The 243,793-nt window shown below is 52.4% G+C and overlaps 15 protein-coding genes and 1 non-coding gene across 37 annotated transcripts; 9 read left to right on the forward strand and 7 right to left on the reverse strand.

Annotated features, from left to right (window-relative positions):
- Positions 1-7,495: 7,495 nt before the first annotated feature.
- Positions 7,496-22,227, forward strand: LOC122380342. Of its 2 annotated transcripts, none has more exons than XM_043363413.1 (8): positions 7,496-8,073; positions 8,356-8,534; positions 8,957-9,126; positions 10,377-10,552; positions 14,172-14,358; positions 14,940-15,301; positions 20,230-20,478; positions 21,090-22,227. In XM_043363413.1, exons 1-8 carry the CDS (start codon positions 7,885-7,887, stop codon positions 21,855-21,857), a joined length of 2,280 nt encoding a protein of 759 aa, XP_043219348.1. In that variant the 5' UTR covers positions 7,496-7,884; the 3' UTR covers positions 21,858-22,227. The 2 variants fall into 2 exon arrangements, with proteins under 2 accessions (XP_043219348.1, XP_043219349.1); XM_043363414.1 differs by having other exon boundaries at positions 7,505-8,073; positions 14,175-14,358.
- On the reverse strand, positions 22,101-37,011 carry LOC122380344 (folate receptor beta-like). 11 transcript variants are annotated; one of them, XM_043363418.1, is made up of 5 exons: positions 36,991-37,011; positions 26,038-26,196; positions 25,552-25,740; positions 25,097-25,312; positions 22,101-23,375 (listed from the first exon to the last, which is right to left on the reverse strand). In XM_043363418.1, the coding sequence occupies exons 2-5, from the start codon at positions 26,188-26,190 to the stop codon at positions 23,175-23,177; spliced, it is 759 nt and encodes a 252-aa protein (XP_043219353.1). In that variant the 5' UTR covers positions 26,191-26,196; positions 36,991-37,011; the 3' UTR covers positions 22,101-23,174. The 11 variants fall into 11 exon arrangements, with proteins under 11 accessions (XP_043219353.1, XP_043219356.1, XP_043219359.1 ...); XM_043363421.1 differs by lacking the exon at positions 36,991-37,011 and adding an exon at positions 27,721-27,739; XM_043363424.1 differs by lacking the exon at positions 36,991-37,011 and adding an exon at positions 26,645-27,708.
- Positions 32,335-35,149, forward strand: LOC122380343 (C-type mannose receptor 2-like). The gene is made up of 3 exons (XM_043363415.1): positions 32,335-32,804; positions 33,209-33,637; positions 34,454-35,149. The coding sequence occupies exons 1-3, from the start codon at positions 32,709-32,711 to the stop codon at positions 34,886-34,888; spliced, it is 960 nt and encodes a 319-aa protein (XP_043219350.1). The 5' UTR covers positions 32,335-32,708; the 3' UTR covers positions 34,889-35,149.
- Positions 37,012-38,734: 1,723 nt separating the features above from the next.
- Positions 38,735-42,038, reverse strand: LOC122380345 (C-type mannose receptor 2-like). The gene is made up of 3 exons (XM_043363429.1): positions 41,392-42,038; positions 40,527-40,955; positions 38,735-39,350 (listed from the first exon to the last, which is right to left on the reverse strand). The coding sequence occupies exons 1-3, from the start codon at positions 41,623-41,625 to the stop codon at positions 38,913-38,915; spliced, it is 1,101 nt and encodes a 366-aa protein (XP_043219364.1). The 5' UTR covers positions 41,626-42,038; the 3' UTR covers positions 38,735-38,912.
- A 2,317-nt stretch (positions 42,039-44,355) lies between these two features.
- On the forward strand, positions 44,356-50,321 carry LOC122380357 (techylectin-5A-like). The gene is made up of 2 exons (XM_043363444.1): positions 44,356-44,390; positions 49,165-50,321. The coding sequence occupies exons 1-2, from the start codon at positions 44,366-44,368 to the stop codon at positions 50,319-50,321; spliced, it is 1,182 nt and encodes a 393-aa protein (XP_043219379.1). The 5' UTR covers positions 44,356-44,365.
- Positions 50,322-56,829: 6,508 nt separating this feature from the next.
- Positions 56,830-62,226, forward strand: LOC122380348 (vicilin-like seed storage protein At2g18540). The gene is made up of 2 exons (XM_043363433.1): positions 56,830-57,422; positions 60,787-62,226. The coding sequence occupies exons 1-2, from the start codon at positions 57,415-57,417 to the stop codon at positions 61,637-61,639; spliced, it is 861 nt and encodes a 286-aa protein (XP_043219368.1). The 5' UTR covers positions 56,830-57,414; the 3' UTR covers positions 61,640-62,226.
- Positions 62,227-63,087: 861 nt separating this feature from the next.
- Positions 63,088-79,303, reverse strand: LOC122380347 (ARF GTPase-activating protein GIT2-like). Of its 3 annotated transcripts, XM_043363430.1 has the most exons (14): positions 78,907-79,303; positions 76,279-76,412; positions 75,782-75,894; positions 74,766-74,955; positions 74,300-74,430; positions 73,708-73,891; positions 73,021-73,452; positions 72,614-72,691; positions 72,244-72,351; positions 71,099-71,158; positions 67,306-67,485; positions 66,788-66,973; positions 64,661-64,780; positions 63,088-63,824 (listed from the first exon to the last, which is right to left on the reverse strand). In XM_043363430.1, exons 1-14 carry the CDS (start codon positions 78,965-78,967, stop codon positions 63,624-63,626), a joined length of 2,178 nt encoding a protein of 725 aa, XP_043219365.1. In that variant the 5' UTR covers positions 78,968-79,303; the 3' UTR covers positions 63,088-63,623. The 3 variants fall into 3 exon arrangements, with proteins under 3 accessions (XP_043219365.1, XP_043219366.1, XP_043219367.1); XM_043363431.1 differs by lacking the exon at positions 71,099-71,158 and having other exon boundaries at positions 78,907-79,297; XM_043363432.1 differs by lacking the exons at positions 71,099-71,158; positions 72,244-72,351.
- On the forward strand, positions 64,239-64,311 carry Trnak-cuu. Its single transcript has one exon. It is a non-coding gene; the product is annotated as a tRNA-Lys (tRNA).
- A 20,441-nt stretch (positions 79,304-99,744) lies between the features above and the next one.
- On the reverse strand, positions 99,745-104,356 carry LOC122380349 (actin-related protein 2/3 complex subunit 2-like). Its single transcript, XM_043363435.1, has 7 exons — positions 104,059-104,356; positions 103,457-103,550; positions 102,936-103,035; positions 102,403-102,589; positions 101,616-101,743; positions 100,803-101,097; positions 99,745-100,309 (listed from the first exon to the last, which is right to left on the reverse strand). Exons 1-7 carry the CDS (start codon positions 104,130-104,132, stop codon positions 100,285-100,287), a joined length of 903 nt encoding a protein of 300 aa, XP_043219370.1. The 5' UTR covers positions 104,133-104,356; the 3' UTR covers positions 99,745-100,284.
- Positions 104,357-111,802: 7,446 nt separating this feature from the next.
- Positions 111,803-121,196, forward strand: LOC122380358 (transmembrane protein FAM155A-like). Its single transcript, XM_043363445.1, has 4 exons — positions 111,803-112,463; positions 118,341-118,521; positions 119,529-119,773; positions 121,101-121,196. Exons 1-4 carry the CDS (start codon positions 111,993-111,995, stop codon positions 121,194-121,196), a joined length of 993 nt encoding a protein of 330 aa, XP_043219380.1. The 5' UTR covers positions 111,803-111,992.
- Positions 121,197-128,426: 7,230 nt separating this feature from the next.
- Positions 128,427-176,657, forward strand: LOC122380363 (membrane-associated guanylate kinase, WW and PDZ domain-containing protein 1-like). The gene is made up of 18 exons (XM_043363452.1): positions 128,427-129,089; positions 155,225-155,367; positions 156,619-156,709; positions 160,933-161,139; positions 162,790-162,967; positions 164,331-164,536; positions 165,198-165,341; positions 165,794-165,982; positions 166,526-166,714; positions 170,490-170,654; positions 171,500-171,717; positions 171,971-172,858; positions 173,216-173,728; positions 174,048-174,172; positions 174,368-174,437; positions 174,674-174,859; positions 175,241-175,372; positions 175,835-176,657. Exons 1-18 carry the CDS (start codon positions 128,771-128,773, stop codon positions 176,210-176,212), a joined length of 4,341 nt encoding a protein of 1,446 aa, XP_043219387.1. The 5' UTR covers positions 128,427-128,770; the 3' UTR covers positions 176,213-176,657.
- Positions 176,658-177,469: 812 nt separating this feature from the next.
- LOC122380359 lies at positions 177,470-206,820 on the reverse strand. The gene is made up of 10 exons (XM_043363446.1): positions 206,679-206,820; positions 204,900-205,042; positions 196,473-196,799; positions 196,032-196,155; positions 195,579-195,742; positions 195,206-195,350; positions 190,860-194,744; positions 188,885-190,616; positions 177,901-180,970; positions 177,470-177,494 (listed from the first exon to the last, which is right to left on the reverse strand). The coding sequence occupies exons 1-10, from the start codon at positions 206,772-206,774 to the stop codon at positions 177,470-177,472; spliced, it is 9,711 nt and encodes a 3,236-aa protein (XP_043219381.1). The 5' UTR covers positions 206,775-206,820.
- An 891-nt stretch (positions 206,821-207,711) lies between these two features.
- On the forward strand, positions 207,712-218,179 carry LOC122380364 (RILP-like protein homolog). 6 transcript variants are annotated; one of them, XM_043363458.1, is made up of 11 exons: positions 207,727-207,763; positions 208,959-209,246; positions 209,509-209,652; positions 209,867-210,005; positions 210,339-210,469; positions 210,731-210,934; positions 211,597-211,766; positions 212,068-212,172; positions 212,356-212,454; positions 213,500-213,573; positions 216,248-218,179. In XM_043363458.1, the coding sequence occupies exons 2-10, from the start codon at positions 209,124-209,126 to the stop codon at positions 213,570-213,572; spliced, it is 1,188 nt and encodes a 395-aa protein (XP_043219393.1). In that variant the 5' UTR covers positions 207,727-207,763; positions 208,959-209,123; the 3' UTR covers position 213,573; positions 216,248-218,179. The 6 variants fall into 6 exon arrangements, with proteins under 6 accessions (XP_043219388.1, XP_043219391.1, XP_043219393.1 ...); XM_043363453.1 differs by lacking the exon at positions 213,500-213,573 and having other exon boundaries at positions 207,712-207,763; XM_043363456.1 differs by lacking the exon at positions 213,500-213,573 and having other exon boundaries at positions 207,713-207,763; positions 211,600-211,766.
- Positions 218,180-219,040: 861 nt separating this feature from the next.
- LOC122380369 (NCK-interacting protein with SH3 domain-like) lies at positions 219,041-227,453 on the reverse strand. 2 transcript variants are annotated; one of them, XM_043363467.1, is made up of 9 exons: positions 226,989-227,453; positions 224,059-224,295; positions 223,629-223,826; positions 222,956-223,159; positions 222,360-222,562; positions 221,920-222,023; positions 221,520-221,738; positions 221,015-221,187; positions 219,041-220,522 (listed from the first exon to the last, which is right to left on the reverse strand). In XM_043363467.1, exons 1-9 carry the CDS (start codon positions 227,160-227,162, stop codon positions 220,316-220,318), a joined length of 1,719 nt encoding a protein of 572 aa, XP_043219402.1. In that variant the 5' UTR covers positions 227,163-227,453; the 3' UTR covers positions 219,041-220,315. The 2 variants fall into 2 exon arrangements, with proteins under 2 accessions (XP_043219402.1, XP_043219401.1); XM_043363466.1 differs by having other exon boundaries at positions 223,629-223,829.
- Positions 227,454-227,626: 173 nt separating this feature from the next.
- On the forward strand, positions 227,627-232,309 carry LOC122380299 (pyridoxine-5'-phosphate oxidase-like). 3 transcript variants are annotated; one of them, XM_043363347.1, is made up of 3 exons: positions 227,627-227,696; positions 229,512-229,767; positions 230,729-232,309. In XM_043363347.1, the coding sequence occupies exon 3, from the start codon at positions 230,735-230,737 to the stop codon at positions 231,488-231,490; it is 756 nt and encodes a 251-aa protein (XP_043219282.1). In that variant the 5' UTR covers positions 227,627-227,696; positions 229,512-229,767; positions 230,729-230,734; the 3' UTR covers positions 231,491-232,309. The 3 variants fall into 3 exon arrangements, with proteins under 3 accessions (XP_043219282.1, XP_043219283.1, XP_043219281.1); XM_043363346.1 differs by having other exon boundaries at positions 227,641-227,847; XM_043363348.1 differs by lacking the exon at positions 229,512-229,767 and having other exon boundaries at positions 227,627-227,847.
- LOC122380298 (serpin B4-like) lies at positions 232,190-243,211 on the reverse strand. Its single transcript, XM_043363344.1, has 8 exons — positions 243,198-243,211; positions 237,257-237,453; positions 235,701-235,924; positions 234,803-234,892; positions 234,390-234,498; positions 233,950-234,085; positions 233,367-233,593; positions 232,190-233,138 (listed from the first exon to the last, which is right to left on the reverse strand). Exons 2-8 carry the CDS (start codon positions 237,434-237,436, stop codon positions 232,821-232,823), a joined length of 1,284 nt encoding a protein of 427 aa, XP_043219279.1. The 5' UTR covers positions 237,437-237,453; positions 243,198-243,211; the 3' UTR covers positions 232,190-232,820.
- Positions 243,212-243,793: the final 582 nt, after the last annotated feature.

Raw genomic sequence — 243,793 nt, forward strand, 5'->3', positions numbered from 1 at the left:
TATTGGCAAAAAAAAAACTGGGAGCGATGTTTTTTCGGAGCTATCCCTGTCTTCATTGAAATTCTTACACTTTGTTCAAATTACCCCACGCTAAAAGTTATTTTGCAATTTTTAACAACAGGGTTCAAAAGCAAATTTCTTGGATTGAAGGCAGGGTTGTGCTCGACTCAAAAAAAATTGCCGACTCGACTCATCATTCAACTTCAGAATGCCCTGACTCAACTCTGACTCAAACAAGGAACTGATTTTTTCCCTTGACTCGACTCATGACTCAAGCGGCTCAATGAAAATATGAGTTGACTCAAACTTGACTCAAATTTTTTGTTGAGTCAAGTGTCTTGACTCAAAATTGAATTGACTCAGATAAAAAAAGTTGTTGAGCGGGGGGGGGGGTGAAAAAATCCGGCAGCAGGGCCAGGCCTAAGCTGTTACGCGGGGGGAGAATGAAAAACTTATACTATATATTGTTTCAGTAGAAAGTTGAGTCAGCTGACTCATGTTCCTACATGTTTTTGACTCAACTCAATGTCAAAAGTTATTTTACTGACTCAACTCTTACTCAACTCAACACCTTAATATTTTTGTCTGACTCAACTCTGACTCAACTCAACAGCTCAACATTTTATCCGACTCGACTCAAATCTGACTCATTTGAGTCAGAGTTGAGTCAAATTTCTGACTCGACTCATGAGTCAAGCACAACCCTGATTGAAGGCACTGGTTAGGTCATTGTACAACAAAAGCCGTTGCGTATTAGGCGCTAGCAATGCAAGATTTTGCGCTGCAATGAAGTTGCAATGACGTGTTGTTAGGCGTTTATCCTTGCGAAATTGATTTTTTACACTGTGCGTCAACATCTTCATTCCCTGAAACTTTAAACCCCGTTCATATGATAGCCCCTTTTAGTTACGATAATTTCTCTCATTGGTCTTATTGTCATGCCACTTATGGATTTTCCGTAATTTTGTGTTATTCACACTATGTTCAAATTGCCCCACATGTTCAAATTACCCCACCCTACCCTATGATTTTATGTAAAATAATTGATATGAAAAAGCCGTCTCTTAAGTTATGACCCCATTTCACCACACGCAAGTGGCAGAAATGACAATGATCAGCTGACGCATTTTTCTTGGCCGAAGTCAGAGCGCGCGGCCCGACGCACCACCACCGCACCACAAAGTATGAGCAGAAGCCGCGCCCAAAGCCAGGGCCCCGGTAACGTGAGGTAGCCGAGTCGGGGCAGCGTGCGCTGACCCAAGCCGGGGCCGCAGCTTTGGGCGCGGTCTACCGCATCCCCGCGGGCAGCCCCGGGCTATCACATGACACCGGGAGGACGCGCGGCCCCGGCTTGGGTCAGCGCACGCTGCCCCGACTCGGCTACCTCACGCTACCGGGGCCCTGGCTTTGGGCGCGGTCTACCGCACCACCTAACAGGCGTGTTCGAAACCGCAGGAGATGATGATGAACGGGTTTATCGAAACTTGATTGGATGAGCATATCGGTAATAGCGATTTCAGTGTGTGCATTTATTGTTCATAGTGGTGTGAAATGTGGTTGGGGTACGACCGACAACCCGTCGGGGCGAATTTCGCACTGGGGTACTCAAAATTTGAAGAATTTAAGACGTTTCCGTGAGTTTTGAAGGTATGGATAAGTTCTAAAAATCCGGTTCTCCTTATCTGGGCCATTAACTCCATACGGTCCAGGAAAGCTGGCACACTACCTTTAAAGGTAGTGTGCCACCTTTGAAAGATTTCCCGTTTTATTTTTCCTAGGATAAGAAGCTTCTGTTTTTACCTAATATCGCAAAAAAAAATCAAAAATGGGCCTGGAATAGTGCCTTTTTCGCCTAAAAGTTTATCGGTTTTTAGATATGTATAACAACTGTAGTGGGCTCACCTGCAAACAGGCGTCGGGCAACAATCGCGAATGCGGCGCACTTGTGACAATAAGCAAAGGTCATCATAGTGTTACGACCATACGACGTACGGGAATGAGTTATCAGCTGTCTAATCGTAGACAACACAATGTCGAGCCTTAAACTGTAAGCCTGTATTGGTATTGTTTCTTAAATTTGGCTGTCGAACATTAATTTGTGGTTTGAAATATGATTTTATGTAAAATAATTGATATGAAACAGCCGTCTCTTAACACGCGCAGTGGAAGGGTTGCGAGTACTACGCCCAGTGGAAGGGGGGGCGGATGTCGCCCCCCCCCCTAAGATCTCAGCTCCCACTGGAGCTAGAAAAACGAAATTTGGAGGGTAAATGGGGGCCATGGGAAACTCTGTTGTGTGTGAATTTCATGACCCTAGGTCAATATCTTCAAGGTCAAATGAGGTCAAATGTGGTCAAATCTGCCATATTTGCGACTTTTTTGCGTTTACACGCCGATAACTCAAAAAGTTACCGGCCGATTTTCTTTTTTCTTTCACTATACGAAAAACCAAACATTTGTGAGTATGTATGGTGAATTTCTAATTAATCCAACAATAAATATGGCAGTTAGAAGCCTGGTAAGGGTAAGATGTCGCCGGCTGAAGCGGGATCGGCCGACGCGGGAAACGCGGCATTCACAATTTTGTGTTTACACACTCATAACTCAAGTTGTTACCGGCCGATTTTCAAAATTCTTTGACCATATGATTGCCTGTACATTTCTCAGTCTTCTCACCAAATTTGACGCGAATCTAATCTAATCAGCGGTAAGGAGCGCGATGTAAAGACGGAACCGTCCCGCCCCGGCACAGTCTACAATTCAGGCGGCGCGTAACGGCTAGCGCCGGCCGCCGCGCCGCCGCGCCGCCGCCGCGGCAGGATGTTTGACTTTACACCGCTATTTCTAGAAAAGTTGTGAACCGATTTTCTTATTTCTGGCACGGTAAGATCCGCAATTCAATTCTGGACAGGTAGCCAAAATTTCACATTAATATTATGTTTGCGGCGCGAGTTATTGGCGAAAAACAGGAGGGGTGGGCGAAATCCGCCCCCCCCCCTTCCACTGCGCGTGTTAAGTTATGACCCCATTACACCACACGCAAGTGGCAGAAATGACAATGATCAGCTGACGCATTTTTCTTGGCCGAAGTCAGAGCGCGCGGCCCGACGCACCACGCGTATTTGGAAATTCCGACCTCGACGAGCATCAGAAGCCACCTAACAGGCGTGTTCGAAACCGCAGGAGATGATGATGAACGGGTTTATCGAAACTTGATTGGATGAGCCTATCGGTAATAGCGATTTTAGTGTGTGCATTTATTGTTCATAGTGGTGTGAAATGTGGTTGGGGTACGACCGACAACCCGTCGGGGCGAATTTCGCACTGGGGTACTCAAAATTTGAAGAATTTAAGACGTTTCCATAAGTTTTGAAGGAATGGATAAGTTCTAAAAATCCGGTTCTCCTTATCCGGGTCATTAACTCCATATGGTCCAAGAAAGCTGGCACACTACCTTTAAAGGGCCATCGAATGCGCTTTTCCGCGGCGCTGTAGTTCTATTGGTTCCCAAGTTAGCCGTTGGCAGTTTCCAAAATTATTGAAATTGACTAGATTTGACCTGTGATGACCTCTGGTGACCTGACCGTAATAATGAATTCGGTTGCCAAGCGTAATAGTGTAAGTGGGTGCCACGCGTAATAGTGTAATTGGGTGCCACGCGTAATAGTGTAAATCGGGTGCCGGGCGTAAACGTGTAAATCGAGTGCCATGGTTCCCAATCGGGCAGCCCGCTCTCGGTCGCTAGTGCTCAACGCCTCTCGAGTTGTGCATGATTTCAAAAACATGGCGTGCCCTTGGCGCGCCATTTCAGAGGCACCACTCGACAAAATCAGTAAGTGTATCGACCCCCTAATTGTCACCCTTCCCCCTCCCCCCACTTCACCCCTAACTATGTACCATTTCTATATTATGGTATTAGAAATGAAAATATTTTTTGCCGTATTTCACTATTATTTCACCACCGTAACATGAGCATAAGGTCGTTTTTCAACGCCATACCTAATATTCATCATAATGCTGAAACAAGCCATAGCTCACCATCAACGACTTGCATTACCTAATTCAGTTCAAAGGGGTCAAATGGACTGTTCATTACTTTGTTCACTTTATCGCACATCAGTTGATTAAGCGTTGAACCTTTATCTGGTCATCAGTGCTGCTCTTAGGTAAATACATGCCTGAGTGGTATGAGCTTGAATGGCAATGCTATGTGTGTTGCATATTGTGTACTCACTCACTCATAGATATAGATTAATTGGACCCTGGAATGTATTTTGTGTATTTTGGAATGTATTTTGGTCATTGCGGCATTCACATAGGGCCTAGTCCGCCGGCCACAACAGTATGACATGGTATGGTTATTGGTTACTCGTTGTCATTCCCATCGGTTTGATTAAAGAAGGACTGAGAAGCCAGTTTAGCAGCTGGTCGATGCGGGCGGCCTCTGGGCGTCAGCTCCGTGGTGGTCAGAGCAGCGGAGCACCGGGCCGCGGTCGTGGCGCGCCCGTCAGACGCGCCCGGTGCCTGTGTTGCAGTGATGGCGGCGCGGCGCGCGCTGCTGCTGGCTGCGCTGCTGGTGTGGCCTCCGGACCCGGCCGACGGCTGCGCGTCCACCGTGCTGCAGGGCGGCACTCTGGCCGACTCGGAGCTGGTCGAGCCGCCGGTCAGCACGGCCACCAGCTGCGCCTGCTGCGGCCTCTGTCACCAGCGGCGCCACTGCGCCAGTCTGAGCTTCACGGCGGCGGACGGCACGTGCCGGCTGTACCGGACCGTGCCCGACTTCCGCCGGCTGCGGGTGGCCGCCGGCAGTGCGCTGTTCGTCCGGCCGGGCCGCTCCGAGCACCGCCAGTTCTGCCGGCTCGACACCGACTGCCTGGAGCCGGACGACAGGTGCTACGGCCGGCTGTGTACCACCGACGTCACGGTCACCTGCCGCGACCTCAGCGAGACGTACGGCGCGCCGGCCAGCGGCCTCTTCTACGGCTCCGTCGACGGCGCCACCATCCGGCTCTACTGCCGAGAGATGAACGGCACCACAGGCTGGACCAAGATCGGCTACTTCACTACAGGGTTAGCGCAGCCAGTGGCCTGGTGCCCGGCACGTGAAGATAAGAATTAAGATATTACATAACAAAACTGTTTTATAAACCTTTTACCTGAACTAATAATACAGTTGTTTTTATAACGCATCAAAAACGCGAACAAACTTCACTCAATTTAATTTCTTCAGTATATCTGAAATGCCTGAAATTAAATAAACCATTAGTGAAAAGGATAGGCATGTAAAACGTTTTTTTAATAAGGTAATTCAAGCTTGCCGGAAGTGGCTAGACCTGCTTTGAGAGGGTCTGGCACGACTCAGATAGGAAACGACATCTAGCATGTGCCTGTGTCACCATCCTGCACCAACTGCCTCTGTGTCACCATCCTGCACCATGTGCCTGTGTCACCATCCTGCACCAACTGCCTGTGTCACCATCCTGCACCAACTGCCTGTGTCACCATCCTGCACCAACTGCCTGTGTCACCATCCTGCACCAACTGCCTGTGTGTCACCATCCTGCACCAACTGCCTGTGTCACCATCCTGCACCAAGTGCCTGTGTCACCATCCTGCACCAAGTGCCTGTGTCACCATCCTGCACCATGTGCCTTTTATTCCCACTGCCGCTCACGTCCCGTCTGTGAGTGTTTGTCTACCTTGCCGCAGGAGTACGGGTTGGGACCGGTCCAACATACTGGAGCGGAACGTGGACAACCCGCACGGCGCCTATTCGCTGCTGGCGCGGGCTGACAAGCTCCGTCTGTCCGGCGCCCGGCAGCGTTACCAGATCCGCATCGTGGGCAAAAGGTCCACGGGCGGCTACCGCGGCTTCATGGGCTCGCTGCCTACCAGCCAGAGCCTGGTGATCCACTCGGCCGACGAGGCTGCGCAGAGCGCCGAAACCGACTTCATTTTGGAGAAGGACATCGGCGGATACGTGTCCGACAGCCGCAGCAAGGGCCAGTTCCGACTGCCCTGGCTGCCGGCCACCGGCCACTCGCTGTTGTCGCTCGGAAAGCCGCAGGGAGACAACCAGATCTTCTGGACCATGATCGGCACCAACAACAAACCCCATCTGGACGGATCAGATTTTTACGAATATGTCACCTATTATATCAGAGAGTAGAGCGGGGCACTTAGGACCTACTCATCAGACAACTGAGATAATGCTTCTACACATGGCTATAACTATAGCTGCACATGAATAAAATAGCATAATGTTATCAGTCATTCCGCTGGCACTGGGTACCGTAAAATGGGGCTATTTGAGGCAGTGGGGCTATTTGAGGCAGGGCTAATCGCTATAAAATGAAGTTCGTTTGATTTTTATGTGATATTTTTGCTCAGGAAGGTGTGGAATCGAGCAGTAAATCGCCTGAGCAAAAATTAAGCATAAATTTCAAACGGTTTTTATTTTATAACAATTTCAAATACTATCTCAAATAGCCCCACTGTCTCAAATAGCCCCACCTTACGGTACCCTTTTCTTAGTTGCGGTAACTGAGGGCGAGGCGATCTCGCCCTGCACAGTGCGCGCCGGCATCAGTTGACCCGTGCACAGCGATAGTGTTTAGGAGAAACCCGATGCTACATAACCGGCGGCGAGTTCGGCACTCGGCCTGAGCACTGCACTGCACCATACTGCACCCTCTCAACTCGACGAAACGCGCCGGCGTTCAAACCTCATGTGAGCTTCAAACATCGACGAGTCGGTATCGATTATGTGCCGCTTCAAATAACATAAAATAAAATAAGTTATTAGGTACTCGTATTGAACAAGGAGGTGGCCTTTCTTGCTTCATCGTCTTCATTGTGTCACTTTTTTGTTAGATCAGTCTGTTGAACCTTTATCTGCATTGTCGTCGTCAGGAGAACTAACTAGGTATATGGCCGGGATATTAGGTATGCCTTTTCAAAGAAGTAATTAAATAGGTTCCATAGGTTCAAAAAAAAAAAAAAATACTGTTCACGACTTGTAATGGCTGTCAGATAAGTTGCAATGCTGGGCGCTGCTATTCATGATGCTTCGTTTGATTGTCGTCCTAATTTCATTGGTGCAGTTATGCTATTAAAACAAGGCCATTAATAAATGTATGATGCAAAACAGATTTCTTTTTTAATTACACCAACCTGCTAGGTATTATCCGTTATCGCAAGATATGTTAAGCGATGTATTCTCAAACACATTATGTAGAGCTAAACTGTGCGTCATTCTGCACGAAATTTCGTCTCATTTGACCTCAATGGATCTTGAGGGTCCATAGAAACCAATGGTCCAATGGGTCCATAGAAACCAATAGTCCAATGGGTCCATAGAAACTGTTAGCATCGTTCTTTGATTCGTCAAAAGTAAGGCGTAGCGCAAATTTTAATCGAGAAAGAGGAATGATGCAATCACACGCCACGTGTTACTTTTCCTGTGATTGAGTAAAGTCAGTTAATGTAATCGCTGTTTCAAGGCCTTGAATAAATCCAGCGTTGTAGACTTTGCACCTTTTCAACGCCACATGGCGTCACAATTGTCTGTATCAGGACAAACGCGGGCGCCTGCCTCAGCTGCTGACTTTATTTTAGCTTCATCAAATATACCTCAAGACTCGCTCATTTCCTGGTAACAATCGCTTATTGCACGAGATGCTAGACCGGTATTGTGCATTTGGTCCCATCGGAAATGCATAACTGCGTGAAGCACTGTGACTGTGTGATGTGCTTAATTACGTGATTGATTTAATTGATAATAATACACTATTTTCAAAAACACTAAAAGAACGTCTAGCATTAACTTTGTCACCTCAAAGACTCTTTGGCCTGCCTTTTTGGCAGCTTTTCTGTTTCCTCATCATGCCACTGTTTCAACTAGCAGTGTGTGCCATATGGCGGGAGCACGAAGGGTCACTGAAGAAGTCAACGTCACCTCTGACACTGTCTTCCAAACCCGCGGGCTATTTGCATCTGCAATATGACCTGCTTCCTTCTGCCTTCTACAAGACATGCTCCGTCTCCCTGATTAACTGGGGCAGAGTTGCCAAGGTAGGTGAATAAAGTTAAGCACCGTTCACCACTATAACTGAAACAATTAGTATCGCCGTAAAATGTGTTTTTAAGCCATAAATGGCCGTTGGCCAGTGAGAAGTTCAGTTCGGTTCCTCGTTTTTGACTGGACTCGTTACGACTTCATTCGGCGTCCGTTCCCGTTTCTCCTATGAGCTTGTCGCAGCTCCCACCTTTGGCCCCGACCCTGTGATAGTGTCCTCGTGCCCGTCCGCACTATACCGGATGGTAACGACTGGCGCCCATTCCTGGCCGCTGCAGCTGGTGACCGGTGACGGCTCCAGCTCGGCTCTGGCCCCCATCGTGCACGGTCACAACGTGTCGGCCATGGTGGCGCTGCTGGAGCACCCGATCGCCGTCAACCAGGACGGCATGCTCGACCTGCTGCACCACAAGGTCAACGTCACCGTCACCGAGGCCAAGGAGGCCGTGCCCAGCGCGTCAGTAGCCACGCCCCGTCCCCTTGCGTCATACACCCGCCACCGGCTGCAGCGCGGCGGCACTCCGCGGGGACGCGTCGCCCGACGCTTCCATCAACCTTTTCATTGTAGCTTGGCCATCGTGCTATGAGAAAGCGTAACTGATAGGTAGTTCGCAATCCGCAATGTAACGCATAATTCAGCGAAATTGTTTCAACCGAATTACGTTTCATTTATGTCTAATTTGAGTTATCTGTGATTTTGAGATACCATTACTCATTTATTTCGACTTTTTGTTTATTATATGACTTTGTATGCTGCTGTTCGTTGAGCTCAGCACCAGCCCCGTCCCGTCTATGGCCTGGTGGATTTATTCGGCTGGCCAGCTGGCACCCAGTGGTCGCAGCGGCTGTCCGATGCCGAGCTGACCGCCTCTGCCGCAGGATGCGCACCAAGCGGCCCGGTCACGTGGAGATGGTGGGCGCCGAGTGTGGCGGCGCCGCGCCCTCGGCCGACCAGGTGACGCTGACGACACCGATCGCCGAGCGCGCCGCCGAGGAGGAGCCGGCCGGAGAGGAGGCGCGCCCGCTGCCGCTCGAGCCCAGGGAGAAGGGTGAGCACCGAGCAAGACAGACCAGAGCAGGCGCACACGTACCGGCCGAACGGTCTGTGTGGTCGACAGTCCGCAGTCTGAGCGGTTATCGCATAGACCGCAGTTGTTAGAGAGCTGTATCATCTGTGTGTCATCAGTTAACCCTCGCATGTGTAGGGGGGGGGGGGGGGGTCGGATGGACCCCCCCCATGGTTTTTCGCGAATAACTCGCGTAAAAAGCGGCCGATCGCGACGAAACTTTCAGTACCCTCGCATTGATCAATTTTACACCTACCCTGGAAATTTCATGACCCTGACCCAAATGACCTTTGACCTGTGACCTCTTTTCCGAGACCATGTTTGGCCGGAATCGCGATTTCGCGTATGTCGGCTCGCACTAGCCGCGTGTTTGCAAGCTTTTCGTGGTTTCAAACGTTCAAACATGTGATTTGATGTTACTCCCGTGTGTGTCAAGGTCACCTGAAGGTCAGGTCAGGTCATTGACCTTTGGTGACCTCGGGTGACCTCGGGTCATTTTTCGAGTTTTACATTTTTCTAGGCTAGTTTTTGGAGCTAAATTCGAATTTAGCAACCATTTGAACATTTACGAAGTAGTTTTGGTGACTTCGTAACATGTTACGAAGCTGTCAGAGGCGGTTGACACGTACTACGAATACCCGTCACGACGCCTACTGGTTGACCTGACCTGACCTGACCCGACCTGGTCTAAATGCTTCAAGACATCATCTGTGATCAAAACTAACACGATATTCGTGATCAGCACCCCGAAAAACCCCTTAGCAGCCACACTTTACGACTTTCTAACAGGTCCTAATTTTCCCGACTTTGGGTCATTGACCTGACCTGGAAGGTCAACCAATGACCTAGGACCTTAAAATTGGGTATCATCGGCTTCCTCTCGTCACGGGCAACACGCTCGTTTTTTCCGCGAAGCTCTAGCTCGACCAGGGGCCAAACGGCAAGGGGGGGGGGTCCAACCGACCCCCCCCCCCCCCTACACATTAGAAGCTGGCAAACGCCGCACACATGCGAGGGTTAATCATATAGGTGGTCAAATCAGTCATAGCATATTCCCTGGAAATGTCAGTATCACTGTGGAATGTCTGCTCTTTTTTGATACAGCTCTTACTCAGATTCAGGTGAGTTCCATGTTCATTAGAAGTTCTCCATTGTTGTCTGCCACTATCTATATGTATGCGTACCGCGCGCCGTGACGGCTGGGCGTGGGCCGCCGCCGGGCTCGCCGACAGGCCGCGGCAGCTCGGACGTCTCTGTGAGCAGCACAGTGGGCAGCGACGAGCCGCCGACCGGTCTGGCTCTGCCCATCGCCGCCGGCTTCGGCGCCGTCGGCGACGAGCTCTGTCAGCGGCACTTCACTCCGCTGGTGGCGGAGGCCGAGCGGCTGGTCACACCCGTCCCCGAACAGGTGAACACAAACTGAACTGGTCAACAGGAACTGAACAGGGGAACGGGAACTGAACAGGTGAACGGGAACTGAACAGGTCAACAGGAACTGAACAGGGGAACGGGAACTGAACTGGTGAATGGGAACTGAACTGGTGAACAGGGACTGGACAGCTTAAAATACATACATTCCTGCCAGCGAATCGGTCAACCCGGACGCGATCGCGCCCCTCTGCCCTGTGAACAGGAATATGTACCATAATTACAGCCGTCCCTCAACTGGTGAAAATCCCTAGACGACAGATCAGCAAAGCCTACCAGAAACAGATGTGCATGGCTGCGCACTGCACAGTGCACACATGATGAAAAGTTACCACTATGCATTGGGCCGCTCTTGGAAGAGCTTCAAATGACACAATCACAGCTTCAAATTAAATTCGATGCAAGGTTTTTGATCAAATGTAAAGACACTTTGCTGGGAAAAGTCCCGCTTGCACTAAGTGCTGATGGGAACTTTACTGATACAAGATTAATTTAATAGGCATAGATTAAAGTTTTATGACTAAATGAATGGAACTCCCTTGCGACCCATTATAAGACATTCGCACGACATCGGAAAGACGGACCAATTCTGTTAAGTACCTACACTTTGTTCCGAGAGAGCACTAGACTGCTCGCTCAGGTAATTGTTTTTGGTAATAAAAAAGATTGGTTTTAGAGAGGAATGATGGACAGTCAACCTGCGAATGAGCTCAAGGTTTGTAGAAATTTATGGGTGTCACAGAGCTTACGATTTGTGGCCGGTCCATCACCACGATACCTACCTGGTTTATATCTGTGCTGGACCTCGTGCCACCGAATAACGTCCGTGCCTGGCTTTATTGCTTCTACAATCGGCCCGCGAGGTCGTACTGTAGATAGGCATCTTCCATGGACATGGTACATTACGCATTTTACATGTTCACCCCCTTGTGTGTGTCAGGAACGACAATGCCTACAACAATAATTAATGCTAACGCCGCGGCTGCAGGTCGTTAATAAGTTGCCGTTTTGCCGTCACATTTATTACTGTTAATTGAAGGTTTACATACTTCTATGGCATATTTGAATTGCCTAATCCATAGACCTCTGTATACCGGCATACAGAGGTCTATGCCTCATCATTTAGCTACGTCCACTATAAAAAAAGTATGAATTTCCTTCAAATTGTCGAAATTTAGTAAGATATTTGAAATACAATGGGTGAATCTAACATGTTTTCAGGCTTTATTATAACGGATTGTCAGAAAGCTTCTTGTCCTTTCTGTGCTCCATGGTGTAGGAAAAAGCTGCCATTATGCGCCCGCTTAAGCGAAAACTCTTCTGTGCTTGAACAATGCGTCCGGTAAACGCTCTCTCTGCTTAATAACGATCCTTGAACATTTTTTAACTAAAATCCACCTCCATTCTTGCAAATCAAGTAACTTTAATGGGTAAGTAAAAATTGCGTTTTTCCGAGCCCCTGCAAAAGCGCATTGCATTTAATAAGCACACATGCCAAATTGCGCCACATGAAATAGCCCTTTTAGAGGCAAGGGGGCTTAACCCTCACCGGACCTATTGGCTTTCTTGGCCGAGGGGGGGGACGAGTACGACCCCCCTCGCCGTTTCGCCCCTGGCATGGAGCTAGCGCGTCGCGGAAAAAACGAGCGTGTGCGCCGTTACAAGACGCAGATATTGATAACCGACTTTAAGGTCCTATGTCAACCGGTGACCTCTAAGGTCAGGTCAAGACAAGTGCCCTAAGGTACGGTTCCGTTTTTGGTGAATAACTTCACAAAAAACGGCCGCACAGCCGCGATTCTGGCAGCATCGTGTTTGCCTCGCTCAGGCGCGTCGAATGATACACTTTTTGTTTGGGTGAGGTCAACTTAGGGTGTTGACCTCGTGTCACGGTGAGGTCAGCGCCTCCAGGTCATAAAATTGGTCGAAGGAGGTCACGTCGCATATCATTCGATTCGGCAGGTCTTCCTGAGTCCATTGGTGGCTTTCCCGACTCGCTAGCTCAATTTGTTCGGGAGGTATTGACGAAAAACTAATATGACCCTAATGACGTCATAAATGACGTAACGGAAGGTAAACATTGCAAAGGTGACGCATCGAATCTTGCAAGGAGTGCATGAAATCACGATTCTGTGCAGAGGCGGATCCAGCGGACCCGTTTGGGGAGGGCAAAAGTTTCCGACCCGGCCCACCGCCGCACCGGTGACCAAGCGACTTTTGGAGAGTCCCATTTATCAGTAGCGAGCGGTCAGCTCCTTCCTTCATAATGACCTTTACGGAAAGTCCTGCTTTTCGTCCAGATAGGCATCGACGCCGTGTTAGATTTCTCATCTTTGGGAGGGGCAAAAAGATAGTCTTGCCCACACGATTTAGCTTTGGGGAGGGACAAAGCACATTTTGCCCTCCCCTGGATCCGACACTGATTCTGTGTGCTTGAGATAGCTAGTTGGAGATCGTTCCCGGAGCCAGAATAGCAGCTTTCATTTTTCCCATTGACTTAAAATGGTGAGGTCACGAAAATGACCTGACCTCATATGACCTTTAGGAAAAATCCGAGATATACAAGTTGTAAGGCTCCTGATGGATACTAGGTCCTGCAAGTTTCATTTCCCTGTAAAAGCTCCTCTGGCCGTGAGGACTGAGGGCGTTGCGAGGTTGCGACATCTGAAGACCGTGCAGAAGTTCACTTATGACGTCATAGGTCAGTGACCTGACCTGACCCGAAAATGCTGTTGGTGTCAAAAGATCCGGCTTGAATCAAAGGTCAGGTATGCCAAGTTTCAGCTCTCTACCGCCAGCTGTTCGGAGCTTTCGCGAAAAAAAAAACTATGGGGGGGGGGCTTCCGCCCCCGCCCCCTCGGCCAGCGATGGTTAATGTCCCCTTAATGCCCATGTTGGTCAGTACGGGCCTCTCAGACAGCTAAGAACTTTCTGGGATCCAGCACCGGCCTTCAACACCATAATTGAAGGACCACTTTTTCATATCATTATACGATAACAGTGAAAGCCTCGATTTTAGACATAACCTTAAATACGCCATGGCGCTGGTCGCAATATGTGTAGGCGCAATTTGGAATTTATATCACATGACAGGAAAATTTTGATAATGCTGCACATGTGGCATGTACCGTTTTGTTTGTTGCTCTGCATACTTGGCACACATATGTAACATAACACTACTGAAATCACTTTTTAACCACTCTTCCTCACGAACAGCTGTTTCCACAGAAACAGGAGAACAGGAAATTGCTGATTTACAGTTCAGTAAATAGGTAAGCAAGTTCACGATAAGAAAACACCGCATTTTACAAAATCGCTCCTTTGTAGTACGTGACCTACGACCTTAGCTGTTGGCGGTTGGTCAACCAATATTGCATTGATGATTGTGATTAGAAGATTGTATTCCTAATCCTAACATCAATCAAATTATTAATTTTGCAGATAATGACGAGAGCGCAGCCATAGGAGACCTGGGGCAATATAGAAACTCTCCCGTATGTATGCAGCGAACTCAGCGAATGGTGATTTCTTATGGTGTTAGGGCTTTGATCCGTTTTTATTTTCATTCCATTGACAACCAGCACCTGTATTATTTCAAGCAGATATCCAGCCCAAAAACTAAGGGGGACAAACGGGAAAGCAACAAGGGAAAATCGCAAAGCAAGAAGAAGGCGAAGTCTGGCGACAAGCGGCAGCAGGGTGATAAGAAGGCCGCCGACTCGGCACGCGGCAAGAAGGACAAAAACGAGCTGGTACTCACGTTCAACATGGACTTCTTCTTCAGTGGTAATTCTATTTGTCATCAACCTACATAAGCATGGACGATAAAAACCCTAATACTCATCATGCTATTCTTTTTTTGACACTTATAGGTACATTTACAGCATGAGCCTGAGGATTTTTGCAGAAGGGTGAATGGGGCCTCATTCAGCTCACATTATCAAGCATTGGTGCGATCGATTTTTCTTCAGCTCTAAAGACCCACCGATGTAACGATATGCACTACTGGCTAAAAAATCGCAAGGACCTGTTGGTCAATTTCTTGGTCTATTATTTCTACGAGCACTGCTCACTTATGTGGTCAATCGAGTACCTTTTGGAGGCTGATGCTGGTGACTGAGCCATCTCTGTGAGACAAGCGTGGTACGCCCCAACGGATTGAAAGATCATGACCGCCGACCGGCCTGATGTTTAGATGCCCAGATGTTTCAGTCGTCTTGATGACACATAAGCATTGTCTCAGCTTGCATAGAAATAAGAATAGCAAGGTGCTCCGGCTATCTTCGACGCTAAGAACCACCATTAAAGTGGCGCTTTACCATGGCCCGCATCTGACGCCCCCTCCCGCTTTCCCGCTGTGGCGGCAGGCACGCTGCAGCTGACCGCCAGCAGCGCCCTCTGTGTCGACTCTCCGGGCCTGGTGCAGGTGGCGCTGGTGCTGCGCGCGCCCGCCTTCCTGGCCGCCCGCCAGCGGCTGGCGCTCAACCCCCTGGTGGTGCACCTTCGCGGCCTGGAGGGCCTGCCCGCGCTGCCCACCGGCTTCGCCATGGCGGCCGGCGAGCGTCAGGAGTCCGAGACGCCGCCGCCGCCGGCCGAGGAGGCAGACGGCGGCGAGGAGGCGTCCACGGCCGGCGCCGAGGCCGCCCGCCGGCCGCCCGTCTTCTTTGCGGCCGTGCACATGCCGGACGGCGAGGTGTACTGCTCGCCCGACCAGGACTACGCCCACCAGGTGCTGGCTCCCACATATGTACATCACCTCCGTCTGACAGGTGTCAGTTGACCTTCGCTTTCATGTGGCATCTGCTTCAAAACTTCGATGTATCTCTAATCAACGCCGATTTGATCATGGTTTAGGTTCGTAAAACCATTTTCAAGAAAAATTTATTGACCATCTAACGTTCCCCCCAGTAGGTCATTATGTAGAGGCCGCTTTGATCATGATTTAGGTTCGTGAAACCATTTTCAAGAAAAATTAAATGGCCATCTTAAGTTCCCCCAGCAGGTCATTAGAGGAGCCATTCCGGAACACAACCCAGCAACTATCATGTAGCTGCAATGCAGCATAGTTATTTGTTGCTTACTTCTTGATCTTTTAACCGGCGCCCCGTTGGGCTCTGCCGAGCAACGCGCCCCGTTGGGGGGGGGGGCAATTTGCCCCCCCCCCTAAGATCTCGAGAACCACGCAACCTAGCGACAAGCGGCAAACGGTGTTGGATAGCCCTATCAGGGAACTACCTTGTGACCCATTTTTATTGATCTAGGTCAAACCGATGACGTCACAGGTCAGGTCAAAGGTCGAATTTTCACCGTCTACAGGCATTGCAAGAAATGCGTTGTAAAATCGAGTAAAATGCATTTCATTGAAAATCATCGATGGGGAAATGTTCTTCATACACATATTTTGCTGTTTGAGGTCACTGATACCAGGTCAGGTCACAGAGGTCAAGTCACTGGGGGGTCACAATATGAAAGTGTCGTGTAATACATGTTTTATGGTCCATTTTACATGACAAATGCGATTATGTGGGTCAGGCAGCCTTTGGGGCCAGCTTAGGTCACGTTTTGGTCAAGGTCAGGTCAAGGTCAGGTCAGATTAGGTCAAATTTCAAAGTTGATATTTTTGCATAAAATGGGTATCGATTCGATGCAGCTCGTCACGGGGAGTTCAATGGTGGTCTTTGTTTTTCCCTATGTGGTCTAGAATCGCTAAAAATTGAGTTCAAAAATTTGACGTCATCATTTTTGAACAGTTTTTTTTTTTTCGCTATAACTTGGCCAAAAAACGAGATATCGATCTGAAATTTGGTATGTATATAGAAGAGCGTAGGGACTATCACATATATTCCAGGTTTTTCGAAATTCGAATTTTTTCGATTTTTTTAGTTTTTCTAAAAAAAATCTTTTTTTTTATTTTTAGGGGTCAAAAACCCCCAAAAAATTGAAAATCCGAGATAGCAGTTTTGTAGCGCCGCTTTTTGTCTACTAGACCATATAAAGAACTTTGAAATTGCTTTGTAACTGTAGCTTTGGTGAGCGTTTCAAGATTGCATGTTTTTTGCTCATTTTTGCTCGATCATGACCTCAGTTTGACCTCAATAACTCCTGACCTAAGGTGACCTTAGACTTGAAATTTTGGTGTGAAGGTGTCAAATTGATGCCCGGGAAGGTACTGAAAATTTAGCGGCGCTGCGCGCCGCCGTTTTCTTGCTATTCAGGAAAAACTACAGGGGGGCAAATTGTCCCCCCTGCCCCCCCCCTCCCCAACGGGGCGAGGGTTAAGGCTAGGCCCTTTGGTCTTATGAGGTCATTCTTGAATCGGAAATCGGAATAATGATAAAATTAAGGGAATCATTGGTCTTGGCGGCCACCCGGGTGCACCGCCGTGCGCCACCCTGGGCTGAGCCCGCCTCGGCTCGATGGATGGACGGGTCACCCCACCACACGTGGGCCGGCTCCTGAGAAGCTACTCACGACCGTCCAGTCAGGGCGGTCACCAGAACAGCCGTTGTGAGATATTATTGAGGCGTTGAGAGTCATGGAACTGACGGAACAGGCGACGGATCCGCTGTATCGCATAAGGTTATATTCCTGTCACTAGGTCTAGGTGGCAGCAGTGGTAACGCCTGCACGTGTATGCTGCGCCGCACAAAATTATATTCTTGTCACTAGATGGCCCTAGTAGTAACGCCTGTACGGGTATGCTGTGCCGCACAAGTTTATACTCCTGTCACTAGGTGGCAGCAGTGGTAACGCCTGCACAGTTATGCTGTGCCGCACAACTCACAAGGTTATATTCCTGCCACTAGGTGGCGGCAGTGGTAACGCCTGCACGGGTATGCTGTACCGCACAACTCTTAACCCTCGCGGGGCTGGAGTCTCCAGCCGAACGCGCGGGGCTGGGGGGTAAATTTTACCCCCCTGTTATCTCCCGAACTAATGGTCCGATTTGGAAAATTCAAACGCCAATCGAAAGATCTTATCACGAACAACTAAAAACATGTACTTAATTTATTGAGGTCAAGATCAAGGTCAGGTCAAAGGTACAAATTGCAAGTTCCTACAGTAACGGCCTTGCACCGTAGTTGCCGAAGAATGGAGTCATGGACTGAGACTGATTGTCCAAAACGTGTTCTTAGGCTACCAAGACAATATTCGTTGCATACAATATCATTCAGAGGTCAAGGTCAAGGTCAGATCAGGTCAGGTCAGGTCAGGTCACCAAAAACAAAATATAGAAAAGGGCATGTGCGACACATGTTTTATGGGTCATTTTACTCATAGAATTTAATAGGCACACTCAATAAGTGATATGGACCACCTTTGGATGAATTTCAGGTCGAGGTCAGGTCCAGGACAGGTCAAGTGAGGTCAAATTTTGAAGTTGGTTGTTAAGGCCTAAAAAGGTGTCTATCTAATGCAGTTTTTCACGGCGAATCGAATGGTGCTATTTTTGTTTCCGTACGAGGTCTAGAACTTCAAAAAAAATCAAAATTTTTGTGTGTCGTGACGTCATAAAATTTTGAATAACTCCCACATTTTTGAACCGATTCTTCTAAAAATTGGTATGTAGGTGCACATAGACAACTTCTCTGACATGTATTCCGGTTTTTTCGATACTCAAAATTTTGGATTTTATAATTATTTTCCCAAAAAAGTCACTTTTTTAAGAAAAAAATGGACCAAAATCCAAAATTTTCAAAAAACCGAGATAGCCATTTGATAGACAAAGTAGAATTACGTATACCCTTTTTTGTTACGTCTTGATTCCTTTAAAAATGAAGATGTTAGCGGCGTTTGAAATTTTGCCGTTTTTTAAGCGAAAATGGCGAACATGACGTCACTAAAACGTCAATTTCTAAAAAAAAAATCCGACGGATTTCGCTCAAATTTTCAGGGAACGTGTCAAATTGATGTAAGAAAAGGTACTGAAAGTTTGGCGCCGCCGTTTTCGAGATATTGCAAAAATTCGCGAGGGGGGTTAAAATTTACCCCCCCCCCCAGCCCCGCGCGGGTTAACCCGCGCCCCGTAGGGCTACCGGCGGACCCTACCACCCGTAGGGGGGGGGCCGTATCGGCCCCCCCTAAGATCTCGGAAAGTTACCGGCCGATTTTCAAAATTCAAACGGCGTTCGATAGCCCCGCCCGGGAACTACCTTGTGACCAAATTTCATTGACCTAGGTCAAACCGATGACGTCACAGGTCAGGTCAAAGGTCAGATTTTCACCGTTCACAGGCAATTCAAGAAATGTGCTGTGAAAGCGAGTAAATTGGTAATTTATTGAAAACCATCGATGGTACATTGTTCGTCAAACACATACTTTGCTATCTGAGGTCACTGATACCAGGTCAGGTCACAGCGAGGTCAGGTCACCGGGGGTCACAGTATGAATGTGTCGTGTGATACATGTTTTATGGTCCATTTGAAACGACAAATGCGATTATGTGGGTTAGGCAGCCTTTGGGGCCAGCCTAGGTCACGTTTTTGTGAAGGTCAGGTCAAGGTCAGGTCAAATTAGGTCAAATTTCAAAGTTGATATTTTTGCATAAAATGGGTATCGATTCGATGCAGCTCGTCACGGGGAGTCTAATGGTGGTCTTCGTTTTGCTCTACGAGTTCTAGAATTGCCAAAAATTGAGTTTGAAAATTTGACGTCATCATTTTTGAACAGTTTTTTCACTATAACTTGGCCAAAAAACGAGGTATCTATCTGAAATTTGGTATGTAGATAGAAGACGGTAGGCACTATCACAGATATTCCGGTTTTTTCGAAACTCAAAAAACTTTTTGGATTTTTTGGCAAATATATCCAAAAAATGTTTTTTTGATTTTTGGGGGTCAAAACTCAAAAATTTCAAAAATTCGAGATAGCAGTTTTGTAGCCCTGTCAATTCTACACCTTTTATGTATTGATCATTTTTCTGTATCTTCAAAGCTGTAGTCCTGACAGGTCTTCTCACGAAGGTCTTTTTTCGGTCGAAAATGACAGAACATGACGTCACTCTGACGTCATTTGTGGCCAACCTATCATAGCCTCTGGAAAAAATTTTTGGTCACAATGTGTAAAATTGATGCCCGGAGGGGTCCTGAAAGTTTGGTGGCGATATCTCCAGCCGTTTAGGAGATATCGACCGAAAAGGACAGGGGGGGCCGTTTCGGCCCCCCCCCCCTACGGGGCGCGGGTTAAGGTTATATTCCTGTCACTAGGTGGCACTAGTAATGACGCCTGTACGGATATGCTGTACCGCATGCCACGTCAGGCCGCTCGGTATACTCTGCTCGGTGTTGCCGTAGACGGGCGATGCGACTTTCCTTATGCAGCCTGGAGCGACACATCGGGTAATGATGATTTCATTCGCTGATTGATATTTGCATTTTGATTTTGAACATTTATTGCCTTATCAACACGTCCAATAGGATCCTTGTATGCTTTATAAATCGTTTTTTTTTTTATCGAAATAGAAGAGTTAAAGGTATGGGGATTGGGGAGCATTCCTCCCAGCTCGTCCATTAGGTACCGCCTTTCTGGATCGGCCAAAGTTACGATAAAGGATCAGGATGGCTGCCCACCCGTGTCCCAGGGGTCGCCGTGCTGCAAACAGCAGTGTAGGCGCCTCTCGGTACGCCGCGTGGTGACGCCAGTGGCTCCGTCCGTCAGGTGACGCTGAACGAGCTGTCAGTGGTGTTTTGCGGCCTGCTGGAGCGCGAGGCGCTCTGGGAGCGTCTGCAGACCGTGCCGCTGCGCATCGAGCTGCTCTGGCGCCACACCACACCGCTGGTCAGCAACAAACGCTTCAACCAGATGGAGATCGACCGCTACATCCACCAGCCGAACCTGGTCAACATCATCAAACAGTCGGGCAACCCGTTCGCCCTGCCCAACCCGCTGCCCACCAAATTTGCAGAGGTGGGAATTGGGAGACACGTACGGGAGATTGGGGACTCGGCGGAGTCCCGTTACAGTGTAGCGGTGTGTGGTTTCCTACACGTGCGTCATTTTACTCCTAAATATAGTCAAAGTGCACGCAATTCAGTTGGAAAGCATACCTTTTAGAGATACATAGTGTCTACGTTTAGGTTGCACTATGACGAATCTCGCGTTACGAAATACGATTCAATATATCCACATATGAATGCGCTATACTGCACCGCAGAAATCGCCCGATTTATTATTGAAATGTGTGCACTGCCGCCTAAATGGGATTAAAAGGTGCAGATGTGATGTGAGCCGTGAGGGCTGCGCGACCACTAGGTCAGCGGTAGTGAATCATTGGGTGCTTCATGCAGCCTACCAGACACCATTATGTCCTACAGAAGCCATTTGGAAATGTATGATATACCTATTCAACACTGAGTCGGTCAGACAACTTCAGACAACAGACAACAGACCTCAGTCAGCTGCAAGGACCGTCTCCTCGCCCATTTGGCGGCTCTGCCCCATGCTCTTGTCTCCTGTCCGTGAGGAGGTCTGACCCGCCGCGCGCTGTCCCCACTCTCCGTCCCCTGTGTGCGCGGCAGGTACTGGTGGACGTCTCTGCCCTGACGCGCGGCGTGCGTCTGCTCAGTGTCGAGGTGCCGCTGACGGCGGTGCCCGCCGGACCGGCTGCCTCTCCGGCGGCTGACATTGAGCGCGGCACGTGTCCGCCGCCGTTCGGGCCGCTGCAGCTGCTGCAGTCGGCGGCGCAGCTGTCCGTGTCCGTGTCGCTGGCCGTGCCGCTGGACCTGCTGCCGCGGCCGGCGCCGGCGCGCTGCGCCTACGGCCGCCTGCTGGCCGTGGTCTCGCAGCGCGGCCTGCAGCGCAGCGGCGTGCTGCAGCTCATCCAGCAGCTCAACGAGCCGCCCAGCCCGGCGGCGGCCGAGGGCGTCGCGCCGCGCCGGCCCGGCGACGTCAGCACGCCGGGCATCAGCGGCTTCTGCCTGGCCGACCGGCAGCTGCACCTGCTGTTCGCCGAGGGGCGCGCCGACGCCGAGCTGGAGCAGGTGGCGGCCGCGCTGCGCGCTCTGCCGCGCCGCGACGCCCGCCTCTGCCACCACTCGGGCCTGCTGTTTGGGGAGCGCCTGTACGCGCGCCGGCCGGCCGCGTTCCGCGTGCTCGAGGGCCGTCCGCTGCGCGCCCGGCTGCTCGAGACGCGCCTCTACACGTCACATAAGCAGGAGGAGCCGGCGCGCGCCGTCCGCGCCATCGGAGAGTGCTTCCGCACCCAGTGGCTATCGGACACGCTGAAGATGAACCTGCTCCCCAGTGAGACCGGCCTGCTCAGCCTGCAACAGCTGCTGGCCGGCTAATCAGGCCAAGAACACCGCCCTCAAACCGATGCCATTGTCAAATCAACGCATGTTGATGCTTTCGCTAGGATAGGCTTACGTAAGGCTATAAAAGTTGCAAAAAAAAAGGGACTGCTGTGTGATCCGTTCGGCATGCATCAGTATCGTGAGATCTCTGTTTCACAGACGGACAACTTGCCAGTACCAATATCGGTAGTATGTAGATAACTCCTCTGCCCCACCGACACTGTCAAAGAAATACCGCAGCAAGCTATAAAATCCAACAGGATTCATAAATGTTTTATTGCACTATATTTTCTCGCATATATGAAAGCTCTCAAAATGTACAATATTCCTTTCAGCGGTAAGCGGATATAAAAGCTCTACAAAACGTCCTGTGTCTCTGTGTGCAGGGCAGACACACCTGTACTGCGTATAATACAGTGTACAGGATTCGCGGCGCTGCGGAGGGCTGCTCGGTCGCCGCTTTTTACCAGTGGGCTCAGGTCGGACATATAGGTGAACAAGGCTACCTGCTAACGCTACTCGGCCTCTCAGTGGTGAAGTGTCAGCCGCTCAGCCGGCGTGTTTTTGTGGGAACTGTTTTGACAGCAGCGACCGAACAGCTCTCGAGCCGGCGACCTGTGAGCGTAAACAGCACAGCGCTTCCCCAGGCATCAGCGGCTGAGCATGCATCAGCTGTGGGCGGACCGGCCGCCCCAACATGTGTGTGGAACAAAAACGCAGTGACTCATACCACCCGTAACACATGTTGAGGAAGAAAAGCGCATTTAGTTTTCAGATCATATCTTGTAAAGTATCTTCAGGGTATCTTATCGAAGGTATCTTGAACCAAATGACTGATAGCGAAAGACGGACTGTCTCTCGTATCCATCAAAACACGTACTCTACAAATTACCTTGGTAAGTTGTCGCAAATCGCTAGTATTGCACTACGGTGTGGGACCCCGCCCCGAACAAAATCCATTACCACGCACCGGGTCCAGCTCCTAATCCGAGCCGCGGCGTCCCGTCTATGTACATAACACCCGCAGCCGACGCCACAGTCGAGCGCTGTCGGAGACGGACCACCCGAGACGGCAGTCTCCAATACAGGGTATCAAAACACGCCACTCGTCTAATATCAGCAAAATGAGTACCTACCGATCGACTACAGGAGAATACAATGGGTTGCAGCAGATCTGGATCAGATCGCGGCACTCAGGCCGCCGTGCCCGCGCCGCTGGTCGCCGGCTCCAGCTGTTCGACCTTCGGCGCGGAAGCTCGATCACAAGACTGACCTCAGTGGGCGCTCTGTGCTCGACACACGGTGACCGGGTCAGGGGCAGGCCGCTGCCGCCAGCGCTGCGGCCACCAGCCACGCGGCGGCCGGCGGCGGCAGCGACCACGCGCCGGCCGCCACCACCCGCTCGGCCCCGATGCGCGCCACGGCGTCATTGGGGTTCCCCTGAGCGGGGTCGAACCAGAGCTGCATGCACGGCTCCGTGTCCGCCGTGAACTTCCACGAGTGGTCCCACACCTGAAACGGCGGCACGGTCGGCGTCAGAGCGCAGCTCACACTCTCCGTCCGCGTACCGGTCAGCTCACAGCCGGTCTGAGTCACAGCGCAGCTCACAGCCGGTCTGAGTCACAGCGCAGCTCACCGTCCGGCTACACGGGCCACTGTCCGGCTACACGGGCCACCGTCCGGCTACACGGGCCACTGTCCGGCTACACGGGCCACTGTCCGGCTACACGGGTGACCGCTCCATTATACGGGCCACCGTACGGTCAGACGGGCGACGGTCGGATCACGCGATCCGGCCAGAGGATACCGACTGTAGCTGATGTGGCGCTTAGCAGGTCTGCCCGCGCCGAGCGGTGTGATGACTCGGGCCAACTGAGAGCACATACCGCTGCTGACCGGGCGCTGTATCAACAGAGACGGACTGACCGACACACGCTGATGACACACAGCACGATATATGTTCCTGACGTAGGGTAGCGGAATGATTTATTCCGTGGTTTATATGATGCATATTTTCTCAGACATATTTATCAGGAATAGGGTGACAAGCGTAAATTGTACCTAACGTAGCCTTGTTAACCCTCGCACTTGTAGGGAGGGGGGGGGGGTGTCAGATGGACCTCTCCCTCGTGATTTTTCGCAAAATACTGGCGCAAAAAGCGGCCGATCGCGACGAAACTTTCGGTACCCTCGATTTTATCAAGTTTTCACCTGACCTGAAAATGTTATGACCCTGAACCAACTGCCCTTTGACCTGTGACCCATTTCTCGAGACCATGTGTGTTTGGCCGGAATCGCGATTCGGCGTATGTCAGGTAACATTATCCGATCGTTTCCAGGCTTTTTTTTTGTTGTTTTAAACGTTCAAACATGTGAAATGATGTTGGTTCCATGCATTATGGTGGTTGTCAAGGTCACGTAAAGGTCAGGTCAAGGTCATTGACCTAAAATGACTTTGGTTCACTTTTTCGAATCTTACTTGTTTCTAGGGAAGTTTTTGGAGCTGAATTCGAATTTAGCAACCATTTGCACATTTACGAAGCAGTTTTGGTGCCTCCGTAGCATGTTACGAATGTCAGTGGTAGGTGACACCTACTACCTACTATGGATAGCCGGCAGGACGCCTACTGGTTGACCCGACCTAACCCGACCTGGCCTGAATGCATGAAGAAATCGTCTGTGATCAAAACTAACATGAAATTCGTGATCAGCACCCTGAAATACCCGTAACACCACCACTTTACGAAATTCTCAGAGATCTCGATTTTTCCAAATTTTTGGGTCACTGGCCTTTGGGACTTGGAAAGTCAACTAATAACCTTGGACTTTGAGATTGGATATGTTCGGCCTTCTCTCGTTCTGGGCAACAGCTAAATTTTTCCGCGAAGCTCTAAATTGATCAGAGGCCAAACGGCTGGGCCAGGGTCCAATTGACCCCCTATACCTACTATGTTTATTATGTACGTTTGTCGTTTAATGGTAACACTCACCACAACTCACCGGTCAACATCTGTGCACAATCTGGCTATAATACTACCTTTGGTTTGCCCTCTACGAATAAAGAGGTGCTAGATCGGAAAAAATCCCTACTTTGCGATGGGGGCAGCCCCCTCCCAGAGTCTGTCCGATGGGGGCAGCATCTCCCACATACCCACCCAAAGTAATCTTGACCCACCCCACCACCCCTCACACACATACACAAACCGTGGCCGCTGAGCGCGACCATGTGTCACCTTCTCGCAGAAGTTGTCGGCCGTCTGGTAGACCTGCTCGAATGTGAAGCACGGAGCGCCGGCCGGGCAGTGGTTGGTGCCGTTCTTCCAGCGGAAGTTGCGCGTCCAGTTGTCGGTGCAAGTGAAGTCGCGTTTGCAGGCCTCGAACCACATGGTGCAGTGAGTGGCGCACAGTGGCACGTCCACAAAGCGTTCGTTGCGGATCTTCATGTCCACCTGAGGGCCGGCAGACGGCGTTCCGGCGAGTCAGATTCTCAGTCACACAGACGCGGACAACAGACGAGTGCAGCACCCACGCTGCCACATGTAACCATGCATCGCCGGCCATCCTACCAACTTACTGAAAACAGGCAAAACAACTACTGAATAGGAATACCACAACACCCGCCTTCCAGCGGGCGCACAGTCCACACCGAGCGCGCTCTCTGGCCCTGGTCGGACAGGGCATCCCCCACCTTTGTGACCCAGGGTCCGATGTTGGGCGAGCACTCGTAGAAGCAGTGGTCGCGCTGGAAGTACCAGCGGCACTCGGCCGACATGGTGCGGCCCGGACAGTGGTCGTACGTGAAGCCGTGCAGCGAGGAGGTGTGCAGCGCGCGGCTGATGTTGGCCGTGCAGCAGGCCCGCTCACGCCACGGAGAGCACTGCACAGAGGCGGCGGCAGTCAGCGCCGAGCGCAACGGCCTGCAACACTCAATAGGCAACAGCGTCTGCAGTCCACCACAGACTGCCTATTCCAGATAGCCTATTCGAGCCTTTCAATGTCACACAGACTAATCGTAACCAACTCAGGTAGGGTAGACAAGATACAGCAGTAAGTATGAATGCTCTAACAGCACAGCAAGATAAAAACCTGCATCGACATTGGAATATCTTGTTAACACCATTTTGGACAAAAAAATATTAAGCTAAATTTTAAGAAGGCCAGATGGATTTCTTACAAATCTGTGCAGTTCGTCCTCTGGTCCTGGCCGAGACTTGTGATGTTTTCCATCCAGGCACCAGTTGAGCATATCATCAATGTTGTCAGTTAGCTGCCCACGTGCTGAGGCCACACAGGCCAGCAGCATACCAGCAGTTAAAAGGAACCACATGGTAGCCTGCAACAATCAGCAATGCTGGTGAGCAGATGAGATATGCCAATAAAAACATCTGTACACACATATGGCTATTTCATTAGTTTTTGACACACAGAATTAGAGAGTGATACATGACACACTCTAAAGCCATCCAGCAACACTTTGATCTGGGAGCTGTTTAGTCACATTGCTTATCAACAGGCTGCCAGCCTGCTGCTATTTCTTGGCTTTTCATTAGTAAACTTCCTGTGGTCTGCATGGCTGACCAATGAGAGGCCAAGGAACACCAGCAATGAAGTTCCTTTGAAGGAAAACCAGCGGCATGCTGATAAAACTGGCAACTCAACATGACCCTGGTGCCAAACAAATCACCCCATGGATTTCCAAAATAATGGTTTTGTTTTTGGCATGGTTGGTCAGTTGCAGCCAGTGCCTGGTTTTGGTTTTAACTTGTTTTATCCATACTTACGGAGCGAGGAGAGAGCGTTCAGCATACTCTTTAATATGGTCATGGGAAAGAGGCCCAAATTTGGGCAGAATAACACAAAATTGGGTAAAGCTTAGCAAAGGGTGGTTTCTGGGACAAAAATGACCGCTGAATCTGAATGGTGCACACCTCTAATTAGTGTTGCACCACTTCCAGAGCATGTGGAAGTTGCAACTGCCAGGAAGACATGCAGCACGTGACGTTCATGTTGAAAGTTCCAACAGCATGTGCAGACCCCAGAATTTGCAGATCCGAAGAATTTGGCACTGCCATTCACAATAAAATTATGCTACCGCCCTGCGCCAAAAAATTCAGTGGCCACCATGTGTTGTGTTCAGTGCATGCGAAATAATGCTGTGAATATGTGCTGAAATTTCCAATACAATCCCGCCACAACGCCAGACATATTCAGCATAGGACGACCCATCTAAGGCATGCAAGTATTTCATGAAAAAAAACTTATGGAAGATATAAAAAACTACTATTACAATTTACAAATGCATGAACCTTTTCTCAATTTAGAATTTTAATATAATTTATAAACAGCTAGGAGTGATCCATATTCGTGCATATCAATATAGCATAGTGAGCCCCAAGATTACTTTACTACTCCTGAGCCCACTCTATTTAGCCTATTTTGATTTAGGGCTTGATTTAGGGCCTTGAGCCCAAAGCCCATCTTGAGCCTTAATTGAGCCCACTGAACTCCACGGTATATAGAACTCCAAGTGAGCCTGAGCGGAGTTCAGTGGCCCGAGCCGAGGTATCTACTATCTGTAAGAATCTTGGTATCTACTACGTTCACAATCTTAGAGTCAGAGGTATAGAGTTCAGGTGGAGTTCAGTGCGTTCAGTGAGTCCACCTCTTGCCACCTCACTGAACTCTACGTCTGTCAATTTAGCAGCAACGAATATCAGCCTCACAGCAGCATATTTCGGGGTGTTTCAATTTAGCTCAAAATTGGTACGCAGGTCCTTCTCGATGCCCTCGATGCTGATGCGCTGATTCCGAAAATGTGCATCTTTGGGGTGGTATTTTGGGTATCGGTAACGTTTACTTTTTGGGATCTCCGCTGTTCCTAGCGGAAGCATTGACAGCTGAAAGTGCGGCACTTGTTGCGCGCAAAGCAGCATATACCACCGCGTGCTACTAAACGTTTTAGTCAAACATTTAAAAATCGTTAGATATCTGCGCTGACGTCAAACATTATTCAGAGGGGTATTCCCTTGGGTATTCCTATCAAGTAGCCCCTCTGAATCAAAATGCTGCAATTTTGAAATTCAATATTTCCCATTTAAGGCATTTCTCGATGTTGTGAGTGCCGAAACCGGTAATTGTGAGCCGGGGACCCCATTTTGGCTATCTCAACTCAAATCTAAGTGGGAGGGTCCCTTTAACGAGTTAACGACCAATAACATTTTAACGGGAAACGGCGGGGTCTTTCGATTTAGCTGAAAATCGGTGTACAGAGCCTCCTTGATGCGCTCAGCGCTGATTCCGAAAATGTACCTCTTTAAGGTGGTATTTTGCACCGTCAACGAGTTAACGGCCAATTAACATTTTAACGTGAAACGGCGGGCTTTCGATTTGGCTGAAAATCGGTGTACAGGGCCTCCTCGATGCGCTGATTCCAAAAATGTACCTCTTTGGGGTGGTATTTCGCACCGTTAACGAGGTTAACGGCTTGAATTAACATTTTAACGGGAAACGGCGGGGTCTTTCGATTTGGCTGAAAATCGGTATACAGGGCCTCCTTGATGCGCTGATTCCGAAAATGTACCTCTTTAAGGTGGTATTTTGCACCGTCAACGAGTTAACGGCTAATTAACATTTTAACGGGAAACGGCGTGGTCTTTCGATTTAGCTGAAAATCTGTGCTCCTCGAGCTGAAAATCTGGGCCTGCTCGATGCACTGTTTCCGAAAATGTACCTCTTTGGGGTGGTATTTTGCACCGGTAACGAGTTAACGACCCGTTAACATTTCAGCAGCATATATCGAATTCAGCAGCATATTTCGGGGTCTTTTGATTTGGCTGAAAATCGGTATACAGGGACTCCTCGATGCGAGGATTCCGAAAATTTACCTATTTGGGGTAGTATTTTGCACCGTTAACGAGTTAACGACCAATTAACATTTTAACGGGAAACGGCGGGGTCTTTCGATTTGGCTGAAAATCGGTGTACGGGGCCTACTCGATGCGCTGATTCCGAAAATGTACCTATTTGGGGTGGTATTTTGCACCGTTGACGAGTTAGCGGCTAATTAACATTTTAACGGGAAAAGGCTGGGTCTTTCGATTCGACTTAACCCTCGCCCGCACATGGGGGGTGGGGTGGTTGCCCCGTCCCCCCCCCCCCCAGATAGTTTTTCTGCTCTCCACTCAACTTTTTTATAGCTAGAAGCCTGATTTTTCGTATAGCTGCTCCTCTATATCCTTTCTTGATGTCCACTGACAATTTCAAGTTTCTGTGGTTTTTGGTTTTGGAGATATGACCTTGTTTTTCAGGTCATGTCGGTCATGTCATGACCCAAATGACCAATTCTCAACATCTTGCGTTGGCAATGTGCCTTGTGAGCTTTTGACACCTTGATTTCGGCCTTTTTTGCCAGTCTTACCTCCCACCTATCATGGAACATGTTGTTCGACGATATGCAGATGTCAAGGTCAGGGTCAAGGTCAACCTAGGTCATCGAAAATAATTGCGTTTTAGGCAAGCTGAATTAACTTTCCGTGAAGTTTTTTGACTGCATTTTTGGTAAAAGCTTCTCAGATCATGGTTTGAAGTAATATGGACACATGAAAACAATCGGTACACACATCAGTATACACACAGACACACACAGACATACAAACACATATCATTGACCTTGACCTAACTTGACCTGAAACGACCTCAGCAGCAAAAACCTGGTTGGGTAGTGTGACAAAGAGGTTCTAGCTGGCTTGGCACCAAAAAACGGCATCGTCATCGGTTTATGAATTGATAAGCATCGCACTTGATATCCAACGGTGACCCAAAACAGCAACATTTTTAGTTTGACCTGGCCTGGAAGGTCAATGACTGACCTGAGAAGGTAAAACTGGGTATCATTGGATTCGTCTCTTCCCAAAGAATCTTTTTGGTCTTTACCGCAAAGCTCTAGGGGAAAGTGGGGTAAGACGGGCACCTTAACTTTGGAACTATTTTTCGTCCGGTTAGAAACATCATAGAAACGGGAAACTTGGTGAAAACCTTTTGTAGACATTTTACTTCCATTTGCCAGAAGGTGAGACTTAGACCTGATTCAACAAATAAATTGCAGCTATTTTTGCAAAACCTTGCAAAAACCCGTCTTACCACACCCCATGGGGTAAGACGGTCACATGGGTAGGGCAAGACGGCCAGCTTCTTTCACCGACCAGCACAGCTCGCAACAAATGTCCGAGATTAGCCGCATTGATACAGTCGCTCGTTGGTCTCAAGTGCTTCGGAAATGGCAGTATACGAGATTCGTGCAGATGGCGTATGCTCGTATATAGGCCCTAGTTCAGAAGCCATGTAGAACCGTTTTTCACATTCATTATTCGAGAATAAACTGTGCCGAAGGAATATTGCTCACATGTCTGTGAGTATCGGAATCGAACATATTCTTATTAGAATTGCTTCTTTTTTCCTACACACAAACCAAAATATTAACACCGTTAGCGGTGTAATTGCACAGTACATATCTGAGCACTTGAGGAAAGTTAATTTAGTCCCTTCCCCGCTTAAATAACTCGCGCTTCTAAATGAACACCAGGAAGAAGGTAATAGAACGCTGTTAGGAGGGTTGGGTGTTTTACCTACTAGGATGTAGTAAAACACCCAACCCTCCTAACAGTGTTCTTTTACCTTCTTCCTGGTGTTCATTTAGAAGCGCGAGTAATTTAAGCGGGGAAGGGACTTAATTAACTTTCCTCAAGTGCTCAGATATGTACTGTGCAATTACACCGCTAACGGTGTTAATATTTTTTTGTGTGTACAGCAACAAAAATATTTTCACCATCAAGGACCCATTGGATTCATAGTTGCCCGTCTTAGCCCAAACTCAATGTAAGAAGTTCAGCACGATTTTTCTCCGTGGACAATTTGATGCAGACAAAGCAAATCCGCAGCAAATGGACACTGGTGGCATATGAGTGTACCACAAGTGATAGCGAGCTTTTAACTCTATAGTGCTTCATACAAAAGCTTGCCCAATACATTATAAATGTTGTCAATGAAATGAGTGTTTTATAGAAATCAAAATAAAAGATAATCGACTGAACACAAATTCACCAGACTTCAATGGTGGTGTGTAGTGGGAAAGGCAATTCTGGTCCTAATTTTTCTCGCTCGTAGCGCTATTGGTTTGGTCTGCAGAAGGGGTGCCCGTCTTACCTACCCTGACCGTCTTACCCCACTTTCCCCTATCTCCAACAGGAACGAAATGGCGCGGGGAGGTGGTAGCCCCCCCCCCCCCCCATGTGCGTTCTAGGATGGGAAAATGGCATGTGCGGGCGAGGGTTAAAATCGGTACACAGGGCCACTTCGATGCGCTGAAATCAGCGCATCGAGGCAGAGGCGGATCCAGCTCAGAGTTTTTTTTTGGGGGGGGCAAACCATAACAATTTATCGATTCTTTCCATGCCTCGTCCATAGGCGTAATGTTAAAATTATGCCGTTTGGGAGGGGCAAATGCCCATTTTGCCCCCCCCCCCCCCCTGGATCCGCCACTGCATCGAGGAGGCTCTGTAAACCGATTTTCAGCCAAATCGAAAGACACCGCCGTTTCCTGTTAAAATGTTAATTGTCCGCTAACTTGTTAACGGTGCAAAATACCAACCCAAAGAGGCACATTTTCGGAATCAGCGCATCGAGGAGGCCCTGTACACCGATTTTAAGCTAAATCGAAAGATCCCGCCGTTTCCCGTCAAAATGTTAATTTGTCGACTGACCTCTAATGACCTCTAACTGACCTCAGGTCAGTGACATAAAAAAAAACGAACTACATGTTACACAACTCGGTGAACTTCGAACATCCTGAAAGTTTGAAGGAAATCAGTCTAAAGCTGTAGGTTGGACAGGTACATAAAGAAAGTTGAAAATTGACTATGACCTGACCCATAGGCAATTTGTGACCTGACCTGACCCAAGCTCACCCGGACCTGAAATTTTCAGGTCATATGTAAAAAGGCTGCCCCATAGGCTGTGCCAAATTTGGGGGTGCCCCGCCGTTTTTACGCTATCTTTGAAAAAAAAACTTAGGGGGGGTCGCATCAACCCCCCACCCCCCCCCCCCACCCCTGCCAGGGCGAGGGTTAATGATAGAGAAATAAAAAAGCTTTAAAAAATGTTACATTTTCCTTGTACTCAAGAACAACGACAATTTTTCATCGATTTCGGGCGCTAGGGGGGAGGAGGGATGGCAGCCTTTGTCCCAAATGAACCACCCTAGATCCGCCAGTGAGATTTGTGTTTTGGGTCGGATCCCCATCCCAAAACGGTGGCGGAGCCGGTGTAAGCACCTCCCTCGGGTCACTTCATTCGGATGGCGGCCTCCCCCCCTCCCCCCCCCGGGGCCCGCGCTACCACACACAAGCCTTCTCCCGTGACTGGGTGAGGTCGATCACCCTCTCAACTAGGACAGGCACGTGTTCACTCTGAAGGTTATTGAAGGGCACCCCGCACTAGAGTTAGTAACGCTAATATTTTGCTAAGCTCCGAGGTCGCATTCGCAAATATGCAACAGCTCAGGCACTCGAAGTTTGAACATATGTGCATGCAACGCTAAAAACGCCATCCCATTCCTCTTGTCTGCCCAAACGGCTGTACAAACCTTATAGCTCACGTCGCGTATGACGGCAAACTACAGTTTGGCGACCTATTTTAGGGCAATTGTGACAACATGGCGAGACGCGGCACGCCGGATCTGTTTTTGCAGCAACGCTTCGACGTTCGGTTGGCGACGGGGGTATAAAATGGTCCCGCCGATCCACGGCACATCATCATCGTCCGCTGGTCGGTCATCGATTCGTCGTCGCCATGGTTGTCGCTCGTGTTTCGCTGTTGGCCGCTGTCGGCCTGATCATGGGTCTGCAGCTGGCAGCACCGTCCACCGCTGCTCCCGCCAGCGGACAGGTAAGGCCTAAACCCTCGCACACAAAGGGCAGCCTTCGTATTACAACCTCATGGTTACAAACTCTACCATAGGTCCAGTATGCTAGAGTTGTCGATCGAAAGCTCGTCCGCAGCGTGCTTGTGCCTTGTACATACACTTACGAGGCGAGAACAGCACTGAGAATGTGTGTTTCCGCGACTCGCGAGTGATGGTTTCCGTTCGCTCATAAAAGGGACTTGTGCTGAATGAGACGCCGATGATGTTCGTTGTTATGTGTTATCATGGAATTAAACTATCGTGTAGGCACCATGATGATTTGATTCACTGTCGAGGATTTCCAACGAAGAGTGTTCTCTAAATGTGAAATCACCTACTGCGGTGTGTTTGCGATGACGGGGTCCGGTGCGCTGTGCTCGTGTTTCAGGATTGTCCCACTGGGTGGGAGGGGCCGCACAGAGATATCTGCTACCGACTGAGTGAGGACGCTCGCAGCTGGACGGACGCCAAGGCCAACGGCTGTGAGGCGCTGAGCGGCGGCGCCTACCTGGCCTCCGTGACGTACGCCAACAAAGCGTTCCTGTCGAAGCAGGAGTCCATCATCGGCTCGGACTACTACTGGGTGGGCCTGCGCTCCGGGGACGCCGAGTGGAACAGCGGCACGGCGGCTGCCGAGCCGGTGGATTACACCAACTGGGAGCTGGTGCGTCACTATGAGCCCAGCGGCTCCAGAATCACCAACGACGACTGTGTGATGGTGATGACGGCCCTCGCACCATACGAGGTCCAGCCGGCCGGCAGCTGGATGGACTGGGACTGCAACTACCAGACCCCGGCCATCTGCCAGGTCCAGCAGGTAAGGCGCCGTGGCGACACATGATGACTGGACTGGAACTGCTACTATACTTTATACAGTATACATATGTGGTATGCTTCGTCTTCGCTTTCAATTCACCTGCACAGCTGCATTTCATGCATCCGACCAGATTCGGAATTGACTCTTCTTTTTCTCCTTTGACACCCAAAGTTCAAAGACATAACATATATAACACGAACGCAGTTTCACAAGTACCTACCGACCTGCCACCCACGAAAATAATATATGTGAGCCGTTGGCCCCCGCTCGCGCCGACTCGCACCCCGCCCGGCCCCCTTAGAGCTGACCGTGGCGGGTGCATTCTGCTCTCACCGCTGCTCACCGCTGTCTCATTTTGCTCTCACCACTGATCATCCCTGTCTCATTCTGCCCTCAGTCTCACCGCCATAGGCGGCGGAACGGGGAGGGCACCGGGGCACCGTGCCCCCCTTTGATTTTGGCATTTAACATTAGCCCTATGGGCGATGCATGGAAAGAATGGGACCAAAAGTCGGCATTGCCCCCCCCCCCCTTAATTGAAGGTGTTCGGCCGCTACTGCTCACCGCTGCTCACCCCGGTCTTATTCTGCTCTCTTCGCTGCTCACCTTGTCTCACACTGCTCTCACCGCTGCTCACCTTGTCTCAATCTGCTCTCACCGCTGATCACCCCTGTCTCATTCTGCTCTCACCGCTGATCACCCCTGTCTCATTCTGCTCTCATCGCAGTGTTCAACACTGTCTCAATCTGCTCTCGCCGCTGCTCACCTTGTCTCACACTGCTCTCACCGCTCTTGAACCCTGTCTTTCAACCACAGAATTCGGACGGCTCCTGCTCCGATGGCTGGACAAGCGTTGGCTCCGACTGCTACGCCATGACAGAGGCTTTGAGTTTCTCGGAGGCCGAGCTGGCGTGCCCCACTAAAATGACGGGTGCCCGGCTGGCAGCAGTGTACGACTACGACACGCTGTCTGCAGGTCTGGATATCGGCACGGCCGAATACCTGTGGATCGGCCTGCGCTCGACGCCTGCTGCCGACGGCGCCCTGCGCTGGCTGGCCAACGGTGAGGAGGTGCTCGAAGCCCCCTGGAAGTACGTCGAGTACGACGAGCCTGACAGTGAGATTGTGGGCGACGACGCCGACTGCGTGGCGGTGAACGGCCTGGAGGCAGCCGAGCTGTACAGGACGGGCGAGTGGGGCGACTACTACTGCAGCGCCGAGTTCAAGTACCTCTGCGCCCTCAAACTCTGAGAGCGCGCATCACACGCCGCAAACAATGGCCGTCGAGGAAAGGCGACAGTGTGTTGGAGCGCTTGTCTCGAGCAACTGCACTGCTCTGGGTAGCTAGTCGAGACATCATTTTGTGATAGGCTGGCTACCCGCCGCCTACTGTATTCCCTGAGGAGTCTTATGATGTGTTTACATAGAGTGGGGTTTCATCACTTTGAGTGGTATTGCGGATTATCTTCTTGTGTTTTGGCTGACGAAAAATATACATGTGCGTAAGCATGAGAATTGAGTAATGAGTACTGCATAAGTTCAAGGATTTTACGCTCAAGCATTTGATGGTGGGCGGGTATTCCGAACTGCCGGATCCGCTGGGAACTTCACAAGCTTCAGCTCACACAAACAAGGGCTTAACCCGGCGGCTGTTGGGCCTCCACGCCACCCGCCGGCCGATAGGGGGGGGGGGGCATAAAGTTGCTCTGCTAATACTTCAGCGACGATATCGTCACAACGCGGAGAGATAGAGAAGCGAAACTTTGCACACATCTTCCTGAATACCTAACAAAGGTGGTGTCCAAATTTGGTGTCGACTGTCGATCCCATTTGAATTGACATCACAGCGACGTCAGAAGTCAAATTATAGATTTGCGACTCCCAGTTTCCTCACGATATATCCGATATCCCGCGCGCCATTGAGGTCTGGCAGGTTCCACGTCCTGTTGGGGGGGGGGGGGGGGGAGGGGGGGCAAAGGGCCCCCGTCGTATCTCCGGAACCAATAGCTGGATCGGAAAAATTCAAACGGCATTCGAAAGAGCTCATTGAGATGCACAAGAGAGCATATCAATGACCTTGATATTTGACCTGTGACGTCACAGGGAGGTCAAAAAGTTCAAATCAGTCCAATTTACAATGAGGAGACGTCGGTCATAAAAATGAAATCAAAGTTTCCAAAATGAGTCTGAATATGATGTATATGATAGATCTGGCATATGGATTAGTCACCTAAGTGGATGACGACCTGTGACGTCATAACAGAGGTCAGCCTCGACCAATTAGAAAACACTTTCGCGAATCGTTAGGAAAGGCATGTTAAATTGTGAATATTCGGGTATTTATGAAGACATGTTATACCTATATAGTATATATGCAACCACAGAAACCTCCTCCACCATTTTTCTTGCACCTATGACGTCACACAAAGGTCAAATAAGGTAAAATTGAACCGGTTTACAACGAAAAAAATCACGTAAAAGTGACTTTACTCACGTAAAGGAACGTATTCAGTCAAGAAGAGGTTGATACGTATCATAAGTATTACTCCTGACTGAATTTAAGCACAAATACCGAAAATATCGTGACGTCATAAGAACAGTCGCTACTTTCTCAGTCATTCAAATTCCCATATCTCTGGCAGATTTAGAGATATGTTGTCAATTTTTGGCATGTTTAAGGCCCGTAAGAGGTTCTCTTACACGTATTCCTGTTTTTTGAAAATTTTCCCAAAGTTCAAAAATACCCCAAGACATCTAAATTTTGAGTTAAAAAATCCCTAGATCTAGGGATTTTTATATTTTGGAAATTTCGAGGTAGCTATTTTGCTTATCATGCTATTTTGTAGGTACCAATGGTTCAATTTCTGAGTCGCTAAGTTGAAATTCTGATTTTCTGCATCGCACCCTACGCTACTTTTACTAACTTCATTTCACCCTCAAATGGCTGGGCTAATGGTGCCTGATCCCTGACAACATGGTTGGCTCCCCTGTTCCATCCAATCCCTCCCCCACCCCTCCCCATGAACTTAGCGCTAAGTCGTTTTCGGCTGGCAATGCATCGTAGGCGTGGAAGCGTTAAAAAAGTGGAACGGTGCTACAGTCGTCTTAGAAATAAATGTTTGTTCATGCCTAGCCCAATCCTCAAAAGACAATTCGTTAACCTTTGCACTTAGTTAATCCTTGCACTTAAAGGTGGAGGGGTCGAACAGATCCTCTGTCCTCGGTTTTTCGAGGCTAACTTAAAGGGACCCTCCCACCTTCAAAAAAGTTTATGAATTGGCATGAAAGTGATGTCGCTCGGTTCAGAAAGAGCGAAAACGAATATCTACCAAATTTCACCGAAAAATATTCACCGGTTTTCAAGATATTATACTTTTACTTTTGTTTACTTTTTTGGGATCTCCGCTGTTTCTAGCGACTTTATTTAAGAAGTGCGGCGTTTGCGGCAGATGTTGCGCGCAAATAGCATATACCACCGCGTGCTACAAAACGTTTTAGTCAAACATTTAAAAATCGTTAGATATCTACGCTGACGTCACACATTCAGAGGGGTATTCCTAAGCATTAGCCCCTCTGAATCAAAATGCTGCAATTTTTAAATTCAATATTTCCGATTTAAGGCATTTCTCGATGTTGTGAGTGCCGAAACCGGTAATTGTGAGCCAGGGACCCCATTTTGGCTATCTCAACTCAAATCTAATGTTAAGGTGGGAGGGTCCCTTTAAGCAAAACGTGGTGGATCGCAGGGGCCGGGCTCTCTCATATAGGCAAGGAAGGCAGTGCCTACGTCATTCTTCGTCTTCCTCTTGTCTCCACTCTCCCTATACCTAGTGGCATTCGTTTGTTTGATGGCATAGTCTGGATAAGGGTCATTTTCTACACTTCAGAAAACGCTGAAAGTAAAGTAAATTGCCCAAGTTTTTTTTTCAAAAAATACCACACCAGGCCAGTACATAGTCAGCAACTTGACGGGAACCCTTGCCTATTTGTGCCTACCTCGTCCTACTAAATTACCGACTGGTGCCCTTGCTGAGCCTATTGAGCCTTTTGGTAGAAAATAGCTACAAGGTCGGCACATCGACTGGGTGCTACCTTCTAACTCCCAAAGTAAACTTCCTAATGTGCTCATTTTTCATATAATGAAACACATTTTACCATACCAGTTTAACGCCTTTTGGGGCGACTAACGGAGCGAGCGAGAGGGTGGGCCTTGCACGTGCGAAAGGCAGTGTGCCGCGGTCTGGTAACCTGCCGCGGCGCGGCGCGGCGCGGCGGGGCGTAAGGAACCACGCGGCACTGCGGCTGCTTTGACGTCTCGTAACTCGTAAGAACTGTTTAGGCAAAATTCGGCAAAAAATTGAAAGTTGCCCCCGATGCAGAACATTTTGATATGCGTTTCATCGCGTACCACCGCATACCAAACTGTGTACGACGACAACAGTTCGCTGGTCAACTCTCTGAACCAAGAGACATTGGTAACATTTTTTACATTTTGTTCCAAAATTATGCATTTGGATGTCTTTTTTTTGAAAATTTTCGTGCATACCATCATCTTAATAAGTCACAGATAATGAAAACATATAGCAACTTTAATCCGCTGTTGGTAAACGAGTGAGCCGGCGTTTCATTGTAGTGTGTTTTTTCGCTATATCCGGGAAGCACGACGCTGGTCAGCGCAAGGCTGCACTTTGAGTTTTATGAGGCATAAGCAGTCATTTGTTAAATGATTTAATGTCAGATTCGGATGCGCTGGACAATTCTACGTGGAATGGATAACAAAAAAAGTGTGAATCGCTAAAAATGGCATACGACCCGACGGCGCGAGGGTACGAGGGCACAATTTTCCCTCCTCCCCGTACCTGATGTGCTAATTGCACGTGTTTATATTAAGCCTTTGTTTGTGTGAACTGAAGCTTTTAAGCTCTCAGTGTGTCGTGGAATTTTGAATGCATGACTTTTATTATGACTACAATCACCGAGGGAAAAAATGTCGAAAACCCTGAAGTAAATTAATCTCCTTTAACCGTCCACCATCACAAACTTCATGGCGTAAAATGCTTCAACGCTTGCGGTACTCATTACTCAACACTCATGCCCTGTGCACATGTATACATATTTTTCGTCGGTCTGAGCTCACGAAGATAACCCTCTATACCACTCAAAGTGATCAAACTCCACGCTTAACCACATAGCTACCTAGAGCAGTGCCCGAGACAAGCGCTCCAACACACTGTCGCCTTTCCTCGACGGCCATTGTTTGCGGCGTGTGATGCGCTCAGAGTTTGAGGGCGCAGAGGTACTTGTACTCCACGGTGCAGAAGTAGTCGGACCAGGCTCCCGCCTGGTACAGGTCGTCTGCCTCCAGGCCGTTTACCACCACGCAGTCGGCGTCCTCGAATCCCATCTGCTCGCTGTCAGGCTCGTCGTACTTGATGCACTTCCAGGGGGTGTCGCTCACCTCCTCGCCGTTGGCTAGCCAGCGCAGGGCGCCGTCAGCAGCAGGCGTCGAGCGCAGGCCGATCCACAGGTATCCGGCCGTGCCGATATCCAGACCTGCAGACAGCGTGTCGTAGTCGGACACTGCTGCCAGCCGGGCGTCCGCCATTTTAGTGGGGCACGCCACCTCGGCCTCCGAGAAACTCAAAGCCTCTGTCATGGCGTAGCAGTCGGAGCCAACGCTTGTCCAGCCATCGGAGCAGGAGCCGTCGGAGTTCTGTGGTTGAAAGACAGGGTTCAAGAGCGGTGAGAGCAGTGTGAGACAAGGTGAGCAGCGGCGAGAGCAGATTGAGACAGTGTTGAACACTGCGATGAGAGCAGAATGAGACAGGGGTGATCAGCGGTGAGAGCAGTGTGAGACAAGGTGAGCAGCGGTGAGAGCAGAATGAGACCGGGGTGAGCAGCGAAGAGAGCAGAATGAGACAGTGTTGAACAGCGGTGAGAGCAGTGTGAGACAAAGTGAGTAGGCAGCGGTGAGAGCAGAATGAGACCGGGGTGAGCAGCGAAGAGAGCAGAATGAGGCAGTGTTGAACAGCGGTGAGAGCAGTGTGAGACAAGGTGAGCAGGCAGCGGTGAGAGCAGAATGAGACCGGGGTGAGCAGCGAAGAGAGCAGAATGAGACAGTGTTGAACAGCGGTGAGAGCAGTGTGAGACAAAGTGAGTAGGCAGCGGTGAGAGCAGAATGAGACCGGGGTGAGCAGCGGTGAGAGCAGAAATCACCCGCCATCGGTCAGTTCTAAGGGAGCGGGGCGGGGTGCGAGTCCGCGCGGGCGGGTGCCGGGTGGGGTGGGGGTGGGGGGAGGGACTGCTTGCATTGTATAGACCCATGTGAAACAGCGTTCGTGATATATGTTATGGGTCTCTAGGTGTCAAATGAGAAAAGAAGAATCAATTCTGTTACTGGTCGGATGCCTGAAAGGTAGTAGTGCCGCTGAATTGAAAGCGAAGACGAAACATACCACCTATGTTCTGTATGATATACTGCGAGTAGGTAGAACAAATCTTTTAAACATCTCGCCTATCGGCTCGACGCTTAACAGATCTTTTTCTACCTGCGAGCGGTTTAATCATTTTTATCCCGACCGTTGATATCTTTCAGGCGCTTAAGGTAAAAGATACATTTTATATAAAAATACGACATAGTTATATCAGAATTTTATTAATCGTCTAGACGTTTAACAAATCAGTTAAACGACATCTGATAATTTTTCTCTTTGGACGTGAAGCAATCGTAAACACTGTCAACGGTGCGGGATAAAACTATTTAGTACATGGAGGTCTATATTATGTGCATACAATGCTGTCATATATGGTTGTTGGTGCAGAACAAACAGGGTGAACAAGTATAGTAGCAGTTCCAGTCCAGTCATCATGTGTCGCCACGGTGCCTTACCTGCTGGACCTGGCAGATGGCCGGGGTCTGGTAGTTGCAGTCCCAGTCCATCCAGCTGCCGGCCGGCTGGAACTCGGCCGGCGCGCTGGCGGTCGTGACCATCACACAGTCGTCGTTGGTGATTCTGGAGCCGCTGGGCTCCTGGTGACGCACCAGCTCCCAGTTGGTGTAATCCACCGGCTCGGCAGCCGCCGTGCCGCTGTTCCACTCGGCGTCCCCGGAGCGCAGGCCCACCCAGTAGTAGTCCGAGCCGATGATGGACTCCTGCTTCGACAGGAACGCTTTGTTGGCGTACGTCACGGAGGCCAGGTAGGCGCCGCCGCTCAGCGCCTCACAGCCGTTGGCCTTGGCGTCCGTCCAGCTGCGAGCGTCCTCACTCAGTCGGTAGCAGATATCTCTGTGCGGCCCCTCCCACCCAGTGGGACAATCCTGAAACACGAGCACAGCGCACCGGACCCCGTCATCGCAAACACACCGCAGTAGGTGATTTCACATTTAGAGAACACTCTTCGTTGGAAATCCTCGACAGTGAATCAAATCATCATGGTGCCTACACGATAGTTTAATTCCATGATAACACATAATAACGAACATCATCGGCGTCTCATTCAGCACAAGTCCCTTTTATGAGCGAACGGAAACCATCACTCGCGAGTCGCGGAAACACACATTCTCAGTGCTGTGCTGGCCTCGTAAGTGTATGTACAAGGCACAAGCACGCTGCGGACGAGCTTTCGATCGACAACTCTAGCATACTGGACCTATGGTAGAGTTTTTTTTCCTATGGTAGAGTTTGTAACCATGAGGTTGTAATACGAAGGCGAGGGTTGTGTGCGAGCTTTGTGTGCGAGGGTTTAGGCCTTACCTGTCCGCTGGCGGGAGCCGCAGTGGACGGTGCCGCTAACTGCAGCCCCATCATCAGGCTGACAGCGGCCAACAGCGAAACGCGAGCGACGACCATGGCGACGACGAAGCGATGACTGACCAGCGGACGATGATGATGTGCCGTGGATCGGCGGGACCATTTTATACCCCCCGTCGCCAACCGAACGTCGGAGCGCTGCTGCAAAAACAGATCCAGCGTGCCGCGTCTCGCCATGTGTTGTCACAATTGCCCTAAAATAGGTCGCCGAACTGTATTTTGCCGTCAAACGTGAGCTATAAGGTTTGTACAGCCGTTTGGGCAGACAAGAGGAATGGGATGGCGTTTTTAGCGTTGCATGTAGGTATGTTCAAGTGCCTGAGCTGATGTACATCTGCGAATATGACCTCGCGGTGATCAGCAAAAAATAGCGTGACTATCTCTGGTCACTGGTGCCCTTCAATAAACTTCAGAGGGAACATGTGCCCGTCTTTTTGAGCACGTAATCGATCCCACCCAGTCAGGGGAGAATTTTTGGGTTTTACTGAGGTTGCGCGACCCCGGGGCCGGGGGGGGGGCACCGGACCAACTTCCGGATGAAGTGACCCAAGGGAGGATATGTGTATTGTGTACATATCAGTCGGGGAAGTTTGGTCAATCGTCGCCATTTTCTAGCACGTGCTATTTTTGGCATACATGTGCCAAAAAAGACGATTTTGGAAATATTGGCACTGATTTTGGAAAAGAAGTGCTGGAACCTGGTGCAAGAAGAGGAAACCAGCTTTATTATGGCCGTTGCTTGTAGGTATGGTGGTCCAACGTTTTTTTTTTTATAAATTTAGTCCGAACCTTTTGATGGGAAGGATTCACAAGGACAGAGCCACCGCTAAGCGAAGCTTGTTGCGATGACCCTGCCCTCTACCCCCCGATCGCGCAATTCCGATTCTATGGCAGAATTTAGAGTCCAAAGTTTTACGTGCGCACAAAGCCGCGCACGGCCGGTCCCCTCGCTGACTTCGCCTGGCTACGGCCTGCCACCAACCGCAACCATACCTGTCAGGAGGCCCATAAATGTCGAGCGCCCGTCGCGCTTCGAACCCGGACTGTTATAACCGGGAACGCGTGCTCTCACCACGCGGAGTCCAACGCTCTAACCAACTGAGCTACGGGACCGGCGTATACATTGACGTATACATTTTTATTTTTGTAGTCTGAAGTTGGAACGTAAAATTGAAGCATCTGAAAATGATCGATATTGTTCGAAAACATAATATTGAGGAAAAATTGATATGTTAACCCTCGCATGTGTGCGGCGTTTGCCAGCTTCTAATGTGTAGGGGGGTCGGTTTGACCCCCTCCCTTTGCCGTTTGTCCAAGTGGGTAAGAAAGTTTCAATCGGGACAGCTGGAACGGCGCCGTGGAAGTGGCGCACAGCTTTCAGCAAGAACTGAAGACAACATCAGGAACGCGGAGAGCTCCGTTCTGGAGAGTCCAAAACGGTCGATAAGGCACCGCGGTCAAGCTCTAGGCATATCAAGAAGCTCACTGCACAGAATTCTAAAGGAAGACCTGCGTCTGCACCCATACAGACTGCAGCTCTGCCAAAAGCTGACAATCTATGACCAGAAGAAACGAGTCAAGACGGCGAAATGGCTCACACAGCACCCAGCAGTGATGGACCGAGTATGGTTTTCGGATGAAGCCCATTTTTGGCTCAACGGACATGTGAACAGCCGGAATGATGTGCACTGGGCTTCAGAAAAGCCGGATGAGGTTCTGACAACTCCCCTACACTCGGAGAAGGTGACTGTGTGGATGGCGATGAGGAGAGGCGGAGGAACGATCGGCCCATTCTTCTTCGAAGATGAGAACGGCGATACTGTGACGGTGAACCAAGAGCGATACATGGCACAGGCACTGAGTCCGTTCTGGAAGGAGCTGGGCAAGAAGGCCGGAGCTGACCAACGGATGACGGACTGGTTCCAACAGGATGGTGCCAGTCCACACACCGCCAAGGCCTCGCTCCTGTGGCTCCAGAGGAAGTTCAACGGGCGTCTGATCAATTTGAAAACTGACGTGGAGTGGGCGCCGAACTCCCCTGACCTGAGCCCTCTCGACTTCTTCATGTGGGGCTACTTGAAGGCACGGGTGTACCAGAACAAGCCACGCAGTTCACGTGAACTCAAGACAGCGATCATGTCTGAAGTGAGACAGATTCCAGCTCAGATGATCGACGACGCAGTGACACACCTGGAGACCGTGCGACTTCCAATGGTGCTGCGGCGCAAGGGTAGTCACATCGAGCACCTCCTGTGAGGAGAGACGACTTCGGTGGAGTGACAAATGTGACATGGCTAGTTTTGCCATTTCGTCAGGAGAACAGTGGTGTGCATATCGAGTGTGTCGGATGACTAATATACGAGTTATTGACAATTTACTGGGTAAACTTTTCTGTGGGACGCATGGTAGTTATAGTTAATGGTAGGACCCGGTTGGACCCGTCTTTTCCAGGAAATTTCCAGGAACCGGTCTGGTTCTTTGGACCGGATCCTCGGGTCCACATTTTGCCACCTCCATTTCGGAGATAGGGGGGTCTGGAGAGCCCCCCCCCCCCCAGTCACTCACGCTAAGGAAAATGCCCCAGTCATGCGCGGGTTAAGTACTTAGTGGTGAAAAGCAGACTTTATGGTTTTATAAGCGGGGGTTCCCCTGTGGACTGTAATTGCATGTATGTAGGTTATTTTTCATTTTAAGGCGTTAATGTCAGTCGTTACTAATAACCATGCAGTGTAGCCCACATGCACCTTGCAATTATTCTACCATTGGCTTGTGTGCCGAGGAGCCACTGCGTCATGGGGAGCTGGTCACACGCAACGCAGTGCACACAGGATGTGTTCCCGTCTCGCGGGGCGACGGCGCGCGCCTGGGGCACGCTGTGCACCCCTCGCCGCGGCCGGCCGAGTGGTGCCACACCGCCATGGCGCGTCCCCGGGCGGAGCACGGTAAGTGAGCCTGTGGAAAGGCCGCCGCCCCACACTGGAACTCGCATGCGGGTTGCGAGTTTGCGGGTTTTGAGTTTGCGGGCATAATACGAATTCACAGAGTGATTAGACCGTTCCCTTATAGTAACTTCATGAATGCAGTGAAGCCGGTAGGTACACCTTCAGAAACTTACATATAGTCGCAACACCAGCGCAACGAACCAAAATTCGACTTCAACGAAAAACCCGCAAACCTCGCAGAACTCGCAGACCTCGCTGCGAGGAAAATCGAAAATTGACTCAAATTGAACTTTTGGAATGCGATGCAAGGTCGCTCGCAAGCTGATAACATGCAGACTTGCTTGTTAGATGGTAGTGTGGGTCACTCAGCTTAGATTATATTATTTGATTTTGAAGAAACCGCAAAACCCAAAAACTCGCAACCCGCATGCGAGGTCCAGTGTGGGGCGGCCTGAACGGTATATATTAGCCGTTTTCACGACGAACTATGCGGCGAATGCACCTGATTTGACCAAATCTGCACCTAATTTCTTTTACAGAAATATCTTCATTTTTTGATTTTATTTCAGTGTTTTACCCTCGCCACAGGCCATTTTGCGTCCTTCGACGGCACAAGGGGGGGTTGGTACGACCCCCCTCGCGTTTGGCCCCTGATCGAGCTAGAGTTTCTCGGAAAAAACGAGCGTGCTGCCCGTCACGAGAGGAAGCCGATGATACCCAATTTTAAGGTCCTAGGTCCTCGGGTGACCTTTCAGGTCAGGTCAATGACCCGAAAACCGGGAAAATCGGAACCTGTTAGAAAGTCGCAAAATGTGAATGCTATGTGGTTTTCCGGGGTGCTGATCACGAATATCGTGTTAGTTTTGATCAGAGATGATGTCTTTAAGTATTTAGACCAGGTCGGGTCAGGTCAGGTCAGGTCAACCGGTAGGGGTTGTGACGGGTATTCGTAATAGGGTAGACCGGGGCAAGTCGCCCCGCCGAGGTAAAACGCCTCACCGATGTTTCTCGGAACTGGCAAGGTTCTGGGGAAACATCCTCTCTTCTATAAAACGTGCACTATACGATCATTATATGAGCAGACTGGAAAGAAATTGTGATGACGCTTTAGGGAGATATAGCCAAAAATGTGTTTTTGGAGTGATTTTTATGTTTTGTTGTCAGATTATGCATCATGGCGTTCTTTTATCGTCCACATCAGGTTAACGACTTTTATGTATTTTGAACGACTATTGTCTAACGCTTATAATGCCGGGTTGGTTCGTGTTAAATTATGTCTTCCTGGAGTGCAAGGCGTTGTTCTCTGACCGAACTACGTGATGGGGTAAAACGCCCCAGTAGGTCGCGGGGCAAAAAGCCCCATGGGGCGTTTTACCTCATGTGTTGTTTGGACTACCCACTTCCTAATGTTCGGTAGCTGGCGAAAGGCATGTTTCTGTGCATTTATATGTACTTTTCTCAGCAACTGGATGGCAAAGGAAGTATTTTGTTAACATTTGCATCGCAATAATTTATTATTTGGCCTTCTGAGGCAGGTGAAAAAACTGCTCATACAATAGTGTCGTAGCTGAACACCTGATAGGATGGAAGGTGCTAACTTCAGTGCCGTGCCTCCCAAGGTCTAACGGACCTCTCATATAAGATTTAGTCAACTAGCATGTTTAATCTTTAATCTAGAATATGGGGCTTCTTGCCCCAGGCCATGGGGCGTTTTGCCCTGGGGTTGGGGCAAAACGCCCTATTTGCAGTTGCTTCACAAATCACTTCCTAGCTGGGAGTCCGATCATAAGTGAATGAATTTGAGGGGTGTAATTTAAAGTAAAATGTCCAAAGAACGCATTGAGCACAAATTTGGCCTTCCAGGTGATGTGGGACAAAAGTTATGTAGCAAAATAAATTATCTGGGGCGTCTTGCCCCAGGCTACCCTACGTGTCAACCGCCTCTGACAGCTTCGTAACATGTTATGAAGGCACCAAAACTACTTCGTAAATGTTCAAATGGTTGCTAAATTCGAATTCAGCTCCAAAAACTAGCCTAGAAACATGTAAAACTCGAAAAAGTGAACCGAGGTCACCCGAGGTCACCAAAGGTCAATGACCTGACCTGACCTTCAGGTGACCTTGACACCCACCGTTATGTATGGGAGCAACATCAAATCACATGTTTGAACGTTTGAAACCACTAAAAGCTTGCAAACGCGCGGCTAATGCGAGCCGGCATACGCCGAATCGCGATTCTGGCCAAACATGGTCTCGGAAAAGAGGTCACAGGTCAAAGGTCATTTGGGTCAGGGTCATGAAATTTTCAGGGTAGGTGTAAAATTGATCAATGCGAGGGTACTGAAAGTTTCGTTGCGATCGACCGCTTTTCACGCGAGTTATTCGCGAAAAATCTTAGGTGGGGGGGGGGGGGGGTTGCATCAGCCATCAACCCCCTGTGCCGGCGAGGGTTAATCGATGATGCTCTCTGATAATAAGTAGGCATATAAGCAATTTGTGCAACCCTAGCTGACAGCTGCTAAGAGACACACTGAACCTGATTTGACCAAATCTGCACCTAATCTGTACCAGATGTGCACCAAATGTGTACCAGATGGTCGTCGTGAAAACGGCTAATGGCGAGCTGCTATCGCGGCCCTGGCCTGTCATTGCTGACGGTACAGTCGACACAGACGAGTTGCTATACCACAGCCCTGGCCAGCGGGCCACTCTAAGCGCCGCGTACTCTGGTCGGATCGGTTGGGTATCAGTACGGCAAACACACATTTTGCACCATATTATTTATGTAGGTATAGGACTAGGTGGTGGTTCGTGTGGTTCGGCATAGTGCATGCATTAAAGGGACCCTCCCACCTTAACATTAGATTTGAGTTGAGATAGCCAAAATGGGGTCCCTGGCTCACAATTACCGGTTTCGGCACTCACAACATCGAGAAATGCCTTAAATCGGAAATATTGAATTTCAAAATTGCAGCATTTTGATTCAGAGGGGCTAATGCATAGGAATACCCCTCTGAATGTGTGACGTCAGCGCAGATATCTAACGATTTTTAAATGTTTGACTAAAACGTTTGGTAGCACGCGGTGGTATATGCTGCTTTGCGCGCAACAAATGCCGCACTTTCAAATAAAGTCGCTTGGAACAGCGTTAGATCCCAAAAAGTAAACAAAAGTAAAAGTCTAATATCTTAAAAACCGGTGAATATTTTTCGATGAAATTTGGTAGATATTGGTTTCCGCTCTTTCTGAACCGAGCGACATCACTTTCATGCCAATTCATTAACTTTTTTGAAGGTGGGAGGGTCCCTTTAACTGGATCGCCGCGTTTAGTGAATCCAGATAACAGGTTTTGGACGCGGCGTACTCAGCGCAGGGGGACACTCAACAAATAAAGTTTTCAATGTTGGAAACTCTTCAGATACCGCTCCATTATAACTATGTTGTCATGTTATCAACCCGCGCCCCGCTGGAGGGGGGGGGGGCAGAATCTGCCCCCCTCCCGTTTTTCGCCAATAACTTCTAAACGCGTTACGCCAGCGACGTCAAACTTTCAGTACCTTCTCAAGCATCAATTTGACACGTTTCCTGAAACTTTGAGCGAAATCCGTTGGAATGTTTTTGAGAAAATGACGTTTTAGTGACGTCACGGTCGTTATTTTCGCCTCAAAAACGGCAAAATTTCATACGCCACTAACATCTTCATTTTTAAAGGAATCAAGACGTAACAAAAAAGTTTATACGTGATTCAACTTTGCCTATCAAATGGCTGTCTCGGTTTTTTGAAAATTTTGGATTTTGACCCAATTTTTTTCTCTAAAAAAACTGACTGTTTTGGGTAAATAATTATAAAATCCACAATTTTGAGTGTATCGAAGAAACCGGAATATATGTCAGAGAAGTGGTCTATGTGCACCTATATACCAATTTTTGAAGAATCGGTTCAAAAATGTGAGAGTTATTCAAAGTTTTATGACGTCACGACACACAAAATTTTTGAAAAATGATTTTTTTGAAGTTCTAGATCTCGTACGGAAACAACAATAGCATCATTCGATTCGCCGTGAAAAACTGCATCGGATAGACACCTTTTTAGGCCTTAACAACCAACAATTTGACCTCACTTGGCCTGACCTTGACCTGACCTCGACCTGAAATTCATCCAGAGGTGGTCCATATCACTTATTGAGAATTCTATATTTTGTTTTTGGTGACCTGACCTGACCTGACCTGACCTGACCTTGACCTTGACCTTTGAATGATATTGTATGCAGCGAATATTGTCTTGGTAGCCTAAGAACACGTTTTGGGCAATTAGTCTCAGTCCATTCTTCGGCAACTACGGTGCAAGGCCGATACTGTAAAAACTTGCTTTTTGTACCCTTGACCTGCCTAGACCTCTTACCTACTTAAGCAAAAAAATTGGCTCTTAAATTGGCTTAAATTGGCTTAAGATCAGCCTTGTTGAGAGCTTTCGATTGCCGTTTTCCCCGTCTTTCTACGACCATCGGTTCGGAAGTTAGACCGGGGGGGGGGCAGAATCTGTCCCTCCGCAGGGCGCGTATGGCTGAATAGTCCAGCGGAGCGCGGGTTAAAAACGATATTTTCTAACGCATTTTTTAAGCTGCGAACTCGGTAAAATTTGGGTCTCAGATCTATAACAATGTTGTTATAGATCAATGTCGTTATGATTATGTGCAACATAATCATAACAACATTGATTAACAATGTTGTTATGATTATCTATAACAATGTTGTTTCCGTGCTATAATTTCAGGCGTCAGCCGTGTGAAGCACGTGAAGCGTGTGCTGCTTCTGCTGCTAGCAGCGGGGCAGTGGGTGGTGCCGGCTGCTGGTGGTGGCCTGACGCCGGCCGACGTCACAGCCAGATGGGCGCAGCGGCTGCACTTTTGGCGGCTGACGGACGTGGCCTGGCCGCTGGATGAGGCTGCCGTCTACCTGGCGCCGGCCGCTGCTGACGACTGTCACTGCCGTAACCTGTGTCTGGCCGACGATCGCTGCGTCGCCGTCGACTATCGCCTGACCGACACCGGGCCGCTCTGCCGCCTGGCCAGTCGTCGCGGCAACGCGACCGGTGCACCGGCCGATGGCAGCGCCGTCTTCACCGCCGTCCGCGCCGGGCTGGCCGCGTTCGGCGAGCACTGCCTCTGGGACGGGGAGTGCGGCTGGGACGTGGTGGCCGGCCGCTGTCTGGCCGGCGTGTGCGCCTGCTCCGGGGACCGCCTGGGCGACCAGTGCGTGGTGTCCGACTGCCACCAGCTGCTGGCCTCTCCGGCCGGCGTGGCGCCCAGCGGCGAGTACTGGGTGCAGCTGGCGCCCGGCGAGTCGCCGCTGGCGCTCTTCTGCGACATGGAGACGGACGGCGGCGGCTGGACCGTGTTCCAGCGGCGACAGAACGACACCGAGCAGCTCGACTTTTACCGCGACTGGCAGCAGTACCGCGACGGATTCGGCAACGTCACCGGCCAGTTCTGGCTGGGCAACGAGCTGCTGCACCGGCTGACGGCGCGCCGACCTCAGCAGCTGCGCATCGACCTTTTCAGCTTCGAGGACGAGCACCGGTTCGCCCAGTACCAGTCGGTGACGCTGGCCGGAGAGGACGACTTCTATCGGATTCAAGTGAGCACCTACAGCGGCAACGCTGGCGGCTCATTCGGATCGTGCAGCGGACAGCAGTTCAGCACGAAGGACGCCGATCACGACACCTACAGCGGCTCGTGCGCCAATATGTACCGCGGCGGCTGGTGGTACAGCTCGTGTCACGGCTCCAACCTCAACGGCCTCTACCTGTGGGGTCCGACCGAGCTGTACGCCCGCGGAGTGGTGTTCTCCGGCTGGCTGGGCTACTACTACTCGCTCAAACACACCGAAATGAAAATTCGGCCCACAGACGTCAGCACCAGCACCATGTAGACTAGACTAGACATGTGGACTAGATTAGAAGCTAGACTAGACATGTAGACTAGACTACTATGGACGTCAAACCCCTTGAGACCCCACTTTTTTGCGATAATTTTTAAATGCGTGAACTCTCGCTGACGATATTCTGGCAATGTGTGTTACAGAACCTGCCGAAATTTTTATTACTAAGGTATTTTGACGCCAAACGATTATGAAAGGTACTTCTCATTCACTCGTAACGCTAAGGTCAATTCAGGCCCGGGCAGAGGCTTGTGTTCGGCCGTACTCGAGCCCCGCCACCAGCGCCATCTGCTCTTAATGTCATCTACCAGCGCCTGCTACCGCTACCAGCTACCGCCCACCATCAAGCCTGGATGGAGCGCGAGACGCGAGTGGCCGGTCGCCGGGCAAGGAGCGCCGGAGGGGTAGGGCGGAGCTCAGCGCTGACGTCATTACGTGGCCCCGCCCCATGAGCGCGTAGCCTCTACCCAAACAGCAGATTCGTTCCGTGAAATTTAACATTACGAGTGAATGAGAAGTACCTTTCATAATTGTTTGGCGTCAAAATACCTTTGTAATAAAAGTTTCGGCAGGTTCTGAAACACACATTGCCAGAATGTCGTCAACGAGAGTTAACACATTTAAAAATTATCGCAAAAAGTGGGGTCTCAAGGGGTTTGACGTCCATAGTAGTAGACTGGACACGTAGACTAGACAGTATACACGTCGCACAGAGACCCGACACGAATATGCACTCAGCGGAGATTCACATCTGTACGGCTAAATGATAGACAATAGCCGTCTTCACGACAGCCACCTGTTACACATTTGGTATAGATTAGGAGCAGATTTGGTGCAGATTCGGTCAAATTAGTTCCGGCGTGTTCCTTAAAAGTTATGACTGGGGGCTCTACAGAGCCCCCCTCCCGTTTTTCGGCAATATCTTCTAAACCGTTTGACGGATCAAGACGAAACTTGCGGTACCCTCCGCGGCATCAATTTGACATCTTGTGGTAAAATTTCAACTTTCTAGCTATCATAGTTTGGCCGGAAATGACGTCAGAATGACGTCATGTCGGCCGATTTTGATGCAAATTATTAAATTACGGTTAACGCTCTCAAGAGCTTAGTGTTAAAGCTAGATCCAATTTCTTTGCATCAGTGGACTACCAATACACCTAGCTATCAAACTGCTGTCTCGAATTTTCAAAATTTTGAAAATTTTGAAAATATGTTTTTATAATTACAATTTTTTTTTCAAAAAGTTTTCAATTTTTCGCAAAAAAGGAATATATGTGATAGAACCCACACTGATGAACTACTGTAGCAAGTTTTAGCCCAATATCTTTAAAATAGCCAAGTTATTTGCATTATTGTCAAAATTTTACAATTATACCTATATTTTTCAAAACCATTTTTCAGTACGTTTTTTGACATCCTACAGTAATGTTAATGGCATCATCGTGTTCCTGAGCGAGCTCAAACTGCATCTGATAGACACCTTTTTTGTTTGAAAAAATTTCATTTTCAAAATTTGACCTTTTCTGACCTGAAAGTGACCTGACTTCCGGTAAATTCAGCTGAAAATGACCTCAAATGACACAGACGACATTGTTTTCTAATTCACGAGTAGTAAAATGGTCCATAAAACATGCGTCACGTGACTGATGCATGATGTACAATTTTCGTGACCTATGATGACCTGGCCTTGACCTGAAAAAAAAATTGAAGTAAAAGTTTGGTACCCTCAGGGTATATAAGGCATATATCAAGGAGTGCGTAAACCAAAAATGAGCCTGGTCAGACTTGTCAGCCGGCGGTCAGAGCCTAAATTGTGAACAAGCAAAAATACCGATAATTTTTACTTTGACCTGACCTGTGACGTCATCGGTGACCTCGAGGTCAATGAAAATAGGATTTGCTCTACAGTTTTTCCAGGGCTATTAGACACCGTTTGAATTTTGACGATCAGTCCAGAAGTTACGGAGATAGGAGGGGGGGGGGGCTCTGAAGAGCCCCCTCAGTCACTCCCGTTATGGAAAATACCCCAGTCATGCGCGGGTTTCCAGTTGGGGTTGCACAGCAGCTTATATGCCTCATTTTTCAAATTATAAGACATTATTTTCTATTTAAACACTGAAATAGCTTCATGCCGAAGATATTTGTCGCAAAAAAGTTTTGGTGTAGATTTGGTGCAAATTAGGAGCATCACCAGATAGCCCGTCGTGAAAACGGCCTTACATTTTCAACAGCATGCCTATTTACACTTGTAAGTTGTAATGCTCGAATGTGTCATAGCAAGATCACAAGAATGATTCGACATCGACCAAAATAAATGTGATGGTGTGATGAAACATATTAGAAGCGGTACGTTAAAAAAATGTATAAGAGCTAGATATTGATTGTCATGAAAATGTCACTTTTCAAAATGAACGCTACCTGTGTGATCAAGGGGGCTGGGATAGCGACTGGATAAATTCTCTTATCAGTGCGCTTAGTGTAAGACTTCGACACCTGTGACAACTGTGATTACTCAGCGGGTAATAATGAGCCTGGGCTAGCATACGCACAATAGCGACGCGTATGCTAGCTATGCATTATTATTTTATATTATTATATTAAATTATATTGCGGATGCCACTGTTTGGCTTAATTTGTACCATTACTGGCAGTTCAGTACCGGGAAACAGTAACTTTTTCGTTATATGCATCAACCGGATGTAGATTTACCATGATAGACTGCTTGACTGGGGCCGCTGTATTTCACCCCGCTAGATTTTATGCATCATGCTGCTTTCCCACATCCGGAATTACGTTAAACGTGGAAGACGTAAGTTTTGTAGCGCATGCTTTGAAATATACACAAAATAACTGCAAATCATTTACGGATTGTTTCACCCGTATCCGCGAAAGGCTATGTCTCATGCAAATTTTGCTTAGCTTCTACACATGGTAATTAGGTATGGCCCTTGTTCAGCTTACTCGTAAGCGCGGGCAGGAGTTAATAGCCGTTTTCACGACGGCCATCTGGTACACATTTGGTGCACATCTGGTGCAGATTAGGTGCAGATTTGGTCAAATCAGGTTCAGTGTGCCTCTTAGTAGCTATCAGCTAGGGTTGTATTAATTGCTTATATGCCTGCTTTGTCATATTATCAGAGTGCATAATCGATTAAAACACTGAAATAAATTCAAAAAATGAAGATAATTGCTGTAAAAAAGATTAGGTGCAGATCTGGTCAAATCAGGTGCACTCGCCGGATAGCCCGTCGTGAAAACGGCTAATATGTACTTTATAATCGATAATCGATTAACGATAATATGTACTATATAATCGATAATATGTACTAAAATATCAGACTTAAAGTGTTCCCAGCCCCGCCCCTATTCGTGCCATTCCATTACCCTTAATCGTATTTGTCGGAAATGGCGCTTTGTGACAAATGTGGCGCATTGCGGCAAACGTGGCGCATTTTCACCCGGTGATTGACCATGCATCTTTGCACCAAATTGCACCCATATCGGACTATATTTGACAAAACTGTGCGATTTGCGGCAAAAATGACGCCCTGTGACCAATGTGACGCATTGCGGCAAACGCGGTGCATTTGTATACTCGTATCACAAACTGTTTCCATTGAACGAAAATCAACACGTTCTCTCGCCACTTTTCATTCAAATTAATAACTTGCCGATCCGCCAATGCGAGGCACCCGCCGCCGATCGGCATGCATTTCGTCCACAAAGTTTGTCGACCCAGGCTCTCAATGAAGATCTACGAACCGATCAAAATTTCATTGGCGATCTTCCAGCGCGCCCCACGCGCGAACCGTGCACCCCAGCGAGTCGGAACCTAGAAAAGGCGCTGACCCGCTCTGTCACCTATAAGGTGTGCAAATTTCAGCCCCCTACGATATACCGTCTGCCCTGTAGGCCGGCTAAATTGAACCCACTACACGGCGTGGCGGACAGACAAACAAACAAACAGATGGATCCTGTTCAAATAGTAGTGACCTGACCTTAGGTCCTGGGGTGACCTGACCTTAGGTGACCTGGGGTCAAAATTTTGACACACGATGCGAAATTGAGGTATCATAAGCTATACCAAGTTTCACGGCGGTGCGCGCCTCGGTTTTCTTTACACGCGTAAAATAAGCTGGCAGGTGTGGCCAAAAACACCACACACACTCTCCCCCCCCCCGGCCCCCACACACACACTCCGGCGAAGGCTGATCCTGAAATATCATATTTGGTCTTCGCGGCCCTCCATGTGGTCCCCAGTAACTTCAGACTCGTGGTTACGCGCCTGGCACTGGGCATTCAGTTGCCGCACGATTAGGCGCTGGTTGTCACGCGACAGAAGGGGATAGACGTCTGAGAACCAGCTAGGTCGCGGCAGGAAGACTTCCGCCAGCCGGGTAGCGCAGAACGTCATCGCGAAGTGCGGAGCTAAAGACGGGCTTATCCACAAGGAAACTGGCAAGGAGGCTGATTGCCAACAGTCATCCAGTCTCCAAGTCAACAATCCATCGGGACCGAAGGTTGCTTCTAAAGCTGAAGCCCACCAAGCCACGTCTCCAGCCGAAAACTTCTGCTGAACATGTCCAGAGCCATCTTTCAACAGGTCGGCGCCCCGGCTCATCGAGCTAGAACGACGCGGGACTGGTGCAAATCGAACTTCCCAACATTCTGGGAGAAGGGCAAATGACCGGGGAATAGTCCCTACCTGTCGCCGAGAGAAAATCTTAGGGCGATCGTCCGGTAAGAGGTGAACAAAATGGCGCCAGGATAATCTGAAGGCACGCTGACCAGGAACGTTCGATCTGTCTGGTCCTAGACCAGTCCATAGAAGCTGGACATGCTGATGTCTGATGTCCCGGACACCTTGCCCGTATGTATGCTTGCCCGTATCAGGGAGGTGGGATACATATGTAAGAAAAGCGCACCTCTCATGTTTGTTATTTTCATGCAATTAACCCGCGACCGCCTGGGGGGGTCGGATCCGACCCCCCCCCCTCCGTTTTTCTTGAATAACTCATGAACCGCTTGCGCTATCAACTTGAAACTTCGCATACCTTCTTCCCCATCAATTTGACGTCTCCTGTGCAATTTTTAAGAAAAAATTTTCAAAAATTTCTGAGATATATCGATTTTAGTGATGTAACTACATGGCGTTTTCAGTCAAAAAATGGTAAATGTTTAAAAAATCGCCAAAAATCGAGGTTTTGAGCAAATTGCAAATTAAGGACATGAAAAGACGCAGCTCAACGAGTTCTTTAAAATGGCTATCTCGGATTTTCCATAAAATGCGTTTTTCACCCCTAAAAATTCAAAAAACTATATTTTTTGGAAAACAGCTAATAAAATCCAAAATTTTGAGAATTTCCAAAAAACCGGAATATATGTTATAGAGCTCTATTAGAACATTAGATGTCCCAAATTTCAACTTTCTATCTTGATTTTTGACCCCCAAATTGTAAAAAATAGCTCCAACATGCATAGGGCATGGTGACGTCATAAACATTTTAGCGAATTAGAGGCACTTCTGAACATTGCATGTGAAAACAAATGGCACCACTAGATTCCTGGGACAAAGCTCGTCTAGAAAAGTGCATTTTTATGTCAAAAATAAAAAGTTGAAAAATTGACCTTTTTTCTCAGCCCTCGTTTAGTATAAACGATTTTTTATGCTTTCAATGCACACGTATCACCAGCACAGTGACTTGGGGTCACATATAACCATTACCATCGGATTTGGCGTGAAAAATAAGCCATAAAACATGTGTCGCACGCCCATGTAGCAGAAAGTGAAAACCGTGACCTTTCGTGACCTGACCTGACCTTGACACGTACTTAGTATGACCCCTATACGCACATGGTACCTTCACTAGGTCTTTGAGGTCATTTGTGGTGAGTTTCGAGCAGCAGCTATCGATTCCGCTGTCCGTAAGCCTAATCATGCAAAACCCCTGAATTTGACCTTTGACCTGACCTTGACCCGAAAGTTGACCTCAATCTTAAAATCTTAAGAGTGCTTTGGGAAGGTCTCGTAGAGACCTTTCGAACGCCGCCTCGCGGGGCTCGATACGACCATTGGTTCTCGAGATAACAGGGGGGGGTCGGATCCGACCCCCCCCCAGGCTGATGTGGGTACGGAAATAGCCCAGGCGGTGCCGGGTTAAGGCTGGAAGGGTGTGACATTTTTTGGACACCCTGTATAAGGCATCAAGGCGTGCCACCTGTACTCGGTTGGGAAGTGCAGGTTCCTGGAGAGCCGTGTGCCTGCCGATGAAGTTTATGTACCCGTTGTCCGCTCAGCTCCGTCACCAACTTTGACTCACCACACTGCTGGAGCCATACCTAGCTTTCCTCCCTCCCCTCCACCCGTGCCCCCCCCCCCCTTGCGACTGCGCTGTGCCGGTAACCATGTGACCGGCGCGTAACGTCCGAGGGGGGGGGGGGTGGAGCCGGGCAACTGGACCGGCCGGGTCAGACTGGTGCGGGGTGCCGGCACCGACAGACCGGCCGGACCACCGACAGACCCGCCGGACCACCGACAGACCGGCCGGACCACCGACAGACCCGCCGACCGGAACAGGTGTCGGTCAGTGGTCAGAGGAGAGTACAGCGGCGGTCAGGGTAACCAGAGTGGCCGGGGGCCGGTCGGTCGACCAGTGGGCACAGCAGCGCTGCCCGCACTATCAGGGACAGTGGAAGGAGCGGTGGCGCTCTGACGGCTCCAGTGAGGTCGGACAGCACGGCCCTCAGCCGCGGCGGGCGGCGGGCAGTCAGGGCGGAGCTGTCAGTAGTGACCGGAGAGGCTCAGTTGCCAGAGGACTATCGGTCAGAGAGTAGCTGCAACAGGAGTCGGCAACTGTCTGGGAGACTGCAGAAGATCACGGGCAAGACACGAATGGCCATGGACCACGGATAGAACCAAGTGGGATAGAGCCATTGGGGCTGTGAACAAAGGGTGTGGATTACAGACACTGGCGAGCGGTACCAAAAAAGACAGCCAAGCGCACCAGTGGAAGGCGGCATCGGGCGACGAATACCCAGAACGAACACCGAACTACACCAGTAGAGGCGTCTCATCGCCGTCACCATGACCACGTGAGTAGCACCAGCCGTGCGGTTTGGGTTTTTCTGCAGTTCTTATTTTCTGCGATTATTTCTGCAGTTATTTACTGCCGATTAAGTATCAGGAGCAGGACAGTACGATCAGGCAGCAGTCGCCACTCGCCAGCCGAGCTAAATTGGCCGACGGCCGACGGCGACGACTGGAGAAGCCCGCTCCGTCCCCGGTCCGCCGCATCGGAAGGAACTCATCGGGGTCTTGGTAGACTGCACCGCCGTACAGTGGTGTAGTGCGGCACAGCCTACACCGTCAGTCAGTCGCACAGACTGTGGCCACTGGCCATGCAGCTACACTTCCTAGTTTCTACATAGCTTTGGGGTGGGATGGGCAAAACGGAAACTGGAAAGCCATTCTGGAAGGAACGACTCAAGGTTCGAAAGATAAGGTGGGGAGGGGGGGGGGGGCTGAGGGTGCTCGAGAACCTCTTAGCTATAAGCTAACTAGAGCTCAGGATATAAATGCTAACATAAGATAAGATTATGGTTCTAATTCTGATACCTTGTTTTCAAAGCGGGCTTAAGTAGTGTGCAGAATAGGAGCCAGATCACCAGGGGCCAGGGGTGCAGGGAAAGTATCTACCTATGTCTTCACTACGCAACAGTAGCTGCGGAACACCTTCAATTAAGAGGGGGGGGGGGGGGGGCACTGCCGACTTTTGGTCCCATTCTTTCCATGCAACGCGCATAGGGCTAATGTTAAAATGGTAAAATCAAGAGGGACACGGTGCCCCGGTGCCCTCCCCCCCCGTTCCGCCGCCTATGCTACGCAAGAGCCAAGAATTTGAGTGCGCCGCGCCATTGAAAACCTTTTTTAGGAAACAGCGCCTGTAGGCTGCAGCCTCGCGTGACGCGTCCTCCCGTCATTTTACAGTTAGGTATAGCCTATTCACTTACAAAACGGTCAAACCTACCCAAAAATTTGAGCCGGAGAGCGGGTAGGAGCGAAGTCATCGCTTGTTTGCTCTTTTGCACACGTCGGACGTCCCTATCTAAACATTTGACTAAAACTCGTTAAAATGTATTACCATTGCTGTGAGTGAAGGCCGAAGGCTAACAAAGGCTAACGAAGGCTCAGTAAGCGAGGGCATAGGCGGTCCCAGGGGGGGGCCACGGGGGCCATGGCCCCCCCTTTGGTGCTGAAAGGTGGGGCCATACTATCTTTTGGCCCCACCTTTCAGATCGAACAAAAGTCCTAGAAAGCTTTTTGTATGTTTCATTTTCTTTCTTGCGCCATCAAAGGACGTAAATTTTACTCATGAGTGGGCTCAGCTTCGCATTCTGTCAATTTGGCGGTCAGCGTCGCTGGCACCGGTTCACGAGTAAGGCCGGATCTTATATGGAATATCAGCGTGGCTTTACTTAAGGCTCTCGTAGGCCCAGCAATGGCTGGCATGAGACCCTCTTCGGCAGTGGCGGGTGGGCCCCGCCAAATGAGCGTGGCTCTACGACATTAAAGTAAGACCTCATGGGTTGGTGCGGTGCACCTCAGAAGCCCGGTGGTGACGCCGTATGCCGGCTTGGTTTCTTAAGGATTAGCGTGGGACCTTCGGGGCCTGCATAGAGTTTGCATGAGCTAGTATGCAATCTCAGAGGCCTGTGTGTAATGTGTACACACACACAGTGGCGGTCGCGTGGGGGGGGGGGCATCAGGGCCATGCCCCCCAAAGGCCAATAAAGGGGGCCATCATAGCATTTGCCCCCTCCCCTCAAACAACCGATGGGCCTCCATAGGTGTATGGGGCCCTGGCCCTTATTCGATCGTCACGAGGCTCAAAAAACCCACTCCAAGCTAATAATATAGCTCCCACACCGGTCTTCGAGCGTCCTACACTGACCTTCGAGGGAACTTCAGTGGCGGTCAAGCACCCACGTTGGCCGCTAAGAGCCCACATCGACCTCTTAAGCCCCACATCTGGCCTATGAGGGCCCCTAACCGGCCTCAGGGGCCCCAACCGGCGTCTGAGCGTCTCACACCGGTCTCTGGTGGCCTTATTTCTGTCTCTGGTGTCCTAAGACGAACCTTTAGGTGCCAATGAGGGCCCGCACTGGCTGCTAAAGACCCGATGCCGGCCTCTAAGGGCCTGCATTGGCCTCTGAGGAGGGCCCATCTTGGCCTTTGAGGGCCCTCTGCTGGCCTCTGGGGTCCAACGACGGCTCATGCCGGTCTTTTAGAGCCCCACGCTGACATCTGAGGGCCCCATGTTGGCCTGTAATGAGTAAGGACCCACATTAGCCTCTGAGAGCCCAACTCGGTCTCTGATGGTCTCAAACTACTGGCCTTTGCAGTTTGCAGGCCCTGTACTGGTCTCTGAGGGCCCTAATCTGGCCTCCAAGTGAAAACATACATGGGTGGGCTTCTGAAGATCAGAGGGCTTACGCAGACTCCTGTACAGCCTTACGTTGGTCCTAATCGAGATCACTTTACGTCCTGATGGTCCCGCGTAGATTCCCTCATATTTCGACATCGGGACCCCATGAGCCGTTGTGGGTGTTGGGGCTGGCAGAGACTGATGAAATCCTCAGGGCTCAGGGCCAGTCTTTTCAGCATGAGGACTAGGCAGGTTGAGTGAGCCCTAATAGAGCCGTTACGAAGCCCGCAGGAGTCGCGCGCGGCCCTCAGATGCCAATTTTGAAAGCCAGGAACCTTTGGTCTCCAGAGGTCGGTGTACCTACTCTCTCCCGCCGCCACACAACTACATTTATGGGTAAATGTCATAGTCTGAAAATGCTCTCTGGGTTTCACATGCTTGTTCAAAGCAAGAGGTACGTATCTGTACTTTTCCGAATTGTTTTATAGTGGTAAGGTCATAAATCCGCGTGCCCGACCTTCCAGTATATGCTACACCGATCCGTCGCCATGGTGCAGTGGCCCGACCGGTGGAAACACCGTGGGACGGGAAATGAAACTGGTGATTTTGCCTTAAATTGTGCTTAAAGATTCCACGCAAGAATGGCACGGATGAAGCATAATTAGTGCCAATTGCGCGGTGCCTCGTGGACGTAAAAATTAGCCGATCACCCCCCCCCCCCTCCGGTGAAGGATAAATGTTATGTTCCGCGAGTGTGAGTTTGGCCCCCCCTTTTGCTAGCGGCTGCGACCGCCAGTGAGCGAGGGCTAACACATCAAAGGACAAAGGAATGATTAATAGATTGATCGGTAGGTAAATGGGGAAGGAAAGAAGAAAAGTTTGGTTTTCTTTATGTTCTCTTTTCACGTCATTTTGTTAAGTTCAGCTACCTTTGCCATAATGAAGAAAAGTCTAGTGACCGAATCCCCCTGCACTGTTCACTGGACACGCCGTTCAACAGCGCCCTGCTGATCCCGTGCTCTGTTGCGCAGGAAGCCGAAGACGTTGGCCGAGCTGGTGCAGCAACGGCGGGCCGGCATCAACGTGGGCGACACCACCACGGCGGCGCAGAAGAAGGCGCGCGCCGCAGAGGCCAAGAGGGCCGAGGCTGAGAAAAGGGAGAGGGAGGAGCGCGCGAGAGAGGAACAGCGACAAGAGGAGGAGCGGCGAGAGAGGGAGAGAAGGGAGGACGAGGAGAGAAGGGAGAGGGAGAGGAGGGAAGAAGAAGAGAAAAAGGAAAAAGAGAGACGAGAACGAGAAGAACGTGAAAAGAGGGAGGAGGAGGAAAGACAGGAGCAGGAGAGGAAGAAAGAAGAGGAGGAAAGGAGAAAGAAAGAAGAGGAAAGGAGACGGAAGCAGGAAGAAGAGGAAAAGGAAGAGAAAAGAAGAGAAGAAGAAAGGAAAGAGAAAAAGAGGCGAGAGGAAGAAGAAGACAGAAAAAGAGAGGAAGAGAGAAAGAAAAGAGAGCAGGAGTGGGAAGAACGACGAAAAGAGAGAGAAAGGCAAGAGGAAGAAGAACTAAAAGAGCGACAGAGACAGCGAGAGGAACAAGAGAAACGTTGGGAAGAGGAAGAGAAAAGACGAGAGCAGGAAAGGCAGGCTAAGAAGGAAGAAAGACTTCGAGAAAAAGAAAATAGGCGAAAGCAGGAAGCGCAGAAAATAGAAGAGGAACAGCGAAAGTTCCAGGAATCAAGGAACAAAGCGAACACAAATAAAAGATTTGACAGGAAAGACATCCTAGAAAGCGAAGATTTCAAGCAGTTCTCGCACTGGATGAAAAATGGCAAGAAAGACGACATGGATAAAGTACAGGAGCTGCTGTTCCCCGATGGCTGCTGGGACTAAATGGCTCCTGATCCACAGCGAGCGGGCGTCGTTTGCGACCACCAAGTTCGGACCGTCTGGCGCTACCGGGAGTCACTCGCCGAGTCAGTCCCGGAAGTATAGCTCACGGGCAGCAGCGATCAAAACTGCGACTGCGTTCGAGGCGCCGGAGGGGGTCGGCGGTGGTCGAGGACAGGGCACGGCGGCCTACTGACCCCGTCCGGAGGCCAGCGCTGGCGCGGACCGTGCCGAACACTCAGTGGACTCGGAGGCTGGTAATTACTTCTGAGCCGACACTGAAGTGTGATCTACCAGCATCGTTCTGAGTGCGAGGAATGAATAGCGAACACTGAGTGTGCCGTGATCTGCCCGCGCCGCTAAACGCTGGTCGCCGCACTGCGTGGTGAAAGAGGGGTTTGCCGTTGTTTCTCCGTGTTGGAGGAGGTTGTGCCGCTGGGCTCAGCCAACTGAAGGGCGGGGATATGAGTTGGGACTTTGGGAGAGGCCACTGCTGGCCTGTGCCGGGTGACGCCGTAGTTTGCTCCGCTGGCGGTTTTAGTCCAACCACGCGCTGGTCGCGTGACCTCGCACTCCCGAATGGAAAGCGATTGTTTTCGCTCTGGGGCCCATTGTGCGTGCCCTGTGTACCTGCTGGTTGTGGATACTGTGGCTGCGTTGGCGGATTGTGATATCATTGGCTCGTCCCTTGCATGATTTGGAAAACTCAGGCCGACCGTCAATTGTTTCGAGCAGAAAAACATTTAAGCCTAATAACTGGTAGACGTGCTCATCCGTATCCGGTTCGGTTCGGAGCTCTGGAATGTATGGATTTTGCCTACTTTGTCCGCAGTGGCCCCCGGGCCGGGGCCAGCTGTGGCAGTACCCTGTCCGTGGCCATTGGTACCGGCGCTGCAGCCGTTGTGTGTTGGGTCCGCCGTGTGGGGGTGGGGACGGTGTGGGCCTCTCGCTCCCCTGGCGGGATGGGTCACCCAGCTCGGGGAGGCCCGGGCTCTCTCCGGGGGCCCGTGTGAAGTGCAGTGCCGTGTCTGGTGTGAGGCGGCGGCGGCTCCCAGCCGCCGGCGGGGGCCGAGCTGTACTGCTCTGTGTCGCGGCGCGGAGTGAGCCGTCCTCTGGTGCGGGACGCGGGCGGTGTGGTCTGGCGCTCCTGCTGATCTAAATCCACCCCGTCCTATCACTGTGGTCTCCAGTCGCTTCTGGTTACACCATACTCGTAATGAGCCATTCTGTCATCCGCCAGCGACCCCCGTGAAACATGTGTCGCTCTGTTCGTCGCATGAGTCTACGTCAGTAGCCCATTAACAGTTACCAAGTATGTAGGTCGAAATAGAGTGCATTTATCGCAGCTGAACCAGCTAGCGATGTGTAATATTTGTTACTCGAGTGTTTAGATTGCCTAACCTGGTTGCTTGGTGCTTCTACTCCCACAGACCCCGCCGCACAACCCCATCCACCAGTTAAATAATTTATTAAAATACATTTGCTTCTCAACAGTGCGGCTTCTAGCTGCGAATTACCCACGGAGGACAATCATAGATGCTCGATAAGACGGATACACTAGCAAAACGGGCAGTCCTGCGGCCAACGGCGGCGCGCCGCCCGCTCTCTGGTCCGGTCCGGTCCAGTGCGGTTCGGTCCGGTCCTCCGGGCCGGGTGCCAGCCGGCCGGGCGGTCCCTAAGGCACTGACGGCGGCCCGAGCAGCGCGCACTCGGCACCCGGCGCCACCGCCCTGGCAAGAGACGAACGGTGGGGGGCGGGCAGCGCGCGCCCTCCCATAAGCATTAATCAGCTCGCCGGTGGCGTTTGTAGCACTCTGAGTAAAGCTGACTGCCCTAAAAATCGACACATTTGGCGCTGGCGGCCCGATTCGGTCCGTCACAGAGTGGCAGTCGCTGCGACCGCATCACATAGCACTGACCGGGCGGCCGGTACAGTCTCGGGCCGGCTGTACAGTCTGGAAGACGGTCCGGGCAGCGGCGGCGCGCGTCATTGGTAGATCATCACCAGCTGTTTGGCGCCCTTGGCCACCTCGAAGGCCATCTGGATGACCTGCTGGGTGATGAGACGCGCGTCGTGCGCGGACGGCGCGCCGGCGGCGGCCAGCAGGCCGGCCGACTCGTTCTGCAGCCGCCAGGCCGAGGTGCTCAGCTGCTGGACAGAGTCCAGCGCGCGCTCGTCGCAGCCCGACTGCCGGAGGGACAGGACACACAGCGGGCCGTCAGCAGGGCGCGGCGGTGGAAACACGTTCAACAGTCCGGACTGGCCACTGATACCAGCGGCCGTCACTGACATGGACTATTGGTCTCAAGATTGGTCTACAAACGTACTATTGGAGTCCCGGCGGCCCAACTGTCAGAGCCTGACCGAGTGAGCCTTGTCCTACCTGGATGGTAGCGAGGGTGACGGTAACGCATGAAAATAGCTGTTCACTGGAACCCTCACCCTAAGACCGTTCACAAATATCAAAGAGATCACTATGGGGAAGTAAAATGGATTGCTGAGAGCTCTTTATACTAAAAAAGATGTCTATTGCACAATGCCCAGAGCGCACATACAGACACACATCCACAACTCAAACATGTAGACCCCATATCTCTCACCGCCCGGCTAGCTCAGTCGGTAGAGCATGGGACTCTTAATCCCAGGGTCGTGGGTTCGAGCCCCACGTTGGGCGACCTTTTCCGATCTTCGAAACAGCGGCAAACTGCGCAGTTACTAATCTCGCCAATAACCATTCCCTGTTCATTATTTTTCCTTACTAATCTCGCCAATAACCATTCCCTGTTCATTTTTTTTCCGCCGAGGACCACCCGAAGAAAGCCGACGCTGACGCCGACGCCGACCCGAAAGATGAACCCGGTCAGCCAGACAACTAAAATATGCGACATCTCCCACGTCAGGACCTAGACTGACCTGTGAGAAACCCCAGACTGTCGACCGGCCTCCATCTGACCTATGGGTAGCTCCTGCTAATACATGGCCTGTGAGCGAGCCCTGTGTGACCTGTCAGACTCCTGACTGACCTGCGGGAAGACTGAGACCATCTCGAGGACAGCCGAGTAGATGCGGTCGATGCAGGCGTTGTACTGGTCGGTCCGGCCGTGCTGGGCGGCCGTCAGCAGCCGCTGGATCCGCCGGGTCACCTGGACAGACACACACGGCGGCGGGTCGGTGAAAACGTGCAGCGCACGGACGGATTTCAGCGTAAACGGAAGGGGGCAGGATAGCATACAATTACACATTACAAAGAGCGTACCAAAATTTGAATATTTCGATGATTCACTGGGTCAATGTACATACCTACCAGGCATCCGCGACAAAACGTATATGTCACACGGGCTGGAATTAGTAAAACGATAATAATCGCACACGGCGATTCCTCGTGGTTGTATCATCCGGACTTAGAATCATCCGATTTCATCCAATAGAAACCATGGTAGGCCAGAGATATCGAATATCAATCCAAAAATTACATCGGGCCAACCGGGTCAGCACGACGTCCAGCAAAACGAAAGCAAACCATATACAATTACGTCAAATCAGCTATCATTGCAAAGACCAAAGACCTAGCCTGGTATACAAGACGGGTGATGGGCGCCCATTCTACCCAGGCTTCAACGAAAACAGGCGCACGAAGAAAGTCGGCCGGACTCGACAAGCGGTTCCATTATACCGTTTGGAAGTCTAGCCGTTGGTATAAACACTGCCCGCCCAAACGGATCAATACGGCAGCAAAAATCTACACGGCAGAACGGACTAATGGAAGCGGAGAGTCCTGCAAACGGAGCGCCCCATACCGTGTGGTTTGTGTTTACAAATACCTAACTTTGACGAACGGCAAAGATAACCAGACGTAAGGCAAGCTGCACACCGGACGATTCTTCGTCCATGTTGTCTGCAGACAGTACAGCAATAAACCGAGAAGAATGTATGCGACGAGCAATACATATACCTACAGAAATGTGATCTTTCTCTACAATGTTTTTTCTTAGTGACGCTTCAGCACCAGATAATGTAACTACTATAGAATCCCTCATCAAGTGATCGAGTGGAGCTAATAACTGAATGCATATTTCGACACCTTTTTTTTAAACCCTACATTTGTTCTCCCGTGAAGTTCAGACAAGTTGTTTAGAAACCTTCAAAAAAGGTACAAAAAAGGTGTCGATTTATCATCAGAATTAAAATCTACATGAATTTCGCCGATACCTGACTGTGATAAAGTGATAAGCGAGCATCGCTTGAAAAGAGGGTTCAGTGACGTTTTCGGGTCAAGAAACGGCTATTGTCCTAAATATTTTAGCGGCTCTTTAGCCGATTAAAACGTAACGGTGACTCGCGATATGGAATGGGTGGGTCATAAAATTGCGTGAAAACGGCCGCACCTGAATTATAGATGGAGCAATCCCCTTTATGCCACTCTAGTTCGGTAACATTGCTGCCACCGGCGGGGTGTCCTATGGACGATACCAAGCGGAATTCACACCAGCGGCCAACAGTCAACGGAACGCCGGCTGTCCTCTGTGAAATCGTAACGAGCGCTCCTTATTCGAGAACCACCCCAACTTGACATTACGTGGCTTAGTTAGCGGACACTCGTGCCTGGAAACCCCGACTTCAGTACCGACCAACCAGCCCAGTGGGTCTCTAGGTAACCGTGAATAACCAACGAACTAGCGCCGAGCTTCCTCGAACAGCGAGTGTCGGCCAGGCGTCAACCAGTGGCACGGGCCGGCGGCGCAGGTGGAAATTACGGCCCCACGAAATGACACGCGGTAATTTTGATAGGTGATCACACAGAGGGTACTGATTATCTGGTATACGAGTATAGTTGGCTGGCAGGTGTGTGTCATACCGTCACGATGACAATGACGAGCGATGACTGTGTTTGAACACACGGAATGCATATGCATAACTCCTTGATGCCCCACGATAACCCGACACTGCCGTTAGTTTTCGCTAGAATTTAAGTACGGAGCTGTGACACCACGAAAACAGCTACACATTCCGTTCAATATTGTTGTTTTTCATTAGACTTATCCAGCATAGAAAAAACACAGAAGTCTCAGCTATTACGTAGATCGTTCTGTTGATGGTGGCCCACCTTTCCACCCCCGTTCCCCACTGGACCCGCGCGGCTGGGCACTGACCAGTTCCGTTTTCCGTATGACCACCTCCTGTTTGGGCGGCTCGGAGGCGCCCGGCAGCGGCAGTGAGCGCGACCCGCTGGCCCGCTGAGGGACAGATTGGTGCGGCAGCGAGCACGAGCCGCTGGCCGTCAGCGAGGCAGCCGTCGAGCCGGGCGGTGACACCCGGTCCCCCTCCGACAGTTTCCGCTGGGGGAGGAGATGGGGTGAGACACAGGAGACATCGCGGACAGTGTGAGACAGCACACAGCAGTCCGGGTGGCAGGGACATGACAGACGGGCACTGCGAGACACAGCAGCTGCACACTTGTCTGTCAGATGGGGATTATTTTCTTAGTGGAACTCCAATGACTCACACGCATTCAGCGACGTTCGTTTGAGCGACTGAGAGAATCAAGCCGGATGCGTCCACCACCCAACGCTCTAAGACTCAGATAATCAGGCTATCTGCTCGATGGTTAAACACCGGAGGTGAACCGCCCGTCGACACCGTTCTGCTGCCCCTCTGGCCCTCTCCTCACCTCGAGACACCAGGTAGGCGGCTGGGCGGGCCGCTCGCGCGTCTCGAACATGCTGACGGGCCGGCGGCCGGCGGCGGCGTGGGGCGGCAGCGGCGGCGGCCCCGCCCCCGCCCCGGCCGCGGCCGCCGCCCCGGCGCAGCTGGCCCGCAGAGCCGTGTTCTCAGAGGTCAGACGCTGCACCTGAGGCCGCCGGACGGATACGGGTCATACGGCCGGCAGGCGAGAGGCACACCACAGGTCATACAGGATCGCAGGCCAGTCACAATACATCAGTCACACCGGTCACAGACTCACACACGACTGCAACGAGCCACAGGAGCCCTGTCTGCCACACAGACTGAGGACCTCGAAGACGGGCTATATAAGTAACAGTAACACATTCAGGGCTTATATGATAAAGTATAAAACCACAAAAGCTACATCGACTAATTAGACAGGCTACGACGGTGCAGGGCCCAGCTCTACACAGATGAGGGGCGTGGCTGGTGAGTGCTCTCTGGTCATTACGATAACTGCTGCTGTCAGTATACTGGGGTCGATTATACCGCCATCTGAGGCCGGTCACAGCACAGGCTGGCCGGCGCTCAGACCAGTTAGACGCAGCCGGCCTACCCCAGACAAACCGACCCGATCGCAGCATGGAACAGCTACGGCTCGCGGGCTAAGCCCGGCTGAATAAGACATGGGCGCCGGCAGGGCTGAATAACAAATGTCGGGCACCTGTTGTGGCGGCCCGACCAGGTGTTCTGTGACCGTTCCACCACCTGTGGTTCGGGGTGACAGGTCACACAGACACGACAGCAGCTCCATCACCGCCACTGTCAGAGTCACATATCATCGTTACACTCAGAGGAACGGATAGGGGTGACGGGGCTCAGAGAATACGGACTGCGGAGCCGAGACTGCAAAGTCGGTCACCACTTCACAGACAACAATACGATCGTGTGGGTGGTGATGTAACTGTTTAAAGACTGGGCGGACAAGACCGTACAGAAGATTGCAGAGCAGGTGCACAGCACAGACGGTTGCAGAGAGGGTGACAGACAGCGATACGAGCAGTACAGACGGCGGGCCAAGAGCCACCAAAGACAACGGTCCTGACAGTCCAGAAATACCGGCACTACAGAGCGCAGTTATATGTCAACGCCAGCGACAGTTTGCCGGGGTCAGCGCTCCGGTGACGGACGACCGATTGGCACGAGCCGCCGGTCACCGGCAGCCGGCGGTTCACTTCACCCGGCGCCCGGCCCCGTGCCGGCCGCCGGGCTCGCCACAGCCGCGCGTCAATGTGTGTATATACCCGCTGACGTCAGCCGACCCGGCCCGGGCCGGCCTCTAACGATTACCGGCCCGTGGCAGCCCCGAATGTGCGAGTACCGGGTCTCCGGGCAACGCGGCCGGCCCGGGCGACCGTGAAGCCATGCTCCGGCCGGCCCGCGGCCGACACCGCGGTAGGCTCGGCATGCTCACACGCAAAAGCCTGGTGACCTGACGCGAACTCTTCGTCAGTAAAACTAACATAGTGGAAGGGTTGTGCAATGTGCGCTGCTTCTGACATGCATTCATAATACGACGCACTACTGCTACCGTAATAAAACTGAACCGGTAATATTTAAATGAATATACCAATCCTTATCGCCAGCTGCCAACGGCTGCTCCCCAGTCCTGCATATTACAGTGGTAAATCTGAAGCAGTGATTCTGAGCAAAAATACAAAATTAATGAGCTGACCGCCACTGCCGTCAGCTGTCCGTATTAATAGAGGTAGTTCCGCATATTGCCCACAAACATGTCACCTTTATGATAATCATTTATCAGAAATGTGTTACAGGAAACATTACAGACACCATCAATCACACTGTAGCGGGAGCCGTACACCTGGCGTCCGCTCCAATCACCAGAGGCCATCCTTCATTGGACCACAATCGGCGCTGTCCGCGGTAAAGAGGCTGACCACACGCGCCGGCCGCGGCTCCGGCGGGCGCAGCTGCAGCGGGTGGCGCAGGGTCCGCCACTGGTCGCTGCACGGTCCGGTAATTTACCGCCCGACAGGCCCGCCGGGGCACCAGCGCCGCCCGCCCGGGGCACTGCGTCACGGGCCGGGGTCCGGCCGGGGGGCCATAACCTGCGCGTCTCTCGGACACGGGCCAACATTCCGGCGCGGCCGGCGGGCACGATCGAACGAGCCGCCGACCCGGGCGGCGTTACTACAGAGACGACCGATAACACGGCCGACCGGCGCCGTAACGGCGGTCACCACCGCAGCCGGCGGCCGGGCGGAGCGGTCACCCCCGGCGGGCTGCCCACCGGCTCCGGACGGCGCTGCCTGCCACGGCCGACAGAGCTAGGAAAGGGGAAGCGCGGACCCAGAGCCGACGGCTGGGACAGGGGGAGCGCGAACCCCGAGCCGACAGAGCTGGGAAAGGGACGGCTAGCTCAGAGCCGACAGAGCTGGAGCGCGCACGGAGCGCGGACATGGACATGGAGATGGGGAGGGGAAGATGGAACGAACTGGGGAGAAACGGGATGACATTAAATGGAAAGATTTGAGTCTGTCGAGGCCTTTGAACGCTAGAAATCGTCAAATCACTAAATTTGACGCCTGATGCCAATGATTATCGGAAGAACCTTAAGTCCTCTAAAACTTAAAAGGAAGCTTAATTGCTGTCCTGAAATACACGACAAAAACATGATAATTTCCCTAAAGAGTGTCAATAAAAAAATTGTAATGATCTAAGCGCGGTAAGTCCGGTAAACTATCATGCGTTTGCAAGCCATGGCAGCGTCGGCACAGCACGGAAAGAATTCGACTAAGCTCATTCCATCAGCTATCTACTACCGATCTCGCGATCCCAGAAGCCATCCTCTCCCTCCCTTCCCCATCCAGCATTCTGCGGGCACTGCTCACTGGGCCGTGCTGCAAGCCAAAGCGTCCCGTCCCCCAGCCTCCCGCCCCCTCTGAGCCCGGCCCCTGCGTGCACCGTGCGAGCTGACGAGGGGTGCACCTCTGACCCCAGGTCACCGGTCACCGGTCACGGGGTCAGAGACGGGGTCAGACTTACAGCCGGCAGGTCCGTCCGAGCGCTATACACAGTGGGAGAGACGGTAGCACTCAGACACTGTGTTCGGTGCTCACACACACGGGCGGCGGTGGGGGAGCGGGCAGGTGGGAGCGGTGGGCGGTGGTGGGGGAGCGGTTGGGGAGCGGTGTAGTGTAAGGCAGTGTCAGTGAAACACTGGGTCATAAATGAAGGTGTGTCTGGAGAGACACCAGAGTGCTATAGGACCAGGATTACCAGGACTATGAGTGACCAATCGGGAACGAGGGGAGGCAGTATCTGAAACTAATACCATGGATGAAGGAGAACCTCTTTGTTGGAGGTTCTTCCATCCATGCTAATACCATCGAAAACTTCTGGTTTGCTAGCGCTTATCCTCGACAGTTCAAACTCTAAACTAGTGTTCGTTGATACCCCAAACTACAAAGTCTGGTGGTCACACAACATCACATCAACCAAACGACGGTGTAACACACGGCACACCAACTCACAAGAGGACCATACTGAATTATACAACACCCGGATTTAAATAATACCACACACACGCGCACACATCACACTCAGATCGCCCCGCGATAACCCGCTCTGGCGCTGTGCCTCCGCCAGGCAGGTTAGCCCTCCCCGGGTTAGGGTTAGGGTTAGGGTTAGGGTTAGGGTTAGGGCTAGGGTTAGGGCCCAAAGCCAGGCGGGTTAGGCAGCAGCCATGCGACCCACGGCACGCCGACAGCAGTTACTTGTTGCTCGTCGGAAGAAGAGTCGGCGAGGCAGTGCTTCTCCTGTAGCAGGGAGCTGACCTGGGGACCGACGGCCGCCGACACGGGGCTTCAGAAACGGCCGGACTGGACCCCCACGGGTACCGGGTACACGGCGCCAGGTACTGGTACGTACCGCGGAGTACGGCGCAAGGGATACGGACTATACGGAACTGGGTAAAGTCTAGCTGTCGCTGTGATACGGGGTTACACAGGCTACGGAATACCAGAGACGCACATTTACATTTTGTAGGGCGTCCATCTACCGTATAGCCGGTAGGTTCGAGACAGTGAATGAATCATCATGGAATGAACCGGCCAACATGCCAGCCAGCGGCACGGAGCGAAACGTACGGTGGGAATTTACCACAGACGTGAATTCACAGTACCTGCAGGGGTATTAATGAAAAATGCACCGCGAAATTTCAGTTTAAGGCAGGGAAACACATTACTAAACTTGGATCACTGCAGCGTTCTTGAAAGATATATCAAACAGATGTAGGTAACTACTTAACGCCGTAGTAGCAATATCGTGCAATTTCAGGAAGGTCGGTGAAGGAATGTGAGCCAGGCAGGGAACACTGCACTTCGCGACGTCACCAGATATATTATACACCGCACAATGCTCTATACAAAGTGCACGAAACATTCACTATACAAACTGCTGGATAAAGTAGGAAAGAAGTGATTCTCAAAGCAACAAGCATTAATCCACTCAACATATACCAACAAAAATGCATGTGCAGAAAAGAGCAAGGCGGATCGAAAATAACGCCAAACGCATTGATGTTATTCACATTAAGACGAGCAGTCATCAGCTTACACAAGATCGCTGGAAGCACTATGACCGCTGATACTATAAGAGTTCAAAGGAGAACGGAGGCGGGGAAGGAAAACGGACCGTGAAATATCCACGGATACAGTCGTGACTGAGTGGACCCTATTTACTCGATTTGCTTCCGTTATAGCAAACTCCCTGGTAACTAATGGGAGTCCTCCATGGATCAGGTCAGGAGCTTGCAGGTCAGGGCTGGGTCAGGTCAGGGTCTCGGGTCACAGGTCAGGGTCCCGGGGTCAGGAGTCCCGCTCCCGGCCCGGCTGCAGACCGGCGGCGGCCGCTCACTCACCATGTCCCGAAGCAGGTCGATCTCGCGGCGCATCTCCTCGTTGCTCTCCGGCGGCGCCAGACTCGACTCACGCATCAGCCGGTCGTCGCCGCTGCTGCCATCTGACGCCTGGCGGCGGAACTGACAGTTCAGCCGGCGGCCACAGGCGGCGCGCCGCGCCCGGCTCGGTTATATTCAGTGCTACCGTCACCGCGGGGCCGGCGTGCGGTTACCCGAGCGGCCGAGATAGACAGACACAGAGAGCGGCCCACCAACACGGAGAGAACAGCTATGTACAGTCGACGGTCACAGTGACGGTTAGTGAGGCAGTGACCGACCCACAACCGGTCAGTGGGGGGGGGGGGGGATACAGGGGACGGGGGGGACTCACCCGCCGGTGGTGGTTCGCCTCCAGACTGTTCAGACTGCTGTCCTTGGTCCGCTCGCCAGAGTCGCCGTTCTCCGGACTCTGAGAGAGAAACGACAGGAGACCGAGTTAGACTATAACGGGGCGTGTCACACCACAGACCTATCACACCGGGAGCGAAATACCGGACTAAGCAAACGTTGTGACTAAGAAGGTGAAGGGTGTAACATCTTACCGGCCCCGGGAAAGAGCTATTGGCCGCGTGGATCAGTCGTAAAGCCACACCTTTGAATACAAACGGGTCTCATACGATTACTAACGTATCAACCAGTAGGGCGTACCAAAATCACTTAAACACTGCGCCGTGCGCGTATCACACTGAGCAGACAGTGAGTTCCCTCGAGCAGACAGTGAGCTACCCTCACACTCACCTCTGTGCGGGTGGGCCGCAGCAGCTCGTTCTGCTCGGCCAGCATCCTCTGCGCGTTCTCCCTGCGCTGCAGCTGCTCGATGGGCGCGTAGTCGTCCTCGGAGGCCACCGAGTCATACAGCGGCTCGTCGTCGTCCCCCTCAGCCAGAGCGGCCGCCGCCGCCGCCGCCGCCGCCGGGCCCAGCTGTCTGCGGCGCGCCTCCTGCAGCACGTCCACGATCAGCGCGCGAAACTCGGGCGCCGTGAATCGCGCCAGCTTCTGTCGGCCCTGGTTGCGGGTGGAGGAGAACTCTGGGTTGACAGGCAGGAAGGGCACCGATCCGGGCCCGCTGGTGGCGGCCGGGTGCTGCGCCAGCCAGTGAGCGTCCGTCTCGCGCCGGTCCACCTCGTCATAGACGTCTGCGGCCAGCTCCGCCAGCAGACGCGACTGCAGCTGAGGGAGCACAGGGAGGGGGGTCATACACGGCCAGTAGCGACTGCAGCTGGGGGGGGGGGGGGGGACACAGGGACGGAGGGACTGGGACAGCTATACACGGCCATCAGCCAGGACTACATAAGAACAATATAGCTCCACGCACGATTCTCAACACCAAACCATCTTACACAATATATGTACATACTGTGCCCCAGCACGGCAAGGCCCCTCCCACCCCACACCAGTGCCCCTCTCGCCCATCGGTGTACTCACGTTCCGCAGTTTGAGCCGGGCGTTGACCAGGGCCTCGGTGTCGGGTCCCACCGGCGGCGGCACAACAAAGTGCTGTCCGGCCGCGTGGTCGGGCCGCCGGCCGGTCAGGAAGTAGGCGAGCCGGTCGGTCAGCTCGTACTGACACTCTTCCAGCCGGCGGCAGAGCTCAGAGTGGCCCGCCTCCCTGCAGTAGAGAGAGGGGGTGTGAGAGAAGGAGAGAGGGACGGCAGAGCTCCGAGTGGCCCGCCTCCCTGCAGTAGAGAGAGGGGGTGTGAGAGAAGGAGAGAGGGACGGCAGAGCTCCGAGTGGCCCGCCTCCCTGCAGTAGAGAGAGGGGGTGTGAGAGAAGGAGAGAAGGACGGCAGAGCTCCGAGTGGCCGCCCCTCTGTGGTGGGGAATACACAGGGTCAGAGAAAGAGAGGTCGGGAGGTTCAGGGGACGGGCACAGGAGACACAAATAAGAATGTCTCGCTTAGCTGAGCTAATCTCTCTGTAAAGTCTAGCATTTTCCAACACGTAAGGACTAGTTATGCACATCAGCGAGTACATCATCTCTTGGCCTCAAGTCCAGATGCTCGGGCTATCTGACCCACCTGGCGTGCTGGATGGGTGTGAGGCCGGCCCGGTCCGGCCGCGACGGGTCCGCCCCGTACACCATTAGCAGCTCGGCCTGCAGCGCCTGGCCGGCGCGCGCTGCCACGTGCAGCGGGCCCGTGCCGCGCTCCTGGGGAGGACAGGTTCGGGACGTCAGAGCCCAGAGGGCAGCTGGACGGAGACATTGTCACCGGAGTGGCGGGAAAGGGTATCAAGTCGCATGCCCAAACATCGGTTTGAGCGTTTTATATCGTGTCACATCAAGACCTTGTTATAGTAGCAGCACAAAACCAAACAGGAATGTAAAAAATTAAAGACGGCAGCGTAAAAAAAACGTCTTGTCAAAAAAAAATCGCCAACTTCATTGTTTATCACTCCCGATACGTTCACCGTTCATTCAACCACCAAGAGTCCGCACATCAAGCCTACCACACACTGCCCCCCCCCCCCCCCATAATACCGTACCGGGTGCCAGTAGTTGGGGTTGGCGCCCAGTGACAGCAGGCGCAGGCTGGTCTCTGTGTTGGGCGTGCGGCAGCTCGAGTGCAGCTGCAGACTGGTGTCGCCCTCAGCCAGCTGTCGATCATCCTTCCCCGGTCGGTACACGAACGCCAGCATCTGGTGCTTGTCGCGAATAAACTTGGCCTTGTTCGGGCTGTGGAAACAGCGGAGTTAGGTGAGAGGTGAGAGTGGTCATGTGATGAGGAGCGTGTAACAAACACAGGACGTGTTTCAGATGAGACATTAACGATGAAGTTAGGAGAGTTTGACATGGTCTTTTGTCGGGGAGCAGCGTAGGGCAGGGTTAAACGATACATAATATATGATAGTCGGGACAGACGCTCCGGTCCGCCGGAAGTGCTCGGACAGTTTACGAATTTTGCACGTCCGCTGTGCTCACTTGGGACTGCCCATCTGGACACGACAGTTGACACCGCGTAAATACAGCAATGCACAGATACCACAGGGACGAATTTCGTAGCGGCGACATGACGTCGTATCAGCTCCTTCCGGTTGCCGACATTCGACAACATAAACAATCCTTCATCACGCTCAGCCGAAGAGTGTCGACAGCTGGTCCCTTTGATGCATCAACAGCGATCAGCGTACCCAGAGACTCAGCCAGAGGCGGGCTTAATTCATCACCCTATTGATCAATCTGTCAGCGCCCTTCCCTCCTGGCTCTTTCTCGCCCCTCCCCTCCTCTCCCAGGCAAGGTCGCGATTCTCCGTCATCTCCCATCCCCCACGTCAGCCCACACCGCTCGGCCAGGCTAGACAGACAGCCAGCCGGTCGGTCCGCGGCCTACCGTTCCTCGCGAGACACCGCCCGGCCGGCCAAACGGCCGAACGGCTGAGCACCGATAGCCCGCCGTGTGTGCTCAGCGCGCGGCGAGTGTGTCCGCCGCCGGCCGGCCGGCGCCGCTGACTCACCCACTCCCACCCGATCGATCCCCGGCCCGGCCGGCTATGGACACCTACTGCACGGGGTCGGTGGGCGCCGGTTTGCGGCGTCCCAGCTTGCCGTGAGACGGGTCCAGCAGTGAGTGCTCCCAGATGTTGTTGGCGCTCGAGTCGGCTAGGTTCTGCACCATCTGAGGACACACGGGCCGGCGGCACAGCGGTCAGGGACGGGTGGGAAGGCCGACGGCGGGCTGCCAGTAACGCCGGACTGACAGAGGACACGGCATCGGCCGGCACCGGGCAGTCGCACTACTGACAGGTGTGCAATGAATGAATGAATGAATGAATGAATGAATGAATGAATGAATGAATGAGGGGATAACTACCCGAAATACAATCAATAGTGTCAATAAAAATACACAATCCTTGGGTAAAAAAAGTGAAACCAGACCCCGACAATAGTCTCCTTACAATAAATCCATCTGGTGACCTTACAGACGTCCTGCCCACTGTCTCACCAACCATGACACGACTCCTCCCAGCCTATCGCACCTGACCACCGTCCACGGACCTACCTTCAGCTGCTGGGCGTTCCAGAAGCCGCGCCGGAGCGACTTCACCTGCGAGATGTGCCGGCCCAGGCTGCGGTGTACGCTGCAGCAGTCGTCGCAGATCAGGATGCCCCGGTTGATGGAGGCCCACGACGGCTCTGCAACGGCCAGCGGCGGGGTGACGGTGAGCGGCACGGTGGGAGCGCCGGCGGGGCAGTGAGGGAGGAGCGACACGGGTGGAGGAGGCTCCCGTGCAGGGCGGAGGAGGCGCGAGTAGGACGATAGTGATCGAGGTCTGGCCTCTGCGAGTGCAGAGACAGAGGGTGGTTGGTGTCATGGCAACATGGTGATGGCATACATAGCCTGTGCTATTGCATTACAAATGGGAAAAGTGATGCTGAATAATTGCTTCATTGCCTATAAGGAATTAGGAAAATCATTTTAATCAATAGTTGGGCCATAAAACCAGGAATCAAATTGCAAAAAAAAAAATGAAGGAAGAAAGAGATACCTGAATTGAACTATCAATAAACCACAGATTAAGCATAAAAAGCCACTGGTGATCAGTCTGGTCATAGTCTGGTCATACTCCTATCGGTTAAGACCTTGAGCTCAATAAAAATGAAAAATTAACTAGTCATTTATTATATTGCTATTTGTTTTTACTAAATGCATACAAATATCATTTCATACTTTTGTTAAAAAAAAAACATTTAACTGGCTAGTGGCCCACCATACAAGTGATTTGTGATTTCATTTTCATTTATCTCGTATTCTTAATATTATCTCTTAAGATATACCCCCGACTGGAAAAAATGCACGCTTTCGTCGAGAACTCGAGCGTAGTTGGGCGTTTGCGCCGAAAATTTTCGGCGTACTTCGGCGTAAATCGACGGCTTGCGCCGAAATTTTCGGCGTACTTCGGCGTAAATCGCGAAAAAAACCGTCAGGGGGGTGGCACCAACCCCCCTCGGCCGGCGAGGATTAAATGTCTTCGGGAGTTAAACATCTTAAATATCACTTATCTTGTCTCGTGTTCGTCTCAGGGTATTTAAGTCATGTTCAGTGAACTTGATTGTGACTCTCCCACGGCGGGAACAGTTCACCGGTCGAGAGTGAGGTTATGGATTGTCGGATTCCCTAGTTCAGATAACGTATGCTATCGTGTGCGTATTGACCGTTGTGATTCCTGTATTTCCGGCGTGTGGTTTGCGAGCGGACGCTGGCAATCGGTCCCGCGTGGCCTGGTATCTGCCCGATCCCATCGGCCGTGCTTGCACCACGCCTGTTGAAGGCCCCGTCAGGCGTCAGTCACCGGTTGGGCACTACTGCTGATCAGAGCCGGGCAACAAAATAAAGGTTACATTATGGAACATGCCAGTGAGTTTGTGAGTCAGGAGATTTTGTGATAGCGAACGCTGGTGCTCAGTCCCGCATGGCCTGCTGATGTCTATTGTCTGCCCGATCCCGTCGACCGTGCGAACAACCGTCTGTAGACAGTAGTCACTGGAAGACAGCCACACACACACGCCAGCCCCCCCCCCTCGACGAAAAGTGCGTGGCTACAGCCTGCAGCCATCAGTAAGCCTTGAAAATTTTCGGCGCATGAAGCATGGCTTGGTAAAATAATTTCGGCGCATAAACCCTTGCGCCGAAATTTCGGCGCATCACCTCCGCCGAGAACTTCAGCGTAGTGGAGGCATTTTTTCCAGTCGGGGATATACCTACTTCATAAATATATGTTAGCCAAGAAAGCTTGGCAGAGCCCAAGACATTTAGGGCTATGACATTAGGTCTCAGGTAAAAGGGTCTCAGGTAAGCAGTAAGCACTACCTAGACCAGTTCCCTCACCTTTACCCCTAAAAAGGTTGATAAAATCCTGAGATGATACACAACACTATCCAAGAGGGAATTTACACTAAGGGCTAAAATTTATATGTCCAAAGATTTGTGATAAATAAATTGATACTTGAAACTTGAAAGGCATTTAGTAAGGCTGCCTGATTTAAAATATACCTAGTACCTACTCAATTGCAATACTAAGGGTACCTGAATACCTAATCACACTTCAACTTTGAGAAATTATGAAAATATCAGCACTCATTGATCCAAAAAGTTGGCTTATCATTGTATTACAATGATCATTGATGATAAAGAATGCTTATCAAACTATTGAACATAATAGTTGCTAATGCCCAACAATAATTCATGATTTTGCATGATAAAAAATATTGCACTCTATTCAAATAACCAATAAGGATAAAAAATCCATTTCTTTCAGCCTGAAAGACACAATACATGTAGAGTGTGTGGTGAGCATGGTGCATAATCAAGAACTAAACCAATTCAATTTCAATGCCTGGGTAATAAAAGTACCCAGCAAGAGTGACAAAGCTCAGCACCAATCACCATGCTATCTTGATCTGAACTTCACTGTTTAACACACTAAGACATGAAAACAAGAAAAGTTTCTTTCTACAATCTGTTATAATGAAAGAAACGCACAATTTTTGACAAAAGCACCTGTCCTTCTGTATAGCTCACAAGTCATTCACAAACACCAGTTCAACTATATTGCTATGGCTGCAGGGTAAATTTTCACTCTGACATGAATATTTTATGTAAAAGTCATACTACCTGAAGAAAACTTACCAGGCGCTCCACAATCTGCACATCCACCTTTTATTTGCCTCATCTTGTGACGAAGTAACATGATTGCGGAAGAACACCTCTAATAAACAGAATACAACTAGTTCCTAAATCTCTCAATATCACATATTATGCTCCAGTATTTGGCAGTCGTCAGTTCTCACAATCATCACTTAAGTATGATATCAGGAGACCAAAAATATATGATTTATCGTGATTAATCGTCTGATTCAGCTTGTTTGCTCACTCCAACTTCTGGCCTTCTCTGACGTTAATTCGTCAAATCGAAGCTGACTCAAAGGTGATGATCTTGATAAAGGGATAGGACAGCTATCAAAAATTTATATTTTTCCGTACAAACTCAAAATAAAAATTAATCAATGATAATCGCACACCACCACCGCCCTCCCACACTCTCTCGCATTTTCATAACAACGCTGAGTGGGCGGCATATATGACTCATTTCGTCGCGGATGTGCTGCCAAATATGTCCGTGAAGTTGGCGACGTCGCCAGCGACTTTTCCAGCGACGAGCACCGATTTTAGCCAAAACCTCGTCCAAGGTCAATTGGACCATGAGGATCACGAAAATCGAACCCATTCACCCCTAAACCTTGACCTTCAAGGTCAAATTCAAGGTCAAAGGACGGGGAACTGAAAAAGTGCCACTAGATATTGTCCGATCTTCAAAATTTTGGCACCAAAATGTAGCGCGTGCAAAGTTCTAGCCGCACATCGAAAACCATTTTCATCAAGGTCAAACTTCAAGGTCAAATTCAAGGTCAAAGGACGGGGAACTGAAAAAGTGCCACTAGATATTGTCCGATCTTCAAAATTTTGGCACCAAAATGTAGCGCGTGCAAAGTTCTAGCCGCACATCGAAAACCATTTTCATCAAGGTCAAACTTCAAGGTCAAATTCAAGGTCAAAGGACGGGGAACTGAAAAAGTGCCACTAAATATTGTCCGATCTTCAAAATTTTGGCACCAAAATGTAGCGCGTGCAAAGTTCTAGCCGCACATCGAAAACCATTTTCATCAAGGTCAAACTTCAAGGTCAAATTCAAGGTCAAAGGACGGGGAACTGAAAAAGTGCCACTAAATATTGTCCGATCTTCAAAATTTTGGCACCAAAATGTAGCGCGTGCAAAGTTCTAGCCGCACATCGAAAACCATTTTCATCAAGGTCAAACTTCAAGGTCAAATTCAAGGTCAAAGGACGGGGAACTGAAAAAGTGCCACTAAATATTGTCCGATTTTCAAAATTTTGGCACCAAAATGTAGAGCATGCAAAGTTCTAGCCGCACATCGAAAACCATTTTCATCAAGGTCAAACTTCAAGGTCAAATTCAAGGTCAAAGGACGGGGAACTGAAAAAGTGCCACTAGATATTGTCCAATTTTCAAAATTTTGGCACCAAAATGTAGCGCGTGCAAAGTTCTAGCCGCACATCGAAAACCATTTTCATCAAGGTCAAACTTCAAGGTCAAATTCAAGGTCAAAGGACGGGGAACTGAAAAAGTGCCACTAAATATTGTTCGATTTTCAAAATTTTGGCACCAAAATGTAGCGCGTGCAAAGTTCTAGCCGCACATCGAAAACCATTTTCATCAAGGTCAAACTTCAAGGTCAAATTCAAGGTCAAAGACGGGGAACTGAAAAAGTGCCACTAAATATTGTCCGATCTTCAAAATTTTGGCACCAAAATGTAGCGCGTGCAAAGTTCTAGCCGCACATCGAAAACCATTTTCATCAAGGTCAAACTTCAAGGTCAAATTCAAGGTCAAAGAACGGGGAACTTTAAAAATGCTACGTCACCAGCGACTTTTCCAGCGACGAGCACCGATTTTAGCCAAAACCTCGTCCAAGGTCAATTGGACCATGAAGATCACGAAAATCGAACCCATTCATCCCTAAACCTTGACCTTCAAGGTCAAATTCAAGGTAAAAGGACGGGGAACTGAAAAAGTGCCACTAGATATTGTCCGATTTTCAAAATTTTGGCACCAAAATGTAGCGCGTGCAAAGTTCTAGCCGCACATCGAAAACCATTTTCATCAAGGTCAAACTTCAAGGTCAAATTCAAGGTCAAAGGACGGGGAACTGAAAAAGTGCCACTAAATATTGTCCGATTTTCAAAATTTTGGCACCAAAATGTAGCGCGAGCAAAGTTCTAGCCGCACATCGAAAACCATTTTCATCAAGGTCAAACTTCAAGGTCAAATTCAAGGTCAAAGGACGGGGAACTGAAAAAGTGCCACTAAATATTGTCCGATCTTCAAAATTTTGGCACTAAAATGTAGCGCGTGCAAAGTTCTAGCCGCACATCGAAAACCATTTTCATCAAGGTCAAACTTCAAGGTCAAATTCAAGGTCAAAAAACGGGGAACTTTAAAAATGCTACGTCACCAGCGACTTTTCCAGCGACGAGCACCGATTTTAGCCAAAACCTCGTCCAAGGTCAATTGGACCATGAGGATCACGAAAATCGAACCCATTCATCCCTAAACCTTGACCTTCAAGGTCAAATTCAAGGTCAAAGGACCGGGAACTGAAAAAGTGCCACTAAATATTGTCCGATTTTCAAAATTTTGGCACCAAAATGTAGCGCGAGCAAAGTTCTAGCCGCACATCGAAAACCATTTTCATCAAGGTCAAACTTCAAGGTCAAATTCAAGGTCAAAGGACGGGGAACTGAAAAAGTGCCACTAAATATTGTCCGATCTTCAAAATTTTGGCACTAAAATGTAGCGCGTGCAAAGTTCTAGCCGCACATCGAAAACCATTTTCATCAAGGTCAAACTTCAAGGTCAAATTCAAGGTAAAAAAACGGGGAACTTTAAAAATGCTACGTCACCAGCGACTTTTCCAGCGACGAGCACCGATTTTAGCCAAAACCTCGTCCAATGTCAATTGGACCATGAGGATCACGAAAATCGAACCCATTCATCCCTAAACCTTGACCTTCAAGGTCAAATTCAAGGTCAAAGGACGGGGAACTGAAAAAGTGCCACTAGATATTGTCCGATTTTCAAAATTTTGGCACCAAAATGTAGCGCGTGCAAAGTTCTAGCCGCACATCGAAAACCATTTTCATCAAGGTCAAACTTCAAGGTCAAATTCAAGGTCAAAGGACGGGGAACTGAAAAAGTGCCACTAAATATTGTCCGATTTTCAAAATTTTGGCACCAAAATGTAGCGCGTGCAAAGTTCTAGCCGCACATCGAAAACCATTTTCATCAAGGTCAAACTTCAAGGTCAAATTCAAGGTCAAAGGACAGGGAACTCAAAAAGTGCCACTAAATATTGTCCGATCTTCAAAATTTTAGCACCAAAATGTAGCGCGTGCAAAGTTCTAGCCGCAAATCGAAAACCATTTTCATCCAGGTCAAACTTCAAGGTCAAATTCAAGGTCAAAGGACGGGGAACTGAAAAAGTGCCACTAAATATTGTCCGATCTTCAAAATTTTGGCACAAAAATGTAGCGCGTGCAAAGTTCTAGCCGCACATCGAAAACTATTTTCATCAAGGTCAAACTTCAAGGTCAAATTCAAGGTCAAAGGACGGGGAACTGAAAAAGTGCCACTAAATATTGTCCGATTTTCAAAATTTTGGCACCAAAATGTAGCGCGTGCAAAGTTCTAGCAGCACATCGAAAACCATTTTCATCAAGGTCAAACTTCAAGGTCAAATTCAAGGTCAAAGGACGGGGAACTGAAAAAGTGTCACTAGATATTGTCCAATTTTCAAAAGTTTGGCACCAAAATGTAGCGCGTGCAAAGTTCTAGCCGCACATCGAAAACCATTTTCATCAAGGTCAAACTTCAAGGTCAAATTCAAGGTCAAAGGACGGGGAACTGAAAAAGTGCCACTAAATATTGTCCGATTTTCAAAATTTTGGCACCAAAATGTAGCGCGTGCAAAGTTCTAGCCGCACATCGAAAACCATTTTCATCAAGATCAAACTTCAAGGTCAAATTCAAGGTCAAAGGACGGGGAACTGAAAAAGTGCCACTAAATATTGTCCGATCTTCAAAATTTTGGCACCAAAATGTAGCGCGTGCAAAGTTCTAGCCGCACATCGAAAACCATTTTCATCAAGGTCAAACTTCAAGGTCAAATTCAAAGTCAAAGAACGGGGAACTTTAAAAATGCTACGTCACCAGCGACTTTTCCAGCGACGAGCACCGATTTTAGCCAAAACCTCGTCCAAGGTCAATTGGACCATGAGGATCACGAAAATCGAACCCATTCATCCCTAAACCTTGACCTTCAAGGTCAAATTCAAGGTCAAAGGACGGGGAACTGAAAAAGTGCCACTAGATATTGTCCGATTTTCAAAATTTTGGCACCAAAATGTAGCGCGTGCAAAGTTCTAGCCGCACATCGAAAACCATTTTCATCAAGGTCAAACTTCAAGGTCAAATTCAACGTCAAAGGACGGGAACTGAAAAAGTGCCACTAAATATTGTCCGATCTTCAAAATTTTGGCACCAAAATGTAGCGCGTGCAAAGTTCTAGCCGCACATCGAAAACCATTTTCATCAAGGTCAAACTTCAAGGTCAAATTCAAGGTCAAAGGACGGGGAACTGAAAAAGTGCCACTAAATATTGTCCGATCTTCAAAATTTTGGCACCAAAATGTAGCGCGTGCAAAGTTCTAGCCGCACATCGAAAACCATTTTCATCAAGGTCAAACTTCAAGGTCAAATTCAAGGTCAAAGGACGGGGAACTGAAAAAGTGCCACTAAATATTGTCCGATCTTCAAAATTTTGGCACCAAAATGTAGCTCGTGCAAAGTTCTAGCCGCACATCGAAAACCATTTTCATCAAGGTCAAACTTCAAGGTCAAATTCAAGGTCAAAGGACGGGGAACTGAAAAAGTGCCACTAAATATTGTCCGATTTTCAAAATTTTGGCACCAAAATGTAGAGCATGCAAAGTTCTAGCCGCACATCGAAAACCATTTTCATCAAGGTCAAACTTCAAGGTCAAATTCAAGGTCAAAGGACGGGGAACTGAAAAAGTGCCACTAGATATTGTCCAATTTTCAAAATTTTGGCACCAAAATGTAGCGCGTGCAAAGTTCTAGCCGCACATCGAAAACCATTTTCATCAAGGTCAAACTTCAAGGTCAAATTCAAGGTCAAAGGACGGGGAACTGAAAAAGTGTCACTAAATATTGTTCGATTTTCAAAATTTTGGCACCAAAATGTAGCGCGTGCAAAGTTCTAGCCGCACATCGAAAACCATTTTCATCAAGGTCAAACTTCAAGGTCAAATTCAAGGTCAAAGACGGGGAACTGAAAAAGTGCCACTAAATATTGTCCGATCTTCAAAATTTTGGCACCAAAATGTAGCGCGTGCAAAGTTCTAGCCGCACATCGAAAACCATTTTCATCAAGGTCAAACTTCAAGGTCAAATTCAAGGTCAAAGAACGGGGAACTTTAAAAATGCTACGTCACCAGCGACTTTTCCAGCGACGAGCACCGATTTTAGCCAAAACCTCGTCCAAGGTCAATTGGACCATGAAGATCACGAAAATCGAACCCATTCATCCCTAAACCTTGACCTTCAAGGTCAAATTCAAGGTAAAAGGACGGGGAACTGAAAAAGTGCCACTAGATATTGTCCGATTTTCAAAATTTTGGCACCAAAATGTAGCGCGTGCAAAGTTCTAGCCGCACATCGAAAACCATTTTCATCAAGGTCAAACTTCAAGGTCAAATTCAAGGTCAAAGGACGGGGAACTGAAAAAGTGCCACTAAATATTGTCCGATTTTCAAAATTTTGGCACCAAAATGTAGCGCGAGCAAAGTTCTAGCCGCACATCGAAAACCATTTTCATCAAGGTCAAACTTCAAGGTCAAATTCAAGGTCAAAGGACGGGGAACTGAAAAAGTGCCACTAAATATTGTCCGATCTTCAAAATTTTGGCACTAAAATGTAGCGCGTGCAAAGTTCTAGCCGCACATCGAAAACCATTTTCATCAAGGTCAAACTTCAAGGTCAAATTCAAGGTCAAAAAACGGGGAACTTTAAAAATGCTACGTCACCAGCGACTTTTCCAGCGACGAGCACCGATTTTAGCCAAAACCTCGTCCAAGGTCAATTGGACCATGAGGATCACGAAAATCGAACCCATTCATCCCTAAACCTTGACCTTCAAGGTCAAATTCAAGGTCAAAGGACCGGGAACTGAAAAAGTGCCACTAAATATTGTCCGATTTTCAAAATTTTGGCACCAAAATGTAGCGCGAGCAAAGTTCTAGCCGCACATCGAAAACCATTTTCATCAAGGTCAAACTTCAAGGTCAAATTCAAGGTCAAAGGACGGGGAACTGAAAAAGTGCCACTAAATATTGTCCGATCTTCAAAATTTTGGCACTAAAATGTAGCGCGTGCAAAGTTCTAGCCGCACATCGAAAACCATTTTCATCAAGGTCAAACTTCAAGGTCAAATTCAAGGTAAAAAAACGGGGAACTTTAAAAATGCTACGTCACCAGCGACTTTTCCAGCGACGAGCACCGATTTTAGCCAAAACCTCGTCCAATGTCAATTGGACCATGAGGATCACGAAAATCGAACCCATTCATCCCTAAACCTTGACCTTCAAGGTCAAATTCAAGGTCAAAGGACGGGGAACTGAAAAAGTGCCACTAGATATTGTCCGATTTTCAAAATTTTGGCACCAAAATGTAGCGCGTGCAAAGTTCTAGCCGCACATCGAAAACCATTTTCATCAAGGTCAAACTTCAAGGTCAAATTCAAGGTCAAAGGACGGGGAACTGAAAAAGTGCCACTAAATATTGTCCGATTTTCAAAATTTTGGCACCAAAATGTAGCGCGTGCAAAGTTCTAGCCGCACATCGAAAACCATTTTCATCAAGGTCAAACTTCAAGGTCAAATTCAAGGTCAAAGGACAGGGAACTCAAAAAGTGCCACTAAATATTGTCCGATCTTCAAAATTTTAGCACCAAAATGTAGCGCGTGCAAAGTTCTAGCCGCAAATCGAAAACCATTTTCATCCAGGTCAAACTTCAAGGTCAAATTCAAGGTCAAAGGACGGGGAACTGAAAAAGTGCCACTAAATATTGTCCGATCTTCAAAATTTTGGCACAAAAATGTAGCGCGTGCAAAGTTCTAGCCGCACATCGAAAACTATTTTCATCAAGGTCAAACTTCAAGGTCAAATTCAAGGTCAAAGGACGGGGAACTGAAAAAGTGCCACTAAATATTGTCCGATTTTCAAAATTTTGGCACCAAAATGTAGCGCGTGCAAAGTTCTAGCAGCACATCGAAAACCATTTTCATCAAGGTCAAACTTCAAGGTCAAATTCAAGGTCAAAGGACGGGGAACTGAAAAAGTGTCACTAGATATTGTCCAATTTTCAAAAGTTTGGCACCAAAATGTAGCGCGTGCAAAGTTCTAGCCGCACATCGAAAACCATTTTCATCAAGGTCAAACTTCAAGGTCAAATTCAAGGTCAAAGGACGGGGAACTGAAAAAGTGCCACTAAATATTGTCCGATTTTCAAAATTTTGGCACCAAAATGTAGCGCGTGCAAAGTTCTAGCCGCACATCGAAAACCATTTTCATCAAGATCAAACTTCAAGGTCAAATTCAAGGTCAAAGGACGGGGAACTGAAAAAGTGCCACTAAATATTGTCCGATCTTCAAAATTTTGGCACCAAAATGTAGCGCGTGCAAAGTTCTAGCCGCACATCGAAAACCATTTTCATCAAGGTCAAACTTCAAGGTCAAATTCAAAGTCAAAGAACGGGGAACTTTAAAAATGCTACGTCACCAGCGACTTTTCCAGCGACGAGCACCGATTTTAGCCAAAACCTCGTCCAAGGTCAATTGGACCATGAGGATCACGAAAATCGAACCCATTCATCCCTAAACCTTGACCTTCAAGGTCAAATTCAAGGTCAAAGGACGGGGAACTGAAAAAGTGCCACTAGATATTGTCCGATTTTCAAAATTTTGGCACCAAAATGTAGCGCGTGCAAAGTTCTAGCCGCACATCGAAAACCATTTTCATCAAGGTCAAACTTCAAGGTCAAATTCAACGTCAAAGGACGGGAACTGAAAAAGTGCCACTAAATATTGTCCGATCTTCAAAATTTTGGCACCAAAATGTAGCGCGTGCAAAGTTCTAGCCGCACATCGAAAACCATTTTCATCAAGGTCAAACTTCAAGGTCAAATTCAAGGTCAAAGGACGGGGAACTGAAAAAGTGCCACTAAATATTGTCCGATCTTCAAAATTTTGGCACCAAAATGTAGCGCGTGCAAAGTTCTAGCCGCACATCGAAAACCATTTTCATCAAGGTCAAACTTCAAGGTCAAATTCAAGGTCAAAGGACGGGGAACTGAAAAAGTGCCACTAAATATTGTCCGATCTTCAAAATTTTGGCACCAAAATGTAGCTCGTGCAAAGTTCTAGCCGCACATCGAAAACCATTTTCATCAAGGTCAAACTTCAAGGTCAAATTCAAGATCAAAGGACGGGGAACTGAAAAAGTGCCACTAAATATTGTCCGATCTTCAAAATTTTGGCACCAAAATGTAGCGCGTGCAAAGTTCTAGCCGCACATCGAAAACCATTTTCATCAAGGTCAAACTTCAAGGTCAAATTCAAGGTCAAAGGACGGGGAACTGAAAAAGTGCCACTAAATATTGTCCGATTTTCAAAATTTTGGCACCAAAATGTAGCGCGTGCAAAGTTCTAGCCGCACATCGAAAACCATTTTCATCAAGGTCAAACTTCAAGGTCAAATTCAAGGTCAAAGGACGGGGAACTGAAAAAGTGCCACTAAATTTTGTTTGATTTTCAAAATTTTGGCACCAAAATGTAGCGCGTGCAAAGTTCTAGCCGCACATCGAAAACCATTTTCATCAAGGTCAAACTTCAAGGTAAAATTCAAGGTCAAAGGACGGGGAACTGAAAAAGTGCCACTAGATATTGTCCGATCTTCAAAATTTTGGCACCAAAATGTAGCACGTGCAAAGTTCTAGCCGCACATCGAAAACCATTTTCATCAAGGTCAAACTTCAAGGTCAAATTCAAGGTCAAAGAACGGGGAACTTTAAAAATGCTACGTCACCAGCGACTTTTCCAGCGACGAGCACCGATTTTAGCCAAAACCTCGTCCGAGGTCAATTGGACCATGAGGATCACGAAAATCGAACCCATTCATCCCTAAACCTTGACCTTCAAGGTCAAATTCAAGGTCAAAGGACGGGGAACTGAAAAAGTGCCACTAAATATTGTCCGATTTTCAAATTTTTGGCACCAAAATGTAACGCGTGCAAAGTTCTAGCCGCACATCGAAAAACATTTTCATCAAGGTCAAACTTCAAGGTCAAATTCAAGGTCAAAGGACGGGGAACTGAAAAAGTGCCACTAAACATTGTCCGATCTTCAAAATTTTGGCACCAAAATGTAGCGCGTGCAAAGTTCTAGCCGCACATCGAAAACCATTTTCATCAAGGTCAAACTTCAAGGTCAAATTCAAGGTCAAAGGACGGGGAACTGAAAAAGTACCACTAAATATTGTCCGATTTTTAAAATTTTGGCACCAAAATGTAGCGCGTGCAAAGTTCTAGCCGCACATCGAAAACCATTTTCATCAAGGTCAAACTTCAAGGTCAAATTCAAGGTCAAAGGACGGGGAACTGAAAAAGTGCCACTAGATATTGTCCGATCTTCAAAATTTTGGCACCAAAATGTAGCGCGTGCAAAGTTCTAGCCGCACATCGAAAACCATTTTCATCAAGGTCAAACTTCAAGGTCAAATTCAAGGTCAAAGAACGGGGAACTTTAAAAATGCTACGTCACCAGCGACTTTTCCAGCGACGAGCACCGATTTTAGCCAAAACCTCGTCCAAGGTCAATTTGGCCATGAGGATCACGAAAATCGAACCCATTCATCCCTAAACCTTGACCTTCAAGGTCAAATTCAAGGTCAAAGGACGGGGAACTGAAAAAGTGCCACTAAATATTGTCCGATCTTCAAATTTTTGGCACCAAAATGTAGCGCGTGCAAAGTTCTAGCCGCACATCGAAAGCCATTTTCATCAAGGTCAAACTGAAAATCGGACAATATTTAGTGGCACTTTTTAAGTTCCCCGTCCTTTGACCTTGAATTTGACCTTGAAGTTTGACCTTGATGAAAATGGTTTTCGATGTGCGGCTAGAACTTTGCACGTGCTACATTTTGGTGCCAAAATTCTGAAAATCGGACAATATTTAGTGGCACTTTTTCAGTTCCCCGTCCTTTGACCTTGAATTTGACCTTGAAGTTTGACCTTGATGCAAATGGTTTTCGATGTGCGGCTAGAACTTTGCACGCGCTACATTTTGGTGCAAAAATTTTGAAAATCGGACAATATTTAGTGGCACTTTTTCAGTTCCCCGTCCTTTGACCTTGAATTTGACCTTGAAGTTTGAACTTGATGAAAATGGTTTTCGATGTGCGGCTAGAACTTTGCACGCGCTACATTTTGGTGCCAAAATTTTGAAAATCGGACAATATTTAGTGGCACTTTTTCAGTTCCCAGTCCTTTGACCTTGAATTTTACCTTGAACTTTGACCTTGATGAAAATAGTTTTCGATGTGCGGCTAGAACTTTGCACGCGCTACATTTTGGTGCCAAAATTTTGAAAATCGGACAATATTTAGTGGCACTTTTTCAGTTCCCAGTCCTTTGACCTTGAATTTGACCTTGAAGTTTGACCTTGATGAAAATGGTTTTCGATGTGCGGCTAGAACTTTGCACGCGCTACATTTTGGTGCAAAAATTTTGAAAATCGGACAATATTTAGTGGCACTTTTTCAGTTCCCCGTCCTTTGACCTTGAATTTGACCTTGAAGTTTGACCTTGATGAAAATGGTTTTCGATGTGCGGCTAGGACTTTGCACGCGCTACATTTTGGTGCCAAAATTTTGAAAATCGGACAATATTTAGTGGCACTTTTTCAGTTCCCCGTCCTTTGACCTTGAATTTGACCTTGAAGTTTGACCTTGATGAAAATGGTTTTCGATGTGCGGCTAGAACTTTGCACGCGCTACATTTTGGTGCCAAAATTTTGAAAATCGTACAATATTTAGTGGCGCTTTTTCAGTTCCCCGTCCTTTGACCTTGAATTTGACCTTGAAGTTTGACCTTGATGAAAATGGTTTTCAATGTGCGGCTAGAACTTTGCACGCGCTACATTTTGGTGCCAAAATTTTGAAAATCGGACAATATTTAGTGGCACTTTTTCAGTTCCCCGTCCTTTGACCTTGAATTTGACCTTGAAGTTTGACCTTGATGAAAATGGTTTTCGATGTGCGGCTAGAACTTTGCACGCGCTACATTTTGGTGCCAAAATTTTGAAAATCGGACAATATTTAGTGGCACTTTTTAAGTTCCCCGTCCTTTGACCTTGAATTTGACCTTGAAGTTTGACCTTGATGAAAATGGTTTTCGATGTGCGGCTAGAACTTTGCACGCGCTACATTTTGGTGCCAAAAATTTTGAAAATCGGACAATATTTAGTGGCACTTTTTCAGTTCCCCGTCCTTTGACCTTGAATTTGACCTTGAAGTTTGACCTTGATGAAAATGGTTTTCGATGTGCGGCTAGAACTTTGCACGCGCTACATTTTGGTGCAAAAATTTTGAAAATCGGACAATATTTAGTGGCACTTTTTTAGTTCCCCGTCCTTTGACCTTGAATTTGACCTTGAAGTTTGAACTTGATGAAAATGGTTTTCGATGTGCGGCTAGAACTTTGCACGCGCTACATTTTGGTGCCAAAATTTTGAAAATCGGACAATATTTAGTGGCGCTTTTTCAGTTCCCCGTCCTTTGACCTTGAATTTGACCTTGAAGTTTGACCTTGATGAAAATGGTTTTCGATGTGCGGCTAGAACTTTGCACGCGCTACATTTTGGTGCCAAAATTTTGAAAATCGGACAATATTTAGTGGCACTTTTTCAGTTCCCCGTCCTTTGACCTTGAATTTGACCTTGAAGTTTGACCTTGATGAAAATGGTTTTCGATGTGCGGCTAGAACTTTGCACGCGCTACATTTTGGTGCCAAAATTTTGAAAATCGGACAATATTTAGTGGCACTTTTTCAGTTCCCCGTCCTTTGACCTTGAATTTGACCTTGAAGGTCAAGGGTTAGGGGTGAATGGGTTCGATTTTCGTGATCCTCATGGTCCAATTGACCATGGACGAGGTTTTGGCTAAAATCGGTGCTCGTCGCTGGAAAAGTCGCTGGCGACGTCGCCAACTTCACGGACATCTGCCAAATTCCCTACTATGAACTAAAAACCTTTATTTCATTCAGCTTTGCATTTTTCGTTGACACCGTCCCATATTCAATGGGACGTTTGACGTTATCCAATCAATGATCGATACCCCTTCCCCCAAGTAATATTGGTCCATAGGACATGTTCGTGAACTAAGATATTCGAGCAGTTCTTACTGCAGCTTTCTCCTACGAGCGGAATTACAGTGGAGAGCCAACTGAAACGCCTCGCCTCAGCTCGATGGGAGTTACTAGCATCGAACCCCACATGTCGTACATTCATTGATCCCATTATATCTATGTTACAGGCCGTATGAAAACTCAGTCCGTTTGCAAACGGCCTGGCCCGATTCAGGCCGTTTGCAAACGGCCTGGACAGCCCAGTCAGTATGCAAACGGACTGAAAAGTCAGGCCGTTTGAATACGGGCTAAAATTCCAGGCTGTATGCAAACCGCCTGAAATTTCAGGCCGTTTGCAAACCGTCTAGGCCGTATGACAACTTTCCAGACACCAGGCCGTTTGCAAACGGTCTAGGCATTTTGAAAACAATCTGGTCTGCATAAAGTTACAGCTGGACAATGTTGAGTTAGTTGAAGCACGACCGTTTCATGACATTACATGGCACCATGAAATCCTGAGGTTCATTCGGCATCCGGAAGAATATTGTCACTCGGATATTCTCCGTCGGAGAATTATTGTTGAGTGCCTATCTTCAGCATGTCTCGTTATCGCGATACCGTTCGTGATCCCCGATGATTCTCGCTAGTTCCGGAAAATTCTCCCTGATTTTCCGGATAACGAATGCAGGCCTGGTCAGGAAAAGATTAGCAGAACTGAGACCCGGCCCGTATAGCGCCCGGTCGACCCGAACTTCCTCCGGACTTCAAAGTTTCGCCTTCCACCGCAATGGTCAAGTATTGCCGGCGTACGCCACCGGCCAGCCGCCGGCGGTCGACCAGGCGCGGTGAGGACTCTAATGTGAGCCAGTGGCGCGGGAACTTCTTCCAGACTGGGGGGGGGGGGGCTGAACCATAATAGAGATCAACCTAGGGTACCCCAAAATCTAGTTTTGTCACCGGTTTAGGCCACTTATTTTTCAGACCTTGGCCTTTTCAACAAAAAAAAAAAAACGAAAATATTTGCAAAAAAGTCAGGTATTCCGTCTCAACTGAGTGAAGAAACTACCGTTTTGGCAACCTGGAATAAAGGTTTTAATCTGCCAAATGAGTTGCCGAGCCAGTGAAAGAGGTGGATTTTTCACTTACATGCTTTCTTCCTTTGTGACCCACAACCCCTAATTTGTGGAGGACAAGCTGCCCCAACGGTTCCTGACTTCATGAGACATGAAAAGTTGTGGGACACCGCCCCCACGGCCCCAGAGCTGTGGGAGCAAGCTTCTCCCACTGCCCCCTCCCCCGCGGTTCCCGCGCCTGTGTATGAATCTGTAAGTAGGTATAATATTATTTAGTGGCCGAGAGCCGTGAAGGATGCACGGCTAAATCGTGTTCCCGGCTGTGGCGGGAAGCGGTCGCGCGTCGGCGCGCGAGCAGAGCAGAGCAGAGCGCTGGGCAGAGGGTGTGTGTGTGGAGCGCGGCCGAAGGCGCGGCTGGTTGTGTGTTGTGTGTTCGGTCAAGCTGAGAACACAGGAATACAGAGACATGCAGTATAGACCGGAGGCTGTATCTGAAGACTGAGGTGTCTTACATTGGTGGCAGCGGTGGTTGTGGTTGCGAACCGGGTTGTGTTGGCCTAACACAGTCTTGGCCTGATAAATTGTTTGACACGGAACCGATCAGCTGCGAGCTGTTATATAAACATTTGATTTTTTTTCACGCCCCAAGTGATACGCAGTGATTTACGACGACGTCGTGATTATCTCAAGAGGAAATGGCTCACTTCGCGCCACCCAGGTATGACGGTCGGGGGTCATTTCGTCGTTTCCGAGAGGATTTTAAGAGTTTTTGTGCCGTGCAGTCGTTCACGGGTGAGGCGACTCTGAACTGTTTGCCGCTGTGTCTGGATGGAGCGGCCCGAGAGGCGTTCGACACGTTTGAGCGTCCTGCTGACGGCTCAATCGACACTCTGCTAGACCGTCTCGGAGCCGTGTTCCCGGACGCTAGCGCCTTGGACAGCCACAGCGCGCTGCAGGCGCTCAAATTCGACCCGACGGCTCAGTCACTGGACACCTTCATTGTTCAGCTGCGCGGCCTGGTCACTGCCGTGTTTGGCGCCCACTCGCCTGATACGCATCTCTTTCACTATTTCCTGGCCGCCTTGCCTCAGCGGTTGGCTCATGCAGTGGTGTCTTTGGGATCTGTGACCTTTGATGCAGCCGTAAAAAGTGTGCAAAACGTGCTGGCTGCTGATCGTCTGTCTCGGGGACCGGTGGGCCAGGGACAGCGCGTGTGTGCAGTGGGCGGCGATGGCGCCCGGTCCGAGCCCGCCCTCGACCAGGCGGAGGCTGGGCCGGCCGGATCGGACTCAGAGCGACCGGGGGTGCGTAAAGTGGGAGACGAGGCTGCAGAACCATCAGTGCTGGAGCAAATTCTGCGCCGCATTGGGCAGCTGGAGTTGCAGCTGGCTGCTACTAACCGGATGGGACAGATGAGGCATGACCGGGCCCGGGGACGACAGGAGTGTGACGTGTCAATGCCCATATGTCTGTGTTGTGGGGAGACGGGTCACGGGAAACCAGATTGTCGTTTCCGTCTAGCCAGGTGCTTTGCCTGTGGGAAGGTGGGCCATGTTCAGCGCACGTGCCGCCTCTCGGGAAACGCCGGAGGGGAGGGCGCTCAGGGCGGCGCGCGCGCTCCCCGGTCACTCGGCCGCCGGGACCGAGAGTTTTGAATAACTGCGCTGCATCGGCGTCGGACATTACGGTCAAGGCAAAGGTTAGTAAGGTGCCAGCGCAGCTTGTTGTGGATACAGGAAGTGCTATAACAATAGTTCACAGGCGGATTTATGATCAGATTTCAGCGCGTCCCCAGCTACAACGTTGTGACGTCACCGCTAAAACTGCAACTCAACAGCCGTTGCGTCTGCTCGGTCGGTGTGCAGTGCATTTTGTTATCGATAATGTGTCATACCCGCTCTCTGTGTTTGTATCCGACGAAATCGGTCCCATCGACTGCCTCCTGGGCATGGATTTTTTCGCGCAGTATCCGTTTGTTCTTGACTTATCGACGAAGCAGCTGACACCTGCAAACCAGGTGAACCGTCAGCCGGTCGCCACGGTGTTGCCTGAGCGACCGACGACTCGTGTGTGCAGGGTGTCTGTACAGGAAACGTACGCTATACCCCCAAACTGTGAGGTTGTGATCCCCGGCCATGTCGATGATGCTGATTTTGAGGGAGAGGCTGTGTTCATTGCCGACGTCGCAGTCAGTGGGTTGACGTTCCTGGACGGACTGGTTGATGTGAAGCCGGGCGGCAGTGTTCCGGTCGTGGTGCGTAACGTGACGTCATCCTCGGTCTCGGTGTCTAAGGGCAAGGGCCTAGGATCAATGGAAGCCGACTTCTCCATTGAAGGGGAGGGGGATGATGCAGACAATGGGGTGTCAAATGGTCCCACGAATGATGCAGACAATGGGGTGTCAAATGGTCCCAGCTCTGGCGCGGGTTCCTTGGAGGATTTGGTCGATCTGTCTGATGTGTCGCTAACGAGTCAGCAGCGGGAAAAGTTCTTTGCTCTGTTGCGCCGGTACCCCTCGTTGTTCTCAGACCAGCTTGGTCACTGCTCACTAGTTGAGCACGTAATCGACACGGGCACTGCCAAGCCGGTGCGATCAGCTCCCAGACGAATTCCCCCACACCTGGAGACAGAAGTAAAGCAGCGCGTGCAGGATATGGTAGATCAGGGGGTGCTGGAGCCGTCTGATGGCACTTGGTCATCACCGGTAGTCCTGGTGAAGAAAAGAGACGGTTCTGTGCGAATTTGTGGGGATTTTCGAAAACTTAACCGCGTGTGCCAGGTGCCAGCCTTTCCAATCCCAAGGGTTGATGTCCTACTTGACAGTCTGGGAGGTAACTCTTTGTTTTCGGTGCTCGATCTAAAAAGCGGGTACAACCAGATGAGCATCCGAAAGGAGGATCGATCCAAAACGTCCATCACGTTGCCGTTTGGGCTTTGGCAATACACAACGTGCCCATATGGCCTCAGTGGTGCCCCGAGTTCGTTCGCCAGACTGTTGAGTCTTGTATTGGGTGATTTGGCTCCCACTGATGCAGTGAGCTACTTTGATGACATTTTGGTTTTCTCTGGCGATTTTGACACGCATCTTTCACGTCTTGAGAAGGTGTTCCGTCGTCTGTCGGCTGCGAATTTGACTCTCAACCTCTCAAAGTGCAAATTCTTTCAATCAGAGATCACTTACCTGGGTCACGTGGTGTCGTCTGATGGGGTCAGTCCCGATCCAGAAAAGGTAGACAAAGTAAAGGATTGGCCGGTGCCTATGAATGAGAAGGCATTGTCACAGTTCTTGGGATTGGCAACGTACTTTAAACGGTACATCAAAGATTTTGCTGCTATCGCGGCTCCGCTGCATCACCTCACCAGGAAAGACGTAGACTTCCATTGGGATGCGGAGGCTCAGATGGCTTTTGACTCGCTAAAGGCGGCGCTGTGCACGGCTCCGGTTCTGAAATACCCTGACTTTTCCCCGGGAGCGAGCGAATTCGTACTAGACGTGGATTGTTCAGGGTCAAAGATGGGCGCGGTTCTGCTGCAGAGGGATGGACAGGGTGAGCGGGCAGTGGCATTTGACAGTAAAAGCCTGTCTAAATCCCAGCGGCAATATTCAGTCACTAAAAAGGAGCTACTCGCAGCTGTGACGTTTGTGCAGCAGTTCCGACATTACCTTTTGGGTCGTAAGTTCACGCTCCGCACAGACCATGCCGCTCTGCAGTGGCTTGTGAATTTCAGAAACCCTGACGGGCTTCTGGCGCGGTGGCTGGAGATTTTGGGCGAGTTTCAGTTTGAGATTGTTCATCGGCCAGGTAGGCTACATGAGGCTCCGGATGCGCTCAGTCGGAGGCCGGACCCCACGCAGGAGGTGTCTACACAGACAGACACAATGGATTTTCAGTCGCCTCCCGTCGCAGCTCGCCACGTTCAGTCCATGTGGCCTTCTGATTTCATGTGTTCGGCGCAGAACTCAGACCCCGCCATGGCGGAGGTGAAGAGGCAGCTTGCTGGGAGCACACAGCGGCCCTCCCAGTCCTCCGTGTCAAAGGGCGCTCTGCCGTACTGGAGGCAGTGGTCACGTCTGCGTTTGATTGATAATGTTCTGTACAGAGTGTTCCGGGCTGGGCCGAGGGGGCACGACCAGCTGCAGCTGGTAGTCCCACCCCAGCTCGTGCCTGTGGTGCTGGGGTCGCTTCATGATGGTCCGTCGGGTGGGCACTTCAACGCTTCAAAGCTGGCGAAAGTCGCGCGACTCAGGTTTTGGTGGCCGCTCCTGGAGCGTACGGTGACTGAGTTTTGCGAACAGTGCCGCCGCTGTGCCTCGCGAAACTCTCCGACTCCCCGCCCATGTGCGAGTATGGGGCAGTTGTCTGCGTCCGAGCCGATGGAGCTGGTGTCCATGGACCTTGTGACCAACCTGCCGGAAACCGCTCGAGGCTACAAACACCTGCTAGTGATCACTGATCACTTCACACGCTGGGTTGAAGCGTATCCCCTCGCGGATGAAAAGGCTACTACGATTGCGAATGTTCTTGTAAATGAGTTTATTTCTCGTTTTGGCGTCATGAAACGTGTGCACTCGGACCAAGGTCGGAACTTTGTCGGTGCGGTGATGAAAGCTGTGAGCGAACTGCTCGGCATTCAGCAGTCTCAGACATCCAGTTATCACCCTATGGGCAACGGGATGACTGAGCGAGCCAATCGCACCATTTTGAACATGCTGGCTAAGTTTGTTGAGCAGCACACGGAGTGGGATAAGCATCTTCCGATGCTCATGCTCGCCTACCGGAGTCAGGTGCACGACAGCACGGGATACTCTCCGTTCGCCTTGATGTTTGGGCGAGAGCCCCGCCTGCCGGCGGAAGCCTCGCTGGGTGATCGGCCGGTTGTGGATCGGGCCCCAACCTTCCCCCAGTACATAGACGATTTGAGAGAGACACTCCGACTTACTTTTAAGGATGTGGTTAAGCGCGATCAGCTGTCCCATGACCGCAACAAAGCTTTGTATGAGCGCAGAATGAACGAGTGGTCGTATCGCCCGGGTGACAAAGTGTTCTTGTTTCGCAATGTACCGAAGCGCGGTGAATATCATAAGTTTGTGAGGCCTTGGCGTGCGGCTGAGATCATAGAACAATGTGGACCAGTGAACTATCGAGTGCGCGAGGAGGGAAAGCGGCGCAGTCTGGTGGTGCACCACAACCGCTTGAAGCCGGACAACACAGTGGAGCGCCCGCCGGCTGTGAGTGAGGGGCACAGGACCGCGACAAGAGCGCATGGGTTGTCTCTCTGGCGAGATGTGCCGGGAACGCCCATTGCCCGGCCCCATAGTGTGCCTGGTATGGGTGGGGCGCCAATTGTATTTCCGCCCCAAGGTGTCACAGCTGGCCGCTATGTACCGCAACCTGTTGTTTTGCCGCACGTGCCGATGCCGCGTCTGCCCGAGATGCGACCTGACTGTGTGCCGCCACCTGACCCTGTACCGCTCCATGACGCTGTGCCGCACCGGCCGGAGGTACCACATGTTCCGCCGCCGTCCCCGCCGCCGCCGTTCGATGCCGAGCCGCCGCGGGATGTGGATCAGCGGCCGCGAACTGTCACCCGTTTCGGGCGTGAGGTACGCCCCCCGAAACGGTTCGACCCTGCTCACTGGTCTTTTGATTAAGCGTTTGTTGTGACTGTCGTTGGCATATTGTTCAATAGGAGGGGAGGAGTGTAAGTAGGTATAATATTATTTAGTGGCCGAGAGCCGTGAAGGATGCACGGCTAAATCGTGTTCCCGGCTGTGGCGGGAAGCGGTCGCGCGTCGGCGCGCGAGCAGAGCAGAGCAGAGCGCTGGGCAGAGGGTGTGTGTGTGGAGCGCGGCCGAAGGCGCGGCTGGTTGTGTGTTGTGTGTTCGGTCAAGCTGAGAACACAGGAATACAGAGACATGCAGTATAGACCGGAGGCTGTATCTGAAGACTGAGGTGTCTTACAAATCTATAAAATTATGTTGGTAGATTTCCGATTTCGATTCCTCCAGCTGGGGGAGGGGGGGAGGGGGCTCAAATACATAACGAGCCCCTCCCCAGCCGAAAAGTTGGAGGGGCTCAGCCTCCGCTAGCCCCCCCCCCCCGGTCCCCGCGCCACTGGTGTGAACTCCATTGCGCGCTCCGGCGTTTTATGCCGCAAAATAATCGGTTAGTCTTGTAGTGATACGTTTCACCAGACCTCACCAGTGTGGCTTCACCAGGCTCCATCAACTGGATGGCCGTACACAGGCGGACCGTGAACTTGAATAATTAGTAATATTGTCGAAAAACGGCCGGGCCGAGCATCAGCACAGTAAGAAAATGTTCGACGTATTTAGACAAGTCATTCGGCATGGAATGCGCAAGCATTCACATGGATGCAACCTGATCATCGACCAACCTGGATCCATTAAGTTCAATCTTCAGAGGCTGTTGTACTTCGCCAGACCGTTTGAAAACTGACTAGGCCGTTTTCAAACTGTCTAGGCCGTTTCAAACTGCCTAGGCCGTTTTCATACGGCCTGATATTTCAGGCGGTTTGCAAACGGCCGGCTTTTTCAGGCCGTTTTCAAACGGCCTGACTGGGCCAGGCCGTTTGCAAACGGACTGGGTTTTCATACGGTCTGTAACATCTACACGGCTTCTCTACCATTCCGTGGTGTGCCCTGAGCCATGCGTATCGCGTCGTCCATGGTTTTATCGGCCACGAATGATGAATCATTGGCTGCAGTCACTCACACTGGCAACAATTCGTCTGTGACTGGGCATAACCTTATCTGTGACCTGTGTTACCTTCATAATCTGCTAAGCGACCGGTTGCAATTTCACGTATCAAAGTCTAAAAAGGAACTATCACCCCATCCTTTGTCAAACCGGCTAATATTACCAAGTATCACGCCTGGTCCCGCGTTAGCTTCCTCGCCCTGTACACAGCCGGTCATGGGCAGGGCAGCCGGGCCAGAATACAGGACGCGGTAACTGATATCGTCCCACGCGGCCACAGACGCTGCGCAATGCCGGGTCAGCGTCCGGAGCATGTTGCACGGCACGCCGCTACCCGCTACCCGACGCTATCATGCAGTCGCTACGGTTTCCATGGAAAAGAAAACAGCATTGTCAAGTGTGTCTACGTTTCCACGGTAGCACTAGTACCTGATGGCAGCGGGTAGAGGAATGCCGTAAGATAAGGCACCGGTGTATCCGCTTCCCTTTATCGTGGCTGTCACGGCACGGCCAGAACTGCCAAAAGTCCTTCAAACCCCACCGCGGCGAGGCACCTCAGCTGATGCACAGGTGACCACCCAACCCCGGCCAAGGCATGGCTCAGCAACAGCAGCTCCAAAGGCATACCATATATTGGAGAAGCCTGCCAAAAGGGCATAACTGCAAGCATCGTTCATATTACCAGTTGCGGATCATATATACGACGCGCTCACGGCAGTGTCGCGCGTCCCGGCCGACAAGCACTGCCCTCCAATCGCATAAGCAGTAGGTGGCGGCGCCGGCCGCCGCGGTTATATTAACAGCGGCCGACGCGCTGAATCATCACGCTACCAACAATTAGCCACTCGTCCGTCCGATCACAAAATAAGGAGGCGAACAGGACCGCGCGGCCTCGGGCGCCGGCGGAGGTAATCTAGGAAGAGCTCACGCATATAATAACAAAGACTGGACAGGCGCCGGGCGTTCGTCGCCGCGGCGCCGGGCGCTCGGGCGCTCTCCTCTGCCGTTGTGTGCCGGCTCGCTGGTGGAGGCGCGCGCCGCGGAGCAAGGCAGACTGGGGCGCGGCCGAGTCGGCGCCGGCGTGGAGAGTGAATCACAGATGTGCGGCTGAGCGCGGCCCGTCCCCCGAGCCACTCCCGCTGGCCGGGCCGCCTCTAGGAGGGCCGGAACGTCCGACCACTGCCGGACAGACAGACACACACGGGGGTGGTTAGGGGGAGACGGAGCGGGGGCAGTGGTGACAGCAAGGAACTGCAGATGGCTCGTTTCTGCGACTCAAGGGTAAAACACAAGTCAAAAAATAAAAAAGTAGCGAGCATCCACAAGTTTTAACACGGAAAGGTGTAACTTATCGTCATAAGATTCTTGATAGAGTAATATTCGAGCAGCTTATTCCCATTCAGACGATCTGAGCATTCAGAGGGAGTACACCTGTTAAGCACACCTGTTACAGGTAGTACAGAGGGCGTTCTATACCGCATTCATACCATATGGGCTGGACCCGGACCTTGTCAGCAACCAGACGCATCGTGCGCATGGTAAAGCAAACAGCGAGAAAAGACTGACAGCTGGCGCCTAGTCAGAAAACTCAAATGGTGCACTCATGGCAGGATATTGCAAAAGGCCTATTTTCTAATTATCGTTAGACGTTAGTCAGTCTCTCGAGTCTTACCTGATGGTTTTCTTTTCGGTCGACTTGGCCTCTGGTCGCGCCCGGTTCAACACCTTCAGGATTTCCGAGGTCTTGGCCCGCATGCGCGAGTGGATGTAGGCCTTGGAGCACTTGATGTGGTAGTGGAGGTAGTCCCTGAACATGTGGATCAGGTTGATGGTGTTGTCGCGGGCGGCGCGGTTGGTGTGCCGCGGGAAGAGCACGAACGTGATGTAGCCGATGTTGTCCCCGACGCGCGCGTCCGTGTTCTGGAGCTCCAGCGGCGGCTCCCGGTGGCTGAACAGCACCTGAGGAGCTGCGGAACACAGAGACAGGGGCCGTCAGCTGGGGAGAAATACAGTGAATACGGAACGTGTTCCAATGACTGAACAACACCTGGGGGCTGGGGCGCTGCGACGGACACAAACACACCGTCAGTGCGGGGCAAATGTAGAAAATACGGAACAAGTCCCGATGGCTGAAGAGCATTTGAGCGTTGGACCGAAAAACAAAAACATACAGTGACTGCAAGTCCGCGACAAATGTCACAATTGCGGAATTTATATCGCGGAGGCTGAACAGCATTTGGGCGCTGTGAACGAAACATATAATTATAAAACATAACGAAACACAGATTTTCAGTCCGGGACAGCACAGCGCAGAACAAATGGCCAATGCAAACTTCCAGCGACCAACATATGGAAACATTGGCACGCACCAAAATAAGCTCTCAGCCTCCTGAACAGTGTGTGAAGTCCCTAACAACCATCTGGCCATTCCCTCGATGGCCGAGAGCGGTCCGACCACCTCCCGTTCACGAGAAGCCGCCCGTACCTGTGTGACTGGCCTTGCGGCCCTCCTTGAACTCCTGCATGAACACCTTGCCGATGACAACGTCGTCCTCGTCGCGGAAGATGGTGCTGAACACCACCGTGACCCGGTCCGCCTTGGCCTCCACATACCTGGAGCGAGAGGGCAGCGCCGAATAGATCAGAGAAGCTCAGAGAACAGGGACACTGGGTACAGGAATTAGAGAAAAGAAGAGCAAACTTCTTCGACTGTGGGCTGGATGAAACCCACGGGGATGTGGACAAAGCGCAGTACGGCCGTGTCGTAAACGAATACAGTCTGCCATAAACGGCAATCACATTAACACACAACATTTTCGAAAAATTGACAGTAAAATACATGTATTGTTAACTGCTCCTACTAAATTGTGCTGTCCATTGCCAAAGGGTGAAATACACGCGTTCGGAGCTAAAAAAGTATCACGGAAGACATTGAATTTGCTGTTGATGCCAGCCGTAGACCGGACACGAGACGGACACGGATGGCGAGTCCGAGTTAGCTCGACCTTGGCTGGAGGGATGTAGACATATAGAGCTGGTCAGGGGAGATAGACAGGAAGCTGGTGCTTGACAGGATTGGAGTACACAATCAAATCAACCGACCAGTGACAATGAGCAGGGGCACCAGGAAAGTGATTGGATGGAAATAGGACAGAAACAAGAGGCATTGAGGAATGAAAAAGTATACAAACAGCATGCGAAAAGATTAAAATGATGAGCAGCTGAGCATAAAAGTCAGTCAGTTAGACATAGTTTGGTACATAAGTACTCACATCGTTTCCTCATCTCGATAGTGAACCACAGCTCGTTTTGCACCTTCCTCTCCCTTCTCTTGGAATTCAAAATACTTAACAAACACTGATGCAAAGCAGTTCGTCTTCAGCAGGCCAATCTTTTTCACTAAGCTCTCCCAGTCATCAGGAATGTTCTCCAGGTCCACTAGTAAAGACACATTGTAACCTGAAAACACAATGACAGCGAAATGTTAGCTTGAGTGATATTGGTAATTTGGCAAAAGTGGTTTATTTGTCAAAAGCAGGATGAATAGGTACTTAATTAAAATCATTTGAACATAATGCAACAAATTGACCCTTTGCTAAAAATTCACCTGGACTTGGATGAGCTACACTAATGATTAGTTAAATAATGAGCCATAACTGTTGACTAGACCAACATAAGCATGCTAGTTGACTCAGCCTTATAGTTGCCACACAAAGATGCTATCCAGACCAAACCCTCTTGTTAAATGGTGCCACACTCTCCCAGCAGTATACACGCTGCTGTCCCAGCCACAGCCAATACCTACCCTCTTCTGTGGCAGTGACGAGATCCCCATATATCTTCTGCAGCAGCTCATCTGCGCCGTGCTCCTGCAGGTCCTTGTAGAACTTCAGTGATATGCTCACCTGCAGTAGTCAATACACAGTTGAAGCATGAGGGGGTGAAATGTCACTCAAGTGATAAGATGGACCTATGGTTTCAGAGCTAGTCTACATATCCCTGATCTGTTAGTAAGTGTGGCCCAGTTTTAGGGGCCCATGAAAACTGGAGACATTGGTTGGCAATGGCAATGAACTGGCATAAATTCTGACATGGTATCTAACAAACAGGATTATCTTTTATTTGAATGATTTTTGTCAGAGACTGAACATTTAACAAGCCCATGAAAAAGATATGATAGCCATATTACACTTATCAAGAATAGGTATACTTGGTGGATGTTCAATGACTAATGCCTAATCATCACTGGCATTTTTACTGTGGCAAACAGCTACCTGTTTTTTATATGGTGGAAATAAATATATATTATTTTGCTGCAACACTTACCCTAACTTTGGTCTTATCTCCATTCGGATTGGAAATGTGAAAGAGCACTCCATCAAAATCAGCCAACGTAACATCAATAGATTCATGTTTCACTCTGAAACAAGGGAAAACAAGTAAGATAATCCATTTGATTGAAAACCCACACAAAAAAGTCAGCATACAATTATCAAGTTTTAACATTTGACACTTCAATGTATGCATACCATAGTAAAAATTGACTTTGACTTGTGAAACAAAAATGTCATTCACTGAAATAAAACCAGACCTGTACATCCAAGAATAATAGTGTGAAACTGACAATGGTGCTAACATTAAACAACATTATCCAATGCACACATGACACAATATAGCATTTATTCTACTCGCCAGGTCCACCACACCCCAAAACGTGAGTCATTGCTGGACATTCATTCTTTGGCATGAATCAATATCAATCTTGACATTGTTAAAAAAATTGTGGGCATTTTTACAATGATAAATTTATGTCAAATGACACAAATATGCATAAAATCACTCAATAAAGCTACAAACCATATAATGTTACAATAGTGGCGCACAAACCGGCAGGCCATTCAGAAACAGTTGGAGATATAAGCACTTACCCAGCCTGTGCATTCTTGAACTTGAGCGTTAATGTCTCTTCGACAACCCTATTATTAGGCTCCAGAAGTATCATGATGGTAGCATTAGATAAACACCCGTTAAATCCAATTTGCAATTGGGTCAAAGGGTGTTGTTCTTCGTCGACAAAGCGCACGGAAAGCGATATTCATGGCGTACGCATCTCGTAATCCCATTGGTCGGTTTCGGCTGCTATCTAGTGGTGGAGTGTGATAACGAAAAATGAGTCGTTTATGTTATCGGACTCGCATAAGGCAATGCGAATCCAGCGAACCCACAACATACTGAATACTAAGCACCACTAAGCACTATACAACAAACAGGACACAGCGGACACAGCGGTCCATGATTGTGCCAATCTGGAAGTTTTTTTTTTTTTTACTGTCGAGTGCATAGGCGGCGGAACGGGGGAGACGGGCCGACGGCACCGGGGCACCGTGCCGCTTTTGATTTTGGCATTTTAACATTAGCGCTATCAGGCGTTGCATGGAATTTGGAAACAATGGGACCAAAAGTCGGCAGTGCCCCCACCTTAATTGAAGCCTCAGCCTGCAAGGTGTTCCGCCGCCACTGGTCGTCACAGGGGCGCGGGAACTACTTTCCGACTGGGGGGGCACACCATACCTAATAGAGATTAGCCTAGGGTACCCCCAAATCTAGTTTTCTCAACGGTTTTAGGCCACTTATTTTTCACCCCTCGGCTTTTTCAACAAAAAAAGAAAACATTTGCAAAAAAAGTGTGGTATTCCGTCTCAAAGCTGTGGGGGCACCGCCCCCACGGCCCCAGAGTTGGGGGGGGGGGGGGCAAGCTGCCCCCACTGCCCCCCGGCTCCCGCGCCTATGCTGGTCGAGTGTCGATATCCAAGTCGTTTTTTTTGTTGTTGTTGATGTCTAATGTCTTCATCAACGGCGATTTGTATTTTCGTACAGACATAGGCGCGCGGCAACCGGGGGGGGGGGCAGTGGGGGTAGCTTGCCCCCTCCCCCCAATTCTGGGGCCGTGGGGGCGGTTCCCCCACAACTTTTAGACGGAATACCGTAGGTACTTTTTTGCAAATGTACTCTTTTTTTTGTTGAAAAAGCCAAGGGATGAAAAATAAGTGGCCTAAATACCGATGAGAAAACTAGATTTGAGGGTACCGCTAGGATGATCTGTATTATGGTGTGCCCCCCCCCCCCCTCAGTCTGAAAGTAGTTCCCGCGCCCCTGCGCACGGGAGGTAGCGCTTCACCCTTAGGGTAGACCGGGGCAAGGCGCACGGGGGACCTCGACGGTCTCAATTAGGACGGCCGTCCGAATTTTAACGGCCCCTATCCGGTTCGTGAGAGGCTTTATAAAAGCATTATAGACCACGTGGAACTTTGTGCCGAGCTCGGGGTGCCCGAGCGCAGCAGATCGGCCGCCGCCCTATAGTGGCGACCTTGACCTCCGCCGTCTGTTGCGACTCCAAAGTCCAAAGCCAAGGTGGCGTGGAATTGGGAGAACTGGCTGAGGCTGAGCCGCTACTTCTGATGCCGATAATCCCACATAAAATAAGACCACGCAGAACCATACACTGGCCTCCATTCCGTCGTTTCCATCCTCAGGGCGGTGAAATCCTTCTCATCGCACACTGCAACCCCCACTCCGGGCTGGACAGGCACTTTTATCTCATGCGGGCTACTCCCTTGGAGCGGCCCCGCTGCTCCCGAGGGAGCGCATCCCGTAGCCGGGTGCAGAGAGTGCTTGGGGGACTGGTCGGCCTGTCCTTTCGGACGAGCTCAGCCCGGACGACTCTCTAGGGTGTCTGCCCAGACCAATGTCTCCCCCTAATTCTTATCATCCTTCCGGCTCTGAAAATGGTCTTGTCAGACCGAAAGGGCCTAACCCAACAAAACAAACAAACAAACAAACAAACAAACAAACAAACAAACAAACAAACAAACAAACAAACCATACAATGGTCATTGAGAGTTCCACACTGATCTCGTGTGACGGCACTGGTCTCCGAGGGCCTACACCGGTTTTTAACTAGGCCAGAGCTAGTGTTAAGTAGAAACAACAATTTTATTTCTAGATAGTTAAGGTATCAGAAGTTAAGCGGACACACATAGCCCGACAAGGTCCGCCAGCTCAGTGACTTGAACTGGCTGCGGCAGTTTCCACAAATCGCAGACCATCCCCGTCAGGAGGCTCCGCATATCGAGAGCCGGAACGACTCAAACCCTGGCTCTCAACACCGGGACTGCAAGGTTCTATATCTGAGCTCCGGGGTAGAGCTGTTGGCGCCACGAATAGGACACTCGGCAGTTACATTACATTTCCACTGCTAGATGGCAGCACAAGTAACGCCTGAATTGATACTGCGCCGCACAACTCATCGTGCGCGGTGGCGCCTGCAGATATGCTTGTGCCGCATGGCACGTGCTTTTCCTCGGCTTTTGTATTACGACGCCGGACGGTCGATGTGGGCGAACCGAAGGAATCGGTTACAGATGCACGGCGGAGACGGGGCAGAGAGGAATGTGAGGAGCCGGTATCGGCCCAAACGTGGGAGGAGTGCGAACAACAGGCCGACAGGAAGCGCCTGTTTGCTGAATGGAACAAAAATGTGCAGCCGCCGCGGATGTGCTGATACGATACACGGCCGGGACTTTTGGTCTTTTTGATGTCCGGCCAACTCCTGCTGCCAAACCTTCAGAGAGATTAAAAAGCTGCAGCTTGCACGCCAACTGATAAGACGTATAGGGGAGAGTGGGGCACATTCGTGCATGGGGCACATTCGTTTTCAGCAATTTATGGGAACACGAGTGACTGCACGAGCTAAAGGTAAATATGAAAATATGTCTATCATTGCCGCCCTTCGTTCACTGTAGGAGACAACACTGTACCTGATGTCATGCTTGATAAAAACGCAAATTTGTCATATTCGTGGGCTTTCCAAACTTTTCTCATATCATCCATTTTCGTGATCCTGACTCGGAAATGTGGTTTAACTTTTCAAAATTGGGTCCGAAGAAGCTCACTCTATTCACGGAACTGCTGCAAACTTGTTTGTTGAAAAACTGTCATTTTTTCAATAAGAAATTTTGAATTAGGTATATTACAAATAGTGTTGTGGGGCAGGTTCGTGCACGCACTGCCTAGGGGCACATTCCTGCATATTTTTTTTCGTTTTTGCGATTTATGACTTTATCTGTAGTAGCGACGCTCGCCTGACTCAGTCTCGGCTGCTTGCGACGTCATGACAAGTAATTCACGTGACCCTTGGAGAGGTCACGGAGGCGGGTCGATGGCCGGCGGTTGGCACATTCTTGTTGGTCAGCCAATTCTTTCTACATACGTTGTGCAATGCATTCCTGTGGAAAGGAATCAAGTAAAATGACCCCCTGCTCATTTCTTTTGGTAAATTTCTTGCAATGCCCGGTAATTCATTTAATTTTGCGGGGTGCACGGAAGTGCCCCACCCCATGCACGAATGTGCCCCATACCTGGGGCAGTTTCGTGCAAACGTTAAGAGTTATTAAAAGTCATTTTTCTAATAGAAGCGGTAACTTTAGAGGATAAGTTTTAAGAGGAAAAATATGTGCAATAGTTCCTTTCCATACTACAATCAACAATTTTGCCGTTGCACTAACCAAAGAACAGATATATGGATTTATCCATTTTTTGCACGAATGTGCCCCACTCTCCCCTACCTATCGCAGTGCTACCGACCAGCTGACTAGCAGCCCCTCGACTCCCCAGCTGGACCCGAGTGGACGCTGCAGGCCGAGACAGGCAGCCGCCATTCGGCGCTATGGCCAGCCCGCATCTGCCCGGGCCCATGGTCAAGGTGCTGATCCCCTCTGATGGATGCGCCGACGGCGGTTCATTATTAGACCGCCGGAGCGACCGGGCGCGGGACTGTCCCACCGGCAGCTGACCTCTGGGGGCTGACCACCAGCAGCTGTCCTCTGACCGCTGTCAGGTGACCCCTGACAATCGGAGGTTGACCTCTGACTGACGGTATCTGACCTGTCACCGCTGTCAGGTAACCCCTGACCACTGGCGGTTGACCTCTGACTGACGACAGCTGACCTCTGGGCTGCGACCGCGACAGCAGCCGACCTCTGACCACCTGAAGCTAGCATCTGACCACCGGAAACTGATCGGTGACCACCTGACCCCTGACCAGCTGACCTCTGACTACCGGCAGCTGACCGCTGACCACCGGAAACTTACCGCTGACCTCTGACCACCGGAAGCTGACCGCTGATCCCTGATCAGCTGCCGCTCCCCCGGGCCGACCCGACGTGGACAGAGATGAACGTCCAGTCAATAATGGTCACTGACCCGTGCGAGTGGTGGAGGTGTCCACGTGAGACCGGAAACCGTCAGACACCGGTCTGCTTTATCTGAGAGGGTGCTCTGCGTCAATGGCCTTTGTAGTTAAGACTTAAGACATCTGTCAATGTCAACTTCTACCAACCGGAAGTACTTCGATAAAATTAAAATATAAAGTAAAATTATAAGAGCTACGATAGTTTCGAGTTAAGTCGGAGTTTCAGGCTCTTTGCTTTCGTTGCAGCAAGCTTTCACAGAACGTTGTCTTGCATATCAGCTAAACGAACCACCAAAGGTTTTTGCGTTAACTTAGATGATTCATGGTTGAAAACAAGAAACCATTCTTTGAATTAGGATTAACGGAGGCATCAGACATGCATCTGATCTTGTGAAAACGGGTCGATCAATAAATGTAGCCCAGTTGTTCATCGATTTGTCTCGTTTATAATTCATATATTTGCGGAATTAAATAGGAATAATTGTTTCTACATGTTCCAGTTGTGTGCCAATGACTGTTTTACCTCGATCTTTGGCATCAAAGGACATCACCAAATCGTGTCAGCGACGCTCTGACCTCAGCTGCCAGGATTGACCTTTGTTGCTGCCGCTTCCGGTTGGCCCCGAGAAGTTACCAAACTCATCCAGATAGCGCGAAGTTTGGACCAGAGTACAGCGTGCCGAATGCAGCCTCAGAAAACGATCACACGCCCGCGCCAAGTGATACGGTGATTCAAAGCAATAAGGGTTGTGCGAGTGATTGTAGTGTATTGGAGCCCATGACAATAGGTGTGCTTCATGCTTGTCTGCTTATACTGATGTTTTCACGAGACTGCTTAGATGAATAGGTACAATAATTTTCATTCTTGAATTTAGTAGTATTTAACGGATTTATTGACATACATTCAGCAGAGCGGTAAAGTTCAGCTAGACTCCAGCTCTGAGCTCAGCGAGCACACTCACGCCATGCAATATGCATCCGCTGATGTTTGTCCTCTGTTGTACCGTCACTCTCAGTCCTGCCACCGCCCTCAGCTGCTCTGACCCGACCTCCAGCGACCTGGCTGGCTCTGACGCGGCCGTAACCGCCCGTCCGGTGACCGCCTCCCCCTTAGGCCCTTACCTCTGGTCACCGGCGGACTGTAAGCTAATATCTAATCGGTTTATCACGATATATTCTCAGTACTCTACCTCGCCGCAAAGGCCAGCGTGTGTCAACGTCAACAGATTGATAAACTCTGGACAAACCCTTCCTGTCGGGTTTCGGCAGGGAAGTTCCCCCTATATGTTGTCTTGCATCACCGTGCCGGGGAGATAGCATCCGTGTCGTGCTTTCATGGCAGTGCCACTGCGCCACCGTGTTTCACGCATCCCAGGCACGGCCTAATTAGCGCTGCTTTATCTTATCGGGCGTCATGTAAGTACATAACTAACCTAAACGGCGGTGAGCGCGATCGACCGGGCTGGCGGATCCGGCTCGCCCCGCGCCGCCGGCCGCTCCCGGGGAGGGCCCCCGAGACCCGCCGGGACCCGCGGCCAACTGTGTCCAGCCGGTCAGCCAGTAACGCAATCATGGACTATTGAAGTGTTAAGTTTATTTGTCTTTACGTATTTTCATATTTATTTGCAAGCATTCCTTTTGGTGATGTTCACCGCAGAAGTCCGAAATCAAGGATCCTGAATGGCAAACAGAATGGAATGAAAATGCAGGATTGTAGGGAAGTCACAGGGGTGGGCGAAAACCATGTAATTATTTTTGCCATCATTCGTTTGAACTTCGAGAACAATCAGGAACCGATGTCAACCGATACACATCATTACCGATGTTAAACACGATCCCTTCCGTCAAAGACTGACCGCGCCTTTAGCCACCTTTTTATTCAGTCCAGCATGCCAGCATGAGAGACGTCCACTCGATCATTCAACAACACCAACCGAACAGGTAAACTACACCGGCAATTCTACACAATATGCACGTCACCACACTGATATTCCTTCACCCTCTCGCCCGATATTCCTCGCCCGACCACCCCGTCGCGCCGGCCTCGCGCCGCGGGGAGTTATACTGTGCCGCAGCACACGCACGGGTAGACTGTGCCGCAATGCTCCCATGCTGTGCTGCACCGCAGCCAGCGCCATAGAGAAAGGAGCTCTGTGACGGTGGAGTTTTGGTGGCGAGGTATCATGAGAGCAGTAGGTATTGGTGAAAGTCTTAATGAGAATATTGGTCAGTGCTGTTTGAATACCGAATAGCTAAAGGTGGCGGCGCCTATATAATCAACGTTTTTCAGTGAGACTTTCCAGTGAGAGTTACAGAGCAGTGATGATGAGAAATCATCACGCTTGGAAACTGAAATGTGCCAACGCTTGGAAACTGGAGAGTGACATGCGCTACAAGTTGTATAGACCCTGTGGGATATGATTAATGTGGTTATCTTCGAAGGCCTTACGACAACATCCACACTCCACAACTTACTTCATTGAAGTAGCAGCAATGTTATAGGCATGCATTACCTACCTATGAGACGTGAGATTGATTATCATGAATAAAGTTGTAGATAAATCAGTGGGCTATGGGCTGTATTTACAAGTTAAATTTGACATCTAGTACCGTAAATTGTCAAGACAGTCAATAAGTGTGTGACTTGTGTCATGTGTGTGACTGAGTGAGAGAGAGAGAGAGAGAGAGAGAGAGAGAGAGAGAGAGAGAGAGAGAGAGAGAGAGAGAGAGAGAGAGAGAGAGAGAGAGAGAGAGCGAGAGCGAGCGAGAGAGAGAGAGAGAGAGAGAGAGAGAGAGAGAGAGAGAGAGAGAGAGAGAGAGAGAGAGAGAGAGAGAGAGAGAGAGAGAGAGAGAGAGAGAGAGAGAGAGAGAAGAACAGAAATGGGCAGCAGTCTGAAAGAAGCACCACAGTGAAGGAAAGAATGAAAAGGTCGTTTCACGGGAAAGGCTTAGAGGCATTGACATTATCTCTGACCGAATCGCGAGTAAAGGTACATGGTCTGGAAAACTGTCCCACTCCCACTGTCTAACATTTCTTTGACGACACATTAAATCCGGCTGAAAGTAGGGCGGCTCGCTAATGAGATACGCCCGACTGAGGTTTAACGTTTGCCTGTACGTATAACGGGCTGCGTTTTTTAGCATGTAACGTCTCTCTGACGTTCTCTAAGCCGGCGTTTGGTCGCTGTCCGGCTGAGCTGGGTGAAGGACGACCTGCTGGGTCGGCGGAATGCAGGGGAGCCCCGTCGGTCGGCGGCCCCGTCTCCGGCACAAATAATCGCCGGCCCAGCTGACGCGTCGCCGTCGGCGGCGGCGGGGCGCCTGCGCCGCCCCCGCCCAGCAGTCGATCGTGCGCGGCCGCGGCGCTGGCCGCTCCTCCGTTTACATTGCGCCCGCGCTGCCACCTGGCGTCGAAAATTCTGTCGCCATCCAAGATGGCCGTCGCCAGGAGTGAGCTGCAGTGAGCGCGGTGTGATGCCGGTGGCAGCGGCCCAGGCGAGACGTGCAGCGCGCGAGCACAGGGCCGGCTGGCGGCCGCTGTCATGCGGCGGGCGCTGAGGCCGCCGGCAGCAGCAGCACCAGCAGCGAGGCCGGCATCGGCCGCCGGCCACCATGGCCGGCTGGCTGGCGGCGCGGCTTGACGCGCAGCTCGGGGACCTGTCGCAGCGCTGGCGGCGGTGTCTCGCCTCTCTGCTCCTCTTCACAATCATCCTGACCAACAACTTTGGCGTGTCCAGCTCGCGGACGGACGTGCGGAGCGGCCGGCCGCGCTGCCCGGCCGGCGCTCCGCTCCCGCTGCCCCAGTGCCTTGAGGACAGTGACGGCCGCAGTGCGACCGACCCCACCGGGTCGCCGCCTCTCCCCGGCCTCAACAGTTGTTGTCAAATCAATTTTTATGATGCGTTGAACTGCACAGCCAGCCTGTCGGACGGCAGGACCAGCCAAGACTGCCGTGAGCGTGTGAAATTATTGCAGGAGCGTGATAGGCTAGTTGAAATGCATTACGCCAATTTCGTATCAATTGTGGACCGACTCGACTGCACCGACACCTACTCAGTGATTTATACTTGCTCTCAATGTAAGGTAAGTCACCCGAAGGCTGGAGGAGCGACAGCCGCAGATAACGCCGTTCTGTCGTGGTAAAACAGCAATGTGCTATAAGCATGTCTTGTTTGGCCTAAGCGTCATAGGCATTTACTTCATAGAAATCCGACATGGGTGCATGTGATAAGAACAATGCCTTTTTTCATTGATAAGCGTGTTGCTTGAGAAACAATGCTCCTTGACCAGTCGTTTTATCTTATGTGACACCCAAATGACCTTCACCAGAATGTATGGGCTGTTTCATTAGGAAAAGGGTATTTACGTTCTGTATAACAATGCCTTTTCACAAGCCAACATTCTGAGGTGATCATTGAACCCCAATGTTTCCTAATCGCCATCAGTCGACTGTCTTATTCTTACACCATGTCTATCCTAATGGAAAATCTTCCACCCACTCTCGCACGAGGAGCTCGATAGTTCAGCTCGTTGTGCGCTCGGGAGAGGGCCAGCCGAGCACGTCCGGCCGTCCTGTGTCCGCCGGCGCCGAGTCCGCTATGTGCCGAGAGGCCGCCCCTCCCCGGCGCCATGTACCTCGCATCTTGAGGACCGCGTCTGCGTCCCATGATGGCCCGGAAAGTGGCCCCTCTGCAATTTGTGTCGGCACGGCCCGGTGGGAGAGAGGTCGGAGCGGCCGGGCAGAGGGCGGGCGCAGTATTGATTGACGCCCCACCGACTGGCCGACTCGGCCGGCGCTGGCGGCGGCCGTATCGCACCGCCCGCACGGCGCCGTGTAACACGGTAACACACGGTAACACGGCGCGGCACGGTAGCCTAGACACGCGGCACGGCACGGTAACGCGACAAGGCACGGCAACATGGTAACACGATACGGTAACACAATAACGCGACATGGTAAATAGCTCGGTAACACGGCACGGTAACACGGTACACCAGCGACACGGCATGGTAACACAGTACAGGGACGATACAGTAGGAAGGCACACAGCATGGCATGGTAGCAGCGTGACGCTGGCAGAGCACAGCTCAGCAACGCGGCACGGCACAGAATATGACACGGCGTGCTCACACGGTAACATGACATGGTGTCTGATGGAAACGACATGGTCCATGAAAACTTCGAGTGATATCTAATAACATGGCACAGCAGTACATACCTACCTACCTACCGAGAGCGCAACTGGCGACGCCAGTACGATGACCACCATAACTAATATAGCCATAACATGACAGGCGCGTATAGTTACCTGTGCAAAAGGAAAGGCATGCCGCGTGAGAAAACCATGTTTTCTCCGCATAACTTATTCTGACGAGCCGCTCAGCGGTGAGCCAGGTTCAACTGGGCTTTTCTATGTCTTTTAAAGCTACCGTTACCTTTGGCCTCCATTAACCCTCGCCCATGTAGGGGGGGTTGGTGCAACCCCCCCCCCTGAGGCTTTTCGGAAATAGTGCAAAAACGGCGGCGCGCAGCGCCGCCAAATTTTGGGTACCTTATGGGGCAAACCTTGCGCATCTTTTGATAAAAAAAATTGACCGGGTCATGTCAGGTCACGGAGTTATGACGTCACAAAGGGAACAGCCTCCGGCCGGATTTTCACAAACTGAGTGCCAACGCCCGAGGTTTCCTGCCGGTGGTACGGACATCGGTTGATGGATCGTGATGAAACTTCCCATGCATGTTGGGGCAAGTATTGGCTATCATATGGTATAAGAAACTTGACCGGGTCAGGTCAGGTCACGGAGCTATGACGTCACAAGAGGAACAGCGTCCGGTACTATTTTTGAAAAGCGCCCGAACCACTATTTTGCTGATTCTTGTCACCTCAATGGGAATATGCAGCAATATTAGCTTCTATAGGGAGCAAATGGACCTTCCAAATCCAAAAATACAATCAGATTTCAAAAATTTAAATTTTTATTTTTCGAATTTCTGCCGCCGACTGTGACCTTGCCGACTTCCGGCGCTCCCAACGCGCCATTTTTAGAGCTAGGGAAACGAAATACATACCAAACGATAGAGAATTGATCAAGGAACACGATAGTGAAGGTGTCAAGTCGATATCTCCCACCGTTTTGCCGCAATCGCCGCGGAAAGTTGAAAAAGTCTATTTTTCCGAAAACTTGACCTTTGACCGGTCAAAAGTAGGTCAAATGTTGACCTAGGACCAAAAAACATACCACCAATCGCGAGATCTCGGCGAGAGCAATCCGTTCGTCTTTTCCGCTAAGCTCTACGACGCTCCGTTTTCAAACGCCAAGGGGGGGGCCGCACCCCCCCCCCCTGCATGGGCGAAGGTGGCAGATCGCCGTTTACGGGCGAGGGTTAAAGCCCACTTTAGACTATTGATTGCCTGATTTTGAGGCATCCTGCGTCATATTGGGCTTCGCAAAGATAAATTCTTACATCGTTCGGAGCCCTCAGGTCGTCCCTTAGCTTTGTTAGTGTCCTGCCACGAGGTCTGGTCAGATCATCTTTACACAGTGGTAGCTCATACACACGATGTAGGAGCTCTTGGAGCTTTTAAATGCGCTTGGTTGGCTAGGCATACATATAGGCCTCAACTGCACTTTGCTGAAGGAACATATGAACAGAGCATGTCATTATAACCCGCATGACAGCCTGGTTAATGGAATGCTCTGAAAATGCCATCCAGACACCAAAACTTTCCTCCAGGGATCGTGCACCTTTCCAAGGCTCCAACCTTCTTGAGGTCACGTCATCATCTCAAACCTCTGATCACTTCCGGTTTTCTGCCCTACTACGCGTCTTCATCCATTATCTACTAAGTAGTGCACACGCTTTGTGGTTTACTTTGTATTTCCGAGCTTCAACAAGCACTTTAGGTATGTACCTAGAAGACGTTCCCACAAACCAATAGTTTTTGGTAAACGCTACCATAAATCATTCGGTGGTCCTACTACCTATAATCGTCCTTTATCCTATCCCGAATGTTTTTAATTACTCTGATAAACTTGAAGCTCGCTTAAAAAGTATTCGGGTTCAGTTTGTTGCGCCACAACGTAATATCTGACTTTCCATTTGAGGTGCAGCGACTCAAAACTTAGTGATCATCCCACACCGGTCATGTTTCACTGCGGGTGTTTTCTTATCATCCGGATAGAATATGATCGGCAACGGGACCATGTCTATCCAGCTTTTCCTAGACACTCTGAAATTTCCAATAGAATTCCACCCGGAATGTGCGCAGCAAGCACCGCTGGCTTTTGACCTTAGAAAATCTCGGCACACAAAATATGAGCTCTAAACTAAAAATGGCACGACATCGCATGATTTCACCACCGTTCCCGACATAGCACTGGCATGTTCCTGGATGGTACATGTAGATCGCAGCGCCTCGGGGCGCGATTAAGCACGACGTCGGACGTGGTGCTTGCGACACCGGACACGACATTTTGACGACACTGACGCATTACAACACATCAGAAACTGTATTATGCACAGGTAGCGCCACATGACACATCGACACAGGTAACGCCACGTGACACATCGACACAGGTAACGCCACATGACACATTGACACAGGTAACGCCACATTACTCACATTGACACAGGTAACGCCACATGACACATTGACACAGGTAACGCCACATGACACGACATGCAGGTAACGCCACATGACACGACACAGGTAACGCCACATTACTTACATTGCCACGGTAACGCCACATGACGCATTGACGTGGTAAATAACTGGGCAACTCGCGTTTCGGCACTGCATGAGAAGGTCAAAGCGTTAATTTAAGTTAGCGATTGTTAAGCTGCATTAGAGATCGATTTACCCATCCTTGAGTTGGACCTTCCCAGTAAAATCACTCTAGCCACATGCAAGCCATTAATTACAAAGCCTCGTATGTTTGAATGGACGAATTGCCAGGCTGGGGGGCCGCGACGTTCAGCAGAGCTGTTGCGTAGCGTACTCCCCAACCCCTGCCGGCCGCTCAGACGTACCGGTAATTGGGATAATTAGGATGTCAAAGTTTAGTGTGACCATCAAAGCCGGATACGGTCCGTCGCACTCACCGACTTCAATCGGTCGCGGCTGCTCCCACCAACCACTGACCATCCCCGCTAGGAGTCTCAAAAATCGAGCGCCGGAACGTCTCGAACCCGGGCTCTCACTTCCGGGAGTCCAACGCCCTACCTGCGGAATGGACAACTTAACGGGTTATCCAAATCAACGCTTGTCTTGCCCAGTCGCGTCACATGCTATCCTTTTTGTTAGGATGGGATCCATGTGAGTGTTGACCTCAGGTCATGGTCAATTGGAGTCCGGTCAGGTTAGGACCCTGGTCTAGTGAAGTCGAGTTAGTTTACATGCTACTCGGATTTGTCAGCGCATTCTGTACTAAGACTAACGATATATAGTGTGACTCACGCTGCTTAGCTGCACTGAGGCACAGTCTAGCCAACGGGGTTTAGCCGTACTGTGGCACAGTCTATATAACGACGTTTAACTGTACTGCGGCACACTCTATCTCACGGCGTTAAGCTGTGCTGCGGCACAGTCTATATTACGACGTTTATCTGTACTGCGGCACACTCTATCTCACGGCGTTAAGCTGTGCTGCGGCACAGTCTACCTTACGGCGCCCGGCTGTACTGCGGCACACTCTATCTCACGGCGTTAAGCTGTGCTGCGGCACAGTCTATCTTACGGCGCTCGGCTGTACTGCGGCACAGTCTATCTCCCGGCGCTCGGCTGTACTGCGGCACAGTCGATCTCACGGCGCTCGGCTGTACTGCGGCACAGTCTAGCTTACGGCGCTCGGCTGTACTGCGGCACAGTCTATCTTACGGCGCTCGGCTGTACTGCGGCGCAGTCTATCTCACGGCGCTCGGCTGTACTGCGGCACAGTCTGTCTCACGGCGTTTAGATGTACTGCGGCACAGTCTATATCACGGCGCTCGGCTGTACTGCGGCACAGTCTATCTTACGTCGTTTGGCTGTAGTGCGGCACAGTCTAACTCCCGGCGTTTTTCTGTACTGCGGCGCAGTCGATCTCACGGCGTTAGCTGTACTGTGGTACAGTCTAGCTCTCGGAGATCTGCTGCACTAAAACTTCCGGCCTTGAGACAGTTTTTCACACGCAGTGTCACACACAGACAGTGAGAGTTTTGGCTAAGTCTGTTTACGTGTAAACTGTACATACGAGCGCATGGCCGCATTGCGGCATAGCTTTACTCCCAGGGCGTTTGGCCGCGCTACTTGGCTCTCCGCCAGGCCTGGTAACAAGGCCAGCCCAGGTATAGCATGTGCGGTGGCTGGACATTGCATTATCGTAAACCGAAATGAACAGCTGCAGTGGCAATATATGTGATCGTTGTGCTTCCAGCAGCATCCACTCCGGCACTCCTGGCCCCATCCAGGAGGCGAGCAAGACGTAATGAGCTTCTCGCAATTAACTTTAGCTGTCCCGTATCGCAGCTGGAAACTTTTTTGCTTTTATCGATATCATAGGTCAAGGTACGAAAGCGAGCCTCATAAAGTGTGCTCCCAATTATATTACTACGGCCATTCCGCTGTTTTATGTGGTCTTGCAACCTGCCAACAACTAAAAGACGAAACACTAAAACATGTGTACCTAATAAACATTTAATTTGCGCGATAGTGAATAGGACAAACAAAAGTAATGCAAGTGCTCCATCAAGCGCTGGTCGGGACATTACACCCTGGGACATAACTACCTTTCTGTTTAACCAACGCCGCAGCTGACAATACACGTGTTTTAGCGATAAGTCCAACGCCACGGCTCAACTTACTGTTATGAATGCGATGACAACCTTCCTGCCGCGACTTTGACGCTCCGTTTGACTGATGGGGTACGGCCATGTATAACAATGGACAGAGTCTGACGTTATGTCTGTGTGGGTTTCAGGAGGCGTACCACGACTGGCTGTGCGCCATGTACGTCCCGTTCTGCGGGTCCGAGGGCCGCCGGCTGCGGCCGTGTCGCAGCCACTGTCAGCGCGTGCAGCGCGTCTGTCCATTCTTCCTGCCGTCGGAGAGAAAATCGGCCGCCACGCAGTACGCCGGCGAGCCCGCCTTCTTCTGCGACGGTAATGTGCCACCCCGAGAGCCCATACCGACGGTAATGTGCCACCCCGAGAGCCCATACCGACGGTAATGTGCCACCCCGAGAGCCCATACCGACGGTAAAATGCCACCCCGAGAGCCCATACCGACGGTAATGTGCCACCCCGCGAGCCCATACCGACGGTAATGTGCCACCCCGAGAGCCCATACTGACGGTAATGTGCCACCCCGAGAGCCCATACCGACGGTAAAATGCCACCCCGAGAGCCCATACCGACGGTAATGTGCCACCCCGAGAGCCCATACCGACGGTAATGTGCCACCCCGAGAGCCCATACCGACGGTAATGTGCCACCCCGAGAGCCCATACCGACGGTAATGTGCCACCCCGAGAGCCCATACCGACGGTAATGTGCCACCCCGAGAGCCCATGCCGACGGTAATGTGCCACCCCGAGAGCCCATACTGACGGTAATGTGCCACCCCGAGAGCCCATACCGACGGTAATGTGCCACCCCGAGAGCCCATGCCGACGGTAATGTGCCACCCCGAGAGCCCATACCGAGCGCCTGATCCATCCGCGGAGAACGCTTACATGACTCTTTGAAGCCTTACCATGGTCACTCGTTTACTGTTGCATTTTCTGCTTTGGTCGTTTCTCCCGACTAACTCTAAAGTCTCATAACTAGTCCTTTGAGTTCATGGTGGTGCAGACTGCAGATTAAATCTAGGGAGCCTGATTCATGAAGGCAAACAACTTGACAATTTCTTTTAATCATTTGACTATCGCAACACCAATCAGATGAGTCACCAGTTACGAAATATTTTACTGACAAAAGGAGCTTAGCGTAGTTTGAAGTAGGTGGAACAGGAAACCAGGAATGCCAGTCGATTTGCTGTGAGGAAAGACGCCTTCTGTGCATTGTGAATTTACCAAAGTTCTCAGCTGATTGCCGGTGACCGTGCCACTGTATGTCCGCCTCTATACCGGTTTGTGTGGCTGCGGCTGAGCTCGGCTCTGTGTCCGCAGACCCCGACATTCCGGACATACCACCGTTCACCACCGGCTCCACGTACGGCGACCCGGACTGCTGTTACCACTCGTGCTGTGTGCGGCCCGACCAGCCCGAGTGTAGTGCGGACACGTGCAGCGCGGCGGCCGCCTGTCCGGGCCAGGCGGGGCCGCCGCCGCCGCCGCCGCCCGCCGCCCCCGCCTCCGCCGGCGCCTGGGCGGTGCGCTTCAATCAGCTGCAGAGACACTCGCCGGCGGCCAAGGTGCGGGTCAGAGCGGCGCGGCGGCGGCGGCGGCACCGGCGCGGCCACGGCTCGGCCGCCGCCGGCAGCCTGGCGGCGCGGCCGGCGCCCTCGGCGCTGCTGACTGCTGCCCTGTGCGTACTGGCCGCCACCGGCCGACACCGGACCAGGACGAGAGTGGCGCGAGACAGTGTCACGTAGCCTCGCGCGTCTAGTGAGTGGCGAGGCTTCCAGCGGCGCGGCGCGGGCGCTGTGGCGCAGTGGATGCGAGGTGTGGCGCGGTGAAGACAAGACGTGGAGCGCCGCAGCTCGGCGCCGGGGCGAGGGACCACCGGCCAGCAACGCCGTCCGCTGGATCGGCTCGCCAGGACCCGCACAAGACGCCACAACACTCTCAGCTTTCAGGCGTACTTCAATTCATGGTGTCATAACCAAAAGGCCAACAAAGTGTTCGTTGTAGGAAATATTTAGTTATTGACATCGTTTGTTTAGATAAGTTACACATTTCTTTCTACGTAGTCATTTGTGCACTGTTTTATACGATGCGGATGAAAATATTTAGATGTGGGACGGGCACATTCAGCTCGCTGCCCCAAAAGCGGTGCTGGACACTGCTAAGGGACCGCAGCTGTGTCCTAACCTGTTCGGATTCGGTCCGAATTTGGTTCAGTAACGGTTCGAAATTCGAAGTTATGGGCTCAGCTCAGATATTTCAGGTCCTGCCCGTACTCCGTCTAGTCCATGTCTGATCTGATCTAATCTTTGGGTCGAGTTTGATCCAGATCTGTCGGAACCGATCCACGTTCGGTTCAGATCCAGTCCGGTCTGGTCTGGGCTCAGTCTGGATCCGGTATGTTTCTGATCCAGATCTCGGTCGGGTTCTGCATGGATTCGGTCACGGTTGGATCTGGGTACTGTTTGGGTCCGATCCAGATCTGGCCTGAGTCGAGTCAGGATCTAATCTAAAATCGATCCGAGTCTGGTCTGTACCCTTCCAGTTCCGATCTAGTCCGGGTTGATTCGAATCTATCCGAGTCTAGTCCAACTGGGGCTGGGTTCGGTTCGGTTCGGTACATGTCCGGTCCAGCTCGGCCTGGGTCCGGTCTGGCTCAGTCCGGGTCCAGTTTCACTCGGCCCGGGTCCGGCCTGGCTCGGTCCGGGTCCGGTCTGGCTCAGTCCGGGTCCAGTTTCCCTCGGCCAGGGTCCAGTTTCCCTCGGCCAGGGTGCGGCCTGACTCGGTCTGGGTCCAGTCGGACTCGGTCTGGGTCCGGTCCGACTCAGTCTGGGTCCGGTCTGGCTCGGTCTGGGTCCGGTCTGACTCGGTTTGGGTCCAGTTTCACTCGGCCAGGGTCCGGCCTGGCTCGGTCTGGGTCCGGCCTGGCTCGGTCCGGGTCCAGTTTCCCTCGGCCAGGGTCCAGTTTTCCTCGGCCAGGGTCCGGCCTGACTCGGTCTGGGTCCAGTCTGACTCAGTCTGGGTCCGGTCCGGCTCAGTTTGGGTCCAGTCGGACTCGGTCTGGGTCCGGTCCGGCTCGGTCCAGGTCCGTTCCGACTCAGTCTAGTCCCATTTTGCGAGGGGGTGTTGTGATACGGGCGGCGCGCATCTGCCGCGGCGGGCGGACCGGCGGGCCGGGGGCCGAAGCGGACCGGCCGGCCGGCGGGACGCCAGGTCCCAGGTACGGGTACAGTGACGCGCGCGCCGCTCTCCGAGTTTTATATTAGACCTGTTTTAGGGCCGCAGCCGCGTCTGGCGCCAGCAGCCAGCGCAGACTGCGGCCACAAACACGTATTTTTCAGCTGCATGAAGTGTCCGGCCGGCTGGCAGTGTCCGCTTGTACGTCAACTTAAAATATTGTGCACAGCTTAAAATTCATCTGTCCATCTCAATCTATGAACATACGTAGCTGCATTAGACTCTCTTCTTTCCCCAGCACTGCGCAGTCTGACCTGAAACATTCATAACGCTCATTAGTTTTACATTAAGGTCTTTTCATCTTAATCTCTCTTTGTCGACAAATGAGCGACCTCGTCAAGTCCACAAAGTTGATGAAGGAACGCATGTAGTAGCGAGGAATATTTGAGTTCGTCGTTGATAACGATATGTCACCAAGGGGCCTCGTTACATTGTGTTGGTACAATCGCATTGGTGACCATTGGTAACCAAGTCATTGTTTGGTCCATCGCAAATGTTCAAGATAGGTATAAATGACAGCAGCGGATTTCATACGGCGTATCATGCAACATTGAGAGATATCAGACTTTTCGAGTTATCTCTCCATCGTTCCCTTTCCTCGCATCCATCCATAACGTATTGTAATGTAAATTTAAAGGTTTCTCTTCAATAGTGTGGCAGTTATATTGCTGTATTGCCCTCCGCCCATTTTCCACTCAGCAAAATATATGAACGTCTGCCTTTCGGAAGTCTAGCGCATCTCACTTAAAGACTTTAACACCCCTGCTTATTTTATAAATGTACCACTTTTGAGATAACCTTCCCACAACAATACAAATTCAGCTTGTTAGAGCCCATGGCAACTTTGGCTACGTTTGACAAGGCCCATTCGAGAACTATCATGAAAATGATGGACGTCCGATCTTGGCTTCCTTTCAATCGATTTCAAAATTCGAGCTCTAGCGCAGGAGTACCTACTGATCAAACACTTTAACAAATGATGTGAGTGGACATTGAACGTGTTTGAGATAGAACACTTTGGTGACACTACATCACACGGACTTCTTTTCTACGCGTGATGTTTATCATCAAGCCTTTCAATTCGATTTGAGCTAACGAAATCAGAAGAAACAAAGTATGGATGGATTCAAATGATTTCATTTTATAATCTCTCAATGACACAGCTTCTATGGATGCCACACGCAGTGTTGGAAAAAATATGCTTTTGACAGTAAGGCCAAAGCCCTGTTATCAATAACGACGGCAGATTATTTCCAGATATAGCCTCGTGTTACCGGAGATACGTCAAATATTGTACTTTGATCTACAGTTACAAAACTAAAGCTGCCAGCCTTCTAAAAGAACAATAGACGGTTTCTCAGAACGGCGGGAGCACACGCTCGAAACGCTCGTTTCATCGCCATTAAAACGCTTCAAATACGATCCGCTTTTATGTCCCGATAACCGGTTTTGGTGTCAAACGAAATGTCTGAAACGCACAAGGGTTGCCAAAGTGAGAGCCGCTCCCCGCTGTTTGGCGAGGCCGCCCAGGGGGTTGGAGCCGCGTGCCGCCGCACCGGCCGCGGAGGGGTCCGGGTCAGGGGTGAGGTCACAGCGCCACGGCGGGCCGATGCGCTCCCCTCCCCCTCCTGACAGACGCCGGCGGGGGGCGACGCAGGCTCGGTGGAAGACCGTCCATAACATTTGAGTTGGTGACGCATTCAGGGACGCGCATGGGATGCCGCCGCATGTTATCAATGTGTTATGAGGTCGTCCGCGCCTGTGAGCGCCACAAGTAAAGTTATTCGCGGGGTGTGACACGCAGGCAGCTCGATACCGTGGTAAACTGCGCCGCTATTCAGATATTGTTCCAGCTTACAGCTCTGGTTCGCTTTGGGACATGGGGGGCGGCAGTCGCCGGGCCACGGGACGTGCGCGAACGCAGGAGAGTACTACTGACCAATTTTGCCTAAATAAACTATGTGACGTTTTGCTTTGAGGTGTTACTGACTGTGAACGGTTACATTTGATTAGAATAACGTTTGGGCAATGTCGTTTTTAGGTTTACATGAAGCCGTTAGTCCTATTCCCCATAGTATTGAACAATGTGATTCTGTGTGTCGATCGTGTGAATCGCTGCAACGTTTGTGAAGTAGATAAAGATGCATTTAATACGATAACCTTTGTTTCTATGTGTGCGGTGCGATGCTGCTGAATGGGGTATAACGCTGGGAAAAGTCACGCCTCCTACTGCATTTGCCACTCCCCACGCTTCTGCTGAGCGGTATGAGAAACTAAAATATCAACCACACTCGACAACACCCCGCAGTTTCACCTAGTGTGTTCAAAATTATTTGTCGTAGCACTACTCACTGGTTACTGACGAATTGTCGCACTGAAAGAGGCTGAGCTTTTAATACGAGGAAAAATCGTAGGTATGCTGTAAAAATCGATTTAGTATCAAAGTGAAATTGTATCTTGATAAAATAGTATTTATCTACTTTACGAGCCATTACGTAAGAGGCTTTGCCATGATTTAATATGCCAAATGAACTGACCAAGGCCTGCACTCGGCAGTGAAACACGAATGAGTTGGACCATAGACCTCTGTATACAGAGGTCTAAGGTTGGACACATCAATGTAGACCTGCCACCAGCCTCAGCAATGGCCTCCACTACACACCACCAGCACACCCCAATCGATGGATGTTCAAAGCATACCAGCCTCCGCGGCACCCTCAGTCATCTCTCCCCGCTGCTAACAGTTTGGCAGATCGTGTTGTTTCGCCGACCGCGGCCGGCCCCAGCCCGGCAGCGCCGAGTGATTACGCTTCAGTCCGCTAGATGGCAGGAGTGGTCGGCGCCTGAAGGTATGCTGTGCCGCAGGGCTCGCGGGGCCGTGCGGAGCGGGAGCGCAGCGTTCGCGGTGCCAATCCTGCTTCTCAAGACCATCCGGCAATCGGTATCCTGTTTACATTATATCCAAGCTGCCGGAATTGATGTGGACATGTGTGTCATTGTTTTACATTATTATCCAAAAGATGTGGCTCGAGTGCCTCAATGCCTATGTTGGTGTCAGTGACCACATTTGTGTTTCAATATTTCTCTCTGTTCGCTGCCTATGTAATTCCTTTTCCTCGATATCTTCCTCTTCCTTACCTCCTCCTCATCAAATTAAGGTAGGTAGGTACCTACTCAAAGGTGAAACATTTTTTTTTCAGTGTAGCCAACACCGAAACTATTTGTGGGCAAGTTCACGGTTGCCGCCCACCGTTACGTGGTCAGACAGAGACAGGCAGACCAAAAGCAAACCTGGTCTTGGTTCCCGCCGGTAGCATGCAGCTGGAGCGACGCCTTCATGGCCGAGTCGAGTTTGCAGCGGCTGATGGGAGCACATCATGCATATAATTTATGTAATTATTTGCATTATATTACATATAATGCTACAATGTGAGTCAGATTTCGCCCAAGGCGGAGCTGCAGCTATGCCTCTGGGAGTCATCGTCTGGCGAAGCCCCGTCGGTATCGGGCCGAATCACTCGCTGGGTTTCCTGAATGGGGGCCGGCGGCACTGGTCAAAGGCGCGCGAAGCCAGCCGGATCTCGTGGGACGCGGCCTAGGGGGACGAACGGACCCTCTCCTGCCCACTGACAGGGGACGGACGGCGCCCGCTCCTCTCCTCTCGGCATAGACGGGCGGCGCGCAGGGAGGGGCGTAGGTATTCATCATCAGCCAGTGGTGGCGGACCAACACTCCTCGGAATGGCACACCGCGGCGGCACAACCAAATACCGACCGGGAAAAAAAGGAAATGAGAGGAGCGAGGTGCAAATGACGACACCCAACTCATAGATCCGAATTGAATAGCCTGTGATTGAAGTAACGTAAGACGAAAGAGATAGTTAGAGATAGCAAGAGAGATAATCACTTAATTTTCCTTTAGGTGCCACCGTGCTTTTAGCTATTACGTTGAGCCAACTAAGATAAAATAAAAACGCCACATCGCGTCCGTAACAGTTCATTTGAAGCGGTCACCATATTTGCGATGGGCGTCCTTACGAGCGCGGCCAGTCTGCTGCGCAGGCCGGACCGATGTCTGCCGGCCCGGCTGGCCGACCTGCGTCGTTTGCAGCTGGGACGACTCAGAGGTCGGCTGCAGGGGTGTCGCAGAATCCGGCCCGGTCAGTCGGCCGGCGCGGCGTCTCTCTGATGTCTCCCCAGCGGCATCCGGCATTGTCGCATCAAACGACGCGGGCTAAAGGAAATGGCTAAACTTCCAGAAAATATTTTGTACAGGCCGATATAAAAACTATGCTTCATTCAAATGTGGAGAAATGACATGATATATTTGAATTTCGGATCAAAACGATAATCACACTTCTGAAAAAAATATTTCGATCAAAGACGTTTTTGAAACTGACGAACCGATTGTTGACTTTGTGTCTTCTCGTAGGTAATACCTATACGTTTTCGACGCAATGCAAATCCACAGAATCTACGAATCAATCCACCATTCACACACTTTCGAAGGGAGGAATCTTGGTTCTGTAATGCCCTGAACATGATTGAGTTGCAAGGCACCCTAAATGGGTGCTTGATGTTGACTGTGCGTTTTAATCTTGTGCTTCCTTATGTGAAGGATAGGCATGTTGCATGAAAAGCTGCAATATCGTTCTGTTGCAAGAACATCTATAAAAAACACCGACAAGAAACAAAGACTGACCCTTTGTATACTTGTGGATCCAGAAAGGCGGTCTTGGACGCCGTGAGGGGGCATAGCCCAAAAACGTTTCTCCAAATTAAAAAAACTCATACGATTTCGATTATTTAAGCACTGCTGTGCAGTTAAAAACAAACATTTTTCCTAATACCGGCTGTTTAGTTCTCGTTTTATTCTCGAAAAAACGCAAATTTTCATCGATTCCGGGCGGTGCTAAGGGGGTGGGGGTGGGGGTGGGGGTGGGGCATTTTCCCCGAATACCCCCACATTGGGGCATCCCTTCTTCCCTTCTTCTTTTTAAAGAAAGCGAAACTGTTGGGGTACAGCCCCCCCCCCCGAAGTGAGCAGAACACTGTGCCTCCCCCACACAGTCCCCAGCTCTCTGGAATCTGGATCCCCGCGGTGCCTGGGACCGCTCTGACCCTCGACCACTGCCCCATGGGAACCGGGTTACTTACTACAAAATTTGAGCCCAAAGGTCAAGGTCCGTTGATTAATACGGAAAACCTAATGCATGTCGTCTCGTATCCGTAGCAAAGCCCTTCCATAGGGGTTGGCAGTAGCATGGTACGCTCATTGTTCAATTTGGAAAGGCGCGAACACAGGATTTTTGAATGGGGGGGGGGGGTGGCACAACCTGCAAACTGGGCCCCCATGCCGGAGGGCCTCAGGGCCCAGCCGAAAAAGTTGCCCTACATGGACTCATATGGGCCTGCTGGGGCCCGAGATGGGCCGTCCTGGTCTTTTCAATTATCATGTCAACTCATTTTTAGGCGGTCTAAAGATAAGGGTCCCATTTGAGGACCATTTGCGGCGGCCGAAGGCCGTCTCAAATGGGCCCCCAATTCGGATAGGGGGGGGGGCACGGGCCCGTGTGCCCCCCTTGTGTGCGGCCTCGAACTTGGCTCTTGAGGTGCCATCACCACTTAGGCATCAGTCTAAATATTAGGGACCCATTTCCTCAAATGAGCCCTCAATGCAAATGGGGAGGGGGCACGGGTCCGTGTGCCCCCCCTTTGTGTGCTGCCTTGAATTTGACTCTTGAGGTGCCATCCCTATTTTGGCTAAGCCTATATATGCAGGAAAACATACCTATTTTAAAGCCATATATTCATGTAATCTAATAGATCTAATGTTACCTAATCTATCTTGCCTCCTGGCTCCTAAGCATAAATGCCAAACTACGAAAATAGCTCATAAGTCAAAAGGTAGCCATGGGTGCGACTCGAATTTCATTTAGGTAGGTAATTCATATCATTGCATTATGACATGAATTTGGTAGATTTATTACCTGGGTACCAGCTTTCATTATTACCCCCTGAATAATGGCAGAATGGATATCCATTTTGGCTAATCGGTCATATTGCCGATTAGCCAAAAGCCGCCTGGCATGTTTCTCTTTCATTTACAACACCTCGAACTTCCGGTTCCGAAAGCCGGTGACTAAACAATTTACACGCGAAGAGCTGTTTCCGGTTTCACACCGTTCCAAACTCGGCTGAAGAGAATAAGTGTTCTCACTTCTCGCGATGGTGAATCCCTGGAGCCTGGTCTCCGTGGACTGTGTGAGTCTAGTGACACTGTGACCTATTTGCACAGAACGGCACTACAATTATAAGAAACGGCGACTGCGCCGTACACGTGTATGATTACTGAATAGTATTCATACACCACGTGGTTACCGGAAATGGTTAGCGGAAACGATTACCGGAATATGGTTACCGGAAAGCAAAGACCTAGCGACATTGCTTGAGTGGTAAGTACACGCCAGTGGCCGCCAGCCAGGCAACACTAAGATTGCCTTCATTTCAGCTGTGAACGGTGTATCAGATCATATTGCATTGCTATTGCATCATACTAGCAGACAGCACGTGCGAATTAAATTGCAATTATAAGGAAAACGAACTTCGTACTCACCGCAGTTCTTCGGTGAAATTTTCCGTTTCCTCTTTCCTGGTTTTCTTTTTATAAGGGCCGGCATTGATATGTTGCAGTGACTTGCTGAACGTTGGTTGAAATTAATATCGCACAATGCACATTGTTTCTGAAGAATATGTCACTTATATTGTAATACCACCGACAATTCTCAGTCAATCTGAACCATTCCCGGTGAATTCACTAGTTCCGAACTTTTCCGAGAGGTGGCAGGCCAGCCGTCTCTCTGGTCACTGAGCGCTGAGCGCTTGCTGCACAGTGCTGCCACCAGCGAGGAGTTGGTAAAACCGTCTTTACGTATTCCGCCGACAGATGGCTCTGCCGGTCGGGAGCGGCGCTCCGCAGGTGGACTGGCGGGCGGGGGCCGACCCGGTTACCTGCGTAGCACACCTGTGCTCTGCGCATGCGCGCTGCCGGGGACGCTTTCAAAATTTGTTTACGACAGCCAGTCTGGCGAGTTGGCGAAGCGGGGTGGAGGCGGCGGACTCGGATTTCCGGAGGCTGTGATCTCGCGGTGTGCAGGCTGCTGGCGGTCGCGGTGTCACCGCTCGCCGATCGTTTAGTGCCGTGTGGCCGCGGGCGGCGCGGCTAGCGTCCGCTGGCTAGTTGGGTTCGCCGGCGGGGCCGACATGGGTCGCGACTGAGCGGACGGCGGCGACCGCGCAGCGCTCCTGGCCGCCGAGTGACATGTGGAAATGCTCTCGGGAGGCGCGCGCCGCGGCGAACCAGCCCACTGGAGTGTCGACCTGCGCGAGACGGTGCTGACTGCCGACCCGGAGCGGCTCTACATCGAGATCGACGGCGGCTCGGAGGAGGGCCAGTTCGGCTGTGTGGGCGCCGTCCAGCACGAGCGGGTCAACTACATCTCGGGTCGGCTGGAGCCCGGTGAGGTGCTGGTCGAGGTGCAGGGACAGAAGGTGGGCGGCTACACCCGGCGGGACATCACCACCTGGCTGAAGCACTGCTGCAGGAGCGGCACACCAGTGGTGATCCGGACGGCGCGGCTCGGCCCAGGTGAGTCACCCGGCGGCCCGCGCCGACGGGAGGGAGAGGGAGGGAGTGGGAGAGGGAGAGGGAGGGCGGTGACCCGACCGGCGGATGAGACTCGGCCGCCCCCAGTGTGCGCCGGTCGATGGTATTAGCAGTGAGAGCTCGTTATCCTGGCGTGTCTTATGCCTTGTTTTATTTTTTATTTTGAAACTCCTCTTTCTCCGTATGTAAGCTAAAACTGAATTTATTTTGATTTAAGCCATATAAATTGATGTAAAAGTAACATTCCCTATAGAAATCGCTGGTTCTATCAAAACTGAGAAGAAACCTGGTCCGTCCGGTATAAACTGCCTTGGTCCGTCCGGTCACTGTCTGCCGGGTTCAGCCTCTTCTGACCGTTTGTGTCACGGACTGACTGACGGTCATCATTCGACGACCGACGGTCATCCGTCCGCCAGCTGCTGTGTCGTGTTACCGAGCGAGTGTTCCTCTGTGACTCAGCACAGCACTCACTCAGCCGAGTTACCCCGCCCGGTATAACGCGCCTCCGGTGTAGCTCGGCTCCGCTCTACCCGTTCCTCCGCTCCTCTTCCCTTCCCTTTCTCTCTGTGCGTCTATGAACGTTCCTGAGACCCGCTCCGTTTTACTGCTCCTGGAGAGTGGTCATTCCGACGGGCCCCAGGAGGAGACCGGTATCACACACAGACCGTGCCGGACTTCCCTGTGTTTCATCTCTTCTCTCACGTCTCCAGGAAGGTGCATCGTCCCCCTCCCGGCTGAAAAGGAGGACTGACAAAGAGATTATTGCGAACCGCATGGCGCATGCTGCTGGCGGGTGGGGTAGGGGCCGGGCCATAGGTCGATGGTCTACGATAGGCTAAAATATCTGCCTTTATTGCTGGGCAAGACGGGGCGTGGTTATTTCCGGACATTGGATAATATGTGAAGGCGGTGGATATCGTTAAAAGCTGGCTGTCTACTTGACTAAGGACATAAGTTCGCTGGATAGCTGGATAGACATCCATCAGTTTAATATTACTAACCGTGCTCAATTTCCAATGGGTCTGTGACTGTTTCCGGCGAGTGCTTTCAAATTAGGTAGGTATCAGTCCAAACTCCAATGCATGCTTTTCAAGTGTACAATGTTCAGTTTCTGATTCGGCTTCATTCGCAGTAGGTAGATCACACTGCTGCCCTCCTCCATCCCAGCCCGTCCACCGTCCACTGTCCAGGTCACGCGGCAGGAACACTGCGGCACACACGTGCCATCGATTTGACAAGCCCCACAACTATGGAGCGTCCCACCGGGGAGGGGGCGGAGTCGGCAGGGGGGCCGGAGAGAAGTGCTTCCTCCCCGCGGTGCCGGTGTACCCCCCGGCCAGAACTGCCCCCTTACCCCCCCCCCCCCGGGGGGGGGGGGCGGCATGGCTTCCTCTGAGACAGTCCCTGGCCGTTCAGACGACACTAACTGGACGGTCGGACTCGGGAAGCCATTCGGAGGAGCTGGGAGGAGAAATTCAGAACAGGATGTCACCGCTGAACTACTGAGCTGGTTATGCTTGGCTTTACATAAACCGATTTGCGCTCATTGCATATTCGAAGAGAATAATTTACATAATTTTCAGTGCCTTTCAGTATGCATGTAGCCGTTCAAGAAAACCAATTTTTATTTGATCTAGTTAGGTATAAAAATAACAGACATTGCTTTTTTATTTTTTATTTTATTTTGTTTTATTTTATTTTATTTTATTTTATTTTATTTTATGTTATGTTATTCTATTTTATTTTATTTTATTTTATTTTATTTTATTTTATTTTATTTTATTTTATTTCTTTTTTTTTGTTTGCTGCGGGGTTATATTTTTACTATTGTCCTATAAAGCAATTTTGGGGTCGTTTAGTGAGCTGCAGCTGCGCATGTTGGGAGGATCATGTGAGCGACTCATGCAAAGGCCGCTCGGTAGCTCTGTCGTTCAGCTTCGTTACACATTCATTCAGGAGCACATTTGCGCCCCACCGCTCATGTTTTGTAATACGCCTGCTTTGCGGTAAGCGGAGAGACTCCTGCAATCTGCATATGTCGCCAACCGCCACCCTTGGCGACCGCTTGTCATGGCGGCCGAAACCCCGGCTCAGATTCAGCGGTAAGCTGTCGGCCGATGTCCTCCAGTGACCGGCTGGCTGCCTCTCATCGGTTACCATGGTGTCCTGTGCGCGGTATGCGGCGGGATGGAGATGACATACAGCTGCGCAGTGCCCGCTGACCTGGTGTCAGGGGCGCGACCGGTCGGTGAAACGCCTTTCGTTTGACTGATGAGTCGCCAAGGTGTGCTCGGTATACTGGACTATGTTAGGATGATTTTAGAACGGGTATGGGAGCGGCTGGTGGGTCCGCAGCTCCTTCAACAAAATGTGTGCGATTTGCCTCATATGTCGCTCCGTGCCAGGTGTTCTTATAGGCCGTTCTAATATTTTCTTCAGGGTCAGTTGGTGGATGTCAGAAACATTCCGTGACGCTTATCCCGAGACGCATATTCCGTGACAGATTCAGTGACACTATTCCGTGACCCCCATTCCGGTGATTCTATGCCAGCCGTTCCGGTTGCTCCTGATTGCCGGCTGTGAATACCGAATTACTTTGGGTGTGTGAGCGGTGATCATGTTAAACACCACTGCTGTCAACGCCGTCAGTAGACGAGCAGTGTTCTGCGGCGTCTTTGATGAATTGTGTGACTCTCCATAAATAATGGTGCACCTGATATCGGGCTGGTAATGTGTGAGAAGTGCGCCGCAATGAGCCGTGATTGCCGCCTGCGTACCTGTCGGAAATGAAGTCACAAACGGGCAAACCGTATTGACGGCCGCTCCATCAGAGGCTGGTGGCTTGACGGTGGGTTCGGTCAGTTCAGTGGTTCGGTCTCATGGCGGTGGTTTGGTCGGTGGTTCGGACGATACAGTGGTTCTGGTCGGTGGTTTGATAGGTGGTTCGGTGACAGTTATGTCATTGGTTCGGGCTGTCAATGCAGGATCGCCTGGCCACGTCGGTCTGTCAGCGGGGACAGGTTATCTCTGTCAGTGGTCCGGTGCCGTGTCCATTCGACACACCGTGAGAACCAGGTGTCAAGGGGTGCGACTCCATCCCTTCAGTCCAGTGTCAGTGTCACGGAGGACGATCAAACCAGGCTGGATCTTCATGTTGGTTTTTTACTTCAGGGCCCGTGGAAGGCAAATGAGACGAGCAATGAGGTGATCGGCTCTCTGAATATTGGACGTCCTGTCCAGGCCGGTGGAACTGCTCGGTATTGCCCCTCGTTGCCGATTCGATAATGCGTCCCAGTCTCCCCTGTGCTGCCGGTGAGGGCGTCACGGTCCCTCCCCTCCCCTATTGTCGGCCACCTGTTTGGTCGATAAAAACTCACGTTTGTCCGCCGCTCCGCCGGCGCAAATACGAACATGATCTGACGGACTGCCGGCGCTTGATTTGCATCCTGGGCTCTGAGCCCGCTAACGTCTGAGTTCATTTACAATCCCGCTCGCCCAGGGGCCCGGGGAGTCGCACGGACGCTGCACGATGTCGCTCAGTGTCGCGGGCCGCCGTGTCGGTGTGTTTGGAGTCAGTCCGGGGTGTCCACCTGGCCCCCGATTGGGCAGTATGGCGCAGCAGTCGGCGCGGCGCCTCACAAGGCACCGTCACACGGCTCAACAGTGGTATATAGGCCGGATTAATGGGATCGCTACTTTCCTGTGATGTAAAGAGGGACATGAGCGATGCATTCAATATGACACAAGTATCAATGAGAGATTTTCCGATGGGGCTTTACTCGGTATTTTATATCATAACGCGCTGCAGAGTGTTGCCGTCGTCTATGGATAATCGGCCATTTTCAGTCATTGCAATGACCATGACCAACCGTAGTTAGTGGAGTGATGTAAATAATACGATTGATTCAACTGGTAGGTATCCATTGCGGTAATATTTAGGTATCGACTTACCACTTAAGGACTATGAAAATTGGGGAAGGAAGTGACTGAATAACTCCTGTCTGACTTTGTGCCTAACTTATGGCAGTCGTAAGCATGACGTTTCATCCGGTGTTTAGTGCAACAACTTCCTTTCACGTGTGAGTCGGGTGGAATACCTTATTCCTCGAATGCCCCACCCTCACTCGTTCTTTGCCTCAGACTCATCATTCGCAACCTTTTTCCACCAGTGTTCCATTTTTCAGAATTTTTGGTGGAAAATCACATCGTATGAGAAAATATTTTCATTCCAAAAATCAGAAGTGGCATTATTTCATCTTCATAAATGCTTCATACATTCGGACAGCCAGGTTACACATGACAGTTAATGCATCCACAACCTTTTCTTTCAGATCCTGCCATGACCCTGACATGAAATCCTGCTTTATCAATTGGCATAAAAATCAATGGTGTTACACCCCTTTGCAAGAATACTATAGCTATTTACTCTCTTTTTTGTCATCCTAAGAAATTCTTTTTTCATCAGCACACCAACCGAAATACAATTTTAGGACACTGTTTTCCACTGCCATCCAACAACAATGCACAATGGAATGTGAGCCAAGATGTCTGTCCCTCAGAAGTTCCATTGACCATTCTCCACCATTCCTGGCCCAGTCCATCCTGGAGCCAAGGTCCCTGCCCCGCGCCGGACCACGCCCCTCGTTGGGACCGGGACCGGCCGTCTGTGGTCCCTGGTCGGGCCGACAGACGACCAATTTGTCGTCTGGCCGGCCGGCGCGCGGCACGGCCCGCTCGCTGTCCCTCGGCCTCTCGGTCGCCTGGCGTCCCTTCACCGCCTCTTCCCGACAGAACAGCGCGGCGTTGACGGTCTGCGGGCTGTCGGCGGTGCTAGAGAGACCGACTCATAGCCCTCACAGGCGTCCGAGTATCCACAGCTGAGCAGACGGTCTCCGTTCCCTACACGACATCCACTGGCAATGACGGATCGGTGACATTCTGTCGCTAATGGGTCACTGGTAGTCGGCGGGAGAGTCGCCGCTTGGAGCAATCGATGATGTTCCCGGACACTGATGTAAATCGTCAGAAGTAGCTCTCTGTTTGTTTATGTGGGCGACAGACGATCGATGTTTGTAATTCAATAAGATCTGTTCCAGTTGGAGACGGATAGCGGATGCTCGGCTATTTTCAGCAAAAAAATCACCGTTTCTGTCGAGCAAACGCTTGCTGTTGAGCAATTGAGGTGATGATTGAATTCCAGAGATCCTTCTTGATCAGTTCATCTCACCTGAGACCAGGGCTGCGGAGTCGGAGTCGGAGTCGGAGTCGGAGTCGGTCGGAGTCGACAGTTATGGCCGGAGTCGGATTCGGAGTCGGAGTCGATTTTAGAAACCCGAGCCGGAGTCGGAGTCGGAGTCACCGAAAATCTGTCGACTCCGCAGCCCTGCTAGGTCTGCGGAGTCGGAGTCGGGAGTTGGAGTCGGTCGGAGTCGACAATTCTGCCCGGAGTCGGAGTCGGAGTCGGAGCTGGTTTTTGAAAGCCGGAGTCGGAGTCGGAGTCGGAGTCGCCGAAAATCCATCGACTCCGCAGCCCTGCCTGAGACTGTATCATCAGTCACAGTGGTACATTCTTCCCACCTCGACCACCGGTACTTCCGGCGTCCGGAGCAGGGGAGCGGCCGACCACCGACGCTCTCCTCCCTCCTCCCTCTGCTCTCCTCTCCCTCCCTCTCTCCGCCGGCGGCACCTGTCAGGTAGCGTCGCTGGGCCGGTGGCGGGCCGCGTCAGGTGCTACTCTGATCCAGCGTCCCCCATCGGGCGTCATGCCAAGGTCATCGCTCACGGCGGGCCCGGCTCCCACGTTTCCCCCAGCAGCGCGCGGGCTCCCATGCCCCTGGACCGGCCAGGGGTCGGCGGAGCTCCGGACCCACGGGGGACCGCCAGGGGCTGTCGTCTCGTGCTGTCGGTCCGACGGGCGGGGACAGGGGCCAGTAACCTGATCGGCAGGGGCAGCCGTCGGGCGGCGCGGCGCGATCACAAATAGCCGCGACCGCCGCCCGCCGCGCGGCGCCGCTCCGCGCGCGCTGTCAGAGAGTGTACCCCAGCGGTCCGGCCGGTCCGGCAGCGTCGTCGCCGCCGCCGCCGCCGCGCCGCCGCCTCGGCCGCCCTCTGGAGTTTGGGGGGCCGGCGCCGGCCACTGCAGGCGCTGCCCGCGGCGCTCCAGTCCAGTCGCGGCCCCGCGGGAGGCCTGGTGTGTACGGGTGGTGTGGTGACCGCAGCGGTCGAGTGGTGACGCGCTGACTGGTGACTGGTGACAGTGGTGATTCGCCGAGTGTGGTGACTGGTGAGCGCGACTCGCCGGCGCGGCGGTACAGCCGGACGGACGGACAGACCGGTCCGGGAGCCCCTCAGGTCAGTGGAGAGCCGCCGCGACTGCCGGTCAGTCTGCGGACGGCCCAGAGCCCCACACCCGACCCTCGTCTCCTCACTGACCTGCGCCGTGCCGTGTCGGGCCGACATCTCCCGCGGGGCACACCGCCGGCCGGGCCGCTGCAATGGCCTTGCAACAATTAAACTGGCCCGGTGTGATGCAGCCCGGCGGCCGGCAACCTTTTGTCCTTGGCGGACGGCGAGGAGGGCAGTTTTCCTGGCTGCACCGCCGCCGCCGCGGCTGCCGCTGTCAGTGGTGGCCGCTGGTTTAGGCTGTGAATGAGTCCCCCGGGTCAGCCGCGGTGCAGCGCCCTGTAACCGGGACCACCCTATCCAGATGCGGCCGATATACCGACCCACTCGGCCGCCTCTGACGGCCCATCTGAGCCCGAACCGGCCACCCGAGTACCCCGAATCACTATCTGACAAACTACCCACGATATCGCCGCTCACGTTTTTTGTCTGTTTTGTGTGTCCATAAAACAACAAGCTCTAGTCTGTTGTTGAATATGTATCAGTGATGTTTCTGGGTATTGTTTTGGCTCATTTGTCGCCATTGGCCTTGGTCGAAGGACACGTTGTCTTGTTTTAGTGCAGTTTATTGGTGGTTCCCCGCTCGAAGCCAGCTTAGGTTAGCGGCCGCTGCTTACCTATCGTGTGAAGTTATTGGTGTTTGTGTCCGTCAGAACAGAGGTAAACTACTACTGGGAACGCTGATCAGCAGCCACGATCTGGAAATCAGCCGTGCTTTTTGAGCAACGAAAACAAGCATAATTGAATGGTCGTCCGAATGAATGAAAATGTTCCCCATTGCTAGGCAACGGGTGGCAATTGTGTTTCAGTGCCAGATAAAAGCGCTGTTGGTTCTGACGGTTTGATATTGGAAGGGAAACGTTAGATGCAATAATGTCATTATATTGCGACCAATCGATAACGATGATGCGGAGTTGTGGCCTACCGATAGGCGAGCCGATTGACTAGCTCAGTGTGCTGGCCACATGCAGTAAAAGTGTCACCGTGAACCGTGAACCCTTCACCGCGCCCCCAGCCTTCTCCTCTCCGACCCGTGACCCCACCCTGCCGGGTCCGCCGTGTTCGTGAGTCGTGGCGTGACGTTCGTGACCCGTTGCGTGACGGTTCGTCACACCCCGTTACGCCAGAGCCAGCGGCCAGACGTCACGGCTACAAACAAGGCGACTTGTAGCGCCGGCCGGGAACCGTCACCTCGCTGTCACTCGGTGTCGTCACGGGCAGCGTCACGCCGCCCCGCCCTTCTCGTTGCGTTTCGTCACGGCGTGTGTTTGCTCCGGCCCGTGAATGAAAGTTTGTCGGAGCCGGCTACCAGCGTCGGCGTGGGTCGGGTCGGGCGCTCCGGAGCGGGGGAGAAAGTCGCCCGGCTGCCCGCAGAGCGAGCCGACCGACGCGAGCGGCTGGTGTGGTGTGCCATGGACTGGGTACAGACGCGGCTCGCTCGGGTCCGCGGTCACACCGTACCGAGCCGAATCACCAGCGCACTGGTCCCTCGGGCCAGCCCATCACCCATCTTGCGACCCACCGGCCAGTTGCCATAAACCTGCGGACCAACCCATTACATACATGGGTCGACCCATCTCCTTTCCCATGCCGTCCCACCGCTGCCCATACCAACGCACCGCTCCCCGACCACTGCACTGACGAGCCCACCACCCACCCACCGCAGCTGTGGAGCCAGATAAAGCACAGCGCGGGACAGATTTGGTTCTGGCTTGAGTTTCAGCTCAGACAAAGCCCAGATGGGGTGCAGACTAAAATCTGAGTCGTGAACTGATCAAACGACAATGTTATATCTGATCTGTGAATATGATATTTTGTGTTCAATCCCATGTCTCTCCTTATAGCCAGCGGGCGTAGCGGCCACAGGCCAACTGTCCCAGTCTCCCACTGCAAGCCAGAAAAATTGAATGGGAAGACTCGATAGTCGATATGGTCTCCAAAGCTGCTCGTTGCATAATGGGTTGAACAAAATAAAAAAAATCTACCTGATAAAGGACTCGTCAAACAACGATCAAGGCATGCAACCGCATGTTCTTTTGCACAAGGTTGTGGTCGAAAGTCAAGGGCCTGAAAGACTTCAGATATTGAGGGTGGTAGATGTTTTATTTCTAGAACTCTGCATCCTAACTTGCTGCAGTGTTTATGAGATGGAAAAGTTGACCGTCATCAAAGTGCTCTGAACTGCGCCGTCATCGCCTGTCGTGTGGGGAGACTTTCGTTATCTAGCGGCGCTCCATAACCAAGTGGGTCTCTGTTATCACTTGCAAAAGACAAACCCGTTACAAGATTTCCGTCAGTGATATGAATTACAGCTTGTGGCTTGTGACCAGCTGTGTTGGCATACTTATTTATTTTTTTTTCTTCAAAATTCTTACTTTCTTCCATCAACGCGAGTGCGGGTATGTAATTCGAGTATCTGACTTTGTTTGCCTGGACTCTGCTTTGTCTGGATCTGTCTCCCAGTCTCCTGTGCAGCTCTATACCGTTCCCCGTGGACCCGTTACCCGTCGTGCACTGAATCAGCGCCGCCCGGCGCCCGGCGGGGCCGCGTCCGGTGTCCAGACTGTGCCGTGACGACGCCGTGATTCCGTGACATGCGTGACGTCACGGTCACGGTGCAGTATCGGCTGTCACGGATCCAGCCCCGTGACTACCGGTTAGTGGTCATCCCTATTCCCCAAGGAGGTCGCACAACGGCCCGGGTCATTATCCGGCATCTGACTTTTGGGGGCGTGAAAACAGGGGGCTGACGGTCTGGACGGAACGACTGGAATGGTGAATCGCGGACGAAACTTCACTTTTTTCCTAGTGTGTCTGGATTTCGTGACCCGAGCTGTTACGGACAGTCACGGTAACGGTCACGCCGCCGTCACAGCCTCCGGGCGCTCTAGTGACTCACGAATCACGGGTCACGGGGAAGTCACGAGTCACGGAACTGGTTCGTGAGGAATTAGTAGAGCGCTTCCGAGTCACGGAACTCTTCCTCACGAGTCACGAAACTTTCCCACGACTCACGGAATACGCCGGGTCACGGTGTCATCCGCCGGGTCACTGCACTGGGACGATTAGCTCCAGTTTCGTGAAATATCGAGTGATTCACGATTCTTTGGATGAGCAGAGGGTCAGGACTCGTGGTTCAATGGTGTTGGCATGCTCTCTCGAGTCTGCGATTTTGACGTTGCTAGTTATACATTGCACATATTCACTTTTCAACTAAGAGTAAGTGTATTTGAAATAGGGATCCAGCTAGGCTAAAGTACGACAGCCAGTGTCGATTCTCGGGTGATTCAATTTTCAACTCTGCAAACTGAAACCAACACCAGCAACTCAATGCTGCAATTGAACTCTGATGCGTCTATCGTGCAGCCCAAGTCCTGACAGATCCCCGTCCCCCTCCCCCGTCCTCCGGGGGCTGCTCTGGGCACGTGCGCCCCCCCCCCCCCCGCCTGGTCACCCGCCGGAGGGCACGCTCCAGGGCGCGGCGTGCAACACGTACCGACAGCACGTGCCTGTACCGCTGCCGGCGTGCAATGGAGCAGACCGACGCGGGGCCGACGCCACTTTCACCGGCCGGCTCCGGTTTTTGGCGGCTCCAAATCGGCACCATTGACGGCGGGGTGGGATGGGGTGGGTGGGTGTTGTTGTGCCCCCTCTGCATGCCTGTGCTGGTGGCAGGGTGGATGATGGTTTGACGGGTGCCTGGTCCCGGTCTCTGACGTGCTCCACTGAGAGGGGAGGGTGAGGCGCCCCTGCTCTGCTTTGTTGGTAGCTGGGAGAGGGAGAGGTGTAGGGGAGGGAGGTGTCGGATACCGGAGAGGGTGGGGAGAGAGGGTAGTGCAGGGTGGTTTGAAGACGTGGTATGCTGTGGGAGCAGTGGTGGACACGTATCGTCAAAGGAAAATGTATCCTGTTTTATTTGTCGCGCTGTGTAACAGATGTGTTCTCCGGTCGGCTTTGTCTAGTTTTACTCGGCGTGACACGGTTGTCTCCGGAACAAAACCGATCAAACGAGTGCCGGCGTGTCATGTCGAGGCAATCACAGGCTCCGGCGCGATGGTGAGTGACACCAGTCACCAATTTCCGGCGGCCTGTCGGAGGTCGTATTTCCGCTCTAATAGCCCCACTGTGCCGTACCTCCGGCCGTCTGCGGTGCGCCGCGGCGCCGCTGTCTGCGTCACGTCTGTCTCACGCGGCCCGCGACGCGCCACGTCGGCCGCGGCGCCAGTGGCGCGCACACACGCCGGGCACAAAAAGATCGTGAACGCGCCGCGATCTGGGCTAACGGCTCGACTAATGTGTCCTGAGAGCAGGTCGGAATGCGACGGCGACGGGCCTGGCCCGGTGGTCGGCGTTGCTCGCTCGGCCGCGCCTCGAGCAGACCGCGCATGGTATGGAGCAGTCAGCCGGGTTTGTTTTTGCCGAGCCTGTTTGTAGTCCGCAAGGTGTACAGTCTGTCTTAAAAGTATCGCGCAAAGAAACGGTGGATCCATCAAGCCTGACCGAGGAAGGCTGCTAAATTTGAGTCACCGAAACAATGGATATCCTCGTCCATTCCCAAGGTCAATTGGTTCGGTGACTTTCAAATTATAGCAGGTCCTTCTTCGGTCAGGGTTGATGGATCCACCGTCACTTTGCGCGGAACTTTTAAGATAGACTGTACGTAGCCGTGGAGTGCAATGAGGACGTTTGTATTTAAATTGCTCTTGTGGTCATTCTGGGAGCTCGTGAAGGTTTGAGCTATGTGCGGTGGTAGACGCTTGAGGTTTAGAAATGGTGCATCTATCCGTGATTTCTATTTATTCTTTGACGCATAACATCCTTGCCAGCTAGACCCAGACGGATATGACCGACCGATTCATTCAGCGCCACATTTCAGCCCGTTTGTCACCTCATTTCATGCGACTTCCATGCGCTACTCCAACTCCGGTCCGGTTTCCTCTCGCCACTGCCCTATCCATAACCGCCCGGCTGGCCTCTGAGTGGCGCCCATTTGCTGAAGGGGAGGGCACAATGGCGCCGGCCACGGTCGTTCCGTCTACTTTATAGCCCCGCCGACCCCTTTGTGGCGCGCACGAACCACATTCTGTCCGCGCCGACAGACACTGGCGCCTGTTCACATAGTGGACAGGTCAGGTGCCACAGATACTTCGACCGGGGATTGTCGGCTGTGATGGATGACGTCACTGGAGAGCGGTGACGTCATCAGGTACACAGGTGATGTGATTCATTGCCGGTGTGGGCGGCGGTGGGTGGAGCGGTGCTGACTGGTGATGGTTGGCCAGCGTGCAGTGAACGCGATGATGTGTAGGAGCATGTGGATCGAGCCCATTGAGTTTCCTTTGTTGGAATGCTGAGGTCGTTACTGGGCGAAGGTCCATTCGTTGTCCACATTAGTTTTCTCTGGTGTCAAGATCACTCATCCCACCCCGGGTCGGGTCTTGGCAGTTGACCACCGACCGATGACGGCGTCCGGTGTGGCGTGGCGTCATCGTCACGGCGCCGTCACCGAGTCGGCAGCCACCTCTGATACAGCCGTCATCGCTCGGTGCCGCTCGGGCACGTGCCGAGCCGACCAGACATGCGCCACGTGCAGCTGGAAGTCGACACGTGGCTTCGTGACTGCGGCCGGGCGGCACGAGCGTGCGGCTCTATAAAACTGCCATAACTGCAGGACACTTGCCGCGCGCCGCAGTGGCCCGGCTGACTGTGGTTAGACGGGCGGCCGTGCTCGGGCGGGGCGTGCTCGGGCGTAGCGCGGTGCGGCGTGCCGGACAGGCGATCAGGCGTGCTGGCACGGGCGCGGCGGGCGCGGCGCCTCCCCTCCCCTCCCTCGTCTGCTGACGGCGGCGCGCCCTGGCGGCGGAGGAGCCGCCACACCGTGTGGCGGCACGGGCGGACATCGATAGCAGCGCCTCTATCGGTCACTAGGGAAAGCTGGGCTGTAGGCGACGATATACCGGCTGAGTTGTCACACGTTGAATAGGTTAATAGCCATCCGTCTTGTGAAAAAGTTGAACTTTTGCCTTTAATATTTCTACTGGCAATTTTAGAAGTGTCTTCTCATGGATAACAAAACCGTTTAGATTATTGTATTCACTTCAAGCCTTCCCTATTGTTCTTGATGATGCGGGAACTATTTCTAATTAGTGTTTCTAGCTTAGTAAAAGAACATACTGTGCAAACGATGAAAAAGCATAAATGGAAGATTTTAAATGCAATTTTCTCTAACAATTAATGGTAAATTCTCTACATATCAAGGAAAAGGTGCATGCTATTTGATAATTTAAAGTTCTTGGGGCCAGTTGTTTTCTTCTTTTCTTACGTCGCCCCAATGGCCGCGAATACACTTGTGATAACGCCTATCGCTACAGGGAAACTCCGCGGCTGCGCGGCGGTCACTGGCCGGGGGGAGAGAGGGAGAGAGGCGGAGCGGGCGGCGGCGGCGAGAGGCTGGAGTGGGACAAGGCCAGGGGACCTTGATCTCCGAAACCGCTGGCGTGGGTTTTGTCGTGTGTTACATCGATACGCGGCAGTCTTTCCCCTTACAAGCCTCAATATACTATTCCTTCAGTAAGACATTCGCTGTGTGAGCGAGCACTGAAAGCTTGAAGTTTGCTCCAAATATGGTGCCTGTTTCACATTGCAGAGCTCCCGTTCTTAGTTCTTTGTTGGCCGTTTTTTTCTCACCCCACCTGCCGGAACTGTCTCAGACCGTTGGTGTCCGGTCTCAGAATCACACTAAGAATCACTCGGGCACCGAACCAGCTCTGTTGCAACCCTCTGACGCAGCCTTCTACCTGAATGGCTGCTGTGTGAATACCTGCAGTGATTCATTGCCAGGCAATGCTGTGCAGCCCGCAGGGACAGCTGTGCTAAACGGACGGCCATTGCACGCCGACTTGTTTCCTGTCATGGTGGGCATTTGTTCCCCGTGCGGAGCTCAGTTTTGAGTGCCATTTGTGAGATGAATGATGGAGCGAGCCAAAACAACATTGCAACGGTTTTTTGTCCTTTTGCTATCACTTATTTTTTTTCTGCTGTTTTATGTAAAGCACTTGAGTGTGAGAGCACTTCAGGGATTAGAAGGGTGAAAAACGCTCCTAGACCGTCATATCACTGCTCTTCAGTCACGTTCTCAGCAGTTCAATGACTGGAAAATCTCGCAGATGTTTTCAGAGATTCTCCGGATATCCGGCTCGGCAGGGTCGTGAGAAGCGCAGATGATTCCCAAGCAATGCTGATTTCTCAGTGACATTCGACCAAGGAATACTGAAACGCTATACTTTGATTAGTGTAATCTAACAATGTTGATTATCCAATCCGCAGCTGTAGAGGAGTGGGCTGGACGCTGTGTGGGCCATCCCTTCTGATATTCTGAACTGCAGTGTGGATGGGAGGGAGACTTATCTCGTGATCCCCCTCGTGATTTCCCATGTCTGCTGTGATTCCCCTTTGGAAGAGGGATTTCACCAAAGCCCGCCTGTTCATCCATCTGGCATTTATTTATAACTGGTGGCGTAAGTCTTGGGACGGTCCCTGCTCTACCCCGGACGGTCTGTGTGCCAGTAATCGCACCGTTTGTCGTCCCTTGCTGGCGTCTGGCTGCCCTGTCAATGAGCCGAGCGTCACCCACCCTCCATCACAGGTCTGACGGAAAACGAGCCGCCCGTTTCTGCTGTGGAGGGCGTGTGTCACCAGTTCCGGCGTGACGACCCGTCGGCCTTTGGTTTATATCCGTTCCCGGTATTTCACGTGAATCTCTCCCCGTGCAGCGGGGGAATTGGGGATCTGCCGGGATTTCTGCCAGGCTGTATTCCCTGTCAGACTGCAGCCGGGCTCATCCCCATGGCAATCCCTCACAATCTCTCCGAAGCTCGGCTGAGCTGCGGAGCTCTGAGCTGCCGAGCTGCAGCTCGGCTCTGACAGCTCGGCCGCCGGGGATATTGTTCCGGGCTGAGAGCCGTCGACTGCAAGCCAAAGGGCGACAGGGTCCGCGGTGTATTGCTTTGGTCAGCCCCGGCTGGTGATGGGCCGGCAGTCATTGCAGAGCGCTGTGATGAACTGGTCGTAAAGACCGCCATCTGGTCGACATTGCTCCTTCCAGAGGGTGTCCATTTGGCGACCAGAGACAGGGCATGGGAGTCCGGTGAGCGGTCAGTGATACGTGTCGCTTGTCAGCGGTGACTATCAGTAACCACCTTCGGTTCAGTGCTGGCAATGCCAGCGGTCAGTGCTGGCAGAGGTGGCGGTCAGTGGTGGCAGTGACTGTGGTCAGTGATTGCGGTAAGTGACTGTGGTCTCTCGCCTGTCTGTCTAAGCTCTGTCAGTGATCCGTCACTGCAGCGGGCGGGTCTGTGTGCTCGGTCCGCCGGCGCCGCTCGCTGTGCAGCGCCGGTGACCTTTTGACCTGGTTCCCGCCCGCCGCTGCCGCCGGACGCCGCTCGGGCCGCGGCCGCTCGCTGCAGTCGGGACCGGCCGGCCGGCCACCGGCCGACGAATGCTAATCACCGGTCTCCGCCGCCGCCGGCAGCCGCGTCCCAGTGACGTCACGGACCGAGTGTGACGTCATGGGAGGCGTCAGCGGCGTCCGAGGCGTCAGCCGGACGATGGAGGAGCTCGGGTGCGTCAGCGGCGCCGGGGTCGGTGGAGCCGGTGACCAATGTGACCGGGCGGCTGCGGGGGCGATGTGGGGCGGAAATTAGCGGTCACCTGACGGCTGTGGTTACAGCGGCCGGCCTACCTCAGGTGGGACTGTGATACAGCCACAGGTAGAGCGGAACTGGCGCTGTGCTGTAAATGACATCCTTCCGGCGAGAAACTGTTTGCAATAGTCTGACGGACATGGCTCTACGATGCATCCTGTGCTAGTCGGATGTCTCTACAAGGCATACATTACATGAGAATAGGTCATGCTGGCCTTCTGTTTAACCCGTCTGATTTATTCGGTCGACCTCCAGCGTCGGAAGATGCATTCATGATTTACCGCGTTCACTACACATTTGTATTTCCTGTGGGCTTTTGTCTGAGGGAAAGCTGCCAGCATGGTGTGAGCGTGAGATACGGCGACCAAGACGCGGATGATTCATGGACTGTTTACTCCTGCCCGATATGCCCGTCAGTTGCATCTAAATGGCATGGGTTTCGAGCAATGCAGTGCCTTAAAACCAAAGGGGATACACAAACAGAAATGATGGAAACTCGGAGGTTTTAGGAAGTTTGCAGTTCCGGAAAGGTTCCGGAAGGATTGCGATTGTGCAGAAGCTGTGGCTTGTTTCGTGTGTGCGGAAATGAGTCACGGATGGCTCGTCTGGTGACTCGCCGACATCTTGTCAAGGCACAAAGAGTTTCTGACTCACATGGACCGCTCTAGAACTCTCCAGTATCACCAGCGTGGGATGTGGTTGGGCTAGTTGGAGACGCTCAGTTATTTCGCTTTCTTCGTGCTCTCGGACGTTTCTTGACGACCCGCCTCCTCTGCCACTCCACCCCTCCTTACCACGCGGTAGCACAGGCTCACCCGAGGCTGACCCCTGACTCCCTCCTCTGACCCACCCTCCGCTGCCGCTCTATCATACCCTCAGCACCGCCGCCAGTCCATGACATCACGACATAACTTCACACTGGGCCTGCACGACCGGCCTCCATTGGCATGTCGGGCGCGCTGACAGCCGCAATGCGTTACTGCCCGCTGGCGTCATGCCTGTCGTGTGTTCAGAGATCGGGGCGGGCGCCATGGGTGTCGGTCTGGGGGGAGAGGTCGGTTAGAATGACGATTGGGCTCTGCGGAACGGGGTGGGGTACGGAACGGAGGCGGGCTGGACCTTGCTCTGGTATTTCGGGGACGAATGGCACCACCGCATTAGCTGCCTGTGTGCGGTTGTTCCAATGTAGAAAAAGGCTCAGAGATCGGATAGGGGGAACATAAGGCAGTGGGCGATGACACAATTCGTGTCAGCTTTCAACAATCTACTGGCCATTCTCTCAGCCAGTTGCACATTTGATTTTGATCCGCCACATCTCCCGCCTCTGCTATCCTCCCGACCCCGGGCAGCCCCGCAGCCCTCATCACTCCCCCGTTCTGCAGCGATCCCTGACTGAGCTCTGTCCGCGCCAGTGGGTCGCTCAGCTCGGTCAGCCGTGCAGCGCCCGCTGAGGCGGCGACGGGAACGAGCGGTTGAACAGGTCCTCCGCTGACGATGAGTGAAAGATGGCTGACGGTTATCAGCCGACTGGGACTGGGAGCGGATGGATGGGTCGACGGGGGCTTTGGAAGGCTGAGACTGCAGTGTGGACGTGTTGATCGTGTACAAGTGGTGTGGTGTATTGATATTTGACAACTCCAAATAGCCTTGTTGCCAAAAAGCCTTGTTTAAACAATAGATGTCTTTTAAATCCGTTCACTTATCGTGTTTTCGATGGCAATGATAAAGTGCCGTCAAGAGGTCACCACCAGGCCAAGAGGCCCACCTGGCCCTTTTTGCTCGACTGAGATAAATCAGTAGCATCGGCCGTTTCCCAGAGACTCAGTAATGACCGATGTCTCGATACGGAAGTGGGAGACACGGGACGCTGACACTCCGAGACAGCCGGAGACGGAGACGAACAGGGGGAGACGGGGCGAGAGATGCGGGGGAGACAAAAAGCACCTCTGCCGAGCGCGGCTCCCACGGTCGTCCCGCGGCGCCGGCCGGATGGCAGACGTCAGCCGTCAGACGGCATCGGCGGCGTCATCCCGTGGGACGTGTCACTGATGACGGCGTCATCAGTATATGTGGTAGCGGTGGCAACGTCGTCAGTATATGTGGCACGGTGATAATGGACAAAGGATGCCAAAGGAGCAGTTGGCCGCTGAGTTTCCCCAACTCGCATCTGCCTGCTCAGGGTGACCGTCCCGTCCGTTAATTGTGCTCACTGTGCAATTTCGCTCTCCGCTGGCTCTCAGCTAGTTAGCAGCTCGTTTCCGTCTCAACTTAGCTAGCTGACGCTGCAGACGAGATGTTTTAATTTTTCGGAAGCTGCGTCAACTGATAATTAAAGTTAAATAGCCCTAATTGCTTCCGACCTGTTGCCTTCTCTGGGGCCGTCACTCTTGCAGAGGTTAGACCATTTCTGCTGTGACATTTCTACCACTGCGCGGCTTGTCTGGAGATCCACGTGATTTTGTCATGCATTTATGAATAGCTTTACTTGCAGGATATCCTATCATTCGCACGATAAATATTTTTTTTTATATACAAGCCGAGTTCATTTGACGAATGTTCAGAGATCGGTACTACCGTGAGAGATGTAGGTATGATCTATATCAAGCTCATGATGTCACGCCCTAACTTTTGATGTCATTAATGATCATTAATTACCTCACCACGTGACCGACGTCCGATTTATCCGTCACTAAGATCGTCCGTCATGTCTATCGCATGCATCACTACAAGCCCCGCCGACCGTCTGTTCTCAATGCATCCATTCTGCGCGACCTCCCTTGGTCCCACGGCTATAAATGACGTCACCTAATCACGGCAAGTGGGGAGACACGCGTACCATAAATCTCCATCATTGCCACGATATGGTAGCTGACATTGAGCAAACAAACACTTGCACCGATGGTTGACGGACTAGCGTTTACATTAGGGGAGGGGAGGGGATGTCATGTGCTTTGTAGCGCCGACCCGTATTGATGTTTGCTGCTGGGTGGGGTTGGGGGGGGGGGGGGAATTGGTGACTCAGCTGTGGAAGAGCCACAAGTGCAGGGGCGGCAGAACACGAGTCACAGACATGAGTGCTTTGTGTCAGGGCTCTTGCGTGTTTTGGTATGATTGGGGAAGGAACTTACGATGTTACACTATTTCTTCATTGTTGCTGTGACGGACGTTATCACCGGTCTACGAACCCAGTAATAAAAGAGCCGTTGCCTCCCGGCTGGAAGGGTGACGGGGCTCGCGTGGCAGTTGTTATCGGATCGTTTGTGAAAACAAACGCCGCCGCCGGTCCAGCTGTGTTGACCGAGGTCCTCCTCTGTGGACGGGCACTTAGCGGGTCAACAAGCACCGCCAACCAGCACGGCGACAACGGGCAGCGACGGCGACCTAACCGTGTGTGGGGGGGGGGGGGGGGCGGGGCGGGGCACGGCGGAGCTGTCCTGGGAACTGCCGGGTCATGGGACGAATTTGGGAGAGATGTTAGAACCGTAACGACTCGATGTAGAATAGCGAAACGGTGAGCACGGCGAAGGAAAGGGAAGAAAAAGTCGTAGACAGAATGGACGGAACAAGGTCACCTCTAGATTAACATAGTCGCGTCTAATGAGATATGCAACATGCACGAGTTCCAGTGAAGTATGCACATGCTCCGGTCTTTCACCAACATTATGCATGCATGTGGGTACCTACACTCTTCAGCTGTGGAATATTGGAGCGCGATCGCATCCTTTAATTTTCACCATCGTGCTGGCTGGACAAGAATTAACCGTTCCTCTCATGCAGAAGAGACCACCGCATTATCCGATAACTTTGGAAACTGAGCGATATATCTACGAATGTCCTAACGGAACAGAATTGCGAAGCTCTTCCTGCCATCTCTGCAAAGGAGAGCGATTGCATAGATCGTCCATTTCCATCATCCCTGCACGGTTCTATCAGCGAAGGACGGCGCTTTAACGCATTGTTACGCGTTTCTCAGCTGTTCTGTGACGCGTGACTGACGTGTTGCGTGACGTGCAAGGTCAGCGGCGCACGTGCTTTGTGACGTGACGCATTGCTCACGTGCCCGGTAACGGACGCATGCCGTGACGTTTGGCAGATGTGCTCTGTTCACCGACTGAGTCAGGACGGTGTTTGGGTATGTTCATAGCGGCCTGGCTCGCCCCTAATGTGACAGTGAGTGACAACTTTGACCGTGACAGTATTATCGCCAGCTCGGTCTCAGTGTGACAGTTGCTGACAGCTGTGGCAATGAGAGTATGCTATCGCAGCCGCTATTCACTGGCCATGTCCCAGGTGGCAGCGTCGGCTCCGTTGTTCCGTCTTTGTGATCCCACGTCTGTCGGCTCTGCCCGTGGCAGCGCTGTCACCGCTACCCACCGTGTCCATCTCTGCATGTGACAGCATCGGACAGCAGTGCCCGTGGCGGTAGTCGCTGTCACCACTGTCCACCTTTTCCGCAGCACTGGCCATGACAGTAGACGCTGCCGGCTGCCCACCTTCACCACTGCCCACCGTCTCCGTCCCTATGTGACAGTGTCTGGCTAGTGACCGTGACGGTAGCCGCTGTCTCCGCTGTCTCATACCCATCGTACAGTCTATCGTGACCTATCGTGACCATGGCTGCAGCGTTTTCCTCGTCCCTGTTTAATGGTGATTACTGGACGATAACTAACTTGTATTCGTCGGCTGGTCGGCGAATTCGTGCTGCCCCGCGCCGTATTTTTGCATTGAACGGTATTTTACCTCATTTTGTGTCCAGAAAATTCAAACTAACTGGCAATAACGGGTACGATTTGAACCAACCAGTTCTATGTTATGCTCGAAACAATTGCAGTGATTTAAGTGGCACTATCACTTATTGAACTGAATAATTTATGCCATGAATGCAATGTATTGAGTGCCGTGTTGGTAAATGAAGTCCCTCTGAATCGTAACGTGCGTCCTGCGACCTGCGCCATAACAGCACCTACGTGCACGGTTTTATATGCCAAAATATGTAGGTATGCTCATGCGTTAAATCCTCCCGGCCGGACCGTCGTTCCAATACAACACGCGCATTTTCGGCCCAATAGCACTCCCCGCCGGGTGTCTCCTTCCCAAGGTCACCATACAATAGTTGAGCGTGTGTCGAGTCCATGCTGGTTTTGAGGGAATGTCAAAACGTCTACTTTTTCCATTTCGCCTCAGCAATATTTCTGCGATTTGTATTTTTTTTCAACATCAATTGCTCATTTTTACAGTTTCCAAGCTACGATAAAACCGTCATTGTCATAGGTACCGCTGTTGCTGCATAGAGGAAATTCTGCAGCCTGCACCCATAGGTCACACTCACAGCGTGCTGCGTGCAGTGACCAGCTAGCCTTGTTCGCCATAACTTGCCCGGTAGTTTCGCGTGATTTACGCGCTCGGAGCGCGGGCGTCGCTACCCGCGGTGACCCGTGCGTCTTCAGCCGACCCCGCTGAGCGCTGGGAAGTTAGCGCACTGCACCGAGCCCCGCGCTCCGCCTGCGACGCTGGGTCAGTGACCCCGCCGAGCCTCTGTGTGTGCACTGGAGTACCCGTGGGCTGACCGTGACCTGGCAGAATGGTCCACCGCAGAGCTGGAGCTCACCCCTGACCCTGTCCCCTAACGCGCACCCCTCCCCCGTCCACCGGCTGACCGACATGTGCAAGTGGCGGCCGGCCGGGCGGCGGAGGTCGCGGCCGCTCCCCTCCCTCCCTCCCTCCCCTCCCCTGCCGGCCGACCGGTCCTGACGAGACGCTCAAACGGGTTCTACTACACATTCCGCGAGCCGTGGCGTGCGCCGCCGGCCGCCGGGGCTCTCAAACCGCCGCCGCGCCGGTTGAGGACCACCGCGCGGCGTCTCGCGCCTGGCTGCGGCTGGCCGATTTGCGCGGCGCCCACCGCGGGGCGGAGGCGGCGCGGCGGGGCCGACAGCGCCCGAGTGGTGGTAGTGGCTGTTGTAGGCTGTAACGGTGGTGGGTGGGGCTGCGGCGGCGGCGGCGGCGCTGAGATACAGACAGCGGTGGTGATGAGGTTTACCTGGGGCGATGCTAGGAACGGACAACGCTGCGCCTTTGGCCAGCTTCGTCTTGCAAACCGTAGCCAATGGCGTTTACGTCTGCCGATTTGCCGGCTATTGTTGCCGGCTGTCGGTGGCGCTGATCCGAGCCGGTGTGCTGACGGCTGCTGACGCCGGCAGCAGAGGGATGACGGGGCTGTTCTGCGCTGAAAGCTGCTGCAGGCTGCACGCCCTGGTCCGGCCGGACAGACGGGCCCTGTGGCTCGGGGGCAGCCCGGCGGCAGCAGCCGAGCCGCTGCCACTGCTCTGCCACGTCTTCGCTCTTCCTTGGCCACTGCTCAGAAATACAGTCAAGCCAGCTGCTTGAACCATGTGCGATGTAAGGACGGGCGGTCAGATCAGCTCCCCTCTCTTTCAGTCCATGGGATGGGCTCGTGACGACTGACGTTCTCCTTGGCTACTACATTCTCAGAAAATGTTGCCCATGCATGACATTATTTCACCGTTCGGCCATTGCTCCTCAACATGCCCTACGATGTGTGTAAAATACTGGTTTGAACGCTTGCATCATCCTCCGTACCCTGGCCTCCCCATCAGGCTGCACCCTCCCTCCCTCCCTACTGAAGACCTGTTGACCGTTGTGGGGCCGGTTCGGGGAACGGTCTGCGGTACCGTGTGTAGAGGACCGCCGGTTCATGTGTAGACCGCGCTTCTTCTCAGCGGTTAACTGGCTGCCATCAGCCCTGGGAACCTCCCAACAACCACTGCTCCCGCCGTGCGGTTATTTTTGTATCTGGTTGCCGCTACCGGCCCTGAGACAGTACGCCGACTTCCGTCAGTTTTTGTGGCTCTAGTTTTGCTCCGTTTCTGGGTGATTTCTGGAAGCCTGGTGGTTTTCCATGGGTCCCGGAAGACTGTGCTGGTTTTCGGTGGTTCTAGGAAAGCTGTGTTGGTTCTCTGTGGTTCTAGGAGGCATGAGTTAGATTCAGGCGCGCTTGGTTTCTCAGGATAACTGTTCGCTCAGCTCCTGGTGACCCGTCAGTCATCCTGTCTGGCTCATGTCGGCCCGTGTTGTCATGCAGAACCAGCTCGTTGGCTCCCCTTGTTTCCACGCGACTCACTGCAGAACCGGGCGGTTCCAGAGATCCCCAGATTACCTCACTGCAGGCCGGTCCCCGGTGCAGGGAGGGGAGAAGGGATAAGGGGTGACTGTCCGCCGCCCGCTCGGCCACTTCCGGCCTGCACGCCAGGTGGCCAGTGCCGGGTGCTGGCGACTGCTGGCTCCCCTGTTGAACGATCTACCCGGCCGGCTGTTCCTTGCTGAACGGCAATACCTTCTGGACGGCACGTGGCAAGGGGGCAGACGAACTCCCCGCCTGTTAGTGGGGAGGGGCAGCGAGAGTGATATGATATGGTTGTAAGTCGCCTTCTCGCCTTGCTCACTTGCATGCAGTAGACATCATCTGGACCAACTTTACACCAGTGCGAGTCAGTGCCAATTCGGCTGTTTGCTCTTTGTTTGGTGTGCGTTGATATACGCTCTTTGTTGCTCCAGCTGTGCGTCTGTTGTCTGTTTACTGTTCAGTTTCTTGTCGGTGTCTTTTAGGAGTCTGGAAGTGGTCCGAATGTGTTTCCTTTGTCTCAGTCTTCTACCTCTGTCCGTCTGACAGCTGCGGCCACCAGCTGACCCTCTGCAGACGTTTGTACTCCAACGGTCTCTGCTTCACCCTACCGTCCAACTTCCGGCGTCTGGAGACGGACCCTGGGGACCCTGCCCCCCCCCCCCGCCGAGGGGAGGGAGGGGTGAGCGGGCGGGTCGGGTCGGCGTCCTACGCCCGGGGAATGACGAAACAGACGTCAGCGACCACCAGCTGTTCGGGCGCAGCCGGCCGCCATCGGAGGGGGGGGGGGGGCAACACCGACCGCTACCTAGTTGGGGGGGGGGGGGAGGGCACGACCACCGCGCCGGTCGTCACCTAGTGGGAGGGGATGGAGGGAGGGACAGACCGCCAGCGGTTGGCACCCAACCAGCGCGACGACAGACACCCACAGACACTGACCGGAGAGAAGGCAGCGACACGAGAGGTCGGCGGCCTGGGGTGGGGGGGGGGGGGAAGAGGCAGAAGAGAGCCCTCTTTGTGAGCTCGGGTCAGTCGACGTCTGGTTTTTCTTTTTACAAAGCTGGTTCTTAAATTCGAATCCTCATTGCTCAATATGTGCTTTGTCTGGTATCCATCCTCGTGATTCCGTGACTCTGTCTGACCGATTCGTGACTCCTCGTGACTCACTCACGGATCGCCTGCTTGCCGCCTGCCGGTGAGTCCGCCTGTCGCTCCATCGAGGGCTGGCTGCTTCGTGACTGGTGATCGCTGCCACGCTCCACACACTTCGTGATTCGTGACCCACGGTCACGGACCGTCAGTCCGTGACTCCGTGACGCGCCGTCACGGTCGGATGACTGCCCATCCCTGACCACCAGCCGCCACCGGCGCCCACCCACCCTGTCTGCCACCGGCGCCGCCATCTGTGAGCGGTTACCTCAGGTGGTAGCACTGTCATCCTCCTTCCGTAGCTCACGCTGTGTGGCCCGGCTGTATGCGGTTATCCCGGCCCTGCGACACACGTAGAGCTCTCGTATTGCTCGTATCTAGCTCTGCAATGGTCTTAGATTAGAGTTTAAACTGCAAGCGTTTGCTTCCCATAAAACAGCGCATCAAGTGTGCCTTGTATAAAGTCCACTGTGCGCTGCTCTATGGCAAGTGGTAATATGTGAGGACCACATGTCCCGGTGAGCCGTTACGTGCCGGGTGTCCCGCAATGTGTCCTTCGTGTCGGCATGCGCCGCTATGCGCCTCAGCGGACCCCGTGTGGAGCGCCCGTCTTCAGCTACCGCCCAGCCGCTGCGCCACGGCTCCGAAAATAAACGAGTTTTTGCTGGATAGGCCACTTTACGGGCAGGATTCCAGCGCGGGTTCTGCCAAAAACATCAACATTGTCACGGTCTAGCGTGCATGGCCCGGCTGGCAGCGGTGCCGGACGTTCCGGCTCATGCTGAGGACAGGAGGCGTGGTGGCCCGCATTGTTTGTTCTTCCGTCATCTCCGGCGAAACGCCGCGTGTCATATTGCAGCCTGTGCCAGAATGGTGTGTGTTCTGGCAGCAGTGGTGCGCTGTTATGGCGATGGGAACAGATAATCACTGTTGAATTTAATCGTCCCAGTCCCTGACATTCAAGCCACCAATTTCATTCTATCGAAAGACGTGCGATGTGCATGCTTGTTGTGAATGGCTGTCTTATAACTACATAGTTCTGCGATGTGTTGGTTATGCCAACCATAGTAGCCATTCAGTGCCGATCATTCGGAGCATCATTTCGGCACTCACTGCCAAGGGCATGCTTTCTCTCTCAGTTGTGGACTGTTTGCATGCTTTAGGACGTTGTTTAGTCAATTCCCACAGTTCCGTTGGAGTAGCACATGCAGATTAGACGGCTTGTTGACACTTTATTTTTCATCACCTTCATTCTGGCCCAAGTGACTGGATTAGTTCGTCCATTCGCTGTGACTCGGCGAACTCAAAACACCTCAATGGGGGCTGACGGCCGGAACACGCCGAAGCTGACCAAATAAACTCGGTCCGGGACTGATTAAATCAGCAGCCCGCCGCCCCGCGTCTGCAGGGACCGATTTGGAAGGCGGCGCTGCCATGTTCAATCCGGCTCTGGCGTGCTCTGCCAAAATGGTTCGGTCTGTTCCGCTTCCGCCAAAGGGAGAGTTTTATGTGGCTGGAAGAGTCGTAACTTGTGCTTCCCCGCTGAAATCCTTAATTCAAAGGAGGCTCATATTTTATCCCTCCAGAGAACATATTCTTTGAGTAGCGCCGTGTCGTTTTGATGGTTCGGTGTAGTTAGGTATATGTTATGGATAAGCTGCACTGATCACTGCCAGCCGCGCTGGGGCGACGTTATTGCGTTATTTCCACATCGCTTTTAGGCCGACGAAGTGCTGTCGCCGGAACCCCTCTCGTCCTCTCACCCTCTCGCCTGTCCTCTGTACACAGACGGCGCGCTGTTCCATTTCCGGCCTGGTTCCGGTCAGCTTCCGGTCCGTCCCGGCGCTGAACCATGGCTGACCCGGGGCTGGCCTGGGGCGGAGTGGTGACCGATTTAATGACCCTCTCAGACGGCCTGACCGGCGCTGCAACGGGTCGCCGTCCGTCGGTATGAGGAACGATGATGAACTTGGTCTGATGTGCTTCACCAGAGCACGGCACTGGGGACGCTGGTAAATGTGAGGGAGTTCAGTACCGAGGGATAATAGTTGCTATTCCGTCGGACCAGAACAGCCAGTGGTTCTGCTCCAACTACCGGACCAGTCCCGCAGAGTTGGCTGGCCAGTGGCAGTGGCAGCGCCGAAAGTTTGCAGCGAGTTGGTTCGATTGTCATGTATTTTAGGTCTAACTGGATTATTACGGCCCAAATTGCAGGGCACTCGATTGTTGTGTCTTTTGTTACCATGGTAACCAAATGAATGGTTATGCATTAACATCATCTGACAGGCCTAACTGATTCGTTTCGTGACGACGTTGGTGTTCTTTTGTGCCCAGATGCCGTCCTGCTCCTATCCTTATTCATGCTTTCATTGCCTCGCCAGACGCCATAGAATGTGGACAGTGGCCACGTCAGACCTGATGTACGAACCTCATGGCCTATGTCCCTCGTGCACTGCGAAGGACACACAGTCGCTTTTGTTGCTTCTGCTTGTATCGATGATTGCATCTGATTTTATCAAGGTCTGAAGTCTGAACCTATTACCATGTATCTGAACCTTCCTTTTGACCATACTCCATATCTCTACCTCCCCGGCGTGTTATGCCTTGTGTTTATAACTTTGCCATGTGAGCCATGTGAACCTACGTTATGTGACCTCCGCTGTGTGACCCTGTTCTGCGTGTAACCCCGTCCTCGAGATGACCCTACTGTATCTGTGTTTCAGGGTCGCTGACACGTGACCTGAGGACGTACCTCAACACGCGCTTCCAGAAGGGCTCCGTGGACCACGAGCTGCAGAATACCATCCGCGACAACCTGTACCTGCGGACGGTACCGGTCACCACGCGCGCACCCCGCCCTAACGAGGTTAGTACACCGCGCCGGAGAGGTCAGCCGGTGTGGTGGTCTCTAACTGGGCGAGATTGTGGTCCCATTCAGTGGGCTATTATGTCAATGTTGATCAATTAACAAAGGTCACTACTCGCTGCTTAGGTTGAACGAGGTCACTGTTCGATACACCCACACTCAGAGCTTAATAAACTCTTACTAAGAAGTTAAAGGACAATGCACCCTCTATTAAACTATGCCATTCCTGCCATGCGTAGCCCAAACGTGAAGCCCCGAAACAAGGTCAAGCAGTATAATCGCTGTTATATCCGCTAGATCAGTGAGGTTAATGTTGCCAATCAAGGAGTGAATTTAGAATAGCACAAGTACTGTGGTAAGGATACTGGCTTATCGCCGGATATAATCAGTTTAAATGTGCTGTACTTACAGACCGAGTAATAGTATAGCAACAGTACAAACTACATAACCTACCTTATTTGAATTCATGTTGACCAAGGTTTATGCCTGTCTAACCCGTTTGTTTCACATCAGGCGCCCTGACCAACTGCTCCATGGGTGGAGCCATTTATTTTGACATTCAGCTGTAGCACCTTTCATAATGCACAGCCTAGTAGAAGGCCAACCAACAGACCCAGGGATGGATGCCATTCAAGGAACCGACCCGTGAAAAGGTCAGGGTGGAGCCTCCGCCCCAGATCGGTGGGTGCCGTCAGAAGTATTTCTGCACCTTTCTTCCTCCATCTTGTCTCAAAGGAGCCGGATGACGCGTGAAACACGATACGGGCGCCGTAATCCGACTGGCTCTATGTTTAGCCGATGGGCGGACTGTGCGCAGGTCTTTGTCAGTGTCCTCGCCAAGTTCCTCTGCTGAATGGGGGGAGACGGCGAGCGTGTGGTGGCCACAAAGGGATTCGCTGCACCTGTTGGAGGGTTAGACAGGCTCGGTGTGGATGTAATTCGGTTCGGTCGGGGGCTGGTTGTCAGGTTTGTCAGGGAGCTCAACAGAGGAGCAATGGGGCTTTAATTGATAGTGGGGTGCTCAGATTGACAGAGGCATCACGATTGGCCGGTATGGTACATGAGCTACTAAACCATCTGTCATGCTAATGTTTGCCACTGTGTGTGATTATTTGTGCTTACAAAATCACCCCGTTGCAAGGAGAAGAATGAACTGTAAGTATATAACTGCCCTTGTCATTGCACTCTCACTCCCAGCGATGTATCATAAGATCTGTGGACCCACCGTACTGACTGTTGGTCCTTCCTCAGGTACCCGGCGTCGACTACACCTTCCTCTCGCTGTCAGAGTTTCGGGATTTGGAGCGGTCCGGCAATCTACTCGAGAGCGGCGTATACGAAGGTAATGACTGAACTGAATCAACGAGGAAAGGAACCAGTTATCCCTCTAGCCAATTATCCCTCTCATGATTCGAGATTTAAGCTGTAACTAATGTAAAGTCCATCAGGGCCTACGACGTCCATAATTGTGTGCTTATTTATCTAGGTTTTAGAAAGCGTGGTTATGATTAACCCTATTCCTGGCGGGCTCCGCCGGGACAAGAAACTGGCGGGGGGGGGGGCCGATTTGGCCCCCCCTGAGATCTCGAGAACGAAGCAAGATAGCGACAAGCGGTAAACGGCATCGGATACGCACGGCCAAGATCTACAATTTTTACTAAGGTCATTTTCAGGTCAGGTCAAAGATGACGTCACAGGGGTCGAAAAAGTCAAAATGGCGGCGCTAGATATGGAGAGAGTTTTTCTCGAATAACTTTCGAATTAGTCAAGATAGGAACAAACTAAGGGCATCATCGTGATCCTCTCGTCAATCCGCATCGAATGATATATATGTTGACCTCGAAAGGTCAAGTTCAAAGGTTGACCTCAGGTCACGTGACCTCGAGGTCATCATGTATATCATTCGATGCGTCTTGACGAGCTGAACACAATGAGACCATCCACGCGTCTGTATCTTGTTCCTGTACGGAGTTATTGGCCACAAACCTTTGGTGACCTTTGATGACGTCACATGACCTCACAGCTGCCCAACAGCAAAACAGACCTCAAGGTAGTGAAGGTTGATCGTATATGAAGTCATGTATGGTATATGGGGCCATTCCGACCCGTTTTAGTGGTAAAAACAGGGAGTTGATTTTTCCCCCATTGACTTATAATGGGGAGGTCGCGAAATTGACCTGACCTTAGGTCACCGATATCAAAATTCCGAGATATACAAATTGCACATACTGGTACCCTAACTAAACCCTGAAGAGAAGAAATTGATCGGTCAAAAACTCTAGCTCTGGCGTGATTGCAAACTTTTCTGAGGTAGGGTCACCAAACCGCCTCTGGTGACCTGACCTGATGTCAGATCAACTCAAAATTTTCAGACATGTTGCGTAGAAGCCTTTTAGGAAAAGTCAGAAAATTTGAGCTTCCTAGCTCAACGCGTTTGGGAGAAATAACCAAAAAACCTCAGGGGGGGGGGCTCCTGAGGCCCCCCCCCGCCAGGAATAGGGTTAAGACCGTAACAAGTTTGTTAATTCGTTTGTTGTATATTACCATAACCGGATCAGAGTGATGTAAGATAAGTCGGTGTATTAGTCTATCGCCCATGTTCCCAGTGGCTTTATGCCGCCCCCGTCTGTGTTTGTTTGACGTCCGACCCGTCCGCGCCATCACTAATCCGAGACCATGAGCGCGACATAACGGTCCACACTAACACATCGCGCTCCTCTGTCGTCCAACAGACGCTACTAACATCATTAATCTCCGCTCATAAAGTAGCCGACGCTATCCGTGCATCTGCCGCGTGGTGCAGCCGTAATCTCGGCCCGCCTATGTGAGGTTTCAGCGGGGGACACGCGCCGTGCGCCTGTGGACGCACCGCTCGCCGCTTCCGGCACCGGGCGGCTGTCACCGGCCCGGCGTTAGCATAACTGGTTTGGTGACCGGCTTCGGCGTCCCGGCGGTGACTGGGCGGCCGTTCGGCGTCAGCAGCGGCGGACCACACCTTTGTTTTGGACCGGCGCCGGCTCGGTAGACTCCGAGGCCGTGACGGCGCACGGAGACCGTACTCGTTAGGTCGGAGGGTGCAGGGTGCCGTAAGACTCCGGTGACGGACGGGGGAAACTCTGAAGGATGGCGCGACCACGGAACCGCCGCCGCCGCCACCGGCCATCTGTGAGCTCAAGAACTGAAAGAGCCCGCCCCGGATGGAGTGGAAAGGCGGAGGGGGCTGTCTCCTGTGATACTGTTCAGGGTCCCCGCCGGGGCTGGACGCGGCAGGGCTCGGTGGTGCGGCGTGTCCCGGGACCTGCCGCCCCTCCCCGGTCTCTCTCCGGCCGGACATCCCTGCGGAGGACGGAGCCGGCGCGCCGCACCACCAGCCGCTGGGAGAGGGTGCGCGGCGCCCTCTGGGGCCCGGCTGGTGAGGTGGAGAGACGTCCCAGTGTCGGGTTCAGGACCCGCGGCACGCTGCTCTGCCGCTGTCCGGCGTGTGAGGCCGGCAGACCGCTGCCTCTGGACCCCGCCAGTGCTGCTCAGTTCCTGGAGAACTCGCCACGACTCCCGAGAAGTAACGCGGCAGCGGTGGCGGCCGCAGCGGCAGTGGCGGTGGCAGCGGGGTGGGGCGGCGACGCAGCCCCTCTGGGCAGAACGGAGTCGGCTCCTGCGGGCAGACACCGACTGCAGGTGTTCACCAGTGGCAAACCGGCGCAGAAGCGACGCAGACGGAGTGGGAAGGTCCGTGTCGCGTCCGTCGAACCCACTGTCGCTGCCGGCGGTTCTGGTAAAGAGAAGAGGAAGAAGACTTCTGGACGAGGATGTTTTCGGACTGGAAAAGATGGCGGAGCGAAAGACGACGCGAATATTCAAGATGAGGGAACGAGTCCGAGCGAAGATCAATCAAAGATGGCACAGAAGAGCAGCCGCTGCTGTCACTGCAGCTCTCGGAACAAGCCCAGCGCCTCTGCCAAGCCCCAGGAGCGGTACTGCGACCACCCGGCGTGTAACCGTCCCCGGAAGGGGCCGGTACGGGGACGGAGCGCCCCGCCCAGGTGGCCCGGGCGGGTGATCCACCCGGGCAGGGTGTACCACCGAGCTGCTGCCTCGGAGACACTCGTGAAGCAGCCCGCGGCGTCAGAGGTGTCCTCGGCGAGCTCTGCGGGATCGGAGGGGTCGGGCCGCCCGCCGGCCGGCCGCTGCTGGTGTGCGAGGCGGGGCTCAGTGCCCTCCTCTCGGGACTCGGCGCCGTCTGAGCCGGGGGAAGAGGACGTGGGATTCCTGCGGTCCACCCTGCTCAGTGGCACGCTGCGAGTGAAGAAAGGTGAGGTCGGCCGGTGGCAGCTTCTGTAGCTGAGCCAGCAGTACTATCGCCAGAAGCACCCGCAGTGGAGAGAGGAGGTTCAGAGACACAGCAGCACCGGCAGAAGGAACTCCACTGCAGCAGACAGTAGCAGCAGCATTTGCAGCACCGTGCCAGTCGCCGCAGCCGCAGAGGTAGTTGCAGATACAGCAGTAGCAGCTCGCCAGAACATGCAGCTATTGCTACCCTGTAGAAGCGCTAGATCCGAGTAGCAGAGGCCTTAACGTTGCTATTCGTTTTGATGAATTGACTGAATGAGGGCGGATATCTGTTGAATCTGTTCCGTATGACAGACATTAGTAAATCCGACTTAGAAAATTGGCAAGACGTTTATCCGTCATTAATCTGTAAAAAGTTCTGGTTGAGATACTGTCGCATGTTCAAAGCTCATATGACAATGATCTCGTTTTAATGTCAATATTCGTTGTTTAGGATGTTTGCGGTTTTGTGGTCAACGGACCACGCCAGTGATAGATGACACGTAGTCCGTGATTGATGCGTCCCATTCGCTAGCGTTATGGCCCGTACTGGTGCGACGCTGATATGAACTCTAATGGAATTAGGAACATTTACGGTCCGTGTGTTGCATCCCAACGGCATACATGCAGCTTAGGTGGAGCTGTGACCCAACAGAAGGCTGTGCTTATTTACCTCGGCCGGACTGCATTTCGATTCATTCCTTGCCAGTGCCCGTCACTCTTCTAGTTCTCTCCTCTTGCTTTTCGCTCCGATCTCAGCCGCAGCCTTGCCTAATGTCTCGCTCTGTTTGTCAGACCGCCGTTCAACGTCACCGGCTCCCTTTCGATTGAGTGTTGCCGTTCACGACCACCGCACTATGTAGTTACTTGGATTACTTGGGGACTGTGTGGTTCGCCTCCCAATTGCAGGTATTTCAATGTGGCACCAAATGAAAGCATCTGATCGCGTCTACTTTCATTCTATTTTAGATTTTCCCAACGCTGCTTTCCGCTGACCAGACTATATGCCACCAACGTCATCCCGTTCAATCCCTCCCCTGTCCCAAGGTAACCACTATGCCCATGACGTCTGCTAGCCCTCTCCCTGTTACCCAGTTAGCGTTTATGCCTCCAGCATCTGACGCCCACCCCCCGGCTCCCCAGGTAACCACTATGGCACCTGATATCTACTACCCTTCCCTATTCGCCAGGTAACGTTCATGTCTCCAGTATCTGACGCCCACCCCGCGGTTCCCCCAGGTAACCACTATGGCACCCCGAAGCCGCCGGCCGAGCCGAGCGCCGGTCGCCAGCCGCTGAGCGGCGACATCATCCTCCCCGGCCGGCACCCCAACAGCGAGGGGAAGCGGCGCAGAAACCGATCCAACGTCGAGGCCATGGCTGCCAAGAGCGCCGACCCGGAGCCGCGCGGCTCGGACGGCCCGCCGCACCAGCACCACCAGCAGGGTGAGAGAGGAACGGGAGGGGGAGAATGGTGGGAACGGAATAGTGGGCAAGGCTCAGTGTGTTTTGTGGGTACACTGTGCTGTAATCTGAGGGCCGTTGATGGTTTTATCCCGGTTGTGACTGTCGTGCCCTGACTGTGACATTTGTGGCTCAAATTCTGGACGGACGTGTATTTGTGACTGATGCGGAGGAGAGCGCTGTGCGTCGAATCATTTTCATGGTAACTCGAGAGGAACCTCCTGTACGAATGGTGACTGAGTATCGTATAGTGCCTTTGTGCGAACTGACTGTGGAATGTGGATGATGGGATAGTGCCATTCCTGTTTCCCGGTCGGCAGACTCAAGCTTCTCTCTATTGCGTTGCTCCAGTGGCGAAGGTGTCCGTTCCACTCTATGTATAGCCGCGTTTCTGGAGCGATTCGCGCCGACACGTGTTGTCCGATCCATTCCGGCGCTGGCGGCCGTCCGAGCCTCTGTCGACACCAGCGCGCCCCTTTCCGTGCTCTGGGGTATTTTGAACGGCCGAAACTGCCGGCGGCCATCGGGTGACTCGCGCCGGACCTTACCGTCGCCGCTGCAATGTTTATCGAGAGCATCTGGTTCGGCTATTACCAAAGATGTGCTGACGGGTAAATATTTACCGGGCTGGCCGGGACGCTCATCTGCGCGAAATGCGGATGTTTTGTGCTGTCGTACTTTGTTTTGAAATGGAAATTTAAACATAGTTTTTGTACGGAGAATGAGTTGCGTGCTGCGAACAGCGTCACATGTTTGGTCGTGGTGCGAAGTGATGACACATTTTCCGGTGCCGAGACCGTCGAGGGTAGCTTTTTATGGCGTGTCCTTGTTTGGGCCATCTCGAGTGATGTCTTCTCTGTTTATGTCCAATACTGTCACTGTACCAATCTGTGCCCGCTCTGTTCCGTTTCCAAGCCAATGCACTTTCCTGTCGTGATCGCTGACGAATGTTTGTTTCCAAATTGACGTCCCTCACTTATCGATAATGTCACTGTTCATTGTTTCAGCACTAACTGAGGGATTCTCGTGACTACTGCTTATGTTCTGCAGACAGTCCGTGCAACAGAATCTGGTTGGGAAATGGGGCCGTATCCTCCGACTTTGTCCTGCCAAACATGCTTTGTAGCTCGAGCTAATCAAACATGCTCAAATAGCTGCCTTTTACATTTGTGCACCCGACGTCCCGTGATTTCTGACCCAAACAGGGGAGCTGTCGAGTCCAGCGCTTCCTGTCCCGTGCCTAGGATGATTCAGCGCTTCTTGTTTGTCATCAGTAGCACAGACAATGTCCCCTAAATAGGAGGCAAATGTGAGGTCTCGCTGTCTCCCCAACACGCGAACGGATGCAACATGACTTCGCCAATTTATACGTGATGTAATGAACCAAAACCTATTAGCTGACATCAGCACTCCATTTTCATTGACACTCCTCCCCGACCTGTGTTGACCCACCGGCTATTTTCTCAGTCCCCGAGTACCCGGCGGCGCCCCAGCGGCCGGACGGGCCCAGTATGAACAGATCTGTACTGACCTCTACCCCTCCCCCAGCCCCGGAGTACCCGGCGGCGCCCCAGAGGCCGGACGGCCCCAGTATGAACGGAGCTTTACTGACCTCCTCTCCCCCTCCCCCAGCCCCGGAGTACCCGGCGGCGCCCCAGCGGCCGGACGGGCCCAGTATGAACGGCGGTGGCCCGTCGGAGTCGTCTCACCAGCCGACGTGGAACGGCGCCGGCGCCCCGACCGACCTCGGTCCGCTGCCCGAGAACTGGGAGCAGGCCTTCACCGAGTGCGGCGAGCCCTACTTCATCGAGTGAGTCCGGCTGATGGCTGAGAGCTGTCATCCTAGGGCGGTAGGGTAACGTTGGGGAGTAAACGGAACGTTACGGGACTTCATACTGTTAACTGTTGATAGCTGACTGAATGGATTACTATGTCGATTGGGTTGCTATGACTGTTTTTCATTCGGTGCTGCTATTCAGAAGAGGTCATATTTAGCCACGGGTAATGCGTCGTTAGGTTTAACCTTTAAGAAAACATTTATGGCCTGATGTTAGTAATGCCTGCCAGGCTATGGTCGGCTTCTGTACAGTCGTTAGTGAATGCTTAATGTATATTACTTATTTACCCCGGTATTCGCCTGGTGCGACATGGCGCAGTGCATTGACATGCGGTACAGATACAGATACAGATATTTATTCGGCACCCCCACTGCGTAGATCATGGCCACGTCATACTTGTCATACACATAAATGAATAAAGACACACCAGTAAAACACTTGATACATGTGATAAAAGCAGTAATAAAAGCGACAAATAAAGGTAGGTACTCCAGTGCAGCGGGATAAAAACAACGATTTGAAATGCTACGAAGAAATACGCTGGTTCCACGCTGCAGTCGCTCTATAGAGAAAACTCCTCTTCGCTAATTCCTTATTGCACTGCGGTGGTTACATTCCTTTCACATTATTATACAAAATGCCGTGATTTGTATGGCAATACGTCATTACCAAATATCTACATGCCTCTAGCTTACGTTATGTGATTCAGAGCACTAACCGCTTATTGACTCAGTGCTCAGGTGTGTCTGATACCACCCCCACTTCACGAGGCATTCCTAGCTATGAATCAAAGCGCGTGCCTTACTCGCTACTTGCCCCTCTGACTGGCCTGACGGGCACCTGGCCCCGAGCGCCGCTAAATCCGCCGGGCTTTCCTCCTGTCGGTTTTCCGGGCCGTGTGTCTCATGCTGATGAGTTGTTTCTCAGACCCGTTAGACTGCGCTCTGTCTGTCAGAGCCAGGCGGAAGAGGCCCGTGCACTGTCCGTTGTGTGGTGTAGCGGGGGTTGTGGTGGTTTCTGTTCTGCAGACCGTTCCCCCAGCCATTCCTGTGCGAGACTGATGTTGTCTGCCTTCGTGTTACACTGAAGAGTGTTTATCTCCATTCTCCAACTTGGAGTTCTTTGAATGTTGACTGATGAGTGCAGATTGAAATACTTTCGGGAAAGCTTATTCACGTTCCAGATTTGGAATGATTGATATGCTCCCTGGCATAATTTTGTTTCATGCAAACAAACATCTTACATTATGCGTTAGATATGCGAGGATGGAAGCATTTAGCGTGTGCCACGATGTCCACTCAGCCAAACACATCTGACTCCCCCTTCTCCCCCCAGTCACAGCACGGGCACCTCCCACTGGCTCGACCCGCGGCTCGCGCTCGTCCAGAAGAAATCCCTCGAGGACTGCGACGTCAACGAGCTGCCGTACGGCTGGGAGCGAATCGACGACGCCACCTACGGCACCTACTACATCGACCACGTCAACAGGCGCACCCAGTACGAGAACCCCGTGCACGAGGCCAAACGGCTCCAGGAGCAGGGTGAGTTGGGCGGGGGTGAAGAGTCGACCAGTGACGTCACTGCGGTGTTCGATGGTGGTGTGTCTGTTGCTTTTGTTGGCGTGCCGTGGTGTAGTTTGGAGTGGGGAGCGTGTCAGTTTGGTCGTCCCGGCGGCGGTTTCTCTGCTTTCTAGAAGATCGTTGGGTCGATTGGTACGTTGTGAGGTATTTTGGGGCCTCCTGGCGGGTATTTTGGGGACGTTGATGTTGGCGTCGAATTCTCAGCGGCGCGACCGTAAAGCGGGCCTCTGCCCTTGTTTGTATGCAGTGGTAGATTATTTAACGAGAAGCGCAGCACATTCATTAGGCTCCGGCGGATCCAGTACTTAGGGCGAAATGCCACCATTAAAACCCGATCGTAACCTGGCGCATATAAAGTGCATGAAAAGAAACGATTGATTCTGGCTCTAAGCTTCAAAACTCTGGATCCACCGTTGCTATGATACAGCCTTTGAACCAAGTATTTATAGTACCCTGGCCTAATACCGGTTGCGACTCCCTGCGCCGGATAGGTCACCGCCCCGTCGTTATTGCACTGTTTTGTTTGTTTGCTTGGTACTTATGAATGCCTAGTCGCGCTTTCCCTTCTAGTTGTCCCTCCCTGTATCTCGCCCCTCACCCTCCCCCGGACCGGCCACCACAGGTGACCAGCACTCGGAGCCTCCGCCACCCCCGAGCGAACCGCCCCAGTCGGTACCGCTATCCCAGGGACAGACCTTGGACGGTCACCGGGACCTGGAGCCCCCGGCGGGCGCCCAGCCGCCGCCGGCCAGGGCCAACGGAAACAGTGAGTAGGGAACAGCGGGTAACAGCCGCCCCCCGTTCAGGGCCAACGGCAACAGTGAGTAGGGAGGAACCTCAGGGGAAGTTAGCAGGAGAGGGACAAGACTGAATAGTTGATGGAGAGGAGAGAGGCGACTGTGAGGATCGTTACGTGCTGTGGCTGTTTGGTACCCGAACGTGAGCTAGTGAAATCGGTGGTCGACGCACCGTTTGCTGGTTTGTACTACCGCCACTGGATGGCGCGAGTATCCACATAGTGGCACAGGCTGCTGCATTGGCTCAGCCACGGCACCTTCAATGCTGTATGCATAGGTTTTATTTAGGCATTTGTGCTTAGATGAGCATGGTTTCCTGCCGGACAGGTCGGCTATATCTGGTTAGCTGCATCATCTAGGCTGACCGAAGCCTCGTCTCGGCCATGATCTGACTGTTCACCATCCCCCTTCTCCTCCTCAGGCGGCCGGCCCTTCTTCACCCGTAACCCGGCCGAGCTGCGCGGCGCCATCTTGGAGACGACGCTGCAAAAGTCGCCGCGCGGCCTCGGCTTCACCATCGTCGGCGGCGACGACGGCGAGGAGGAGTTCCTGCAGATAAAGTCCGTGGTGCCCAACGGGCCGGCCTGGGTCAACGGGCGGCTGAGAACCGGTACGGACCGCGTGCGCAGAGAGTGATCGATAGTTTTCTGTTCCGCTGTTAATGTTTACGAGTACCCATACCTATCTCTTTGCCTCTGTCTATTTTTAATCACTATGCAGAAATAAGTAGCATGACTTGCTTTCTGTGGCAGCCATTGACTTAATTTGTGTTGGAAATGCCATGTCTCATAATATGGCAGCGACCAACAATGTTTATGCAAAATGTCAAGTAGAGCTAATGGTTGAGTGGCTGTAATGCCAGATCCCATCATTGCAACGGCCCATTAACAGTGTATGTAAGCAATGTGGAGAACGTCTCTGTGATTCATGTGGACGAGCTTGTGAAGTCGTGAGCGATGAGCTGGCCAGAATTCCTAGCCTTCGTCAGCTGAGAGGCTTTTTTTGTTGGATGATGATGAGAACGGCTTTGTTAGTGATATTTGACTTTGACTTTCAGACGCAACAAAGCTGCTTGCTTTTTTCATTTTCACTACCCCAATAGTGTGTAAAGTGACGTCAGCTGACGTTACTTTACCTGCTGCCGCTGTTCCAGGTGACGTGCTGGTGTACGTGAACGGCCAGTGTGTGCTGGGCTACACGCACCAGGACATGGTGCACATGTTCCAAACGATCGCCGCCGGCGAGCTGGTACAGCTACAGGTGTGCCGCGGTTACCCGCTGCCGTTCGACCCCAACGACCCCAACACGGAGATCGTCACCACCATGGCCGTCTCGGCAGCAGGTCAGTCCGGGTCATAAGTCAGGGCCCTGTCGGCCGCAGGTCAGTCCAGGTCATAGGTCAGGTCACAGAGCAGGACAGTGTCGGCAGGTCAGTCGGGTCACAGGTCAGGTCACAGAGCAGGGCAGTGTCGGCAACAGGTCAGTCGGGGTCACAGATAAGGTCACTGTCTGGGCTGTGTCGGCAGGTCAGTTGGGGTCACAGGTCAGGGCCATGTCGGCCGCAGGTCAGTCGGGGTCACAGGGCCGTGTCGACAGCAGGGCTGTCGGAGTCACAGGTCAGAGTTGTGTCGGCAGCAGGGTCTATGTCGGCAGCAGGTCAATCGGGGTCACAGGGCAGGGTCTGTGTTAGCAGCAGTAGGTCAGTCGGGGGCGCAGGTCAGGTCACAGAGCAGGGCCGTGAAGGCAGCAGGTTAGTCGGGGTCACGGGTCAGGACAGTGTTACGGTCTGTGTGTCGGCAGCAGGTCAGTAGAGATCACAGGGCAGGTCACAGGTCACCATCAGGGTCTGTGTGTCGGCAGCAGATCGTTGAAGGTCATAGGTCAAGTGACAGGTTACAGGTCTCATCCATTACAGTCTTGGCCGCTGGTCAGTAGCGATGTCGGCGATTCGTGCTTTTCATATTTCACACCTAAGTTATATTTCTATTCCGTTGAGCTGAGCTGAGGGATGTGCGTTTCGTTGACCGTTGATAGCACAGTCGCTGCAGCCAGCAGCCTGCCCTGTCGTGAACCGTCGGCCGGGGCCGCTGGAGCGCGTGTTTTGCGCTGCCGGCGGCGGCTCGGCTTGTCGGGTTTCCGCCGAGCCGGCCCACATTCTGGTAATCGGATCTGTGGGCGAACCGCGGCCCGGCGCCGGCGACTGGGGCAGCGGCACGCCGCCACCGCCGCCCCGCCGGACGGTCCTGCGAGGCACACTCGCTTTGGTGCACCGGGCTCGCGTGGTGATTGGCACATGGTGCTGACTGCTGGTGACGGCGTTTTTGATTGTGGTGACTGGTGTTATGATATGACCGTAACGAAACGGAAGTTAAAGACACCGTACAGTCGTGAACTGTGTTGATACAAAGTGAGGTGTGACAATTGAGCCGAGACGTAGTTAAGAGTGAAGAACGGTCAGACGTGTCATGGTAGAAGTGTCTCTGTTGCTGACTGACTGCTGCTGGTCAGTTCTGACTAAGACCAACAACATCTAACGGTCATGTTGAACCGGTATCTTTGGTACTCGTACTACCGACTCTCAGATCGCTACATAATTCATTGAGGTTCAACATTTCCGACCGAAACGAGTGTTGATTCGATCCACGAAGGGCCGCGGCGGATAGTGATGTTTCAAAAACTCGGCCTGCTGGCCCGCGGCCGGTGCGGCGCGGACGAGAAATATGTGCTCGGAGGGGACTCCGGACCGCCAGTGCTGAAAATACGCGCCGCCTCTGGGGTTCGAACTCGAGTCAAATATGATGAAAAACGGAAGATCTGCCGCATCGTCATGTGTAAGTTATCAAATTACCAGTAAAACGCCTTTTGGGCGAAGAACGAGCGAGCGAGATAGTGAGCCCTGCACGTGCGGAAGGGCGAGAGGGTACTTCCAACGGGCTTGCGCAAAGCACCCTTCTAACCGGTCGCTAGCAGTATACCAAATTTGAACGCAATCGGCCCAGCCGTTCCTGAGATCTGGAAGCGGCATTCTGCACGTGCGCACGTGCAAACGGGGTCCAAACTGACTTGCACGGCACCCTATCCCCAACCGTGTACCAAATTTGAGCGCAATCGGCCCAGCCGTTCTCGAGATCTGGAAGCGCCCCCTGCACGTGCGCACTTACAGTAGCACCTTAACCGCAACACATGGGAATGCATTGCCTGGTGGGTGCCTACCTGTATGCCAAGTTTCAGCGAAATCGCCCCAGTAATTACCGAGTTATTAAAATGGGAACAAATTTGACACCTCTTGTTGACTTGTTGTTGTATTTTGCACGTGCACTGGGGGTGCCCCACATGCATCGAGAGTATCCTATTTTTGGTAGAAGGGATGCTGCTACCCTACAAAAATTACCGCAAGTCAATCGCCCAAGCGGCTGCTGAGATATGAGCCTCTCAAAATCACTACTTTTGCAAAACAGCTTGAACACCCTTGACTTTTCACGTGGCACGTGCCACGACGGTCACCGAGATGTATCAAAAGTAGTCTATGACGGGGTAGAAGGGATGGGGCTACCCAGCAAAAAAGACCGCAGGCCAATCGATCCAGCGGTTGCTGAGATATAAGCCTCTCAAAAGCGTTACAGGCCGGGCCGGGCCGGGCCGGGCCGGGCCGGGCCGCCCCATACTGAGATTTTTCCGTTATATTGAAAAGACTCGCTTCGCTCGCTGCGCTCGCTCGCTCGTAATGAGCATTTGTTGTTCGACACTTTCGAAATTCGTGTTTCTTGTTGACAGACATTCTTTTGTAGCTTGTCTTGTTCCATAGTGATATTGCACCTGCCAGAAGAATGGCTCGGCATTATGAACATTTCTTAAAGTTTCCCGTCTATTTAGGCCGTACATTTCTCATTTTTCCTCTTATTGCCGCTACTTCGTCGGTAGTCCAATGTTATCAGCAGCTCCAGCCGCGTGACGCGTGTCCGCAGTATTTCTCTCCTGCCGTCTCGCGTCACCTCGTCTCCCGCCCAGCGGTCTCCGTCCCCCACCTCCCGATGGGTCTATTCGTGGCCGCCTCCCGGCGCGGCGGGTTGACCGTACCGGTGGCGCTGTGCCGGTCCTATAGCTGGTGAGTGGTGACAACATCAACTGCGGGGTGTTCACTGTTCAGTATCAGTGTCTGGTACACTGAGCTGCCCAGCTCCAGTGACTGTTCATGGTGACAAACATCAGGTGACACTATGGCGTCGGTTAATGTCGGACCAGCGGCAGGAAGGTCTGTCACTGGAGTCAGTCCGAGCCCAGGTGCCAGCTGTGGAAGGTGTTATCCTCACTGTTACCGTCACTGTCATATTCGGACTTGCTTGCTGCCACTGTCACCGTGGGTTGTACCAATTGTCAGCCGCTATATCTCCCGTCGATTTCATCGGTGGTAGGTAGGCACGCGTCAAAACCTTGTGCGTGTCCGAGGGTCTGTATTCAGTGGCGGTGATACGGCACGAACTGCCTGGTGAAACCTGCCGTAAGTTGGTGAGTCGCCGTCACTTTAGGACACATTTTGGGGGCGATGTGACCGCAGCTGTGTCTGTGCTCAGTGGGTGGGGTATTTCGGTCCTTGTAACATATTTTTTGAAGTCATGCTCTCAGTGTTCATTGTTTGCGATCCGTGCCTGCACTGCGATTGTTGCGCCGGGATCTGTAGTAGCGTTATTGAGGTGTCGCTACGATGGTATTGCATCTCAGGCACAAGTAAGCTATCGTCGCAGTGTTTTTATAGCATGAAACAAGTTTTTATTTGCATTGGTTTTGCTCGACACAAATTGTTTCATTCATTGTGACTGTATATCGCGATAGTTCACAATATTTTGTATTAGTTCGCCGTTACTAGCCAAGTATCAGTAACTGCGGGAACCAGTCTTTCTGGCTCTCTTTCTCTCTCTCTCTCTCTCTCTCTCTCTCTCTCTCTCTCTCTCTCTCTCTCTCTCTCTCTCTCTCTCTCTCTCTCTCTCTCTCTCTCTCTCTCTCTCTCTCTCTCTCTCTCTCTCTCTCTCTCTCTCTCTCTCTCTCTCTCTCTCTCTCTCTCTCTCTCTCTCTCTCTCTCTCTCTCTCTCCAATATCTAACCCCTCCCCTGTGCCGACAGACACCCAGCCGCAGGGCGGGTACCCGGTGGGCGGCGCCGACCGGCCCCGCTCCCCCACCGGCTCCGACCAGGAGAGCACCTCCAAGTCAATGCCGGACCTGAGCGGTACAGAGAGAACCCGGGACGAGAGGCCCAGACCCGGCTCTGCCGACCTGCTCGCAGCCGGTGAGAGGGGAGAGAGAGAGAGAGAGAGAGAGAATGAGAGGTATAGAAGGAGATGGAAAGAGATCCATGGCTATATGATTGTTCGTTGGCTTGGAGTTAGGGTGCATCGACTACCGCACTGTTTGGAGGGGGATGACGAACGTAAACCGTCTCAATACTGATGTTCCCAGCTCCCTGTTCCCGTCTGGCCAGTTGCTCTAGATGACCCTTACCAGCCACCTTGTGTTCACTGTGTTACACGTTCAGTGTACACGCACAGTGCGGGTCTCGACCCGGTCCTGTCCTGCTGCGGCCAGCCATCCCGGTACCGCCACTGTCACAGCCCCAGCCGGTCACCGGAGCCGGCAGTGTATACCTCTGCTGTGGCGCCGTCACCGTACACTGGCGGCGCCACACCGCCTCCGTAGTATCACCTGTCGCAGTTTGAAACGGACGCCGTGATCGATACCGTACTGGGTGATACCACGGACCACTGCCCTACCGCCCGACCCCGGCCCCACCCCGACCTCATTCCCAACTCCGAACGTGGGAGTTTCAAGTAACTGAAAGAGCTCACTGCGACACTTGCTTGTTCCGAACTTATGACAAGAACCGGATTTTCGCTTATTGGTATTTTACTTTCCGTCATGTCCTATATGAGACCATCAAAATCATATTCCGCTGATGACCACTGTAGTCCGGGCGCCCAAAAACACCAATTCATCATCATCATCATATTCGAACGCCCTGGATATCTCAGTCTCATTCACTAGCCCGAATGTTACACACTTCGTCTGATCCTACAGCCAAGAGCGTGATTCATCTCCAACCGTCTTCTGATCCCCGCCTCTCCGCTCTCCCCGCAGAGAACGTGCCTCCGACGGCGCCCAAGCCGCGCTTCCTGACGGTACCAATCGTCAAGGGAGAGACGGGTTTCGGGTTCACGATCGCCGACTCTGCCTACGGTCAGAAGGTGAAGAAGATCCTGGACCGCGGCCGGTGCACCGAGCTCCAGGAGGGAGACATCCTCGTCGAGATCAACAACGTCCACGTCAAGGCCATGCCGCACACGGACGTGGTACAGGTATGGAGAGGATGGGGAGATGAAAATGGATGAAGGGAGAGTTTGAGAACGCCGCGTTTGTATGACCATTAGGCGTCTGCGGAGCTCATGATGGAAATCTTTTATATTGGTGTGGCCTGACGCTGTCAAATTGTGCTGTTTGGGACTTGGGATGGAGCTGAGCAGTGTTAGCATGCACATAGTTAGCTAATTGGCTATGCATAATGCATATGCAACCGCTAACCCGACACCGGTCTGTGTTTCCTCTGCCCAGGTGTTGAAGGACTGCCCGGTCGACCACGAGGCGACGGTGACGGTGCAGCGCGGCGGCTCCCACTCGCCCACCAAACCCAAGACCAAGCGCAAGGAGGACGCAGCGCGCCGGCCGCCCATCTCGGGCCAGTACCGCAGCAAGACGCCCACGGCCGAGCTGTACAGCACACGGCCCAGAGAGGTGATCCCCAGCCGGCCCAAGACGCCGCTGGTGGACACGCGGCGCGCGCACACACCCTCGTACGGCGAGCTGCCGGGTCCGGCGCCCTCCGCCGACCCGCGGCTCACATTCGACCCGCGCGGCGCCGGCGGACCGGGCGGCGGACCGGCGCCGGCCGACCCGCGCTACGGCGACTACGGCGCCGACCACTCCGGCTTCGGCTACGGCCGGCCGAACGGGCCCGGTCCGCCGGGGCCGGGGCCGGGCCGCGCCGACCTCAGCGCTCAGTTCGGCCGGCTCGGGCTCCACTCGAGTTACGACGAGCGGGACCTGGAGTCCCGCGGCTACCCGCCCGAGCCGGGCCGGCAGTACGGGGGCGCGCCGTTCGCGCCCGAGGGCTACTACAGCCAGCAGCCGGCGCCGCGGCCAGCGGACGCCGGCTCCTTCGACCACTACCCTCCCGGAGACCAGTACGGCGGATACGGCCAGTACGGCGGCCACGGCGCCGTGCCCGGCGGACCCGGCTCCGACCAGGCCGGCTCGGACCGCGGCGCGCGCGGCCGCAAACAGAGCACGTCTTTCGAGCACGAGCAGCCGGCGCCATCGTCGGTACCGCGCGGCCCGCGGCCGGCCGGGCCGCAGCAGTACCTGGAGATGGCCGTCACGCTGATGAGGCACCAGTCCGGCTTCGGGTTCCGCATCGTCGGCGGCACCGAGGAGGGCTCGCAGGTGAGAAAGAATACTGCTGGCCAGAGAGCTGTCACTCGCAGAACTTACACAAAAGGTGGCTCATTCATATACGTGGTCTCTCTTATCCTATCGTCACATATGCAGATGTGCTGGAAACCAATTATCGAGCCAGATAACCATCGTATTGTTTCGTCCTAAAATGCGGTTTAGCATGCTGTTTTTAGTTTTCTGCAAACAATAGCATGCCAGTTTATCTTACCGGAAACAAATTAAATGCAAGCATGGCATCAATGAACCATGACTTTCAACATTGGTGTCGCTATTCCTATTGTCATTTTCCTCCCTTTTTTCTTCTCTACCCTCTTGCTACCCCCCCCCCCCCCCCCCCCCCACCAGGTGTCGATCGGGCACATTGTTCCGGGCGGCGCGGCCGACGTGGACGGCCGGCTGCAGACCGGTGACGAGATCATCTACGTGGACGGTCAGCTGGTGGTAGGCTCCTCCCACCACCTGGCCGTGCAGCTGATGAGCCAGGCGTCGGCGGCCGGCCGCGTCCAGCTCGGTATCCGGCGGCGACTGGCGCGGCACGACGCGCTCAACCGCAGCCAGGAGCAGCCGCCGTACGAGGTGACGGTGACGCGCCGCGAGGGCGAGGGCTTCGGCTTCGTCATCATCTCGTCTGTGAGTCGGAGCGGCTCGACGATCGGTCGGCTGATTGACGGCAGTCCGGCGCAGCGCTGCCGTCAGCTGCACGTTGGGGACCGGATCCTGGCCGTGAACGGAGTGGATATCGCCGGCCTGCACCACGGCGAGATAGTGAACCTGATCAAGGACAGCGGGTACCGGGTGGTGCTGACGGTCGGTGCGCCGCTCGACGACTCGTCCAGCACTGCGTCCACTTCGCAAAAGGTGAGAGAGGCGCAGGAGGTCCGGGGGGGGGGGGGAGAGAGGACTGCTCAAGTGCTCAGCCTCATGGCAGTTAAAGGAGGGAAGGATACCGAGGAACGAGTTGCAGATAGTTGTTGATACGGGGGTGGGAGATGGGGTGGGGAGGGGGAGTCATGGTTACTCCAAAAGTTTAGGAAGAGGATGGAGAGCAAAAGACAAGGGGTTCAAAGGGTTTGCTGCGACTGGGAAATGTCTAGGCTCTCTGGGTTGTAGCACGTTTGTCGCTCATAACCATCTCCGCCATATGTCTGACTCGAGCCGTCTGTGTTCTCTTCTCCAGGGCGACATGCCGCCGACTGCCGGCCACCTGACCAACTCACTGGGCCGTGACGTGACGCCCGAGAGAGACCTGTCGTCACGGGACGTCACCTTCGACATGGACGAGAGTCTACAGTACCCGCTCAGGTACTGCCACATGCATCCAATCGCCCGTCTCTGGGGTTGTCGTGGCGAGAGCTATATTGGCTATGCGCAGCACAGGTGGTGTTACACGACATGCCCACATGGCTATAATTTCTTGATGGGTGACCCTTGCTTACATTTGCAAGATGATACCTACCGAGGGAGATTCGTTAACTATGACATTTTTCTGTCTTTCAGACGGGACCCAAGAGACCAGGACCACACTGGAAATGGAGATAGAAGAGTCAACTACCCTTGGCCACCCGAGGTCAGTCGGAAGTGTGGTATCTCTGACTACTTTTTTCTCACAAGGGACGGCGTGTGTGCTTCATTGCAAACTTATTGCACAGGTCCACTAGCAAACGTAACATGAAATTATCTAGAGCATATTGTCCCGGGTGAATCCCATTGCCAAATCTACATGTCACTCAATGTGTTAAAACTTCATGTTGGATCTTAGCCCCCTCCTCTGTCCCGTAACTAACCCCCGTTCTGTATCGTCAGGGTGAGGAGTACCACCCGATCGAGGGCGGCGGCGGCGGCGAGGACGAGTTTCACGGCATCGAGCTGAGCCGCGGCTACCGGGGCTTCGGGTTCTCGATCCGCGGCGGCCGAGAGTTCCACAACATGCCGCTGTTCGTGCTGCGGATAGCCGAGACCGGTCCGGCCGCACAGGACGGACGGCTCAGGGTGAGTGAGGGAGGGGTGCTTGCTGGCTGCTGTGGAATGACCGGGGCATGTCGGGGACCTGTCTCAAGTCACTGCTCCGGAACCTGGGCGTGCCCTGACGTTGTCCCAGGTTTTGTTTCACCTTCCCGCCTATGCCTCTGCCCTCTACCCCTGATTCTGTCCCTTGGCCATTTTCTAAAGGTGTCCCTGTCCCCTACTTCAATAACTCCGATTCTCTCTTGCGTCAGATCAAGGTGATGATCAGGATGACACCAATTGTTCAAACAACTCCTAGCAATCTGTCCGTGCCGAATCAAACCCTGCTCTGTCACCTCCCCCCCCCCCCCAACCTGACCTGACCTCACCCCCTACTGACCTCCGACCTACTCTCTCGCCCCTCAGGTGGGTGACCAGATCATCCAGATAAACCAGGTGAACACCAAGGACATGACGCACGGCGAGGCCATCGAGCTGATCAAGCAGGGCGGCTCGGTGGTGCGCCTGCTGGTGCGGCGCGGCGGCTCCATACCCCAGGTTGGTGATAGAGATGGGCCACAGATGGCCGAGATCGCGGTACTGGGATCTCACAACTAGGAGGGAGGGATGCTTCTTGGACAGAGGTCGGTTTGAGAGAGCTAGAGGGATTTCTGGCAATGTGGGATTTGCCGTTAGATAAAGCGAAGTATGCTAATTGCGAGTTCGACTTCGATGCGGGATTTTTGTGTGGTCTCATTGTCGATTTGCACGTCCTTTCCTAATTGCTGGATGACATTTTTCATGCTTGTTCTGATGCACACCTATTGTTTGTGTACACAATGACGGATGCCTTTTCGAGTCATCACGTTGCCTGTCAGGTGTAAGCTTGGGCGTCAACTTGAACAGATTTTCCTCCGTTGCTCATCCACCGTCCGTTTTCAATTGCCGGAACTCGGATGACGGCGCGTTGTCCGTGTTCATTGTCACAGCTCTCTCACATTGCTCTGTGTCCGTTCGCAGGCGATCCTGGACCAGGCGGCCTCTCAGGCGCCGTCCACGCCGACCTCGCTGGGCCCGCCGGGCCGCTCCTCGTCGTCACTATCGCAGCCGTACGGCGGGCCGGCCTTCTTCCCCGCCTCGCCGCAGCCGTACTCCAGCGGCGCGGCGGCGCCCGGCCACCGGCAGCACCTCACCAACGGCGACGTACCCGGCTACGGCCGCTACGCCGGCCACGGCTCGCACCTGGGCCACGGCGGCATGGCGCCGCACGCCGGACACGGCGGACATTTGGGGCACGGCGGACATGGCGGACACGGTGGTCACGGCGGACACTCTATGGGCCACGGCCCGCCGCCAGACGAGGCCCATGCCTATTGGAGCAGGCAGGCCAACTTGTAGCGTGTGTGCCCCCGCAGAGCGAGTGTCGAGAGAGTGACGAGTGTGCGGCGCGAGTGAGACGAGTGTGGCGCTGCCGCGCCGAGTGCGGCGCCCCCGGAGTCGGCCGGCGCGCCAGTGTTGGTGCTTCTGTTGTTGCGCGCGCCGCCGACCGCTGTTGCTCGGCCGTTTTGGTGCCGGCGTGAGACGCCGGCGGCTGTTACAGTGTGAGGATGTTCCGGGCGTCTGCCGTTCGCCGTTTGTTTGCTCGGAAAAAGACAATGCCAGCCTGATCTGAGGCCAGCCAAGCCGCTGCCATATAAGGAGATAGCCGCGGGCCAGTGAGGAGCACGGAGCGTGCGCCGAGCAAACTGTACAGATTCTAGGCTAGGCTCGCTACATCCCAGCATTGTACAAAGTGCATGATCAAAGTTTACATGAAGCACTAATAAAGTACAGGTATTTTGAATGGCGTTTGAGCGTTTGTGAATCGCTTAGGTGTACTTTGATGAGCGCGATATCCGTGGGTAAGTGATGCATTTTGTTTGATGGCTACAGTATTACAGGTGCGGTGTTTTGAACAGGGCTGCGGAGTGGGGATGGCTTTTCGGTGACTCAGACTCCGTTTTCCAAAATAGACTCCGACTCAGGTCAGAACTGTCGGCTCCGACCGACTCCGCAGCCGCCCTTTGTGAAACTGGGCTTTGGAACTAAGTACCTAGTGTAGCTTTTTTGTAGACTAGGACGGGCATCGAACCCGGGCCGTTCAGTGAACTCGGCGGATAAGCTGCCACACTTGATGCAACGATTCCCTACACTCCTCGGCCACCGCCTATCATCGCGCGATTCGCGCGGGTAGCATATGAAGCCATCCTGACAGTGTGTAGAATCTCGTCGGTCACTTCCGATCATCTGTCCCGAATTGCCCCTTTTACCAGAATTCTGGCTATAAATAACCCCCATTTCTCGCCGCCGTCCTTGCCATCAAAATAACGCAATACATACTACTGCGGAGCGTAGGTTTATTACCAAAGTTATGTGCCGACATTCAAAGCACAAAATCACATAGAAATGTATCACACGAACAGATACATGAATTATAATACACGATGCCACACGTAGGTAATCTCTCCATAAATGAAGGATGAAAACATTACAAAACGATGTCAACCGGTGAGAACTGAACAGACCTCGGTGTCGAATCTCCGGAGGGCGGCCGGGCAGCCGCTCCTCCAATGGTAACGATGGCGCCGCGCGGCCGGCGCCGGCGCGCCCCAAAGCTCAAACTAGCGAGCGGCGGGCACATCTGTACGGGGGCGGGGTAGGGGCGGGGCGGGGAGCTGCAGCTACACGGCACATGCACACACCAAACCGGTGAGAGAGTGGGCCCTCCGGCGCGCCCTGAAAGACGGGCCCCGGCCGGCCGGCCACACCCGGGGTCCTGAGCAAATCAACGACGAACAGACTGCGGGCGGCCGCGGCGCCGCGCCACATCGACACATGCAGAGATAAAACACACTGAGATCGCGTACAGAGGGTTCGCTCCGGCGGGGCTGACCCGCACTACACCTGGCACTCCCTCTCGTTATCACATCTAGCGTCTGGGCGGCCGCGCGGCGGCAGGCTACCTCCCGCCGCCGCCCGGCGGTCGACCCGGCCGCGGCCGCTTGCGCGCGGGCCCGGCGCCCGGCGCGGCGGCCGCCGCCGAGCGCCGCCGCATCGTCCCGTTGGCACGCTGTTGTCCGCCGGTCGCCTTGGCGGCCGCGGCTGCCGGCGGGGGCGGGGTGGCGGCGCTGGAGGCGCGGCTGGCCGGCCGCCGGGTGACCCCCGGCCGGCCGGGCCGCTCCGACCCAGCGCCCTCCGTCCGCCGACCGGTCACCGCCGGCGACCCCAGCCGGCCGCCGGGCTTCTCCTGGCTCTTTGGTCGCTTGTTGGACTTGTCCAAGCTCCCTGATCGGTTGTCACGTTTCTCCAAGCTCCAAGACCGCTTCAATTGCTTGTCGGTGCCTCCAGTCCTCCTGCCTAAGCTGACCGATCGTATATGAGGCATGTCCAGCTTGTCCGGCCGATAACTCGACCTGTCTACGCTCGTTTGTCGTGCAACAGGTTTATCTACACTCCCTCGTCGCGTAACGGGTTTATCTAGGGTGGTGTCATGCCGCGTAACGGGTTTTTCTACGCTCACTTGACTACTTTTAACTTTATCTACAACATCCTGACGTTTATCGAGTTTGTCAGGGCCTTCCAACCGTTTCTTGGGTCTCTCGGACCTCCGTTGAATCTTGTCTTGGTGGTCAGGTATTTCAGACTTCTTGCCAGGTTTATCCGCAGTCAGTTGTGGTTTCTTCAGCTTCTCAGATTCGCGCGGACCATTCTGGGTCTTTTCCAAGCCGTTGATCTGTTTCCTCGTCCGTCCCACGCTCCCAGCTCGTTTCTGCTCCTTGTCCGGGTTAGTTGCCGCAGTGTTTGGTTTGTTGGAGCCAGCCGTTTTGTCCGCCGTCCTGCTGCCGCGCCCGGCCGGCACTGGGGTAAGCGAGCGGCCGCTCCGCAGCGCAGGAGACTCACGGCCGTTACAGAGGCGAGCCGCGGCGCTGGGCCGGCCACCGCTCGGACGCCGCTGGCTACCGCCCCGGCCGGCCGCCGCCGCGGGGGCAGGCTCACTGGGCTGTGAACCGCGTCTGGTGGCCGGGGCAGCCGCCGGCGGGCGCCGTCCGTCACGACTGCTGGGCCGCCCGACCAGCCGCGTTACGACCGGGGATACAATGGCTGTCAGTCCGCCGCGGTCGCTGTCCGTCGGCTCGTCGCTCGCCGGCCGGCCGTCCCCGCTGGCCTCTCTGGCGCGCTGACTCGGCCGGCGGCCGGGGGACGTCTCCGCCCTGCGGTCGGAGGAGCGACGCTGAGAGGCGCGCTTCTCCCGCTGAGCGCCGCCCTCGGCCGAGCCGGACGGCCGCCGGGAGGACCGACCCTCCCTGGGCTTGTCTCCGCTCTCAGCGGCGCTCGGCTCGGTCGCGGTCCGCCGAGACATCCGCTTCTCCTGCGGCTGCTCCGCGTCCTCGGCTGTTATCGTCTCAGTTGAAGTAGGTAAGCGTTGTGACGCGCGTCTCTCGCGCGGCTTCTCTCCGTCCTCTGTGTCGTGCTCGGCGGAGAGTCTCTGGGACGCCCGCCGGCCGGGCGGCGACTCGGGTCCGCCCACAGCCGTCTCTGAGGTGAGGCCCAGCCCGCCACCGACGGCCAACTGCCACGGGCCGGCCCGAACGGGCTGAGAGGCCTGGCTCGACTTGGCGCGCGCGGGAGAGGGCGGCGAGGCGGCCTCCCCCCGGCCGGCGGTCGGCCTGCCGCCGGGACTGGCCGGCGCCGCCGCGTCCTCGGCGCGCAGGCGACTCAGGAAGACGCGCGGCGACTCCGCCGGCGAGACGGGCTCGGCCGCCGGCCGAGAGGGGCTCCAGCCGAGCCGGCGCGCCGCGGGCGACGTCGGCGGCGGCGGCGTGATCACGTCATCTCGCAGACGGCTCAGGAAGACACGGGGCGAGTCCGGGTTGGTCAGCGACGCCAGGTCGGTCACCAGGCGGCCCGGAGAGCCGGGCGGCGTCCACGGCATGTTCAGCTTCACTGCGGTGACCACCGGCACGCTCGCCTTGGTCTCGGCTCCCGTGGCCGGCGGCTGGGCGGCTCCGGTGGCTCCCGAGGGTGGCCGCGCGGCGGGGGCCACCGCAGCCATGGCAGCCGCTGCCGCCGGGGCGCCCTTGCTAGACTTTGGAGGAGCACTCTCCTTGGCTTCCACTTTGGTGACCTGTTTGAGTTTCTTCTTGTCCTTCTTGGCGTAGGTATTCAGCTGCCGCTCGGCGGCTGGAGACGGCAGTCTGGCTGCCGGCAGTGGCGCGACTGTAATAGCCAGTGGATCCAGCTCAACGGCCGCCTGCAGTAGCAGCCCATCTCCGGCGGCCGCCTCCGTCCGGCGCTCCACGTTCTCCGTCTCACTCTCGTGACCGGAGCCGGGGCCGGACGGCGTCCGCTCGCGGATGGCCGTCATGCTCGTCTGTTTGGCGGCCTTGGCCCGCTCGGCCGGCCGGCGGCGCACGCGGCGCGGCGCCTGTTTCCGCGGCGGCGCGGCCACGTTCAGCACGGCGCCCAGTTTGGTGGTGAGCAGCTGCTGGCGGTTACTGATGGTTCTCAGCGGGCCGCTGGCCAGCAGTCTCTTTGATGAGGCTCCCAGCGGTCCAGGCCTCCAGGCGGTCTCCACGGCCAGCTCGGCGCCCCCGCCGGCGGCGCGCGACTCCAGCGGCAGCTCGGGCAGCTCGGGCTCCTCCTCCAGCTCGGCCCAGAAGCCGTCGGCGTCCGGCGGCGGCGCGGCGCCGTACACCAGGCTGCCGGGCGGCGCGTCGTCCAGCGTCTCGCTGGTGGCGGCCGGGCCCTGCGGCAGCGGCGGGTAGGCGCGCAGCTCGGCCGCCGCACCGCCGCCGCCCGACGACAGAACACCCGTGATGACGTGCACAGAGGACTGGCTGAGCAGCGGGGTGGGCGGCCCGGAGCCCTCCGAACCCGCCGAGCCGCCGCCGTCCGGGTCGTGCGACGGCCGGCAGCAGTCGAGCAGCCGGTCGTCGCCGTTGGTGCCCGCCTCGCCCGGATCGTCCTCGTCCTGCGGCTGCTGCTCGTCGTCTTGCTGCTCCTCCTGTTGCTGTTGCTGCTGCTGCTGCTGAGGGGACAGCTCCTCGCCAGTTGACAGGCACGACTGCAGCTGCTCCGTGAAAAACGAGGCCTGCGGTATGCGCACGTCTTCGTTGCCTGCGAAAAAATCGTATACTTAACCAGTATAACGCCTTTTGGGGCGACTAACGGAGCGAGCAAGAGGGTGAGCCTTGCACGTGCGAAATTTCGAGGGGGTACCTCCAACTGACTTGTGCACGGCACCCTACTAACCGGTCTCTAGCGATGTGCCAAATTTGAGCACAATCGGCCCAGCCGTTCTCGAGATCTGAAAGCGGCACCCTGCACGTGCGCACGTGCAAAATGGGTCCCAACTGACTTGTGCACGGCACCCTACTAACTGGTCCCTAACCGTGTACCAAATATGAGCGCCATCGGTCCAGCCGTTCTCGAGATCTGGAAACGACCCCTGCACGTGCAGCAACACCCCAACTCTGGCACATGGATATGCAGTGCCTAGTGGGTGCCTACCTACATGCCAACTTTCAGCGCAATCGGCCAAGTAGTTACCGAGATATTGCAACAATTACAAAACTGACACCTCTTCGTTTTGCACGTGGCACGTGCATAAGGGGTCACCCGCATGCATTGGGAATAGTCCAATACTTGGTAGAAGGAATGAAGCTACCCTATAAAAATTACCGCATGTAAATCGGTCAAGTGGTTGCTGAGATATAAGCCTCGCAAAAGCGTCCGCACGGCCGGCCGGCCGGCCGGCCGGCCGCTCATACTCAGAAATTTCCGTTAATCTAAGGAAAGACTACGCTCGCTTCGCTCGCTCCGTAATTATTTTCCTGTCAAGAAAATTACACGACAAACCGGCTTTCAAGGTCTAGGCGTTTCGAACAAAAAATTACCAGTACTAGAGGTACAGGTTTACGCGATAACTGTATGTTTTGATTTATGTTATGTTACGGGTGCATTAGATTGGGTGATTGACTTGTATTTTTAGATGTATTATTTGGATAGATTTGGGTAGCTGTTTTTAATTAAACTGTAAAGGTTGGTGCAGTGGCGTATCTAGGATTTCTCTCAGGGGGGATCCGCAGTCAAAAGGGCCCTTGCCTGACTGGGTTGAAAGGGCCCTTAAGTGGCAAAAGGGCCCTTGTAGTCTGAGTTGAAAGGGCGTTAACCCGCGCCCCGTAGGGAGGGGGGAGGCAAAACGGCCCCTGTCCTCTTCCGTAGCTATCCCCTAAATGACTGCAAATATCGCCACCAAACTTTCAGGAGCTCTCTGGGCATCCATTTTACACATTGTGACCAATTTTTTTTCCAGAGGCTATGATAGGTTGGCCGCAAATGACGTCAGAATGACGTCATGTTCTGCCATTTTCGACAAAAAAAAAGGTTTCGCAGGAAAAGCCACAGGCCTACAGAGCTGTAGAAACATAAAAATGTTCCGACTTAAAATGTGTAGAATTAACAGGCCTAGGTCAAATCTGAGCACAGTTTACAGAAAGAGCATTAAAAGAGCTTTGATTGTTTTGTTGGGTTGGGCCCAGGCCCTTTCGGTCTGACGTGTCCATCAGCGTGCTGTCGATTTTCCCCATATAAGGAAGTTATTGCTGGCGCTTCTTGGCCTCTCATTGGTCTAACGAATAGACCACTTGAATTCGACCAATGAGGAGCCAAGAAGTAGCAGCATGCTCACAGCGTGCTGATAAATAAACGGGGTGCGAACAGAGCTCAGGGCCGGAAGGATGATAGGAAAGGAATTGAGGGAGACATTGGTCTGGGCGGGCACCTTGGTGAGTCACCGCCCACCGGGGCTGAGCCTGTCCAACAGGACAGGCCGACTAGCCCCCCAAGTGCTCACTGCACCCGGTTACGAGCGTGCTTGATTAGGAGCTGCAGTGCGCTCCAATGGGAGCCGCCCGCATGGAATAAAGTTGCCCGTCCAGGTCCAGCCCGGATCAGGGGTTGCGGCATGGAGGAGAAGGATTTGAATGTCATGAGGATGGAAACGGCGAAACGGGTGTTGAAAGAGCTATTAACTACGCTTTTCCCCGGCACTGTAGCTCCTCATTTCCGAGTCATGCGATGGTTTGTTTAAAATTGTCGAAATTGGATCTGAAAATTGGCGAAATTTGACCTTGGATGACCTATGTGAACTGACCTTTGACCTGATCTAAAAAGTGACCAGAGTAATTTCGTCATTATTGTTTGCGTCCCTTCAAACGCTGCCTTTGGCGTGTCGTGGCTCAGAAGCCGAGTTAGAAGCAGGGGTGCGGAGCTGGAGCTGCAGAGCCGCCGGAGCCGGCATATTTTGCGCGGAGCCGGAGCCGTGAAAGAATATAGCCCGGAGCCGGAGCCAGAGCCGGAGCATTAAAAAAAGGCGGCGACTCCGGCTGCTTTTTTTAACCCTCGCCCCGTTGGGGGGGGGGGGGGCATTTTGCCCCCCCCCTGTGGTTTTTCCTGAAAAATTTTCAGTACCTTCCCGGGCATCAAGTTGACACCTTCACACCAAATTTCAAGTCTTAGGTCACCTTAGGTCAGGAGTTATTGAGGTCAAACTGAGGTCATGTTCGAGCAAAAATGAGCAAAAAACATGCAATCTTGAAACGTTTACCAAATCTACAGTTATCAAGCAATTTCAAAGTTCTTTATATGGTCTAGTAGACAAAAAGCGGCGCTACAAAACAGCTTTCTCGGATTTTCTAAATTTTGGGTTTTTGACCAAAAAAAATCAAAAATTTGATTTTTTTAGAAAAAAAAATAAAAAAAAATCCAAAATGTTTCCGAATTTCAAAAAAGCCGGAATATATGTGATATTCCCTGCGCTCTTCTATGTACATACCAAATTTCAGATCGATATCTCGTTTTTTGGCCAAGTTATAGAGAAAACACTGTTCAAAAATTATGACGTCGAATTTTTGAACTCAATTTTTAGCGATTCTAGACCACGCACGGCAAAACAAAGACCACCATTGAACTCCCCGTGACGAGTTGCATCGATTCGATACCCAATATATGCAAAAATATTTACTTTGAAATTTGACCTAATTTGACCTGACCTTGACCTGACCTTGACCTGACCTTGACCAAAACGTGACCTAAGCTGGCCCCAAAGGCTGCCTGACCCACATAATCGCATTTGTCATGTAAAATAGACCGTAAAACATGTATCACACGACACTTTCATATTGTGACCCCCCAGTGACCTGACCTCTGTGACCTGACCTGGTATCAGTGACCTCAAATAGTAAAATATGTGTTTGAAGAACATTTCCCCATCGATGATTTTCAATGAAATGCATTTTACTCGATTTTACAACGCATTTCTTGAAATGCCTGTAAACGATGAAAATTGGACCTTTAACCTGACCTGTGACGTCATCAGTTTGACCTAGGTCAAAAAAATTGGGTCACAAGGTAGTTCCCTGATAGGGCTATCCAACACCGTTTGCCGCTTGTCGCTAGGTTGCGTGGTTCTCGAGATCTTAGGGTGGGGGCCAAAATGCCCCCACCCCCCAACAGGGCGCGTTGCTCGGCAGAGCCCAACGGGGCGCGGGTTAAGAGGAAAAATTATTGACCTAGTTCGGTTTGACAGTACAAGGCAGTAAAACATGTGGTATTCAAAATAGCCTTGCTATGCCTTTAATGGGCTCCTGATAGCCCATTAAAGGCTTAGCAGATCGCTTTGTGCTATAACATTGAGCTTTAAACAAAATAAGCATGCTTATTTCATAGCCTGCCCTCAGAGGGCCCTTCTGGTGGTCTTAAAGGACCCTCAGGCCTCAATCGACCTCAGATGGACCTTTGCTGGCGTCATAAGGTCTCCGTTAGCCTGAAAGGGTCCTCCAATATTCCCAAGGGGCCTTCTATTCTCCTTAAAGGCCCTGAGTCAGCCTAAGAGGGCCATTCAGTGGCCTCCGAGGGCACTCTTTGTCCTCAGAGGGCCTGTCATACGGCTCAAGGACCAAGGTGGTCTGAAATAGCCTTCATTTCACTTCTGAGGGCCCTCCAATGCCCTCAGAGGGCCCTATATTTGCATCATTACACCTCTGTGAGTCCTCGGAGAGCCCTCTTTGAGATGGCTGAGAGGGCCCTCTTTGATCTGAGATGGCCTGATGACCTCGTAGGGCTCATGTGGTGGCCTGAAATCACCTCAGCAGGCCCTCCAGTGGCCTCAAAGGGTCCTGTTTTTGCATTAGAGGGCTCTCTGTGGCTTCCGAGGGCCCTTTTTGATCTCAGAGGGCCCTCTTTGATCTCAGGGGGCTTTTTTGACCCTTTCGAGCTGTCTGAGGGGGCCCTCTGGCCTTTGTTTGCCTAAAAGGGCCCTCTATTCGCCTCAGAGGGCCCTCTGTTCGACTCCGAGGGCCCTGTGGTGACCTCAGCGGACCCTATTTTTGCATCAGAGGTCCCTCTGTGGCCTCCGAGAACCCTCTTCGATCTCAGAGGGCCCTCTTTGAGGTGGCTGAGAGGGCCCTCTGTTCGCCTCAGAGGGCCCTCTGGTGACCTCAGGGGCTCTATTGTTGCATGAAAGAGCCCTCTGTGGCCACCGAGGGCCCTTTTTGATCTCAGAGGGCCCTCTTTGACCTCAGAGGGCTTTTTTGACATGTTCGAGGTGCCTGAGGGGGCCGTTTTTATCTCAGAGTGCCCTTTTTGACCTCAGAGGGCTTTTTTGACATCTTTGAGGTGTCTGAGGGGGCCCACTGACCTCTGTTTGCCTCAAAGGGCCCTCTGTTTTCCTAAAAGAACCCCCTATTCGCCTCAGGGGACCCTCTGTTCGCCTCAGAGGGCCCTCTGGTGACCTCAGGGGGCCCTATTGTTGCATCGGAGGGCCCTCTGTGGCCTCCGAGGGCCTTTTTTATCTCAGAGGGCCCTCTTTGACCTCAGAGGGCTCTTTTCGACCTATTCGAGATGTCTGAGAGGGCCATCGGGGTCTGCGAGGGCCCTCTGAGTGCCTGAGAGGGCCCTCTGAGTGCCTGAGAGGGCCCTCTGAGTGCCTGAGAGGGCCCTCTGAGTGCCTGAGAGGGCCCTCTGAGTGCCTGAGAGGGCCCTCTGAGTGCCTGAGAGGGCCCTCTGGGCTCTGTCCCCCGTTCGTCTCAGAGGGTCCCTTTATTCGCCCCTTCAGAGGGCCCTCTGTTTGCCTCAAAGGGCCCTCTGTTTGCCTAAAAGGACCCCCTATTCGCCTCAGAGGGCCCTTTGGTGACCACAGGGGGCTCTATTGTTGCATTGGAGGACCCTCTGTTGCCTCCGAGGGCCCTTTTTATCTCAGAGGACCCTCTTTGACCTCAGCGGGCTCTTTTCGACCTATTCGAGATGTCTGAGAGGGCCCTCTGAGTGCTTGAGAGGGCCCTCTGAGTGCCTGAGGGGGCCCTCTGGGCTCTGGCCCCCGTTCGTTTCAGAGGGTTCCTTTATTCGCCCCTTCAGAGGGCCCTTTGCCTCAAAGGGCCCTCTGTTTGCCTAAAAGGACCCCCTATTCGCCTCAGAGGGCCCTTTGGTGACCACAGTGGGCTCTATTGTTGCATTGTAGGGCCCTCTGTTGCCTCCGAGGGCCCTTTTTTATCTCAGAGGGCCCTCTGTGAGCTCACAGGGCTCTTTTCGACCTCTTCGAGATGTCTGAGAGGGCCCTCGGGCCTGAGAGGGCCCTCTGAGTGCTTGAGAGGGCCCTCTGAGTGCCTGAGAGGGCCATCTGAGTGCCTGAGAGGGCCCTCTGAAAGCCTGAGAGGGCCCTCTGTGTGTCTGAGAAGGTCCTGATCGTTGTAAAGGGCCCTTAATTTACTCTACAAGGTCCCTCGTTGGCCTAAAGGGGTCCTCTGATAGTCCTAAAAGGGTCCCTAAAAATGTAATTGATACTTTTCATTATGTAAAAAAAATGTATGTGGTGAAAAGGGCCCTCAAAGTGTTTTCAATTTTTTTTCGAGTAAAAAAAATATTTTTTTTTGCTCCAGGGGGGATCCTAGGACCCCCAGGGTCCCCCCTTGGATACGCCACTGGGTTGGTGATAGGTGCGGGGTGTTCAAGTGTTTTGTATGTTAGGCCCTTTTTTAACTTAACCCTACCCCTACTCCACCCTACCCTACCCTACCCTACCCTACCCTACCCCTACCCTACCCTACCCTACCATACCCTACCCTACCCCTACACTACCCTACCCTACCCTACCCTAACCTACACTACCCTACCCTACCCTACCCTACCCCTACACTACCCTACCCTACCCTACCCTACACTACCCTACCCTACCCTACCCTACAATCCCCTACCCTACCCTATAATACCCTACAATCCCCTACCCTACCCTACCCCTACACTACCCTACCTACCCCTACACTACCCTACCCCTACACTACCCTACCCCTACCCTACCCTACTCTACCCTACCCTACGCTACCCTACAATCCCCTACCCTACCCTATCCTACCCTACCCTACCCTACCCTACAATCCCCTACCCTACCCTACCCTACCCTAACCTTACACTACCCTATACCCTACCCTACCCTACCCCTACACTACCCTACCCTACCCTACTCTGCCCTACCCTACCCTACAATCCCCTACCCTACCCTACCCTACCCTACCCTTCCCTACCCTACCCCTACCCTACCCTACCCCTACCCCTACACTACCCTACCCTACCCTACCCTACCCTACCCTACCCTACACTGCCACTGACAATCCAAGTTTCAGCTAAATCGGCCCAGAAACGGCTGAGATATTGCGAGAACAAATTTATTGTATTTACTGGCGAATCCCCTTGGCGAGCGGTGCCTTGTGTCGGCCTTCGTTGTCAAAGGTCAATGACCTCCCGGCTCTGATGCCTTTCGGCTTTCACTCAGTTTTGCAAGCGAACAACTGAGCCTAAAGCCTAAAGCACGTGCCTTCTGCTCGGTGCCGGTCGCGGCCCCACCACGTGCACACCGCTGAACCCACACCCTCGAAAATTTAATACGACAATTGAGTGCACGCGTCCGACTTACAGCGAAAATTTCACCCCCGTAGCCCTTAGCGTTCCCGAGCAATAGCCTGTTGCCGATTCTAGTGTAAACCCTATGGCACACCACGTGAGCACGCGCCACGGGCGCACCCCCGGCCGCATCGTGCCCAAAATTTAATACGACCTGTTGAATGACGCGACCCACGAGTGGCAAAAATTTCACCCTCCTGCGTCAATCGACGGCGCCGTAATAAGCCATTTTGGGAGTTACCCCGACGGCGGCGGACTTTTTAGGATTTATAATATAGATAACGCCTTTTGGGGCGACTAACGGAGCGAGCGAGAGGGTGAGCCTTGCACGTGCGAAATTTCGACGGGGTACCTCCAGCTGACTTGTGCACGGCACCCTACTAACCGGCCTCTAGCGATGTGCCAAATTTCAGCACAATCGGCCCAGCCGTTCTCGAGATCTGGAAGCGGCACCCTGCACGTGCGCACGTGCAAAATGGGTCCCAACTCACTTTTGCACGGCACCCTACTAACCGGTCCCTAACCATGTGCCAAATTTGAGCGCCATCGGTCCAGCCGTTCTCGAGATCTGGAATCGACCCCTGCACGTGCGCACGTGCAGCAGCACCCCAATTCTGGCACATGGATATGCATTGCCTAGTGGGTGCCTACCTACATGCCAACTTTCAGCGCAATCGGCCAAGTAGTTACCGAGATATTGCAACAATTACAAAAGTGACACCTCTTCGTTTTGCACGTGGCACGTGCATAAGGGGTCACCAACATGCATCGGGAATAGTCCAATACTTGGTAGAAGGAATGAAGCTACCCTACAAAAATTACCGCGTGTAAATCGGTCAAGTGGTTGCTGAGATATAAGCGTCGTAGAATCGTGACCACGGCCGGCCGGCCGGCCGCTAATACTCAGAAATTTCCGTTAATCTAAGGAAAGACTACGCTCGCTTCGCTCGCTCCGTAATAAGTTGTATCAACAGTCTCGTCCTGCGACTATAACTCAAAGGAAACAGGAAGACAATTTGAGCTTATGAGCTAGCAATTTGCCCTACGATCAGTCAAGCAGCCAGCGATAGCACTTACTGTTTTCGCTCTGTTGGGATTCTGACGCCTCCTCGCGGTCGGAGAGTTTGACATTGACGTTGACCAGCATCTGCTGTTCGTCCTCTGTCAGTTTACGCTCCTTCTCCTCCTCCTCCTGGTGGGTGGGCTGGGACAGCTGCTGCTCCTGCTGCGGGGACGGCTGGACGGCCAGCGGCTGCTGGATCTGCAGCTGCACCTGCTGCACCGGCTGCTGCTGCTGCTGCGGGGTGCCCGCCGACTCCTGGGTCTCCTGTTTGACGGCGGCCGTCTGCTGGCTCTGCGCTGCCGCCGCCGCCACCGCCGCCGTCACCACGGCCGTGTGCGGCGCCGAGATGGTCTGCCAGCCGGTCAGGCCAGCCGCCGCCGCGCCCGTGGCCGTCTCGGCCGCTGACAGCGTGTGGAAGGGCGGCAGCAGCGCGGCCGGCGGCTGCCCGATGAGCGGCTGCTGGCCGGGCCGGGCCGACAGCGTCTGTAGGAGGTGCGGGTGGCCGGCGGATGTCACCAGACGCACCACGCGCACGGTACGGTAGTTCTGCGGCAGGGAGACCAGCGGGGACGCCGCCGGCTGCGGAGTCGGCGGAGCGGCCACCGGAGACTCGGTGACGGCCGCCGCCGCTGACGCCGCCGCGCTGGCGCTCACATCTGCCAGCAAACCCGTCTCGGTACTGTTCTGGTCAGCGAACTCGTCAGCCGTCTGGGAACTACTCGGTTTCGGGCTGGTGGAAGCCTTCGCCGGCGGGTCGTCCTCGACGGTAAGCGAGGATGAGCTGCTGCCCACCACCGTCTCCACCTTCTTGTTGGGTGACTTCTTCTTGCTCTTGCTGGTTCCCTCGCCTCCGCCCCGTGACGTGTACACGGGTGGGTTTTTGCGATTACGCGGAGCCGGGGTGGGGGTTGGATTACAGGCCAGATCCTGTTGGTACTGCTGCAGAATAGCCGCGATCCGCTGGCGCGTCTGGTCATCCTCTAACTCCTGTTTCACCGGCGACGGCTTCACCAGGGTCGGAGTCACCAGCGGCTTGGGCTTCTGCGCCGTCACGGCCGTCTTCAGCTTCTGCGGCAGCGGCTTTGGCTTGGGTTTACTGACCAGTGGCGACCCGCTGACTCCTGAGGAGGTAGACGCCACGGACGGCAGTGACGGCGACGCGTCCGGGGTGTAGGAGGGCGTCACCAGGGGGGCGGCGGCGGCCGCCGGCTGGCCCACCAGGTAGCTGGAGCTGCTGCTGCCGCGGCTGCTCTCGTCGTCGGGCGGCCCGGGCTCGGGCACCGCCGGCGGGTACACGAACTGAGAGCCGCCAGACGAGGAGGCCGGCGCCGGCGACGACTCGGGTGTGATGCCCAGCAGGTCCGAGGCGACGAGCGTCTCCAGCTCCAGGGCGGCCTCGTGGCCGGAGCCGGTGGCCTCCGCGCGGGTCGACACCGCCTCCAGGACGCTCTCGAACTCGCGCAACTGCTCCAGCGTGGTGGAGGAGACGGACGGGCTGGAGGCGCCGGCCGGCGCCGCCGCCACCGCCGCCGCTGACGGCATGTACTGGATGGTGTTCCGGCCGGACGGCTGGGCCACCACCGACCGCGAGGGCTGCTGAGGGGGCGCAGCGGCCGCCGCCGCCGCCGCCTGCTGCTCCTGCTGCTGCTGTTGTCTCTGCTGCTCTTGCTGCTGTCGCTGACGCTGCTTGGCGGCGGACTGCTGCTGCTGCGCCTGGATCAGTCGGGCCGTCGGCACGTAGATAACCTGTGATGGAGAACGAGCTCGGCCAGTGAACAAATACATCAAAACAAGGGACGCAGCTGATTAGGTACCTACGATGAAGAACATCAGTCATCAACAAACATACATCACACCGACAAGAAGGCAAACGCAAACGCAGTCTCACATGCTCTACCCTTGGGTAAACCATAGCATAACCGATCTAGTTTTTTTTTTTGTCACGGACTCCGCGAAACTCTCAGCTCCCCATTTGTGTGCTTCGCTCACCTGAGAATCCTTTTTGACCAGCGTGTACTGCTGGCCGTGCAGTAGGATGCTCTGCGGCAGTTTCTGTTGATTGTTCAGCACCAGAACCTGCCCGGTCTGCATGGCCGGCGGCCCGGCCGAGCCAGCCGCCGCGGTGGCAGCCACGGCGCGCTGCGGCGCCCCGGACACCGGCGATCCGGACACCTTCAGTAGGCTGGAGATGCCCGGCAGAGCGCTGGTCGCCGACACCACAGTGGCCGCCGGCGCGGAGGGCGCGGACGCGGCCGGTGCCGCCGCCTGGGCCGCAGTCGGAGCCGGAGTGGGGGTTGTAGGAGTCGGGGTGGCCGGCGGCTCCGGGGGCTGAGGTGACGGCCGCATCAGGTAGTCGGCGATCCGCCCCACCAGGCCCTCGTCGGTGGGAGTGGTCTCAGTCTTCACTGTACTGCTGGTGGCCGTCTCAGACGCCGGCTGCTGCTGCTGCTGCTGCTGCTGGGCGCTGGAGCCCGCTGCCGAGGTAGATGGGGACGTCAGCAGGCTCGCCAGCTCCCGAGTCTTCACCTGACGCGGCACAGACGTGTCCAGCGGCCGGGACAGGATCTCTGAGAGCTGTGACGAGCTGACGGCCGGCGGCTGCTGCGGCCGAGAGCTGGCCAGTAGCAGCGAGAACGCGTCCTGAGCGGACGACACCGGAGGCGGAGACTCCAGCCGCTGGTTCAGCAGCCTCGACAGCTGGCTGGCCTGCTGACTGGCGGCGGCCGCCTGCTGCTGCTGCTGGAGCCGGGCGGCCTGCTGCTGCAGCGCCGGGGGAATCACCACCTGTTTGACCTCGGGCACCTGCGGGTGGCGCACCACAGTCGGCGCGCGCGCCGGCGTGGCGCGCGTCTGCCCGCCGCTGCCGCCCGAACTGGTGGCGACCAGAGTAGGCGTCAGGCTGCTGGAGGGGATGAAAGTCTGCGATACGGAGGTGTCCTGCGAGCGGTACAGGGTGATGGTCTCCTGCTCTCCGCTGGCGCCGTCCAGAGGCGTCTGCAGCAGCCGACTGAGGCCGGCCGACTGTCCGGAGCTCCGCTCGCCCGCCTCCTCCACCTTCCGCAGCACCTCCTGGAAGGAGATGGTGCGCGCCGCCGGCCGGCCGCCCGACGGCGGCGCCGGCGCCTCCGACGAGCCGCCGCCGCTGCCGCTCGGACCCGGCTGCGACAGGTCACCGCCGCCGCCGCCGCCCGACGAGGACAGCTGCTCGGCCGCCGCGTCCGTGCGCGCCTTCTTGGAGCGACTGCCGCCGGAGGGCGCCCGGTTCCGCGCGGACACGGCGCCACTCCCGCTGCCCCCGCCGCCGCCCGAGTTATTCCGGCTGTTCCTGGGCCGGCGCGGCGGCTGCGGCTGCTGGGAGGGGGTCTGCGGAGTTCCGCTGGTGGAGGAGGGAGTCGAGTGTACCGGGTAGACCAGCGTCTCCTGGGGCGGCACCACGTCCGGCAGCTTGGACACCAGGCTGAAGTCAAACTCGGGCTCCTCCTGCTTCTCCCCAGGCTCGATCAGCAGCGGCGTGTTCCACAGACTCGGCTTCGGCCGGTTGATGCGAACGCTACGCAGTGACGAGTGCTTCTTCAGCAACTTTTTGCGGATGCGCACGTTCTTTAGTTGTGCGGGCGCGGCCGCCACGTTGGCTGAATTGCGCCGGTTCTCGTCAGCGCATACCGAAGGGGGCCGCGAGGACTCGGACGAGCTCGAACTCATCCTGTCCCGCAGTGTCTCTGAGAGCCTATGTCGCATCTGCGCCACTATGCTCCGTTTCAGCCGGCGTCTGATGGAGGCCTTCAGCAGACTGTCTGGGTTGTCGTCCGTCTGCCGGTCGGCCGGCGGCGGCGGCGGCGGATCGGACGGCGGCCGCGCCGGCTCCGGCTGCCAGCTCAGCTTGGCCTGCAGCTGGACGCGCGGGTAGAAGTTGGTGGCGGTGCCGAGCGCGGCCGGACGCCGCTCCGGGGAGCGCGCCGGCGACAGCTGCTTGTCGGGCCGGAACTGGCGCAGCAGTTTGGTGGCGTCGGACGGCGAGCCGTCGGGGCGGCGCGCTGCCGGCGGCGGCGGCGGCGGTGTCTGCGGGGGCGTCCCCTGCTGGCTCAGCTGCTGCAGCTGACGCTCCTCCATGTACCGTCGCAGCATGGCCAGCTTCTCGTTCCAGGCGGCCGGCGCCGGACACACGGTCGGTGGCGTCTTCCGCGGCCGGCCGCGGCCCCGCTTCCCGGGCTCGCGCTGAATCGTAACCCGCTTACCCTCCATCGCCAGCGGCCGGCACTTCTTTACTTTCTGAGTGGCAGTCTTTGTAGTCTTCACAAACTTTGGCAGTGTGGGTTCCTCTCTCTTTGGACCGGGTTTTCTGCCCGGCTTCTTTTTGGAGAGCTTCTTCACATTCGGTTCAAGCGAGTCATCCTTAGCAAGAGGTTCCGATATGCTATTCTCGTCCGATGCGGACAAATCACCCTTCCGCTCCTGTGTCGAAGGTTCACTCTTCGCCTTATTGGAATGCTTCTTTTTTGTCTTAGCAGTCGCGCCGGAGGAAGACTTGTGCTCGGTATCCGTCTCGCGGTCTGAGCCGTGCAGGTAGCGTTCGTAGCCCTTCTCAATGCCGTCAAACTCATCTGGCTCCTCGTCCCGTTTGCCCATGAACTGACTGTAGTCGATCTCCAGAAATTTGAGCTCCTTGGTGGTGTTGACCAGGCCGTCGGGGTCTCGCAGGTAGGCGCGGCACACAGGGTACAGCTCGGACCAGTCGCGGCTCCAGGACAGCATCTTCCAGCGGTTGGAGCTGAGCACAACCAGCAGGTCGGCGGCCAGCTGCTCCGACACGCCGAGCGCGTCCAGCGCCGCGCCGCAGCCGCGCAGCACGTCGTAGCTCTCGTCGGAGGCGTGCTGGGCCTTCAGCAGCGCCTCCATCAGCCGCCGGTCGCTGTCCGGAGACGGTGACCGGGACGGCGGCGCGGCGGCCGAGCGCAGCTGGTCCATCAGACCGTCGGCGCAGGCCACGAACGTCGGGTCCGACTCGGAGAGAGAACGGTGCCGCCCCGAGCCGGCCGCCGCGCACGCCTCGCACGGCGACCCGCCGCCCTCTGCGCGGCCGTCCTCGGCCGTCGCTGAGCAGCAGCGGCGCCGGCCGTCACCGCCCGCCGGCGCTGGATCGTCACCGCCCTCGGCTTTCACTGCTGCACTGTCCTCAGATTTTACTACCGCACTGTCCTCGGGTTTATCTGCTGCACTGTTTCCCTCACTCACTGTTCCATCCTCCGCGCTCACTGAGTCTGCGCACTGTTCCATTGCCCCCGCGTCCCCACCCCGTTCCGGAGCGGCTGAGCTCTCGCTTCTCGCCGGCCCCGACTCGACCCGCTCATTGTCCAGCGCAGCAAAGCGGGTGGCGAGTTCGTCCACTATGCTGTCGGCCCGCGGCGCCGGCTCGTCCTTTTGTACACTGTCACCATCACTGGGCGCGGCAGTCGGCCCGTCCTGTCCGATCGTCTCCTCAGAGACCTTCCTCTCCACACCCGACTCCGCCGGTGGCGCGGAATCCGCCATCTCTGCCCCATTCCCAGCGTCCGCCGACTCCGCGACCGCCCCCGAGCCCGCCGTCTGCGCCAGACGCACCAACAGCCTCAGCGTGGCAGCACTCGGCTCCAGCGAGAACGCGGTCAGCACGCACTCTCGGCTGACGTGCGGGTTGTCGGCGGTCAGCTCAGCCAGCCGCTGGAAGCCGGCGGCCAGGCCGCGTCGGCAGGCCGTCTGGTCGTCGGTGGGGGCCGCCGTCGGTGCGGCCGCGTCGCCCGCGTCGTGCAGCAGTTTGAGGTGCTCCATCCGGTTGGTTTCGAGTATGAGCGCGCGAACACAGAGCTCGATGGCCAGCGGTCGCATCTGGGCGCCGAACTGCCGGGAGGAGAACTAAGTTAGAGAAAGCTAGGTCAACTGCGACAAACCAGGCTACAGAGTCCGGACTGTAGTGACCAGCGGTGAAACGTGATCTAAGGTTCAGCCGGTGGCAGTCGCACTGCTACATAAACAGAACCAAATGCAAGTAAAATGCAACATCTTGAAGGCAAATTAAGTCCGGAATCAATTACCTCTTACTTAAATCGCCTCAAGGAAACTAACTAAACAGCGGCTACTTGGAAAACCGGTGACCCTTTGTTAATGCGGCACCAGCCGGTGGCCTTTCGGCCAACGCACGACCCACGACGAAAATTAACAGCGTGGGTGCTCCAGCCACTGAACTGACCATGTGGGTGTCCCTTCCCGCCACTAAGCTGATCACATGGGTTTCCCGCCATAACTGGACATGCGGTTGTCCAGCCTGTCACGCGGGTGTCCCTCCCCGTCGCTGAGCTTACCACGTGGGTGACGGCGCTCTCCAGGGCGCTGACGTGCGCCGCCGACTCGGAGCGGCCGCTGAGCTTGTGGACGGCCTCCTCGATGTCTGCCGGCTCGAGGGCGGTCTCCAGTCGCAGCAGCTGCGCCCACTCCACCGCCAGTTCCCTGTTCACACGCGGCAGTAGACAGGAGGTTAGGTCAGGTAGGGGGCGGCAGAGATCACATTAGAGGGTATCAGGCGCCAGGAAATATACATCAACAAGTGAAGTTCAGGAAAAAATTCACATATGTGAGTCACTAAGTATGCATTCAGTTACTGCGCATGAATCAACATTACAAAGGCAGACACGCAGTGTAGACTAGCGTCCACAGGTGCCGGTCCGTCGGACTGACCTGACGTGGCCGGGGGCCGGCTGTGTCAGCGACTGGGCCAGCAGCACCTGACTGACGAACAGCGCCACCTTCCGGCTGACGCGCCAGACGCGGTCCCGCGAGTCGCGCCGCGCCGCGAACCGGCGTACCAGCGCCACGCCCGAGCCGTCCACCGTCGCCGGCAGCTGCAAACGAGAGGAAAAACGGCACACACGTGCACATGTGGTTAGCGTTGAAAACAAGGCGCAGGTGTCAGTGTCGCCAGAGTCAAAACATGGGCAGAAACAGGTCGCACAAGGCAAATTTTACGGTATGATAATAATATTTATGATTAACAAAAGCAAATACAGTTGCAGGATGGTGATTCAAATTAACGTAACGAAAAAGATTAACTAGCTCAGAATATGTAGCGTTAACGGTAGCCTCAAATCCCGACTATGGTCAACTATGGTGAGCACTGAGCCGACGACTCACCATCGCGATGATATCATCCTTTTGTTTGTACTTGAACAGGAGCGCCACACAGAGATCAAAGAAGTGGTGCCGCTGCGCCGCTGAGCACTGGTCCCTGAAGGCCGGGTCGGCCAGCTGCTGACACCTACGACGGACATATAGACAGAGGGTCAAAGTCGGGTCAATATTGTTAGGGGTGACTACGCGAGAGGTTTATCCTGCCTGTTCGAAAGCGAGACAGGTGAGCCACTATCGCCAAAAAGAAGTTAACTCGATTACAACAGCGTTTCGGTGCCCTGCAGAGAAACGCTCGTCAATCACACAACAGAAATCGTTACAATTATTCCCATAGTTTCCAGTCTCCTACACAAACTACATAATAGTACCCTCTTCACCCACCAACAATTTTCCCACCTCGCATCTCCCCGAAGTCACCAGCGGCCGCCCCGCGGTGTCTCTCACCTGACGCACTGCTGGACGACGGCCAGCGCCAGGTCCTCGCAGCGCGACTCGCAGAGCGTCTGCAGGCGCAGTGTCAGCAGCGGCGCCGCCTCGCGGCAGCAGAACTCCAGCAGCGCCGACTCGTCCACCGGCCGGCGCTCCAGCAGGCAGCGCAGCGTCAGCTCGCCCCACGGGTCGCGCACCAGGGCCACCAGCCGGTGGCAGAGAGCGGCGGTGGCCCGGCCGCGCACCAGCGCGCCACACCGCTGCACCGTCACCGTCAGGTGGGTCTTCACCACGGGCGAGAGGCGCGGCCAGTCACCGCGCAGCAGCAGCTCCAGAGTCCGTCTGCAACGGAGGGCGGACGAGAGCGAGTTAGGACGTAGAACAGAACTGGGAGAGACGGGTTTGGGGCTGGGTAAAAATCAGGTGTAGCTGGAGCAGCAAGCGGCGGACGAGGCCGAGTTGGGACACAGATCAGTGATGAGGACATGGAACAGACGGGTCCAGGGCTGTTCATACAGCTCCAGTTCGGATGATGGCGAGTCAGAACTCAGCTAAGGAGATGGAGCTTACACTGAGCTGGACGAGAACGACCTTGTATTAGTGGGAGAGCTTACTGAGAACAATCCCGGATACCATACATATTTACCGGTCACATGTGTGTTGTGTAGTGCTATTGGAGGTAATATGCCGCACTAGCCTGGCATGGAGATTCAATCGTGCACTTTTGTCACCCAAACAGATTTTTACTCGACACGGAAAACAACTAACTCGCAGCTCACGAAACGGCTGCGATATTCTGTGGTACTCGGGAAGCAGACACCATCTTTCTGATATGCACCAATTTCGTAACTAATTCACCACAGACTTATGACGAAACCACTCCCAACGTAGCCTAGTGAGGTGAGTGATATGACACACGGCTTCTGCGCTTTGTGTTCACTGGAGCACCACCGAAACATGAACTGATCGGTAAAAAATCAAAAACATTCCACCGAAACGGATCTACCAACACCCGAACGTGACGAAACAGCTCGACTGCAAGGGAATTACAAGGCTATGATGGCCGTCGATCACACCACTCGTACGTTTTACACATTCCCAGCTGAGTCATCTATAGCACGGTCCGGGCGCCATGGGCTCATGGCGGTAAAACGAGAAAGACCGGTCCGTCGGCATGCGGTGTTCGTGAGTTTTGCGCTCGGGTGGTTCTCACGCAGTAGAGCAGTCGCCCTCGGGTGAGGAGGAAAACGCTGGAGCCGCCAGGAAATGCACCACACGGCGAAATGATACACTCCCACGGTTTGTATCACAAACAATCGTGAATCGACGACGTGGTGAATATAATATTAAAAGTCTTCTCTGACCCCGAGCTCCAAAGTCCAAACCCGTGTGGAATACGTGATATGGCAACTGATGAGCGAGGCATATGACCATCACTTTTGCAGCACTGCGTAGAACGTACGTATGTCATATTCGAAGAAGCTCGCTGGTGAAACAGGCGACTTGTCATATAGCAGTACATATCAGACCAAAACAGCCCACAGTGAGCCGATGCCAGCGTATGAAAGAGTGCTGTAACCATGCAAGTGACATCGTTGCGATTTCAATGCTACCAGCGAAAATATTGACCTACCTACTGATTGAACACTCTTCAATATTACCGATTACAATCACAGGCCGGCATTTTGTCGAGTTCTGTTCGATGCGTTGTGATTGTCGACGTCTTTTAATAGCACCACATACCGGACTGGAGTGGTTGGAATATTCAACTCCCTGTAAGTCAAATACTGAGCCACAATTTCCACCGATTTTCATCGCACCTAAGGCCGTCAGCGGCCTCCCGGTGCCGCGAGTGTAGCACTCAGAGCGCGGACCGCACTTTGAACACCTGCCTGCAGCCAATCGATACCGGCTCTGAGCATCAAACGCACACACAAATAGCGTCGCAGCGCCGTCTCACAACCGTCACCAGGCCGGGCTTCTGCTAAACGGGGCAAACTGAGAACACAGCAACGAGACAGGCCGCGAACAGAACTGCGATGTTTTCACATCCATCGCAGTGGTATGATGGGTGGTACGCCCCAGCAGCTCCTTCTAATGAGAGCGGTTATTCGGCGTCCGCTTGAGAATGGATTGCCCCTGTCGCTCTTGATGAGCACAGGCATCCATCCGTTGACGGAATGCTGAGAAACGATGCGAAACAACCGCTCCACACGGTGATACACCTGACGATAAATAACAACTAATACACATAGGCTGCGCTGCTACACACACAACACACCTGACGAAAACCAAGTCGACGAGAGACAGACCTTGCTGCACGTCACACTTCATACTTGAAACGTCTAGTAACGTTTGGAACGTTTAGCTGCCAAGGCCCGATTCGGTTCGGTTTCCTCGGTATGAGACAAACAGAGACGAGACTGACAGAGACAGTCGGCGGACAGCGGCGCCGCGGGACTATCGTCGGCGCTGTTCGCCGTGCTCGATTGGACAGCGCCATGCCCGGCTGGTCGCCAATAGCGGCGTACGGCCGCCCGCCGGGACACGAACAGACCCGTCCCCGGTCTGTCCTCGGCACAGGTGGGGCAGAGACCGAGACAGCCGAGCGAGCCGCTGGGAGACCATCCCCGGCCTGTCCTCGGCACAGGTGGGGACACAGCCCCAGACAGCCACCGAGCCGCCGCCGGGAGCGGTCGCGTGTAGCCGAGTGCCTGAACACCCTGAGACGGCGCCCGAGGCCGCCCAGCCGCGGTGGGAGCCCCGACAGGTGGGACGGCTCGAACGGAATAATTTCCCTGAACGGCCGCCCGGCAGAACGGGCCTAAGCGACGAGAGTGCAATATTGCATCAGGCTGCTAGAAGCCCGAGAGCAGTGTCCTGAAATTGATTTTTCGGAGAGTGTGATTGAAGCCGCGAGGACGTCGCTATTTCAAAAAGGACGTCGATATCGGTGCGGAACCTAAGCCACTGAAGCCCTTACCTAAATCTCTTAAAATTAGCGATTTTCACTGGCAATATTGACTAATACCACCTCAAGGCACCTCAAATGATCATATATAGACACAAAGTAATGCCAGTTTGCCCCTAGTAAAATACAAAATTCAAGCATTCACCACAAACACCAAAACAACACTTTGAAGATGTCTAGTTCTTGTCCATGATCGTACACAACAGTCAACAACAAATATGCTTCAACAAAAATCAGCCCAAGAGCCAGCGGCAATCACTAAATATTGACGTCATAAGAGGGATATCATATCGAGCAAGAGGACTGATGTAAAAAAACAGACGTCCAAACAAAGAGGTGGAAAACAGCTCGGAAAATTAATTTCCATAGCTTCCTGTTATGAAATTCAATTAAGAAAACTCCAAGGTGGACGCTGAATTTTTCTTGGCTGGAAAAAAATGTGAAATCATTGTGCACTTTTCAGTTTTGTACCGACGTCGATTAAATGGGAATAACAAGGTCAATCGACGTCCCCAACATTGCGTGTATTTTTAAGCCAAGGACGACATACTTGAATTAATACTGTTGAAATTCGGTAACTTTATTCTAATTCAAACAGATAAACATTAAACTTTTTCCCCAACCACTATCAACATATGCAAAATTAACTACTTTTGAAGGGCATGTTCAAGGGGCAGCGCTAACCCGTTACTGTGACCTTCTGAGGGGAAAAAATAATTAAATATGTTACAGTAATTTGATACAAAAGGTATGTTGCGTGCTTATAGATAAATGTCCAAGTAATATATTCGCATGATTAATTTTCATCTATACACTGCACAGTTACTATAACTGAAAAGTGGAAAACGACGTCCTCAGATCCCTCTATTCCGACATCTTTTCTCCTTCATATGGCAGCATTACCTTCACATGGTAAAGGAAAAAACTTATTCATATCTGACGCACAGAAAACAAAAATAAAATAAAACCGCGTTGTTTACTGTTGCGGCAGTTGGCCAGGAAAGGGGAGTTGAGTGTAAGAGTGGGTTTGTGAGGACTTAAGATATATTTATTGTCATTTTGCATAGCCATGTTTTTAGGTTACAGAGGTGATATTTCTTTTTGTTAGTTTGCTTTTGGTGTTCGATGTACCTCTCGACTTTTATCTGTAAGGGACGTCGTTTGGCTTTCCGGGACGTCACAAAGAGAATCTGTTAGGTGTGGGTTTCCACCCAAATTCACGAAAATCAGGACACTGCCCGAGAGTATGCATCATACTGCCAAGACGACTTCGGAGAACGATCGACGTTACAAACCGTGGCAACGCGGCACAGTCCATCATTCAGTCCATCAGTCAGTCGAGCAGTCACACCACACCAGCCAAATCCTCGGCCAGTCCGCCGTCCAGTCCACCGCGGTGGACTGGACGGATGGTGGACACCGCGATGGTGGACTGACCGGTGCACCGGTCAGTCCACCATCCAGTCCGCCGGCCACCCCATTTACAGTCCGACACCAGCCGCCGTTACCGTCCGGCCGTCGTCGCCGCCGGGCCGCCCCACCCATTAATAGTCGACACCGACAATATCCCGCCCACCGGCGTCGGGCCGAGATGGTGTCAGCGGCGGCGGCCCACCGTCGCGGCCCGGCGAGAGATGCGCGGACCGCCGGGCAGAGGTCGGCTCCCCGCTCTTCACTGCAGATTTACGGAGCGGGGCGGAACTGGGTTTATAGGACGGTAGGGTAAAAACAAGCTCTCGTACTCCAGATAGAAGCTCTGAGTGAGCGCCTACCCTCCCTCCTCCCCGGATCTGAAAGTGGATCTCAAAGAGCGTTCTGAACTTCCGAGCAGGAAAGAAACTCAGGAATGTCTCAATTGGCCGCTAAACTTTTCAATCTGCTTTCTTTGATGCATGCGAATAACACGAAGCGAAGACCGTCGAAGCTGCGTTTGACACAATTCAAGGCGGTCTTGAACTACGAAAAAAGCTGTTTAAATACTCGAGCCGGGAATACTTTTTACTCCAGTCAATTATCCGACGCTCGGGATACCGAATTCAATAAAACAAGGTAATGGACAGAAACGTCATCAACATGCAATAACATTGACATTAGATGCATCATAGCGCTCTACTCTCCACGGCATAATCTGTTCTTTGCACGGCGCGGTGAGCCGGTTAAGGTCAGGAGAGACCAGACACCCGTTGTTGCTTCGCATATGGTGCTACTATAAACATAATTCGGTAAGCCACTCAGGCGTGCAGTGCAGTCTAGGAATGGAATACATGATTGAAGTGGCAAGTCTGGGATCGGGACAGACACTCGCGAGTAATCGCCACGCCATCTGTGCAAAACTTATGATGTCAATACACACATACCAACGTCAGAACCGACAGTCTACGACAGATGTACGAATCAGTTTGAAGGAAGCAGGCTATAGAAGGGAGAGTCTGAAAACGGGACAGCAGCTAGTCGAGCAGTCTGGCAACGGAGCACATACCCACCGTAATGTCTGATAACTCCAGCCGCCTGAGCCCATTCCAGTCATCGACAAACGGATCAGACCGCGGGCGTTGGCTGGCGGATCGACGGATCTCGACCGTGATCAGATCAACCGACCGTGACCCCGCCGGCCGAGACTGATTAACTGCAGCAGTCCCGTCCGGACTCAGATCGGGCACGTCTCAGTCCACGCAGCCGATGGTGAGAAGGGAGGGACTGCTGCTGGCGTAAAGTCACGAAAAGGGTGTTTGAACACGGACCGCCCGGACGTAATTCAATCATTCAAATATTCCCGGTAAAAGCGGCGACTGAGACCGCACTGAACACAGTCACGTATTCCCGGGCTGTCTGACATTTAATTTACTCTGCCATTTTTGTCGCACGTCTCACCGCATAGCTCACCAGCTCGAGGACGGAAGATTCAATCCTTTCATATCTCTTCAATCAACCACGTCAAATGGCAGTCACTATAGCAACCGTGTCCAATATAAAGCAGAGGGCGATGAACAGGCATGTCGCAAGTTGGAGGAACGTATACGAGATCGAGACCGACCATGTACGAGACTCGTACGAAGACCGCATCAACATCAAAGGATATGTCGATCTCCATGGCAACAGTGGGCATATAACATCTGAAACATGACATGACACTAAGCCGAGACAAGGAACAGAAATAACGAATACTATAGGAAAAAGAGAGCTGAGGTGATATTATATGAATGCGATATCTACTGAGGTAACACCGGTACAGTTACATTGGAACAGAATTGGGTTATACGGTGTGAGAAAAGTGTGTGTTATGACAAGGGACCACTGAGTACAGGAGGGAGAGTTGTGCTCCTTTGGAGTGAGTTCCCGAGTTGAGACAAGCTGTGACTCTTATCTAACATCGGATTGAGTCAGCCCACCTAGTGATACAGAGTTACAATTTGTCGCTCGTCAGCAGAAATGTCAAAGACCCATTAGTCGCCGGTAGCGGCACACACCGGTAAACAGGGTATTTCTGTCACTGGTCACCCGACAGGGCTTTGAACAGTAGCCTTTGGTCATCTGTTTCATATATCCCAGTCGAAAGCAACGGCCTCATCAGTGCGGATCACACCACCTGGCAACACCACAGCTCACATCATAACCGGAGCGTCGAAGAGCAACTGCTGTCACTGGGTTCAGTGCCCTCTCCGGCCGATCAGGGTGGGTGCGAAACTGAGCATCAATTCCCCAGCGGCGCCGCAGCCAACTGTGAGCTCCGGCCGACACTCTGCCCGGGCAGCGAGACCGACCGACGACGCCAAGGCGAATCAGAAGTTAGCCCACAACCAGTCCTATCTTCGCCATACGGTGCACATTATAGAGACGTGGGGTCACTCGGTGCGAGTGCGATGATGTGGATGTCGATTGGAGTTCATCACCTACACAACTCGCACCAGTGAATCGACTGAGATCGGCCGTATTTATGAACCGTCCGCGCCCACTCGCCCGTCTATTTCAGGCACCGCTACACCGGCTATTTCAGTCACAGTCGTACTGCCCATTTCGGCCACCACCGCGCCCTACATTTCAGTCACTAATGTACATTCCATTTCAATCACTGCAGTTCCAGTGCTGCTATCGTACCGTTCAGTTCACCCACTGCCGTAGCGTTCATTTGAAACTCCGCCGCAATATCCGCTACTCGTGTACTGTTCATTCAGTCGCTGCCGTACCGTCGGGGTGCCTGAGCCGTCCCCGATCACCACCTGACACCGCTCCGTCCCTCGCGGCCATCCACCTCCGGCGGACGCGTCGAAACGATGTTCTGACAGGTAGCAACAATCCCATCCCCTGACGAGCGGCGTCACAGAAACGGATCGCAGAGTCACATGCATGTCATGGTAGAGTAGCCCACGAGCCCTACCCATCACCCTGGCTGACAGCAGAGTAGTAACCTCGGACCAAGATCACCTCTGTTTGTCGGACGGAGAAAAAAATGGCAATCAGCCAGAACGGACGTGAAAACAGGGTAAGCGATACGGTAAATGTGGCTAAAAAAAAAAAAACGGACGATAATGACCACGGGAAAATGGGAGAAGCGGAAACACTACCGAAAGCGAATTGCATACATCGCATCGTAGCTTTCTCAGAACAACATCTCTTGGCATTCAAGCAGCAGCTAGCTTCAAACATCTTGTATGTGCCGTGAACCATAATGCGCAACAAATACTCTCTCCCGTTGACTGCAGTTCCGTTGATTCCCAACGATGCCATGCAACGTTCCACGAAGCTCCTAAACAGCAACAGCACGTGTGTGGGTCTGATCGTCCGCCACTGGACCGGCATCCCCGATTCCGCCCGCGTCCACCGGAGCAGACCGCTCGTAAAGCCGTGCCCGTCGGAATCACAATCGGACCCAGTCTCGAGCCGGGTGCATCGGTCACCTTCTGTGGCCCTATATGTCGATACAGTCGATACGTGGTGACCGGGCCGACTTGTCTCAGTCGGGAGTCGAGTCGATCTCAGAGGGTCCGCCAATTGGCACAATACTGGGGTGGTGTACCAACACAGTCGGGAGACAGATCCGGATCAACGGAGGGGACACAGAGAATGGGCAGGAAACCACGCTCCACGTGCACAAAACATGTGGAGGTGGGCGCAAACGTGTTAACTAGGGCCTAGTCATGGCTGGCCAATACGATGGAGAAAACGCAACATCAAGGGTATTACGAGTGGCTCAATCATTGATGAAGAAGGCTACTTTTGTCCAGGCACCGAAATAATCTAAAAAAAGTCAGGCTTGCAAATATTCCCAGCAAGATGGGAATACAAAAGGGAATGCCAGAAGCTTCAGCTACCATGGAACAATAAAAATTAAGAACAAACCAGAATTTGTCTGAATAATAATCACCCTTAAGTCTGAAAAGCTGAACAAGCAGGAGTAAATAAGTGGACGAATGTGTTGTGACTCACTGTAGATCCCTCACCACCAGCAGCATGTGTCGGCTATGTGTACCGACCTGTAGATGTGCTGAGCCAGACTGAGCACAGCGTCAGGCGAGGCGCGCGCCGTCATGGCCGCCAGCTTCTCCCAGGCGGAGAGTAGCGCCGACACGCGGTCCGGGTAGGAGCGCTCATGGTCCGTCACCGCCGCCTCCAGAGACTGAAACAAGGGGACATTATAGTTGCAGTTGGTCTGCAGCGTAGGAGCGGTCATGGTCTGTCACCGCCGCCTCCACAGACTGAAACAAGGGGACATTATAGTTTCGGTTGGTCTGGGTATGGGTGGTCATGGTCTGCCTCCAGAGACTGGAACAGCCAAATGTTTCAGTCACAGTTGGACTGGGTAGGATAGGAATGGTCATAGTCAGTAGCATCATCATCAGTCAGGTGCAAACACTGATACCACCAGAGTCTGGATTTTGAACACTGGCTACTAGCTGCCACCACTGCCCTCATATGTTGAAAGAGGGGAGCTGAGGGTTGAAGTGTAGAGGAAGGTCCTAAAGTCACAAAAACTCAGCTAATATAATTGTTATTTCACGATAATCAATGCCAATAAAAGGCAATTCTAGTAATAGGCACTAAAATGACATGACTAAGCAGCATGCACAAAATCTGGTAATGTAAAACGAGTGTGCTAGAACTAGAAATGTAGAATTTAGAAGCAGAACACACAGCTAGTTACCATCAACATTTTACTTTTAATTGCTTATGTTTGCAGTTTCCCATTGCTTTCCTGAAATAAGAATTATCTGTTTTTAGACCTTAACTTTAATCATCTAACTCATTCACTGACTGTCTTGCTTGTTTAGATGTTCTTTATTTCCTTCATTGCAAATGTGACAAGTAAATGATGAATTGAGTTCAATTCAATGGCAATAAAATGCAAATTTATGCTTCAATTTCAGCTATTCAATCATCTTTAGTTTTTGATTTTGTGCTCACTTGTCAAAAACTTTTACTTTACCAGGTAGTTGTGAAGCAGGCATCATACTTGTTTTTTGCAACCAAGGAGAGGCGCTATACCCGAGATGCTTTCATATCAAATCTAATCAAATCAAATCAAACCAAACCTACCCTGACCTAACCTTACCTACAACCTAACACCTAAAACCTACAGCCTAACCTACAGCACCTCTCCTTGGTTGCAAAAAAACAAAACAAGTAAGACACCTGCTTTACTACTACCTACCATTTCCACATGTTTCCACAAAAACTATTTTAGGAATGTGTTAAAAGCAAGCTTGTAAAAATTTAGTACTTAAAATTTGAGTCATTACCTTGGACACGGCACAGTGCCAAGCAGTGCGAGTGATTAAATCAAATTATGATAGGAGCATCTAAAGTTGTGTTCCAGGAATTCCCTAGCACAACACACGGTATTGGTATTGGTAAATTGAAATATTGATGCATGTCATGCTTTACATCATCCACCCCAGGCAATATATGCTTTATATCCAATTAACTACTGTGTGGCCATGTCATGCTGGCAAAGAATAATTGGAAAGAAAGATAATATATCAACTTAACATATTTTTAATGCCATCAACATCACACCAGCACATGTCCGGCTCAAAACGTGAAAAATAGACAGCAATGAGGAAGTGAGACTTTATAGTAGAATAAAACAAGCATCATCATAAATATGCTAACAGATCTGGTAAAATAGCGACTTAAAATGGAATATTTATCTCCAAAAGCAGCGTGGAATGCCGGAGAGTTCACGTTGCGGCAAATCCGGATGATCGTCACATACACGGAAAACGTCTTGACAAACGACTCAGCCATGTTCTTACCTGATAAATGGGCAAAAGAATCTTATCTTTTTCAGTTGAGAATAAAGATTCCATTTTCTCATTGTTTTCCTCGCTATCGTCCTCCGCAGACGCCATCTTGGGCGCAAGGCAATTTTGCTGATTACTGTGTTTTGATTGGTCTATTCTTGCTTTGCGGATCATGTGAGAAACTTTACAGCTTTGTATAAATTTAATAATTGAAAATAAAAAATGAAGTCTAAATACTAGGCTTAATTTTTCTGAATTAATTGCTCATGAAGCTCATATTTTCACAATATTATAATTTTAAAAGAAATATTAAGAGATTTCCTAAAAAGTTGTTCTCAAGCAAGAATTCGGTTAAAACACTGCAATATAACAGATGTACTTGCATTTTGCGAAAGAATAAACTGCGTCTCTGAAAAGGTTAGATTCTTTGCTACAACAGCTCGAAATCAATCATCAAATAACGATTAAAACGATGAAGTGGGGGAAATACGTTTTCCTTAGAGCCAGCGGCGCACAACAGCAAGCACCATTTACCTTACCTTACACTATCGGGAATTTTGAAAGGCAACTTGCCTGTAGGTCCCGCTCTCGTCGAGCTCGTGACTGGTGGTCATCTCTAGTCGTGAGTAGGAGTCAGGTACATCAGATTGGCCCAATGCTTGTCAAGTCTGGATTTGAAGGCATTGAGGGATGGGGCCTGGACAACTGTTGCAGGGAGGGAGTTCCAGTCGTTGAGCGCTCGAATAGTGAATAGTTGTCTTCTGGCTCGTGACTTGGCATGTGGTTTGTACAGCTTCCAGGGACTGATTTACCTACTTATAATACCGACGCTGTACTTCGGCATGATTGACTCCCCGGGTATAGCATGCAGAAGAAAGCGTGACGATTTACGCCTTTTATTCCCATATTTTCCTGGCCAATCGGTTTGCATTTGAAGCCTTGCACGACTTTTAATTGGTCGTGAATCATGACCGCCCTGCGAAATAGATAAAAATACTTACCCATATGGTAGTTATGAGGCATATATGGTAGCAAAAAATAGGTTCAATAACGGCGCAGTTGTGACTCAATTTGCCACTTGACAGTGAAGCTAGGAGGTTGTTGAATGTAATTCGTGTTTTATATTTGTATGAAACAAAAATGTAAAGCCGATAGTTACAAGCTAAATAGATGTCACGATGGTGTCATGCTATATCAACGTGCACTGATGAGTGATTTTTAGTAGCTTTAGATCATAGTGTGTTGCATGCCTCAGATGCCTGTCATTCGGATTCATTATTGTTATCTTTATGCTTTCCTTCATTCATTCATTCATTCATTGATTCATCGTTGGTTATGCTTGAATAGTGTCCAGGAGAAATCTTGAATTTAAATACTAATTGTAGTGTCATAAGGGTTTCTTGCAGTTCTACGACACAACATCACATTGGACGACGGTGAAAACAGGGCCCTGTTTCACCGCCCCACGCTGCGCGCGCTGCAGCGCGCTGGGAGCTGAGGCATACCCCTGACGTCACTCGAATGACGTTGCCTGCGATCCGTTAGCTTATGGTTAATCATGTTTCGAACAGAGACCTTGAAGAACCTAGTACCAATTGAACAGAAGTTTGAGTGCGAATACTGCTAGCGTGCAGATGCCGGATGATGCTGGCGCCGCGGTGCTAGCGTTTTGCGATGACTTCATAGGGTAGCGTCAGAGGGAATTTTGTTGATATTGCCATGGAAACCCAACGTGCCGATGCGCGCAGCGCACTGCAGCGCTTCGCCGTGAAACAGGGCCCGAGGCGCCTGGGGCTATTTAATCAAGGCTCCGAAATTCACAAGTGACATTTAGCATGTAGAAGGGCCACAGAGGGGGAGAAGTTCCAAATGTTACGTGACCCAATATGCCCTCCGGTGCCCTGTTTTCACCGGCGTCCATCACATGGCTTCTGAATCTATTCTGATTGGCTCCAGCTGTGGACTGGATTGCCATTTTGTGTTTGTTTTGTGAGCATTCTGCTGATTTCCATTTTCCAAAAAATGGAACTTCATTGCCGGAGACTTTACACCGGCCCAAGTCTAGCATGTCGGAGTTGCCTGGGCAAAACGGACTTGAGCCGAACCAAATTGCTGGCTGGGTTAGTTTCATTACAGCTTGTATGATTGGGGTTAATTTTGTTAATTAGTGCGCCTAAAATTTAGTGCATATTTCACTTAAAAAGCCAAACATTCATGCCATGATGACACTAATTGGCCGATGCTGCAAATGATTACCAAAACACAATAAACAATTATGAAATCCTTCCCCAGGTGGACTGTAGGGTAGGTAACAAGATATTCTTAATGGCCCTCTGAAGACAGACACGACTGCAGCACCCACCGCCGTGCTGCTCCTCAGGGCCACATCTCAGACGTCTCGGAGGTCTGCCGACACTGCAGTTGACTGGCTCGTGAGCCCGCCGACAGCTGAAAACCATGGCCACCTCTCGTCCGCTGAAACCAGTCGATGTGTACGATATTGCCACGGACATCGGCCGCGAGTTTGAGGCCATCATAGATGCGTTCGGAGCTGGCGCGCTCACCAACCTGGTGCCCAAGGTCAGTGTTTGCCAGATTGTCTCATTGTGAGTTGCTCATTGATACATTGCAGCTTGAGCTGAGTGTTTATGTTTCAATTTGAGTTTATGTGGGTGAAGATCGATGTACCTTTGAGTTTATGTGGGTGAAGATGATGTACCGATTTGCTCCACAAATCGGATTTAATGCTGCTGGCTTCTACATACAATTTTCTTGTTAGTCCCCTTCTGGAAGTGGTCCTTTTCTTCTGACAATGTGTGCCTATTTGTTTGCATTGATCCAGGTGATCCAGGCCCTGGAGCAATTGGAGCGGCTCTCCTTACAGCGGGAACAGGAGAGTGCCTCTCTGCACGAGCTGCGGAAAACAGTCGAGAGGCTCGAGGCCGAAAAGGCGGAGCGAGCGGCCGAGAGGCAGCGCTTTGAGAAGGTCAGGCAGCTCAGAAAAGGTTGAAAATTGAAAAGTACCTATTCAACCAACTATGAGATGAATGCTTTTGGTACTTGAGATATTGCTTTTCTTCATTACTTGTTGATAGTGATTTGTACTCCGACTTGGCCTGTCGAAAAATTTATTGGAATTATTCTCTGTCGATATTTGCCACTGAAATTTATAACGCCATTTTTGTGTTGGCTGTCGCCAGGAGCTGGAGGAGTTTGAGGAGCGCACGCGCGAAGAGACTCAGAAGCTGGTTTCCATGGTAACTGAGCTGCAGACGGAGAACCGGCGGATGCTGGAGCGGCGCGAGGCCGAGCGCAACGGAGACGCCTCCGGACAGACGGGTACGGGGCGGACAGGTGTTAGACGGGCGGCCCCGGATCGTATGGATTTTAGGTGGACGGGTGCGGGCCAGAGAGACAGTACGGGGCTGAAGGATGCGCTTTGGGGATAGGACGTTACGCATATTTGACTGGTGGCTGTGAATTGTGTGGCTAACGGATACAGCTTGTAAGTTGTATGTACATGTATACAGCAAATATAGTACTGATGGTTCACGGCCATGTATTGCATCGGGTGGACACATTTGGCAGACAGACAACATATAACGATATCCAAAGATCGTGGGTTATTTTTCGGGACCGTCATTGTTTCATTGTGTCTCACTGTACCCTCAGGCACTGACGAGGCGGAGGGGGAGATCGATATGAAGGTGCTGTTCAATCTGAAGGCGGTCATCGACAGACAGAGGGACGACCTCACCGCCAAGGACGCGCAGCTGCACGAGAGGAACTCGGAGATCGAAAAGGTACGGTTGATGAGGGGACGGGCGACAGCATGATGGGTGCTAGTGGTCTCATCCAAGGTTAAGTTGGTAAGTTTGCTACCATGGAGTAAAATACACTCGAGGACCGTTTTGGCTGAATTGTTCTCGTAATAAGTGCATGAGTGCTTTTCGGTGAAATGTCTTCCTTTTAGGCTGGTCGTTTCTGTTAGAACGATCGATGACTTGAAGCGAGCATCAGGTATCTGAACCTCCAGTAATAATTAGGTCGTGTTTTGTGTGCAGTTCCAGGCGGACTTGGACCGTATGAAGAAGCAGGTGCGCGAGCAGCGGCGTCGCCAGCGCGCGGCCTCCGGACAGCAGCGACAGCTCAACGAGGAGCGGACGCTGCTGGAAGCTGAGCTTACCGACGTGCGCCGCCAGATGGTAGCACTGCGCCAGCAGCTGGGCACCGCGCAGAAGGAGAACCAGGACCTCTCTCTGTCGGCGGTGAGTGGCGCTCTGGCGCGCGGGGGGGGGGGGGGGTGAGGCCGGACGATGGGGCTCAGGCGGTGGATCCGATAAAGTGAACACTCTAGCAGATTACTCGTGTATTACTCGTATCACTGCTAGCAGTCAGCTGAGTCATAAGTGTCGCAGCCTTTCCTGTGTGATGGAATCTCTGGCGAAGCGTTGACCACAGAATAGGTTTGTCGATAGATGACTCGTGCTCTGACCTGACTGCTGACCCAGTGTGGCCAAATTGGTTTAGCGTTAGGGGGAGGATGTTTAAAAAAGTTGTATGAGGATGTCACTATTTTCAAAAAAAAAACTCGTCTTCAGTGTCATTTTAGGTGCAGTTTTTACAAGTTATGTGGAAAAACTATACCTCACGTCAAGCTCTGGTGGAAAGTAAAAAAAAAATCAAATATTGTCATCAAAGATGAAAAACATTGCAAGCGCGACAGTACAAGTATAACGGTGCGAATCGTACATTGGAACATTTTTAGTCTTTATTCCTTCACTAGGTATGCTTTCAAAACAAAAACGTTGTGATGATGTAATTTTAAAATTTCTGAGGATATCATTATACTTTTCATTGGGGGTGACTTTCCCCGCAACATCACCAATTTGGCCACACTGTGCTGACCTGACCTTCCCTCGCTCCCCAGCAGGACAGTAGCCTGCAGAACAAGGTGGTGTACGACCGCGACGACCCTGCGCGGCCGCGGTTCACCTTTAACGAGCTGAGGGACATCCTGAACGAGCGGAACGAGCTGAAGGCGCGTCTGTCGGACCTACAGGACGAGCTGGCACTCTACCGGCCCGGCGGAATTGACACGTGAGTAGGCCGGGCCGTTAGGACTAAAGTAATGAAGAGGATTCAGGGTGTCTGGTGAGGCATTAAGCGATCGGTAAAGAACGATTCATTAGACGTTTTATGGAAGCTTTTAAGGTCACCTTAGATTCCCTCAGAGGGTGAATTACTCATAAGTGATAACAGCAGTGATTATACGTTTGTTTCTGCTGGTACGTCTAGTACAGGCGAACTGGCGGGAGGTTACGGCCGAAGCGCCCCTCAGTCGTGACACCCAACCCCAAGCTGCAGTGTCGTGGCCTCTGACCGTTGTGTTATTCCCCAGGTCGAAGAGTTCGATCCTGTGTCCTCCCAGTGACGAGTTGGACAGCTTCTCCAGCTCTGACCTCAGCTCACCGCCCTCGCTGCAGAACGAGCTCGAACAGCAAAAGTGAGTTGTCGGCCCCACGAAAACTAGGAGGTCAGCTGCGACAATTTCAGATCCCCTGAGCCCTGAAAACGATACGCTGCATCGGAGTGTCACGTCTGTTACTGTACTGTACACAACGTCGGAAGCGTGAATCTCACTGTACAGCCTAGAGCTGTGCCTGACTCGTATGTGTATTGTTTATAGGACGGTGGAAGAGGACCTGCCCGTGCACGGCCCGCTGCCTCAGGACCCTGAGGACGCCCCCTGGAAAAAGAGCTCCTCAGAGTCCGGCATCAGGCGACTGTGAGTAACCCGGTACACTGGAGATCCATCTGCAGAATATAGACAGCCCATAGGAGGGAGGGCATTGCTTAAACGGTCGGATGTCTAGGATGGGGTAAGGACTTTTCAACTTTCGCAGCTCCCTTTGCTTTCGCTTCGATTTGGTATGCAATTTTGCAGACGTTATGTCAGTGACATTGTGCTGCTTCCTTTTCGGTAGTCGATTTTGGTAGTGGATTGATGATTTCATAGTGGTTTGGCGTTGCAACAACTTTATGTATTTATAGCGGGTTTTGTATTTTTGTGTAAAATCGTAGATACGCGTTTTATCAGTCTTTAGAGGGCATCATATGCTCAGATGTTTGTGAGATGGAAGCGTGGCCATTCTGCTTTTTACGTACCGTCTGTTGCCTTATTTTCCCCTCTTGAGTGAAGGTATAGAAGGGCGAATGATCGAATCACGCTTTAGCTTCAGTATGCGGGATTTTCCGTTTTTTAAGCTTCCGCTTATTCTCTTCATTTATTTCTCTGCGCTTTATTTTCGCTGTAGGTATTTGAAGTTCCTTGCTAATGCCGCTAGGCGCTAGTTGAAGACTGTGTCTTACCGTTTTTACCTGTCAACCAAACGCTCAACGCTCAACAAATAGGGATATGATGCGGCTCGGTGCAATTGTATGGTCCCGACAATGCCGTGTCGGCACTTTCCTGCATTGTCAGCTGCTTTTGGGGCTATCGTGCACACGCAATGTCATCGCTTTACTAACACCACGGAATATATAGTCTATGACATATATGTCGTAGACTATATATTCCGTGCTAACACTGTTTGAGGCCCGGGTTGATGAAAATATACATTTTTAAGCTTGATCCTGCTTCCTGGGTAAAGTGATCCTATGATATCAATTGTAACGCTTTTGTCACCGCGCTCTTATTTTAACCCTTTGTAATATGAAGAGTCGCCGTTTAGTTGCCGATTTTCATCCTGTCCACACCTCATCCCGCTGAGTATGCTCGAACCACCGTCGCCTGACGCCGACCGGCCGGTCGTTCGCGTGGCGTGTTGCAGCATCCTGCGTCAGATCCGGCGGGCCGTAGAGTCGACCCAGGGTGCCGTGTCTGACCTGCTACCGTTCGCCTGAGGTCAGCGCAGGTCACCGACCCGCGACCCCCAGCTGCTGCGCGCGCTGGGTGTGGAGACCGCTGCAGCTGTCGTAGAGTTGGCTCCTTGGCTGTCACTCTCTGGTCTTGGCTCGATGTGTAGATGGCATTTTCTTCCATTCATTGAGATCCATCGTTTGGCTGAGCTTCTTTACAGCACACTTTGATTATGCGTTTCTCAAAAATATTTTGTCATTCACACTGCCATGATTACATTGCCTTGGCTTTCCTCGTCGTCCTATAAGTGATCGCATGCATGTCGGCGTAGGCAATACAACTGTTACGAGACTGCGGCTATTATTTTTTGCTAGAACAAAGCACATTATAATTGTCCAGAATAACTGAGGATCGATGTCTTGCACGGCCTATTTTAGGTGTTGTGTTTGGAAAGCGTGTGGACCATCGTATAACTTCGCTTTCATTTTTTCACCACTCTCTTTGTCATGAAGCACAGTTTGCCATCTATAAATTTGATATATGCACTTAATCTTAGTTCATTTCATCCCACCTTGTTGTGATAGTCTGTCGAGTAATTATGATTTTAACCCGGTGGTCATCCCTGCAATAATGTGTCATCTCTCCATTTCCTCTACCAAACTGGCTGGTAGCTGTTCTGGCGTGGTATCGCTGTATGGATCTGGTGCTTTACTACGCTCCAAACTCAGACGGTCTTACTGACACTACATATTCTGTTCTCCATTGCTCTGTGGCTGGCCCGTCTCGTGGTGTCACTACAGGCCGTTCTGTCGGCCATGGGGGAAAATTCCGCGGACATACGCTGGAAGATAGCTGCAGGGGCTAGGTTTTGTTTCTGGCTCCGCAGTATGCAAGAGAGACATCGGTACGGGCCATTCCGGCCGATGGTAACTGCGCTGGTCCTTCTACTCCTCTGCGTGCTGGCCATGCCATGTCTGACGACCGACGTCAGTACCCGCGTCCTTTTGTCTTCTTTGTGTCTATTATCTAGTATTTGCGTTTTCTGTCCAATGTCCATTGTCCTTGTCAACTGTTTAATGTCCCTGTCCGTGTCCGTTCCCGCTGTGCGCTGACGGTGTCCGTTCCCGCTTTCCGCCGTCCGCTGACGATGTCCGTGTCCGTTCCGCTGTCGCCTGACGGTGTCCGTGTCCTCTCCCGTTTTCCGCTGACGGTGTCTGCGTCCGTCCCGCTGTCCGCTGGCAATGTCCTCTCCCTTTTTCCGCTGACGGTGTCCGTGTCCTCTCCCGCTGTCCGCTGACGGTGTCCGTGTCCTCTCCCGCTGTCCGCTGACGGTGTCCGCGTCCGTTCCGCTGTCCGCTGACGGTGTCCGTGTCCTCTCCCGTTTTCCGCTGACGGTGTCCGACGTCCGTGTCCTCTCCCGTTTTCCGCTGACGGTGCCCGTGTCCTCTCCCGCTGTCCGCTGACGGTGTCCGTGTCCTCTCCCGTTTTCCGCTGACGGTGTCCGTGTCCTCTCCCGCTGTCCGCTGACGGTGTCCGTGTCCTCTCCCGCTGTCCGCTGACGGTGTCCGTGTCCTCTCCCGCTGTCCGCTGACGGTGTCCGTGTCCGCTCCCGCTGTCCGCTGACGGTGTCTCGCAGGTGGTCGGAGCTCGGCGGCCGGTTGGAGGAGGTGGTGCGGCGGCCGGCCGTACAGGCTGCCCTACAGAGGGCTAACTTCACTGAGGGAGCAGCGGGCGCCCGGTTAGACCGGGGGGGGGGGGGGGGGGTCGGACCGGCGTGATCGAGTGGACGTGGGATTGGGGAACTGGAACATGGATGAATGTGGATATGTTAATTTGGTGGACATAGAGACATAAGTATTGAATGTGAACTGCGGAGTGATTGTTTGGGCGGATGCCGATGTGGACCGTTGCGCTGTGTTGTAGGTGGAGGAAGGTTTTACTCGGGCAAAGGGGGTGAATCCAAAGGGTGTCGGTGATGGATGCGGTTGGTAGCGGATCGCGGCGCAGTCTGGGACTATGATGCGATTGGAGGTGGCCAGGCTGCACCACCGTCACATGACGGACTTACCAGCGGCAGAGTACCCGTCCTGGCTCATTTTTGGTCAGCTGGGAGATGCTGACTCACTTCGAGAACTGTGGGAGTGAGTCAGGTATTCCGCGCGTGCATTCGAGGTTGATGGTAGATGGTCGACATGACGGCAGACGGCGTGGTTCTAGGTCACAACGAACTGGGTCCCGATCCTGTGGAATGCAGTTTCGCCGTCCTGATATTTCGCACAATGAGATGCTGCCGTGTTTTTTTAAATTTGGTTTCCTCAGGAATCATTTCATTGTATTCATTTCCCATTGTTTGGTTCTGCTTGCATGATTTCTGCATGATTTCTGCTATCCGCTTTTGGATGTTGTCCACATCTGCACATGCATTTGCAAGCTTTCTTTTTGCCCTCATACCGGCAGCATTTTTGCTGCTGCTCTCATATGCTATGCATCATTACCTACTTTCCTAGAACGTGGTTGTGGCTCTAACTGGAACATTTCACGCTTATTCTACTTCACGCTTCAACTAATAATTACCATTTATTACAATGGACTTACTCTGTCAGTCTTCACCAACGTTCAGTCGAGTTACCGCCCTTGTCGCTTAGCCCCTCTGACCTGACCTCCACCTGACCCGCTGTTCTCTGCTGACCTCTGACCGGTCCGACGGGCGCCGTTGCAGGTTCCGGCGGCTGTTTTACACAGACGGACGGACCGACAGTCCGCGGGCCACCAGCACCCCGGTCAAACCCCAGACGCCGGGCGGGACGACTCGACGCTGACCGCCGCACCTCGCGGCGCTCAGCCCGTACTGAATATCGTTTGACCTGTGTTTAACGGTGATTTTATCTCCACGTGCGTGATCCGTTTACATCTATATCGGTTTGCTAGATATTTATACTGTTTTCAGTTTTCACTCATATTTACGCCATGACTTTGGTGGGTTTTGTTAGCCTGCCAAGCTGGCTTTGGTGAATATTTATATTTGAATAGGTATATGCTGGGAAACCAGAGTTTATTGACGTGGATTTGTATATTTAGCTCGTCGGTTTTTTTCCGATGACAATATCCCCAGGAATATCAAGTATTTCTTCCCTAGTTAGCTGAGTGGCAATGTTTATTTTCATCGCCAGTATATATTTACTCGTGTGCCGTATGAGAGACATTATATGACAACTTTTCAGACGTTTGGGGTTGCGTGTGTAACGGTGTAGGCCTGTGCGTTGTGTCAAACTGAGCTTTCGTCAATGTTAACCCGTGCGTGCGGCTGCGCCGGTACCCCACAGTTAGCCATGTGTTTGCCTAATGTTAGCCCATGTACGCACTGCTGAGACTACTTACCTGTGTGGCTGTCGCTGCTCCTGCTGCTATTGTGCTGTCCCTGTGACGCCTCCCCGTGCTGTGAAGTCGGATCTGAGACCTCTGAACAAATCCTGCTGTAGGCGCCCGAGCCCCGCAGGCGTCCTTATAGGTTCACACTTCCTCCCCATCCCATCTTCCTCACCCATAAGAGACGCACGTATGGAATCACAGCCAATCTAATCTCGTACGCCAGCCACCAGTCTGTGGGCCCATGACTCCGCACTAGCACTCGATCTTTAGCGTCTAAAACACCTCATATCATCACGACCCTTTCTCTCCCCGATCTACTGGTGATCTAGCTGTATTAGACACCAATCCTCCATCCCTACCCCACCATTCAGTCAATCCCCTGCGCTGCATTACCCCGCCGCTAGTATGTGTGTAGCTGAGTTTGTGTCGCAGAACAGGCGGACATAGTCGATGGTTTAGGTGTCGCAGTAGCTGTGTAGAAGGCTTGTCAGAGGGCGACTGTCAGGCGCTAGTCTGTTAGGGTTTAAATCGCTGAGTATTTTAGTTTGAGCGCCGTTCGGAGATGCCAAATCGGACTGACCGTTCGTGGGGCCAAGGGTCGGCCGTGGCGGCTGTCGGCCGTTTTCCAGTGATGTCTCGGAGATTAGAGTGTGGTTGGACGGTGGGGGGGGGGGGGGGGGGTCGGCGGCCATACGTGTGCCACAGGCGAGTGTGTGAGGGGAGGGGGACCCGGACCCCCTGCTGGTAGGCTAAATGGAGTTGTATCCGCGCGGTGTAATATGATGCAGCTGCTTTAGGAGTCATTACGCGCCGCAGCGGAATGCTTTTAACGACGAATTGTTATGTAAACTGGCAGTCGATGCGCAAAATGTTTATGATATGTTCTTCGCTCCGATGCATTATACTATGCACAACATATCTATATTGCATGGTGTATGCTGGCTTTAACAAACAGTGCAAAGCGGTTCAGAGCCGGATATTACCGGTTCTAACCCGGGGTGGCGGAGGTGATAACACGCTAAGACGCGAGGTATAGTATGTACTATGTAGGACCACGAGCGGCGCAGGGTTTTGCAAACCGGTAAACCGTGCTTTAGGTGGTGTGGGAAGCGCGTCGGGCGGTCGCATCGGTAACAATGTGTCCCCCTACCCTTCTTACCTAGGATATGACCTGTCCCGATAACAATGGTGTAATACACCGGAACTGATCCCACCCTACCCCAACGACGCTGTACCCCGTCCCCCGTCTCGCGTCAAAATGTAATACACGTCTTTTCCAGTATAACTGGTGTCTGGAGAGAACTCAAACACGTGCTGGTGGTAAGAGGACAAAGCGACATGTACCCAGGCATTCATGCCATTTTCATTTGAAGAATAACCGCTCATGAACACAAACGCGTCTTCCTCGATTCTGAGTATTCTTCCTCCATTTACACGAGACTGCCGCCAACACTAGCATAGCCAAGCAGCAGCATATTCAACACATCCAACAAGCATAGCCATTGCACACACGCAACATAGCATCCCCGCCGCGCTGGACTAGGTCTCATCACTCACTAAACGACTCGCACAAACACCGCGCAAGCTCAGAATCTCCAGCTAATCGGCAGTTCACGCGCAGTAAAAGGCGAGACGGGCGCCGGAGTACACAGTTAGCGGCATAATCGGGCCAGTGGCATCACAATTAAAGGGACCCTCCCACCTTCAAAAAAGTTAATGAATTGGCATGAAAGTGATGTCCCTTGGTTCAGAAAGAGCGAAAACGAATATCTACCAAATTTCACCGAAAAATATTCACTGGTTTTCAAGATATTAGCCTTTTTCTTTTGTTCACTTTTTGGGATCTCCCCTGTTACTAGCGACTTTATTTGGAAGCAATAATTTGGCAGCCTTAAAGTACGGCAGACGTTGCGCGCAAAGCAGCGTATACCACCACGTGTTAACGATGGTTTTAGTCTAAGATTTAAAAATCATTAGATCTCCGCTGACGTCACAAATTCTAAGGGGGCATTCCAATGCATTAGCCCCTTAGAATCCGAAAACTGCAAGTTTGAAATTCCATATCTTCGAATTAAAGCATTTTTCGATGTTGTGAGTGCCCAAACCGGTATTTGCAGGCCATGGCCACCAATTTGGCTATCTCAACTCAAAACTAATGTTAAGGTGGGAGTGTCCCTTTAATAACGCCCGTAGATACACGATGAAGCTCCTCGCATCCGGTTCCTCAGAGGAGACGGCGGGATGATTGTCAAAAGGAGCGTATGGATAAGAGTAAGATCACACATTAGGTTGGCCCACACCCGGCTAAAAGGCTCACTGATGAAACTACGCACACATTGCTGGCAGAAATCGGAACCCTGATCGGTGTCACATTTGGAATACTGGGCGGTAGACTGATTACAAATTTGGTATGCCGCTGTTCTCTGGAAGTCTGCTCAGTCTGACCAGACAAGTCCACAGACAACTCATGGCCACGGTCTGATGAATCACCGAATCCGTGCGTCCCAGTGACGCTGAACACCAACGTAAATATACCGCCGTCATGGGACTAATAAACGCCCCCACATACGCTCCAGAGCACCGTAATATCGCCAGACCGTGACATGGCCGACCAAAGGACGAAATGCGGCTCCGTCTGCCACGGACTACGACAATGTTCCTTATGCCAACAAGACCTCTGAAACAACTTCACACCGAGCTGTCCGTCCAGCCGGTTTCTTCCTTAGCGATCTTGACTGGGTACAAGATCAATCCCGAAAGGCTTTTGAACTTCAGAACAACAAACCTACAGAATCCGTTCAAGACAATTCTAACAATAAACACTGCATCACTACCTTCTACTTGGATCACTAAACGGCGCCAACGTCTTATCCTATCCCGGCTCGGGGAGCCCACTGCTCACCCTCCCCGTTTGCCACTCTGGAAGGCAGTCACTCCCTGCACTGCGCCCTCAGTCTCAGATCCTACAGAGATCAGTCATTTCTTGGCGTGACACCGTCCTGACAGCTGACCCTGTCTTTTGACCAAGCGCCTGCCATCCTAACACAGCGAAGAAGCTCTTGGTTTCCAAACTCGCACAAAGCATCCCTTCCAAACTGCCTCTTCTTTTGGCTGCACCTTAGACTAGTCTCGACTTTACCAGGCTCTAAACCCGACCAATTATGACTAACGTTCACGAGAACGAAACATATCACCCCACTATGACAGCAGGCTACTTCACTGCCTTCCCGCTCCGCGTCCATCTTCCTTATATCGCGTCTCTCCAGCCCATCTTTCCACCCAGCCTCTCTCCATCGATCCTCTCCTCCCTCCCATCCCTAAAACTCTCACCTTTCCCTCTCCCCCTCTCAGAGCGCCTCCAACATCTCCTCGTGCAGCGCCAGTGTGGTGGTCGCCAGTGTCCCTCCCCTCCCCCCTCTCAGAGCGCCTCCAGCATCTCCCCGTGCAGCGCCAGTGTGGTGGTCGCCAGCTGCCGGTCCCGCGGCTGTGTCTCGTCCCCGTCCATCTCCCCCTCCGTGGCTATCCTCCGCAGGCAGATCAGGATGTCGGCGCAGCGGTGGCCGTACTCGCTGTACCCCTCCGAGGCCAGCAGCCGGCCGCACAGACGCAGGTACTCGTGACGTCGCTGTGAGGAAAGTGACGAAGGGAGGCGGAGGGAGGGCGGTCAGTAACGCTTGGGTTTAAAGGGCGGTCAGATAGCGTAAGCACATCTAAGTATGACCACGAACTCTATGCATGGTAGACAGCAGAATTACATAAACTCATTATTCATTCGTATACATATTGCACAACCGCTATTTTTGTAACATAAGCACTCCCTCTTATAATGTTATAAGAGAACATATAATCTTATATGTTATTTGTTCAAATGACCTTCCCGTTATCGTCCCTGTCTCCGGCCCAATATCCTCTAGCTAGTCTCATATTACCCACCGAGTCACTGAGAAAGGGGGACCGGTGGGAATCGGGCACCTCACGCTACCAGCCGGGTCGCCGGGGAGACGAGACAGACCTCCCACGCCACACTACCCACCGGATCGCCGGGTAGGTCTGCAATCTCACGTTACCCACCGGGTCGCCGGGGAGGTGGACAGACCTCCCACGCCACACTACCCACCGGATCGCCGGGCGACAGGTCGGCCAGGTTGCGCACCACGATGTCCACCAGCACCCGCACGTCGTTGGTGTAGAAGAGCCGCGTGCTGGCCGGCTCCGAGAACAGATCCACCATCAGTTTGACCACCGAGTGGGCCGGCGCCGGCTCGTGGTCAAACACGCGCACCGGGTCCTCTGAACGGGAGGAGAGACAAGTGGTGGTTAGCAGGATCAGTCAGCGATTTAGAAAGTGTGAATAACTGTGATAAGATAAACGGTGGTCTGAGAGTTGTGAAAAAGGTCACGACATAAATAACCATGTCAGTACTCAGCGTGGTGAGTGCCTGAAAGCTTATGCCCCAGCGATCACTTTCAAACTGCTATGCATCAATCACACTGCCTGAAACCCGTGTACAATATTACCACAGTAACCATGAAGATATCGTCTCCTGTCACTGAAACCACTAACGGGCTCTCTGTGGTTGCCAGTAGCGCATAACCCCAGTCCGACGCATCAGCCCGCTCACCCTCTCTGTTGAAGAGCAGCATGACCTTCTCAGTGAAGACCCTGGCGCAGTCTCGCTGCCGGAGCGCGGCCAGCAGCTGGTTCTCGGTCGGCGAGCCGTACTGCAGGTTCAGCGCCAGCAGCACCGTCAGCAGCAGGTCCGCCGTGTCGTCAGAGACCTCCGGCGGCGGCCGCTCCAGCGTCTCCAGCAGGAACGACACGAAACCGGCGCCCAGCATCTCTGCCGGGGGGCAGGGAGCGGGGTCTGATTAGACCGGGGAGTGATGGCGAACAAGGATCCCGCGGAGAAACGAAACATTTTGACATAAATGACTAGTCAGAAAGGGACTGGCAGCAAAGTTAAAAATGAGACAGTGAGATGAAGCGACGTAAGACTTCACAGTTGTGTTTATCGAACTCACCCATGTGACAGTGAGGCAGTTTCTCTCCCATGCAGAGAATCATAGAGAGCAGTAGGGCAGAGTGGCTCAGCCGGATATCGTCCGTGACCGAACTCTGCATATCCCTAGAAACACAGGAAAACACGAATCAGTCGGAAGTACGCACCATGCGTCCTCCAAACAGCCCGCACACCGTAGGACGGCAGCCACTGAAAATATTAAGCACCAAAATAAGAATATAAATGGGCGCATCATACACCTTCAAGGTGGAAACCACAGCCCATCCCATACAATTCAGCCGTTTCCACAGCCGTCCACATTGTCTGGTTGCACTACAAAAACAAACGTTTCATAAAAAGCATGACCAGAACTGCACACCAAATCCTTTCCAAACGACCCCTCGTCACATGCATCCTAGTGGTCGTTCCCCTAAACAGCTCAGCCCCCCTCCCCTCACTCACCTGGCCAGTTCCGAGGGCAGCACGGAGCTGAGCAGCAGGCTGATACAGTCGCGGTGCAGGCCGCACGCCAATCCCAGCGCCTGCGTCAGCGGCTGACGGATCAGCCAGCGCGGCTCCATCTGGTACAGCCGGGCCAGCGCCAGCACCCCCGACATCTGGTCCGACTCGAGCGCCCGACGAGACACGCACGGGTCCGCGTTTGTCTGACGGAGGGAGGGAGGGAGGGAGAGGGAGACGTAAAAACATGCCGGCGGTGTGATTTGGGAGTGGGATACAGCAAACCGACACCTGAATTGGGTTTCCCGCTAAATTGAAGTCGTTTGACCACCTCCGGCCCACCATCTGGAATCCGAATAGCCGTCCGACCAATCAGTATCTATGGTGCTGAGATGCCCCCGATGTGATCATGCTACGGTCGCTGCCCGTCCGTCCACCTCACTGACCAGGATAGTGCTGAGATGTGCGCTCCCACTGAGCCCGACCCTCCCCTCCCTCCTCTCCGCCCGTCCACCTGACCGACCGGCGACCAGTGTTAGGTCCGACGTCCAGCCCACTATCCAGTATAACCCCCGTCCCCGTCCGTCCCCGTCACTGACCAGAATGGTGCTGAGCTCCTGCAGGTACTCGATGATGGCCGGCTCGTCGCAGTGCAGCTGCCAGCTGCGCTGCTGCTGGTCGTCGGCGCAGCTGGTCATCTCCTCCAGGATGACGCGCAGCCGGCGGCCGTCCGGAGAGCTGAGCAGCTCCGCGGCGTCCCGGTCCGCCGAGCTGAGCTGCGAGAGCACCTGGTCCGCCACCGGCTGACGGAGGGTGGAGCAGGGAGGTCAGACACGGGTCCGCCGAGCTGAGCTGCGAGAGCACCTGGTCCGCCACCGGCTGACGGAGGGTGGAGCAGGGAGGTCAGACACGGGTCCGCCGAGCTGAGCTGCGAGAGCACCTGGACCGCCACCGGCTGACGGAGGGGTACCGCGGGAAGACGGGGGAGGGTCAGAGGTCAGGGGAGAGAGGCCGCAGGCGGGGACGGGTCAGAAGCTAGAAAATAGAGGTAGGCTACAGAGCTAACCAATCAGAATTCAGTTCAGGGACAAATCTTTCTTTGAGCTGATGACGGACATAACTAATTGCCAACAGTTTTCACGAAAGAAACAGCTCAACCTTCATGAATTATAACTAAATGAGCTTTGAGGTAAAACAATTCCTAAATGAATGCTATCCATTTAAAGAAACTAAATTTATGGTTTAATCATCTCTTCCATCTGCAGCCCTCACCTGTACGGAGGGCGCCGCCTGTTTGAGAGCCCCCATCAGCGCCTGGACGGTAGCCTGGCAGGCCTGGTGGCTGGCTGAGGTGTGCTGCCGCACCAGGTCCACCAGACTGCGACCGAACGCCGCCGGCAGCGGCCGCTCCGGCTCCGGCTCCCGCTCCGGCTCCGGGACCGGAGTCGCCTCACGGTCATCGCCGTTCGTCTGCTGCAGGGAATGACATACCGCTGAGGAACGACAATCCGGCTACATTTTGTACAATAGTTATCAAAAAAATCAATTAGTGCTACTGTCACGGAACGTAAGCTAATGTTGAATCGAACGAAAATGTTCGTTACTAAGAAAAAAGATCGAGTTTAACATTCCTACACACGCCGTAGTGCACCGACGTCGGGAATTTTTTATTCCACAATCACATCAGACACACCCTACTCACCACGTGCTCGGTCGTACTGCTCTCGTCATCTGGGAAGAGGCTGAGCGAGGAGACGGGTCGCGCGGCCGGCTCCTCCAGCCGGTACAGCTGGTCGCCGGCCGTGTCGCGCGCGCGGTACCGCTGCGCGAGCTGCGCCAGCCGCCGCCGCTGGACGGCCTGCTGGTCATCTGAGAGGCTGCTGGACGCCAGCCGGTCGCTGCCCCGCTGCAGGAAACCAGTGATGTCTGCAGTCGTGGCCTGGGTGCGGAGATACAGGAGATTATAGTCAGAAATGTGAGATATCAGGACATAGGCCTCCCAGTCTCCCCAAGAACATAACTAGAAAACATAAACTCTAGAAAACATAAACTAATTAACAGGCACAATGTCTGGTATTTTCAGAATAAGTCGCCAACAGCAAAAATTTATTGATGGGATATATGTTATGATTAAAGTGCAATTTAAAATGTAAGTGATTGAATTGGTAGGTACCTTCTAAGAGCATGCCATCTTTTCAGCAACAAACTCCAAAGCAATTCAGTGGACAGTTGAGATAAAATAATTCAAGATTTTGTATAAAGTTCATTCATAAGACAGCTATAAAACAGTTAATCTTTTCAATTTTAGAAATGAAACATGATATGGCTATGTAATGCCATTTCATTCAGCACATGAACGTACAGATGCATAATTTGTCCAGTTAAAATACAAAATGGCCTATGCGTGTACAAAAATAGCATACCAATCAATCAAAATAATACCGTAAAATGGGGTGTTAAGGGACAGTTGCGTGGGAAAAACTTTGAGTCATGTTAAGTTCCTAATTTGAGAAGGTTGAATAAAAACTTGAGTGTGGTAGTTAACACTGTTTTGTTCTTGACTAAAAGACAAAATGGCATGGTTTTTCATGCAAGTGATTTGGCTCAAAAATGGTTTTGAAAATCATGCTACATTTTCACAAAATTGAGACATCTCCAAAACTCTGTGTGTACCACATAAACTAGAAGGTGCACAGGTAAAATGAATGCATAGGTGTATTGTCACATGTATTGCACATGTTTCCTGAAAAACTTATACAAATCCACCCATTCATTCATCATCCTCTTCCTCTTTTCTGGACACATGCGTATTTTGAGGTGGATGTGGGGTGCTAAGGGAAAGGGAAGAAAAAATAAAAAATAATATATAAATATAATTTCATAAAGTTTTCTTTCAGTAGGCATGGAAAACACCAAATTCCACATAAAATGCTGGCTAATTCATGCTTTCATCTCTAACACATCCTAATTTATATAACAAAACACCTCAAAACTCCCTTAACACTATCTTTAACAATGATGGGTCAATGAAGACTGATGTAGGTAAATGTGATGTCATCATAAAGGGGCCAAAACAAAGAGGGCAACATAATGACAAGTGACTAGCTTCAAAATGGGTTTCTGTTGACAGAAGGGTACTTATTGGTTCTATTTACCTCATAGTTAGCACATTTTCCAGAGGTGTAAACTGCATTACATGTAATTGGCTAAAAAGGCCATTAGTCCCGACTGGAAAAATGCACGCTTTCGTCGAGAACTCGAGCGTAGTTGGGCGTTTGCGCCGAAAATTTTCGGCGTACTTCGGCGTAAATCGACGGCTTGCGCCGAAATTTTCGGCGTACTTCGGCGTAAATCGCGAAAAAAACGTCCGGGGGGTGGCACCAACCCCCCCTTGCCCTCGGCCGGCGAGGGTTAAATGTCTTCGGGAGTTAAACATCTTAAATATCACTTATCTTGTCTCGTGTTCGTCTCGGTATTTAAGTCATGTTCAGTGAACCTGATTGCGACTCTCCCACGGCGGGAACAGTTCACCGATCCAGAGTGAGGTTATGGATTGTCGGATCCCCTAGTTCAGATAACGTATGCTATCGTGTGCGTATTGACCGTTGTGATTCCTGTATTTCCGGCATGTGGTTTGTGAGCGGACGCTGGCAATCGGTCTCGCGTGGCCTGGTATCTGCCCGATCCCATCGGCCGTGCTTGCACCACACCTGTTGAAGGCCCCGTCAGGCGTCAGTCACCGGCTGGGCACTACTGCTGATCAGAGCCGGGCAACAAAATAAAGGTTACGTTATGGAACATGCCAGTGAGTTTGTGAGTCAGGAGATTTTGTGATAGCGAACCCTGGTGCTCGGTCCCGCATGGCCTGCTGATGTCTTTTGTCTGCCCGATCCCGTCGACCGTGCCAACAACCGTCTGTAGACAGTAGTCACTGGAAGACAGTCACACACACATGCCAGCCCCCCCCCCCCTCGACGGAAAGTGCGTGGCTACAGCCTGCAGCCATCAGTAAGCCTTGAAAATTTTCGGCGCATGAAGCATGGCTTGGTAAAATAATTTCGGCGCATAAACCCTTGCGCCGAAATTTCGGCGCATCACCTCCGCCGAGAACTTCAGCGTAGTGGAGGCATTTTTTCCAGTCGGGCCATTAGTGGTGAATGAACCTGACTTGTTTTGTGACAAAATATGCAAAACATTTCAATAAATAAATTGTGTGCCCTTTCACACCCCAATTGTGGGCATTTGATGACCATTTCTTGAAAAAATATAGGTGTCCCTTAACACCCCACATTGGGGTGCTAAGGGACAGCGATGAAAAATAATAAAAAATAATATGCATGTATATATTTTTAAAACTTTAATGTAGCAGGCATGCAAAGCACCAAATTCCACATAAAATGCTGACAAGTTGATGCTTCTATCCCCAACCCTTCTTGAGTTATATAACAAAACACCTCAAAACTGTCCCTTAACACCCCGTTTTACGGTACCCTGAAAATTATATACCTAGCTCTGTTGCAACTTAAAAGGAAAATAATTTGCCTGAATCCCTAATATACAACCATTGACATCTAATTACTATTACCTAATTAACTTATGCCTAAGCTATCTGAAAACCAAAAATATACTTACTGGAAGGTATAACACATAGTTCATTGGAATGTATCCAACTTCTGCATCTTTGGATAGCACAAGCCACCATTCTTTCTCCTTATTTGGAGAATGAAGCGGCAAAAACCTATCACCCGCAGAAAATGACAGAGCTTTGGGATGTGGAGCTTGCAAGGGATATTTTGCTTTTAACATTTCTTCCAATAATGGCCGACCACCAGAATAACCAATATATAATCCAATAAAATTTGTAGTTCTCAGACAGATTCAAAATTTCAAAACATTCAATCAAATTCAAGATGTTAATTCAAGCATTATCCATAGCCAATGCTTCATATTCCTTCAGCAACTATAGGCCACTTTGGAAGAAAAATAACACAGAGAAGGTTGAATGCTTTGAAATTTAATAACATTAAATATCCAGCGTCAAAAATAAACAATTCAAGAAAAAAACGCTATGAAATGAATTCAACCTTCGTAAAGTGGGGCGCCACTTATGTACTACCTTCGTCAAATATGGAGCTAATGAAATACATGTTCAAAAATGCTCGCAGTGACATCGATCTCTCCGCTATCTACAAAACGCACGAATGAGCAGTCAAAACTGCAACTTTCTTTTCGTTTGCAGCCTCGACAGTCGTAGCTGAATAGAAGCTGTTGTCTTCTGAAGTTTGCTGAAACTTGAAAGTAGTCCAAGTCGACCACAGCCACTACAGCGAGGCATAAATAGTAAGATTTAAGTTATTTGGATAAGACAGGGAAGCCGAAGGACGCATACAAAAAGCTTCAGGAAGTGTACAACAAGTCCGCTTGCACGCGGACCAGTTCTTCAATGCTTTGAGGACGCATTTCACACTCTGGAGAGGTTGGGCTCGCGGAGGTGAGATAATTTACCGATTTTTTTTAGGTACACAGAATAACCTGTGACATTAGACGTCGAAACGGCCCGCCCAGCGTTGGCCCGTTGAGCTGCATTTTTATAAATGCTTGCTAAGACGTCAAAAACAGGCCGCATAGGCCAAGGCCAGGTTTTCTTCGTGGCCCCTGGGAAGGGCAAGATTTTACAGATAGGGAAGGGCGGGGGAAGGAGGAGTCGTGGGACTCCCAACCGTTCTGCTAAACTTATGCGAAACATCAGTAGCCTGTGTGCCTTTACAAGACCTAATGAGGTCTTTTACCTCATTTTAAAGTCTCAGGTCCAGGGATGCTGAGCCGGAGTCGGTCGGAGTCGACAGCTATGATCGGAGTCGGAGTCGGACTTCGGAGTCGATTATGTAAGCCAGAGTGGGAGTCGAAGTCGGAGTCACTGAAAATCCTTCAACTCCATTGACATGCCTGGACTGCGGAGCTGGAGTCGGAGTCGACAGTTCTGCTCGGAGTCGGAGTCGGAGTCGATTTTTGGAAGCCGGTGTCGGAGTCACCGAAAATCCATCGACTCAGCAGTTCTGCTCAGGTCAACCGGTGACTCCTGAAATCAGGTCAAATGCCCCAAGATAGTGGTCCGGTTTTTGGTGAATAAGTTCGTCAAAAATGGTCGCAGAGTTGCAATTTGGGCACGATCGTGTTCGTCATGCGCGTAGGATGGCGTGCTGTTTTGTTCGGAAAAGGTCAACTAAGGGTGTTGACCTGTGACCTGTGGTCAAGGTCAGGTCATAGCTGCCCAGGTCTTGACTGCTCAGGCCACAGTGCTGGGATCGGAGGAGAGCATACTATATATCATTCGTCAGGTCTCCCTGAGCCCATTGGTGACTTTCCCGACTCGCCAGCGAAGTGTGATCAATAGTTATTGACGGAAAATCCAATGACCTCAAACAAACTTGGTGACGTTATAGGTATATGACGCCGGGTAAGGTCCCCAATGCAGAGCCTTCGGATCACGGACGTTGCTAAGATTGTATGAAATCATGATTCCAGACCTCCCTGAATCCTGAGATGTTGCTCATTCCAGGCGCCAAAATAACGGATTTAAAAATTGCTCCCATTGATTCAAAATAGTGAGGTCACGTGACCGACCTGACCTCAGGTGAACCTAAGAGGTAATCCGCGATATACATGCTGTGAGAGCTCGGAAGCTTACTAGTTGCTGCTTCTGAAAGTTTCATTTCCCTGCTGATCCCCTCACACTGAGGGCGTTGAGTTGCGATATGTTCATATCGTGCAGACTGTGTCGTGTGCGACTGTGTGTTGGACTACCGGCCGTGTAGTGTGCAATGCGCATCCGTTCTATTCTTCCGCATGGCGTCGCTCGGCAGCGAATAATTGATTCTCCGTTGCACACCCGACCGGCGGCAATCTGATGCATGGTTACGTAACCGTCACCGGGTGCGAGGAAGTGTCCGTGCACCTGCAATGTCCTCAATGGATGTGTTGGCTTCTCACAAGAAAGCACCGATCACTCCCATGCAAATGGAGCTATTGTCCCTCCTGCAGGGATACGGCGAAGCGTCGCCGTTTTGGAGTATTCTGGTTTGTTCCTTTGTTTATAAACTCTAGCTTGCTATACGGTTATCCCTGATATGATTGTGATATGTTATTCTCTTCAAGTTAATCGTCCTCTCCAGCATGTTATTCGTAAAGCGAGCCGAGCGCAGATCCTGCTTGCGAAGAGGAGAAGGGAGCATAAACACACCGCGGTGTACTGTACAGAGCTGGTGTAACCTGCAGCTCTAAATCCATACGCCGCGCGGGTCCGGTTATGTAATGCCTGGCGGCGGAGACTGTGCCGCTCGCAGGAGGCGCCTCAGTAGCTGCCGACGCGTGTTCACACCACCATCCGACTCCGAGCCGACCACTGCACCCGGTGAGTGACCCGGCCGACCTCGCGGGGTCGCCCGGTGGGGCCGTCTGCGGTCTCCCCACGTACCGCCCGCCGGTCCCCGACCGTCTGAAGGCTGTGTGTTCTCCCGTCCGTCTCCCGATCGCTGATTGGTCCGCCAGCGATGACGGACTAACGTACGTTGCTTGCTTTCAAGTGGTCAATGTTGCAGACACTAATCAGCCAGTGTTTGGTCTAATCCAGGCTTAATTCATAGGCGGACGTTTATTCACTCGAATATATTTTGAAGCAAAGCTCGGTACATAATAGGCGTAAACGTTTAAAGTTGTGATTCCCAAAAGTGCTTGAAAAAGAGCGGGATGGACGGATTCATTGCAGAGGGGATATTGAGCATTGTCGAATATCACATACCGATTTTCGATGCTTTTTTGTTCTGAAATGTCACATCATATGAACAAATCTATCTTAATAATGCTACAAATATGAAGAGTTATCGTGCACGTAGCTGCACGATAGCATACGTCCACGAGGTAACCATGCAGGTTTCGCGACGTCGTAAAGCATAATCAAACCTGTTTGGGTCGCACCATATCTACACTATGCACAGTACCTAGCACTTGGGCGGTGTTATATAACAATGTGCGCAATAATCCAACCGTTAGAATACCGCCGTCTGTCATATCCATTACCCGCGAGCACCCGTGGAGCTGAAACAGATGCTGATTTGTTCTCCCTTGTAACGATCTCAGTAAGTGCTGCCTACTGTAGACATCTATACGATACAACTTGATTGGAAAGGTCACGGGTCCCTCAGAGGTGAAGAGTGGCCGTGTCCCAATACTATCCCTCCCACGGCCTACCATGGACCACTGGAGTGAGCAGTGACATCCCATTGCCCCACACCCCTGCCGCAGCCCGCCATGGACCACTCGGGTCCGCCGGGGGTGAACAGTGACACCCCATTACCCCCACGCCCCTGCCGCAGCCCGCCATGGACCACTCGGGTCCCCCGGAGGTGAATGTTGAGCAGATGCGACACCCGTACAAGGACAAGCGCCAGGCGTTCACGGAGGACCAGCTGGTGGCACGCGAGCCGTTCGGCCAGTTCCGCGACTGGTTCAACCAGGCCTGCGCCACGCCGGCCATCCTCGAGCCCAACGCCATGTGTCTGTCCACTGCGACCGCCGACGGCCGGCCCTCGGCGCGCTTCGTCCTGCTCAAGGGCTTCGGCCACGACGGGTTCCGCTTCTTTACCAACTACGAGAGCCGTAAGGCGGCCGAGCTGGACTCCAACCCGCGCGCGGCGCTGACCTTCTACTGGGAGGCGCTGAACCGCAGTGTGCGCGTGGAGGGCTCCGTCAGCCGGCTCCCCGAGGACGTCTCCGAGCAGTACTTCCACTCGCGGCCCATCTCGAGTCAGATCGGCGCCGCCCTCTGCCGCCAGAGCGTGGTCATCCCCGGCCGACAGATGCTGGAGCAGCGCGAGGAGGAGCTGGCGCGGCGGCACGCCGACGGCAGCCCCGTGCCGCGACCCAACTGGGGCGGCTACATCGTGCGGCCGCACACCGTCGAGTTCTGGCAGGGACAGTCGAACCGCGTCCACGACCGCATCCGCTTCCGACGCGTCGACGAGAACGGGGAGAGCGCAGAGAACGGAGAGAGCGAGGAGAATGGGAGCAGCAGCGAGGACGGGTCCTACGTGCACAAAGGAGAAGACGGCTGGGTATACGAGCGCCTCGCCCCCTGAGTCTGTCCTTGTTTGAAGAACGACTGCCGCACAGGTAAGGCGATCTGAAGGAAGTGCGTGAGGCTACTGTATCTGTCCTGTACGCAAGGATGTAACTATGTCTTACATGATGTGGATATTCCTGGCGCTTTCCGAGTCACTACGGGGCCCTTTGTGGTGTTAGGGATGGTGCTGGTGCCTGCTCGACTATGGTGGTGGTGATTGTTGTGGTGACGGTAATGGCTGACAGTATCTGCACACAGGGGATATACCTACTTCATATGGCTGACAAATAACTGGCTTCTGCGTATCTGTCTCCGTGTCATCGCTATTTCGGGCGGTTGTATATCAGGAACAAGGTGGCGATCCTAACTTTGAATAACAGTCATTGATTGACTCTGCATTAATAGCCATTTAACCGTGCCATTTATGTGTTACCGTAGCTCTTGTGACAATACAAGTAAGCTCGATCAGTCGTCACTAACAAAGTATTACAGTACTTTTTGAAAATAACCGAGCTGGACTCAACCGCAAATGGCGTTGAGCACCTATCAATAGTGTTTCCAGTAGCTGACACTCGTACATACGCCAAATGTTAGCCAGCTTTTCCCGATAAGGCACGTTGTATGTCGGCAAGTCCGCATTCGGTGCCTGAGTGTTGTGGGCTGTTCAAAGGTGTGTCAAATGTCGATAGATTCGTACCTCACAAGTTGTCTCCTCTGGATAGTGGATGACTTTATTGTCAGATATATTTTCGAATAGTCACTGAAATATTCATACCCAGCGAAACTGCTTGTCAGATCGTATATGTGAAAGCATAATAAAAACATTTAGACTGAACACCCTGTTTTGTGTATCGAGCACTTTACATAACGTGAATGTATATCAGATCTCGCATTGGAAATGTAATGTCGAGGGCGGAACGCTCCACATAAGCACAGACGTATGTACATCCAGACACACAAACACTCACACTCGCCGCCAGATCAGTCCACACTCGGTGAACCTTGACACACAAATAAAAACGGGGCTCGGCCGCGGCGACTCTGGTCCCGGCCCCGGACATCTCAGTCTGTTCGGGGACCGGGGTCGGTCGACAAAAACAGCCGACCTTAGCCGGGCGCGGCTCGGTCGGGGCGCCACCTTCCGGGCGGGGTTGTTCAGCTGAGGCTGTACCGGCACCGCTCTGGTGACCCCGGACACCAGCTGACGCCGCGTCTCTAAGTAGTGTGACCGTGACACGGAGATAACCCTCCCCGGCCCCGCCTACCCTCACGTGACGGCCCTCCTATCCCCACCGCCCCCCCCCCCCGACCCGTCTGTCCCCTCCCTCTCAAACCCCGCACAGCGCTCAGACCTTCTTGTCGAGTGACAGCGCCGCCGCCTTGGGGTACTCGAAGGTGCCCATGAACAGCATGGTGTGCATCATCTTGTCGTAGATGACGTACATGAAGGGGTGGTCGCAGATGAAGGCCCGCGGGCTGACGGGCCGGCTGGTGCGCATGGTGATGAGCGCCGTGGCAGCGGCCGCCTCGGCTCCCTCCTCGTTCACCTCGAGGAAGGTCTTGTGCAGCGCGCTGCCCAGCACCAGGTTACCCGACTTGGAGAAGCCGTTCAGGTTAGCCGCCGACGCGTTGAACAGGCTCTCGAAGCCGAGCTCAGACAGCTCCTGTTGATAGACAAGGGTAGGGTCACGGCGGCGATCGGGACAGCGAACATTTCAGGAAGGAACAGAGTCAGCAGCCGAGTAAATAATAGAGCAGCATGTTCAGGGGCAATAAAAGGCCAGGCTAAGGAAATAGTTCATGTACCGTCATTCCACACTAAGTCCGCCCTTTTTATACGAATCACCCTGCTCCCTCCACTCTACCCTACTCCCTCCTCCTGTTCCACTCACGTCGCTCATATCGTAGTTCTCCTCGATGCGGAACTTGGGCACGGTGACGTTCTTGATGTCCACCTGCCACAGCATTTCGATGGCGTTGCGGAACACCTGCGGCGTCAGCCTGGAGACGGTGTGGTTGAGCGCGCCGTCGCGGAACGGCGGCAGCAGCAGGAACATGCTGATCTGTTCGCCCAGGTAGGGCAGCTCCAGGACGTGCGCCTGCAGCTCCTCAGAGACACCTGGTGGGCAGATTGCGAGATGAACGGAGTGCTATACACGGGCCGGTGCAGCGACGGCGTGCTAAGCGATGACGGCATCGTATAGGCGATTTTATGTCACGCTCTAGTGTTATCGCAGGAGACGAATTTGATGCTAGTCGTTATCTAAATTGACGGGTCAATGAACGAAATTCAATCAATCAAATGAAATTTGCTACCTCCAGATCTAATTGAACTCTTCCAAGATAAGTTATGGTTCTCTATGAAATCGGTATCGGAAGAAAAAAGGCTCATTTTCCAATTCAGATTTCCGTCAGATACAATTTTTCCGCCGGCCGTTCAATGTCCGTCACGTCCAAATAGGTATCGTCATTTACCGAAGTTGAAGGCGCCGCTCTGCGTCATGTAGTTGACAAAGGTGAATTGCTCCTTGGACGAGTAGAACAGGCCCAGCTTGGTCTTCTCCGGCTTGAACTGCGAGTACCACGTGCCCTTGAAGTAGGCAGCGTTCGCCTGAAAATAGCACATGGCCGGGTGATGACGCTGCCTGGACTAACTGGCAATCGTCGGCCCCGACAAATAGCACAGCACGGTAAAACCGAATAGCATTCGCTCAGCGTTTATGGGCCTCCTCCTGTAGAAAGGAAGTAAGACTGTATAACGTGCACGGATACGTCCAACTCCAAGCTTGGAACAGATAACCACACGCTCTTAGCATATAGAATACCTACTGCGAAACCTTGCATCACTGGCCGTGCAATCGTCACACTCCCTAAAATGACCTCGCCCCCGGGAAGACTGTCTAGTGTCTACTCACCAGGACCATGCGCGTGCTGGCGTCCACGGCGCCGGCCGGGATCAGGTTCCTGATCCGGTTGGCCGTCTGGGTCTCCACCCACTGGTTGATAGACTGGCGAGCCTCCTCGCTGAAAGGGAACGACAACGGTGGTTATTAGTCGCTGATAGTCGATTGTCGTTGATAGTCGCACCTGACGTGGGAATTTGAACTGAGGTGGGTGCCTCACTGCAGAGTTTATCCGAATCGAAAGCATTTTAATTCGAAAGCCGTTTCGGCACGAATAGTTACCAAGGGCAATTGCGCTACCCCGTTAAAATCCTTGTGATTTGTAGGTAATCGCAGAATGGACGTCGAATATTGTTGGCGGAGTAAACGTCGAAAAGCAAATCCCTAGAGTAGCCGAGCATAATTAGTATGCGAAGGCGTCTCACCTGTGCTTTCTGAAGTCGAGCATCTCCAGTTCGTCGTGGAAGAGCTCCGTCATACATTCCTTCACCTCCTCAGTCTTGTCAAAGTACAGCCTGAAAACAGCGAGAAAAAAATATTAGCAGGAACCGAGGTTAGTGCTAAGCGCGATGAAGTATTGCCAACAACTATCTAGTATCTACGGAGTGTCAGGGTGGATGCCTACTAGTCTACTGTTTAAAAGTTTATAAAGTTTAAGTCTGTAAGTTTGCACACCGCGGATGTGGGCATGACATGAATGAGCTAAATCCTCCTTCGCAACACCGAGGAAAATGAGATAATATCTTTGCTACTGTTTCGTAACCAACTTAGCTTGTTTTCCTGAAGAGCTGTTTCCAAACCTCACCCAAAGCGGTCATTAAACCGCAGCAACCTATTTCTACCAGACTGAGGCGGTGACTAACTTTTCAGTTTACCGGCATAAGCATGTGTTTCCGATACTGCGAACCGTTTCGTACCGTAGAAACGAAGAGCCACGATAGCCACAATGGAAACACTTCTTAAATGGGATCGGTACATCGTGCATATAAATAGGCGCAACTGGTAATCGAATAAAGCTTTGTTAAAATGATGACATTTTGTCAATAAATGAGATTCATAACAAGCGAACAAAATGAACATAAACTCTTTTATTTAAATTTCGCCATTTACCACCCCACTGGCCGCCGGCGCTTTCATCGAGACCGCGCTGGCCGAAGCGGGCACGACGTTTGTGTTCATAGATGGCGCTACTGGTAAACGCCTGAATGTATGCTGTACCGCATTACACTATGTACTTACACACCGCGTTCGCAGGCGCCTGCAGGGATGCTGCACCGCAATACAACATACGTGGGAAACATTCTAGATTGCCCGTTGCCCTACCTGTTGGCGACACGCAGCGTGTTCTTGTCGGTCTTCTTGTCGTCCATTTTGCGGATGTCCTGCCAGAAGTGGATGAAGCGGAAGGCGCGCATCACGTCCACCTTGGTGAGGTTGGTCAGCCCCATGGCCTCCTCCATGGCCAGCAGGGTGTCGCCCTCGGCGCCGAAATAGGCCAGCGACAGGGCGCACCACAGCGAGTGTGGCGAGTAGAACACGTTACGGTCCTGCCGGATACCAGACAGAACGCCGAGAGTGAGTGAAGGGAAAACGTTTTGACGTTGGCAGTTGTATACAAGCTAGGCAGTAACGACTTACATGAAAACGTATATCGATAATGCTCGACATGAGCCCCGTCTCGACTGTTCGGGACAGCCGTCAGCCGACTGCTGAGAGATCTATGGAGTCAGACGTCTGGCCTTGCTGGGAGTTGTATCGACCCGACCAGTCTAACTTCAAGGGCAAACGGAAGGTGACAAAGTGGCTGATATGCGGGCTTTCGCAGTAATTAATGCTGATAAATGCAAGGCATGGGTGTTTGAAAGGCATAGGCGCCAGCACAGGATACACGAAAGTGTAATACATGTTGACCTCTGATACGGTCAAAAACCAAAACCAGGTAACGAACATGCAGACACTTAAATATAGGACAGCCACATAGGCGCTTTAATTGGCTTAGTGATCTGAATGAGTTTTACCCTGGCTTGACACCACGCGCCTGTTTATTCTCAAAACGTCAGACTAAGCGTTCCGTTCCGGTGTTTGACAGTGACCTCGGGTGAACAGACACAACTACCACCAATAGTACCGAGAACGGGCAGCTGGGTCAGCGTAAGTTCCGGCTGTGACGTCAGGTGACCTATGGACCCCTTGCTGTCCACACATCCTCCCTCTCTCCCTCTCTAACACCCTTATCTCTCTTCCTGTCCGTCCTGGAACGACTCACGCACGGTAATTACTACGAGTACCGAGGTCAACCTTCCCTAATGCGACACAGAACAGGCCACGAAGATGAGTGGATGACGTGGGTGCCGAAAATGCGGAAATGATAACACCGGAAGTGTGTGTGTGTGGGGGGGGGGGAGTTCGCGAAAAACGACGCGTTTCGCTGGAACGGATCTAATGATTGGACAGGGTATACGAGTTTCAAGGACGTATGATGATGGAATAAAGCTGACATGAAAATAAGGCGGATCATAAACATTGTACAGCTTTGCTGATTCGGGGAGTAGGAAGTAACTACGTGGTAATAACACACATTCGTCGCAGTCAGCTCATCGTTTCGAAGGCTGCACCTATCGAAAGACCAAACTTTGTTTCCGTTTTAAGCAGAACAATTCAACATAAAAACGTATTTCAAAAGGGCATCGTGATAAACGGGAACGAGCACTAAGTATTTTATCAGTCCTGATCAACCTGGCATCCTGAATTAGCATTGAAATAGGTCAGCATCGACTATCAGTAGGTACCTATTCCCTAAACCAAGCTAGAAATATCAAATTCTCTCATTTTCTCCACATTAAATCCTCAGCCGGTTCAGCCTATCTCGGTTCCCCTACCTCTGCCAGCGCTGAGGAGTGCAGTCTCTGGAACAGCCGCATGGCAAAGTCGTGCGAGCCGCTGATGTAGATGGCCTGCGCGTTGGTGACGTTTGTCTGCGTGTCGTCGCTGGTGAGGCACTGGGCGTGGCTTCCGACCACCATCGCCAACAGGGCGGTCACAACCACCAGCAGATTCATCTTGGGCGGCGCGGACTCTGGAACAGATAGAGACATGGGTAAAGACGACATCCTCAATGGTGAATACAGTGCCTGTTACACAAAGAACACGCGGTGATCGATTTCATCCTCTGAGGCGTGGTCTCTGTAACGTATACACAGACACATGCAGAGACGATGACCCTGGAGTTATTCCCATCGCGCAGCATCTGCTACAAAGACATGCACACATGGTGACTGCGTCATTCCCATTGGTATACGGTCTCTGCACCACCTGGCACATTGACTCACCCACACGTGACGGGTGATGCGGGCTGATCAGCGGGACAGAGAGCGGATTTTGACACACAATCGACCCCGAGGTAGGCACACTCAGGCACGGTGAGGCCAGGATCACGTCATCAGGAGAGGCCGACACCGTATCATTTGCATTGCATTGATTTTAGATATGCACAGAGGTGACATCCAGGTGCTTTTCCAGCTCCCCAGACCCCGCTGACGGCGTACATAGACGTGTGATGGCAGAACGTCACGCCCTGAATCATGCGTCACGCGCCACACTGTGCAGTGTGCAGTTTAGACTCCAGTCGGTTGGCCGCAATCCGTGCAGTCGTCACACTCTGGTAAAATCGACCCACCCCAGCCCGCTCGGACCGTCTCGTACCGGTATACGGTGCAGCCCAGCGGCTTACAGTCACGTTCGAAAAAGGCTGACCGAGCTACTGCGCTGCGGTGAGCAAGCGGCCAGGCGCTCAGAGAAACGGTAAGCCGGGGCCTCAGACCTGCGGAGAACAAAGTCCCACGGTTGGAGTGAGGTGTAGCCTTGAGCCTAGGTATGAGGCTGACCAATATCAGAGGAGCGCAGTCAAAACCATCTCTGCTGACTATGGTTGGTGGCCAACCACCCACTACCCGTCCGGTAGATGACAGACACCATCTGTCTGTAGACAGACAGACAGATGAGTTTGCTGACAGACAGATGATGTAACAGGCCGACTGATTCCGACGCCCCCTAAGGTCATCATCAACCCACGGCCCACGGAAGAGATGGACCGATGTCCTTTACTGGCAGTGAGGCACAGCCACTCCGCGGGGGGGGGGGGATTCAGAGGGACGGTAATGGAGCCTAGCCAGAACTGCACGCACGCACCCGGGCAGGCTCGGTCCCGGGGGTTTCCGCGTGGCCTCCCGTCGTCCCTGCGATGTTATACGGACCGTGACCGGTCGGTAAACGACACTGCTGTGCGTGCGTGCCGCCAAACTGCTCACTGAGAGCTGCTATAGCGGCTATTGAATAGACCCAGCGGACCATAACAGACTCATAAAACATCCATTAACTAAAGGAAGGAGCGCTGGGTAATGACACTAAGAAGTGATCAACAGGGTAGCCGACGCAGGAAGACTCGCACTAACGTGTGACTGCTAACCAGTAGGTAGGAAGGCATCTGTCGAGGTGGCTATTTATCGATTGAACACTGGCAAGTATCACCGCCATGCCTAACAGCATGTTGTAATGTATGCGGTGGTACCCGCATGGTGGATCGACATGGCTGCGACTCGGCTGTCATTCGAGTCGCATTATCACTATTACCACGGTACCGTCATCGTAGGAAGAACTGCGTTGTGCAACGTTTATGCCGTAATATTATTCTCGGAAATGGAACTTGGAACGACAGTCGACCGGCAGCGCAAGGCAGGGATATTCGATCATTTGCCGAAATAATGTCCCAGGCTGTAACAAATATCAACATCAAAGAAGATTTAATAGCTAATTTATTTTGTCGTTTACCGTTATAAAAGATTAAGCAGGAGCTTGAGTTGAACAATCGGGGAATATCGCCTGCAATTATGATCATTGAGCTTAAAATTGGGCTAATGACTAAACAATAAGGGCAACAAAATACAGGAAGCCGGGACTAAAATAAGTGCAGCAATACTACCTTCATGAACAGGTTGCGAAATATAGTTGCCATTTTTATCGCAAACATGATATGTAAATAAAATAAAAATGAATTAAAAAACTCAATGAGTTTGCGGCCAGTTGAAGTCACTGAAAGAAGCAAAGCGTGACATGTTGTGCAACCACGCGCAGTTTTACTACTGTTCAGGTACACATTCTGACAGCTACCCAGAATTTCGACAAAGACCAGGGTCTTTCCAATATGATCTGCTGGTTTGAAAGGTACATTTCAATTTTCAATAATTTGTCATTTAACAAAAGGAGTGATAGTTTTTTTGGTCGTTGACAACAAAAATATATTGATATGATAGACGGCTTTTCCGAGAATGTGACATCATCATATGATAAACGTTGACAAGTTTGTTGGCTCTCTGACGTTGTCCGCCGACGGGAGGTATACCGGTTAATGTCAAGTGTCGGCAGTTCAGTCCGGCATGGTGCGTATCCGGGTCAGGGTTAGGGGGCCGGTCTGACCGACACGCTCCTGCACCGGCCGTAGGACAAAGACGAGACGCCGAGCTGCCGGGCGCAGTCGAGAGCTGGGCGGGCGGCAGAGAGGAGCACAATTCTAATACAATGCTAATAATGTTCATGTTTTCAAGAATTCAGGCTGTCCCTTAGCATATGTAAGATGCAATGTTTCTGCCGGCCGGACTTAAATGCTAACTATGACACTGCAAAAGTCGTTCTCTCTAAAATTTACAAAAAGATGCACCTACATATATAAAGACCTTGCTCATTGCAGCCGGGCAGTTTTGATGAGAAGAAGAAAGACGACGTACCCTTCTGAACAACTCTTCTAATTGTCTGCGCGCGAATACCACCGGCTGGAATACACCTAGCTGGCCTATCCAGCCGGCAACACAGCGGCACAAAAGCCCCTCGAGTCCCGACAACACAATGGAGGCGGCAGCAGCTGTTGCAACTGCTTCACTCCGGCCACCACTCCGGGACAAGGTCGGGTGGCGGTCACCGTCCGTCGGGCTTTGTGCGCAGTCGGGAGACCATCTATCCGTCTGCCACTACCCAGGAGATGCGACTGTGTGCGTTCGGGCTTGAGTGTGTATGGGCGTATGAGCGGAAGAATTGAGTGCGTTGCTTGGAGCTCGGCGGCAAGCAGCTCTATCGACACAGTCCACCACGACCTCTGCGAGCGTGTATCCGAGGTCCAGTCCGCGTAAACATGTCAGAGATCTGTGTGCGGTACTTGATCTCGCACAGTGCCGTACTATCCCGTATTCTAATAGACGCTGTGTAGATACATGAAGCTTGCGCCACACACAGACACGCAGACACCTTTCTTACACAATATGGGACGGTGAGTATAATATGGAAATATTCAGTTCAAAACACTGCATTAGCACCGCCACGCCAGGACGACATGTAAAAGGTTCAGACGAAACGCGTTGCATCAAACCAGAAGGATGGTAAAGGGGAGAGGCGAGAAAACTTCCTGATGTTTAACCAAAGAACGGAGAACCACTCATAATTAACGGTCCATGTAGGAAAAATAGACTCGTACATCATCAGCAATTTAGCCGAAACAGATGAACAATAGCATCTTTCATCATGAGTGGATACCCTCGCATCATATTCGGTCAGGTAAAAACGGGCCTCATGCATGAGTAGTATCACTGGCAGCAGGAAACTAGCCAAGGAAGCATCGGCTCAATCCATTTTGAGACGGATTCGAGCCCACATCCAGCGCACGAACCCGGTGGGCCCGGATACATGCCGGTTGCAAAACGGTGCCTACCCAGGCGCAGCGCGCTAAACCGTGGCGTAACATGCGCACGAGGCGTTTCGTGGCGCTGTTGAGACACATCTCCACCTTCCTCGGTCTCTGTTCCACATGAGGTCATTCGGCGGTGTTTCAATATCCGCCGCCCGGTGAGGTAAGCTCCGTACGTGTGGTTCCTGCGGGGAGTGTGTCCTGCAGTATCCCGGGTAAGTATCCGGGAGCAGCGCCAGGTCCTGCTCAGAGGACACCCGTGTCAAGGCCAGCTCAGGGTCAGAGTCCCGGACCTCAGACGGTCAGCTGATTAGTCAGCTGATTACGCCACGACCGGCCCAGTCGAGCACGTGCTTTCTCTTTCCGCTCCTTTCACTGGACGGACGGCGCGGGCGGGCGGTACGGTGCGGCCAACGGAGGCTCGGTCTCGACACCGGCCGCCACCGCCGGCGACCACCGCAGCAGCCGCTCCTTCATACACGTCCACGACCGCCGGCCGGATGCAGTATCGCACAGCCGCAGCTTTCACCTCGCCCACTTCACCACAGTCTTATAGCCACCACCACCGCCACCGGGTGACAGCCGGGCCCGGGTGACAGACAGATGTCCACCGGAGCAGAGCGGCCAGCTGGAGACGACTCCGTGCACCGATCCTGTACCCGGATGTGTGCGTCGCACCGCCGAGCTGCTTTCTTTCTCCGAGATGGGCCGATTACCGACAATAGGGGTCGGTGGCGCGCGCACAATGGTGGCGGTTAGACTGAGTGATAGCGATTGCCGCTCGCTGCAGATGCGGGACAGGGATGGTAAGCGTGGCGATGGCGGTAGCCGGTAGGAGGGGTGGCAGGCCATGGATGCGGGTCATTATTTAGCATTCACGGAGTCGCGACAGCTGAGTCCCAAACCGAATGGCAGTTTTCGTGAGCGTCCGAGCCCTCGTGCTATATGTAAGCTACTTAAATTGCTATTTTGGCACTTAAGAATCTTCTTATCCCGACCTAATTTTAAAACTAAGCTTTGGAGTAACATTAGGGTCGTTAGCCCGAGACAATGTAATTAATGAACATGACCTCAATTCGTTGCATGGTTTGCAGACCGTGCAAAGCTAATAAATGGAGCACCGGGCACTATGGATTATTACAACAGGTCCGTAACTGCAAACCGCTTCGCATAGATAAGCTGTCGGGAAAGCGATGAGACTGCACGAATGAGGCCACCACTTAGCAAACGGATACATTATGCACATTTTCATACATCAGTGTGTTAACGAAAAACTCTAGCAAAAGCATATCGATTAATTATTAGCCCTTTGGGATCCAACAGAGTGCAATTAGGTGCACCTACTTGTCCAGTAACTGATTCAAAGTGAGACAGCTGCATGCGCCATTTCAATGATTTCAATGATAAAACTCGTTAAAGACGGGCGATGACTCAGGTGTGATACGCTGGAAACATGTAAGTACGTGCAAAACGTGCAAAACGCATTTCACTTTCTCAGAATCGCAACGGAAGTGTACGATGATCCGTCGTGATAGCGCCGTTCCAAAACAGCCCAACACCCTCTTTCCGGAGATCCGACATTGCGCCACCACTGTGTCGCTGCCAGCTCTGACCCATATGTTGCACTCAGCACTGCGCTGCGTTAGGAACAGGGAACGGGGCACGGAGGGAGGGTCAGGGTCACCTTAGCTCGCCCCCTAGATCGGATCAATACGACGAGCCACAGACGTCCGGTGTGGACCCGAGCATCTGCACAACTCCGACCAGTCTGGGTATGGAGATTACCTGGTCCGGTAAATACATATGTAACGAGCCAGGTGACAAAGGGCCACTGTACTGGTTCACTTTGAGGGCCTGACCTCTCCGTTAGTCAATGCGCACCCGCAGATCTGCTGTCCGTCTGTCATTTCCCCGCAGGCCACACGGCGGCTGTTTCAACACAGCCACTGCACCGGCCTGCTCCCACGACCCACTGAGGTAGGGCAGGGGTGGCGGACAGCCGGGCACGACCCTCCCGCGGGGATGATCACCGACTCTGGGTCACCGTGCCACCCCATACACCAGCACAGTCAGAGAAAACCGCGGCATACCGCGTCCGCGGCACATCTCCTTCACTCGGCTCTCGGAGTAGTAACTAGGGCGGAACGTAGACGACCACACGGCGTCCTTCACAGAGACTGGGACGGCGGCACCGGGCGGTGACAACACCTGTAGTCCGGTGAAAGGAGACAGATCCGGATACCTGCGGTCAGCGGTGACATGTCCTTTCCATACCGCACCATACAGCCAGGCTATCCTACCGGTAGGTATGTGTTCGCCTGATAGAATCCAGCTCTGTCCCTTCACACTCACCTGTGTGAATACAATCACCGACTGTTTGTGTCGTACCACTCTCCGTCTAGGCTCCTGTCGGGTCGGCGCAGCGGCGGTAACTGCCGGCCGGTCGGGTCCGCCGCACCGAGCCGCCGCCGCCGCCGCCGCCTCCGGTGACGTCAGAGACTGGCTGGAAATCCATCGCGTCATCCGCACGGCGGGGACAGGTACCGCGGGGAGGGGCGCACACAGCCGCTATTTGAGTTCGGAAGTGGCCAAAATGTGATAACTCGTTAACCAGTTGACATTTTGCCAAGGAATTTTTATTGTATGTGAAGTCAACCGTAAGGTCACATATGGGAACGTATGAGCA

Source organism: Amphibalanus amphitrite, unplaced genomic scaffold (genome assembly GCF_019059575.1).
Source record: "Amphibalanus amphitrite isolate SeventyFive unplaced genomic scaffold, NRLGWU_Aamphi_draft 000096F_arrow, whole genome shotgun sequence".
NCBI classification, from domain to species: Eukaryota; Metazoa; Arthropoda; class Thecostraca; order Balanomorpha; family Balanidae; genus Amphibalanus; species Amphibalanus amphitrite.

Bases quoted from the DNA above. Each gene is read 5' to 3' on its own strand.
- LOC122380342 (XM_043363413.1), top strand. From the start codon at position 7,885: ATGCCACTGTTTCAACTAGCAGTGTGTGCCATATGGCGGGAGCACGAA. The intron at 8,535-8,956 runs GTCAGTAGCCAC...CCTCTGCCGCAG, and splicing joins AAGGAGGCCGTGCCCAGCGC to GATGCGCACCAAGCGGCCCG. The intron at 10,553-14,171 runs GTGAACACAAAC...TATTATTTCAAG, and splicing joins TCACACCCGTCCCCGAACAG to CAGATATCCAGCCCAAAAAC.
- LOC122380344 (XM_043363416.1), bottom strand. From the start codon at position 27,684: ATGCACATTTTCGGAATCAGCGCATCAGCATCGAGGGCATCGAGAAGG. The intron at 26,197-27,630 runs GTACCAATTTTG...TGATTGTTGCAG, and splicing joins GGGCATCGAGAAGGACCTGC to GCTACCATGTGGTTCCTTTT. The intron at 25,741-26,037 runs GTAAGAAATCCA...GCCTCTGTGCAG, and splicing joins AGGACGAACTGCACAGATTT to TGCTCTCCGTGGCGTGAGCG.
- LOC122380343 (XM_043363415.1), top strand. From the start codon at position 32,709: ATGGTTGTCGCTCGTGTTTCGCTGTTGGCCGCTGTCGGCCTGATCATG. The intron at 32,805-33,208 runs GTAAGGCCTAAA...CTCGTGTTTCAG, and splicing joins CTGCTCCCGCCAGCGGACAG to GATTGTCCCACTGGGTGGGA. The intron at 33,638-34,453 runs GTAAGGCGCCGT...TTTCAACCACAG, and splicing joins CCATCTGCCAGGTCCAGCAG to AATTCGGACGGCTCCTGCTC.
- LOC122380345 (XM_043363429.1), bottom strand. From the start codon at position 41,625: ATGGCGAGACGCGGCACGCTGGATCTGTTTTTGCAGCAGCGCTCCGAC. The intron at 40,956-41,391 runs GTAAGGCCTAAA...CTCGTGTTTCAG, and splicing joins CGGCTCCCGCCAGCGGACAG to GATTGTCCCACTGGGTGGGA. The intron at 39,351-40,526 runs GTAAGGCACCGT...TTTCAACCACAG, and splicing joins CCATCTGCCAGGTCCAGCAG to AACTCCGACGGCTCCTGCTC.
- LOC122380357 (XM_043363444.1), top strand. From the start codon at position 44,366: ATGGCGCGTCCCCGGGCGGAGCACG. The intron at 44,391-49,164 runs GTAAGTGAGCCT...CTATAATTTCAG, and splicing joins GCGTCCCCGGGCGGAGCACG to GCGTCAGCCGTGTGAAGCAC.
- LOC122380347 (XM_043363430.1), bottom strand. From the start codon at position 78,967: ATGTTACTTCGTCACAAGATGAGGCAAATAAAAGGTGGATGTGCAGAT. The intron at 76,413-78,906 runs GTAAGTTTTCTT...TGGCCGTTGCAG, and splicing joins TGCAGATTGTGGAGCGCCTG to AGCCGTCGTGGGCCTCCATC. The intron at 74,431-74,765 runs GTACGGTATTAT...TGTCCTCCCCAG, and splicing joins ACCCCAACTACTGGCACCCG to GAGCGCGGCACGGGCCCGCT.
- LOC122380349 (XM_043363435.1), bottom strand. From the start codon at position 104,132: ATGATACTTCTGGAGCCTAATAATAGGGTTGTCGAAGAGACATTAACG. The intron at 103,551-104,058 runs GTAAGTGCTTAT...CCCTTGTTTCAG, and splicing joins TTCAAGAATGCACAGGCTGG to AGTGAAACATGAATCTATTG. The intron at 103,036-103,456 runs GTAAGTGTTGCA...TGACTACTGCAG, and splicing joins GAGATAAGACCAAAGTTAGG to GTGAGCATATCACTGAAGTT.
- LOC122380358 (XM_043363445.1), top strand. From the start codon at position 111,993: ATGGCCGGCTGGCTGGCGGCGCGGCTTGACGCGCAGCTCGGGGACCTG. The intron at 112,464-118,340 runs GTAAGTCACCCG...TGTGGGTTTCAG, and splicing joins ATACTTGCTCTCAATGTAAG to GAGGCGTACCACGACTGGCT. The intron at 119,774-121,100 runs GTGCGGGTCAGA...TCACTCGGCCAG, and splicing joins GACACTCGCCGGCGGCCAAG to GGTCCGGCCTGGCTCGGTCT.
- LOC122380363 (XM_043363452.1), top strand. From the start codon at position 128,771: ATGCTCTCGGGAGGCGCGCGCCGCGGCGAACCAGCCCACTGGAGTGTC. The intron at 129,090-155,224 runs GTGAGTCACCCG...TCTGTGTTTCAG, and splicing joins GACGGCGCGGCTCGGCCCAG to GGTCGCTGACACGTGACCTG. The intron at 161,140-162,789 runs GTGAGAGAGGAA...CCCCTCCCCCAG, and splicing joins GCACCAGCACCACCAGCAGG to CCCCGGAGTACCCGGCGGCG.
- LOC122380359 (XM_043363446.1), bottom strand. From the start codon at position 206,774: ATGGCGTCTGCGGAGGACGATAGCGAGGAAAACAATGAGAAAATGGAA. The intron at 196,800-204,899 runs GTCGGTACACAT...CCTCCGTTGCAG, and splicing joins CTGGCTCAGCACATCTACAG to ACGGACTCTGGAGCTGCTGC. The intron at 190,617-190,859 runs GTGAGCGAAGCA...TCTCCATCACAG, and splicing joins TGGTCAAAAAGGATTCTCAG to GTTATCTACGTGCCGACGGC.
- LOC122380364 (XM_043363453.1), top strand. From the start codon at position 209,124: ATGGCCACCTCTCGTCCGCTGAAACCAGTCGATGTGTACGATATTGCC. The intron at 209,247-209,508 runs GTCAGTGTTTGC...GCATTGATCCAG, and splicing joins TCACCAACCTGGTGCCCAAG to GTGATCCAGGCCCTGGAGCA. The intron at 210,470-210,730 runs GTACGGTTGATG...TTTTGTGTGCAG, and splicing joins GGAACTCGGAGATCGAAAAG to TTCCAGGCGGACTTGGACCG.
- LOC122380369 (XM_043363466.1), bottom strand. From the start codon at position 227,162: ATGTTAAAAGCAAAATATCCCTTGCAAGCTCCACATCCCAAAGCTCTG. The intron at 224,296-226,988 runs GTAAGTATATTT...CTCCGCACCCAG, and splicing joins ACTATGTGTTATACCTTCCA to GCCACGACTGCAGACATCAC. The intron at 223,830-224,058 runs GTGAGTAGGGTG...CATTCCCTGCAG, and splicing joins GCAGTACGACCGAGCACGTG to CAGACGAACGGCGATGACCG.
- LOC122380299 (XM_043363348.1), top strand. From the start codon at position 230,735: ATGGACCACTCGGGTCCCCCGGAGGTGAATGTTGAGCAGATGCGACAC.
- LOC122380298 (XM_043363344.1), bottom strand. From the start codon at position 237,436: ATGAATCTGCTGGTGGTTGTGACCGCCCTGTTGGCGATGGTGGTCGGA. The intron at 235,925-237,256 runs GTAGGGGAACCG...GGTATCCGGCAG, and splicing joins ACTCCTCAGCGCTGGCAGAG to GACCGTAACGTGTTCTACTC. The intron at 234,086-234,389 runs GTGAGTAGACAC...TGCTATTTTCAG, and splicing joins CCAGCACGCGCATGGTCCTG to GCGAACGCTGCCTACTTCAA.